Source organism: Rhopalosiphum maidis, chromosome 1, assembly GCF_003676215.2.
Source record: "Rhopalosiphum maidis isolate BTI-1 chromosome 1, ASM367621v3, whole genome shotgun sequence".
NCBI classification, from domain to species: domain Eukaryota; kingdom Metazoa; phylum Arthropoda; class Insecta; order Hemiptera; family Aphididae; genus Rhopalosiphum; species Rhopalosiphum maidis.
Window position 1 is genome coordinate 45,695,984 of NC_040877.1, and position 288,358 is coordinate 45,984,341.

General features: G+C 28.3%; 3 protein-coding genes across 7 annotated transcripts; 1 reads left to right on the plus strand and 2 right to left on the minus strand.

Annotated features, from left to right (window-relative positions):
• The first annotated feature begins 4,788 nt into the window (after positions 1 to 4,788).
• On the plus strand, positions 4,789 to 44,767 carry LOC113548286 (calcium/calmodulin-dependent protein kinase type II subunit alpha-like). Of its 2 annotated transcripts, none has more exons than XM_026949087.1 (7): positions 4,789 to 5,586; positions 36,227 to 36,439; positions 36,537 to 36,675; positions 37,208 to 37,334; positions 37,456 to 37,504; positions 38,972 to 40,063; positions 44,016 to 44,767. In XM_026949087.1, exons 1-7 carry the CDS (start codon positions 5,318 to 5,320, stop codon positions 44,353 to 44,355), a joined length of 2,229 nt encoding a protein of 742 aa, XP_026804888.1. In that variant the 5' UTR covers positions 4,789 to 5,317; the 3' UTR covers positions 44,356 to 44,767. The 2 variants fall into 2 exon arrangements, with proteins under 2 accessions (XP_026804888.1, XP_026804889.1); XM_026949088.1 differs by having other exon boundaries at positions 38,972 to 40,096; positions 44,016 to 44,153.
• Positions 44,768 to 49,183: 4,416 nt separating this feature from the next.
• On the minus strand, positions 49,184 to 53,727 carry LOC113547821 (interferon-inducible double-stranded RNA-dependent protein kinase activator A homolog). The gene is made up of 8 exons (XM_026948339.1): positions 53,223 to 53,727; positions 52,569 to 52,784; positions 52,312 to 52,465; positions 52,099 to 52,240; positions 51,842 to 52,017; positions 49,795 to 50,039; positions 49,621 to 49,729; positions 49,184 to 49,560 (listed from the first exon to the last, which is right to left on the minus strand). The coding sequence occupies exons 2-8, from the start codon at positions 52,779 to 52,781 to the stop codon at positions 49,424 to 49,426; spliced, it is 1,176 nt and encodes a 391-aa protein (XP_026804140.1). The 5' UTR covers positions 52,782 to 52,784; positions 53,223 to 53,727; the 3' UTR covers positions 49,184 to 49,423.
• Positions 53,728 to 72,454: 18,727 nt separating this feature from the next.
• LOC113552018 (putative polypeptide N-acetylgalactosaminyltransferase 9) lies at positions 72,455 to 195,151 on the minus strand. 4 transcript variants are annotated; one of them, XM_026954676.1, is made up of 12 exons: positions 194,870 to 195,151; positions 176,740 to 176,789; positions 142,550 to 143,421; positions 109,242 to 109,411; positions 102,684 to 102,848; positions 101,067 to 101,215; positions 80,921 to 81,103; positions 79,921 to 80,106; positions 78,592 to 78,720; positions 77,425 to 77,535; positions 74,225 to 74,353; positions 72,455 to 73,299 (listed from the first exon to the last, which is right to left on the minus strand). In XM_026954676.1, the coding sequence occupies exons 3-12, from the start codon at positions 143,122 to 143,124 to the stop codon at positions 73,135 to 73,137; spliced, it is 1,962 nt and encodes a 653-aa protein (XP_026810477.1). In that variant the 5' UTR covers positions 143,125 to 143,421; positions 176,740 to 176,789; positions 194,870 to 195,151; the 3' UTR covers positions 72,455 to 73,134. The 4 variants fall into 4 exon arrangements, with proteins under 4 accessions (XP_026810477.1, XP_026810483.1, XP_026810492.1 ...); XM_026954682.1 differs by lacking the exon at positions 101,067 to 101,215 and adding an exon at positions 87,216 to 87,361 and having other exon boundaries at positions 176,736 to 176,789; XM_026954691.1 differs by lacking the exon at positions 77,425 to 77,535 and adding an exon at positions 76,885 to 76,980 and having other exon boundaries at positions 176,736 to 176,789.
• Between the last annotated feature and the right edge of the window lie 93,207 nt (positions 195,152 to 288,358).

Below are 288,358 nucleotides of genomic sequence, written 5' to 3' on the forward strand. Positions count from 1 at the left end.
TGAGACGCGCGTCGTAGGCTGAATATTCGGTCCACCACGCGAATCCCGTCATAGTTTAACCAGTCTGCTGGGCAGAATTAAGACGAAGTCAAAATGTCAAAATAAACTGCAGCAGTATAACAGAGTGCGTTCGATTTCGACTCGCCCACCCGACGCGTGCAATAGGTGGCGCTATCGCGATATTATAATACTTTATGTATTATATTTCCGGAAAAACTTTTCGGGTGGGCGCTTGTTTATAGACGATGTGAGTTATCATTATACATAATATTATATTGTTGTAGTATGCGCGTGCGGCTATAGGCGTATTATAAAATATATAATATAATTACATTAACGGCGACACAGCTATAATAGTGTATACCTGCAGCAATAATATAATAATAACGTCCTACGACGACGACGCAACGACGTTGTTTGACAACCGGCACTGGGAAGATACGACTGTAGCAATGTCAGCATAAAAATTTATTTCGACGACCTTTTTGAATTTTGACGTGAAGCGTACATCTCCGAGATCAGTTAGACTGGTTGTCGTTGTTTTTGTTACTATCGCCGACGGAATAATATCATCACCATTTTTGTATTTATTCGCATACCTATATAAATCGTTTGCGACAAACCCGCATAAAATGAATATAGGTAGTTTATACATTTTTATATAACAATAATAATAATAATAATAATATAGGTAAGTACTACTACTTTAATGATTCGTAGTCCGACCATTTATCGTTTTGGAAATAGCGAACGACGAATTTCTCGGATACGATAATATCAATCGGTACAAATACGCCAATACCTGTCAAGTGTCTCGGGGAGGATACCTCGTGTCACTTAATTATTCGTTAAGAGTCATTACAAGTATTATCCCGTCATCCGTCCACGTCACCGGTACTATACCACGGTAGCTGACAGGCGGTGGTGATACTCTTCACTTAATTATGCAAATTAGCAAGTCGGTCAATTAACCGGTATTTGCAGCGAACATTTTATACGTTATTTACATTTTACGATAATATTTGAATATTTTTTGTTGTAAAAAAACAAATAAATGTTAATAACATATATTAACTTTTTGAATTGTATACTACAGAAATGAATGATAATAAGCATACACGTGTACAATGCGTACGTATAGGGATTAGGGATCATGAACCTTGTATTGTTTTCATCAAAGTTAATCTCTGTAAACATTTTTTTTTTATTTTTTTTTTAAAAGGCAGTGGTCATTGTGTGTGTTTGCCGACATGGAAGCATAAATTATTAATTACATGTTGGACTTGCAAACTATATGCATTATGCTCGTCTGTACGTCCCGTGTACAATACATGAATAACGTGTACGTCTAATTAATTATACATTAATGCTGAAGAGCAAGTACGATACTTTTTTTTTTCTTATTCGTATTGCTTCGATTGTGTTTGGCCAAATTAAAACTCCGATAACAATCGCATAAAAGGACAATTCAATTATTTGGTAGCGCCTCTAAGCCTGCAATGACTTCATTGTGATATTGTTTATTCTACAAACAACGGGGTGCCGCCAACAAGTATTCTGCTATAGACGTATTCTAAATCACGCACAAGATACATGTATTAATCAACCAATGACCCCGACATATTGAAAGTGCGCCAACTGACCATGCCTAAGCATGTGGGTGCACCAGTGGTACAGCGGTGAAATACAACTGGCCGTAACCATATTTTCCATTCATGGTTTCCACGAACACCGTTCTATCGAAATGTAATGCGATTTTGTTGTAAATTCAATAATATTCGAAAATACCTACATATTATAATATTATCATTTATGTCCCATTTGCACCACGGTTGACCGGCTACGAAAGAATTGTTTTATATAATATAATCTTTTATATTATTGGGATTCTGCAGGCTATCCCTCCTACGTAAACTCATCCGTCTGTTACATTTGTATATATTACTATGAAGTGAACTATTTACTTTAATAATATTCAATATTATTGTGTCGATATTATAATATATGAAATAACATGGTAACTATTAAATGGTAAATAAAAAATAAAGATATTGAAAATGAATACAACGATGACATTTTACCAAACATTAAATTATAATACCAGTATTATATAACAATAACCATACTATAGGTATGTAAACATTTAATAAAACTAATCTAAAAGTGTTAGATGCAAAGAACAACTGATTAAATCGTATACTATTTTAATAGTAATATTAGATTTAGAGAGAACATTATTAAAAATGTTTCTATCGATTTATTGTAATAACTAAAAACAGTGGCGTAAACTGGGGGTCGCACGGGGTCGCACTTGCAACCCCTGAAAATATCAAAAGGTCGCAAGAGTATCTTTTTGCGACTCCAAAAAAATCACGATTTCAGTTTTCAAAAAATTGAAATATCAATATAATAATAAATTAACTAATTTATATTTTGAGAACCAATGTTTAACTTTGTTTTGAAGCACTGGAATTATTATTATATTTATATCCTTTCCACAATTATTTATAGTTTTGTTATTAATCATTTTCTATTATTATACCAATATGTATATTTATTGTGATCGGCCGACTCGAGTCTCAATGGTAGCTGATAATAATTACAGAGGCCGCCGATTACTACTGCAGTAAATGATATTATTCCTTCAGTAAAAAACCAAGGCTCGGCAAGTTAATGGTTTTTTTTAACTCAGTTAAGTTGATATGCGTCAATAAGAAAAAGTAAAAGTTAAAAGTTTAATACAATTTTTGGTTAACTCAGTTAAATATTTTTTTTTATTCGTTACCGTACTTTATTTCTTATCAACACACAACTAAATTATAGACTATAATGTTTATATTTCAAACAACATACAGTATTTCTATATAGTATGTGTTTTAATTAATAGTGTTTAATTGTGTTTTATCTAACAATAGTCATCTAAATAATAGTTAAGGTGCCTAAAAGCTGAAAATAATTAATTTACATTATTAAATAAAATCTTTCATACAGATATTATTTGTGTGTTTGTAATAGAGTATTAGTGTATTTTTTAATAAAGAACCACAAAATATTTTATTAAATTGATAACAAGGTATTTAATATACATATTAAAAACAGTTCAGTTGTTTATATCATTATATAAATTCACAATGAAAATATTTTTTGACAAAAAAACGACTGAAATAGTGAATGTAAAAAAAAATAAATTAACTTATTTCTTAAAATGAAAGATAAATTCGTTAACTAAAAAATAAATTTAGTAAGTTAATAGTTAAGTAGTTTAATATTTTAAATCTATACTTATAATATATATATATATATTATATTGTATTAGGTATTGTGTTATACAAAAAATATAAATGGCAGCTGATTTGAAGCCTGCCCAACCTAAAAACTGATTGCAACCCTAACAATTTAGCCCAATTTACGCCACTGCTAAAAATGAATATTATCCGACTAGTTTATAAATTATGTAGCCATAATCGTATTTAAAACGATAAATATAGGTACACCGTGTCATCTAAATAATCCAAAGTTGAACAATAAATCTTTGTAACCACTTAAAACTCATTCAACGTTGAAATAATTGGTTTATACTCTAAAACTAAAAGTAAACATGACTCTTATTTGAGGTTTAATAAATGAACTTAATCAATCATCCATAAATATATATAAATATTTAGCTGACAGCGTTGCATTTCGATGTATAATTTTTTTTTTTAATTTGATATATTTTTTTATAACATAACCTGTTCAAATGAGTAGAATAATAAGTGAATGTGATGAGCGGAAAAAATACGTATTTCTCAGAATAAAGACGCTTCCAGTGAATGAACTTTGACAGGTATTTAATTAAAGTATACTATTGTTTGTTATATTATATTCGTTTGATTTTAGTTACGATAATACATGTTACTTTTTACTTCACGCGTTAGGATACTGTTCTCGTACAATAATATAATATAATACGTCCGATAGATCTTCATTCACGAAGGCACTGTATTGGAAGTGCCCGTCAACATTTTTATTCGTATAAAACGCGATTATATCGAAGAGCCGAAAACGCATATAACTTTCTGTATGAATTCAGTTCGACTTCAACACATTCCATAGTATTATGCATAGCCTTTCCGTTTCAATTTTACGCGATACTATAATTATATAGTATTTACAAATATATAATTATATGTACGGAATACCTTTACGACAAAACACGGTATAGATATCAGCAGCTATTATGTCTATTATGGCTACTTATTAAATGAAACAATATCGTGTAGACACTGATGTCGAGCCAATTGGATATTTCGTGTCATTGGAAATCCAGAAAACCGACCTCCGTCGAAAATGCGCTCTCGTATGCCTTGGTTTGAAACAGTCCCATACATCTATATTTGATGTGTGGTTGTGTGTGTGTGTGTGTGTACGGCCCACGGACACATTCCGAACGCGTCCGACCAAATACACAGAGTGTCGGAGAACACAATAAAATATATATTATATTATTAGAAGCTTCACCGTCGTTGTCGCCGACGTCTTACGTATTACAATATATTTTTATTTTGGTACAGATATTAATGATACCGTTATCGGGCTATACTATTAAAATAATAATGATATTAAAGGCACAAATTAATATTATCGTTATTGCCGCGGTGACGACACGACGTCGACATCAAAGCTCCCGCGCGGACGTCACCACCGCCGCCGCCGCCGTATATTCAGGTCGGTTCTCCCACTACGCGTCGTCCGGCACAGCCTCAGCGCGCGCGCTCCTATAGATCACCTCTATCACCGCCACCGGGACTTAACCGCGGCAGTTTGTTTGCGTACGCGGTCAACTGTAGTCGACGTCTCTCGACGAGGATATGCCGTTTCTGGTGGTCACAAACCATTGCAAGTATTGTTTACATGATTATTTCGGTCGTCATCGTAGGTATTACAGAGTCCGGTGAATCACGTTTTCGCAGTCGTTCCTTATAGTGATTTCATAGGCCGCCCCTACGTCGAATTCGGACGTTTTCGTAGTCGTTCGTCGGAGTACGCGTAATTTTATAAAACATCTCGATTTCGAGTTCGCGCGCGATTTTTTTTTTGTTTTTGTTTTTCCCTGGTTTTTCGGAGAATATTTTCAATCCGCTGCCGAACAAACAAGCAAACGCGTCCGCGGTCTCCAAGACGTTTCTCATTAGCTAGCGGTGTTGTTTTCGAGACCCGTTAATTTTTATTATTTTTATCGTTATCACTGCCGTTTTACGATTTTTTTATTACCTAAATTACATTTCAACAAATTGATCCCGAGTACCGCGTCGGTGTTCACACATATACGCAAACTATGTTGATATACCCGACGGCGGGCAGCGGGGCGATCAGTAGCCGTATGAACGCGTCAGGCCAAAAAGGCGGCCGAGCCGCAGCTAAGGGTGCAGTGCAGCGCAAGGCGGAGGCCAACAAGACCAAGAGCAGTAGTAAACAGACGGTGCTGTGGAAGCACGCGGACGTCGAACAGGGAGTGGTCGTGGTCGACGAAAAACAGCTAATGCGTCTGGTCAAGACAGAACCCATCGAGAACTATTACCGATTGGACAGCGAACCATTCGCCAAGTAAGTTTCTAGAAATAATATCATATTGATTATATAGATATAACTGTAAAAAATTATAATGTAGAAATAAGTAATGTATGATCAAATATATAAATAACTCGTTACTCAATATATAGCAAAAGTATATTTCTAATGACTAGTTCGATTCATAACCGTGTATGAATATTTATTATATAATTTGATTATAATATTTTATTCATTTTTCATATAATAACATTACATTAATAACCGACTGTAAAACATGATGATTTTTCCCGAGAAAATATGAACAAATATAAAGTACGGTAATATATTGGTGTATCTCAGTTATAACGTACTTCATTTCATAGCCAATAAATTTATATGTCAGTATATCTAACTTTGCTAACTTAATCGACCGAGATAGGTGAGTTTCACGTGAATAGAATTAGATATGACATTCGATATATTTTTTAGTGTAGTTTAAGCTATACTCTCTAAATATTTCTGTTATCTTTGAGAACAATTTCTAAAAAGTTTATCAAAGTAATTTTTGATTCTATTAGCTACAAATGTAAGAACAGTAATCAATAACAACCTTATGTATACCTATTTTTAAATAAAAAAAATTTGAATATTGATAACAAAAAGTAAAATTTATACGTGAGTTACCTATATTGGTTAAAAGCGGAACTAAAAACACTCCCCGAGTTTCAAAAGTATATGCATGCAAAACTTGATATCAATTGGTTCAATAATTTCTAAGTCTATAAGCCTCAACAAAATATATATTTATACATACATATATAATGTATTTAATATATATATATATATATATTATACATAGAAAAAGAGAAAGAGAGATAGAAATTATAAATGCGAATAATATTAAAATGTACCACCTGCTGTGATGTGATTGCCTCTGCCTAGCTTCATCATAAATACGCCTCTGTCTATGCTCGCTCAAAAATCGGTTGCAACTTTCCACAATATGATTTTAATCAGTTTATAAATTTTATATTTACTAATTTGTGTAGAAAAAATAAATATCTACACTAATTTGCGTTGTACTATTATGTTTACTTATACTTATCAAAATTAAATATATATTATTATTACATAATATAAACATAATATATACGATCAATTAAATAGTATATCTGCCTGCTTAGTCCATTCTATTTATTTTGTGCGATAACTAAGTAAATAGACATTATTAAATTTATTGATAATTCTCAAAACAATTTTTGCCTACGTTCATCTTCAGGCCTCAGGAGGGGTACATCTGCTTAATCTACACGACCCCTTATAGTTTCATCAATGTTCGCTATTTAATTTTTTATATAAATATCTATTATATTATAATAAGTGTTTGGTTATAAATTCTCCAACAACAAGACTAATATTCGGTATAGTATGATATCATACAGTTTGTAAATTAACTATAGAAAATGACCAAAATATTTTAATAGGTACGAGTATATACATCGATTTTTAAAAGATAATTCTAAATAATTAAATTGATTAAATTATGAATAAATATTAACTTAGGATTACAATTATACTTAATATAATGTATAAGCTTGTATCAATAAATAATTCCAATACTCTTTCAGTGTACATATTAGACTTATGAAATAATTAATTAAAAACCAGTAAACCAATAATTACGAATTTTTATAAAGATTATTACGTAATTTCTATACGATTCTCATTCATAAATACTTAACAGTTAACACTAATGTAAAACGATACTTTTACAGTATAACATAAGCAACTTGAATACAACGTACGTCATTCGAGTAAAATAATCTACTAAGGATAAATTATGTTATGTTTAGCTCTTGAGATAACATACGAAAAATTAATATTATTATTATCCCAATACTTAATTTATTTTTATTACAAACAGATTTCTAAGACTTGATTTAAATATAATATAACAACATGTTGTACCCATGTCTATGACTAAATACTTTCAGTTTTCCTTGGATATTTAACCTATTATACCATGTTGATATTTTAAAATCAGGTTCATAATTGAATAGGATAATTATTATTAATTATACATTAAATTATGATAATTATAGCGTATTAACAAGACGTTAATTGTAGTATTATTAAAGATTTTGAAATTTCGAAGTTGATTTGTATTATCAATAGGTACTATAGTATATAATTTAAAACATGACGTATATATTTACTAGAAACCTTTACCGAGTATTAATGTCTTGTTAAGACACGTTATAATGTTAATTGGACATTATAATTACTTTAAACGTTCGACTTTGGTCTCTAGTTTTATAAAAAAAATTTGCATGAAAGTATGCGTGGATTATAATTACTTTAGTTCTTGAAATGGGACGAGGAAGTCACAATTGTAACAATGGTTATTTCACGTTCCTCACGTTCTATATCGTCACCGGTCACCGTGTAAATTTCAAAATTGCATGTTCGTTATTTGCAGTGCTTATACACGGAGTACGCAAACGCAAAAAAAAAACGCGTGTCTTATACTCTTTGTATTCTACATAATATATATATATATACTATATTTATAGTATATATATTTATATATACTATAAATGAAATACGATGTTTATCATTTTTTTCCTCTTATCGTTTTTATCGACATTTTATTATTATATACTTCGTCGGGCTAATTGATTATTATATGGGATTCGAACAATGTTTTTTTTCTATTTTTTTTTTCTTGCCTTCCGTCCGTGTCGGACACACGACTGACATGCCGAGGACGAAACTGTCAATACATTATTGCGGACACGTATCAGGCCGGCGTATAGTTACGTATGCACGGCTCGATCTCAGCGCGGCAGATCCATCCGACTCTACGACCTCTTTGGTAATTAACGAAAAACAACTATACCGGAATCGTGTACAAGGATATATTATCGTCGTGTGCGTACATCACATACTTGCGCACAAGTACACACACACACTCGTGTATATTTACTGATATTTTACACGCGCGCGCGCGCGTGTGTGTGTGTGTATATATACAGTGGCTGCTGCAACCGTGACAATTATTATACGGATGTCTCGTGCCATGACACCAGGGATTCACCCCGATAATACGACTATACCGACGACCGTTTAATGATCCATTACGTCGCACGTCTTGTTCGTTTATGTAGCATGTGTGTGTACGAGAACCCAAATTTGGTTATAACTTGGTTATAATCCCTTATACGTGCAACAGGGGCCATTTGCGCTTTTTTAGACAAATCGACGTATATACCTACTCTCCGTGATGTCTAGACTACGCCGCCGCGGGTATATCAATCTCGCGAAACACCGGTCTGCGGACTATTATTATAACGACATTAATCGAGCGTACAACTACATAAATATTGTGTTGCGGGGTCGTCATATTAACATCGTATTTTACGAGACAACGCGGCGTCCCATGATTTTTATCAAAAGGAAAAATATTATATTTTTATGAGACGATCGAGCGTGATACGCGTGTTTACCCGAGGGTGCGTTATGGCGAAATAGGAAGTATACGCACAAACAAAACCGTATTAGAAAAAAAAAAAATTACAATAAATGAAAAAAAAAACCCCTTTAGCAATGCCGTCGAGTTCGCTTGTATATAATATATAATAATGATATAATATCATTATCATCGTAATCATAAAAATGATCATGATGTGACGACAATTAGTTCCTGGAAAACACTATTAAGGTTCGTCCTTGCAATGAAAACCCGATTCACCTCGTGGCGTTAGCGAGACGGTTGCAAAAACAAAATGGGTCATCGACTATATTATAACATAATAGTACGCGCGCGCGTGAATATTAACGCGTATATTATACACTATTATAATAATAGTAATAATGTTAGTACACGATATTATATTATTCAGTAAGTTATATCGATTCTCGCAGACTACTGTCACAAATGTATTACGCTCGAGCACGTGTACGGAAGCTTTATGCATTTGCACATATTAACCAGTGTGGCTGAGACGATAAGACATTAAATCGTATGATCCTGAAAGTCCAAAAGTAGGAGTGAAGAGATGGGGGAAGAGGGGCGTGCACTAATAATTGTCATGGCGTTCTCGGCGGCCGTCGCTTGTCCTTATTAGCCTTTAATGGTACATACTTAAACATTATTAAATTTTATTTATCATATTATGTAATATAATATGAATATCGGGGACTAGAGCTTTTTGAGTTTTTTTGATATTCGGTTCGGTAAATATAAATAAAGCAATAAATACAGTTCCGGTTTCAGCGTGGTGCTAGAACATAATCTATTATAATATTTTTCATAAAAAATCCATAAATATTGATACTTATATTCAAAATCAAAAATATCAAGTGTTTTGGTTGATGACTGATTTGAACAGTGCCAATATAATTTAACACGGATACGAAAACAATCACGGTCAGAAACATCGGGAAATTCTTTGAGAACTATCGGTAGCCATCAAAATATAGGCACCGGTTTCTGTTTTTAAAATATTTAAATCAGGGATCCGGTGAAGTTCTGATTTCAGAAATGTTTATATACGGTAAATTTCTACGGTTACAGTTCATAATTCAATTGAATAATATGCTGTACGTTGGAAAATTCTCAAGTCAGAACGAAATAACGCGGTATAATAAATAAATCTTCAAAAATCAGAATAACTTGGTCTTTGGAATCATTAAAACACTCTGGTACGCAGACTATGCACTAATTATTTTTCCACCCTCAAACACAAGTTACGACAAGTTTACTCGAATTTAATAACAGATTAGATATTAAATCTAAATTATATACTTTTGACAATCTAGAACAAAAATGAATCGTTTATAGAGCCCACGAAATGCAGGAGAATTGTATGCCGTGTATAGCGTTATATTAATCCACGTGAACACGAACAACGTGTCGCATTCAATACGTTTTGAGCCGTCTGCCGATATAAATAATATATATTCTGTGTTTAAATAATTAGCGATGTATTCACCTGCATCCAAGCATCCAAGACAAGCAAATCAATTCTGTCAACAGCTGTTATATATTATATTTATATATTATGTGCGCGCGTTTGTACATACTTATGTGCTGGCTAAAGGCGCATATATTACATGTACGCGTATAATGTATATACCTACCATTCAATGCAAGTCGCGTGGAAGTACAATAAAATATACGGCGAGACGTACCTACATAATATAAGATTTGTATTCGTCCTACACGTGGCTATACGACCTAAGTATATTATAAGTGTGGTACCTATTCCGTGTACGCGTAAAAAAAAATTTGCGCGTGTCTCTCCGGCTGCTACATCGGCGAACGGGTTTCGGCCGTGCCTGCTTACACGTCACGCGTATATATTATAAATTATTAAATATAACGTATAGGTTGTTTGTAACGTATAGTGTGTGTGTGTTTTAGTTTCGGGCCCCGATAAACTCTCACCGTGTACAGGTTACCTACGCGATATAAATATTATATTAAACTATATTATACATAAATATTGTACGGTTAATCTTAATCGTCGTATCGGATGACCGGATGATCGCCATGATGGTTCCTTATTGATAATTGAAGTTCTGGCAAAAAATTATAAATACTCACTAAACAATTAATTGCAAACGTATTTCAACAAAATGTTATCAACCCTCCCCCTCCCCCAAACTGAAACTTAATGGAAAACTATAGTCTATGTTATGTACAAAAGTGTCGGTATAATAATATATAATCATTATGTTTCATAACAATATTGTACGCACCCACGCTCTGTATTTATACGTACCTGTACAGTACTACCCAAATAATATAGACATGCAGCGAATCGAGTACGATATTGGAGGTAATTTTATATTTTAAAATTATTATATCAGTATATAATATATATATGAGTATAATTCAATAACAGCGGATCTCACGCGGAATACGCAGTGCAGTCTGCACTGTACGCATGGGGATGATGTTGATTTGGACATCAATTAACGCGCGAGTGCAGGTATTTTTCACACGCGAAACGCCGGTTGTATACAAATTATTTATATTTTTAATAAAATATATCTTTGTACGAGATCGTCAATATGCCATCGAGGAGATGACTAATGACTGCTAGCTCACGACAGACGGCACCATACCGCATACATCAATATATTACGTAAACACAGCCATTAATGTGTGCTCTTTATACATAAATGCGAGGACCTGTGTTCAAATAATTCTATATATATTTTTTTTTTTAGAAATATTTTTTAAAAATATTGACGAGAGCTAATCGGCTATGATTTGAAATTCATATGATTTTATATAATTACTAAATAAAAAAAAAAGATAAATAATGTTGATTTATTTGGTTTAGACTTGAGACAATATGAATATAAAAATAATTAACTATTAATAGTATAATATACAATACATAGCTATTAGCTACAGTATAGGTACTTCTCGTATGGGATACTAAAATTAAATCACGTGTAATCAAATATTAATATATTGCATTATCAATATTTCATTTGAATGTTAAATTATTTTTCTTGATAAAGGAAAAATGTAAACATGTGTGCTAATTTTTAGCTCGAAGGTCTGTTTTTATCCATTTTGATTTAATTTGTTTTTAAGAGTTCAGCGACACCTTTACATAGACATTAGATGATTTACGTTCTTCAACACCAATTTTATTTTGTTATAGATTACCTATTACAAAATCTAGATGTAAGAATATCTGTTACTATGTTATTTTATTTTCGATGTTTTCATTTTGAAACTATAGTGATATGAGTAAATACATTTTAATAGTTTAAACACATGTAACTTACATTTAATCCAGATATAAAATAACAACGATGTATTAACAGAGATAATAGTTAAATTCACTTTAATATCGACACTTATAATAATAACAAAATAATTTCTGCTGAATGTAAATTTTCTAATTGTACGTATTCAAGACGATGACAACTTACGTATAAGTGGATAAGACATTCTCAATAATATAATCAATTCATTTATCGACAAATTCAACCGTATATTTATTTAAAATAAACGAATAAAATATACATTAAAATGTTTATTATAAAGTTAAGTACCTGTAAATCGTGCAATTTATCAACACTGTTATCTAGGTATACATGTACATATATACAATTATGTATGCGTGATGTGTACCGTACACCTCCGCGTAGTACCTATAGGCCGTTCTAACTGGTGTGTCTACACGCGCACGCGTCTTCGTGTAAATTGTGCGCACGTCGCATAACATATCGTTTTTGCATATAATAAGTACGACAGTGTATATATAGATATAAATATATAATTAACTGTCTTTCGTTTTCGATTCTTTTTGGGGCGATTTTATTTTTCCAAAAAGTGGTTTTGATTTCCCACTCCCTCCACGATAATTTGTAAGACCAAATGTGTCTGACGCATGTTACTATTCGTTTTAAGGGATAGATTCAGATTTAGATAGAGCGTGCAAGCCTCCCAACTTGGATGGTACTTCGCGGTGTAGCTCGTTTTCATTCGTTTTAAAAATCATTGGATACTAATACTGCTATATAACGTTGATTATAGTTTATATTATTTTCTTTGAGGATTTTTTTCTTAAATTTACTACTGTTTTTGATTTGTATTTGATACTATTTGATTACAATCTTAAACGACGTACAGAACATCGAAAAACATCAAATCTCGGATGAAGGAAGTTCATATTATCGTTAATCGTTTCGGCATAGCAAGAATTTGGATTATATAGTACACATAAATACTGGGGCGTGACAGGTAATCCGGGGAGAATAAAAAAAATAAAATATTTAAAGATTCGACGAGGTAGTGGGCGATTGTTTAACACCGCGCGATATCTCAACGTCACCAAATATGTACAATTTCAATTAAGATTTTCTATAACATGCGCCGCGCCGTAGTTTTTGCACACGCAGCACGTCGATTCGAAATGCCACCATCGTCCGTACATAATATAATAATGTATAGTAAAATTAATAATATAATTTCGGCTGTTGGCTAACGGACATAACGGGTGCGACGATAATAATTATTACTTTTTGTCAGGAAATTCGCAAACCGCGCATATTACATACAACGCCTACGCGCCAAAACACACATTATACGCGCGTGTTATAAACTATCATTATTATTATTAGCAATATTAATATTCCGGACGCGATGATTTCAACCGAAAAATTCCGAAAAATTCTGAATAATATCGTAAAACAACATAAGTACGCGCGTGTAATATATTATTATATAAATCTTACACTCTGCGGCGGACTTGGCACGGTGAACACATCGATCACGGTACAATATAATATTACATATTATAAATTTCATACACAGCATACATTGTATATTATATTATATAGCTGTGTGCACAGATGATGATGATGATGATGTACAGCGTTTGCAGTTTCTCACGCCCATCTCTTTGTTTCGCGATCACGGTTTTCTTACGAAAAAAAAAAATTCTGCCCGACTGGGACACTCCTGCGTGCGTGCGGCGGCGGCGGGTACATATTATCATAATAAATAATAGTACAATCATACGTATATTGTGTGTATGTCATAATAATATTAAAATTTGTAATTTCCCTCCGCGCGACATCGAATACGCCAATAATAAGGTCTGTATACCGCGATGCTATAATCATTTTATAATGAACTTGATATTTATTAAATAGGTACATAATATTTAATCATATTTTTTTATTATGTATACATGTTTAATTTGTTTTTTTTTCATAGTCTATTTTGCGAAATTTTTTACGTGGTTTAACTACGTATTATAATATATTCTTACGGTTTTTAATAGTTTTGTTTATTCCTATAATACGTCGTTGTTCCCACATCCGAATCGACGTAAATCGACGTAAATTACTATTCTCAGGTGCAATTACTCCGTGTTTATAATGTATATTAATAATATTGTCTACCACACAATTACTATGCGCGATGTGTTTAGTATGATATAGTTACAACGAACGCGCGCGCATATATAGGTAATAATATTATTCATAGCCACATAGGTACAGCATCATTCGACCGCCGACTACCGAAGAGTGTATATTACACTCTTATTATTATTATAACGTCATTACGATATAAACACTCGATAAACCACGCACTGGACTTATCTGCACACTTTATCATAATAATGATAATAATATTGTAGTACGCGAATGCCCACTGATTTAATGCGGTCGGTGTATGCCCACGCGAATTATACAGTATCATATATTCATATATATATATGTTATTATATCAATAATATTATATAGCGATTATTTTCATTTTTCATCCACATTACTGTTATTATTATCATTATTTACTAAGTTGATTTGTCAACAAAAAATAATAAAAAAAATAATAACGCCAATAACTACTACCAATAATTTCTCGTGATGTCTATATGGTTTATTTTACAACTCAATCGAAACAATTATTATAATAATATTGTTGCTACGTCGCAGCTGTCGTATACAAATATTTAATATTATAATAATAATTAGGTCTATCCACTTGCGTTCTATGTTTTTTATACCTATATTAAGTGCTTTATCACTGTTTTACGTCGAAATACGATTACATATTATTGTTTCAATATAATTTCGGCCAATATGAAGTATATTAAATATTTGCCCTTTTGGCTTATGATTATGTCCTTGCAATACTACTATACATAAAAGAAGAAAAAATAATATAAAAATATTTAAATTTAACTATGAATTTATATATTGTTCTTCTATTTTTTATTTAAATATGATAGAAACTATAAAACTACATATTGTATTTTTTTTTTTAAACTTGCCTATATACTCATAAGCAGTTTTATAATTTCTTAAATAATTTCAAATGCCGATTGATTAATTGTAACACTAGCTATAAAATAAATAAATAAATAGTTTTCGATCCGTACACCACTCAAATTATAATTTGTTTTGACAATTATCTTAATATTAGTTGTAATAGTTAAGAATACTTACTAACAATATGGTATTCATTGCCAAATTCGTTTTGTAGCTAACCGTTGAAGTCTTCACATCATTGGACACGTCAACAACTCGAATGTGACAATATTGAGAATAATCATTTATTAGTAATAAATGATAATTCTCAATAAATGTATTAAATATAATATAATAAATTTTAATAAATTATTACAATAAAATTAATTTACGTAAAACATTATAAAATATGTATTCCGTGAGAATAAAATTGAAAAAAAAAGTATACAATGTTTTGTTTTTTAATGGATATGTGTACGGAATAATTGCTAATGCAAACAAGTGTTTAAGGTATAATAATACATGATTTTATATTATAAACGACAATGTCGCATTGTTTTCGGGAAATAAAAAATTATACGGTCTTCCGATTGATGATAAGATATCGTTGCTGACGGTCTTTTATGCCGTTTTGCATAATAATATAATATTAAAATCTTCTCGTTAGCCGATCAAGAGATGATAAAAAAAAACAAGACAAAAAACAGCCCCCGACTCGGTGACTATGGTCCACGGCCAACCAGTCCTATATAGGCACGTAACTAACCTATAGTATAATAATATTAATAGTATATTGATTACGGTGTTGAAGTCATGAGCGAGAAAAGGCGGAGTTTTTCGCTGGAGCTAATAATTATCATACCGCCATCACACGGTCAAATATAATAATATCAACGTGTGCGGCGGTGGCCGCATGTAACACGATATACCCATAAATAGTGCGATGACATTTCTTTCGGAAACTCATCCACTGACGGATCGAAACGACCGTCATTATAAATTAGATACATAATTATATATATATATATATTGCAACAAGTAAGTACTTACACGGTCGCGGGTCATACGGCGGTGACGGAACGTTGAAAAAATAATAACACACCCGTCGCCGTCTGTGTATGATATTGTATACAGGTATAATATGTTGTGAATAGTTATGATAGTCGTGGTAATGGATATGACTCCAAGGAATTCGGTAGCTATAATATGATGTTTTTTTTTTTTATCGTCTGTCGTATTAATAATTATAATTATTGTCAGGCTTCAGCTTTGATATTAAATGCATCGCGCCTTTCGGGAACGTGAGCACGTACCTGTTTAATAAATACACGTTCGTTATTATCACTGACGTGTGCCACAAGTGGTATTTTAAGATTTTTTACTTTTTTCTTCTGTTTCGTCGAAATACCATCATAATAAACGCTAACACACACACACACACACATACATGCACGTGCTCGCGAAAAAACACGCGCGGACATTGCACACGGTGACCTATATATTTGCGTGGGGTCGGTCAATCGCTGACGAGGAGACGCCGAAACGAAAAAAAAACACATATGTTTAACCTCGCTGAGTTCGCCAAGACGAAGACGGTGAGACTAGGTCTTTACGTTGTTGACGACTTCGGGTGTGTCACGGACTAGATGTGGGTGCAAAAGCCCTTCGGTGATATTCGACGGTATATTATCGTGTATATGAGTGTGTGTACGTGTAGTATGACTGCCACAGTTAGGCCTCTCTAATTTTATTTTTTTATAACCTGCGCGTACGAACAGCTTATATTTCGTACATTTCGTCATTAAAATATAGTTAATGTATTATATCGCCGTACATTCTGATATTCGTATGATATAAATTCTGTGAAAGCGCTCAAATATATCTAAAATAAATACAAAAACAAATAATATAACATTATATAGTTTAATCAATTATTCATTGACAATTCGAATAGAAAAAAACGATTTCGTTACACGATTTTACTTGTACGATTTCTAAAGGTGCTGCGATCGAAACATTTTTAGCACTATTTTTTCGCAAAAATGTATTCATCAACAAAAAATAATCCACTCAAGTCTTATAATCTGAAACATATGCAATAGTTTAAAGGAAAGTGTATAAGTAATATAAAATTGTGATTTTTTTGGTAAAGAATAATGATGATATCTTATTGCAATATTAATAAAATAAAAATAAAAATATTATCTTCTGAATATTAAATTACACGAGGCTATAATAATATATTCTCCACTAAAATGGGTTCACAATTGATTAGTACAATCGTGAAATGTATTTCCTAAAACCAACTTTATGTAGACTATTTTTTAAGTATTTTTTCTATATCCATATTTAAGTGAAGCCTCCATTTCTGATACGTTCTATTTTATTATATTATAATTTCTAATATTTTTTTTTCGTGATTTCACAATACTATTTCTGAACTGCACCAACACTCTCAGTATAGACTTCATTATAAAAATATAGTATATACGCACCTGCTGATAATAAATTAGTATCAAATCAATCAATTTTCCATCAAGTTATTCTGGTATACGCCAAAGAATGTTTTGTTTACCGCAACGGATAAAATAACTAGGTACTTAAGATGACTATCTTCAAAATTGAAGAATATAATATTTTATTCCTGTGCATGTATCAGGGACTAGAACCGTACCGAAAAGAACCGGTTTTAGAACCAAAACCCTTTGAATTTTGAGAACCGGAACCTCACCGAAACCCTAATTTAAATTAATTTAAAAACCGGAACCTTACCGGAACCGTTGAAATACCGAATATTGATACAATAAGTGGTAATTAGTAAATTATACGTAACAATTAAAGTATAAACTAAATAAATAAAGTTAAAAAAAAACAAAAAGAATTATGTTTAATCTTTAATTTACTTAACATTAATAGTGTTAACCAATTATTTTACTTATTTAGTCTTTTCCTTTGACCTAAACAATTAGTAGGATATCTGGTTGAAAATTTATATTGACCTGTCATAATTGATGCCAATTGACACTACTAATATTTTATATTTTTTAAAAAATCGACAAAACCAAATTTTTTTTTACAGAAGTATAAAACCAAAACAGAAAACGTATTTTTCATTTTTTAGGAACCGAAAGAAACCGAAACCCAAATTTAAAAACCCAAAAAGAACCGGAATCTAAATTTTTATTTTTTTAGGAACCTAACCGAAACCAGAATCGTAAAAATCATTAAGGTTCCAGTCCCTAGCATATATACAATAGAAATATCACCAGATGTCTTGATCGTGGAATGTAGAGATAATAGTAGAAAAATGAATGTTTACTAAAATATAATCGAAAACACAAGACACGATTATTATGGTAATTTCTTTTCTCGAAAACCACACGTATTGAAACGACAATGTGTTTGCTTATAGTGAGATGTGAATTAAAGTTTTTTTTAGTTTGTTGAAACGTTTGTATAATATACGCATTATATCTATAATGTTTAATCGTGAGATAATTACGGACCATATTTGGGCGTTTGTATGCGTTCTTGTTGCGCAGATGTTGCGTGAATTTTAGTGGAGCAATGAGCAAGTTGATTGACAGACAACCAGCTATGTATTGTATACGTGTATATAATAAATTGGCCTGCGCAGTATTTCGTAGGCAATAAATTATCGCGAGTCGCAATTATAATTATTATTATACGAGTTTTTTTCTTTAATAATATGAAGTGTGAAACGTCTGAGAATCGCGATTTCTTATTTACAATGCGTACGACATTTTCCTGATTATTGTTTCACCGAGAACGTTTTCATTAAATCATATATATAATATATAATATATAAATATATAAGTATACAGCGGTATAGCTATATCATAGATGCCAGGACACTTGTTCACACCCATATACGCTTTTATTATTAGTATATAATTATTATACTATATTATCTTACAATTATATTATAGTCACATAGTCGTGTTTGTGTGTGTGTGTGTGTGTGTGTGTGTATATATATAAATGGTGTAACATCCGTTCTCGCGGATTTTGAAAAAAAATTATATTCTCTCGCGATGCCTTTAAACGTCCATAACATTTGTAGTACGTGTGTAGTATTATTGCCATACGTTATAATAATAATATGTTACATATATATAAGTATAGTCTTGAAAAAACGTTGCCTTTTATGAAGTATAGATGTTAGGTATAACTAACGCGTTTTGCAGATACTGCAGAATATAAAAACTGTAAAAACGTATAGGTACTATGAATATTAAAATAAACGCCAATCGATGTTTGAAGTTTCAAACATTTTAACTCAATTTGATGAAATAACAAATTTTCTGTTATACACGGTACAGACATGCGGCATTATTATCCAGTCTGACAAATGCGCTACTGCAGTAAAAATGCTCATATAGTAATACGGCATTAACGCGTATACTCGTATGATGTCGACTGTATAGAGTAGATACGATTGACAAGACTCCAGGCCATTTCCACCGGTACGAAATACAATATATTATTATATATATATTACGTATAGAACGAAACGCGTGATCCCAAGTGCATATTTATTATTTTGTCACGACCGTCCGCGGAAACCTATATCGGATTTCAGTCTATATACGATCCGAAAAACTTATTTTACGGCGGCTGTGGAAATGGTCGGTGGCGTATAAGATTTCAGTAAAACGTATTTAGTTTGTCATCATCCGGTTGTCGTGCTGTAGCCGTGTCATCTGTACATAAATCGTATAATAATATCATAATATATTACGTATACGGTATACACGCATATTGAAATACATGGCGCCCGTTAAATAATGACATACTACGCACTATTACATACCTACGGCGCGGCGGACTACTCCAAGGCCCAAGGCTCAAACTATATAATATTATTATAATAATTTATAATCATGTATATATAATATGATGTGTACGGATTGACCGGCCACGACGACCGATGACATATATAGTAATAATGATAAATGATAATATATCGTTATATCGTAATTTGTAATGATACTGTTCGCGGTTTACATAGGTACGGGTATAAATGTGCTACACCAGCAGAAAAATGTCCGTGCGCTCACGGAATAAAAATATTTACTATTTATTAATAACTTTTACGATACAATATACGTAGTATCGTACCGTCGCATTAAAATCGTATAAATCTATCGCGACGCACATTGGTATGTGCACACGATTTCTGATTTCTGCAGTACACACGTTTCGTACACCCGGGTAATCGCATTCGTGCTGTATAATAATATAATAATACATATTATATATGTGCTATTCTGATATGATGCGACGCTTTTATGTTAATTATTTTCGCGATGTCGAAACAACTTATTTATCCGCACCCGCGTCGGAAACTGTTCAGAGCGTGTGTCAACAATCCATTTACAGCGGTCGTCGGAATGACGTTCTTCCGCTGAAGAAGATTTCATACAATTCAATGAAATGTATCGTTATTATTATAATATCGTTATGGCGTGTACGGTTATTTATTTATCTATTTTTTATTTGCAACTATTTCGCAACACCATTCGTAAGTCGAATACATGCCTAAGTCTTGTTTTTTATTTGTCACTTTTGTAACGTCGAAAAAAATAACTTCACCGTCATGCGAATGTTTTACATATATTATAGTATAAAAATATGTAGAATTTGTAGAATGTAATTCGAAATTTCGTGTCATTATAAAATTAAAATATACCGTACCTCTTGTCTTTCCACAGTACCACCTACTACCTATCGATGTATAAACCCAAAACCGCAAAAATCTATGTAGTTGAACAAAATAAAAATAAAACCCTAATCGAGATGCAAATTTTACACGCAAATACATTAGAAGTTTTGACAACATTTTAAGGGGAGGGCGAATTTAGTATCATGGTACAGTCAAAATTGTTTTTATAATCTTATTGAAGGCTTTTTAAATTTGCAATTCATTATGAACCGGAGATATTAAAATACGTAAATAATTTTTTGGACTGGAAACAATTTTTTTATCGATTTATTTTACACTGCAGTTGCCATGGTATCCACATAATATCATGCATATAATATAATATGTATAATATCAATATCACATTATTTTGAACAAATAAATATTTAATTGTGTCAATAGTTTTTTTGAAAAAACGAAACATAAATAATAAATAAGTAATTTAGTAACTTGTAACTTTAAATAGGTATAATAAAGTTACTCTAACAGTGTTACTGTAATTTGTAACCAGTTACAAATTGCCAAAGTATCTTGTAACTAGGTACACAATTTTGGTGTTTAACTAGTTACAAATAGTTGAGTACCTTGTCCATCCATGCTTTTACAGTATTGCAGTTACCTAATTGTTATAAGGAAATGACACCACTCATCAATGGTTTCTTTCTTCAAGCTGTTCAACGTACTATTATTGTATTCAGGTCTACATGCTATAATGTGCCCAGAGAAGTATACAAGGACAGAATTTGGGATAAGATCTTTATGGTCAACAATTTTTTTTAATCTAAGAATCATTGAATTATTGGAATAAAATTCTTAATTTTGATAAAAATCTATTGAACCAGGTCATGGGTCCGAAAATATTCCCACCCGCGCAGATCTGTAGATTAATATATAGGTATAGTGTCAGTGTGTAATTATTATCTACAGCAGTAGAACTGTCTTCGTCAGTTGTGATCTAAAATAACAGCGATCAAACGTTTCTCAAAACGAAATAGGTAGTGCAATATATATTGTTACGTACATTATATTTATACATAAGCAACTATCGTGAGTGTATACCGTTAATGGGCCATTACATTGACAGGGTCGAGAGCTGCGATCATATAAATTGTGCGCGAGAATCAGCAGCACTATACGTTATACTACTATATAGTATCAGAATGGTAATAGTCCGCAGTTGTAGGTATAGTGACTTACGACTATGTCGTCTTCAGTATACGTACACGATAATAATATTATGTTAACACGATCGTATTCGACGACGACGACATTGCCAGATGAATAATATACGGTTCGCTCAATTTCCTACATATTTTATAATGTATATATTATTTAAAAAAAAACAATAATAAAACAAAAAGGATAACAATGTGATGGTAATAATTATGACGACTGACGGACACAACGACCATACTATCGAACTGCACGTGTATTATTATATCACTATCACAAGCAGTGAGTAAGTATACGCCATGCACATTTTTGCACTCAACGACCTTACGGTCTCCAGGGACGAAAATATCTATAAATGTCTATAATGCACGTACGTAGACGAACAGCATTGACATAATTGTTGTTTGTCATACGCGTTGACACAATTATAACAAATGCTAAGAAGTACATACAATTATTATATTACGTGTTTACGAACATAATCAATTAGGCCGCCGAAACACGTGTACGAAATTCGCCATTTCGTATAACATTGTAACGATGCCGAGTATCGAATATAGTGAATGTACTGTGTGAATTTTCACCGATAAATAACAAACGTACGTCTGCGGTGCATAGATACATCGTACACTTCATTAACGTGGTGTTTCTATTATTACAATATAATATTAAACCCATTGGTACCTAACCGCCGCCGCCTTCGAGACCGTGACAATGTAAAGGTTGTACACTCAATTATATACATTGTGCTGAAAGTTAAAAAAAATAAAGAAAACATTACCATTTACAAAGATTTATGTTAATGTACATTAGTGCGATTTAATCGATACGACTGCAGTTTGCGGCGTGCCCGTGTGCGTCGCATGCATCACGATTATCCGCGAAAAAATATCGCAAAACAATACCGATGAAAATCCTTTGGAAAACGTCCGGTACCCAGTCGTGTTATTTTATCATAATGTAGTCAAATCCAACCCCGGACAGGTCAGGACGATGTGTAAATACCGGCCTATTATAACACTAGAGATAGCTTATTAGTTATTACATTTACATAAATTGTTACAAATACGGCTAAAATCAGATCGCTTATAGCAGCTATAACAATATAAGTATTATATACACTTTGCATACCTATACCTAACAGGTACTTAATCTTTTTTACTTGTTATACTTATGTCTTTGTAAATGATTTTGTTTTATTTAATTTAGCCATTTTTTCATTTGGTTATTATTATAATTTTGTAAAATTTCAAAATCTTATATGTCTGTATTACTTTAAAAATTATAACTAGTATGGAGTTTTGACTTAGGAAATAATAAAAACAATATATTTTCCACCACATTCTTGCTCGTATCATTCTTAGTATACTATTTTAAATCATACGATAACGTGTTTACTGTTTAGTCTAAATACCATTTTCCATTTGCGCATTACTATTAAGTGAAATATAGGTATTATAAAAAAATAGGTAGTTTAAAAGGGTTTCCAATGACTTCTGGTTCAGATATGCGCAGTCCAATGGGAAACCTAGCTTGATGTCAGCAAGTTCGTTAGTAGTATGCCTTGGATGTGCATACAAACTGGTTTGCAACTGTTCCGCCCCAAAGCCAAATTAAACGTATAATCGAAAAACAAATAAATATTTACTCGTATAAAGCCATAATTAAATTCAAAGAATAAAATACAGTGGAAGATCATTCTGTTTAGATAAACAATAGGTACAAGTATACACTTGTAATTCCCTTGCACATAATACGTTTTACATTTGGTTTTTCATAGAGATACTTTTTCTAAGCATTTCAAAAAATTAAGTTAAAAACATTTTATCAGAATTGTTTATATTGTGTTGAATGGTATTTTCTTTAGTCTTCTTCTAGATTGATTTCTATAATAACACATTAACACTAGATTTGTTTACATAAAAAACATAATATTTCAATATTTTTATTTTAAACACTACATATCAATAAAACTAATATAATTGTACTACATACTTTATATCTACGATTTCCTTCAACATTAAATATTATGAAATAAAAGTACCTATTATTTGGCAAAAATATTTAAAAACTGTTTAATTTTAGTAGTAATACTTAGGTTAGCCAAAGATACCTATAATGTAATTTAATTACTAACAATTATAAATACCACAAAATTAGCCACTTTGGATGCTACATTTTACGAGCATGTATAGATTTACAGTTTCTAATTTAAAAAATAATATTTTTTTAATCTAAACAAAACTGAACAACATTCAATCTTAGTATTTTCCAAAAACTATATATTCCAACAAAACATTATAATGGTATCACTGCATACCATATCCACAAATCTTATTTCAAAAAAATTTAAATTACATATTTTTTTATATAGGCATCGTCAAATTGGTTTTTCTTTAAGATTTTGTCCATGAATATTGTTTTAATTAATAATCTAAACCAAAAATATATATCGTTTTATGCAACACACCTAAGTGTAACGAACGTCTTCGTTTTTATACAATGGCATAGTAACACCTAAAAAAGAGTCTTCCAATCATCAATCCCCGAATATATATGACCAAGATACCTATAGAAATTAAAGCTTATAATTTTAAAATGCTGAGTGTTATATTTCATACTACATCTTTCCAGTGTATAAATAGATATTGCAGTGAAATTTATGTTGCCGATTACTTGACAATAAATACATTATGATGGTCTTGGATAACACATCCGACAATGAATAACTATCATTATTACTAATAATAAAATAACATGATATTATGTAAGTACATATATCGATATATATATATAAATATAGAGAGAGAGAGAAAGAGACATATTTACCTATACCCGGAGTATGCACATTGAATTTATGAATAAAATAAATTACCGTTCCTAAACTATATAAGGGCTATATAACTATCATAATATTAGTTGCAAAATATTATTAACAATAAGAAATACGATGACAACCGCCATAAGAATTCGTCACTTCTGCGGCATTGTATATTACTGTATAAAATAATAATAAAATATCAGAGTGTTTTTGAACACGTGTAAATGTGATTTAATATGAAATCGATATAAATAGAAAAAACACGTGTTGACGGTGTCGCGTTTTCCTCAGCCGATCGAATACCTTTGTATATATTTCCCACAAGACGCGTACGATTATGACCATACGATATTGTGTAAGCGTGTGCAATATTATGCTCGTATGCTGTTTGTTTTATTATTACTGTTATATATGTATATTGTATAAGTAATAAGTATGACGCGAACAATTTTTGTTATGCATTTGTAAAATTTGTATGTTTTTTTTGTCATTTCTCAAGGAAATCCACACGATAAACAATAATAATTTACTAATATTTATAATAATTATTCGTTAATACTTTTCCTCTAAGTTCCCGTGTAGTATCGTAAAGTTTCGAGATATAGCCATGTATGCACGTAGCTTCGTGGATGACAATTTAATATATTCTTTGTCACGTAATAATAATATCTATTTATAACGCCGATGAGTAGATACTGTAACAATCAGACATTGTTTTGTCTCGATCATTTTTACGCATTGGCCGTTTATTTCTCTTGTTGCCACTGCAGCCGCTAATAGTGACTAGATGTTATATATATATATATATAACTCAGTATACATTTTAAACGGAAATCGGATTGTCTCATTAGGTGAATAACTTACTATATTCATTGTTTTCCTCTTGTTGGTTATTATTTTATCCTTTAGAGTAATACACATTTGATAAATTCATTCATGTTTAAATATTGTTTAAATCATAAAAGCACCAAATTCAACAGCTTATTTATATAATGGACCCAAACAAAAATGTGACACTGACACAAATTATGCATTATTTTTTAACAGGCAAACGTAAACGTTATTTTCTTATACAAATTATCATTGATATGTAGGTATCTGAAATAATATTCTTAATTAATATTAACAATATTAGTATTTTATCTATAGTTCTTTACTATTAATTTTTTGTAATCACTTAACTATTTTTCAATAAGCGCAAAGTCGTAAAATCAATTCTGTATATTTTATTTTGCTCTTCCGTTCAACTATATGTCTATATATTATTATTTATTATAATGTATTATCGTGTTTAATCGTCGTAATTTCGTCGTTAATGTAAAACCGACAAGAAAACATTTTCATTCCCTCTTTCGTCATTTTGTCACCCTAGGCGAAAACCTGTCTGTTGTAAGTTATATACGACAGGTATGTAAATCAACGTGTTCTGAGTACTGCGCATTGGAATTGTAAATTGTAAAAATCGCGTTCAGGATATAGACGACTTCGACCGAAGTTCTTTCACTCCGTTCAGTATTCGTGACAGAGCATTCGGAAAATAATAATATTGTTCAGCGTATCTGCATATATTTTATTATAATATAATATAATATAGTCGTAAATATATACTTGGAAAGTTGGAAAACGATATGTTTATTAACGTAATGCTGGTGGTTGATTTAGGACACGATATTCAAAAACAATCGATAATTCATAAACTTTGTACAATTTTCAAAGTGGCGTTTTCACGCAATTTTTATAAATACAATATTATGTATTATGTAAGCATATATGTATTGAAAATCTCCGTAATATGCACATACGACGATATGTATATTGCTGCAGCCTGCCACCGCGTCGGCACAATTATTATAAAACACGAAACCGGTAAGGCATCATAAAGGATTTTGCGACGGACCGGTCTGCAGTCGGAAAAAAATATATTATACGCGAGTAAGTACTTATACTTATCTATATACCTACCTACTCCAACGGTGCAGTGGCGCGGCATCAGCATCAGGTCGAACCATCATCTGTACGCCGGTCTTTATACATATAGACACATATACAATGATGTAGTGTTCTATAGGTACTATTGTTATTGTGTCTCGTACAGCAGCAGAGTCAAATCGTATAGGTAGGTATATGATCAGTTAGGCATATGCGGGAAGATGGTACTGACAAGAGCATGTTTGGGGGGAGGGGGTTATGTTGCGCACGTAAATCGGATTCCGATACAACGGAGTGTATTGCGAGCACGTCCTCCACTCCGTGTGTGTATATTACATACAATATATATGTATAGATACGTACAATAATGGCTATTTCATATATTCAATATTATTTATATATATTGTAAGCGGCGCGTGACCGGACACCCCTCCGTCCGCACTACGCGTGGAGTCGGCTGGCGAGAGATGTTTTGTGCGCGTGCGAATCGCGCCAATCCGCCGGCCGTCCTCCGGACTCGCGCACGGGCCAATCGAACACCGCCAGTCGTGCCGACCAGCCGTAATCTGCCGGTCGCTCGTAATAATAATAATAATATGAAACCCTATTAATAGTTACTATATCTCGTACTTATATACTTAGTTTTAAGTTAAAAAAAAAATAATAAAATAGTTAAAAGTTGATTCAATTTTTGAAATGATCAATTTCATTCGATAGATCAATTTAAATTCTCATTAAGTTTGAGACTTGAATTTAATACTGAAAACAATTTAAGTTTATTGAGTAGACTAGTTTTATCAGTGGTATACAACATATTATCAATGGTGATTGTTTACCTAGAATTTTGTTCAAATTTAATTGAATATTGTACAAAAAATGTTAAATAATAGTACCTATACAGTTAAAATACCTACGAATCAATATTTTATAATATGAACCAAAACTTAAATACTAAAATTAGTTTATCTTTATTTGCAATATACGATCTATACCTAAGCGGTATAAATTTGTATACGAGTATTCTATGTTACGTAAGGGTGGGTTACACATATACATTATGACCTTATGCTAATGAACTGTATAGTCTGTAATTGTAAAAATAAGAAATACGTAATATTTTTGTGATAAGCTTTGATGTGTACTAACACAGCCGTTCATTTATGACATACACTTTAAAGTAAAAATATTCATATTGCATATATAATAATAATTATTTAATTATTATTTTTACTGGTGTATACTAATCGTAAAAAAATTAATACTATAAAATTGTAAACCACAGTAAGCATATTATAAAAATATATAATGATATACAGACTCTATGTCTTTGTATTCTGAAGTATATCCTGACCCCCTAGTATTAGATCTCTGTCCTTTAATATGAGCTTTAATGTACCTTTTCGGCGTTAGAAATACCCATACAAACAGGCAAGTAAAAAAAAAAAATTTGGGGGTTCACCAAACCGCCCCCCCTGTAAACATTCCTGCCTGCATACAAAATATGTTTATAATATACATTAATATATTATGATACAGTACAATATAATATATTAGGGCGACATTATTTTATATTTTATACGTAGAAATCGTTCACTTCGCCTCGCCATATCGGTTTTTAATCGTTGAAATAATTATATAGAAACTCGGCCTTAAGTTGGCGCCCGGTGTTCAAGACCGAAACGATCCGATTACAATATATTATAATATTATCGCGTTACGCATTTTCGCTCGTACAGTCTATAATATAATACCTAATTATACGCATAGCCCGCGCGGCAAAACGTGGAAAAAATAACAAGGACGCTAGGAAAACAAATTGTGCGGATACGTAGTTATTATATACAATTTTATCGTGTGTTGGATCGATTTAACATCCGATAAAACGAAACCATTAGTCGATTACAAATAGCCAACGCGAGTCCATAAATAATGCATCCATACTACACTATAGATTTTACTACTCGATATTCATTACCGCAGTATGAGGAAACTCACTTATATCAAGTGCACGCGTGCATTTTAAGAATGTCACGTGGCATTTTATCGCACCGTTGTTAGTATTGACTTAAAGTTTTATTATCACCTCGATGAATCACATTTATTAAGTCGTCTGCAAAATCTAGATATCGTGATAATAATATTATTGTTATTATTTTTTGATGACGGAACAATATTATTTTTATACAGCGACTGATGAGTGAACAATTTATAATAATGATCAGAAACTAATTTCGCAACTTAACAAATGATTTATATCTTTCCATTTTTTTATATCACGGAAGTACACAGTAACTTTAGAGATACACGTCATTATAATTTTTAAAATTTTTCGATGGTATAAAAAATCAAAATAATGTGGACTCATATTATTTAGAAAAGAATTACCAACATTAAATTAATACGGTTTACATTCTTATAAGTATAAAATGATTTACGCGAATGCTTGCGCGATATAATGATAATAAATAATTGCTGTAGTCGACTTGCTGCTTGATAAAAAAAAAATGGAGTGTGATCATCGTAGCAGTGTAGTTTGTACATAAACGTGACGACCGTGGTGGATCAGATTGCATAATATTATTATAATCGGTATCGGAATCGAAAAAAAATATCACTCCCTTACGATACTATAGCATAATATACGTTATTCGAAGACGTTCAGTATTTGTTCTCCAGCTGCGCCTTGTCCTCGGCAGTCAGGTTTCCGTGTGTATGAAATGAATAATCGACGCTACGCTACTACGGTAGTACGGTAACAGTCATAAATATTATTGTAATACTATAAAATTATGTATACGCGTAAACTCGTGGTATAAATATTAAATATTGATGATTTGTCTGATATTATATTATTAAAGACGTGTATGAGCTGGAGATAGCCAGATCTAGTCTAGAATGTTTAAACTTTAACTTCGTTATGCACTGAGCAGAACTTTTTCATCAAAATATGTCATCAGTAAGTTGATAGTGCCATAAATAAAAGTGATGGCTGATAGATTTATCAATATTTATTAATATGCGTTATTGATGATTATATTTATGTTCAACTATTTTCATTTTACGTTTTGTTAAATTATTCATTCTAACTCAACTATTATATTTATTATTCAAAATACTTTATTTTAACCACCTTTCATATGTAATATTATGTTAGAAATGTGTCTGTATTATTTAATTAAAAAATAATGTTTATAAAACAACTTTTAACTTAATGGAAAATATAAATTTATATCAAACTGAGGAGAGTTTTTCTATATTCTGAAAATAAGTTATCAATTTAATTGATTTTGATGACATTTTTGTATATTTAAAATTATTGAACCATTATTCCCTGTGCAGATATAATACACAATAATAATATAATATTATATAATTATAAAAAACAGTGAAAATCGGTTACAATAAGCAAATTTACATTTTTTATTTATCTCGCAATTTATAGAATAGCTTATTTTTAAATATTTTTTTATTATTTGTATAACATATACGTAAGATATTATATAAATACAATAATAACCTACTCTTTTAAGCTATAGCTTGTGTTGGAGTAAAGAGTTATCATTTAAATAATTTTGATTATGGAGTATGAAAAAAATTATTAACACCAATAAAGGATTTAAAGAAACAGTTAGGCGAAAACAAATTATAGTGAAAATAAGTATTATACAGACAAACATATAAAACATATAGAACTTAATTTCATATAGTCATAGTTATAATTACAAAAGACAACTTAGTACCAACTTATTAAACTAACAACATGCTAAAATTATTTTATCGATAAAAACGTTTAAAATGATTATAATTCTGAAAATAGACTTTCTTTGAAGTAATAGGAAAAAAGTTTTGACTTAAACATTCCATAGAAAATTGGCTAAAAGATTTTTTCGTGTAGATACTTAACGAGCAGATCATTATGCTCTACATTTTTAAATAATAGTAATATATATTTGGTTACTTTTAAATGAGACGAGTTTTTAATTAATATTATTTAAAAATATGTAATACACATGTAAATTTTCGATGGACAATGTAAAAGATGTGTGTATAAAATTATACCTTACGTGCTTGTAATAAACTGATCATATAGAGCGATTTTTTTTTTATTCATTAAGTGTTTCACTTTTTATTTAATTTATTTACTATGATTACCGTTGATAATAAGAGAATATTCACACATTCGCACTATAGTAGCGATGCTGTGTCGCTGTGTAGTGAATAAGCAAACAACGTAAATAGTCTAATGGCCCGCTACTGTCGTTTACGCGTGCGGGCGCGTCGTTATGGTGTCGTGTGATGATTTCAGACAAAAATTCGAATCTATTTTTTCTCTATATTATACCACGGTTGTGGTATAATGCGTATAATATAACGCGGTATGAAACGCGAGAAGGAAAAGCCGGCGGTAGACTTCAAAAGAAGAGAAAAACGGACAGTGAACGAGAGAGTCCTCGTCGGCGCGCTGCATGGTATATAATATACGCCTGGTCATTATAATGGGACGAGACTACGACTTGGCGATTTCTCTCATCGGGCCGTCCTCGCCGCCGCGCCGAACTTAATACCGACAAATATGGGTCGCCGCCACCGACAAACGCATCATTATATATGATGTCCACCGTCACCGATTTATAAATATACAATATTATTATTTTATGTTATAAAAAAGGAGCTGTGAACGGCCGACCGGTTCGTCAGCACACCAAAACTGATTTTATACAATACGTACGCGTATATAATACCACGCACGCTGCTACGGCAATGTTGTATACAATGCAATATTGTGTGTACGGCAGTACTGCAATTGTAGTGGTAATTGTGTGAACCATGCAGGCTATACCGCGATGACGGTATGAAGCTCGCGGTAACCACGGTTATCGTGCGATCGTCTGCGAATAAATACCAAATACCAATAAGCGAAATACGCGCGCCGTGACGGAAATACCGCGAGCACCGAACCCGGTGGGCCGACCGACACGATCGGTATTTATTGAAATCGATGCTTTCGAGTTGGAGAAAAATATGCTTCAGCAAATGGTGCCATATAATCGAGTGTACGACAGTCTCGATTGCGATTTAGATATGTTTTGTAGGAAAAGCAAATGTCCTCCGAACACCCACACTCAACTGATTTTGATGTCGATCGAATCGATAATATTTTAACGTGTTATTAATCAGTTTAATTATTATGTTTGAAACAAATGCATTTGCAACATAATTAAATTAATTTTTTATTTTGTTCTTGTACCTACGATTTATGACCTATTTCACGATATTATTGTGAGCTTGAACTAGTTATAACACTCGTTAATATACAGACGTGCAGCTGTGTCTATTTAATAAAATACCTTAATATAATAATATATGTGGCGATTTACGACCACCACTATCGCTGTGGTGGTCACGTATCGCGAAATTTCGCTTTGAAACCGTTTGAATAAGACAACAATGTTGACTTGCGAAAATTAATCGTATGTTCACGCCCATCGATCGATTAATACAATATTGTGCGTGTCTGTATGTATAAATTATACACAACGTCCGAATTTATAGTATTTTTGACGACACCGTAAATGGATTTACGTCAAATCTAAAATGAAATACGAGCGTTGGATCGCACCAAATGTTGCTAAACGAGTGACCGAGATCCGGTGGAAGTAGTCGCAACCTTATACGTCGCGTTATTCTGCGTATATTTTATAGTATCTCACTGTTTTACGGTTTAATTTTAAGACATTATTATAGTAGAAAAAACACGAATAGAGCGTTATAATATTGTATAATATTTATAAAGTTTATACTGAAAATTTAAATATTATCATTAAACCCAATAACAAATTAAGACATTCGTTACAATTTTTGACATCTCGACATTTTTTTTTTTTTAACGTTATTTGTCTATTAAACTCTAATTCGACAATTGAACACGAAAACCTCTTATTAACCGGTTGCGTATCACATTTTGCGTCATTACATTATACTTGACACCAATTAGGTCCTCCCACTGATTAATATTGCTGTACCACCGGTAAATTATAACATTGAACATATTTTGAACTACGTGACATAAATGTATGTTAATGCTGTAATTTAGATATTATATTATAATAAAACGAATACAATTATAAAAAAAACTAGTATTGCACTTAACTGCAATTACTAATCCGCTCATTTGTATTATTTAGTAATTGATACGTTTGGAATTATTATCAATAGACTTTATTCCGAAAGTGGTTAAATTTAAATTTTAAAATGAATGTGTGTGAGTATGTGACTAAGTTTAGTACTGCATAATATTGTTTCTATGTTACTATAATAAAAATAAAGAAATATGGTAATCAAGAAATGTATACAAAATCAACTAGTGAACTTTCCGGAAATGTTTCTCGAAATTGACGAAATTACCTTTGAGTCACCATTTATATTTTTTTTAATAAGTATATAATAATAATTCTAAGAAAAACATATGCATAAAAAAACGTGAAACTAATGAATATGTGGAGAGTAAAATCAAAACATTGTATTTACACGAATACTGCAATAAGAACACATAATATTGTTTCAAGATCGTTTACATTATAATATTTAGATCAAGATACGTATTATATTAAAAAATTTTGAAGGTCTGAGGTAATTATCAATTAAATTAACTGTTCTTATCCAGAGTCGAGTAATCACAAGGACCCAACGTATAATAGTATACGTATTAATAAGTGTACAATTAATCTTGATTTAATGCGATTGGCGTTTAGTATGAAATTCGTTATAATTTATATTATGTCTATATACTATATTTATTATAGCGATAATAATACTCACGCGGCACACCTATAACATAATCCTACATTGATAACATTATGTAATCTACAGCTCAAAAATCTTTTTAGTATGAACCCGTGTCCATTCATCTTACTAAATACGAGTATACTGTTTCAACATTAATGCGTCATTTGGACTAGGTAATGGAGGAATTTGCAAATTGTTTTCATGATGTGCATTCCCTTTAACGAAATACACAAAATATCCTCTAGTTTATTATGAAAAACCACAGGGTTCAAGATGAGCGTAATGATGAAAAACGTAGTTTTGAAATACAAATATTTAAAAAAATCCGTAAGACTGAAGGCGTTACGGGTTTGTTGTACACTCACTGTGGTTACTTCCAATCGTTCACTCATGTTGGAATTTAAATACAAAATACCTGGTGATTTACTGTTTAAAAAAATTATAAAAGCCGATTCATTATCCTGACACCTCATGATTTTACGCCACAGTGATTCAATTCGGAATGCATACGAGTACATACTTTCATTAAAAACATTCGTATACAATTATACAAACAAATTGTACAGTTTTGATCAATACATATAATATCATACATAAATAATATCTTTATCACGTGAGATGTTCGTATTATTTCTCTAGTTCTTGTTGAGTGAGATACATTATAATAATATATGAATATTTTGTAATTGTGGTATTTTTGACCAATATGCGATTATATTCTTTTCGGTCGCAATGAAAAATCTAGCCATTATTCGTTATACTGTTATGCTAAAGTCACTAAACCCGTACGATAAAATGATAATTCGATGACGATCCCACCCAGTAAAATTTTGGGCGTTCGCGATAAATCACGAGCTTCTACCTCGGAGCATGACACCTACGCAGGTCTTTGGCGCGGCGCCACATCGTAAATCGCAAACGCACGCGATCTTCGTTGTCTGATCTTATCTACATATATAGAGATAATCTGCTGCTAAGCCACCATAAGATACTATGGGCATAAAAAAATTAATAGTTTATCTACGGTAATGCTGGACGATTCTTATCGTAGACGAAATACGATTTCTAAAGCAACAAAAAATATCCAAATGATTTATTTTTGGATTACTTATTCAGTGATCCAAGTTTTTTTTTATGAGAAATCATGCATGTTCGTACTGTAGACCGACGTTTTTGTCCAGTATATTATTATGAGTCATCGAAGAGTAGCTTGAAAAATTTTTGTTAAACACGCGTCATGATGACGAATATGCAAATACTGCTGTTGGTCCGTAAAATGATAAAAATATGATTAATTATGAATTAATAAACGTGTACAATATTTTCACAAACTTATACCGTAGGTATGTACAACAGATATAAAAACATTTAAAATGTACCTATTTTGATTTTTCAGATTTTTGTTTAGTTCCTAGAAAAACGAAAAAATATGTTCTGATTCTCCAAAATGTATTCAAAATGAATACCAATTTTAACTATAAAGAAGTCTCGATAAAGACTAATACTTGCACATGATTAAAAATAAAAATAAAAATAATAAAAACGACTAAAGCAATTAAAATGTTAAAATGCCAAGTGATCTTCTTAGAATATCAATTTCTATGATAGTCCGGTTCCAATATTATCAGAATGTTTTCATTATTTTCAACACGGCTCCAAACCCAAAACGAATCCAATTCGTCACTATCCTAACATATATATATATGTTTACTTTGAATTTCGGGCATTTTCAGCCCTAAAATTAATTATTTCCGACCAACGAATACAATAAAATATGATATCTTACAATTGACATAATATATACGCACACTATAACATTATAATATACTCGTTATAATAATATAAAGTCGTCTCAGACGATGATTAAAAATGTTTGCGACGCGTACTTACTACTTATAATATGAATTGTTTACTATAAAATGCGTGTTGTCATTATATCGTCGTCCTTGGTCTTGGTTGATCGTGGAATTTTCGGTAACTGCGGTAGATACGCGTAGGCCGCCGCAGACATTACCGAGCCATAAAAAAGTTGTCGCGAATCTTCTTCAAATCATTTTTATTATCATTGTAATGCTTTTCAACGCCACGCCGCCGCGACCATAAGAGTGTGCGCGTGAGTATTTGTTTTTTAATATTTGCGTCACGGAGGTTGTTTAATATTATAATAATGCGACTTGGAGTGCAAAAAAACAACTCGCGTGAGTTCAAATCAAACGAATTACTTATTTATAATTACTTATTTTAACAAAAATGATTAGGTAATCGTTTTTACGTTCAAAGTGACGTTTATAATATTAAATAATAATATGTCTATTGCCAAGACAGCATGTAGAGATTCGAAACGAAACGCGTTATCCGTCTTTCATACCCGATATTTATAATAAATGTATTAATTATTATTATTATTAGCTACGTGTATTTATTTTAATTTATTGATTTCAATATCTTTTTTTTTATTATCATTATTGTAGAGGTCAATTCGCTTCAGTCAGACGGTGCACTTCGATCGAGACGGGTGAAGTGTTTGCAGCTAAGTTTTCAAACCGCACGAGATTCGGCGAAGACTGCAGTCCCGACATCCATCACGAAATAGCTTTGCTATCGTTGTGTTCACCGTCGCCGCGGATTACCAAACTGCATGATGTGTTTCAAACGCCCAAACAGTTGATCATCGTCATGGAATAGTGCGGATTATATTATATTATTATAGTTGTTTTATAAACAATAAAACCATTAATTTTATTACTATTATGATATAAATGTATGATATATGTTTTTCAGCGCTCCGGGAGGTGATCTGCAGAAAGTCATCGATGACGATAACGTACCATTTGAGGCTGACGTGGTCAAGTTCATACACCACGTGGTCGAAGGTTTGGCATACATGCACCAGCGGAAAATCGCTCATTTAGACATCAAAGTGAGTGCAGTTGTGAAACTCGCGCGCCAAGGTTTTTTTTTAACATTTTTTTCCAAAAAAAGAATAAAACAATCCTTAAAAACTATGGCATTGGTAACATGTTGGTTTCCTGGAACGATCCAGATCCAAATGAGGTGTGCGTATGTGCGGTACACGTGCTTTAAAATCCATTACGCCACCCACGAACAAACGAACGGGCGCCGTCACGATCTAGATTCTATATAAATTCTATAAAGATCGATATCGCAGTGTATATTTCTAGATCAAGGTCCAGCCCCGACCGGCAGGAAATCCATAATATCGTCCATTATTATTAATATCGAATTAACATTATATTAGTATGCCGTTTCGTGTTCTGTGTTCGCATTGTTAAGGCCGAGTATGCTAATGGACGATAAATTTAATTCGTGACCGACTGTAAAATTATATTTTATACTGACGACGACACACAACAAATTTAATCCCGAATAAAAAAAAATTATGTGGAATCGACGTTACCGTTATTAAAATTTATAAATACTAATGTTTACAGCCTCAAAATTTGGTGTTGATGGGTGCATTTCCCACCTGCGACGTCAAGCTGTGTGATTTCGAAATATCTCGTGTGATTCTAGAGGGTACGGAAATCAGAGAGATTCTTGGCACACCCGACTACGTCGGTGAGTAAACCATTTTAAAAACGATTTATGCATATATTTGGTTATTATAGAATACCTACCTACAGCAATTTATAAAAAATATTATAAATATAAATTTAATCATCAAAATTTACGTTTTTAGCTCCAGAAATACTTCATTATGAACCAATCACGTTGGCCGCAGATATGTGGTGAGTAATTTACTTATACTATATATGAGTTTATTTTGGATACCATCATTAGGTTTAATGACCTTGCACATTCCCAAGTATAACCATTTTAGAGGTCACGTGTTCCCACAAATATTTCATTGACTCACTGAAACGGAAATTCTTGCAGAAGCGTCTAAAAGGGGTGATGTGCGGGTCAGATTATTCACATAATAATATGTAAATTAAATAAATATCATGTATTATAGAATATTAAATTAATATATTTTTGACCATATTATATATATATTGTGAAAGAATCCTATAAGAACGTAAAAAAAATAATCTAAAAACTATAAAACAAATAACAAATATTAGTCAGAAATTCCAAATTCAATTAAAAAGGGGAGGGGTTAGTAAAACACATGTGAAATAATATATTTTAGAAAAAACATAAAAATATAAACCTTTTCATAATGGATACATCATTAATACATAAAATGGCCGTCCGTACGATCTTTTTGCCTAACAACTACACACAATAAGCTGTAGCAGTATGTTATCTGTTAAAAGTTTACTCGCAATATTATTGTTGTATATGTCTATATTATTTGTTTATGTCTCATATTGTTATTATTATTTAATCAGTTCACTGTTACTTAAATTATTATTATAGTTACGTCAACAATCACTAATGTATATGTTGTAAGTAATATTACAATTTTAGTACTATTTGTATAGTAATATTCTATCTCACTAGTTAAATTATTTATCTTAGTTGTTAATCAGGTTCAAATAACCAAAAATGTACAATTGTAAATATCATTAGATACACATAGCAAAGGCTAGGAACATATTATTTTTAATAAATGAAAAATCGTCAGAAAAAAAAATACATAAAATAATAATAATTATTATTATTATTTCTTATATAACAGAGCTACACTATTTTTTATTGTATATAAGTATATTAATCACCAATTTCACTATCACTTAGTATGCTGGTTTCTCGCGATTGAAGAAAAACTTCATAGCTACAATCGACAACAAACTATACAATATTATTTACTGTCACCGTAAGAAGAATATAATATAATTTTCTGTTCAACGTTATTATAGAGCAATAGCACTATCAAATGTGTACGACAGTTGAGTTATAGGGGACTTAAATCTCGTCTATATGTATTTGTCCGTGTAGTAATGACTTGATAATTTTATTATTATTTTATATATATAGTCAGGTATGTAAAACAAAAACTTTAAAAACTTTAAAACTCTAATTTGTGTACAAAAACCTAGATTCGATTTTCCCATTGATCTCCGCCCCCATGCAAAGCTTTCTAAAAAATGTAACACTGTATCCAAAAATTATATTGTATAACTAAAAGAGATCTTAAATAATTCACAAGACTCAGTTAAATAATAGGAAGATCATTTCCAATACGTATTGAACATTAACCAGGATTTTTATCATTTATTTACAAACGATTTTTATTTGTATTTTTTTAGGTCGCTCGGCGTGACTACTTACGCACTATTGACGGGATTCAGTCCGTTCGGTGGAGACACAGATCAGGAGACGTTCTGCAACATATCGAATGCTGACATCGACTTCCCGGATGAGCTTTTCGAGGACGTGTCAGAAGAGGCGGTCGACTTCATACGAAAACTGTTGGTCAAAGATCCTAGGGAAAGGTTGACAGCCAAAGAATGTTTGAAACACCCTTGGCTGGCAAACCTTCGTAAGTCGTCGTCCGGCAGCAGCCATTCGATGCAACACCACCAGCAGCATCAACAAAACTATCACCAACCACAACACCAACAGCTGTTGGTCACGAAACGCGCTGGCTGTAACACGTGCGCGGGCATTACACCGTCAAACGGTGCTAGACGTGGCGGTGGCGGTTTGCAAACTTCGTACCTGTCAAAGTCACGGGAAGCACTTTTTGAGCGGATCGTCACCAAACACATGCGGGAAAATGACATGAAGAGGTCATCCATGTTGCACGAGTCACAGTACGCGTCCAGCAGGATGTGCGAAAGCCACACGTCATTGGTGTCTCGATCACGGCATGGCACTCGGACATTCAGTAAGTCTAAGGAGAAGCTGTATGGGCTCAAGAGTCTGTCCCGGTCCCAGGACGTACTGGACATGTGTAAGAGCATCAAAGACTTGAACGAAGTGGACAAAATTGCCACTGTCGGTAACCTACTGATGAGTCTCACTGGCGTGTCAACGCTGCCAAACTCGTTGTGCTCGTCAACCATTAACATATCCGTATCTCAGAGCCATATACCCGAAGGATTAACATCCGAAGACGATAAGGATTACTGCGCAACGAGAAACGGCGATCGCGATACCGACACGGCTAACACAGCCACAACTGCAATGTACAACTCCACCAACATAAACACCACAACTCCTGTCGATGATATTAACGCCACCGAATCCATTAATTACACCACTACCACGACTGCGACCACCACAACCACGGTAACCTCATTACCAGACCACGCACCACGATCCGAGTCTCCTGCAGGCAGTAGTACTAGTGGCACCAGTAGTGTAGAACACTTTTACCATTCCGACGAAGAGCCCAGGTAAATCCGTTATGCAGACTGCAGACGCCAGCGGTAAATGATAATATGTTAAGATAGTCACATTCGTGGCGCGGGAGGGGGTGTAAAGTTCAAAGCATGGGGGTTAAAGGGATGTCGCCGGTTTCCACCAAAAATGAACTTTCTGTTTTCTACCACTTATAAACTATACAATTGTAAAGTTTGAAAATCCTTAGCTAAAAATTGAATAATATTATATTTTTTAGTATAATGTGATTTTAATTTCAACCAACTAATCGAGCTTTGATATATTGTTATCAACACTACCTATGCAAATATAACACTGTATTCAATAAATAAGTAAATACAATAATAATTTTACACAGTAATACGTATACCTAATATATTTATTATTTTTTTCTATACATATTATGTATATGACTAAATGTTGGTATTTTATTATTTTTGAATAATTATAGATTTAAATTATAGTGATTACTCAATCAAAAACAATTAATTTCATAGAAATAAAATGATTTTTTCGAAAAATTTTTAATAATTTAAATAATATCCTAACATCTATTGTTGTACTTGTACAATAACTTGAAAAAAAATCACGCGTAATGATTAAATTGTTTAGTTACATAGTGCGTGTTTATATAAAAAGTTATTAAAGAAGCATTATTAAATATTTACGTGAAGGTTCCTAAACTTTAAAATTATATAATTTATAACTGACAGAAAAATAAATGTCGTTTTTTTCTAATTTGGTAAAAAATGGAAGGTTCATTTTTGTGTAGAAACCGGCAACGCCCGGTAAAGTTCCTCAAAATTTGTTCGAAAAAATAACGTTCGATATTTTTCAACTAGATTGCGTTTATACATTAGGTTGCATATAAACAACGATAAATATAAAAATTAGGCTCTTCTTTAGACAAAAAAAAATGTCAAAAAATACAATTCAATAGTTGAAAACCTGATGAAAGACCTTTGTTCAGGTTATCACTATAATTTTCATAACGAAATATCACAATTGCAAAGCTTAAATGTATATACATTTACATAATATTATATATTTTTGTTAATAAAGTTGCGTGATTTATATTCCGTGAAAATAAAAACTTTAAAACCGTCTTCACACAATATTTTTGGCTCAGGCGCCTCCTACGTTCTGGACTTGCATAAATTAACACGTGTTTATACGCACTACCATAGGAAATATCCACTCAATTAACGTCCCACGGGTTATCGTCATCCGTGCGGCGTCGGGAGCCGGTTTGATAAACCACGAAATAAATCGAATTTCACGACTAATGTTTTGTGGTCTGCGAGTAGAAATTCATTTGAAATTTAAAATACGATTATTAAAACGATGTCAGTATAAGGCAAACGATAATATAAGTTTGTAAAAATAAAATACGTGTCATATAATATGAGTATATGACTTTATATTATTTTGCCATATACCTAATATCAAATATTTCACTAAAATAATACTTAAATTGTCGATAATCAACAAAATTACCGTGTGGATTTTGATTAAATATAAACGAATACGGAATAATACGAAATGCTTTTCACTTTATCTTTAGCGCATAGTTATTATACTATTTTTTTTCAATATCCGAAAATATAAGTTTTTATCAGATACATAATGTCTTTTTACAGCTGATTTGAATAGAATAAGTTAGCTTTAATGAGAAGGCACGTCAACCTTGGTTGACCATTAAAATTACGCGGTTTTCGTCTTTACCGGTAGTTCTTCTGTAGCCATATTATAATATATTATATTATTATTACATTAATAGGAACAGATAGGTACTATACCCGCACTAATTACTATAATTTGCCTCTCATAAAAATATTCAACTTTACCATGATTAACATTTAACGTGAATAGTTAGAACATTGTAGTTTTACAAATCACAATAAATAATAATGCTCGACTTTCGAAATTGACCCTTTCATCAATCAATAATAATCATGTAGAAAATTGATGGCCACGTAATGCATTGTTATGTAGTTCTATAACATAATAATTATATTAATGCCATTGTAATATATGTGCGTTACAATTTATAATATTATTATAATACATTATGTCATGAAGTTAACAACATCGTTACATATGTTCACGATTATTTTTTCGACGAGTAAAAAATTGTAGTTGTGATTAATTAAATCCCCGTCATAATGTCGCGGTAAAAATGTCGTGAACACTATAATGTCGCAAATACATACAAATATCACGATCTCTAAAATATTATTATTATATATAATATACCTATAAATATATTAAAATTTAATTTAATTAATTTCGTCATGTATGTACAAAATACACTGTCATTTTACTGCTCATACTTATAACAATTGTGATAGACAAAATAATTAATTTTTTAATTTTATGCTGAAAGTTGTACACGAAATTTCATGCAGATAATTGTTTATTAACAAACTTTCATGATCATCGCATATATAGTTTCAAGTCTAATCGACGAATATATGCATTTTCTTTTTGCCGGGGATATGATGCTGGCAATTTATTGTTCAACTTTTAGAATGTTTAAGCTTTCTTCCCTTTTCAACGAATCGATAAAAATCCAGATTGAAGAATGACGAGAACTAAACATTGAATTAAAACAATTATGTCAACCCTCGACCGAATTGTTAGTTCATAGAATATCATACTTTAATAACGAAAAACAACTAATCCTACAAACGACCGAACAAAAACCGACATTTTTGTTTTGCCGAAATTTTAATCGCAACGTTTATGCTGAAATATTTTCACCACGACATTTTTACCGCGACACCAGATAAATTACTGTTTAAACGAGCTCCATTGAATTGGCTCCCAATTTTGGGTAAATATGAATTCGACCCTTGAATTGGTTTCCTAAACTGTAAAATATTATTATTTAACAAGGGGTTCTAATATCGATAAGCTCTTAATCTACTTTTAAAATAACATCAAATTTTATATTATACGTTATTTAAATATACATGAATTTTAGATTGAAAGAAAATACGCTATTACCACCATCTCACGTAAAAAATGTACGTTTTTTGTTTTTTTTTTTTTGAAAATTCGCATTCTAATTTAAAACCAATAAGCTTTTATAAGTATTATTGTGTATAGAACACGTTAAAAACGACAATATTAAAAATGTTATTGTTATGTGAATGTACAAAACTAACATCTTTCATACGCTCAACCGTAATTGAATATGTCAAGGTCTTAGAAAAAAAAGATCGACGTTGGTATGTAAAAATAAGTACATACATATGATGAAACTAAAATTAATTTGTTTTTCGAGCGTTTAACTGATATTCAGGACGAATAATACGAGTATGTGTACCAGCGCACACAACGATAATGTTATATTAGTGGGTGTCATAAAAACAAAAAAACTGTAATAAAATGTCATGATAAACGGTTACAGTTTGATAAAAATACCAACGAAAAAACAACAAGAATATTACCATCATATAATGTGCCTCATAGGTACCGGTAAACGTAAATAATATTATAGTATTACTAGATTGTGGAAATATCGAATACAAAATTGAAAATTCATTAAATTTGTTTTGTCTGTTACGATGTCTTAAAATATTGTAGAAACATATTGGTACACCACATTTTTTGATAGACAAAAACATTATAACAATACTTTATCCAAATATCATAAAAATATTGTAACGTCGTAATAGGGACTCAAAATGTTTATGCAGTTATTTGTTATTATCATACGTTCGTTCATAAATAAACATAAATTTGTTTGTAAATATTTTACGGTCAAATCAAAGAAAATAATAAGCTACAATAATGGAGTTGCAAACAATCAATTTCAAACGTATTACCCTGTGTAGCTTGAGCCATTTTTCAAAGCGTACAATGTCTATCGTCTATACTCGGAGAACACCCATTGCTTTATTTTAATACTCGTACATTATAACCAAACGATTGATTACACGTTTCCTGTCCGCCGTGTAGGTTTTCGGTAGCCCAACTGGTCAAGGCGTTCGACACGCACCAGGAAGTAGTGACCAAACGGTCGCTGGAGGTGACCATGAACCCGGTGGCCAAGCTCAGGATCGCCCCCGCGACGACGGCCGTCGACCAACTCACCGCGGCCGAGTTCCCGACCGGACCGAACGCCCTGCGACTGTTCATACCCAACATCGACATATGCGGCGGCGAATCGGCGGCCGCCAAGAGGACTCGCGCCGCGGGTGGCACGGGCGGAGCAGGCGCGCGAGACGGGTGCGAGAGTGCTCCGAGCCCGAATTCGGACGACCGCCGCAAACGATCGAACGTGAACGACTGCACATGACCGGGCGACGTCAACCACTGCGGTCCTCCCCATATATTTATTATTTCATCATCACGCGTAGGTATTATTAAACGATAATATTCTATATTAATTGCTAGACTATTTTTATCTTTTTTTTTTTAAAATATATATGAATATTTTAACGTGTTATTATTTTATTATACGTATTATTGTGCCGTGTCGCGTCCGTGTGTATATGATTATAATTTATAATATTATACGTTGTGCGCGCGATAGAATATATACTTATCATTATTATTATTATTATTGTATTTTCGTGTGTATGTTATCGCATTTGATTGTATATTGTACAAGTGAACGAGTGATTATCACATGATGTGTATATGTATAAATACAATAGATAAAATAAATGTTACTTCCACGAAAAAATAAATATAATGTTGTGTCAATATTATTACGTTTGTCTTTTTGACTCTTTCCATCACGCACGTCGCTCGGCATTCGTTACTATTACTGGTGTACGCAGGTACGGCGCCAAGAGTGGCAAGCCCCCCCCCCCTTGGCTCTAGACCCCCAGAAAACAGTTCAGCCCTCTCGCCAGCCTCCAACACTACAGTATTGTATATGATCAGGTAATAAAGTTTAAAGTTATAGATGTTATAATACAAAAATGCATACAATACTTCTAGCGTCGGCCTTGTTCTCATCCTACGAACATTCTAAATCCCAAGTCTCTAACCGTATTTTAATAAAACAAAATAAACTAATAAACTGTAACTGCGCATCTTCGTACACGTTTATTTAGTACACTACCTACACTATAAAAATACTTTTATAGTTTTGTGCGATATGATTATATTATAACAATTCACCTATAATACTATCGATCAATAGTACACGACCGCGGTTGCGTATTATAGACAGGTATAATTTCCTGATACGCATTACGGAATACTCGGCCACTAAGTTTTAATTCAATTGAAATTCATATACTAGCTAGTATACTAGAATGGGTGACCGTTTGGGAACACTAAGTGCCGTTGGGCACGATTCCTTTTTGATAAATAATTCGATATTTATTTTCAATTTTAATTTAAAAAATAATAAGATATTTTTATGGTTATACATTTATTTTCATACAATTTTTAAATTACACAATAATTTTGATTACAAACAGAAAAAAAAATACGCAATATAAAAATATTTTTACCTTACCTAACCCGTTAAGCCATAAGAAACATTTTTTAGATTCAAATATATAATATATATATACTTAACTTATAACTGTGTAAAAGTTAAAATTATCACACTATTAAAGCGACGTAGAGACGATCTTTTTTCTGAGGGGGGAAGTATATTTATGATGCAAATTATAATAGTTAAATTAAACGTCATTTTTATTTTGTTTGGAATTGGTATTAGTTATAAGTAATTAGTTTATTATAGTAATTCATTTTCGTGTTGGACGTCAGAAGCCGCAATTGTCGTTTTTGTCGATTTTATAATTGGTTTACTTAAAATAGATGTGTAAACACTCAGATAATTTCTATAACTATATTATTATATATAATAATAATATCATACGTTAGTTTACACTAGTAATATTTACCTATTATCTAAAATTCTAATCAATGTAAAAATATTTTATTTTTTTTTTTTTTTGGTGGGGGGAGGTGAAACTTCTAACCCCTTCCCCCCTCACCACTAACTTACGCCACTGCCTTTTTTTTTTGGTCACTGATGAAAGGGATGATTCGCAGTGTAAGGTCATGTAGAAACTGAGATGTGCTTGTGAAAATGGAGCACAAGAGACGTGTAGTGATTTTTTCATGTACCATTAGAAACAGGAGATGGCTGAATAAGGGTGTCTGCCGCCGTGTACAAAGCTAGTTCCTCGGAATGCACTAGCCTTTATTGAAGTCACCGGTAACTCTGGTCGGCATGACCATATGTAGTCTATTTTCACGAGTGTATGCATACCAGTCATATCAACGACACTAGACCCCACAAGTCACAACTATTAGGCGTCTATAGGCATCCTGTAATCTAACAAAATAATATGTCCAGTGTTGCATTTATTTGGATTCGCGTGTTTAGAGATTTTTTTAATTTGTGTCATCGACCTAATTCAACTACATCATAACATATATGTACAGCTGTGAATCAGGTAACGGTTATTATTATAATAATTATAATATATATCAACTTGATATTATTACAAAATAGATATAAATTGTATATTATAATGGTTAAGGTATTTGATAAAATTCTCGAATACACGACTTCGAGAGCCTTCCGATGATCAGTGGGAAGGTAATAGCGTAAAATAAATATTTTTATCTGATAGGTGATTTTATTCTCCAGCACTTAACACTTAAAAGTGTAGGGCAGAATCCCACAGACCTAGAATTCAAGACTTAGCCCCTGATGTATTAGCATATCTATTTTTAATTTTATATTTCCTTTTTCTTTTCTTTTTACGTTATTACACTTTCAATAGGTAGGTACAGTGGCGTACGCAGGGGGGGTGTCAGGGAAATATGACACCCCTCTTAAAAATAAGTATCTGTTCAAATTATGAAACAAGGACTAAAAAAAAAAAAAAGGTCAATTCGTGCATATAATTATGATATGGCACCCCCTCCCCTTGAAAAATCTTGCGTACGCCACTTGGTAGGTACATAATATAAGATGTAAAAAAAAATTGAAATAAATTTAAAAAAGTTGTTGATATATAGTAACTTTAAATTAAATTTCCAAGTAAAATCCAAATATTTTTACCGATTTATATATTTGTTATCAGCATTTATAAAAAAAAATTGAAAATTGCAATTATACAAAATAGCTTAAAAAGGCTAAAAAGAGACCAAGAATTTTGAAAATTATATTACCTGCCTATCCTGTAGAAAATTATATCCTAAATATTTTGTGAAAATATCGAATACGTCAGGTTAATTGACTTGAATCTGTCTTCAGTTTTTTGTGTCGACATAAAAATTATATTTACAACTAAGAAATAGAAAATCATTGTATCACTTTAATAGTGATAGGAAATGTTATAATATTATATACTTATATACTTATATAAACTCAATATAGGATGTCATACCCTTATGGCTTACACTATATTATGTAATATGTAGCTTAGTAACCCGTGTCTTACTAACACATTATATACCAACATTTATTCATTATTGTCAATTCCAGTTGTGTTGTTATAGCTTAAATATCATAATAAATCGTTAATCGATTTATTATCAAACTTAAAAGTTTTAACAATAGATTAACTATCTGTGTTCTCTTGTTGGCTTTTTAAGATGTTTAAATTTTTAAGCAAGTTATATTATTATAACTATGTAAAATATTGAAATTTAATAATGCAGTGAATAGGCTGCTTCTATCCGCAACGGTCGACGCGAAACTGCAATGAGCCCGTTGATCATTTTCATTTACCAGCAATTATAGATCATGAATATTTAAAAATGACCTAACCTACCATTCATACTAGTAGTATTTATAATCAATATTATTACACTATTCAAGATTAATCAATGAGTATAATTAATACATTCCTCACGAACTACGAGATATTGATTATACCTACCAATTAACGGTATACATATTATAAATATATAGTAATATATTCGTAATTTTTTTCTAGGATATACGCTTAGCAAATAGACGTATATTGGGAGAGATTTCAAAGAAAAATGTCTAACCTTAACTAAAATTAACTTATGGTGTTGATATGGAGGACACCCCCACCCAACTACACGTCTTAGTTGATTTATCTAGCCCCTAGGATCCCAGGTTTTTAACCATATTTACGTCTATGCATATAAGATGGAGTTAAACTAGCTTTTCTTATAAAATATTTTTTATTACGAATATCTGAATATATAATACTATATTACATACATGATACATCATAAACATAAAATAATAAGTAAATAATGACACAACATCCTGACTATAAAATCTGCCATAGACTTTTTGTGAATAAATCGATGCTCATGAGCTTAGAGTATTTAAACCTTGTGTCATCTGTAGACCTATGTTTGGCAAACCAACTTTTTACATAGCTGTCTGGATTCCAAATATTTAAAGTAGGTCCATTAATAGTGATATTATCAAATTTGATATATTATTTATTGTTTATTATTTTTGATTAATTTTGAAGGTATACGTGGGTATACACTCATATACTTAGGTATCTTTAGTAATTGTACAGGGTATAAGCTTAATTAGCAATCCAGTGCTAGGGTATATGCCGTAATTTAACTAATAAAATTATAATAGGTATCATTTTACATTATTTTTAGATAATCGCTTTAATAATTTTATGTAACTGAACCTTTTATAGCATTGTTAGAATTTTTAAAAAATTACAAAATTGCCAGTTATAAGTTGCCTAATTATATTATATTTACATGCTACACGCATAATTTAATAAAAGTGTGATGAAAATAAATTTTAATTTTCACCCAATTTCTATTTAAATATATAGTATTATCAATAATCCAGCATTACTATGGTCTTATAAAGTTATTATGTCAATCTATAAAAAAAGACTCTACTATACTTATAACATCATAATATGAAAGACTATAACTATCTTCTGAAGTATAATAAAACATTTTGCAAAATAAAATACGGCATAATGTTATTAAAAAGTGTAGAGTGAATATTATTTAGTATAATTATGTACACGATCATATTATTGTGGAAAATTGTTAAGGAGACACCATTTTAATTTCACATAAAACATACTATTATATGTGTATGGATATGACATTAAATAAAACATGTTAGAATACAACATTTTAATACAAATATTAAACAAAATAGTTAACATTGATTTACGGTTTTTAAATATTTAAATTAAAATGAGAAAGGAACAATATATGCAAACAAAATATTAGTGTTAAATGATCATTACAAAATTTAATCACACAAAAAAGAAATATTATAGATCCTTCTTAATTTGAGGTGCAGGAATCTAGAGACCATATTATGTAGAAAATTACAAAAACTGTACTTATATCATTAAAGTTTAACAGATTTTTTAGGCAAGCACGAACAATATGCAAGTTAAATTGTTATTGTTCTACTTCTCTAACAAAAGTTTTATGTATGATAGAGCAACATAAGCAGCCATTTCTTTAGCTTCTTGCATGGTTTTGCCTGTACCCACAAACAACAAAAGAGGAGTGACAGCTAATTGCATCAACATTCCAATATCATCTGAAAAAATAAAGAGCAAAAAATAAAAAATTATCACTATTATTTTAACTCATTTCTTACTTAGATCCTTTTTCATCAATATGTATGTGATGTTAAAATTCTCTTCATTTCCAATTTCATATAAAAATTCAATGGCATTATTTTTTAATTCAATTGTGGATTGTGTATTCTGTAAACAATGAAAAAAATATAAATACATGTATTTAGCATGGATAAATAAAATGTTTATATTACCCTTAATCTGCTTAAACATTGCTTTTGAGATGATTTTAAACGGTTAAAGAATAACTCTAAGGACTGTTGAACATTTAAGTAATCTATTTCCTCACTTTTCACAGTGTCTCTCAGCATAGAATGAGTAGGAAATGGATATTCAGAGTTCTTACCCATAGAAATCTTCTGTTGAGAAATATTTTTTATTTGGTCATACATAATTTGAGCGGCTTTTCTTTTAGCTGCTTGCTTGGTTTTTCCTTCGCCTATTTAAAAACATACATTCTTATTCTATTTATTTATTCATTTATTTATAAATGAATAAAAACCCTTTAGAATAATATCACAGTAAGTAATATAATTTCATGACAAATATTATTTTAACAGTAATGACATACATAACAACTAAAATTTTTGAAGTACATTGAGAAAATAATAATAAAAAATAAACAAGATATGACAACTTATAATAATAAATTTACAAGTTATTGACATAAGAACTAAAAGCTACATAAACATTGTGCTTAAAAACATAGAACAATACAAAAATAAAATCAATCTAATTAATAATATTATTAGCTAAAGCAAGAACTTTCAGAAAAAATGATAGAATCTAAACTTAAGAAAAATGTCTAAAGAAGAATGAAGATCATCAATTTTTGGAACTAAGAATTTATAGTGATTTATAAAAAAGATCTCAATGTTATCATTAGTCAAAATACAATCAGAGTCACCATATGTGGGACACATAAATTTGTACACTGAATTTTATTGTAAACAGTAACTCAGACTTAGACCTAATCTAACCTTACTATAACAATATAGTACATAAAAGTAACAATACGATTGATTGCTCAACAATACAATAATATTCTCATACACAATAACTGTGCAGAAAATTGTCAATATATACTAACACTAACTAGTAACTTGAAAGAACAGTTAGCTCACTGTATACATTTAAAACATTAACACATTTCATATAACTGAACTGTACAAGATATCGAAACGTTCACCTACTATTGTAAATATTAATAAATATTTAAATACAAATAACAAAAAAATAATTATATAAATATTTTTTTTCTTCCTTAGTGAGTATATATATTGTTTCTAAGTATTAATAGGAAATAAAACTAAATAATAACTAATAAGTAATGTAAAAAGTATTGATTTACGGTAATTTAAATATATTTAAGATCCTTTTATCTATTTGCTCTTAGCTATAGTAATTATATCTACATGGTCCTATAATTCTATCTGTATCTTATAATTAACTAATCGATGCATGGCCATATTATGTCGTTTAAATAGTCTATGAAAAAAACTATAAGTTTTTTGGGTGCATTGACTTTTGTTACATTTTTCTTGATAAAAGTTATGACTAAAGCCAGGAATTATATATACCTAAAATCTTAAAAGATGTTTTTATGCTTTATAATTTCATCAAAATATCTTTTATGTGCATAAATATTCGTTTTTGGAAAAATATGACTTTTCATAAAAATGCATAAAATACTGAAAAAAAAAATAAAGATTATAGTTTAATATTTATAAAAAATATAAAATAATTAAATAAACATTTATTCAAACGCAGTTATATTTAATTTATACTATAGTTATATACTGGTGTACTAGATTGCAGCACATAGTTTCATACATACAATTCAGAATTATGAATTCAAAAAACAATAATAACATGTTTTAAATAAAAAAATTAAAATTAATTTTTTATGGTTTTAAAATATTTTTTAACTTTGAAATACGTGTTTTTACACAGTAAAAATGTTTATACAGTGTCATCAAAATTACAGATACAAGTGTATAACTGCCTATCAGTTCACAGGAAAATGAATAGTGGAGAAAACTCATCCAATTTGAGCTGCATACTCTCAGTAAATATATGTATAAACATAAAAATCTAGTATTTAGTTATGACAATAGATCATGTAAGCCGTTTTTATAAATTTGATAATTGATATTTCTTATTTTAAATGTTATATGTAACAAAACATACTATATGATTAAAATATATAATTGTTTAATTTTTTAAATATAAGTTACTCACCAATAGATTTTAAATCCCTAAGGGAACATATTACAGAATAACAAGTTCTATGTGTTTCATTGTGTTCTTCACGGAGAAATTCATAAGTAGGTAACTCCCAATGACGAGCCATGCACAATTCCTGCAGCATACCAATAGGGTTTGTTTTTGATAATTCATCTACAATTTTCACATCGCTGAAAGCAAATAAAACATAAATCATATGGTTTATAATCTAATTAGTTAAATATTATTTTAGTAAAAGTGTATATCTATACTTTGATGAGCTATGTTTGTCAGGTGAAATACTTGAAGTGGTAGATGTTATGGTGTTGTTTCCATCATTGTTATCCAATTTATCCAAAAATGCAATCGCTGCATTTCTCTTTGCTTCTTTTTTTGAGGGACCCTCTCCATAAGCTAATAACATTAATTTCCATTAATAATATAGAATATAATATACAACTATTATAAATAAATAAATTATTTACCAGATATTTCATCATTTTTGGCAGCAAATCTAAAAATTGGATCATGTATATGGCCTAGTATAGAAACTAACTTGTATTCTACTGATTGTTTTTTTAACAACATAATTTCATTGAGTTTAGCAATAGGAGATTTTTCTTTGTCCAGTTTTATTTCCTAAAAAAAATTTAATGAATTTAATGAGATATTAGACAATATTTAACTCAATATTGGTAGAATACAGTTGATAGTTAAGACAAGACTTGTAGTAACTACTTACACTCAATCTCTTTGACAAGTCCATTTTTGGCTTGACATTTTTACCACATGGCTCGTACTTATGGTCTAACAACTGTTCTTGAGTCATACAACCTTTGTCAGAGAATTTTACTATACCATCGCCTGATGTGTTGTTGTGGCTGGCTTCACTGTAATCGACCATTTTGTTGGAGAAATTTTTAACCCTGGAATTATGGCGTAAGTAACTGGACATCTCCTGAAAAAATATGTAATGTAAGATAACTGCACTCCACAATGGTGCGCTCAAGTCATATGCAGTCAGAAGCCGGTGGTAGAAGTGAAGCACTTTGGAAACAAAAAGTGATCGACGAAAGGGGGGGGGGAGAGGAGAGGGCACCTAACTTTGCAGGAGACAAAATGTTGTTGTCGAGCGACAAGGTTAGATAATGCAAAGTATCCTAACGTAAAGCACTAGAACAAAATTAGTAGCAATCACAAGACCCATTAATATTGTTTCGCAATAATTATAGCCGAACTGTAAACACTTAATATGGACTGTGGTCTACGGACAGCGTAAATAGATAGTGAATATACGAATATCAATATCGTGGCCAGACGAAAATATCAAGAGAAACAATTTACATCAATAATATTATAAAGCAATTATTGCAGTATACTATTGTCGTGTGTTTACCTGGTTATTAATAAAACAACACGCGCAATGTTTTTATAATTTTCGCTGTCAAATGGCCGACGTGGGCGACGACAGCTCCGAGTGTTTTCACTGTAATCAACCTATTGCGATGTACAACGTTTTCATTAAAAGCTACACGGCTAAGTCTCGAAGACGGTGATCATCGCACAACTACGCGGACCGCGAAAATAAAACGGCGTTTAAATTTAATCACGAGCACCAGTAGTAGCCGGTGCGCAAACGTGCGTTGAGTTGTGATGTAGAGGTCGGCTAGTTGAAAGTTGAAAAATCCGAAACACGAGACTGGCGAAAGGAATAGTAGCGACTACCATATGAGCGCACTTTCAACGCACAGCACACATTTTGTCACTTGTCGGTCGCATCTAATTAAGCACGAACAACGTAACCTTTAGATCGGAAATCCGTCTACCGTCCTGACTGTGCGCCGCGAACTAATAATATAATACGGCTGTGTCTTAGTTTGTGCCGTACACCGAGTATTTTAATAAATTATTATCACGACCTTATCTGTGATTACATAAGATAATGCGAAAGTGCGATACCGGTGGCGGCGGCGGCGGCGGCGCGCCGCTTGGATTCGACGGGCAACAGTTTTTGCTAGTGCCACCCACCAGGTAGCGCTACAATAATATCAATTACTATTATTTTTATTACTACGTGTTTTTCATTTTGTTTCCTCGATGGGCCCTTGCACTCTTTAGGCTATAATAATATTGATTCGTAAGTCGATCACAAATAACAAATGCGATTACAAAGCATGAGTATTGCGTTTAAAATTAGTCAATATCGGATTCGACGTGGGTAAATAGCGTTAATTAGTGTTATTATATTACTATTAATTATTGTGTTATAGGTATGTACATTTGTGTATCAATTGAGAATTATTGAGATAGTTTTGCTAAATTTTTCTTTTCTCTTTTGCATTCACACGTGCCAAATGTATCACGTCATGCGAAATTATTATTATTTTAATATTTTTAGTTTGAAGTGACTATTAGTCATTAGACATGGGGATGAAAACCTGCATTCTGCAACGGCATCAACCTATTATATTATTTTATTTACAGTTTATACTTATTTATATGCATTGAACATTTATAGATTGTGACGGTTGTGTTAATATACGAGTAGGCATTGACATTTATTTTAAATGCTACTATGCTGGTTCCATTTATTATCAATGGAACTACTTATTTCATTTTTGTTCATATTATATACTGTATTAATGTGTGTGATATAATATGTATATGTATGAAAATCGGATAATGTGTCCACTACCCATGCTTTTTGAATAAAGTAAAAATATCATTTGTAAAGCGCTTATTTAGTATATTAATCGAACAGTTTGTACATTATCTACCTTTGAGTGAATAAGGTGTTTTGATAAAATAAAATACAATAAAATATCAATTGTAGATAGCCTGTAGGTAAAACGTCTGTAATAAAATTATAAAATTAACTAAGTCCCACCGGCCCGCGACCACCATGCAATGTCGGTGATACAGTTAGAGACACGTACGTGTTAGAGACTAGAGTAGTAGAGTAAAACTACCAAAAATAGATGGAAATAAAGGTGAATGTCGTTTTTGCGATTACCTATGTCTAATAGCGATAATTTATTATACGAACTCGGAAATAAAAATGACAATGTTCCTCAACTTTTTTTCAAGAAATCAATTGTTTGTACGTTCTAAACCACTATAGATAGAATAGATAGATACTTCAGATTTTATGAGTATCGACTACAACATTTTTTTGCGTGAAATAGCCAATGCATAACTCTTTCCGGTAATCGCGGTTTTAAAAAATACAGGATATAATGTGTACATTATCCAGCTAATATATATAGTATATTATATTGTCCATATGGATAAGGTGTACATTGTACATTACTCGGGTAATGTGGACACTATACCCATCATTTTCGCACTCTACCCATAACATATATATTACAGAAAAACAGAATATTATATAGATAGTCTGATTGATGTAAATAAATAAATAAATACGTATATAATATAATTATTTTATAAATTTAATGAAATTATAATATCCATTTATAAAATATCAGTGGTATAACCATTAAAAAAAAGTAAAAATACATTAAAAATTGTATGAATTTATTTATAGACCAATAATTTTTAAGTTTACCATCTCTAAAGTTTTTGAAAAATGTGTTAAAATAAGACTGGTAGTTTTTAAATAAGAATAATATTTTATTAGTTCATAAATTAACAATTGTGGAGTTAAAAGTATTGAATTAAATTGTTGTAAGTCATACCTTATTAATAGGCCTAAATCAGCAGTAGGTATCAAAGGGTAAAGGTTAACAATTTATTTAATAAAGAGTAAGAGGTAACAAATTGTGTACTTACCTCAAGGAATAGTATTAGGTCCTTTACTTTTTAATATAATTATATTGATGACCTTTTAAAAATAGAAATTACATTATAGGGAATGGGGAAAGCGTAAAATTAAAATTTGATGGCGAAATGTCCAGGTTCGACTTCATAAATCACAACGTTGAACGTTCATAAAATATCGGGCATTGGCTTACGGATAAATATTAGGGTACTCTGATGAGAAATTATGAACTTCCAACTACTCATGAACCTAATCTAATTCAGCGGCGTATTTACGGGGGTGATTGGGTTGATTGGGGATAGATAGATCCAGCTTGGTGTTAATAATTGTTAATAAATGTAGTGTATTTTTGGTGATTTTTCCATTTTTATAAATATGTATAGAAATAAAGTAAGAAAAAAAATTAATAAATTGATAGGTATTAAGTATCTACTTAATAAACAAAAATATGGGAATACCCTGGGTATAATCTATCTGACTGCTATTACGACGCCACTGTCGTCCGAACTCCGTGATGATAAGCAGGTGTACAGTCGTACATTTGTAACATAAATACGAGATATTTATAGACTAAAATACCTAAAAACAATATTTATTATGGAATTGTAGTGTATTAATATAATACAATAATATAATATAATAACCTAATCACTAATCAGGTTATTACTATTTACTATCATTATTTGTTTGGAAAAACTACATTCGTTACTTCGTAGTTCGTAGTTTCGACAAAGACGTCATTCGCAGTAATTTGTAATACATATTTACGTATAAAAGTAAATTTATTTTAAGCTTAAAATCATAGATTAAAAAAATATACTATATACTATTGTATATTTAGTCAAGGTTAAAACTAAATTCAATTAACTTAATTTTAAAACTAAATAAAACGGAAAATGAAAAGAGCGCTTGACCACTTTTTTAAATTACAGGAAAAGAAGTCAAATATTTATGTCAAAGATGTGAGAAAAGAATCAATGATATATTAAAATTCATAAATGAAGAGTGCAGTATATTAGGTAATCTAAGTATATAAGAGTATAATACATTAAGACATTATAGATATACACTTATTAGTTATTAGTTATTACTTACCATTGGTCCTCCGTGGACCGTGATAGGTGCCAGATGATAGTAATAGTAAAGCTCAGTTCACATTTTTCTATTTAAAATTTGGTACTTTGCACGATAAAAATAATAACAACCATAACGTATAATAATATGTGTATAGTTATGTTTATGTACATGTACATTATATTTATGAACAACGCATATTGTATTATTTTATCGGTATTTTTACAGGTGTTCTCATAACTGCGAAAAATATATTGATGTTAATAGTTTAAATTAACATAAAAAACGAATATGTTTACTTAATACTTTTAATTTTTAGTTGGTGAATTATAAAAATAATAATGATAATGATAATAATAGTCGTTTTATAAGTTTAAACTGTTTAAGTAGGTATTTATACTTTATAATATACATATATTACTATTATATGTTTGGTACCTACCTTAAAATATTTTTTTTTTAATACATATACACAACCTTTTGTATTTTTTTAAAGATTTTATTTATATTATGTATCAGGCTGTATAAAATCGACATGAATAGGCCATTTCCACGAAACATTGTACGATACCGTCATAGTATTATAGCCTTAACTCCGCTGGGGGTACGTGCAATAACATTTTAATATTAATGTGCAAGTTGCATAATACCTATTAAACATTACATTATTTTAATTACTGAAACTAAAAATACTAAAGCGTGTAAAATTATTTTTAATAATATATATGTATATATATATGTGCTATATTATTATTATATTATATAGTTAACTAGTTAAGTAATATCAACGTCTTTACATATTAATGTTATACTATAAGAAAAATAAATGTTTTAGGTACCTATACTTTTCAACTTTTAAGTTAAAGTGATTATGTACCCTTAAACCCTAAAGATGGCATTATGTATATACGCGTTATTATTATTGTTATTATTATTACTATACGTGCGTGGTTAAAACATAATAGAATCGTTTAAATTAATTTTTGATCTAACATGACATAGTTATATGCGCATATAGTGCCATATACATATCCATGTAATTTATTTAAACCATAACAAAACGAAAATTGAAGGCTTATATTAATAAAATCACGTTTAAATGTAATGACTCAAAAATACTTAGTTGGAATGCGTGATTTTAAATTCTATAGAAATATTATATTTTTAGCCTTTTTTAGCCTACCGCTAATTAATTATATTTTTGAATTTTTATACTACTATAACACATAACATAGTAATTATATAGAAGGATCTTTTGACTTCTATTTATCATTATATGTAGGTATTAGGTATTATAATTTATAATACATAATTTTATAATTTAAAAATAGAGATTATTATTTATATTATCGATTAAATAATATTAGCTGCACACATATGTGTGTGTATTATAATATAACACATAAATTATAAAATATAAAGGTGATATTATATGATTCAGCACAGTAAAATTTTTTATTTACATAAATTCGAAAACTTTTACTATGTAAAAGATTTTTTTTTAATTTAACTGAATGTAATACGATTAGGTATAAACATCGAAGCGACATTGTCAGTAATGGAAAAACAAATATAAGAATATGTTTTTTTTTCAATTGTATAATATTAAAAATGAAAAAAAACATAGTTAAAATACATTTTTAAAGTTAAATAATTTAAACAAATTATGATAGTCGATTACAATTGTTTTCCCTTGTATCGAACTAAAATTAACAAAAATTTAAATATGATAGTAGAGCTTGATTAAAAAAAAAAAAAACATGTCAAGGCAACATCACTTAATTTCTTACAAAATAATGCAAATTAAAAGATATTTGCAAAATTGAGTAATATGTATTATATATGACTTCGGAGATTTTAGAAACATAGACTATTTTTTTAAGCAGCTGAACTCTAAAGCGTTGTTTCATTATTTAACTTTTTAATAGCAAAATGCACTCCTCGTCAATAAATTAATAGTTTATAGGCGCACCAAGAATCAAAACGTGCTAAAGATGACGGTGGTTTAATCATTTAATACATAACTTTTAGAATCTAATAAATTTATGATCTCATTCGCCAGCAAAGCGAAATAAAAACGTATCTAATTTATATTTATATTAATTCACATAACGGGTTTTTTTCTAGATAATTCATAATAATATTTTATCTTTTGCAGAGTGCAAGATTACAAGATCATACAAAAAAAAAAAAATGTTTATCTGATATCTCATTAAGGGGACAAGTTTACTCAAAGCACATAGATACAATTCCGATTGGCTCCTTTATAAATATATTTTTTTTTAAGTAGGAAACTAAAATTAATAAACATTCATATCATAATATATAGGTTTATATATAAATAGATATCATATGATGTATACTAATATGATAAGAATACAATATTGTAGTTCAAAACTCAAGTGGAAATTATTATGTAGGTCAACAAAATTAAATTTAAAAAAATGGTTTTCCTTCTTTTGTGTTTTTAAAATATGTTTTTTCCAACTAGTTTCAACTGAAATCATTTAACATTTAAATAATACTTAATGTCTAATTAAATTAAATTAATTATAATTAAAATGTTTGTATTATAAATTTATAAATTATAATAAAAAGAGTAATGAAATTAATGCATCATAAAACCTTAAAAATGTGGTTTAAAAAGCAGTGATAAAAAGGAAAAAAGCAGCCAACTCAATGCCATAAAAATTCAATAATAGTAAAAAATGTAAAATGAAAGTTTAAATAATTCAAACGTTCTGTAAAAAAAGCTACATTTTTCAATAAGCTGAAAAAATTCACTACCAAATCTACAGCTCTTTAGACATTATTAATAATAAAAATTCATAAAATGCGTATAAAAAAAATATGCTAAGTGACGGAATTGATAAAATAAAGTAATGTAAATTGCAATAAAACTATAAATAATGGTCTGAAAAGATAAATAATGACTTAAAAATGTATTTTTAATGTAATAATTTAAAATTATTATTTCTAGTTCTAGTTTTCCGATCGGTTTTGTATAATATAGCCAATATAATCATATAATATTTTTATCCATTGTACATTTTTGTTTGCATTTTACAACTTATTACATATTTGTATGGTTTATTTATGTAATTTATCTATAATACACGGTTTATAAGATAAAAACTACGCTTTTCTGCGATTTCCAAATCTATAAACAATTCTATCAAACACTAAATAAGTAAAGAGTTTCAAGTTTATTGCGCAGTATATAGATAAATGCGCGTATTCTATATCGCTTAACTACTCGTCGTTTAAATGATACATATATGTATTATACGAAACACATATGAAAATTAAATTAATCATAACAACGTATGCGCAAATGCAATAATAATAACAATAATTATAATTCATAATAACAATAACAAATAATATATGGGCGTCGGTTATAACAATTAAGCTCCTTCGGTTTTCGTGAGCTCTATGGCATGTGGGTGTAACACGATTGCGCCCGGCTTACCTTTTTCTGCCGCCGCCGCCACCGATGCAGACAGTTAACCGTTAACCAGAACATTGTAGAGCTTTATTTCTTACCAATTTTTGTAATCGGTTGCACTAGCTAGCATTGAAAAAGCGACCGTAAATTCTACAACTGTGTCCGTCGCAAATGCATAATTACTGACGATTAGACAACGAAAAGGAAAATGTCCGTGACACCGGAATCGTGCTGGATATATGGAATTAAGAGGACGCAATCATACGCGCATGTGTTGTATCTGTCTTACCAACGTACATCATAACAAATTTGCGTCCAGCAAAACACATTTTGTGATGTTAGCTTTAATATTAGAGTAAATTTACCTATTATAAAATTTAAATGTAATAATAATATCAATAAAAGCATTAATGTCATTTTCTAGATAATATTCTTACCTTTAAATTTGTTAATAAATAAATTTACTCTAATATTAAAGCTAACATCATAAAATGTGTTTTGCTTAACGCAAATTTGTTATGATCAGGGCTCGGGACTTTATGTGCTTAAAATCTTACAATTATGCGCATACATATGCACCAAAAAATATCAAAATATGCGCTTTATATGCATTTATTTTTAATTAAAAAATAAACTAATTCAAATTTAATTTAAAAAAAAAACAAATCTTGTACATATTAGGTACTAAAATTTTATATTTTATACATAATATATTATTAAAAAAAAAATGTCAAACTGTTGAATAGGAGGTCTTTGAATTTTTCTACGCTCAGCATCTTCTATATCTAGCAATTACAATTTTTATGTATTAAAAAAATCATTTTATAATTCTAATTATGTACTTGTCTGCGTTAGGTTAAGTAAAAATAATATTGTCTTCGGAGCTAAAAATAAAATGGGTTCCCCGTAACGGCCGTAACGCTATTGATTATCGCCTTATCGGTGGTATTATTGCCGAAAAAATCATGTAGATAAAATTGATTAATTTACTAAAAATATGATTAAAGAGTAAATAATCAAAAATTATTTTAAAACATGCAATAAAAATCAATAAATCTTAAAAATATGCATTTGTAGAAAAAAATTCCAAAATATGTTAACATATGCACAATAAAGTTTTAAACTATAACTCCAAACACCACAACACAAATTTGTACTGGATCAGATTTATTCTATTTACTTCCCGAGCAAATATGCAAATGCATAAAGTCCCGAGCCCTGGTTATGATGTATACGTTAATAAGACAGACAACACTTCATGCGGCATGTCATGCGTCACAGTATGATGGCGTCCTTTATATCCTATAATATGCGATTTCGGTGTCCGTTCGTAGGTAATTATGTATTTGCGGCGAACACAATTATAGAATTTACGGTCCACTTTCCCATGAAGTATTATTTTTTAAAAGTGGAGGATATAAATAGGTAATTATTTGAATGTCTTGAATCAGTTAGTGTTAGTCAGAAAATAATTCATAAATACAATTTTACCCGTCGTATTTTTCGTGTGTTGTCTACGCCTTTCATGCATCACGGGAAAGCAGAGAGTCACGTTCGGCCCTCGAGTGGAATGCAAAAATACGTTATCGCATATCATTGATTGATACGTACCCCTTCATACGTATATCCTTCTAAATTATCACCCACCCTGGCCGGTATATTCTTACTTCATGCTATTATTAATATCATTATTATTGATATCCCACGAACGTTGATGTATATTATAATATATAGTGATCATTATTATTGTTGGTATTCTACGCACGATGGTACGTATTATTATTTTATTGTTGTTTATCGTTTCATAGACGTTTATGCAGACACAAAAACGTCTATTAGTTGACGTAGTTTATTTACACACCATATTTATATATATATGGGTGTATTTGTATGCGTTTTGGTGATCGTTGAACCACACCGGGTGGATTTTTATTTTTGTAAAGTTTTTGTGCCATGAGGATTTTATTTACCATAAATAAATAAATAATTTCGTGTTGAATATACTCACTAAATTTGTCCTCGCAAAATGTATCACTATATAGTTGTTTTACACCATATTCAAATTTTAGGGTATAAGAAGAAGAATCCCTCATGGATTGGCGACCCTCCATTATCAATCGTAAAATAACACCACGGTGAATCCGTAAGTATAGAAAACTGTAAGACAAATTTAATTTATTTAAACTTTTATTCGAATAAACAATAATTATGGTAGATAAATAATACTAGTATTTATCATTTGGATATGATTTTAATGAGTTCAGTCTTCATTCTTCAGAGTTCTGTAGATTTCAGCATTTGTATGCATTACAATGATAAATACACGTAGAACAGTATAATCATTTATAGTTATACAATCAATTACGTCCATATTATACTTTAATAACGTCTATAACATTATCACATTGAGATTGTAAAATTGTAAACATTCTTAGAAGTATCATTTGTTAGTTTGGTATGATAAATACATAATAAAAACGTATTAAATACATAAATACATGATTTATCAATAAAACTGTTAAAAAAATAATTTTCAAATTAGGTTTAAGTATTTATCCATGTATTTTAATTATTTAAAATCATAATTAGAATAAATATAATAATAATATACTGTTTACCAACTTTAATTTATTTACAAATATATAAACTTATCGATATTATTGAGACTTGAGGAGCATTGGTGGTAGTATATTATAAAATAGTGTATGGTTATAATGCATACTACGGCGATGTAAATTATGTAGATATACACATTTTGGACAAAAGAATGTAATAAAATTTAATACTTTTCCGTTTTTTTCCGTGCGCGATAGCGTTTTATAAAAAAAAAAACAATAATTCTGTAATCTAGGCACATTAGGTTCGTCGGCCATGCCTATACTAATTATTTATTACACTTAAATCGAATTCACACTATACTACGGTTATGCATAATTAAATATTTGTGAATGACTGCATAGTAACGACACACATCGAAGTCCGCTTATAGTTTTGGCCTAGCCACTTCGCGCCCGCTTCGTAGTCATTTAAACACACGATGCGGTTGATTCTGGTTCCGGTGCAGTCCCGTTTACCATATTGTCCATATTGATATAATGAGGTATGGTTTGGCCCGCTTAGTCGAACGGATTTCCGGTTTTCAATTCTTCGGCGGTGTCTTGCAGCAATAACACTTCGACGCGGCCGCGGAATTAACACAGGTGTTCATATCGATAAAATGCTTACCTGCAGGACGAATACACAAAATACGGTTGACAAATGACGAACGACAAAAAGTTACCATTTGGTAGACAAATTCCAGAATAGAACAATAATAACATTTTTTATTCTAATAAATTATTCGCGTCACCGTGTCTATGCAAACATTTTCAACATTTTAAATTAGATAATATGCATATACGTACGTTTAATAATTTCACTGTTAGTTTTGTGAGTAATCGCTAATTGTTTTTCAATATAATTATAATAATCTTTATAATGTCACTCAAATCTACAATAAATTTATAAAAAGTAAACAACACACTATAGTTATTGATTTTTGAGAGAGCCACATAAATATCTTATACAACACTAGTTATATGTATAATCATTGTATTATAATGTATTTTGAAATGTAATTATTACGTATTATTCTTAATCCAACTCAATACTGTTCACATAAATCAGAGTGGAATATTACCTTGTGTGATTAAAATTGGTCCATCACAGTACCAAAACTACTAGACTATATAAGAGTGAATCAACCCGTTATCAAACTTGATAGTAAGAATTGGTTTTTTACAATATTTTAATTTTTAAACGAGTTCTGAGCATTATTCAATTTTAATATTTTACATAAGTATACCCATAATAACCCATAAAAATTAAATATCTTAAAAAGTCCACAAAAGAACATATAGATAATGTTCTTATAAACAAACAGCACAAAATTTGAACTGCTGAATCTAAATATTGGTTTTTCGTGCGTATAAGTTATAAATAGAGACAATTATGATATGTGACACTGACGTCCTCTTTATTGCATATTTTACTATCATTTCATCATTATTATTTAAGACTATACATAAATATACCTTAATAGCCAATAAGTATTATGATAATAAACAGATAATATAACATATTGATTATTGTATTAGTACATCTACAAAACAGCTAAATTTATAAGTGCAATATGCGTATAATACATTTTTTACGTTTGCATATTTTAATTACATCATAGTAAAAATCATTGGTACCTATTTAAAATTAAATTTTTTAATCAAAAAAAAAAAAACATAATTAAAATTGTAATTTTTAATACTGTTATTTATACCAAGTTGTTTATCATTTATATATTATAATGGATAAGAAATATTCACCCAATATTTAGGAAAAGAATAATCGTCTGCAATCGCCAAGCTATAACTCAATGTCTTTTTACTCCGTCGCAGCGATTTCGTATTGATGTGCAAACATAAAAACCTTTATTTCGATAATTTTACTAGCATTTGTCAATTCACAATGTGAAATAATGAAAAATGTTGTGTCATTTATTTATTTCTCTTGACAAATATATCGGGTTTGAGAAATAAAATTTCATAAATTCGAAAATACTTCGATGAAGCTTCGTAAATTAAATTTTTATCTTGACGATATTGTTTTTAATTCAATTGAAAAAAAATTTTAATAACTCTATAGCGCAATTCCATTTATTAAATTTGAATTTAAAAAAAAGTTGTTATTGTTATAAGAAATATGTAGTTATAACTAAAGATGAATAAATATCACAGTATTCGTTGGCCCCCATTTTGTTATTTAAATAAGCTGTTAAAAATGAGATAAAATAATAAAAGATTTTTAACAATTATGTTTGTTAACATTTTCATTTGTTTTTGTTTTTTTTAATATATATATATAAACTGGTAGCTATGTTTATTTTTTTTTTTTGGCATGCTAACCATTTTTAAAACCTCGATTACAAAATGTTGGCACTTGACCTGCAAAGTTTGTGTCTTTTCTATATAAATTCTATATAATATATTATATAAATTGAGTAAACATAATAGTTCATAATATTTATTAGAATTAATTTTGTTAGATTTTTATTTTATGAGAATAATAGTAACAGATACCTACCTACCAATGGATAAAATATATGGTTTAATTGTTTGCAGAGTATATCATGAAGATTATGTATTATAAATACCGACTAATGAATAGAACTTTTGATTTTATTTGATTGGCTACAATTTACAAAGTGATTAATCATCATAGTATTGTAAACAATCACTATGGAGATAACATTTTAATTTCACATCAAATATATTATAATAAGATATGTATGATTATGCCATTAATTAAAACAAGTTTGAATATACAATTTTAATATAAACACAACACAAAATATTATCATTTTTTATCGATCTTATAAAATAATTACAATATATTTTTGTTAACTGTTTACTTGGTTATTTATAAACAACACCTGAAGTATTTATAATTTACGTTGTTTAATCAGACATCAGTTGATTTTTTCTTTATAACAAATATATAACATATTATGTCTTATAGTCTTGAAGACAATTATCTCACAGCTACACAACCACGAGTTTAAATTCCTATTGACTAGTTGACTAGTAACTACCGAATACGTTTGTAAATAGTTATAAGTTCGGATATGTAAGCATTTTTAGTATTGCACGAATATTGTAATTGGTCGCATCTAATCAAGCACAAACATATTCTAACAATGCTAATCTTTATATTTATATCTATCCATAAAATTTGGGTTATTTTGCGCAAAAAAGATAAATTTATTATTTTATGGTTTATCGGGGTTCTGCTTATCAAACCCATATCAATAAACTGGAAGCCACATTAAATTCATTAGTTAAATATCTATCTTATAAGCCAAAATGTTGCTTTACATTCTAGACATTTGTAGTCTACAATATAATTCTACAAATAATTAATAATATTACTTAGGTACTGTATTTGTATAATAATGTTTAAGTACGATTAAAATGATGAAATCTTGAGAAAATATTGGCTTAAGAGTTAACATGGAAAAAATGAAATATATTTAGATGACAAGAATAAAATAAAATCTATCGAGCTTGATATTGGTGACATTAGAATCATTAGATAGACAAAATAACATGCATGGCGTGAAATAATATCCACTTAATCTCCTAGCACAAGGGGCTGGAGGCTGAACTTCGGCTCGCCCCCCCCTATTTTTATTTATAAAGAATTGATATGTGTAATTTTTGATTCAGAGTATGAACTATTAAAATACTTAAAAAAATTGTATATGATATAATAAAATGAAATTATAATTATTAATGTAATTATATTATTGTTTTATCGTATTATTCATATTGGCATAACATTGTAGAAGAGATAAACTAAAAGAATATAATATGTATAATAGTATTTCTGAATGATTCTCTACACCATGGGTCACCAAATGGCGGCCCGCCAACACATTTTATCCGGTCCGCAGACAAAGAATAAATAACACATATTACGACAAAATTATATGTGTTATGATTGTAAATTATTATTTTTGTTAAATATTATTGATTTTTAAATAATGTAAATGTGTACTTAGGATCTTGATGGCCCTTCAAAAATATTAATTGGTGACCTCTGCTCCACACTATAATAATAAGTGCTTAAGTGCTTAAGAATGTGATGGGATTGTAATATTACGAATTTAACTTCTTTTTGTCTATATGTTCAGGGGGTTCTCGCGGTTTGTAATCGATAATTCAGCAAATACAACGTACAATACAACTTTTGTATAAAATATTTAACAATATTATACCGTAGATGTTTATGGACTAATAAACTGCATTGGGAGTATAAAGCACAAATCAAATAAGAGTTTGCCGATTAATGCCTATACGAAAATAGGTCATCCGCAGGATACGATACTATATTGTTTATAAAATAATTTCAATTTCAATCTATTTTTTTTTCTTCATATTTTTGCATTATTCGTATTTGATTTAATAACTTTCAATATCACTGATAATTTGTTCGGTATGTTTAAACACCACGCTAGGATTAATTGTGTAATTTTTAAAATTTATTTTGTTTATTTATCGTCAGCGCCCGGTTATTGGAGTTCTGGATAAATTGTGAACGGAAAAATTGAAAAACGTATTTTCCTTTTTCGACCGATTTTTGACATTACATACAGTTTGTACGATTTGATAGAAATAGCCAATGCTCAATAGGACTGTTCCCAAGCAGAACTTTTTCAAGACTAATAAATTATTATAGTTGTATCTAATTCAAGGTATACAATTCAAAGGATATCATTATACTCAAGAAACACAATTAGTTATTGAATAAAATTATAATGTAGTTTATTATTATACGTATTGTCGTCATCAACAATTTTAATTACAAGTCATATGTTTATAGTATTATAATTTATAAATCTCTATAATGCAAGTCAGATTTAATATTCTCTGCAGTACTTGAAAACATCATATATACTGTACTATCTAAAAGGAATCGTATCAACAATGGGACCAATGCAGGTAGCGTAGGCACCTGTGTATTATGTTGAAAAATCCAACTAAATTAAAGCGTCTTTCATACAGAGTTATCTACCGGTCTGTACAGTGCATAAATAAAAGCGTCTTGCCCCAGGCTCATCCGCTGTATCGGTGTATTGACAAAAACGGGCTCACTGTTCGTATAACAATAACATAACGTACGACATAATGTCATTATAAAGTGTCAGCGCGCCAGTATTATTATAGCACTCGCGCCACTCCATCATTGTTATTTTGTTAGTTGTTGTACGCGCGATACCGATATCGGCTTGTCAAACGGGGCCGTCGTCGTTGTTTTTTACGCGTTCAAATAAATACAATATTAATTCCGTATCGTCTGTTTCCGGGAAAAAATATATAAACGATAACAGCAGCCGTTTAAAACGTCAAACGCGCACTATACGTTCAATAAATATAATACACGGCGTTAAACACGTGCGTGTATATAATAATATAATACTTTCGAAGTGCAATCCATCTAAATCCACGATACGCCTGAACTAAAACGAAATAATATCGTTCTCGACGCGAACCGTATAATACAAGAGTACTTATAATAACATATACTGTATATTACGTTATATTATTATATATACGCGTATGCCTAGCGCATACACGGCCGCTGATTGATTATCGTACCGACCGCGCGCACGTCGTAGGAGTATTAACAGGTGGTCTATGATGCGAGCACAATAATATAATATGTTGTACGGCTTACACGCCTTTTGGCTCCCATAGTCCCGTATATTATGATGCGGATTAGTCGGAAGCTAGTCTCGCAAGATCCCGTATAATGCCGGTGGTAATGCCGAGACGAGACGTCTACTACTAAAACGGTTAAGACTTTAATCCCCGGGAGCTCGCTATCAGGTATCCGTCGCGACACAACGGTATGATGTTAGGTAGGTACTGGTTTGGTACCTATTGATATACTGACAGTCGTGGTGTGCTTATATACTCACGTGGCATCATATTGCTATTACGTATTATAATATAGTACGCTGATTAATCGAAAAGTCAGTAACCCTTGTGGCCTAGTCCGCAATGCGTAGTAAGAATATTGTTTGGTGCAGTTTTTTTTTTTTTTTAATTTAATGAAATATGGCATAATAATATTTTATAATATCATGGTAAAAACTAAGAGATATTAGTCGTAATAATGTCAGATATTACATTAAAAAAAAAAAAAAAAAACAATTCTAAAATAAATGCACTACGTCTTATACCTACTTATATAGAATTATTGTGCTTCTAATTAATTTAAACACACCGCACACACTACATGATGTACGATCTGTATACTTGTATATAACAGTTCTTACCGAATGGGTAGTTGTAATCGTTTCCACCGGAAAGAACAGCGCACATAATATACACATATTACATATTATTATTAGAGGTCGGATTTATATTTTCTTAAAACTCTTTAAATATGATGTTTCTATGTTATTAAAAAAAGGAAACATATTCTCTTAAAATATCAGATACATGATGTTTTATGTTCTCAAAATTGCAAAATATTCTTTTAATATTCTGTAAAAAAAAAAATATTAAAATTATTCGGCTTACATTTATTTTATTTTATAAAAATAATTGATACATAAATGGAACATAAAAATAATATGGAATATAATTTATTAATACATTTTTTTCCCAAAAAAATATTTACAGAAGTGAAAATATTGATTTTCATTCTCAAATATTCTCTGCATACGCTAGAATCAAATATATAAAACCATCATAATCCAACCTTTAATTATTATTCATGAGTACATGGAAATAAATGTGTATGTATTGATATTATGATCACAACTTGTTTGATTGCACATCTCATTTAAATATTTCTCCCCTTCAATTGCTATATCATAGTTTTCCATTTATTATTGGCATATATTAAAACATATTTAAAAATAGACCAATCAAAAGGGGATACGACATGGGCCAAAAGCGATGCACCGATAACAGTTTTTATATCTATTTTGTCACTTTAATTTATTATAATATGTTATAGGTACAGAAAGTGTTACAGTTCGATCGTCCATGTCAATATATTTTTTCCTAATTGACACTTTAGAAAAATGATTTTGGACAATAATTTGGTAACGTATCGAGATCTACCTCAATTAAAATATTATAACGTAATTATTTTCGAGGAACTATTATTTATTATATTTTAAAGTTCAAAAGTAAAATTATGTAGAAACTGCAGTCGTATATTATTAGTTATTATTTGAATTTGAATGAGCAAACATCAAAGACACAAAAGCGTTTACTAGTGTATGCTATGATTTTATTAACTTTTCTACGTACCTCAACTTAAAATTAATTAATTTTTTTGTCATATATATTTATTAAATTAAATTAATTAGAATTTTCATATTATACAGGAATACATTTTAGGTACCGTTTATAAAATTATAAGATCATAGAATATTGAAAATATTATGAGTAAAAGAAAAAAAGACGATTAAAAGGAATTGTGGTTTTTTTTATTTATTCATTTTTTTACAATATTATTAACCTGCAATAATTTAAAAAAACATTAGGTGGTCGTATATAATAAATACATCAATAATCTGCACGAGCCCGTATTCATTTATAATATTTAAAAAGATTATCACGGACTGTGGTCGTTTCAATTTATAATTACATAAATATTATTATGTAATCGCAATATATTATACACTTACACATAACAATATATATATATATATATATAATATTGGTATTTTAAACTGTTATACTAGTTGTTTTTTTATTTACACTTGTGCTCAATGCCATATGATTTTTACTTATACTTCGGTAGTAGTTTTTGATTTTTTTGTTTTTATAAATTATAAGCAACTTTTTAGGCAAGGACGGTTTGAGAAAAATCTAGAAATCATATAAATTACTTAACTGGTAATTACACCAGGTTGTCACAAACCTGTAACATAGTATTTCTATCCATAAACGTGCAAATGAACTATTAAATAACTTGATAATTTATTTATGGTTCATTGATCATTATAATTATTGATAATTTTACCGGCTGACATTAAACATGATAATAATATAAGAACAATATATGTTCACGTTTATTCAACGTTCAATCAAGAGATTAAGTTCGTGTTGGTTATTTAATAATAAGTTCTCAAACTTTAATAATACTCGTTACTAATAATATGGTTATTATTACTTATAAACATATTAAAATAAGTTGATTGGGAGTTCGAGGGTATCATACTCACTCACGCACTCAAAATAATGCTATACTCGCAACAGAATTTTAAATGCGCAAATGCAGTACCTAAAATAACTCTCGCCCAAATTATCCCACTAGGTAATTTATTCATTTTTTTAGGTCATCAATGTTTTTTTTCTTCACACAATACATATAGAAAATATTATTAGTACAGTAGTATAAATTATAAAAAATAAATCGCATAACATTAGTAATTCATTATGATTATTTAATATTAAATACTTGTCATACGTGTTTTAGTGGTAATAATAATTAATAGAAATTTAATATGTTATGCTATTTTCATTTATTTGATATAATTTCCAATAGCTACTTTGCAGTTGGCTCCTTTTACACTTTTAAAGATTATCATCCGATATCTCTTAATTTTTACGGTTCAAGCAATTAACCATAAACTGTACTGCGCGCAATATATACAGCATTATTTCCAACGCAGTAGAAAACCATATAGGTGATGGTTGAATAATGTATAAATAAACAATTTTATTTATTTACACGCGCATAATATAGTAAATATTATAATTATTAATCATCAATTTCGCACTGTCATGTCGTCCGGTCACCGGCAATCGTGTAGCACGAGTTGTAATAAGTTATTATAATAAATTTATTACTGTTATAATCTAACATTTATTCACATTTATTAATATTCACAGCTATTATATTTCGGTTTTTTACGTCGGGATATTTGCATGTTATTTTATTTACCTGCTGTGAGTTGTTGGAATAGGTATATTCCCCCGATTACCGATTGGCAATATTAATATCGTGTTCGATGCACTCCTTTAGCTGTCCAAAAAAAAAAGTGGAAAACGACGAGAGTTCATGCGGCGCAAAATAATATAGTAGTTGACGGAAACGGGGCTATTTTATTATTTAGGTATATACGGAGTCTCGACGATGAATCGTTGCGATAAATAATTGTGAGCCTGTGGAGTGCTTTGATAACCACGGATAATTGAATAATTCAATTATACTACTGTGTGTGTGTGTGTGTGTGTGTATGTTTGCGCGACACTGTATATTATATTCCGAGCGATGACAATAAAACGCACCCCGATATTGTACGCAGGGTACAGATTAAAAGGGTTCTACACGTGTGGCACCGACGGAAAAAATATTGGATTTGTATCCCGTCCTCCACACTCGTGTTCAGATTTCAAAATTCGGTGGATAAAAAAAAAAAATAAAATAATTCGTCAAAATGTCAATGTCGACCATACGTTTAACTGTTTTTGGTATTTTGCGATTCATTCCAGTGGTACAACAGAAAACGCACATTATTTACGGGTAGTCGGGTGTGCGAAAGTCGACGGTGAAACGTATAGTTACATCAATTCGCAGGAAATAATACCATAAAATGCATAATGGAAATAATAATTAGTAATACACAATAAGTATTACTTTATAAAATGCATCTTCTTTGCGATTCAATTTATGCGGCATATATAAAAAAAAAAAATAATTACTAAAATCGAGTCCCCTTTAAGAAACAATACAATTCAAGGTAAGTATAATATACGCGACGGCGTCGTTTAAATATATTTTATCAATTTTTATTAAATATAAATAACAATTAAAAGGAATAATTATATATATGTTCAAATAGTAATACACAATAGTATAATGATCGTTCGTATAATCTTTGTTCGCATGATTTCTGAAAAGATGTACACACGAATAGTTTATAATATTATATATAAATATAAATATAATTATTTATCATAACATAACATGTACGTTACACAGATATAATATATGTACACTGAAAATAATAATAATAAAAATAATCAACACAAATTGCCTATCAACAAAAAATAATTTGGACGAAATTAAAAAAAAAAAAGGTAGAAATGTCACGAGGGAATGTTTTGTTCGTCGTATAACCGAAATACTGTTTAAGTACAATTGTATAGTTTATAATACATAGAGATAATAATTATTCAAATGACAATATATATATAAATAGTTTACATAAAAAAGAACGCGTATTATTTACAAGTCGCTGGATTTGTTTGAGCGCGACAACGTTTCGTTTTTTTCGAACAAAGGTATACATGTTAATAATAATCGTAAAAACTAAACGACCATCGACGGAGCGTGGAAGTTTTGTAATGGGTAAAATTTTGATCAAAACAAAAAAAAATTAATAAAAAACAAAATAATAATAATATAGGAAGTAATTCTAGTGTAATTTTTCGTTAGAAGTCTTTAATGCCTCATGTGACTGTCCTCGGTAGCCAACGTCGCGTTATAGTTTTCAAACTGCCACATTTGCCTGGGCAACATTAAGTCACATTCTTCCATGAGTAGCTTGTCTTTGGTGCTATTGATGGTCAGACACTTTCTACTGCTACCATGCCGTAGCTGTTTAGTCTAAAGAAATACATTAGTGATTAGTAAACAATTTTAATTGTGAAATTTAAAAATTTAAAATAGAAAATGTAGAGACCGATACAAATTTAATCTATTAAATGTTTATACATTTTAAATTATAGAAAAAAGAAGAATTCGGAATCGAAAAATCAATTTGACATTGTGACTCATCCCTAACTTTAAGACGCTTAGTTAAGTTTAATGTGACCCTTAGCGATCGCTAAGAAATGTATCTACACCATTTCATTGAACAATTTTATTATTTAAAAACGTTTTATTCAATCACTGTCAAATATATACTAGTTTTCTAAAATAACTTTGTGTTTCATTTTTAGTATGTATAAAAAGTCGAACTCTTTATTTTTCAAATACCTTTGTTTTCAACAAAGATAAAAAAAATAATGTTTGTATGAATAAAAACGAATATTGATACGAAAACAACGAAGTATTGTATATTATACACTGCCACAAAAAAAAAAAAAAACAACTGACGGTTATTCATAAGTTTATAACAGAAATGGTAAAAATAATACCATAGCTGTTTGATCAATTGTCAGCTTTTATTATTATTATTATTTATAAAAATGTTTGTATATTCACCTACTTTTAACATACAAACACTTTTTTTTCACACGATTAAATAATTATTAATCTTTCAAGGGATAATACATAAAGACATTTCATAGAATTTTTGTAATCATTAAGAAAATTTGGACCTTTGTTATCGATTAAATTCAATGAATTCCAGTCTATATACTATACAAGCCATAACACAAACATGAAAAATGACATAAGATACAATTTTTTTTTGATATAAATATAAAACATCCAATAATATTCAAAATAATATAATTAAATTCGTAGGTACTGCAATATATTATGATGTACCGCTGTACTTAAAAAAAAATTGTTCAACAATACTCACTTTATGGTTGTAGTTCCAATATTGGTTACCCTTAGATCCGTGGCACGGATACAAGATTACGTCGTTGCCAGCGTAGTCCAAGCACGACTCGTCCCTCCTGATCTCGCCGATCTTACTGAGCATCCAGTACTAAAGGTATTTAGCATATAACACGAAATTAGTATAATTAGTCAAGTTGCGCTTGAGACGGTGAGGACATTATTTAAATGAACAGGTCGGCCGAGTACGGTAAAACCAACATCCAGGGAAAAATGTTTTTCAGACAAATAAAATTACTCATACTTACGTATAACGTATATGTAATATACACATACACACGCTCGTTGATGTTATATAAATATGTATTATTTTCACGTGTGTATGTTAGTATAAAGTTAAATATAAAGTAAACAGGAGGAAGATGATAATAATAATATGAGGAACGTGCATGCATTTGTGTATTAATCAAATATTATAATAGCTTTTAAAATTACTGTATTTTTTGTAGAACATTAATTTTTTAAGAACTACTACGACTTAACCGCGCTATGTCACACGCATACGCGCTCGTGCATGCAGTTTAACAAACGCATTACATAAACAAAAAGCCACCGTTTCTACTATCTAATAAGAATTATATCACTGATTCAAGTAGGTACTCTATATTGTACTCATTATTATCGTTGTGTCATTTTAAATCATGCAGGGGTTGTTAGATCTTGAGAAAAAAAGTTATTATTAGTTTGCGCGTACGCACCCCTCCCCCCAAAAAAACCTATACAGGTACAGAATAATTCATCAAGCATTCTCAATCTGATTTTTTCTTTTAGTAATTAATTATTTTTTTAATTTTTAAAATTTTTAAGTATATTTAATGCCATATTTCTAATTATATGGATTTTTTTTAACATTTAATGAATTTCCAGTAGAAATAAAAACTTTTTATTTTCAAATGAGAACCTTTTTTACTCCAAATCATGTAGAAAATGTTGATGTAATCTACATTTAAATTTTAATTAGTCATTTCTGAGTTATTTAAATTTATATTGACACTAACGATAATATTCCTTAAATATAGTTTTAAAATATTATAAACTAGATTTAATATTGTATCTAGTATTGATTATACTCGGAATATATTTATAAATTATAAAATGTTGATCGATTAATATTAATCACATTGAATTACACAAAGTTAAATAATTCAGAAACTACTTGTTTACATTTTTATTTAAATGTAATATAAAATAATAATAATAAGAAAAATCATTTAGTTAATAATTTACAGTAAAAAGGTTGATTATCATTTGGAAAAAAGTGTTTATACAAGAAGATCGTCAGATTTTGAACGAAAAATGTATTTGGAAGTGACTTTTTTCGTATAGGCATATATATTTTAATAAGATAATATTATACTGTTAAAATGTTATCTATAAGTACGTAATATCATTTTGCACCTGTACTTTCCATAAAAATGGATAATACAAACTACAATGAATATATTGAAATCATTCTACGATCATTGATTGTCGTGCGTGAACATAAAAACATTATTATCTACAAGTATGTTATCATTGCGTCATCGTCAAATGGCCCAATTGCCACCCTCTTTCATTAAAAATCCGACGATTTTCGAAAAGCTCTTACAACTATAGTGCCTGTACGTAATACGATATGAATGTGTTAGGGTTGTGTTTGGGACTCGTGGGATGTACGACCAGATGGAGCAAAAAAGCAAACAATTATACCACCACCAAGGTTAAAAAAAATGTGAACAAAACTTCAGCAAACGCATACAAGATCGTGGATATGTTTAAAACAAGAACTCTTTCTTAGTTGAATTTTTTTTTATAAAGAATATTCATCTACATATCTTAAGCTAATAAAAAAACCACAAGTCACTCATTTTTTTTTTTTATTATAGCCAATATAAATATCTATATTAATGTTTATATATTCTCTATTTATATTTTGATATAGAGCATCATGTACAATATTTTTGTTCAAAGAAATTGTCTATTGAACATTAGTTTCAATTGATTGTTACCAAATATGTAAAGTTGGAAAATATAATTTTGAGAAATTATGTTAAAAATATATATTATATATATATATATATATTCTGTTTCAAAGATAAAATTAAAAAGTTAAAATTCTCATTAAAAAAAAAATACAATCATTCAAAACCATTACACTATTAATTTTGGTTTCAACTAGATTTTAATATTTTTAAAATGAGTGAACAATATATAAAAAAAATATCCTGTATGCATTAGCTTCAATCTTAAAACGTGGAAAGTATCTGACAACGTATAATATATTTATATATTTATACAGGTATATATACAATGTACTAAAAAATGGGTTGATGCGTTTTGATACCGAATTGTAACGAGAGTAGAAATGGCGCGCGAGTTTAATCCGAAAAACTTTTAGAAAATGGTATAGGCATATTATTATAATAAAATGTATTGCATACGCACAGACACTGCATAATGGGATTTTATTTTTTGCTCTCAAACTAGAAGCTTTTTTTTATTTTTCGGATTACCAGCACCAATAGCTGATGTTATGCGAAAATGTTTTAGCCAACGCATATGCAAACTACGCACAACAAATCGTTAATCGATTTATAATCGGTATTTATGTTTTAATATACCGTGAGTGTATGTGAATTTTACCTGATTGCCACCTTGTTGGTGGCACTGCCACAAATTGACGGGCTTGTTGGCATCGCCTTTCGAGTCTACGCACATATTCGACACAATGTTTTTTATCTAAAATTTGGGGTTAAAAAAATAAAACAAAACAAAACAATATGAATACAAGGAATTATAACAGAAATGCATGGAAGAACGCGTAACTATACGTTCGGACCAGGCGAAAATGTCGTGTGTTGTAAGTATACATGGGTTTGGTTATAGTTATAGGTTAAAGTCATTACTCATCATAATATATAAATATGATACAATTTGTGCGTTTATATTATAAGTCTCTACTACGCATGCACAGTGCACAGGATTCACCTAACGTTTATTCTGTTAAAAACAAAAACGGATCATTGTCACTCTAAAACAAAAGTGTAAGCAGGACGCATAAAAGACAGGAAAACTTTATGACAGGACGTGTTGATTCGTATTGTACCGACTCGACCTCGACAATCCTGTATGCAAAATTGCAAAACAGGCCTCTTTGCCGTAAACGAGAGGTAATTTTCCCACCTGATTGCCACCCATTTTGTGACAGGGGTATAGTCCAGCCGGTTTGTTGAGGTCGGTCTTTCTGGCTGGTGAGTCCAGACAAGTTTTGTTGCCGTATCCTAAATTGCGCACCTGATTCCCAATACACAAATTTAAATAAAATACGTTTAAAATATTACACACAATTAATATAGATTATATAAGGTATATTAACCAGACGCGGATCAATTATGTTAAATAACAACGAGCTGTTAAACTATCCAGAAAATTGTTGTCAATATACAATTTCAAAATAATTTTATCGTATTTACGAAACTAACGTTTAAAATAAACATATCGAATTAATAATTGTATTGGAATATTTATTAGTATCGTGTTTTTTACTTTTTAATTTCATATAAAAATAATAATCATATTTAATCGTTACTGTTGATTAAACAAATGTTATTTTACTGATAAATGATTCACAACAATATATCCTATAGGTCAGTAATTATTTAAAGTAGTTGGGGTAATTAATTTATTAATATTTCCAATGTTTATATAAAGAGAGAATATTTCCATGTAAAACAATTTAATTGCATCAATTTGTTTTAAAATATTTATACAACATTCGATAGGGTCTGTAGGGATTGGTGTTGTGTTTTGTTTGTTACATTAAACAAGGTTAGGTATGTGAAGCATAAAAACGTAAAATAAAAATGATAGTAGGATATAAGTAATTCGATGTTTTAAAACTGTGTACTTACCAAAGAAATTGTTATTTTATTTATAATGCCTACTATTTGTATACTAAATACTTATATATTGTGATGGATTTGAATTATTTGTAAATATTATATAATTTCGTTTATGTATGTTCGATATTGTTATGTTAAATAAATACAAAGTTAATGAAAAATAAATGTGGTCGGAACAAAAGTTTGAAAATGTTTTATCTGATGAAGAGAAATCCACTTAAAAAAGAACTGGACAGTAATTGTTTTCTGTGGGTCAATGAAATGAAACACATACGAAGTAGTATTTTCCAATCAAAGAAAATAAGAAAATATTACTGGGGTCTAGGAAGTTTGTAAGATAAACTTATTTCCCTAAAAACTTTTATGTGCACATGAGAGATGATGACTGTGACCTAAGTATATATTCCCATTTTCCTAGTCTCGAACACGATGTATGTTTTTGTTTTACCTCTCCAGACGCTACTGCATCGCCTGGTATGAAAAGTTCTGGGTATATGTTCTCCAAATACCATTTGAACGACTTGCACTTCAACTTCCTTCTCAGATCTTTGCGAGACGTAATGTCACCATAATCACCCTGTGTCAAATAAAATTATGTCTGTTGTATAATTAAAAGCAGTAAAATATATACTCGAAGATAGCAACATTTTAGTAATTATAAATTCATTGAACGTATTTATTTATAATGTAAATTTAAAATTAATACGTGTACATATCAGCTTTATAAAATAAGGTTATATTCAATACTCGAAATCACATTTCGTGTCTGTGGTTGTTTTATTGTTAATATGAAGGAGTTGTACGAGTATTATAATGTTTATGTATTGTCCTTCTCGAATACAATCTCAGCCAATTAATAGATTTATGCTTTAAATAGCATTGAGTTAATAACTGTTGTTGATTTATTCAAAGTTTAATCACGCGGTGAGTGAATATCACTCGGGTAGATTTCTTTGAGCCGACATCAAAAATAATATTATTGTAATTGACATACACTAGTTGACTGTTTATCGACCGGGAAATAATAATATAATATTTTTATTGGGAAAAGTCAATTTATCTTTCAATAATATTTAAGGTCCGACGTTTTTATTTTGATGTTGAGTAACGATTATCATAAAAACCATAACTAAAACAAATTATGCAAACTCTATAAACCCAGATATATTTAGCTATAGATATAACTATTACTTCATACTACGTTTGAGAAGTTCTGTGATTTTTATATTTTATTATATATTATATTAGTGATATAAAAAAAACTTTATTTGGCGATTTGTGTTTTTGTACGTTATTTTGAATACAAGTTGCAATGCACGAAAGTAGAGAATTGTGTTAGTTAAATATCGATTATTTTAAATATTTTTAATTTGAAAATACAAAATGTTCAATAAAATACAGTGCATTCTGAACTTTTTTTATTATCATTCATGAAAATATATAAATTATTACCGGTTTATAACAAAATATTTCTCTAAAATATAAAGTTTTAGATTAATTTTTTGCACGAAAATTTGTAGCTATAAAGTTAAATTATTTTCTCATCATTGATGGCTACTAACTATAAGTAAATATTTGAATATAAAATTGGTAGAGACTTCAAAAAATTTAAATTTTATTTCCACCAGATTTTTTATGTGAAATTATTTAAATAACCTTTATATTAACCAAAAATTGTCGAAAATGAAAAAATACAGTTTCCGGTAGAAGAGGTATAAATAGAGGTATTGATTATGAGTTAAACCAAAAACAATTTTATATTTAATAAACTTCTTACCAGATCGTTGCCGATCCGTTCGTAATAGTACTTAGCGTAATCGTCCATCCACACTTCGGCTAGACGGATGGAGTTCTTCTTCAAAACGTTGACGCCCGTTCGCCATTTGTAAGGTGATCTTTTTCTAAATATATGACCGACGTGTGAACACGGCACTATCTCCAATGTACCACCACACATCCACGTCTGCGTCACACAAAAATAACAAATAATTACAGAATAAAGTGTACCATAATTTATTAATGTTATATTATATTATTGTGTAAATAAATAGTACGACGAATTATAATTAATTACAAATTGTACGAATCGCCCACATGGAAAAATAACGTTTTTAAAACATTAATAATATATAAAAAAGGAACATAATTTTTTTTTTATTTTATTCGTCTATACGTCTTAAAACATTGTGAAAACATATTATATTGAAGCAAAATAGTTTTACATTGTTTATGTGTTTGCGTATTTTGAGCACAGTTATGCAGTCATGTTTATATACTTCAGTTCATAAGAAGAGTTTAGGAAAGGGCACAATTGTCTTCTGGTATGGTCTGAGAGGATGAAGTCATTCACGGAAAAGAGGGTGAGAGGTAGCGAAATACAATTAATAGTTTATGAGTGATCCTATATTGCAATGTAACTTTGGTATATCGATGCCAGTTTATTCAATTTGCTTTCCTATTTCTAAAATATTTAATTTTTGCGCCCCTTTCCACTTAGTACCTATGTACCACCTAATATGTTCTCTCCTCCCACAAAAATTAAATAAAAAGAAAACGGATTGCTATTTAAATATTAAGAGATACTGCTGTAAAAACACTTTGTGTGTTTAGTTGAAATTTAAATACCCGTTTCTAGGAACAGTTTAGAAATAATACATTATGATGTAGGTAATAAATTGCGCTATATTCTAACTAATTCTAATACTCCCAAAGTGATCTACATGGCGAATTTTATACCCAAGTATCTGTCCAAATAAATACAATTTTGTTAAACATACCTTGAATGATAGTTCTAAATTTTCACCTCCCCATATGTCGAAACCACTATCGTAAGTACCGAGTCGTTCGAAGAATTTTTTGTCAATGGCAAACAGACCACCGGCCATCGTCGGTGACCACACCGGTTCTGCGGCGTTCTTGTGACGCTTTTTTTCTTTGTCTGGTACAACATGCCAATTGAACTAGAAACAAATTTAGAAGTTTAAATACATTTTTAAAATATTATGAAAAACATTCTTTTCATTATCGTCAAAATGTACAATTGTTGAGAAAATATATCGTACTGCAATAACATAATATAATATATAATATTATGATGTACACATAACTGCATAAGTAAAATTTAATTATTCATAGTATCTAATATCTATACCTACTAATACTCTTATTTAATAACAAAAGTTAATAAAGTAAAATTATATTTTTAAATTTTTTTTATGATCTAATGAAATTTTGAGCCAATTTACATTACGGTGTCGTATTGCACACAATTAAAAAATAATTATATTCAAATATTCATTGCCGAGTAACTATATATTTTATGAAATATGTAAAACTTATAGTACGTCACGAACAATCAGTGTGTGTGTGTGTGTGTGTGTGTGGGTGTGTAAGAATACACGCGAAGGAAAATGTCCGACAATAGCAGCGTCCTACGTTGTAAAATGTGTACACACAGAGGTTAACAAATAAAATGCTTAAAATATTACGTTATTTTCTTCTTATGGATTATAAGTACACATACAAGTGGCGATGGTACGTTATATTATTATTTGTATGTTTAATAATATGTACCTAAATAGCAACGTTATAATTTGCAAACTTGGTCAACAGATCAATGGATCGTTTATGGGATGTTATTATTAATAAATTCACTACTACAGTACAGCTAGGCTCCAACAAAATACATTTTTATATTACTTTTGGTACACTTAAAAATATATCATTTGATTTCGTGTGGGTTGCTGATGTCTGGTCTTGTTGTGTATTAAGTTCAATATTATATATTATTTATATTTTGGTATACCTGCAGAACGTCTGTATGTCAGAAAAATACATATAAATCTCATGCGTGGAGGTTTGATTGCACATGAAACAAATGCAACTATTATGTATGTACATTAATTATCGTAATGGTGGTTTCGAAGCTAATATTTTTTGTGACAGAAAAGATAACTTATTTCAATGTCAATTCGTGTCTATATTAAGAATGGAAAATATCACTAACTTTGGCTTTTTGAATACACCATTTTATGGTATATGCCTGATATAGGTATATTAGCTATCAACGTCTGATTAACAAGTAAAGATACTAATTTAAATACTTAAATATAAAATAAATATTTGTGTCTAGGTGCTGTAATAACAGTATTGTAAGTAGCTTTACTTAAGGTCCCGGACCAAATTATGTGCGTTACTCACTCATTATCTAGTCAAACATTGAACACAACAAAAAACAAGTAATAACGGATCGAAAAGATTCTTATTGTAAGTCAAATTATCAATAACGTTAATTTCTTAGGGCTTTAAAATGTAATAATATGATGTATAAAGAAAACAAAATTATTCAAGAAAGTCTGCTTATTTTAGAAATATTATTATAATAATATTCTGAATTTAATGTATATGTTCAAGCCACTTTTATACAAATAGCGAACAAGGGACCAACTCAACATTTTTGTACAGAGAAACTACTAAAGTGCGCGCCTGTGAGTACCTGTGTATGTGTATTTTAGCAAGACAAATAGAATCATTAAACGTTGAACTACAGTCATAAACCCTGAAATTTCTGGAGCTGTTGTAATAGTTGATTGTTTTATATACGTTTTTCGAGCAACGCCGTTTTTACACTGTTGTAGTTATAAAATTTGCATATTCTAAACAATGATTAAATTGTTATTCAGTTTTTATCAACGTAAATGTAAAACTATCAAGATTTTGTATTTGCCATTCGATATATCACATGATATACTTTTGGCTATTTGAATTAAATAAGAATAGAGAAAAAAGTATTTCGAAAAACTAACACTGTATCATCTAACTAGATGTTGTTTATTGTAATTATTAGGGTTACGACGAAACGACTTCATAACGACTCGAGATATTAATAATCATAATTTAATATGTGTTAACAATCACTGATCTGTCGAACAAGCGGGATTTAAAACGTATTAATAGTATGATGAAATACCAAACAGAATATTGTTTATGAGTTATCATACCATCGAAGATTATCGACGACGGAAATACTTTCGTGTCGTTATACGCAGACCGGATTCGTTTTCAAGGAAAATAAATTGCGTATTTTATTATAGTAGATATACTATATACGTCGTTTCTCGACTGCTATATATATATATATATATATATATAGTGGTGAGTTTGTGAAACTTATATATCTATACATATTACATAAAGGTGGTACTCGCTTTGGTGTGGACAAATACACCGCCACAAAGGTAAAGTCCACGAGAAGAGACTCTATTATGTACACAATACATGCGCCATTCTACACACACACACACACACACACACACACACACACACACACACACTTATACCATTAAACGAGTTGTTGTAGACGTTCGTTTGTGTTTAATGGGACGAAACACCGGACGATATTGTTGGTGCGCCCACGATCACTTATATATTATATGTGGAGTAAGTAAAATCTATTGCCTACGATCAATTTCCGACTTATCGGGCTGTACACCGTCGCCATCATTAGCTATACAGCAATTTGTCGGCTTTTGCGGAAAAATAAATTACACTAGAGTCATTCATCTCGAGTGTCGCGCAGAAGATGAAGAGGAGGAGTTAAGCTACTTATATCACGCACACGCGCATATATATATAATATACAGTAAATTATATTTTGTATTTAATATATAGATACATGCACGTATAAAATAATGATTACGTTGTCACACGAGTTTTACATAGAAATAATATAATATACGTATACAGAATGATCCAAATAATATTGCGTTACTGAATTGTAAATGGCGATTGAATAAAATTATTATATGATCTCACCAGCCATAAATATGTACCTATAGTTGAGTTTTGAAATAGCGTGACCCTGTATATTATATTCGTGTGTATTAAGTCCTCGGGGAAAGATTTGCGCGAGAAAACAGATCGATGTGTGATTAATCTCTTATATAAACAGACCATGAAAGCTATAGCAGTAATGATTTGCGAAAAAGAACCAATCGCTATTATTATAATAATATAATAATAGGACCTCCACTTATTCAAGTGCAAACGTGAAATAAAATACAACCGTGGTTAGTAAATAATAACGATACCGTTATTACTGTTCAGCGAAATCAAATTATTCCTACGATATATCATGTATTCAAAAAATAATACGTATAATATTAAATTCATGTCCATTCGGGAATATATTTTGCCATTAAAATCAAAATATTTTACTCGATAAACTAAACTTACGTAAAACTGCACCGGCGACCGCGGTTAAGTCCTATTTTCACAAATAATAATATTACTTCACCAAACACGTCTGTGCGCAGAGTTGGGCAAAGAACTCAATTATTAACCGATGATTAAATTATGTAAAGAATACACAATTCTTATAACTATTATAACTAAAACGAATTTAAAAGTTATAAATATCATTAAATACAAATTTATTGAGTTTGTCAATATATCCACATGGGTCGATAAAATATAGAAATAATTTTAAATATATTTTATAGTAATAGTTATAACTAATGAAAATGAATATAAATATTATATTATTTTAATCCATTAGTGTTATTAAATTCAATATTTTTAACATATTTTGTTTATTGAAACCTATCAATTTTAGACTGTTATCAGTTTTTTTTTTATATATCGTTTGTTTATAAAAAAATATCATTTGTAGACCTAACTAAAGTTGTTTAGTTATACTCAATTAGTAAAAACGAGAATGAATCCCGCAAAATATGTGTGGGGTTGTTGGTACGTACTTTGAAAAGTTTTTGGTGAAGTAATTCATATTGCACGACTAGCGTGAGTCTTACACGATCCGTCGAGTACAATGAGTACATGTCATGTATTACACAGAACTTAAGAGCATTCTCTCGTTCGTGCATGGCCCCGCAACTGACGGATAGCAATAAGACAAGTATTTCGTTATAACAAGGTACAATTATAATTATCCGAGATAATAAATGTATATTATATTTTTTTTTTAGACAAACACCATCTAGTGTTTCTAAATACATGTTAAAAATAATGCGTGTGTGTGTATGTGTGCGTTTATGTGTACAACTTAGATAAAAATGTCGCTATATTGCCTAATTAAAACGCCGTATCACCATAATTTTTATATTAAAATGTAAATAAAACATAGTATATGTATTGTAGTAAGTTACAACCGACAAAAGATATAAGGAAAATTAACTTAATATTATGGGGTAATACAAATTTCACATCGAAGTATTGAGTACTCCTAATTAAGTTGCCAAACGTTTTAATTATTTTAATATATTTTATGAATGGATGTATTTTTTTTTTTTTATGTTCGGAACCTATAACTTATTGTATATAACTATATATGTAACAAGTAGAATGATATTATAAATTGTTGACATTTTAAAAAGAAAATAATTTTACACGATTGAAACAATCCTAACAGTTTAAGTTCAAAATTATATTTATCACCCATCATATAATGGCGTATTTTAAACAACGTATCGCCAAATAGTAATCCTATTCATATTTCTTATGAAATATTTTGTGGAGTAAAGTATAGTTGTATTAAAATTATTCTAAAGAACAAAGGTTTTCATACATTTAAAAAAGTTTGAAAAAATGATAATTTTTAACATAGAAATTCATCTATCTCTCTCACATATATGACATAAATTATTATACAAGAGATATAATGTTACACAATATGCTTAACTTTGTATAACTTTGAAAATGTCATACTTTTTATACATGAATTATTTTTAATTATAACTGGTGGTTATAATTAATATTTGTGGGGATTAGTGCTTTTATAATGTAAAATAAAATATTAATCCGTAGGTATTGTATTATGTTTAAACTAAGTAAATATATGATAATTGATAATAATTTGTCATAAAATACACATTTTTAAATTAATTTATACGATTAAAAAATGAAATGTAAATCAATACACACACACACGATAAAAAGGCGATTAATAAGCGTTTTTAATTTTAATTTATGTAATAAATTCTGAACTTAAAAATCAGAATTACATAATTACTAATAATATTAGGGTATTTAGTTTTGGGATTTTGTATTCACCTGATTTAGGTATGAAAAACTGGTAGGTATTAAAAAAATATTTAGATGATTTTAAGAAATTTATACCTATCTAATTTAATGGTAAGTACGACAGAAAATGTGTTTTTTTTTTAAATACATTTAAATTACATATATGCAAATAATAATTTAATTTTAAATATTTTTCATTTCTTATGTGTATTTATTTTTTTATAGTGTATTTAGATGTAGTGTAGTCATTGGTCGAAGTAGAAAAGAGAAAAACAGTAATTTTAGACAGTTTAGCTGTGTCAAAAGAAGAAAAGGGATAATGAACATGTAAAAACATATGTATACACACATATATATATATATATATATATATACTCTGTAATCTGTACATATTATATTATATATACATAAGATATGATTGTAAAGAAAAACCGTAATAGAGATAAACTTGGAAGGAAGCTATAGTGGGTAGTAAAAAGAAGATTGAGATATATGTGTATTATATGTTATGTGGTATACGGAGACCACAGTTAACTGTGTGTGAGTGCATGAATATGACAAGATAAAGAACTTGTGGATTTCGAGTATTAATAGGATAAAAATGATCGTTTTGTATTTTTTCCCTAGATTAATAATTTGTGTATTGATAAAAAGAACAACAAAAGAAACTCTAATTTATGTTTACTTGAACGAAAATATTTTATAATCAGTACTTCTATGGTAAAGTCAGTATAATGTATTTCAATTTAATATTTTATTGATATTTAAAATACATTTTTTTTTTCTAATATAACGAACAATATACTTGTACACATAGTATAGACTAAGACAAGAATAAACTATTCACATTAGTTTATATTTATTTAAATAATGGTAATTTAAATCTACACACTTTAGGGGTTTTGCGAGAATATTGATCTTCCAAAAATCAAGATTTATTAAAGTAGATAACTTATGAATCACAAACATTATAACATACTCAGACGGTACAGTATATGGGTAGAATTCGAATTGGTAAGAAAATAAAATACTAACCACAAGTTTCCAACTAAAACCGCCGACACTTATTGGTCCATTATGGAAATGGTAACGGAACGTTTTGTCGTCGATCGAGTCAATCACGGGACACACTACAGTAGTCGGATTCCTCGTGATTCGGTCCAGCAGCGGTTCTAGCCATCCTAATGATTAACAATATTATATAAAACCCAAAACAATATTCGCTTAAGTCACACACACAGATCGACGTAGTTTTTTGTTCAAAGTTTGATAATGGACAACGTCATATACCACTCGTGTCATTAATTACACACGTGGACGTTAACAATTTTCCACAATTGTTCCCTTTGCCATTCGCCACCTGCGCTGAAGCGTGTAACCAATTCCTGGTATACACTAATGATCATAAAAAATTCAATGCAGATGTGCCGTGTTATAATAAATTCAGTAGCAGACGTAGTGTGTATAAATATAGTAAACATTGGAAAACGCAAAACGAAGGGATGTTAAAAAAAAAAATACGTTTTACGACCAACGCCGTTTGAATAGAATTAGCTTTACCTTTGTTAGAAGAATTAGATGGTTGGTAAAACAATTACGGTTGTAATAACGTAATAAAAAATTAGGCCGGTTAACTGATTTAAGAGAGTAGGTTGAATTAACGTTAGTATATAAAAATTTTAAAAAAACTTCCACACATCCAACAATGGTTAGTAGTTTTATACCTGGTATATTTAAGTGGACTTATACGAACTGTGCAAGAAAAAAAAAACACACACACACACAAGCAAAATCCGGCGTGTAAATTGTTTGCGATTTTAGACCACGTACATGGTACACGGTATAATACCATACACTATATTAGTATATACTGCATCCAATTAAATATTATGTACAATGCAGCGGGGTTTTCGTTTTCGATAAACCGGAGTGTGTACGCGGAATACGTATATCGTATTATTGTAATAGCGTTAATGGCGGAAGTGATTTATGGACACAGTTAAAAACAGACTGTGATTTTCCCGCGGCACGGTGACACGTCGTGCGTATCATGTCATAATATTATATTATAATAATATTATGTAGTGTACCCGGTGAGGTTCTATCAGGGAGACGATTGTGGAGCGTGAATGAATTATTGCGACAGCGGTGGAAGATTCACCTGGAAATGGCCGGTTGTTGCGAAAAAAAATAATAATGTAAGCTTGATGCGTATGATAATAATGTGCTAGCGATCAAAAAGCAAGCAAAAATTATTGCTTAAAACACACATCAAAGAAATGGAAAAATTAAAATACAATCCACGTTGTACAAACGTCATGTTGGTGAGGGGGAGCGACTGACAAACTTATTTTTTTTTTATAGAAATTTAAAGTTCAGTTATTCAACGATGAGTATCTACAGTAATTATGATCGTGTATGTAGTGAACTTATAACTATAATTGTATAAATGTTCAAAAATGTAACTGTGTAAAAAAATTTCATTTTAAAAAAGAAAGTCGTCTTACATTATAATGTACAAACTAAACCCACTAAACATTATCTGATTTAAAAATTCACCCTAATCTTCTCATCATCACACTCAGCAAATACTATGGATGTATAGTCGTTCCTCTGTTGGGGGAAGACGTTATTATTATAATAACCCAATTACAAATTATGATTATAATGTTACGATGACATCTATAATATTATTCTATTGTCACGGCAATCGGATCGCGAAGGCTCCTGTTATGTTATAATATATATATATATATATAATATAGGTATTCGTATAATAATATATCATGCATTCATACATAATACGTAATATGTGCATTGCACTGTATACGTTTGTCGGTAATTTCTCATCCTCAGCCAGTCGATTCACCTACTCACACAACTCATCGTGACGGCCGGGAACGCGCACTATCATATTATAATAACATGTATTATTACTATGATATTATATATGGGAAAACGCGCGTGCCATTCCGTCTCGACAGTTTAAATATTATATTAATATTGGTCACACGAGCGCGCGTCAATAACCGTTTTCTTCGTAACGTCATATACGAGCGAGTAATAACACACCGCGCATACATATTGTGCATACACGGTGATGATAATAATAATAATAATAATAATAATAATAATAATAATAATAATAATACCTAGTATTAATGCATATAATATATATAAACTACACTCAGGCGACGAGAGAGGGGGGCATAGGGACGGGCAAGAACCAATGCCCCAAAGCGCTATAGTATAATATATATTTTCCTATTGGAACACATACGAATCTAAAATCGATATATGTGCGAGAGGGGTTTTATTTAGAACTTCAGAGCTTCAGACAATGCGTTCATTTTGTTGTTTTGTTTGTGTCGCCTGTTAGATCTTTTCTCTCGTCATATTACATTACAGAAGAAATTCGTCCGTACAAATATTCATTTTTAAATAATTGTGTGATATATGATTTTAAATTGAATTGTTGTGCAGATAAATTGTGTATAGATTAAAATGTATATCACTGGAGACTCGGACGACTTTTCGGGGAAAACTCTGGATAAATGCATAATGTATTGCATGTCTGCCGCCGGGCCTAAAACTTATACCGAACGATCTAAGCGATGCTGATGATTTTATTATATGGAAACACCACTATACCGAGTATACCCTGCCGGACGATAAAACGAGTAGGTAGACGTCCCATCATCGTCGTGTCGAAAATCATCTCCTCGGGTACGCTAGTACAATGATACAAAATCCGGCGCCGTGACCTCGCACCGGACGGAGATTAAATATTAACTATTCGTTTCCGTGGGTGGCGTTTGACGCGCGTTCGTCCAAAATATTAAAACATAAGCACACAATACATTATTATTATTATATAGTCGGCTAGGCAAACGCGATAAACACACGCGTCGTCGCTCATCCTTTGTATTATACACATAAAACTTAACGACCGTAAAAACGCGCACGAGCGTCAAACGAAATATTGTTATGCGATTTTCGCGATCGCAACACATACACGCAACGCACACGTATACAATATATTACACACATATTATTATGGTATTATCTGCGTAACACGATTTGATGTAATAAATTGTATAGCTCTGTATAATATGCGTTATCGTTATGCAGGCCGACTGTGTCCGCGGCAGTGTTCCTGGGCGATTTGGCAATATTAAACTGTTGTCGGGCTAAGGTCGTCGGCAGCGAATACCCGAGGTAAATAGCTGCAGACTGCTGTGGCCCGCGTTGTAGTACAGTAATAAACGCACGTGTTATCACGTTGTACTTTTTGTACGGCCCCCGCGAATGTACACACGCACACAAGCGTATTTACAATACGCAATATCGTTATATAAATACGATTGTTTTTCCTCCTCCGTCGACCATTTTATGACTCGCAGTTCAGAGCTGTTCCGAGGGTATAGGTACGCAGTATGCGCACGTACAGTCGTACCTAATATAACTGGAGAGTTTTCAAAAGCGACGATGTTATATTTTATTCAGATACATACAAAGCGCGCGCACGGATATCACAACGAGTTAATAATAGCGAATTGGAATTCGGTGCTCGTGGCTGTGTATACCGCACACATACGTAATATATATAGCTACATCATTATACGCTATACATACATACACGCCCGTGTGATATTCTTTCCGCGAAAATTCGTGAAATTAAAACTTTTATTGCGCGCTCGCTGGAATTGCTGCATAGTTTTACCGAATGTCTGCTACACGAAAACAGTGTATTTTATGATTTATAATATTGCGCGGACGTATAACAGTGCACGTTGGTACGGTCTCACACAGTGCGGGGGCGTACATTATCATTACTACGTACTGTGTATAGTATTATACTGCTATTATACATGTGTATATATATGAAATAGTCATCCAGGTCAGGTGTCACTCAGCCCTCACAATAAAATACACTTCCGGTACACCACCGACGCCGTCGTCATTCATACGTGGCGACGTCAGTATAATATACTATATTATTCTAAGCACGTTTCGAGTAATAGTGATTATGTTTTGCTGCAGTTATTACCTAATCGCTTTTGTATTGCGTTTCTGATGCATCACAATATACGCCGTGTATTCGTATGTATTTACGTTTTATTTAGAATAACGCGATCATTTTACGACGTTCGTTATTCAAATTTTTTTCCGATTTCATTGGATACAATTTGATAAACTGTGACCCCTCTAAGCTGCAGAGGGTGAATAGTTTCCGTCGACGAAGGATGTGGTGCTTGACATTTGTCGAGGTTTTTTCTTCTAGACTGTATAGTTTCACAAATCGTCACAGTAACACCAATAGCTCATACGGTCCACTCAAAACAAAACAAGTTTCCGATTGTCTATTTTGTACGGAAAGGTATTACAAACACCAATCAAATTAGTATAAAAAACCCGTGGGTTGGAATACGAAATGAAAACCAGTAAAACATGATCGATATATGAATGAGATATACATATTATATATACGAGATTTAGAATGGTAACATTAATCACATCATGATGCTGGTAAACCGCGTTGTCGACGATTACATTAAAATATTATATATACAATGATATTATTTAGATGATCGTGAGAAATAACATAATATTGAAATTTCGAAAAGTGTTTGGTCTCGACCACTGAAATCAGACAACGTGAAAATAAAAACTCGTTTTTCTTCCAGTGACCTGTCGTCGGCCTCGTCGACAGCATTATAATGTTTTTATACAATTTTTTATTATTCTGCCGTCGTCAAAACCCGGTGGTTGAACGTTTTACAGAATGTTTCTCATTGAGAAGATTGGAGTCGTAAAAATTTTAAAAGAAAAACAAATATATATATCTTTATAAGTACATAAAAATATCGCCTCAGGGGGGAATTGTGCCGTATATAGCCGCGGAATCACGTACAGGTCGTCAAGCGACGATGCGAAAAATCCCTGCGGTCGGTCCTGCACAGCTCGTCTGCGTTGCCGTCGTCTTGCGGGCCCGATATAAAGTCCATTACGGTCCAGCGGATCTATGCGGCAGGTATAAAATATATATTTACAGTGGACGAGAAGATATCCGTGAGCGTCTGTGTATATGTATAAAATATGGCTCCGGAAGATTTCTGCTGGTCTTGTTGTTATTCTATATATAATATATACGTACGCGATTAGAACCCTGAGCCGAATAACTGGCGGTTGTTTATTGGCGAAACGAGACGATTTCCAATGTCTGTTTTTATAGTACTCCAACCCATGACCTCCACCACGGCTTATATTTTTATCATCTATCCGACTCCAGTCACAGTGCTGCGTGTTTAATGGATCGCGTGATTTTTATACGCATAAAGGTCGTCACGTCAGACTATATTTAATATTATGATATTGTTATTATTACCATCGCCGTAGACCGCAGATGATCGACGAAGAATCGCGCCAGACTCGAGCGTTGGCTCCATAATAAGTCCATGGTGCAAAAAATCTCGACTATAACAAACACGATGAAGTAATTTGTTTTCATATAAAAATGATTTCGATTCATCTTTTGACAGTTCCTCTAATGGATTTTGTTATATAGTTGCACCACCGTTACCGTATATGAATAATACAACGTCAGACGAGTGCACATTTTTTCAGAAGTTTCGAGAATGATTTAAAGAGAGAGAGAGATTCAAAATAATTTTAACATATTAAAATTACATTCCATTATATAATTATGTATACGACTTTCAACTTGAGTGACAATTACTATTAAACTAGTATGCGCACTAATTGCATCTTAAAAAACTCACTTAACTGTGGCTACGACCTACCTATCATATTTTTGATATACAATAGTCATAATGTTATATTTTATAATATATCATACATACCATCAAAATTTAAAAAATTAAAAATAATTATTAGTTAGTAATGGATAACGATTTTGTCAATGAAATATAAAAAAAATATAGTTCAGATTTCATTTCAAGTTCTATAATCGTACACACAATTTGTTTTCAAGCAGACTATTTATATACAGTATTTAATTTTAAATTACATATAAATTCTTAATCATGTGTAGTAGTTATAAGTTCAAAATGAATTTTACGCTACGTTAGTATTTTCAGTGCAATTTTTTCAATAAAGATATTCATTATTACTTAGGAAATCATAATCATTATTTCTCTTTGACAAAAAAATAACTATGTACATAAAATGTATTGGATCTCCGCCTGGTTTATTTATATATTGCATCAGCCATATTGCTGAAAACCCACAATAACATTTGCTCACTGTACCGTGGTTGAAGTTGAAGATATGTTCATAGTACTAACATCAGCTCAAAAATTTCGCAAATATTTAAGTATTAAAGTAAATAAATGAGAAACAATACATTATTATTATTATTTTGCTTCTAGTATAAAATGTTAGTTTGATTGTGTATAGGTAATAGTGCACTTTAAATGTTAATATTATTTTGCTTTATATAGGTATTAATGCAGAATGGAAGTAAGAGTTAAATTTAATTAAGGCTTTAGGTTGCTTTTTTTAAAGTTGATTAAATAACTCAATAACATTAACGAGGAATAAAAAGAAATTAATGTATAAAAATTATTGTGTAGAACAAATAAAATAATTTTGTATCAGATCAAGGTCATTATAAAAAAAAAAAAATTATAGTTACACGTAAATAATATAGTATAAATACACAGGGAATTTAAATAGTACATAATAATATAACGTTACTATTAAAACATAAATTATAATTCAGGTTTTTAAGTTTCTATGCGAAATTGTAAGTAATTTTTCATTTTCAATGAATTGCGCGTAGACATCATAGCCATGAAATAACATTAAGTATTTAATTGATCAATTTATTATTTTTTATATAAATGGAACAAACTAAGTCACAAGCATTTAGATAAAAATTGAAATTGTATAAAATATCAAACGAAAATAAAAACTCTTTCATCGAATAACTATAAAACAACCATTTTAGGAACTTTAACTTGATAGACTAGTATTCCTTTTAAAATGTATAAAAAAAAATCAAAGGCCACAAACTACTATAACCTAAACTATACATTTTTAGATTTTGAACAGAATAATAAATGTATTAATTTTTAATATGTGTCTTATTTTCGTGTATCGTCATATTTTTGAGTAGTAAAAACACTTGGATTTTGAGAATGGTTTAAAGTAAAAAGTTAGATCTTGTCGGTCAGGGAGTTTAAAAGAAAAAAATTCCTCTATTATTTTCCAAAATAACTGTGAAAAATGAAAACAAAATTACAAAAAATCTGTCATACTATTAAACCTGATTATTTAAACTATTACCATTATTTAATAAAAATTATTTTGTTATTTAGGTAATTGTAATCAAATATGAATACTGTAGATACTAAAATGAAAAATATATATTATAGGTGCTTATAATTTTTTAATATTACGTTGTTTATTAGATATTATACTTATAAATAAAGATTTTTTTAAAAATATTTAGACTAATATAGTTTTAATTTCCTATAACATAATAGTATTAAATACCAAATTCAATGTTTTGATAACATCTTAAAATTATTGGTAATCCATTAAATTATAAAAACAACAACAGTTACTTAAATATAAAAATAACTACGTTTTATTATGCACAATTTTTCACAAATAATAAAGAATAAATAATTGTATTTCTTTAAAATATAAATAAGCTATTATTATTTGATATATAGCGATGAAGATATTTAAATTTAAATTTTACTAAATTTACATAACTGTAAACTAGGCACACATAAATTACATACATATAATGAGTGTCATCTTGGCATTAGTTCAAAATAAGATATAAAAAAAAAAAAATTAAATTTCCTTAGTTGTGAGTTTCCAAGGCTTCTTTTGAAATATAATGGTTATTAAAAAATTGATGAGCCATATTTACGTATTTTGGAAATTCGCTATTTACGGAATTTCCCTAATATTAAATTTACAACATTTTAAATAAAAACCAAAAAAAGTGTCATTTTAAATTGTTAAAATAAAGAATCTAAATTACATATTTGTTATTTCCAGTTAATACTTATTAATGTAATTTTTTGGTGTTTATATAGGTATAATTTAAATTCATGTAAATTAGTTTTAAAAAGCGTACCCATAGTATTATTCATGATCTGGTACACATTTAGTAGTTAGAAGATGTGTCCAGAGTCTAATGGACTTAAATTTGTAGGCCAATGTCGTGTATAATTTACACTTTTAAAATATAGAGGATAGAGTGGGGTTAAGTGAAAAATAAAAAGGAAAATTTCGAATAAACGATGGCTTTAATTATACGATATTAACGCGAGCACAAAGAGAACGGTGTATACAAAACAAGTTGAAAATATTGTATATTTCGCTTGTGCGGTAGGTATTATATATATATATATATTGTGGATGCATAATAATAATTAACATTAACGAGACAGCGAATTTTTAATTTCTATATTTACTTTTTTCACTCTGAATTAAGTAAAGAGCACATAAAGCGGTCGTAAATGTTTTTTTTTTAAATTTTATTTTGTTTTTTAGACCGTTAATAAAATCCACGACTAGAGTATATATAGGAATAAAGAAACGAACCATTGCGTACCACGTTGGTATGGAAGCAAAACAATTCGAGTGTAAACTTCTGTGTTGACGTAGCTTTTTCTAACAGTAGTATTCTCACATTTTGATCATGCGCAAGTCTTGAGCGTATACTGAGATATACTGATATCAAGTTTCTTTAATTAATTGCTAAATCTTGTTCCGAAGACTCAAACGGGTAAAATACATTGAAATCGAATTAAATAAAAACAAAAACATTATAACTAAAATCAAATATTATTTTTTCGTTTTTTATTTAAAGAAATAACACTTAATTATTACGAGGTCATTAAGAGTTATCGTCAATATATATTTTTGTTAAAACAGAAACTGGCATTAAACAGTAGTTTACACGCTTTTATCATAGATTTAATGTTTATTTTAAACTAGCAAAAAAAAAAGTTGTGGATTTATACTATATTATAGCCAGGATAGAGTTTTATAAATTTTGTTTTTTGTGTGTACTGTATTTTTTTGTTTTAGTTTCACTAATATTTGTACACAATTTTTTTTACAATAATATACAAACATTCTCGCTTTTTTAATCAAAACGTTTTCTGTAAATTCTTATAAAGGTAATATATAATATATAAACATAATAATTATGACCAATTTAAAAATACATTTTATAGGCCATATAATTATGGTGATGTAGTTGTCACAGGTATGTGGAAAATGAAACAAAACAGGGTTAAAAAAAAAATGAATTTAAATAAATACTATATCCAAATAATATAATGTACATAATATTATATTGTATTTTTTTAATAAACTAAAACAAACTATACCGACTGCAGCTGAATTTAATTGTCATTGGAAATACTTGCTATACATATATACATACTCTACCGGACATATATACACATTATATATTATAAACAATATTATATATATATATATATACTATACAAGCGGGGTTTTAATTTCTACCACTTTCACACCCACAGTACAGTCGTTTCGAGAACTCGGGTCGTTATTATAAAAGCTCTAGGGATTGTTTAGATGGATGAAGAGTCGTATTATTACTATAAATATAATATACATATATAACTACACATACATGAAACGTCGTGTGTATAGAGAGTATATAACACAATATACTTGGGTTTTGAAACACCGAGTTTAATTTTTGCGTTTTTAATTTTCATTATATAGCACTGTACGGTCGTAATAAACCAACGAGGAGGGATAAACACTTATTTTGTTTCAAATGGTTTGCTTGTGAAATAAAGACAAAAACAAAATAACTATTATTACAACAAGCGACTATAAAACTACACGTCGTCTACTACCTGTCCACGTGACGTTTTTTTTGCACGAAACTTTATTTGATAGAATTACTTTGATTTGTTACGACTCGACAAACAATAAAATCATGTTCGCTAATCAAAACAATTATTGGCGTCCCTTATATATATATAATACGTATAATAATATATTTATACAAAACGGAACATCATATACTGACCATGTGAATATCCCACATAAATCCCGTTCTTAAGTAAGATTTATGGTATCAATGAACGAGCAAGGCCGGATTAAAGCTAGACAGAGAGGGCATTTGCAAGTTTTGTAAAATTGTTTAAAATATTACAGCATAATTAATAAGCTTAAGTATATTTATTGAGTACAAATTATCATTTGTATTTTAAACGCTAGAAAAATATCTGAATATTTAGAAAATATCTAATTAGGTGGTCGAATAGTCATTTTCGTAGTATATCTACACGCTACATTTTTATCGGGGTTGCAGTATATAGAGGAACATAATGATACATAAGGAAAATAGAAAAGCAAACGCTATGGAAAAACGCCATTTCATACATGGAAAATGAACGTAAGTTTGATTACGTGAATGCGGGAAAGAAAAATCAAACCAAAACTGACAATCAGAACTCTGTTGTGTAACGTGAGCGACTCTAAAGCCCGTCTAAACGATAATAATCGTGATGTACATACATCACAATCATGACGTCGTAATGCGTTAAAACGATCACCCGTTGTCCTATAATCGGACCTGCACTATTATTTATGACCATCGATGGCGCACATGTGGGGTACAAGGGACCTTATCAATGGCCAATTTTCAAATGATCTAATTTAGTTTATGTGGAACAAAATATAATATTAAACTATAAAAATAACATACAACGAGGCTTATTTGATTTTATAATTATTATTATCGTTTGACTAAGTAATTTTTATGTTTATGCCGTTTATGGTATCGAAATAAATTGTTATTGTAAAGAATAAAGTAATATTTGAATATCACTGCGCCGAAAGAGTTTAATTTAAATTTAAATAAAAGATTTTGACGAGAGTTTAGAATAGAATTAATCGTATTGAAAATGTTATAAAGTAATGCTGAATTCATTATAATTATAATTTTACTAACAATTTAAGGTAGTTTGTACTCTGAAAATGATAAATTTAAGAAATCAGTCATACCTAGGTATCATAATATAGTATCTAAAATTAATAACATAATTGTAGTGTCCATACATTAGACAGTATCTCGAATGGCAGGAAAAAAAAGCAACTATTGTACACATTATATTACATATACGCACAACACACGCCCAGGTATACGGCTTCGGTTGCCAGGACGATGTTTAACATGCACGCGGGGGGCGATTTCGGCGTTTCCCCGAAAAACCCGTGGTAGGTGTATCACCCGAAACGACCAGGATAATAATTATTCGTGGTCCACGTTATCGGGTATCCCGCAGCGCATACTACCTACGGCAAAAACGCTCGTGGCAAATTTGTTTGGCAAACATTATGGTGTCGAGTTTAGGCATATACAGGACGATTCACCAATTATGATCACCCTTTTTTCTTTTCCAACATTTAAATAATTCAAAATATAATTCTTGGAATTTTTAAACAGATATATACACCATATTTTCAAATGTTTAAGATGTTTGTATTACTTAAGAAGTGTCCTGTGTATATCAAAATAGTTATTTTTAAAATTATTTTCAATGAAAAGGATAGATTCTATTTAGAAAACATACATTTTAAACGACACAGGATTCTTTTTAAATAGTACAAAAATCTCAAGAATTTTAAAATATGGTCTTTGTTCAAAACTTAATAAATAAGATTTTTCATTATTAAAGGAAGAAAATGTGGTGAGCATATTCAGTGAATCACTCTGTATATACTCACATGTACCGTGGTATACAATTATACTAATATATGCATGAATGTATACATATCTATAAAGTATTAGTATATATTTTGGATCGGTCCGATCAATGTGACCGGAGCTTCATGGAGCGAAGAGTCGAAGAAATAACCCGATGCAAAGGCTGTACAGATTTGTTTAGCGATAATTAATTGCGAATAAGATCAGCGTTGTTTTAAGATTTGCGATTATATAATGTTGTCAAACAATGTAAACTGAGGGAGTTTCCTGTTTTCCACATGCGAATTATTCGAGATCATTAACCACGGAGACGGTTAGAGTTCGCGTAAATACATGAATTTACACAATAACTACGACTTAAAATAGGTACAGCCTACGACTGTTGTTTTGATAAACAATTTTAAGCAGATGGCTGTGATATCACACGTGTTATTTATTTAACGGTTTTTGCATCGTATATAGAATTACCTGGTATTCTGAAATAACTGGTTTACTCAAATATTATTTGCTAAATTTCCTTCAATTTATGACCACGTATGCAGTGATGTATATAATTTTATTTTAATAAAGTGAAGCGTTTTTGTTTATGACCACACGCGTATAATTATATCTAAAATCATTCCAGCCCGTCAGACCGGTATATTTAGTGACGAAGGCGCCGCGCCGCTGATGACAATAATTTGTCGACCATACATGTTCATGATATCTTAAACGATATATCCAACTCTAGTACACGAATGCTATAATATGTAAAATACTTATTAATAATAATCAGTCAACTACTTTGTTCAAATTTTCTTAGGCGCAATGGCTGGAAACAGGTTAATTTAGATGTGTTTTACCGTACAGATAATCATATCAACTGCGCTGCAAGTTGAAATTATTTATAAAAGTATATTATTTTTTTCTCTTTTAGTAATTCCGCGCCATATAATTTTATTTTATTTTTTAACTCTGTTGCACTGCAACATTCTTTGTGAAAACACTTTTTTTTTATTAACGTCAAAAGATTCGATTTTCCACCTTGTCGGACTTTGTTTTTTTTTCGTTCTGGACCTGTTGTAACGTATAATATTTTTCAACAATATTCTATGTTCATTCGTTTACTCATAATATATTATATGCTACAAACAATTTACTTCTAATTTACAGATTTTTAATTAATTTATTCAAATTTTAATCCCCGATTTCAAAATCATCGCATCTATAATAACGCGCAGTTTGTGGTTTCGTATATTACATGAAAATAATTATTGGAATGGCGAAATTAGCGATATTATGTGCCAAATAATTATATATTCTTTGGCCACGTATATAATAAATATACCGATAACGATAATATTCAAACATTTTGAAACTAACGCCAAACATCAACGTCATCGAACAACAGTGCAATACAGAATTAATATAGGATTTCAGACTTTAATTAAATTAATAGGCGTTTCCCAATTATTGTTTAAAAACTGTCAATGCGCATATTTTTGATACGTTAAGCCTATCGAATGAATCAATAGTACCTATGTATACACTATATATTGTACATTTTCTATATACGTACATAATATTATATTAGATTCATGGATTAGTTTATATTACGCGCACAGTCAGTTTTGAACATGTACACCTATACTTAATATAATGGACTTCACGTTTCAAAAGACTCTAGAGGATTTCCCATAATAAACCCGTACTTGAAATTAGGTACTTAAAAAAGGTCCTATTTGATTTTAATTAACGCACGCCCTAAAAAGAACAAAGACAATTTTTTTTATCAGAAGATGCAATATCCGCAAAGCTAAACGAATATTTATACAGGGTATACCGGGGGGAGAGAGTCACCTACAAAAGCTTTTTTCCGTTTTATGAACATAACATAATATAATAATAATAATAATATTAATAATAATAATAATAATGATGATCATAATATATATATATATATTATACGTATTATAATAATTCGTAAAAAGCATCAACCACGGTCGAGTGGCCGCAGTAATTCATAAAGTCCGTCTCGTCTTCTATAATAATATTATATAGAACACTATTGCATACTGCATTTAAGATATACCTCTATTGTTTTTTGACGTAATAACGTTTGGTTTTTAACATTTAATAAACAATTAGGTTGATTGCCATACCTGCAAGTTCCAATCGAATCCTCCTACGTTCACGCCACCGGCGTCTCTGTAGTGGAACTCCAGCGACGAATCATCGATTACGTCAATCACCGGACATACGACAGTCGACGCTTCGCGGGCAATTCGGTCCAACAATGGCTCTAGCCATCCTGAGAAATAAAAACAACAATAGCCACCAAAGTGTCACAAACAAGCGCACGCTTCATTCGCACGTGAATATTTATAGATATCATAATTTAACCATCTGTTAGTACATATAACAAATAATAATACATTAGTATAACTATTATAATTATATACCACCAGACGAGAGTGTACACAATTGTGATGAACTGCTATGCCTAATCGTTGTACATTATATGAGTCTATGAATTCGGAAATTTTGAAAAAAATGTCGTATTTTAGGAATGTTTATAACCTAATATTTCAAAAACAAAAATATCGAAAATTAAAGAAAAGTGTAACTGTAAACGGCGTTGTAAATCCCATTGTTATATTTTAAGCTCGCTGAACACTATTTAATAAACGATAAAAAATTATACAAATTTAAGTGTTGAAGTTTGTCGATTATTGAAAGAATTTAATCGTTCTCTCGAATTCAAAGTTTTTAGAAAAGATTAATACACACGCTATTACTAATTACAGTTTATAAAATAAACAAGTTTTAACTATGTGAAAATATTAGTACCTATACACTAAAAATGTGTCAATAAATTAAAATCAATAAAATTTTATATGAAATGAGAGTCATGGCATTTTATTTAAATGGGAAAACGCGAAGATAAAAATAAAATTAAGGTAACGAGTAATATATTTTTTTGTATTTAAGAAATTCAAACGGTGACAGCTATCGTTAACAAAATACAATTGACCATTGATATGAGGATTGATGAGACTTTAATTCAAAAAGAAAAAATATCGGAGACGTAATAAAAAAAATAAAAACAATAAACAGCTAAAAGCCACGGTTAAACGAATAAATCGAAGTGACCGTGACGACGTTAGACTGCGCCTGATGGTACATAATATGATAAATATATGGTAACGTTAGCAAAGCTGCTGCCAAATAATATGCCATTCACAATATCATACACGACAATACCTCGACAAGTGTAAAAGCGATTCCGGATAAAAAAAAAATAATATGATAAAAACCCATTTACTTTATATTATATTATGTAGGTATATGTTATGATAAAAAGCTGCAACAACGGACGTGCGCGGGGGCCACATATTCTATAAATACATATATACACAATAAACGACATAACATGCGACGGGCACAAACGGATTTCGAAACAATTCGGACGAATAATGATTATTACGGCTGCCGGCTGCGTGATATTCCTCGGTCAGTACGGGGTAATAATAATATAATGTACATCACGCGACGATATTGAAATTTATTGTTTTGGGCGCAGATATTCGGTCTGAGATTGTCGCCCGTGTTTTGTTATTGACTACTAAATTTTCGCGTAAATTGCGTTTCGAAAATCCGCAAGTACCCATGACGAAATGAAATATGATATAATAATAAAAAATACAACACGTTGTATTATTACAAGTATATAATATAATTTTATACTATTTTATATTGCCGTGGTTGACGAGACTTACCTTCGGTACACTCGCAATGCGAGTCGAGATAAGTGAGAACGGGCGCGGATGCGTACCTCGCACCCATCAGCCTAGCTCGTATAAGTCCTTCTCTTTTTTTGGCGCGGACGATTTTTATTTTCGGATAGTTTTCCGAGTACTCCTCAAGTTGAGTTTTGAGATGAGCTGAGAAAATAATAAAATGTATAAACATATTAATATTGTAATATTGGAATATATATATATATATATTAATTTCAGGGTGGACGCAATAGTCATCATCGATGATGTTATTTTTATATTTAAAATATTTTATTCGTACGTTTTATATATTGTAAGTTTACACAGCCACAACCGCGCCGGGCCGGGATCTTCTTCTGAACAATTTACGTTCGCGGATAATTCATGAGAAATAGTGAGAAATTTTGAGTCAAACATTACGCAAATACGTTTGAAGGATGTTGTAGACACGAAAATCGTATGGAATGACGAATTAATGACTGACGGTCGTGATTTCATCACCGCCGTGTGTATATATAGTTGTATGTCTGTGTACGTCAAACACGTTACGCTATTCAATAACCGGTGGAAATGCTCCAACGCGTAATTGAGTAATTCGTTTCAACATATGTACATTAATTATTTCAAATATGAAATTAATTAAACAAGACGTGCGCGGCAATCACTGTGACACAAAATATCCTATCAGTATTCCAAACACATCCGTATCGATTTTGGAAGACACACGGGTTTAAATATCAATGTACAATATCTAAAATCGAATGTCCAAACGCTATCGGACAGGTATACGTATTTTGTATATTGGTATTATACTAAAATTAATAGATGACTGTATAGCGAAAGCTATAATGTGTACCTGTCATGCCCCATGGTTTCAAATAGGTATTGACAAACGTCTACGGATCTCGGCAATTATTTCGTCCACTCAGCCAAACAATAAAAATCAATGGACTTGACACTATATTTTTATTTCATTAAACTGTTTACTATACGAACGATATAATCGCTCCAGATATTTTACGTAAATAAATCCAAATAGATACCAAAATATAAAAAGATAAAAAGATTAATTAATATTCTATAACTTGGAGAGCATAATAAATAGCTTTTAATTTTTTTTTCCAAATTTCAGACACAAACTTATAGTGTATTATTTAACAATGTTCATGCAATTAATTCTAATAGAGATTGTGCTAGTAATATAATATTAAATATTGTATAACGTAAATATATTTATAAATGTATTATTGCATGACCTTGCACATTGCCACGAGAATAATTTCACCATTAAATTTTTGTGGGTCGCATTGTATTATTATTTTCAGTGAAAGGACTACGAGTATAAAAACTACATACAAATATATAATATATTATGGGACACAGGTAGGCGGAACTAGTACACTGCAAATTATTCCGCAAATGTTAAATGGCCATGTTCGATTGATGAAAAATGCGTCTGGTAACGAAACACTGTGATTGCAGCATTGTTCAGGTACATTGATTGCGATGCTTAGCGATCACGACAATGCTATAAATCAACAGTTATATACAAACGGTTGTGTGAGCAAAAACATCTTTAGCACAAGGGACATGATATATTAAGTGTTAACAATGCAAAGTGATGTTTTACAATTCCCGTAAACAATGGACGTGCACAAGTGTGCACGTAGCAATCAGCCGATTTACATTATTTGCATGGGTATATATGCGTTTGTTCAAATTGAATTCATTTTCTTACCACCTACCTACAGTTTGTTTGATCAACACAAATAATAATTTCTGAGTTCGAATTATGTTTTCGATAAACCTTTAAATCCAGCTTTTTGCACGAAGCATTTTTTCTCGCTTGTTGTTTATTATTTAAAGGTCTTTTATAGGCAGCAATATGTATATATTATGTAAGTATACAAAATTCTATATTTTTAGTTATTTGTTTTTTTTTTTTTAATTTTTTGAACTAACTAAAATAAAAGCAATAAGTCAATAACACGCGATTCGTCAAAACATGTACAAGTAACACAAAATATAATAACATATATTAAATTTATTAGATATATTATTTAGTAAAAAGCATCCGCGGGTGAAATGAAATACGTATATTACATTATATTAGATAAGGCCAGCTATAAATAATATGTATTGCCGACCACCGGAGATTGATATTCTGATCGCACGGCTACATAGTATAATATTATATATTATTATTATAGCGTCGTCGGCACATCGAATCGGTCATGGAGCTTGACAAATTACTAAGTTATGACTATGTCATGATGACTAGAAGTAGAGCGCCATCGGATGACCTCTCACCACTGTTTATTTCCATGCGACAAAATCCGTGTTATAGAATACAATATATTGTTTGATCCTTCACTCCACCACCACCACCCGACCAATGACTTGGTATTGGACGCCGGGTCATAGCTCACTCATACTCCGGAACGCGTTACCGCCCATTAAGTTTGTCCAAAGGTCAGATTTATGTTTGGTATTTCCTCTCTCTTGAAAATTTACCCGTGAATAAGACGTATCCGGCGACGGCGGCAGCAGCCCGGGATTAATTGGGTCGAAAGCCTTTTAATGACCGGAAGCGGACGTGTCCGTCTGAGATCGGCGAGTGAAAATCAAAAGACCAAATTTATAGGAGGTTGGTGCAAACCTCTTTGCCCGCTGCCTGGTTAGGTAACGTTAGGTTATATATGTATACGCGGGCGCGCACATAATTGACAGCGTTCTACCGTTCGTGGTAGCCATGTTGGATCGTTTCAACGTGAGTATTATTATTATTGTACATAAACTATATATGAACCACGCCACCTGGGATGGATTCACGAGGACGTAGTCAAGAAAAACGAATAATCAGAAATCATGTTTGTGTTATTTTTTAGAAATTATATGATAACTACATAGACCAAGGCAAACTTCGGTATGCGAATCTCGGATACATATAATTTTTTACACGTGACTGGTAAAAAAATTAACGTATTATCTTATGTGCAGTGACAATATAATAAAAAAATATATGTTTAATAGAGACATGCTATACGATAGAACTTGGGTTTATTTTGTTCTTCCTCAAACGCGATTAGCTTATTTGTATATATATATATATATGAAGATACCTTATAATATACTTCCCCAACTATATTTGAATACTTAATGGAAATTAATAATTCGACTTATAAAATATTCACATAAATTAACTGTATAAAACAGCTATATCCAAGTTTATGAAACGCGTTTTTATTTTTTATTTTTTAGTAAACCAAAAACTATTATAATTTATAATATGATGGCTTACAAATACAGTATATTTATCTTATAATATCGTATTTCAAACATATTGATCCGAAAAAAGTTATTGACATGGACAAAAAAGGTGAGCACGCCGTATATTATATTGTATAGGTCCTTGCGTTAAAATTGTTAGAAATATAATGATGTAGATTTTTGTATGTATATATTATATATTTATATACTATTCAGGTATATAAGTTTATAGAACATATGGTATATAAATATCGCATATCGACTCTATAGGGAACGAAAGAAAAACATAAAACTCGCAGAGACCTTCGTTCCTCGCCCCACTACCCGGATACTTCGAATATTCAATAACGTTTCCGATATCGATCAGTCTATTTTTTTAATGGTTGGAAAATGTTGAAAAACGTTCACAACCGTTATTTATTTGTCGTATTCATCGTCATCATTATAGGTACCTGTGCTTATTTTCTCCTTTTTTATTTTTTATTTTTACTTCTGATGAAAATCGAATTCCGCTGTGGACCTTCCGCTACGCAGTATATTAACTACGTATATATCTAAAATGTATAAAATATAAACAAAGTGCTTATAGTTTATGTAGGCCTAATATATTAATGTCTGGTTTAAAAAATATTATTATGAATATTATAATAACGTATTTTTTCTTTAATACTACAACTTCGATTGACTAGATATAGTTATCAAGATTTCGGTTGTTTTTAAACTCGAATTTATCTGTAGAATAATATATATAAACAGGTAGTTGTCAATTACCGATTACGCGATGCGATGAGCAAAATGAAACGGGATACTCAGCATCGATAGAATAAATGGGCAATTTCGTATTCGAACGTTAAAATTACAGGACTGTTCTAGAACACCAATAGAAGGCAACGATTGATTGCTAATCAAATGGCGGTTAAAATCGCTGTACCTACGAAGCGAATTGAAAAATAAAATTATAATTTATAAAAGAACCAACAACATACGCCATTTACGGCACGACTGCGGCGTGCAATAATACAAATAATGGATGTACATTTAAATTCGAATTTTGATATCGTCGAGGCCGAATGACGAAATATCGATGAAGTGCAGAATGCAGTTTTATTGCACTGCGCATTACGATCTTAACCTTTTATATTATCATCATCATCACACGAGAAGCACGTCATCGCATTGATCGCCGAGCACACCGATGTTCTTAGATGATAAAAGTGATAGTCGTCTGTATAAATGGATATATTACATAGGTAATATTATAGTATATTATATAAATAATAATTCTGCGGTGAATACGCGAGTGCACCGCAATTGCCTATCCTGGGCGCCGTCTTACGCGCCATCATAATGATAATAATATTATAATGTCATTATTTAACACTCTAAACACGCACAGTCGTCTCCCGCCGCAGGACCAATTTCGGTTTTCGTCGCATCGGCGAAACGCCAAGTCTGTATTAATATATTATTTTGCGAATGCGCAGTTTGTGGAGGTGGAGAGGTTAATGCGTAGCGCGCGACAATAACTCGCCAAACGCATACGTAATTTCAAAGAACTGAAGGAACGGGACTTCAGAATTGGGGTCACGCCTGCTCAAAGACGAGCATAGAAGGATAAAAAAAAAATCGTTAAAACAAAAAAATAATAACGCAAACCCTACGACACATACGCCTTTGTGAAGAACTAATTAAAAATATGTTTTTACGCGTACCTACACGGAACAACTAAAAATAGCGTCACAAAAAAAAAAAAAAATGCAAAGTATAATTTATCAAAAGACCAAATTTAATTGTCTTCTTCATCGTGAAACATAATAATTGGTGTCACAAAATTTACCAAAGCACGGTATTTTTTCCTGAATTTAATCTACAATGTATAATCATAATAAAATAGATATAAATATAATAATTTTTAATTATAATAATATTTGTTCAATTTTATATAAAACTAATTTGAAATTATATGTTTGAAAAAATGAGTAAATAAATAAAATAACTAATATAATTTTGTAAAAGACGTAATTAATCAAAAAATGTAAGCTAATTTTAATTTAACCGAAAAAAAAAAACCCAAGAATATGAGTTATTTAAAACTGATAAAAATATACATATATAAATAATATTCTGACATACGTATAACTTATTTATGTATATAGTATATACTTATACTATATAATACAGGGGTCGCTAACCAGTCGATTTTTCTAGGAATACAGGTCGATCGTTATAAAAATTAATTTTACCATTATCGGTCGATCGCGTAATAAATAATTGGATAATGTGATTTGCTATTCATATCGGTCAAAAATTACAAACAATAATTTGGATTCAAGTATACAAGCAGTTATTTATAACTACATACCAGAATTTTCAAAACTTGTAGAAGAAAACCAATGCCAGTTATCACATTAATAAATTAAATTTTTTTTTACTTTTTCTCGTGTATTATTATTACATAAATATTATTATTTGAAGAAACAACTTTTTTTTTTTTTGCTCATCAAATAAATCTCTTCCTAGGTTGATCACCAGGGTCTTAAAATTGCAAAAGTAGCTTCACTTGTTTGGAAAGGTTGGCGACCCCTGCAGTATAATATATACCACGGGCTTAACGATAATAACAAAGCATGACCCATTTTTGAAAGTATAGATATTTTTATAGGCATAAATATGAAGTGTAATTGAACATGAAAAAAATAAGTAATAAATTGAATGTTAATATTTAATTAAAACTATATCTTTACTTTCATTTTTTAACGATTGCAATAAATTAAAAATACTATACGGAATTAATGTTACTGAACTATGCAAAAACTTTAAAATGTTGTTTTTTAATCTTTATGATTTATACGCGTTATTTTTAAATTAAAATGAATCGCGCGTCGTCGCCGTTGCATATATATAATATTTGTTCTTATACCCTTGAAGCACGGCAGTTCGATACGGAATAATCCAAAAGGAATTTTATATACCTATATACAACATAATATGTTCGTGTTCAGCATATGGTTATAATATAGCATATAGGTTATTGTATTCACGTAAACAGCAAAATTAGTTTTTTTTTTGCTAAATAATTCACCGATAAAAACAATACATAACTACCTAACTCGTTTATAATCTTAAAATAATAATAACTTTGGCAGTTTATGTTCTACGCGCCGTTATTATAATATCGTCTACCACCATCGTCTTAACGCCACAATAGTATATACAAATTACACGTTTGAGGAAATATATGTATAATACCGTGGTCTACTACGATAACATTTTTATATTGTAACTCACGCATATCAGAAAAGTCATCGACTAGAATAATTTCTCGAATGAGGTGTTCTGGCGATCTATCTAGTATGGAATGCACTGTCCGCAGTAAGACGGACCACGCTTCGTTATGGAAACACACGATCACAGATGTCTGGGGTAGGTTGTCCAAATATCGGCCTGGTTTTTTGCACCTAAAATACAGGAATAATGACGTTAGTTTATATTATATAAGTATAGGCATACACTATATATATATATATATATATATTTATGTGACATGTTATTTTTAACGTGAGCGAAGCGAGTTATTATATTATATGGATGTTTATATATAACGTGTATTCCAGTCGGACTACGTCTCTTCCACTCCAACCACGTTACTCCAATAGTGACTAACCCCGCTTTAGCTCCATATAGCTGTTTTCGTCTGGCTAATGGTTCCCAAAGCAATGAATATCAATTACACGTGCACCGCACGGACGTCGCGTCATTAACTGACGCATTAGGCCACGGCTTTTCACCATTATATTATATATTCCTTATACACACACACACACACACATGCCGCACGTCCACATATCATAAAATAACCTGTGACATCAATAGAACCGTGGTTATGGTATAATGTTCACCGTGTAAATTGATCCCTGATGATAATCGCGTGACCTATTTATTATGTGTACTATATACATACACACCTATACGTATGAACGCGCACACGATATCATACCTTTCATTATTAGGTATATGATTATATATATATATGTGTTAGTAATATGAGAAAACATCGATTCCATGATTTTGATTAAATCAGTATCACTAAAAGGCAATGATCAGAGTGCGGGATAAAACGTTGTCGGGTCTTTGGTGAAAAAAGGCATCCATATCGTCCAAATAACTTAAACATTGAAGTTTTGTAAGCATGGGTTACCCCCCCAAAAAAAATCCTTTTATTTATTATATGGCACTATATATGGCAGGTCATATATCACGTGTGGGATTCAGTGGGAGCCGCCTTTTTTCTAGAGGTTGGACAATGAACTACTAATTCACGGAGATCGATATCGAACGAACTATAATACGTAAACTATATTTATGCGTGTCCGTGTGTACACCGTAAACGCGTGGGGTCCAAAGTTAATAAACGGAAATTTGTAAAAGGTCCCAGGGTCTATGTTTAAAAGAGGGACTAGCATAGGGAAAAAACAAAACGCTTTTCAACCGGTGGCTTTTTGATTTATCGCCGGATCCCGTCGAATTAGCCACCACGTTTAAACGCATGGATAAAAACAAAAAAAAAAAAAAAAAAACGAAAAAGCAAAAAAAAAAAAACGAAAACAAAAAAAAACCGAAATAAGCGAGAGGGTGATAGAAGGTAAATGCTGGACCTTTGTATTGTGTGCGAATTTGAACGAGGTAAAAAAGGCTATTATTTTGAATTGCACGACGTCAAAAGCATGCACAACAGGTGGCTTTTTATGCATATGATGTCCGGTGTTTAGGATACTGAAGAAAAGCGTTTAAAAAAATCTGTAGCGTAGTCAAAATATTATTTCAAAATTGAATAAGTTTTTTTTTGTTGTTATTTTGAATATAAAATAAAAATTAAAGAGATTGGATTTAGGCGATTTAGCACATAAGCTACAAGGTTTTTATTTATACGAAATAAAATCAATTAGCAAGTAATAAGAAACATATTATCGCATGCGGTATTAGGAAAAGCCTGATAACGAGATGGATATACGAACATTTCTAAAGTACTGACACATTTATTTACCTATTCTGTATTATTTTATTGACACAATAGTGGTGTTTCAAAAGAATATTTCATAAAATAAATTGTTTATAGAGTCTACGTCGTCCGAAAAGAGAAAACTATACTTCATGCATACGAAACAAATAATACTTCATAATAAAATTGTTTGAAATTTGAAACTTATGATTTTGAATAATTCACGGTTATTGATAGTTTAAACAAAATAAATATATTTACGCGATTAATTATATTCTCTTTGATTAGCGAATACGTATTAACGATGTGGTCATATTCAGCACCTACACACTATTCAGTATTTGTACAACATAATTCGAAAAAAACATTATTTTTACACATAGTTTTCATACATATATAGATATTTCTATAAACCAAAAATGTTAAGGTATACTTGTATATGACTTATCTCTGAAAATTTAATTAACATATACTTTACGTATGCTTTATAAAATCAAAATAAATTTAGCATAAGCATTATATTTAGTTTTATCGTTTGTAAATAATTTTTATTGTCCTGAATATCGATCTCACATATACTTTTATTTATAAATATTAAAAATTGGAAGTTACTTCACCATTAATTTGCTATATATAATAGTTTTGTATTTTTTTAAACATAATTTCCAGTAGCCGATAATATAATTAAATAAGCCCCTATAATAAAAGGCATTTCCAAAATATATAAGATATTTTAATTTTAAACATAACCGTCATTCGTTTGGATACACTTTTCAAGCTACACTGAAAGTGTCGCTCTCTTGATATATAAGTTTGTAGCCACTTCCTTGTATACAAATAACTAATGAATGCTTTCTTAATTTCGTCGTCTGTATCGAAACTTTTTTTTTTCAAAATGTATTTTTAGATTCAATAACAGATGGAAGTTTGACGGTTATAGACCTTTTTTATTAAGTACGAGGAGGGATAAAATATCATAACCAAACTGGTAAAAAAGAGTATATTATAATATGATATAATAAAATATAATTACCAAAAATGTTGTAGCATATTATATTTTAAATTATGTATGACCTATACCAATATATCTATCTGCGAAAGCATATTTATAAGTACCTTTCCAAATTTAAACTAATCTATTTTCTAAGAATTGGAACAAACAGTTATATTTTTTTTGTTAGAAAAATAAGAGTTTAAATTTATCTTACATTATCAGAAAATAATATCCATAGATATAATTAAATAATTTTTTAAATAAAGATATATAGTTATAAGGATTATTTATTATTAAAGGGAAAAATGTTAAATAATTTAAAAAAAATTATGTTGTATGTTATGTAATATTTATAAAAACATATTATTTATAAAGTTTACCTATAAATCATAATACCCATCATATTATATAATATATTTATTTATTCTATTTAATAATAGTAAATTTATACAATTAGTTTGATTTGGGTAAAATGTGCACGTAGTATGCACCTTCTAACAATACAATAATATTATATCATATAGGTCAGGACAGTAGGCTAATAGTATACATATTGAATACATAATAAACCTATTGAGTGTATTTCTAACACACACACACACACACACACATATATATATATATCGTTAAAATGCATAACAAAATAATGATTATCGTTAAGATCACAAATCTTTTTGATTTCAGGGTTAGTAGAAACAATGAACAACTCATGGACTTCATTGCTTCAACCGTTATTACAACACTATCGACCTTATAATATCGCGAGTCGGCCGGATCCGATTGTGCACGCGGCGGCATTCGGCGATCGTGAGCGAGATGATCATTCGTCTTACACATGTGCGTGCACATTATATGTACACCATATTACAATATACAATATGTACCTATACAAATATAACATCATACTGATAGATACAATGCTTAAGTTCGCTGGCCTTATAAACAGAATCAAATTATATTCACAGTGACGAAGGCCGCGGTTGTTCACGGTGTACGAAGACGGGTCGATAAATGCTTTACATTAGCCCGTCCCGCACGCTACCGCCGCCGATACTTTGCTGACGGTTGGAGTGTGGTATGCCAAGGTACCACGTGATAACGAATTGCATTTGTCTGTTCATTATTATCAGCCACGCGTGTATTTATTATACAACTAGACATTATACAATATTATACATGTGTAGTGTTTACGAGTATTATTATGTACGCAGGAATACAGGATCAAGTATATACCACATATTATTATATGTGTATATATTATTATGGGGTGCAATTGTAAAAAGAAACGCATAGTACTATGACAGTATACACCACGTAAGACGATGACCTCGTTTACATTATATAATATATTGTATTATATATGCCTTGTGGCGAAAATACCCAACGGCCGATAGTCTTTCACGCGATTTCGATCGATCGGCGCGCTCCGAGTGTGTATAACGCGACCACATGTGTATTTTAGACGTTTGCATATTAGGTAGAAAACCGTGGAAAATGGGAAGTCGATGGCAATATATTATGATTTTTTTCATGTGATCGCAGTTTTAAAAATAATACCGATTATGATGAGTACCTAATCATTTTATAATATTTTGAGATGTTCGTGTATTATATGGGTAATTTATGACATTGAAGTCTTATGAACAACGATCGACCAAAGTCAATTTCCATGGACAATGTGTCAATGTATTTTAAGTCAGTACTCATCATAGTGGTATAGCTATGGTGGCTGAGAGGGCTGCAGCCCCCCTAAATATTAAGAAAACTTAAAAATTATTTTAATTGTTAATGATTTATGAAAATCGCTACAAAAGTCTTAAATTTCACAAAAATTGATCAGCCCCCCCCTGGAAGAAAAATCTTGGCTACGCCACTAACTCATGACAGTATAAAATTATTCACCGCGAATATAGAAGATGATTTTATATTTATGACTTCGTTGTGACAATAAGTGGCTTGTACATCAACGAATATTATAAATTGATAATCTGTTAATTATATCTATTGCAGACTGCAGTTATACGCAGATATAATACTTATAGAGTGTTATTTGCCGTCGATCAAAATCAAACTATAACTTATAAGTTTGTTTTCGTTCGCAGTTTCACACTGCATATCTGATTTTCTGATATACAGTTGGATGAAATATTCAATGTCGGCAGAAATAATGTACGTCCGGAAACGTCACGCGAGGGAGAATTATTATTAATATGGTATTATATTGTATATATTGTTCATAATGTGATATATACTACGCAAACTATCGAAAACGCAAAGCACGGAAAATACGAAATTTATCTGATCGCAATACTGTATAATATAATATACACTCTGCTATTTACCCCAGTTATTTGTAGAACATCGTACACAAAAACAACAACAGTTTGTGACAGATCAAAGTAGTGTACACACAAATACACACACAATTTTAGACATAATAATTATCGTTAAATATTCCATCAACGAAAATCGATTAGTGGGATTTTCGTGCGTGGGTGGTGGAGCACGTGAGGCGAGGGGCGTTCCTAAACGAGGGCAAGTGTCAAAAAGTGTTTCTAACCATTATTTTTGTGCAATGGGTGTCCGTTGTCAAGGGTCGTTATTATTATAAAATACAATGCGTATTTTTGACAAATTTCACAAAATGAAAAAAAATCTAACTTTTTTCCTATCATTTTATTTTTAAATCGATTGGTCAGAGTTTATAATTTAGAGAATACATACACACATACACCGCTGGTGGTTGGTGGAAGTATAGTTGGTGTTTTTAATTAACTTCATTACATCTATCCCACAGCAGCCGTCCATATCCACTCCCGCCATTTGGTACATATTCAGTTTTAATTAAACCCTCCGGGTCGACCATTATATACACTGTATGCTGTTTGGGACTCCAGCCCCTAACCGGCAAATTACTGGTGCTCACCCGCCAATAGTAATGCACAAGTGGTGATAAATAAAAAGTAAAAAAAAAAACAACGATGACAATAACAACAAGCGAACATTAACTAGACAAACATTTTGCGTGCATATAGGTACGCATTGTGCAGGACTGACTTAGTAGAATTTATTCGGCGGAAGTAGTTTTTACTGCAGCCCGACACAAAATTCTATTTATTTATATTTTGTCTAAAGCCGGTTCACGCCAAACATTTGCGGGGGTGTCGCGGCGGAAGCGTCAAATGGAGGAGGGTTGTGCTGACAAATGGAAAGTTTTACGCCAGCGGGAGGATATAGTTACTGCGGAAGAAAGTTTTCGCGCCCAGGAACGGTGTCAATGAAGGGAGGAGAGGGGTGAGGTAGACGGCGGTGTATTATACAACGCAAATTCTACAAAAGAGCGAATTTCATTTTTCTTCGTAGCTTGTTGGCGTCTATATATATATATTTAATATGTATACATCATGTACGCATTCCTACCACTGAACCTTTTTAGCGCCGAGCTGACCTCGACATGTTTGCTACTATAGCAGTTAGTTATGGCGCCGGCACTTTTTCGATTAATGTAATAATAATGAAATAATAATGCGTATTGTTTCCGTTTATGACCAACGACGTTATATTAACCCTATTTTAACCACACGATAATTACGATAATACGTTCGAGACAACTATACTGAATAATCTGCATAGCACATTCGTTTTTTTCAATAGATTTTCTTAATATTTTAAGGAAAATTCAAATCCGATCTCCAATCTAATGGTAATAACATTAATAACTAACTAATATATTACGGGTACACAATTCACAAGCAATATTTTTAATATTATTAATCTGTTGGTTTAGAATTAAAGTTGAATTTATTTTTAAACTACTACCGAATATAATTTATAATGCACCTATATATTTAACTCGAAAAAAAGTAATGTTATAAAATATAAAACAAAAATAAAAACGTTCGTTTTGTATTGTTTAATAAAAACTGTTTTTATAACTTACAACTTATAAATACGAAACTATAATAGATTAATAATTAAGATTAAAAAAATTCTAAAATTTGGTCGCAGATTATATTATACTCATTACTAGTGTACTTTGAATTATAATATTAACAAAAATGTTTTTCAAAATCTAACAAATTTAATAATAAAACGAGTTTAAAAGAATTACATATTTCAATAATATGTAGGTAGTAGGTACTAATATAGTTAAATAAATATAATATTTTCATAAATCATAAATATATAATAATTCAGGATTTGCAGATAGAGCATAAAATTATAGTTTGTACTACTCCGTTATAAACGTGCCAATTCATGTTGTTTATTTTTCTAAATGTAAACAAATTCCTATGCCGAAATCGTGCACGTCGATTTCCCAATAAGAATTTATTAAAAAAATATTATTACTTTTTCAACTTTTTATTTATAGTCGTAAATCTGTTCGAGTTTTGAAATTAATATGCATGTAAATATTATAATATAGTCAAACAAGTCGAATACAATAATTATTTATAACGTTAAGTAGCTATTTTGGTGGTTTCGTATAACTTAAATTAAAGAAACAATAAAGTCAATACATTTTAAAGGTACTTTTTATAGAAATTAATTACCCATATTCAGGGTCACATTATTGGTTATAATATTATATTGTATAGAAACATTACTCAAACAAGTATGTATTAACAATAATAATACTATAATAATCTCGTATGTAATTATTATTTATAAAAAATGAAAACAATTTACGGAGACCCACGCAGAAGGTTTAAAGCTCATATTTGATGCTATAAGTTAATTAACGATAAAGTTATTAATTTTTTTTTTAAATTAAATATGCAAATAAAGATATAAAAGAAACGAAGAGTATAAATAGTAAATTTAACAAAATTTGAACTACTTATAAGATGGGTAATTTAATGGGTAACTAAGTGTTCAAGGATAACTGCTATGTTGCTTACTACCACGTAAGATCAAAAAATAATGCATGCCCGTGATTAAAAAAATGAATAATATTTTTTACAAAGATATATTAGAAAATCGATGGAAACGTTGAAGAATACTTTAAAAAGGCTACGCGAGCGAAAAATATATTTTAAAAATGCTACTTTTAAATTATCAACAAAAAATTACAAGGCCATGCCGGGCACGATAGCTAGTATAAAGTTTATATATTAAAAATATATCATTAATTATACATCGAATTAGAAAACCAAAAATATAATTTATCCATATCACGCGTTATGGTAAAAATATATATTATAACATTAGGTGACCAAATTTAACACAGATGTATTTTGAACGGACAACGAAGTGTACGGCGACACTATATAATATAATATAAAATTTTATAATATACATATATTGTGACCAGACAGCCATAATAAATTCTCATAGATATATTAATTGTAATAATGTATGATTTTATGGGAGCCATCATGATATCGATTATAGTCGGGTTCAAAAATTAATGTGATTTTGATGATCCCTTTCATAATATATATAATTAAATAAATAAGAAAAGAAATTACTGTTGTTTAATGCATATTTATTAACTGCGAACCGTCAGCGTCACGCGTTAAAGGATTGCGTGCGTATAATAAGCTCATGTAATAACGCGCATTACGCGCCATACGCTGGAATAATGATAATACATCGGACGCGCGTAACGATTTCGAATTATAATACTATAGCGGCGGCGTCGGCTCTTTGGAGTTCCTGCCATTACCATTATTATATTAAATTTGTATTTATATATTGTTTTTTTTGTTTTCTCATCTCGGAATGCGCGAGGTGCGACTGATGACCGTTAAAACCTCGAGTTCTCGGTGGAAACATATAATAATATTGTACCACAAGTAACGTTTGCGGTGTAGCCGCAGTGTAAAGCCACCTTCTCATTACCGTCAGTTTGATAAATACTGCGTGTATCATATTCGTATATAGATATAATATTCGCGAGCGGTCCATGGTGCAGTATTATATTTATGACCCAACGCCAGTGGATGGGTCAATCGTCGAGAGAAATCGAATTCAGCCGATCGTTGATGCGAAAGTATTCGAAAAGGCGGCGCGTGTGTAGGTGCCCATCAATCGGACGACGATTAATGCGATTCCCACCCGATCGTGTCAAAAACGGCCGCAGGAAATTTCAAAATATATCATTATGCGATGACCATGTTCGGTTTGCGTGAGCTATATTCAAAAAAAAAAAAAAAAGATTCAACGGAAAAAAAAAGGTTACCTGCTTTATAACAATGCACGCAGAGACCTATCGCGGAGAGAGGTTTATGAATAACATCATCACGCGCGACGATGACGTTTAATTAAAAACGGACACGAAAATCCCAATCGTTTCGTGCGTTCCGAGAGGATCGTCCAATTCGTAAAAATCCGATTCGTGTTCGACATGTAATATCATCGGCGTTTTTGTCCATAGGTATACGTAAATGTCGACAAAAACACGGTCGTAAGCTATATATGTGTATCAATTAATATATTATAATTCCAAGCACGTTTTATAATTTACGCTCGTATAAATTACGTATATGATATAACGCGAGCACGCGCTTGTGTGTGTGGGCGTTCGTATATATACATACCTGTTATAATTGACAGAACCAGTGTTACGTGCGCCAAAATGCACGTCCACTTAACCGAATGCATTCCTGATATATTGTATGTACGATTTTACTATTTTTTCCCTCTCTAGTTTTCGATAAAATCAAAGACGCCATAAATTCTCCGCGCAATATCGCACGAGCTTTGCACACACCCACCCACCCACACACACATATGAACATAATGTATATTATACATACGGACATCCGTTGGACCGAATTCGCTCTCGCACAATATCCCTGACAATTCCTAAAGCGTATCTCTTAAATTTCGTTCGGATTGTTATTTTATATATATATATTATATATTTTATACCTACGTTAAAGGTATAAGGCGAATTTATACATTCAAGCAAAATACACATTATTACATGACATATTGTATTATTGTCGTATAAATATATTTGCCCTATAAAATAAACACAAAACTCATATATGCGTATTGCGTATATAGGAAGGATATATAATATGTATAGGGACGCCGGGGACCGTACATAATATATATCTATAAAAAATATATTTATGCAAATTTAAAGAATATTTCGAAAACGGTAGTGTAAATCTCACGGTACAATATTATCGTTCGAGGGAAATCGCGAAACTTCGGTTGTGATGATTTGTGCAAGCCATCGGCATGTAACTGGCTTCGATCGTATATTGTACATAGTTGCGGATAATTTCGACGAAAACCGATAAAATCTTTGCGATAATCTTACCACGTATCACTAGTAATATAATATTTTACATCATTAAAATCCCAATAAGGTAATTGAAAACGGGTTAAATGGAATTGTGCGTAATCGTGCGTCCGTATGTAATGTACTATAGGTCGTGACTCGTGACAAGGTCACATGATACATATCTAAATAGTTAAATATTACATAATTTACCTATATGCCTACACGCGTCAGCATGGTGGTATGGGATGTACAAGTAAATATTTACGTTTTTATTTTTACAAGCTGTCGATTTGGGAGATGCGTTTAACTATTATACGGCAAACGTGATGATATATTTGAAATATTAGATAAATTAAATACATTGAAACCCTGCGAGTTTTACATCATTAGTCATAGTCACCTAGCCATAGAATATTATACAATAAACTGCGATATAGCATTTCCCGTGTATGGTAATAAATAAAAACTAATAAGCATAAAATGTGTATGGTAATTTAAATAATAAACGTTATAATATTGCGGACAACCAAAAATAGTGGAGTTTTCAAGGGTTTCGAAAAAATCAATTATTTTTGGAATGTTCTAATGATCCATGCTAAAACCTATAATTTAAACTAATAACAAAAACAGTTTAATTAATGAATTATGCAGACATTTAATGAGTATTTTTTAATTTTTATAATTTCTACATATTTTTTTTTTTTTAGAAATTATTGATAATAATAATTATTAGGTATCTACACAGACCAACCATTGTTTAATTAGGTTAAATACTTGAACAACTTATACTATTTTAGTGGTACCTAATATGTATTCCGCATCATTTGAAGCAATATTTATAACACATTATCACACCAAGTAAATGCATTCAAATTCATTAATGTTATTAATTTTACTTTAGGTTGAGTTTATCAGATAAAATACTATACAATTCAAGTCAACAAATTATATTCAAATATTTTTGGGTTTATTGTTTATCTAAAAATAACGAAGTTGCTATATTATTAGGTACCTATCACAAACTTGTGTTATAAAAAATTTAAATAAAAAAATATTAAATTAAAAAACTTTTTTTAATTTATAGATTTTTAAGATTCCAGCGCGGTACCTATACCTAATTATTGTAATATAAGAAATACTATTTTATAATCAGAATGTTTCGAGTTCAATGTCCTTTTTTTCAACGTATAATTATTATAATTTTTTAATATTATTATAAACTAAAATATATTTTGTTTATGCAACTCATGCTAAAATAAAATAAAATATATATTTTCATATAGATATAATATTGCATATAATACAAATTATAATATTTATTTTATTATTTATGTGCCAATAGCTATAAAAATAAATTAGAACCATTGTACGAATAATTGTGTAAATTTATAAATATTGTACATATTGTAGCATTTTAAATTGAAAAGTTTAAATTTTCTCAAACAAGTATAAGAGCTATCTTTTGGTTTGCAGAGAATATGATTTAAACAAGAATATAATATAATAATAAAATTAAATTTAAATACAACAAAAAATATTATGTATAGCTTAAACCTTAAACGCAGAGAAATATTCAAACGAATACATTTTGATGAGAATATTTTGATACATTTTTTTTTCAAAAAAATTGTTTGTGAATTAAATTAATTATCTTGTATTTAAATTAAAAATAAAACCAGAATAGCAACTTTAAAATTATAAAATGTGATCTTTTAATTTTAATTGTTCAACAAAATATACGAGTAATTAGGATTAAATATATTAGTATAACCAAGTTTTCAATAACTCAATAAACTACATTTTAAATAAAATATTTTACGAACAAATAGAAGTCTTAATATTTTCGGTTACCTTGGTAACTTTAACCTATATATTTGGATTAAAAAAAAATGATATATAATTAAAAAAAAAAAATGCATAGCTATTATTATTTTTATTCGTCTACATTCAATAATGTTTCATGATTTTTATGTAAAACAAAATAAAATAAACGTCAGTGTTGTAGTATACAAATAATATTAGTGTAGTCACGATAAAAGAAAAAGTCACTTGTATAGTAAGTATGTACCAATGTTTGTATTATTTTCCATATTTTATGGAAATCACAGACCAAATGAATTATAACAACATTTTAGCACATAAATAGCAGTTATGGAATTCCAGCAGTCAGTTATTATAACATATTAAGTTCGTATTTAAAATTGAAATGCCGACTGGTCGAGTAAAGCATTTTCTCGGTTGAAACAATATTATGATTTTATAAGTATTCGTGTATTTATTATTGTGCACGGTAAAAGTTATCATTTATAGAAATCTCTGCCCGCAAGCTTGATAAATAATTTAAACAACAACATCCGGTAGTTGGCATATTAACAATGAGATTCCCGTAGTGTATACATAATACGTATTAAGGGCTATTACAAAAGTTAATTTTCATTTTTATGTATTATACTAATCAGGGAAACCATGATTTCTAATCGACATTTTAAAAAAAAACTTGGTCAAACAATGGCTGTGTGAAATGATAATATATACTATCATGTAAAAATCTAGAAAATGTTTATTTCGTTTGCATAAATCGATTACAGCACAAAAAACATACTAAAATTTTAAAGGCATAAAGAAATTTTAAGTCAAAATATACGTGATTAATAAAAAATATTTATACTAAAGAAAAAACTAAATTGTTTAAAATAAAAACCTACTATCAAATTACATTAATTTTTAAGTTATACATTATTTTATATACTATAGTGACGATTTAAATTTTATATAATATAACATTATAACGACATCCGTTATTGTTTTGCTATATATTTTAATTGAAGAAAAAATACATTATTTAAATCTGTTTGAAAATGAAGAAAAATATAATATCAATATCCGGTTTTAATAAGTTGCCACTGTTCCGATTCTGCTACAGAACAGGTTTTACTTATGCAGGCGTTGTTGTCAGAAGTTTTTGCTTTCGCTGTTATAACGGTAAAAAGCAATAACATCAAAAACATTTTATAATATATAGGTATATACAAAATAAAAATATAAAACTTTAGTAAAATATAGGAAATGTCATGACCCATTATTTTGATTATTATAATCGTTATTAGTGATGACAGCGGCAAAGGAGTTATTGAAGAATAATGATAATCAAAAAGGATTTTTTTTTAGGTATATAAAAGGCTATATCTATAATATAATACATGCCTTCACTAATATTTTATAAGTTACTAACATATTTAATCTATTACGTATGTATTCAAATTGGTTTTTCTGTTACTCACTGAAATATACAAATAAACATAAAATACACTAAAATTTAATTATAATTGTATCCTCGAACGATTCTGTTGAAAGAATAATAAAATAAAATAAAAATTAATCAAATTCAAATAAAACATTACAACTAGTATTATCAATTAAATAAAAAAAATATACTTTCAGTTGTAATTTTAAATAGTCAAGTGTATTAATAATTGTACAATCAACAATAAAAAAAAGAATAATAATGATTAAGCATTAATTAGAAACCAAATGAAACGTTGTTTTTAAATTTAGAATTTAAAAAGTTAAATTAATACCCTTGACAGGTTTTTAGACACGAAATTTAAGAGACGTTTTATAATTTAGAAATAATTTTATGATAATTTGTATACAGAATTAAATTCCTATCCACGAATTAATTGTTTATAACCATACATAATAATATTATAATATACGACTTTATCAGGGAGGTATCAAAAAGTTTTTACTTATGCGAATTTGACATGTTGTTTAATATTATTGGTACAAACGTATTAATACCTAATTTATACTAAATTCAGACAAACAAAATACCTACACTATTTAACAAAACCCACTCAACACATTACTTAATAATCATTTAATAATTTCTATAATTTATTATACATGTTTAATTTTCCGGTTTTCGTGAACAATTTTAATAATATTACTAATATAATAATATTTACGTTTAATTGTGTAATGACGTGATGCACAAATTGAACACATTTATGACACAATAATTTATTCACTAAGACTTGACGATAAATAGTAATATATGTTCATATTGTATTATTAATATTATAATTATGATATCAACATCTAACCATTTAGAAATTCAATATAACCACAGTGGATTATAAATTTAGAACGTTGCTATAGTTATAGTATTAAATTCGAGGGAACGTGAGCTATAGAGCTGCAGTTTTCAAATTTGAGAAGGTGTCAGAAATGTGTCATTTGAAGTTCTCCGAGGAGGCAATTTATCTTGTCCTGATGCTCTTTACACTCGGTTCTCATTTATAAGACTAAACCGACAGCGCGTATACCTGCACCGTAGACAATTTATCGTGTTTGAATGTATATTAAATGGAATATAACTCTGTGAAAGTAAATTTCTATATACTATGCATGTACTATAGATAGATATATTTTATAATATTCCCAAAGTGTATATTATAAATTATCGACTGATATTAATTTTTATCTCATCATCTGCGTATTACGTACTAAATAAAGATGATGATGTATAGTATAATTATAATAGTAGGTAACATAAGTGTCGTCGACTATAGCCCACCGATCTTTGTCAACAGAGATTCTTTCTCTTTGGAAATCTGTTTGAAATGTCTACGCAATATATTATTTGAATTTGTGGCCAATAATAATGTAATGACATATTTTCACATCATCCGTTGCACCCATACATAATATTCAGTTAAACGAGTTTTTTTAATGTATTAAATCAGATCTTTTCAAGTTCCAAATTCCACATTTTACTCACTCAACACTTTATAATACTGATTGTAGTGAACAAATGGAAATAGTATTTAATATTTTTTAATAAAAAAAAAAAGAATAGTGTTTTCACTTTACTTAATGATTTGTTCGCAGAAGAAAATTGTCACAGTATATTTTCTCTTATTACACAAATGGATCCACTAGTTATAACAAAATTAACGGCATTTCATATTTATTTTAGGGGAAAATGAGTTGAAATAAGTTAAAGGTCCCAAAAAGTATTCTATATTTAAAAGTTGTTATTATAATTACTTTTTTTAATGTACTGACATACAATATGTCGTTGAAAATTAAATTTATACCTGCCTATAATAATAACATAATATAAAAATATTTATTACAGAATGTGTACGATAAATTCATATCGGCACAATTAAAATGTTATACTATACCAGCTATTATCGGTGTAGTATAACTATATTTTTTATTGCATTTTACGTGTTATAAAATAGTATATCAATAAACTATAAAATGTTTAAACTATTATTGAAATATAATATTATATAGTGGCAGTATAATAATAACGACAACATAAAATATATAGCATAAATATATAATATTCTGTAGATAGGTATGCTAAGAAAAATTGCGATTTCATGCTCAGCGCATAGAAAACAATACATAATACAATATTTTCTTTTAATTAAAAAACCAAAACACTCGAGGGGGGTCACGATATATACGCTTAACGGGGTCTGCCATTAACGTAATGGATTGCACGTTAAGAATTTGGTCGACTCAACCCGTGTCCGAAATTAAAAATTTATAACGGAAAATAAAATGCGATCATAAAATAAAAATAATAAAAGAAAAACCAAATCTAATATATATATATATACCTATATAATATAATTATTTATTATACTACACGTCTATATATTATATAAGGATGGAATCTTAATGAGAGAAACCCATTAACTTTGTTAGTATTGTTTTATTTTAAATAATTTATAATATTGTTTAAAAGTTTGATGAATTTAAGTTTCGATATTTTAAATAAAATATTTTGTTAGAAGCATAACATTGTAATTTTTTTAATTTCTTTAAATTACGAATTTTTTTCGTAAAAATGTGAAAGAAAATTAAGTAAAAATACAAATCGCATTAAAAAAATTCATTATACATATACCTATGAGCTATGACAATATATTATTATGATTAAGGGCACGCATAATAGTATAAAATATGGTATTTTTTTATGAAACTAGATCTGCAGAATACGTTTTACAAAGGTCGTCACGATGTCACCATATAACATCACCGCTGTTTTATATAGCAGTCCGGTGTATGGACACTGCACAGTCAGCTCATTCCGGGGGTGGGAGGACGGAGAATCATGGCGAGGACAATAGTGTGGGTAGGAGATGACCTATAGAGGGGTAAAATTTCGTTTATAAGAAACTCGATTAATATCTCGACGGCGATTGGTGGCGGAAAGGTTGCGACGGTGTGGTGTTATAAAGTGGTGACTCGTAAAACAATACGGCATGTAGACCCAAGTCGTGGGTGAAAACCATCGTACAATAGAGATCGGGAAAAACTGTATGTGTGTGTGTGTGTGTGTGTGTGTGTATATATATATACAAAACCAACCCCTATCCGCCCCGCCTGTGCACATTAACCACACAGCGAGGTCTGACGATATTTTCGTTACGGTTTTTGCAGGATCGCGTCGTCGCGCATTAATATAAAGGACCGCCGTAGACGTCGTCGGAGATTATATTATATAGCGTGGTTCCCGTCCGACTTAATTTTAAGTGGCCTTTGCGCGCCTAACAGAACTTAACCAAGGAATGAGACATGGAGGGGGTGAGACGGGTATAGTGTCGTATTTCGGTCACGGGAAAAACACAAGTATATATAATATTTATATATATACACAATATTATGATATACGCGATACTATATAGTGCAGGTATATGATGTGTATATAGAAGAGGGTCAACGCAGGATGATCATATTATTATTTTATATATTTATGCACTGGGTTATCAAAATGTCACCGGTTATTAATAATCCGGCAGACCTTTGACTTGGTCGACCACTCGTCTGTCTCGTTTCAAAGACCACCACAGTATTTTCTCCGCCCTCCTCGCTCACCTGCTTTTTATTATATTTAGCTGATAATGAGTATGCGTCGTAGTGTGTTGTCCAAACCCGGCGAAGTTTTGACACGCAGTTATACTATACCTAAAATATTCACATAATATACATAATATATAATACATATTTATACTATATGCGATAGCTATATAATATATACAAGTACATTGTATGTTTTATAACATTGTCAAATTATATCAACAGGCCAGAGCTCCGTAAGTTGTAGCATTAAAATAAATAATATAAAAAAAAAAATACAACTCGGACGACGTTATTATATACAACAATAATATATTATTATAATATACACCCTTATAAAAACGTGCTCTGTGTAAGCACGGGCGCCGTTGTACATAATAATATAATACGCGATAGTGGCCGGAAATGCGAAAGTAGATTTGTTATTCTTCACAAATATTTATCAAAATAAATATTAAATAATGGTTGTTAATTTTTCGATAAACATATTTTTGTAAAGCACTATGGTATATAATATGTAAATTAGCACCAGCGCAAAAATTTATTTGAGAAAAATAAGATATTTTTTACAAATATGATTACGATTCCAGAGAATAAATTTCACACTGTAGTTTTTAGACAACTGTAGTTTCAGTGTGTTCGTTCTCGTTTAAATGATAAAATATATCATGCCGCCTACTCGTACGTTAGATGTATCTATAAATATATTAATAAGTAAACTCGTCAAAACATGTAATATTTAATTTCATAAGAATAAATGATATAACAATTGTAATTTAGAAAAATCATATTTGTCTAATATATCATATTATAATAAACTAATAAAAACAAACAAAAATAAGATGTAAAATTGAAGCTTAATAAATGTGCGTGTATCCATAAAACGGAAACATTTAATCTATGTGAGTGATACTGAGTATGTACGCAAGAATATTCAAACATACTTATTTTAAATTAATCAAACTTTATTATTTAATTCAATAATATATATCATATAAATACGCTATTTTAAGTTATACATCGTAAAACTAAAATTTAATAGTCTTGTTTAATAATAATTACTATGCAAATATAATAAAATAACAAAGCAATATATAACACTAGTTAATATATCAATAAAATAAAAAAAACTTAATTGGATTACAGAAGTCTTGAAAAAATAAAAACGGGTGAATAATAAATAATACTTTTTATAGTCTATATTACTATTGTAGATAGACTCTATAAGACTGTAACTATACTATTCAATAAAATAATTGTTAACAATAATTAATACGAGGGGTCAAATTGTTAAAATATTATTATTTTTAATTTGTTTAGCGTTATGGACTATGCTATTAAAATTATAATATATTTTATGAGTTTGTTGAAGTTATGAACTCGGGCGATGAGTGTTTGTTTATTTTCCATTATATCAAAAAATGAGAAATTTAATTATAAATAAGTGGTATTCATCGCACGTGAGTATAGCTGCTGTAGTTTTTGGTGCATTACAAGCAATATGAATGTCAGTTATAAAGTATAATATTAAATATGAAAATCACCGTTAATATACTTAAATACTGGTTTGATTATGAATATTAATAAATGACAACTAGCTAACTGGCGAGATACTTCTACTCAAAGGCACCGATAGCTATATAATTATTATATCTATAACTTCATAGAAATTACGTAGTGATTGAGTAAAAATATTTCAAACTGGGAAAAGGCATTACTGAGATGACATTGATAAATTTAATATTCTTACAAACAGCTCGGGTGTATAGTATCATATACGCATCGTATAATAATTAGTTTGCGTATACATAATTTATCTAACAAAATCAAAAGAAACCATACATCGTCGAGATTTAAGTCATAAAGAAAATTTTAAACGAAAAATGTTTGCTTACGATAAAAATGTGACCGTTGACTTTAGAAGCGATAAATGTAAAGATATTAACATAAACAATTTTAATTTACATACACGAATTTCATAATGTATGTACTATACATCGTTTATATAAAAACTATATACAGCGCAACATTGCATAGCAAACACGAGAGCTCCCGGCAATATTTTTTATATAATATTCTGCATTTAATAGACTATAAGAACTATCTACAATATTATTAAGAATCTTATCTGGATAAGTTTTTCTTTGTATTTTAGCCTACCGTATTATATGTCAGAGGACGCAATTTTAATACAGCATAACATAAAAGTAAGACAGTAAATACAATAATTTAATACTTTATATAATATATATTATACTTCCGGAACTTGATACCAGAACCATCGTCCTGCATTGCCGTGTTCTTGATTTTTGTGTTTTTATTATTAGCTCGTTTTTATTGCCATATATATTTATATACATTTTAGAGACATTCGAGTGGGTGCATGGGGTTTAAAAAATACCGAAAAGAATTTTAACGATGCGAAAAATAAAATATTTCAAACAATTCCAAAATGAAAAAAAAAACTTTTTACAGTCCAGGAATAATTTGGGGTGGAAAAACTCTTTTTTTTTTATCCTAGACCTACATAAACTCTCGATTATTCGAATCAACGAATAATATATATAAATTGTCACGAAATCCTTCTAGAAAATTATTCACCGACAACTTTTGTCGGAATATTAATAAAAAAATATAATAGTAATAATAATCTCCTGCTGTGTACTCGTTGTGTGTAAAAAAATAAAATGAAATACTATTATTATATAAGTACTTACTTAAATAAATCGCACGGGTTATACAGATTTTATTTTCGACAAACCGTTAATTTCACCTTGAGGCTATAATAGCGCATCTACCTTGAATATGCCTAAACCGTTCGTATATAAAAATAACACGTACATGATATATAAACTATTATATATCATATATTATAGGTATATATAGTGGATTTGATTTGCCTTCTACATATATATTTATATAAGTTTCGCACGAACTGCGATTTGTTCCGAGAGCTCTTTCACCGCGGGTGACATCAATATATAGGAATATATAGAAGATAAAGGAAGCCGTACACGATGATGACACTACGACGAATAGAGATAACAGGTCCGTACATGCATATAACATTATTCTATGTACACTGCAAGTAAGACCCATTGATGCAAGTACCTATGTACTGAGTGTATGTGTGTGTGTGTGTGTATGTAGGAATGCTGAATGACCCGTTGTTTGAAGGAAGTTCGAAAGATCCACGCGTGACGCTTTATAGAGGAGAAAGTGCATCGTGCATGTCATCATTCTGCTGGAAACTAAATATATATATAATATTGGCTGCAGCTTTGTATAAACTTTTGAGGTCATTCTTAGTTTCTATGTGCTTTCAGTGTAGTTCTAACAGGTGATTTATATGCTTATAAATATATAAATGCGTGTGTGTGTTATATCGGAATCATTGATAACTTATCTTTCCTAACCTATATAAATACATAATCTAGAAATATTCCAAAAGCCCGAGATCCGATACATATTGCCATGGGGCGTCGTTGACGTCAACGAGATAAAAAAAACTATAATATTATAATATTGTACGATTGGAAAAAAAAAATGACTAAAAATGTAAAAACACGCGCGGAAAGTAATTTTTTGGTCACATTTATCATAGCCACGATAGTAACCGGATGTAAATGAATATTATAATGATTACATGTATAAACAAATTAATATACATATGAAGTATATTGTTGACATAATTTTTTGTTTCGTTGATAATTCTTATCATCGAATACTCAAATTAAATAATGTTTACACGCAACGTGAAATTATACGAAGGTCAAAATAATCATGAGTTGTTTTAGACGTTTTTACTATAATAGTAGACTATATACGTTAAGAAAATTATTAAAAAAAAAATATACAACTCGACTGCGTTATAAACTTGCAGTAATAAGTGTATGTTAATATTAACACAGTAATTGGCATTATTATATTCAAACTACTTATTGAGATTAGATAGGTATAAGTTTTTGTCGAAGGTCATAAACTCTTAAAATTTCAACTCAGTAATAATTTGAAATTTAAACATTTATAAATATTTGTACGGATTTATATATAAATTAAATTATACAATACTATACACCTAATATGTAACATTATTTTACCATCTAAATAAAGGAGTAAATTTAAATAAGTTATTATAATATATTATAGCCGTATTATAGTTAATATAAACTACAGACATACGTCTGTATGTGTTTCCTAAAGACTATGATCTTGGTCATCATCGCAAAATATAATTTTCTTTTTTTATTGCTAAATTGTAAAACTGAACACTGTCACTATGTCTCATTGTAAATTTTATATAATAAACATAAAACAATATTTAAAACAAAATTATGATTTTATAGAAATATAATAGGAATCTCGTATGCTATATACACATAAATATATAAGTAAATAAACATTACTATCATACAGTCGAGATCATTACGAGATAATTATCATAATTTACACATTTAGTCAATTTATGAACATTTTTTTTTATTTAAACGGAATTATAATGTTTATGAATAATTTTTTTTTTTTTTTGCAGTTGAGACGTATGCCCATGTTCTATAGGTAGGGCTGGCACCTATATCTGGTATATGGATATACTGGTAAGAATTAAAAAAATAAAATACCATCCATCATTTGAAAATATTTAATCACAAAACAATAATAATAATACTACTAATAATGTATTTCTTTCGTATCTACACAGTATATTATGATATACCTGCGATAGAAGGTAACTATCTATTTATAGGTATATAAAATAACATGACTCACTGATTCATTATTGCCTAACCGGAACTGCTGAAGTTATGAGTATGAAATTTGATCAGTAGTTTTGTTTTAGGATGTAGTGACCCACTAAGAAAGGATTTCCAAAAATGCATCCCCTAAGGGAGCCAAAAGGTGTAAAAAGGGGTAAAAATGGAAAACGTTATTTCTTGGTCTGAATTGTTTTAATCATTAGCACACATACCTACCTTGTAATAATCGTTATATAACTGTATATAATTGTCATACAGAGGGGATATACTCACATAATTAAATTTATCCCGGGCAATGCCATGATCAGCTAATATAGTTTATATACAGGGTGATTCTTTTATCAAACAACACTCATTATTTCAAAAAGTATTGATTTTTTTCAAATTTTTTTTTTCAAAATATTTAGTTTCATACTTTTCTAAAACTATATAGTATTTTAATTTGTTTCACCTATATATTTAATAGTGAAATCGCTATAAATTTTTGATTTTCAAGTGGCAACCTTTACTTAAAATGTTATAAAATAGTAGGGATATTTTTTTTATGAATTCTAACTTTAAATTATTAATTTTCATTTAACCGTTTGCGAGTTATAGCTGCTCAAATTTGGGTGGTTTGAGGTTTTTAGGTGTAGTCCCAAAGGTCATTACGGCTGTGAGACATTGATTAGAACAGAATTATTATTTGCAAAGACCAGTAGTTCAAATTATAAATTGTTATCGTTCGACCAAAGGTACTGATATCTTTGTAGTTTAATTTGTACCTCCTACTACCTATACAAATACGGAATACGAACTATGGACTATTGTGGACTATACCACTATATTATTCGTAATATCACAAATTATGATTAATAATAAATCAGATGAAACAGATCTTATCATTTTACATTTTTATTATCGTGGTTTCATTATGATAACAATATCATAATATGAAAATACCTCCTAAACCACTACACGTGACAAATGACAATACTTTAATCACAAATGAACTCTCATCGAACCAAACCGTTGGGTATTCCTATTAAATTTCTTTCAAGAAATGTTTTACATCGTTTTGAAGACAATTAATATCTTTCATTACTTTAATACTTATAACTTATAATGTTAACTGTTAATAGTATTTTATTGTTTTTACTTTATCACACAGAATTATACTTTAACAAATTATACAAATTAATATCGCTAAAGAAATACAGAACGAATAGAACGATAATATTTAAAACTAGGTTAACCTAGACCATAGTTGTAGACATGGGTGAAACTAGGATTTAATAGTTACAGTGGCTAGAGTCCTAGAATACCAAATTTAAAATAACTTGAAGGATTATTTAGGCTAAAAAGTAAAACCTTATAAGGGGGCTAAATACAAATACGGGGGGGGGGTTAAGCCCCCATAGTTACGGCGATGGTTGTAGATTGAACTATTTAAATATTTTATTCTATAAATAGAATGCTGCTGTGTAATTGATCGAATTATGATATAATATGTAAGGATTATATTGTTCAAAAAACTGCACAGTGCACAATCTCTATTCTCTACCGTCTTTGATATTCGTTATCTCTCTCTACGCCATATTATTCTTTGCTCTTACTACGGACCATATAAAGGTATAAGGTATAATCACAGTATAATGTATATCTTAGTCCACGTTTTTTACTTATACCGCAGTCTTTACAAACGAAATGTACCCATTTATTTAGAGTGATAAGCACTTGTCCCAAAAATGATAAGAGTGGTAGACCTTTGGATGACTGCCCCTAACTCAACCTACAGGTACAAAGTTCATTATCATTACTGTGTTGAACGATAGTCAATAACGAGTTTATTACATGTGAAAATATGTACCTATGATTATTATTTATTACCCATGTGACTACTGGTCTTCAGAAATAAAAAGTATTATAAAAACCAAAAACCGCTCAACTTTCAAAAGCTATATCTCGCTAACGAATTAACGAAAAATAATAATTTGAACGTTAGAATTCATAAAAAAATTATCCCTACTATTTTATGTCATTTTAAATATAGGTTGGCATTTGAAAATCAAAAGTCGATAGTGTTTTTACTATTAAATATAAGAGTGAAAAAAATTAAAAAATATAAAAAATCAATGCTTTTTGAAATAACGAGTTTTGTTTGATAAAAGAATCACCCTGTATATATAAGCGTGGACAATATTTTAACTTCAAATAATATAATGGGTTAATTACTAAAGGGTTTATCTGCGCTCAAAAGCATTACATATTAATTTTATTTTGATAACATTACATTAATGATTCATTCAAAAAAGACGTGTGTTACGCAACCCGACTGCCGTCAACAGCGAATAAGTAATGCCTATGCTTCATTCCGTTAATATTTATATGAGTGTGTATATATGAAGTAAAAAACGTACTGCTCGAATAAAAACGTAGACAATTGTGCCCGTGTTAGTTCAGCGCAATCCTATAAACTAGATTCATTACACGCCATAATATATTATTATACCTAACGTCGCATCGCTTATAAACTTGTCCAGTAAACCATGCGTACTGCACGCCCACGTATTTGGTTCGTGGGTGGAGGGAAGCACGATAATGGAGAAAATTTTAATGCTCCCGCCTCACGGATGTTACCACATGGAACATAATAATAATGAAACACATTTTAATAATAATAGTTATATTTTAAAATGTTTATATCGTTCTTTTTTTCTTTCAATGATTGTTTCGTTCCTAACAATAATTATGGGTATATTATATGTCATGCATTTTTTAACTATAAAGCAGAAACTAAATTATCGTATTATTTATCTAATATAATACTTGAAGTAGATTCAAGTTATAAATAAAATTAACAACTTTGACAAACCCACAAACGGAGTTGTCGATTTGGCGTATCGCCCTGGAAACTATTGATTTGTCATACATGGAAAATATTATACATTACTACTAGAAACGATCTAAGAGACGAAATAAGTTATTATTTCTAACATTTATACTTAATATGCATAATATACAATACATTAAATACACAGTATAAGTCAGTAATAGAAAATTGTTGTGACAGATCAATAAATAATAATTGCTTTAATCATAATGCATATTTTATTCATATTAAAAGTTATTTTTATGTGTCGCCAATTTAAAAATGAGAACTAATAACACATACAATTATTGAGTGGTGTACAGTCTAGCGATGATAAGTTTGAACAATTAGTAATAAACAGTGGAAGTATTATTAAACAATATATAATGTACTCTAAGCATCTAGTTATTATATACTTTAAAGAATAGCATAATATTATAAAAATATACTATTGCTCGATAAATACTAAAAACTATTTAACCTAATACCTAAATAGCTATAGCTTGTTATTTACAAATTAAAATATATACCTACAAGGTTTTTCAAATATATAAATTAGAGGAATTTTGAATCAAATTAATTTTTTATTTGTATAATTATCGGTTTTTATAACACAGACAATAATTATAAGACATCAATTCGTTGAAAAATTGATAGGAAATATAAATATATATGTATGTATACTGTATAGGAATGATAATTTTACCTTTAAGTTTGAAATAGATTAATTTAATATAATATTGAAGACTACAATCAGACTGTATGAACGCAAATTGACCAAGGATTATGTTTTACGTATAATACTATAATATTATGTAACACGAAGATCAAATAATATATGTACATCATGTATCGAGTCCTGTATAGGTATTAACAACTTTGCGAAAACTTAAGCATAAAATAAAAAATAGTGTCAATGGTCGATCTAAGAGATAATTACTAACTGAAAAAAAAAACGAGAAAACAATTATTAACCATCGTGATGATATCGTGACCATCGTATTCGCAAAATAAGTTCAAAAGAAATTCTTCAAAGAGAAAAGGTAAAAGAGTTAAGAGAAAAATTGTCGAGTGGTGGTGGGGGTGGGCGACGGATAGCCGGCGGGACATCCTGTAGAGTGTGCATCACTGCAACAATACTTCGTATTGTGATGGAATTTGATTAAAACTAAATATGGGACACTTAGAACTTCATATACCTACGGGTGTAATCCGACATGGCACATCCAACTACGCGAACACGCGTTAGTTTAATTTGTTTATATGCACGCACGCACATACACCAGCCGCAAACGCACACTCTGCATTTATCTATAATAATGCCATAACTGTTAGCGGGTACGTTCAACTAGGTAACTCAGAGCATGCACACTATCACTATTGCCATATTACATATACATATTATCGCGTGTATAGGAGTAGATATATACTTCCACAGCACATGACAATGGAACTGTATTATTATATTGTTGCCCAGAGTATAATCCTCTACTGTACTATAACGCCACACCTCAATTCTAGTAAAATCCTTCGTAGCTTCTTAAATATAATATATTCAGAAAACGCGTGGAGTCGACTGCCGGCAATACAATATACGAAATCGTCTTTATACGATATTATAGCACTACATACATACAGCACCGTAATAGCGATTTGTATGTATTTCCAATATATATATATACACCATGCGTGCGTAGACCTAAATTTCGGGGGGTGCCTACAATTTTTTCGGGCCCTTTTCTTAACAAGACATATACAGATATACATATTTTAATAAATTATAATGCACGAATTACATTATATCACATATCAATCAGTGGTATTACTAGTACCAACTACCAAGCAATATAATATTTCATTAGATATAAGAGGTGTGTTCAAAAAGTACCCGGAATTTTTTATTTTAATGGGTTTGGAGAGTCCGATTGTCAACATTTTTTTTTATTGTGTTGATATACATGCCCCTAAAGTATAACATTTTCAGCTATATTCACTGTTTACTTTGTCTGTGGTAGTTGCTAAGGTTCGAAGTGTTTTTATGAGCTCGGCGATTTTTGCTTGTTTAAACAATGGAAGAATTGAAGAGTCAACGAATTTGTATTAAATTTTGCGTAAAAAATGAAATAAAGTGTAACAAAATGTGTGAACTGTTACAAAAAGCCATTTAAAATCTATTTTTTAGATAATTGCGATATTTATTTATTATTTTTACTTTTGTAGTCAATAACATTTAGCTGTTATAATCATAATAAGTTTTAAGTTTTATCACGCAAATTTAAAATACTTTATATTGTACTATTTTTTTTATCCCTAAACATAATTTTTTTTTACGACAAATTTTTGAAAAAATTACCATTTTTATTCTAGTAACATTAGTTAAAATACGGACCAATACAATATATGCTATAGGACTTAAATTTTAGGGCCCCAATTACATATCGGGGGGTGCACAGGTACACCCGGAACCCCCCGTGAGTACGCCTATGAGGTACACAATACCATTATATTATATATGGTTAGCGTGTACGATATGAGCTTGACTGAAACTTTGATTATATCATGGTAAAACAACTTAAATCGGTAATAATCAAATTGTATTTAAAATTAAAACTATTGTGGTATATTATTAAACCAAACTGGCTAGTATAACTTAAATTAAAAAAAAAAATTCGCCTCTGTGTTATTGTAGTACGTTAAATTTTAGCATCAATATGCAATAGCCAATAATATTATACAGAAATATAATACCATAACATAACTTCACACGATCCACTAATAAACATTGCTATTTTAAAATTCTGTGCATCAAATATGTTTGTAACACAGTGTTATAGACAACTTTGTTAAATTAAGCGTAACAAAAAAAAAAAAATGTATTATTTATAAATAAAATCTACCAGCTGATTTTTAAATGCATTATTAACTTATTGTCATTTGTATCGTAAATGTATTTATATTTATTAAGACTTTTTGTTAGTTTTTATTTTATTTGTTGTATTTATTTATATAATTATAAACTATATAATATGAATGAATATAACTTGTAATATCCTTTCTTTAAAATAATAATAAGTAAAAGTATTTCATAATTTACTCGTCTGTGTATATTTTACATTATTATTATAAATAATTTTACGAATTTCAATAAACTTTGAATTATGAATACCCAGAATACCTATATAATAATACATTGTTATATTGATAGTTAAGAGGCGCCTCAAATTTGAATTGCACATACAGGCTCAATTGGTTTAATTAATAATAACTGCGTACAACATAAGTTTTATTGAAAATAGTTTAAGAATATTTAGAAGAGTAGAACTTTCGAGCAAATATAATAACAATTATTATGATATCTGCAGCATTGTTAATATGCATAATTACCTGTCTACAACAGATTTAGTTTCTATTATTTTATCATAAAAAATATTAAAATATTTTCCTAAAACAATAATTTTGTGTTTGTTATTGTTCTGACACTCTTCATCAGTCTCCATATTTTCATATATTATACACACCGATGGACTTCATCGGAGGAATTTTATTTTTATTATTATTTTACCGCATTCATAAAACAAAGGAACCTAACATATAAGACAATATTATAAGTTATAACTGACTCGCAACATATAATACAGTACAACACAAGTATCTGTATATATTATACTCTATCATAATAGTTTTAAATCTATCATTACTTAACATTTAACGATAATGGCTAGTAAATAAATTTTTGTTAAGTTTGCTTAAAATACGATATCGTTAAAATTTATCGTTGTAGACTTTCGTAGCAAGACAAATAGGAGATCACTTACAAACACCTAATACAATAGGTATTATATTACATAATATACAGCGTAAACAAAAAACAGCACATATTATGTATCACATAGTCCTGACATTCGACAGTAACTATATTTTTTTTCTATTAACCCGCGTCGTTACAACACGCATAGGTGATAGATATACCTATGTACTGAAAATATAATGAATTAATAAATAATTAGCAAAAAATACCAAAACGCTCCATAAACAAATACACAAACGTAGTTTTAAAGGTAGTTGATTATATTACGATATGCGTAATTCATTTTTGAGCGATTCATTTGCAGGAAAATAATTGTGTAAATATTATAATAAGCAAACATTTTATGAGCTGATTTATGGCCATTTTCAATGAGTTTGACTTCTTAGAAAATGTAAAAAAAATAATTACTCTTCATTTGATTACATTTCAAATACAAATAGAAATATCATCGTTCCAAGCTTTATACAACGAATGAAAAATATATTTTTAATATAATAAAATCCAAAAGGATTTCTTTGACAATCCAAAAGAAAAAATAAATTAAAGTCTGTATGATAAATTACTCGAGAAAACTATTTTTTAAATCAACGTATATATACTTTATGGATTATTATTAACTTATTTAGACTAATCCTTTTTTCTAAGAAAAGGGACTTACTTCATCATCCATCGGACATAAATTAAATATAATATATACAATGGTAAAAGCAGAAGTTACTTAATCATATAATGGAAGACAAACTTAATAAATAAAAAATATATATTTCTTTTTATAATATAGATAAATGTTTTCAATTTTATTTGAGTAAAGTTTGTTTTAAATTAAAGAATATTCTTATATATATAAGGTTGAAGAAAATCAAAAAAAGTATAGAGATGAAAATAATATAAATATATCAAAAGATAAATGTCACAAGATTGAAAACGAAAATATTTTTTGACCGATCAAGAAAACCTATAAATATAGGTAAAATAATATATTTTATTTTGTATTAATAAAATGACGAATACCTGTTTGTAATATTACATTATTATGTATAATCCGTCAAAATTAAATAATTTTGTATAATATAAAATATTACAATTTAAAATATATGTAATCTATGGTACAATTATAAGAAAAATATATTATATATATATATATATATTCTATTCGTAGTAAATTGTAACCGAATGAATTTAAATGACAGATCCGCGTACCTAGTAAAACTGATTTGAAATCAAAGTTTTTGACAATTCCCGAGGCGAAAACCGAAGGAGATAAAATGTTGTACACCGAATGTATAAAATACATTATATTTCTAAAATAAGAAATCAATACTATTCTCAACTAGTTTTGAAAAGTCCAGTAGAAACTGTATATACACCATATTATAGTTCCCATCCGTATAATAGTCATCGTAAAAACTGATATTCATAAGTGATAACGTTCGGTTTATTACTTGCATTAGTAAAGATGCCCAATTTCAATCAAAAGTTTCGAAATAATATAATTACTATACACGACGATAAACAGTAATCATTAATAATTATAGAAGAAACTTATTAAAAATAAATATTATGAGTATATTATAGTTGCAGGTGCGGTTGGTTAAGTCAGTAATAAAGATAATATTTCATTTCGTATAGTTTGATGATGACTCAACTGTAGCGCTACGAAACGTATAGCTCATAATAATATTATGTAGCAATAAGTACGATGTAGGTATGTATATGTATTAATATCTTTCTTGCTCTTAGTATATACCTATTTTAGATATCTTGCCGCGCAGTCATAATAATTTCTTCTCCATTAGTCATTTCAAGTACACCTACTTGTTTCGTAGAACTTTTAGTAAAACGCATGATCTCAAATAAGAAATTTGTCACAGTACATAATATATTTACTGCACATAGCGCGACAAGAAGCCGTACCCACAATATTCATTTCATTGATGATAATATTAAATCAAAATAAACTAAATAGTATACAATGCAATGAAGAAATTTTATATTATATAAACTATTCTAATTAGCTGTCACCGAGATAAAACGTTTTTAAAGTAGTTTTAATTATTACAAATTTAAGATATCATGAACTTATTAAATATTATAATATTATGTTTCTGAATTATTTGTTTGCTCACATAATTTAATAGCATTATTAATACATCTCAGCCAGAATCTATTGTATGTTACTCGAATGCGTTTTTAATTAAAAATAAATACAACTAGAATGTAATTTAATTAAATGTTTTGATCACACAAGTATAAACTAATTACTTAAATCGCCGATATTTCAAATTCAGTAAGAAAAACTATAGCGATAATACAATACACATATTTACGTGTATTTTCCGTGTAATATTTCGTATTGGTACAAAACGGTTTAAAAGATTCACGTAACTACTATAATAATGTTATTATATCATTCGGAAACTGAACACACGTGGTACTTCAGAACTATATTATCAATATTCCCAGTAGTTCTCGAGAAAATTGCAATAAACCAATAACAGCTATAAGGTAGCCTCTATAACATCGTTATTCTAAAAATATAATACCTTTAATATATAGTATGGTGACGTATAAATCGATTAGAAATTATATAAAATTTACTGCATTGAAAAACAAGTCTAAAAGTCAGAAATTGACAAAATTATGTAAGTTGAGTTATCAAATTTTCGTTATTTACAGAATGTGTCAAGGCTTAATAATAAAAATAATATAATATTTTTAATTGTATAATATAATTATAATATCACATACATTTTCCATTTAATAATACGTAAGTGATTCGTCAAGCATATGCTGCAATAAAAAATAATAATAACCCCAATTTTCCATTTATAATTTTGCAAGAATTGCCAGAGTATAATTAGTAGGTTGATAATAAATACAATTTTAAATCTATTTTATATTCTTGAAAAACCATTTTAGCGATTGTTATCTTTTTTATGTATATTTTACTTACTTGAAAACGAATAGTTCGAACTTTGATTTAGATAAGAATATAAGATTTACATCAGCGTTTTTAAAAAACTAATTTAATAAAAAAAAAAAATAATATCACTCCAGGAGACTTTAAATAGTATAAAAAAATCTAAATATTTGAAAATAAGGTAAGTGAATATAATTGAGAATTCCAAAAAATAGAATTTGAATAAATTCATTATTAAATAATAAATTAAGGATGAGCCTACTTGGAGAATAATCCTGTGTATTGTTTATGTTTACCTTGTTAACTTTATATGATAGAGACAACTGCAATCATACTCGTTTTTAGATATATAGACAATGATAAATTATAATTATATAAACCTATATATTAACCAGCATTTACTACGTTATGTATAATACGATTAATAGGTAGGTTTATTCCTCTAAAATCCAAAAATATTTATTTGATTATAGTTTTTAGAAATTATTAAATATTTATTCAATAAATAATGCTTAGCAATTTTTGTTGTAAGCCAATAAACATTTAAAATAAATTAAACGACTGATGGTTGTAACTGCTGCTATTATAAGTCGTTCTAACGTCTGCAAATATAGATTATGGTAATTGTCTAAATATTTTTATTTGTGTTTATAATAACCAAGAGAAAAATAAAATGTTAAATATATTATCTAGTTAAAAAATAAAATACATTAACTATCAAACAATTTTAATTTCAATAAGCCTCGAGCTCTATCGATAATTTTTGAATAAATGCAATTAAAGTATCATAAAAGTTTTGTCGAATGTGGTATAGAGAAATATATATATATATTATTGTTGTGCGCTGGTATACCTATATATATCTACTTAAAACTCTAATCCTCAGAATTAAACGCACATAATCCAAAGTGAATAAATATGTTTATTTTTAAATCCATAGGGCTCTGCTAAAAGGATTGGTTGCGATAGTGGAAATAAAATAAAGTCTCCAAGTTCACGTTCGGACGTTATATATGTATAATCATATTACATAGTTTGTGATAGGTGTCTGCAAAAACGTAAAAAAATGTGGTTTTAAGGATCTGGCGGCTCCATACCAATCTACTCAACATATTATACTCGACGTAAACTTAACTTTAGTCTATTTGACTCAAATAATAACAAAAATAATAATATAATGCGGTTGGCTGGTATCCGAAATAATTTTGAAAAGTTTACGCGGCGTTTTGATAATAAATAGAGGCATAATATTATATACATAACATAGTTTGAGGCTTTTATTCAATTTATTTCATATTGGTTTTCTGTGACTGACAATGATTATTCTTATTTTAGTGTCTGGTATCAAATTCAAGGGATATAAGTCGTAATTTTTTGTTGTCATTTGAATGACAAATGATGCAACAAAAGAGAATCTTCTTTAGATAAATAATTCAACTTAATAATTACTATGAAATTCTAATTTGAAATATAAACTGACAAATATCAGTTATTTTCCAGTTACTAATCACAAAATACACGATTTTCAGAAAACATAAAAAATCAAAAAATTAACTATTATCCGTACCTACATCTATTACATGTATTCATAAAATAATGGCAATATACGCGACACTATAAGCACAATAAAATTTAATATTTTGAGTTTATAAGCAATTATAACGTGATCTAAATATTATGAACTAGATTTCAAGTAATAACCAGCAATACGAATAAATATAAGAAACTAAATCTACAAACGGCATAACGAATTTTGACAACAAAATAAAATAGAATGTCAACTTTGAAGAAAATTGCCACTCAAATGTTCAGATTTTTACGTCATTTTAAAACCAGTTTACTACTCACATAAAAATAGGATTATTCGAAATATACTTTTTCGAATTTAAATTTCTCGCATTCCTATAAAATAAATATACTCGATCGAAACGAAACATTAAGCGTCACACACACGCAGTCCCTAACCCGTCATCGTTGGAACCCAAATATTCGAAAACGGGTTTTTTAAGCGTATATATAATGACATACAAAAATCATAATCTAGGTTGCAGGACGAATGCACTATAATAATACTTAATAAATCGCAGTGATGTCCACTACATATAGTGTATAATGTATATAGTTTATAAGCACGACAAGGCCACTCACCATTCGTCTCTGGGATCCGGCAACGTTCTGTGCAGCGATATGAGATCACTGGCGTACTGGTTGAACGCGTTGTTCTTCCAGCCCTCGTCGACGAGCTTCTTGACGTCGGCCGTCAGGTTGGCGGGCAACACGACCGGTTTGCCCATTTCGCCGTACGATCTGCGGCCCTCGTCGTCCGCGCCACCACTGTGCGGCTGCGGCAGCACCCCCTCGCCGTTCTGAAGGCCCGCGGCCGCGGCACCGCCCTGGGACCGTCTCGACGACGTCCGGCCGCTGGCCTGCTGCTGGACGACCACCGGGGCGGCCGGTTGCTGTTCGACGCCGCCCTCCAGCGGGAACTCGTCGTCCAACAACCGGTTGTCGGCGTCCGCGTCGTCGGGCACACGCCGTTGCGCTGCGGCCACCGGTTGCTGTTGCTGATAGCCGCCGGCCGCGGACGGGTCGTTGGACGCGGGCGTGATACGCCTGTCTTCCATGAAGAGCAGCACGGTGACCGTCAGCCAGACGGTGCATCCGAGCACCAGGCCTTTGAGCAGTGCCGACTTGCGGCGGTAAAGGTACGACGCGATTTTCATTGTCGGGCGACGGTTGTGGTGATTTTTGCAGCGGTGTCGATGCGGCTGCTGTTGCGGTGCCTTAGCACTGTTGTTGTTTCTGTGGTGGTGGTGGTGGTGGTGTCAGCGGTCACGGGTCGGACGTCGGCGGTGGTGCGGGCGTCGGGCGCGTTAATGTTGCGATAACGGGCGTTGCACGATACCAGCTATCAGTGGCGGCAGTGGCGGTCGGACGACGACGGAAGTGGCAGCTGTGGCCGAGAAATACGCGGAAAGTTCGTAAGCGACTCCAACCGTAGTTGTTCCCTCATGACTGGCCTGCGAAAAACAAAGAACTGTCGTGAATACATAAGCACATATTGTCTGCAATATCGTTACATCAATTATTTAACCACATAACGTTATACCATAAATAATAAACAATAATCTTAAATAAAAGTATATTGACAAATGTTCGGTAAAAATCTATTAAAAATAGTATTATTTGTTGGTATTTTGTTATTTCAATATAATTAACTTAATGAATTTTAGTATTTTTTTTAAAACAATTTTTAAAAGCACAATATATAATATATCATATTTTTTTATTTTATCGCGCATTAAATAATGTAGGTTAATAGTAAATGGCAAATGGTTATAATTGGTTGACTACGAAAACGTTTTAATTGATCTGAGCTTTTAAATGGAAAATTATATTGTATAAAATGTTCAAAACGCAATTGGCATTGAGATAAAATGCACATCAGACACATGTTGTACATTATTACCATTCGAAATATTAGTTGCTACTACCATAAATAATTTTTCGAATGCATCCATACTGTAATTATTATAGAAACGACAATGCACTATATAATTATATTGTAAGATTTTAAATTTTAGCACTTCGATGTGACCTATTTAATAAGTATAAAATAATAATTGTATAACAAACAGAATGTAGATTTTTTCTTTAGTATTTTTATTATCGAACCAATGAGAGTGAATTCAGTTTTCGTTTACTAGCGAATTTTTGAGAAAGAAAATTCTTGTGCACCATAGGGCACGGGACCGAGTTTTAAACTTTTTTTTTCTATAATCAAAACTAATTTCGAACCATTCGTATGTGCTCAGACGTACTGCGCGGGTTCAAAGACTGGTAGACGTATATTTGCAGGGCGGAAGGATCGCTGAGATTTCATTAGGAGTTAATTCAACGGCGTACACATTTTTGGCCGAGGGACTCGCTACTAATGAGGTTCGAGACGTGATGGAACTTCGTCCCTAAAGGTTTTTTCCTTTTCCCAAGCAGTGTTTCGTAACGTTTTCCGGGATTTCGATGACGTGGAGATATTTCGGTAGGACTACGCGATGTCCTATTGCTTTCATCGTAACGGTTATATATATTCTCGCCAAATGTAACACGATTTTTCCACCCGTCTGATGTAAGGCGTTTTTCTCCGTTCATCAATTCGTAATGATTTCGCGATCGTTTACGTATTCAACCGGCGACCTATGTGTGTTACACACGCATTATACAGAGTGCGAATGCTTATTTGAAATCGAATTTCAATATAATATACACGTTATACCGAACCGTTGCTCTGTACTCGTCTAGTATCGACACATATAATAATATTATAGCAATAATAGCTAGTATAGTACTGTGTACGGTCGGGACGAAACATTTTTACAATATTATTATGTGTGATTTACTGAATGTACGCATTGACTGAGCAAATATCGTTGTAATAATGATAATATATAAAAACACGCTCGTGTCACTGTCCGTAAGTGATTTATATGAAACCACAATATAGAGTATTGCGCGTGTGAACGTCATTAGCGAAAATTGTGTCAGACCGGGTGTTATTTTGTCGTTATTGTTACTATTATTATTATTGTGTTTATTTTTTTTTACAGAAAATGTGCACTTCAGACGTTGGGGTAAGACTAAATAATATAATACCAAAATCGGATTTGTTCGCTGCAAATTTTCAGTCCCGAGACTAAAAACGTAACATGCGGTAACCGTTATTTCTGAATCGATAAACGAAACTATTAGCAGGTTTACTTGCTGCGGGATAACCCGCTATAATTTTGGCGCAAAATAATGCGCACCGCTAAGCCGCGTAATCCCTATGTTACCTATACCGAATAGCTATATTTTGGATTACAATACTATTTCATTTCGAAAGGTCCGAAAAAAAAACATATAAAACGAAAGTCACACGACTTAAAAGCTTTAAACACTTATTCGATTTCCGACAAACTTTTATCGAATTAAACAAAAGCCAAACAACAAAAAAAAAACAACAATATGTTGGACAAAGTTTGAACCACAGCGTTTGTTACAATATTATTAGCCGTCATGTAGGTAATAAATAATGAGATTAAAAACTAAAAATATTAATTCAAAAAGTAATGGATTTAAATGGTACATAATGTATAATAAATTAAAATACTCTACAAGTTCATTTTAACGTCGTGCGTGTAATACTATAATTTTTATTTAAAATAAAATAATTAAATCTTATTAAGACCAAACAAACTTTACCCTTTTATCGAAACATAATGACCTTACTTTTATGTTTTGTTTTTTTTTTTATAATAACTCGTGTTCCATAATATCGTTTTGATGTATTAAATCTATATTATATTATGTCTAATGAAAAATATTTTCTCAGAATAACAGCCATAGAAAATAGGAATGGAAAACATAAGAATAATAGAATTTTTATTAGCATACGCAGAATAACATTTTAAATAATATGTGTAATTTTTCAATTTTTATCCCTCATAATTTACGTATACCTAATATATGTATAAACGCACATGCATTAATACTTATTTATAACACGTCATAATATATTATGCATGGAAGGCGATTCGTACATAAAACACTTGACGTTAAGTTTGTGTCATTTTTCAATATACATATATTAAAGACGAAATGGAAGAACCATTCGAAAAATATACAAAATTATACCACTTCAAAATTATATGTTGCATAACTGATATAAGTATTTCAATTTAATGAGCGTATCGTGGATTCGTATTATAATAGTGTAACCTATCTAACCATAATATGCTATTATATTACATATTGTTATAAAACATGATTGATATTTTAGATATTTTATTGTTTTTAAACGGTTGGTCAGCAATTATATATCATTAAGAGCGATTCTTTTAACATATGTAACAGATTCATTATTTTGATACACAACTATTAAAGTTTAAAAATAATATTTTATTTAATTTTAAATCATGATAAATAACATTTTAAAATAAACATTATTTTTACTATTTATTATCATAATTATTATATAAGTTCTTCGCTTATTGGAATAATATTTTTTTCGTAATATAATTTTGAAATCGAATGAGTAGTTATAATTATTTAAAGTTTAAATGAGTCGGGTGGATCGGTATAGTCTTCATATTTTTTTAATGAAATTCAAATTATGTAAGCAATAATTTTCAAAAATGTTAAATAATATTAAAAATATTGAGTTTTTCAGTTGAAAGAGATTTAAGTCTCGCATGGATATCTCAATTTTGTTTATCATACGTTACAATGTCACCGTGACAATGCACATATTGCAAACATTCACTTGTCGACTGTCGTACACGTCTAAATCGTCAGCGGTAATTGCAGGTCGGCTGCTACTCTCTACTTTATTACAGACTTCAGTACTTTTTATCATGTTTTAAACGTTCTGCAAATTGTAGCCCTATGAAAAGGTTACGTGCAGTGCAGTGAGTAAAATTACTAGAAATTACTACATTTACTACATAACAAATATATTACAGATTATTAATCTGAGATTGCCATAACGATTTTAACCAATAATAACGGTGGTTCGTTAAAAACATGATCGGTTTTGGCACAAACGTGGTAAGTATATATACACGTTTAAAAAAAAAATAAAAAAAGTAATTAATTTTATCAAAATTACACGGGCTTGTAATTTATAATAGTAGGTACCAACACTTTGAATTTAAATCATATTTTTAGGATTAAAAGTGATCATTCAATATATATATATAAATACACAATATACCTATTATAATAGCTTCATCGTATTAAGATACGATGAAATTGTTTCGAGACCGTCCTTTCGTGCGAGTAATATTATATTTTATAATATGTTTATGTACATTCATCTTAATTTATTTTCATCTCACTGAACGCGAAGATTTAACTTCCAAAATCGGTCCACTAAACACGATTTCGGCGTAGCAGAATTATTATTGTTATATAAAATACGCCTGTATGCACACACTTGACGATCGGTATACGTCTTCAAAAGTCAAATATCTGGTCGTCACAATTATACACTGCAGGATAATGCTACCATTTTCCTTTTTCCTGATGAACACACTGCACGAAGTGTACCACATAAATATACATATATGAATATAATACACGTATTAAACACATAAAACAGTATATAGTTTTTGATCATTGTTCTGTACGCATCGCGTCCGTGTGTATTATTATATTATACGCGCGACCGTGAAACGGAAAGACGGTGTTTCGAGATTTGCGTAGGTAGCCGGAGCATGTTTGTTACGGTGATATTATTGTATATTATATAAGAATTATTACTATCGTTCATGTACCTACATATAATATGTAGTATATATGTATTATATATATGCGCACACACACCGAAAACGTAGGCGCTTTTGTTCTAGCCCGCGAAGCGTTCCCTGTGATATATCCAATTCGAATGGCAATTCAGCAACGGCGGGTGTGGGTCGGCGTAACGGAAACGATAGTGTGTATATATACTATATGTACACGTCGAGCCGGAAGTCAGACATTTTATTCCGGTGGTGCTGCAGGTGCCGGTGCTCCGATCACCCAGCAGTGCACAAAAGTCAGTGCCTAACGGCTGATAGTTCACTAGCGGCTTCGTTACGAGGATATAAAGTTTGCCGACCATGACAGCCCCTCGCGAACAACTCTACCCACGCAAAACATACACACCTCATCCAGTCGTTGGTCTTTGTTTCTCGCTGGTTTCTACTGATGGCGATTGTAGAAAGGCTGTCATATTTTAATCAGTCGTCGTCGAGTCAGGGTCTGGTCTTATATAAATATAATATCATAATAATGTATAGGAACATTCAAAAGTCATTGTGACAAAAACATTTTAAATCACTTCTTTGACTAGAAGTTTTTGTTTGGGAAATCATTTGTACGAAAAACTAATGGCCAATTCCGAAGACCATTAAAATTATTATCAGCCGAATATTATGCATGAACAAAGTAAAGATTAAACTATTAAATGTGGCTATACTATTTATTTACAACATAAATATTAATATAATATTGTATAATACACTTATTAGTTATTAAAAAGTCTAATAACTTCAACAGACAAGTACAGGTCAGCGACTTGTGCAAAAATGGATTAATTTAGTATTATACACGAGTATATAACAAGTATACGTGCAGCTGCGGTCGGTGAACGTATTATACGACTATAAGTATCCCGAGGCGATACGTCGGCGGTGTAATACGGACTGTCACTACAAAATAATAATAATATTATTGCCGTAGTCGGATAACCATAAATCTATTATTCGTGTATAGGTATACCGTGTGTATCATATATTATAATAACAACGTATCTACTTGCAATAATATTTGTGACGGTTTGATTCGTCGGTTATACCTGTCTTATGTTAACTTCGCTATCTCTGTATATTATAATTTATAATAAGCTAAAAAGCCGAAATGCAAACATGTTATGCCCACCTATAATGTTACAATAATTATAATAACAATAATAATAATGTAAGGTGTATATTATACTGAATTACGACTCGTCAAAATATCATGCACAATTTATTTTTATGATATTATAACATATCAGATCACACAAACTTTAAAATTTATATTTTCGTTAAAAAAGTTTATTAATTTATTATTATTATTATTAGTATATTTTTTTTGTTTTTTTTTTTTTTTTTTAACAATTTAATAAGTATTAATCAAGTTTTTGTGTTATATTTTTCAATTTAAGAACTCTTACGGTTGATATCTTTCAAAACAATACCAAATAATATTATGATAATATTCGTCTTGAATTTATATAAGTTAATCACATCACTGTATAATGTTATTGGTATCATACAGAATGTTCGATACTGGGAAACTATATATTTAACAATCAAAATAGAAGGATTAAATAATGTCCATATATATTTTCTTCGAAATATAAAACGTTATCAACTGAAATGAAGGTAGGTAACAAAGAATATTATAATGGAAAAAATGTGTTATTAATTTGTTTTACTATTACAGTATTACAAATCCTGTATATCCGTCGTTATCTTTTTAAATGGTATAATTCAAGTTGAAGACCTATAGCTATTAAAGTTGCCGCACATATTAATTGTATTATTTTTAAATGAGACACCTTGACGCTGACGCAGTATTATCGGGACTACGAATATTGTAAAAAATATATTATCCTTTGCAGATTTCAACGCGTTCGTTCGAATCATATGTTTTGTCTGCAACTTAACCAGTGTAATAATGTATTATATTTTAAATTATATATATTACAATTATTCAGACATATACACATCGACGATCAGTCGATGACAATTATTCAACACACACTCACCCGGTCCCGGTGCACTGGCTTACTGTGACAGGGAAATGTTTATCCGGAACTGGGATTGCACACTACTGCGGTCTACAGTGTTAATTAGACCGGGAGAAAACGCTAAACCGATACTTGGCACGCTGATTCACCGTGTATGCGGCGAGACGGAAGTTCGTTTTGTATCTTATATATACACAAACGCAAAAGCTTAACCGGAATTCGTGCACCGCTGCAACACGGTCCGATTGTTACTAGACAATTAATATTGTCGTCATCCGCAAGGTCCAATAATATTGCATTATACGTTATGTGTGACCTAACGATCGAGTGAAAGATGATTATCATTAAAAGCAAACAATTACGATTTTGTGTACCTCACAGTTATTGTGGTCAACGACATCAACGTGTTAATATATTATGTACAATCAGCTACTGTAAACATTGCTCGTTAAAACAATACAGAAACGAGTCGATCTATAAACTACTAGTGTTTGAAATTTAAATTAAAAACTACACATTTATTACACGTAGGTATATGGTAAAATTCATCGGTTTTACGGTTTTATTTTCGAACTCAATTTTACGACACCATTTATAATATGATATTATCGTTGCTCGTATCAAGCTAGGCAGGTACATTAAGTTTTTACAACGAAGATTGGATATCTCATCTCTAGCTGGGAAACCTTTGTAGTATATTATCATATGGCGTGTGTGTAAACATATTTGTATATCATATGCTTATTGTTTAGTATAATTCTTATATTAATTGAATATGAAATTCAGAAATTACCGGTGATAATTTACTGCGCAAATAACTATAGTATTTCAATAATCGTATGTACCTGTAACCTACCACATTTTACAACCACACAATTTATTTTACCTAATAATGGCATACAGTTCCACTGATCAGACATATGACATATGGCCGGTGCATTAAAATCATAAAATAATTAGAAAATGTACTTAAGATAGTGAATAATATTATTGGAACTTCATAGAAAATGTACATTGTTAGCAGTGTAGTTACGTTAAAAACGAATTAACTGACGCGCATATAATATAATACCCACAGACGTATATTTTAGCAAAATCCAGTAGTTATATTCTGCAATTACAGTATACACGAGAAATAATATTAAGACCACAGCAACCGAGACTCGGCTTAAGACGTTACTAACATCGGTAGCAAAATATGTCGAGACACACACTATACAATACATATTATTATATATTATAGAAATGAAATTACAACGTCATTGTTTATACACGCGAAAGATGGCGCAGTGCGTTTCTAATTAACTGTACCGCACAAACACGCGGTTGGCCGGAAATCGAGAAACCGTCGGAAATGAGAATTTCTGTGAGGTCTGCAGCGAAAAAAAAACATAATGAATCACTCACCCTTGAACTTGACTACCGGGAAGTTGAATAAAATTGAAACCCACCGAAACATAAATCATATTTTCACGTTAGTATTTACCGACGTCCGCACCAACCAACTTGATGTCCCGGAGTGCAAGTGTACAGCGGTCCTGGTAAATTCGCGAAGACATAATTCATTGTCCGTTATTGTCTGTTGTTTATTTTCTTAATCTATTATTTTTCGGTCGTCACTCGTGAGGATTACACACCAAAGATAAATCATACATTTTTATTCGAGATAATATTATATACAATAATACAGTCAACAGAGAACTCAACACATCAACACATCTATTCCGGTTATAATGTAGCACACATGTGAATTCGTATAGTATACATACATTTTTGGCATGTTACAATATAATCGATTAAAATAAACTGTCGTTCAAATGTAAAACAATGTTCATATTATTTGAATTTGTTACACGTTTGTTGAAAATAAATATTTGTAGGTAACTGTACAGTGTACACTGCACATCGTATATTAACGTAAAATACTGCAGACACCGTGATTCAGAATGTATCTTAGTTATTTTATTATATATTTTATACGTAATATTATTTTTAACTGTAAGCCATTACATTTACATAATATATACTTGCAATACTATAAATGTATAATGTATATATTTAAAAAGGTATATTTTTATTTCCATCAAGTTATCTTAAAAACAATCAAGAATATTTTGCATGGTAATGCAATGAATGTTCATATATTTTAAATAGGTATATGAATAAAAAGGGTTTTATAATTTTAAAATAAAATGAATTATAAATACTATAGGAAAAAAAATTATGTTTAAATTAGATATAAAAATCAGAATACAAAAAAAAAAACGTAGGAAAATGTATCTAAAATACCAATATTATATATGTATATATATATTTATTATATTATTTACTTTATATATATAACATTGTGATGATTCATTTTTACAACCACATGAAGTAAAATGTATTTGTTATAGTATAGAAGTGCTCGATAACAATATTATATTTATTAATACCAAAAAACTATTTAAAATTTAGAACGTGCTGTATTTTAATCAGAGAAAATTGGATTTAGTAATTTTATTTAGTTATTGTCAGTTTTGTAAGGCGTATTGACGAAAAATATACATATAATACATGCAACATGCATAAAAAAGACTTTCATTGGATAAATTATTTCGAAGTTTGCACTAAATCTCCATTATGTCAACAAAATGCGGTATTTTGTGTAATATGTTGTTAGTAAACAAGGAACACTGCCACACAAGGGTTGGAAAGAAGAAAAAAGTTAAAATCTGCGGTAGATATATTAAATAATAATAATAATGTGTATGCGGGGAAAAAGGTAAATGAATATCTTTCTTTAGAAAAAAAAATTAATCGCACGAGGCACGTAAGTGAATTATATATATATATATATATATATAGGAGCGGCGCACGTCTTGACGTAGAATACACCACGCTGGCAGTAGTATTTATAACGTAATAATATACTATATTAGACCTAAGATTTTATACCGTCAATTGATGCTTGCCGCCGTCTATTGCTTATTATAAATTATTATACGTAAATTATATTAATATTCTATTAAAATAACCATACGCTACACGTCGAGTCACGTCAAAAAACTAGACGCGCCTTTCCTCTCTACCAGCCGATTGTCATTATGGGCCGAATATGTTAACACGAATTCCCAGTGCTGACCGTGAGGGTGTGGTACATATACAAGTCGCGCTCAACCCCTCACTCATCAATCATTCGCCTCGGTACAGGTTATGCGTGTGCCTACCTCGAACAACGCACCCCACGACCCTATCGCATCGTCACTGAAACGCACAAACACATACATATAAATATATATATATATATATATATATACACTATATATGATATACACTTGCCGTGCATACAGACATACCGGTGGTACAGGTACAGGCCAAAAATAAATCATCGTTACGCGCACACAAATCCATAAACGGTCATAAATCATTTTCTATAAGTGTTTCTCAGCTAGAACAAATAGCGGTTACCGATATATTATATACAGTGTGTACATTATATACATACCTGTACGTATAATATAATATGGTGCACGTTACTGCACTGGTTACTACATAGTATTATCGGGTACAATAATACTACACACTACACCCAACTAGGATGATTGTTTAGGCGTAAAACAATGATTGTCGACAGTGAAAATGCGTAGAGAATCCCGCGGCCGACAATCATAATCCGATTTTCGGTACGCAGACGCCGGACAGGCTGTAATTGAAGTGACGAAGTACTGATCGGTCGACCGTCGACGCCGAGGGTGTACAGAATAAAAATAAAAACAATTCTCGGAGACCACAAGACGGATGGCTGCGTGGTTTTCTATGTGATAATGTGATCGCCAATAAAATATCGCGACTTTAATAATAATTTTCAGCAGATACACTACTGCGGCTGTAAGTAAAATTCGACCAAAATAGAATGATAATGTAAATATTTAATATCAAACGTTAAATCGAGATAAGAAGTAGTAAAAACATTTAAAATTTCCCAATTGCATAACGTTAATTAAAAAAAGTTTTTTTGAACGATAATACAGTTTATATTTTTAAGACCACAAACTACACTTGCATTAAATACCTGGTATATATTGTATGCGGCTTACAATATTAATACAAAATATTATAGTATATATACATTTTTAAATTGTATGGTTAAATCACATACTAGACATAAATTATAAATAATATATATATATAAAACGATAAATTCCGATATGAATACACATTATAATTCGATCTACTGTAAGTTAACCAAATGTTATTAATATACGTAAAGATTTGCTTAATTAAAAGTCCCTCAGAACATATTCTACATTACTACATTACATACTGTAAATCAACTTATTTAAGAAGATGCACCAACATTTTCATATACAAAAAGAAGAATAAAAATTTATCGATATCGGATTTTGTCGAAACAAAACTGTACTAGCAATTTCTGTGTAGTATATAATTAATAATTATCTATATAGGTAACATATTTATAAGAATAATTATTGTTTTATCCGGATTCGTTTATAGGTACCAAAAACTTTTTGTGTGGTTTAATTTTTAAGCTTTAAAGAAAAATTGTTTATTGAATATACGGATTTCTGCTAAACTTTTAAGATTATTATTCGATAAACTCTGAACAGTTAAGCAGCTGATGTTTTGTGTTCTAATATAATTAGTAAAGTTTTTCTTTATAAATACCATACGGTTGAGTGTTGAACATTCCTAGAGTCAAACATTCTGAAAGAAAATCCAGATTCGTCTATAATGTAAGACAAATGGTAGAAAAAAATAAGGTGAATAGAAAATAAAATAATAGTAAGTCAGATAAAAATAGAGGAAGGCGTATTCAAGTTTTTTCAGCATTGTGATTTCCCATATATTATAATGGTATTTTTAAACTACTTAGTATATAGATAATGGATACAGAATAATAAAAAATATTATTATTTTATTAAATATAACGCATACATTAAACAAGGTTATGCAGTTTCGGAAAACTACTACATTTTAAAGACCATTAGTATAGCAAAAGAGTAATAATTATAATAAAAAATATTTCAAATTGCTGACTAAAAAAATATTGTATGAAATATTTACAAATACTTACGCAGAGAATCATTAACGATAAATTTCAAAAATTTAATACAGTGGAAGGATTTCGTATTTCCGTAAATAGAAAAAATGTCGAATATATAAAATTTACAAATGAACACATTTTTTTTTGTTTATAACTAATTTAAAATATTATTTAGCTACACGAACGGTCATAATGTTAATCCAATTACCCACTACAATTTTACAGACACAACATTTTTTTACTTGAATTTAGTATTTACGTACGCAAATAACAAATAATAATAAGATTAATATGACTCGATTGCAATGACATTTGATTTAAGACGCTGTATAATATAACCGACGAAACGTTATTTATGATTTTAAAATTGTATCATGTATTATGTACGACAACGATATGCATTACACTTTAGGTTTAATTAAAATAGATAGTATTAGGTACACAGTAATAGCGGCACGTGTTTTGGTTATTCCTTTTATTTTCGACACCTTTTGCACATCGTCATTTGGTAGTCACCAAAAAGAATATTATTCTACTTCCGGTGTTTGTGTACGATGATAATAATACCAAAATATATATATACATACATAAAGAAATAATGTATAGGAAAAGCGCATTCTCTCTTGTGCAATGATTCGTGTATAGTTAAGTTTATAATAAATATATTATATTATATATATATCTATATTCTATATATAATATAGCAAAAGCGTATACCTATACACCACTGTCATGAAAAACTAGGGTCTCTCCGCTTTATATACATTATACGGTTGCGATAGGCCCATACCATAAAAAATAAAAAAACAAAACGAGAAAAAAAACCATCCGACCTTTAACCGTATATACAATATACATAATATATATATATATGTATGTATATGCATATGCGACGTATTAAACGCGTTCGTATATATATTATATTATATATCTCGAGGAAAGGCGAGAAAACGAGCATTAAATTTTCTCTCGCCCGACCGGTAGACAATTATTATTAATGCAAAAACCTTTATTTCTCTCCGCGACGGTACTATTATTAAAAAATATAAACATAAACACACGCACATACGCGCACACATGAGTGAGTACATACAAAGAATACAGTAATTATACGACGAAGGGTGACATTATTTTACGAAGATATTCTCATATTAAATACCAACGTGTAATAGAACAAGAGAACATAAAGATTTTTTTTTATAAAGATTCCTTTTTTAATAAGGCTCTGTAAAGGTATGTACATAAAAGGGACCTGTAATAGTGAACGAAAGCCAATTAAACGTAAAACCCAGAGTAAAAACCGTCAACGTTGTTTAAAGTACACCAATGACAAAATTTGTCTCGGCACAGCCACTCAGTTGCTTTTTTCTTTTGCCGACTTCTTTAAAATAATGAAATTCAATAAAGGTTACAGATGACAATTATTACAAAATGTCAACGACATCTTCAAACTCTAATGCGTTTTCTAAATTCTTTAAACACTTTCCTGTAGATACACAAATTTATTCGTTATATGTATAGTACTTTTTTGTACTGATTTAATTTTTCAAGACATATAGTTAAAGCATTCAAAGAATTTTCAGTGATATTTTATAAGGATATATTATTTTCTCGAAGATAAAATTATAGATTTCAAACCGTATCAATAACAAAATATAAAATTTACTGTTTGAATGAAAAATATTATGTTAAGTATAACCAAAGATGGTTATTTTGTTTTCGAGATTACCTAGTTATTGATACACCTATGTATAATATTTTGTATTATTTTCAGGATTATCAATGAATAAATATTCAATATCTTAATACTCAAAGTTAATATCCAAAATAGTTACTATAGTAACTTAAAATTCATTAATTAGTCCATGTTTGTTGTAAATCCAATTATTATACCATAATATAGAAACCTCTATTATGGCATTTAGTTATTATTAATTTTTCTTCAGGTATAGGGTATAGTACATTGTATGACTTGACGCAGTACAAATCGGAATATAATATAATAATAAAGTATTTTAGCGTCATCATTTTGACATATACATGTACCATGTACGATTTTAATTAGGTACCCAACTATTATAAATACAAAACGCAATTATACATGTAGTATGTTATTATTGTTTGTCATCTAGTTTTGATAATTGTACAAAATGCAATGATATCACACAGATACGCATGTCATTTAATTTGTTATCATTCGAAATTGCAGCGTTGCCGACACGTCAATACGTCATTGTTGTTTTTTAGCGACGACCGCGTGGACGAAAATAACGCGCAAAAAACTATCAAAATTATGCTGAACGTCTTGACAGTACTCAGCGACGCATGGAAAACAACATACAACGTTTTTCAATCCACATGTGTTAATAATATTCCTTGGTACCTAACTATATTATCAGTGCATATGCGATGAATACATTCGTGATATATCAGATAAAGGCCGGGGGACGATAACGCGTTTACTCGGGTAAACATAACATTCATTGTCCATCTTCGAAATAATATACGTAATAATCATTATAAAGGTTTTCGCTTAACGGCATCTTACTGAACAAAAGAACATTATTTAAATGTTTTAATTGAAATTGAAATTACTTTTATCCAAACATTAGCGGAATAATTTGAATTGGATTAATTTAAAATGACATAACCAAAATCCGAATTTTGGTACAACATATTTAAGGTTATCACATACTTTTAGTCCGGAACAGAATCGAACTGATCAAACGACATAAAATGTTCAACTTAATACTTAGTACTCGTAAACTACTTTAAAGAAGTTTATGCGTATACTTCACTAAGAAACGGACTTGAATCAAATATAATTAATACCGAAAAATATGTTTATTGATTCCAAAGCGTTATACGTACATTTTCAAACCATCTGGTATTAAACTTTATGTTGATTATACTTTGTAATACCATATATCACTCATTACGAGAAAATCATTTTTATTGTATTAAATTATTATGAAAATATTAATTATTTGTATTTTATTTTAAAGTTAATAATGTTAAGCATTACAGCACAAACTGTTATATTACTTTGAAGTATATTTCGTATAATATAACCAACTAATAATTAAGCACTTTCGGTGATACACAGCTCGTGTATGTAGGTGTTATTTGTAAACACGCAGTTACATGAATATTGGAATGTCTAAAATTCAAAAACGTTCTACGAAAGTCTCGGAGAGAATGAGCTGACGTATCGCGAACATTTTTCCACACGCGGTTTTGAGGTTGTCGATAATACCAATCACCACTGCCGCCACCACCACCATCAACACTTTTGTCTCTTACCACGGAGCCTTAAAGACTTGTACGTGAAAAATCCTCACTTTTCACGTCCGGCATCGTCTTTTTGTTATATGTATTAGGAGGATTTTTGATTTCCTTATCGGTTTATTACATTTGGTGTAAGTTCTATGACCTCGATTAAATATTGTCTATACTACCTAACCTACCTACTAAATTTTATAATATTCATGTTCACAACAATAAAATATGAATTGATCAATCTCTTAACGGAAACGAAAACAAGCATTCTCGTTTCTGCATTGAAATAAGTATCTGTATTGATTGGGTTATAGATTTTAAAATTACGTGCCGATCGATTAGTCACGTACATTTTGTCCTTGAATGTATATAATATAGTAATACTCACTCGTATCGGATAGTAAGTTATAATAGAGCCTACACTATACAATATCATATATGTGTATGTTATAGTGTGCATAATACATGGTAGCTAATAGCTATACAGTATAGTAAATTATGATATAGTAGCATTTTATTACAAATTTGTAACTCATCAGCTTATTTTGACTATGTAAAAATAAGTAATAATAATAACCTATTAGTAAACGTAATTCAATATTATGTTATTCATCGGCCTTACTAATATATCATTCACAAACATGTGAATATATTGTTATTAATTTACTCGTATGATATATTGTGGAGATACTACTAAACGCATAAATATATATCATGTATGAAAAATCATATTTGTTTTTAACTTTGTAAGTAAGTAGACAACTAAAATACTAAATATATGCATTTATTAACGATTATTATTATGAAGACAATTCAGTTTTTATTAGTTCTCGTAGTAATAATATTCTACTGTCATATTGAATACGGCGTTTATATAAATAATTAATATTATAGTAAAATGGTTAAATAATTATTATGGCTGGTTACATTTCATGAATATACTTTATCCTGTTTAAACGCAATATATAAAATATAAACTCGAATGAATAAACATTATTAATAAAATACTGAAAGAAAAATAACAGTTTTAGTAAGCACTTAAGTATTTGAAGTGTGGCCTGTAGAACAAGAAAAAAAAAAGCCGACGAGAGACAAAATTACAATTTAATTTGTAGGACGAAGTAGACGCCAATCGGTTACAAATTAAATTACTATTTACTACAGTGCGCCACTATACGGTTGCTTCGATCCATTTGTTTAGCTCAAGCCCGTTACCGACATTACTATTTATATTTACATGTATTGTATTAAGACCCCAAGGAGACAATCAAAATCATTATCACCATAATTTGAACACCGCATATAATGTTTATCATAAATCTCGTATGAACATGTGTAGACACGAGTAGGTACAATTATTTAGGATATGAGTATATGACACATATATTATATTATATATATCGAATATAATTAAATATGTGAGTTTGCTTTGTTAAATTGCGTATAATATCAGTATTGTAGTGATACCTACGTGTTGTATATAAAAAAAATAAAAACTTGTTTACAATATGCTATAGTACTAACTATTGATTAAAAACCATTGTATATTAACACGTAACACTCAACGATAACCTATAAATAGAAATATACTTTTTATATTGTATTTATGTAATGTGAATATAATATTACTATACTTTACATAAAACTATATACCTAAATATTATATTAAGTACATTAAATATTAAATTTATTTTTAAATCATTAAATTCATAAATAAAAAATATATATATATATATAAAAAAATAATAAATATGTTATTGAATATATTTAAATTGTAAATTGTACGAGTATTATAATATTATGAATCGTTTTTTTTTTTTTTAGAATCTATTGAGTTGCCATATTAAGAGTCTGTTTATGTTCACATTCTAATACGATATTGTTTATATTTACTTAATTTAATTATGTTTACTTAATTTAAACGCATTTCTGTACCAACTATTAACTGTCGTTTGTCAATATATTATAATCGGTATTTACCTATGGAATATGTTTTCAAATATTTAATTTAAATAGAACGAAACCTATTATAATACAATACATATTTAGTTCTAGTTTCTTTAAAGTAATATACATGTGACAATTAAAGTTGACTTAATTTGATGATATATGTAAATACGAGAATTGAAAATGATTAACTTACAAAAACAAATTTCTAGTATAACCAAAACTAATGAACAATGAGAGATACGATTTTGTTAGTTAGGTATTTATGCTAAAATCTGTGGCTATATAATAACAATATGTTATGTATAGTATATGCTACGATTGTCCTACAGTTCATAAAATAAAGGACATTTTCTTAACACGTGTGCTCTTTGTGTCTACTTGACAACGCGTAGCCGGTCATCACAAAATGCCACCTGATGTATTTATTTTCCAAGTTTTTCTTTAGGAAAATAACAATTTCAACTCAAAAGTCACTATACGGCCTTTTTGGTTCAATCGCATCTGGTTTTTTCTCTCTTTCTTATTTATTGTTTTACTCGAACCTCAAATACTGTCTTAATAGCCTCCTTCTTTCAATTAAAAATACAATTTGATCGGAACCAATTACCTAATCTTCTTCATTACTTTTTAAATTGCGTAGAAACTATATAATATGCATTGTATAGGGAACACGTTTACTTAATACGTTTCTGTTCAAATAATGTAAATTAAACTGGGAAATTAGTTGATATTTACTAGGAATATAAGAGATGTATAGATATACGAGAGGACTGTATAAAATAACAAAACAATATCTAGCTGGGTAATCTTCAAAACAATTACAATATTATACGTTTTGGAATGTAATAGTTTAGTTTCTGTTTTTTTTTTTTAACTAAATTTATAAATTAAAATAACTTCACGACCTAAGTATTAGTAGTATTACTTACAAATATTTCTACAACACAGGTATAATGCACTTAATATCATTAATGTTTGCTTTTACATAAAACAAATATCTTTATTAGAAGTACCTAAGTAGGTAGGTATTAGGTACCTACTTACAATATTTTTAATTTAAAAACAATAAGAATTTGTAATAGCTAAATATAATACATCAAACCGTTGTCTTATACATTTATGTATGCATAATAAAATTTTTAACAGTTTTTTTCATTTAATAGCATAATTAATGATGATTTTATCTATGTATTTTATATTTATATTGAATAAATTATTTTATATCATCACATTATTTATTACGGTAGTAGGTATTTCAAATTGTAACAATAAACGTACAACTAATTAATTGCCCAAGATACTAGGAAAAATTAATCAGTACCTAACCTATATTTTTTCAAAAAGGAAACCCTTTACTTCTAGGATAAGTGTTTACTTATAAATGGAAGTAATTTTTCTTAATGTTTTTGAAACTCATTTAAAAAAAATATATATATTTATACATATAATATAATTATTCAATATTCCAATTACGTGTCTTTATATAGTTTCCAATTCCTTTATTCGTCACATACGGACATAATTTAACCACCGGGCGAAATCGATAGTTATTCGTTGTATTATGTACGTAGACAAAATTGAACAAACATACAAAATTGTAGAAGTAAAACGTTTTAAATTTTTATACACGCACTGAAAGAGTATTATCCCCTGGGATATTCAGTAAATGAACCGAGTTTTTTCAGTAATATTTCTACACTGCATAATTAATAAATATTTATCGGCTCTCTTGAATTTTCCTGGGTCATTTTGATTGACAGTAACGAAAATAATTCAATAATTTTTTTTATGCTTTACCTTCTTAGATAATACCAACAAATTTAACGTTTCAAAATATTATTCTTTGTAACACCAATAATGTATTAATGCCTACAATCTCTAATCTAACATCGCACACCTATATCTTTAACATTATCGGTAAAATATTTAAAAAAAAAAAAAAATAATAATAATCTCTGTACAAACATGCAAGTGAATTTACAACAAACAAACTCTTTATTGAGTTATACAAATTTATTTTTAATATATAATATGATTTTCAATTCATATATTATTGTTTATTTTGTAATATTTATAAGTTTATATTATTTGGAAATTCTGAATTATTGAAAATGAAAAATAATTAAAATACGAAGATACAAGAACCTTAACTGAAAAATCAAACACAATTATCAAACCATAATAATAAAATATGCTAAAATCTATGCATAAGAATTATTTATGAAATGTTTATGCACTAGCGGTAGAAAAAAAACATGTAAAAAAGGGTATCAATGAATAAAAAACTGCCATGCTAAAGTAAGCTGTCAAAACTTTTTGTGGCAGTATAAACTTTGTGTATAACTTTGTCTATATAACGTAAACTTACAACTATTTTCATAGTACGTACAATGCTTAAATATGTATGTCATATTCACATTACAATAAAAAAATATGCAACAATAGTTTCAGAGAGGTCAGGCAAATATAATATTGGAAAAATTGTTAATCATAATTTTATGACAAATGTCAGACATTCATATTTAATTTAAATCAGGTTATGATAATATTATACCTGTACAGATATTTTCAATTACTCATTGTATGTGCATATGTCCAAGAAATAGTATGAATGTTTAGAGAATATATGTTAAAAGTTAAAGTAAATCAAAGCACAATAAGGTGAATAACATTTATTTTTCAATAACAAAAGACTGTTAATTTATTTATGTTAAATGTAGGTATATTAGTTTTTAAAGCCTAAAACAAAGCTTGCAGAGCACGCTATTCCTGAAACGATAAGAAATTATAGTATAAGTATGAAATTGATTAACATATAAAATATGCCTACAGAATAAATGTTAGGTTAAAAAGTTAAAAGGTTAAAAGTTTTTAAAAATATTTGGAAAATATAGCCTCATGGGTTTTTATTGTGTAGTATATTTAAATCCAAATAATAAAATGCCATCGACTTAATAATTAATATTCACATATGCAAATGACAGCATAATATTAATGTAATAATTATTTATTATATTGATTTTTTGGTAGATAATGTAACGAATCTAACCTAACTTATAAAAAGTGCCATACACCACGATAGTGTAATCATATTTTCATAACAATTATTGATATAAATCAAATATAATTTAAATGTAATTTAACGTATGTATTTTCAGCTATCTAAAATATAAAAATAAAGACATCATTATAATAAAAGGAGGAAAAAAAATTTCTCGTTTAAATTTTTTGTTTAAATATTGTTTTTATACAAGCGGCCATACTTAATAAATGTCACGACGGTTAAATTTAATTTTCTTTACCTAGATTACATTAGGTACAAAGTACATTATAATCATATAGAGTTTCAAAAATTTGGATTATATCGTACAATGCATAGTTTCACGTCATATTGAATCAATATTTCATAACTCTATTATATACATTAATACAATAAAATTTTTAGTTAAGTCAATCTAAAAAAACATATGTTTGTAGGTTATAGCTGATTTTAATGTACAACTATTAGGTAAATAATTTATAATATTTATACAATTGATAAATAATACATTCACTTATATTTATCACAATAAAAAAAGTGAAAAAATATTTCAAAAATGCCTATAATAAAAATTTTGATTTAAAAAAAAAATAAAAATACAATAATTTTAATATATGTTTTGCAAAGCATCTTATTACCCAAAAAAATATCATACATATTTAAAAAAATTAATTTTAAATTTTAATACTGTAGTAATCAATTCTATCATCTCAGAAATAGATACAGGATTAACGTTCCCTACTGTGTCTATAGTATTTGAAGTAATGACTTATTTGTTTTGAACAATCAGCTGCAGTACTATAAAACAACATACCATAAGACGCACTTCATATAATATGGAAAACATTTAAGGAAATTGATGATATTGAAATTAAATTCGGTATACTTTATTATGTAGGCATCTACCTATTATTTATTCAAATAATTTACTGTTTAATATCCGTAAAAATAAAAATATAAATGAAAAAAAAATCATTAGTGCCTACTTAAATACAAATAAAAAAAATGTGTTCTTGTGTCAGGTATAAGGATGAAAGTAATTTTCCTATATTTTCGAAGTATAAATCAATCACCGTTTAGTATATTAACCACACTGCAGTAATAAACCACACTGACATTTATAGATTCATCTGAAAATTAAGGTGTATAAGTCATACTGTCAAAGAATATGTAAAAAAATATTCTCACAGCAATCGGATGTGTGGTCCAATAATGTAAAAATCTACCCGGCACGTGGGAGGTCCGTGATCGTTCTCCCAACATCCCCATCACCGTGAAATTTGAATGAACGGTTAATATTAGGTTCTTTCAACACCATGGACAAAAGTACTTTGGATCATTATTATTGTTAGTTATTACTTGCGCCAGTATATCGACCCTTACATAATATATATATATCCCTTTCTGGTTGTAATAACAATCATAATAGCATGGTTCCTTCTACACCATGTACGTGTGTACACACACTCGTGCTACGACACAATTGGCCTTGGTTCAAGTCTCGACAACAATAGCGTCTATATGGTGTATATAATATAATAATGCTTCCAAATAAATTAAATAACACCCGAGACCAGTTTATTGAACTGAAGTGATAACGCGAGGGCGACGAAGAAAATATATTAAACAAACAAACAGGAAGAACATGAAAATATAAAGTATTATAATTGTATACCAATATAAATTACAAAAATGTGATTAAACCTAACCTAACAAGACGGGCACTTGTCTTTTGACTCTTTACAAGACAAACGAATATTTATTATTATTTTTTTGTATTTTCCATTATTTGGAACATATATAATGTTCATACAATGTGAAATATATATATATATATATATATATATATATATTAATAGACAAATCGAAAGCACATGTTTTAGTTTCTTTTGAATATTTTCTAATTTATATTTACTGCTCATTAGACAGTAGTATAGTGATTACTGATTTAATAATTTCTGATTTTTCAAATAAAAGTGTAATTGATACGAGAAGAGATACTGAAAATTGTGAAATTCATATTATACGTCACATCCAGTTATTTCATGCAAAAAATGTTCGATATCATATCGCGCTAATACAGAAATAATATAAAATACAATTATAATAATGAAGTGTTAATATTCTAGTTACCTGTATACGAGTATAGTTTATATAATATGTATAGGTACCATAAAATATTTCTATACACTTACGAATAGCGGTGATGCTGACCAAAGTGGTCGAACGAAATGGAAGTAGGTGTCATGGCTGAGCTAAACGACGGCAAGCAGGTATACTTCAGCGGACGTGGGTCGTTTGTATAATAATATGATCGACACGAGTGATTTTGTAACCGTAAATGTATTGATGAATAGTAAAATAGGTACTCGTATTATAGGTGTCGCATATATAACACGAATACGTTACCACAAAATTCTTCGATAAGTCACTTTATTTTTTATCGCATTAAACAAGCTTCAACATGCTTACACGGAGTAATTAATACAACTTACATTGTTTCAATCATTATTATTATTATTATGCTTTTGCGGGTCAAAAGTTCTTAAACTCGATTCGTCTGGGAATTTTTATACCCGCAATGCGGTGTATGCCTAAATGCATCTTGAAGTCATGTCATATTATTGTTATACCGTGATTATAACGTTCGGTATTGGCACATAAACATACATTTATTCTACAGAACTCCGGTCAATGTCGATTAATTCTCTAAACCACCGCTTTCGCTCACCTTAAATTTTCGTTTCTCCATATCCATCTCTATACCGACACAAAATCAACTTTTGATCGGACCTACTATATTACTGTAGACATAAGTGTAAATACAGTGTGTATGCGTATACGTATGCCTATTACACAATTGGAATCCGGAAGTTTGATTACATATACACTGTACCGTTGTGATGGTCCCGTGTAGTATATGTATTAGTCTGCAGATCATAGAATACGAAACAACAAAAGTGTATACAGTTATGTACACACGATGCACGCGGCCGGGGCTCCCGCCCGGAAAGTTTTAATCCCGTTAGTCTTTTGTGAAAAGTTACACCGAGGTTAATTTTTGGATTAACCATCGCATGGTAATAGTTAAGAAAATACGCAGCTCCTGTACCGTGTATATGAATATAGATGTAGTACAAGTCACGGGATCGGTGAAATTTATGTTAGCCATGTATTTTGGGTACTATACCTATAGAGGTATAATATAGTGTATAATGCATATTATACAAATATATACAGGACGATTATTTTATTGAACAACATTATCATCATTTCAAAATCTGTAATTTTTTTTAAAAATGTATTGTTTCTTAAGTTTTTACTTTTTTAAATGATACCATATATTTTGAATATCATATTCTAAATCAGAATATTTTTTCGGAGAATTTTTATGCATAAAAATCAAAATTTAGACGAGCAATTTATGAGTTACGACTTAAGTATATAAAGTTTATGTGAAAGAACTGGTGAGATACAAGAATACCTCGAAAAATGTTGGTATTAAACATATAACCAAACTTATAACTCATAAACTACTAGTTCACATTTCGATTTGTATGTACTCTAAAAAATATTCTGCTTCAGAATATGAAATTAAAAATGTATTTTGTTATTCAAAAATGTAAAAACTTAAAAATTAAAATAATAAGAATAAATAATATTTAAAATTGTTTGTTTTATTTTGACTGAAAATGATGTAAAAAATTTAATTAAAAAATATTAATAGATTTTGAAATAATGAATGTTGTTTGATATAAGTATCGCTCAGTTTATTATATTCCTCAACTAATTAATCGGTTACAATGTTATAGAACAAAAACCATCTAAGCAAAATAAAAATAGATCTAAATTGATGACCTAGATCCGCCACCACTGCATGTCATCCTATATAAAGTAAAATACAATTTGCTTATAGTGTAGCAGGTACAAACTATTTGTTGACTAAAACTGCAAGTCAAACGATGATAATTAAAAAATAATCAAAATGAAACTTAGTACACGCGTTTTATAAATGAAATTAAAAGTAGGCATATGAGGCATTTTTATGGAAAGGTATATCAATAAAATATTTAAAATAAATAGCTATCAATTGTATTATTCCATATAAACAAAATATAAAAAGTACTGCAGATCACCTTATATCAAATAAGAAATAACGTATATTAAAATCTTTATTATGTTTTAACTTTGTTAAATGGTAATTATTAGCATAATATTGTACTTATATATGGTAATATAACGAATGGCACTATGACAGTATTGTTATTCTACTCGTGGTAAAAAATAATGAGTTATATGAATGATTTTATGATATATAAGTATATGTATGGTTTGGAACGCCTATTATACCATGTAGAGTGTAAACAAGAACAAATGATTTAAAACACATGGCGTGGACACGGTAATTAATTTTACTCATCATTGACCATAAGCAAATGTAATGGACATTTCTAAATGTATAAATAAATAAACAATGTATTTTCAGTAAACTAATGTGCATTTTCAATACAATTTTGACAAATCAATAGGTTAAGCAATAAAAGTTTGGCCATATAAAACAAAACACTTAATAGTTCTGTGGGATTAATGTAAAATTAATCATGATTTGCTTTTAAAAATATTGCGTTATGGTAAATCATCCAACAGGTGTTCTAGACAAGTATGAGTACAGAAGGTATCATAAAAGTTACGATTTCACAATTTATTGTCTAGTACATTGAAATAGTTCCGAGAAGAAAAATATTTATATTGCTTCGTCATTCTTTCTGAAAATAAAACTCTTGTGGACATAACTGACACGTAGGTATCTGCTGGATATTGTCGCATCGCAGTCACAAACGTCAAATATTTATTTTACCTAATATTTTTTGTTATATAACTTTTCTCTGAAGCTTTTTAAACTTAGAAAATTATTAATGCACTATAGTCTCTCCATCTCGTAGTCCCATTTACGAGTCTTTCGCACTCTCATTTTTTGGGTCTCTCACTCCCTCTCTCTCTCTCTCTCATTCAAACACTACTGTACATTTCTTTTTATTCACGTTTCACAGTATAGTTGTCTCTAAACCGTGAAATTGATGGTGCGGGTGTCCTACTATTGATAAAATTCCCAAAGGTTTACAAGCTGAATAACTTTATATACAAGTTCTGAGAAAGACAAACGAAAAACAACAAATTACTAAAACAGATAATATAATTTCAACTGAACAACAAAAAGATACCCCAACAATACCATCCTTTTATCAAATATTGTGGATCACTGGCATGTACGTAGCTTAGTAAAACAGTCAAAGCTAATTTTTTGAATTGAAATATAGAAATATAATAGATAGACTTTTTCAAAAGCAACATAATTTATGTATATAATACATTTTAGTCGTATTTAACTTTAACATTTTCAGAAAATAATTAAGAATATAATTGTGTCATATATAAAAGCAAACAATTAAAAAAAAAAAACTAAAACATTTTTATTTTAATAATCAAATAAGATTTTTAGGACTTTTGTGACGATATGAATATTATATTTTATTATACTTTATTACATACTCAATTTTATATTTTTAGGTTAAATACAAACATTTTGAAAATTTGTAAGTATTTATTTTTAATGCATTTCTCATTCGTAATTAATTTTGATTTCATACGTCAAGTACCAATTGAGTACGTTTTACTTCAATAATAATGAAGTAATACACAATTCTGTCTTTTTCCCGAGTGAACAATCCAGTCGCGTGCCCAACTACCATTCACTACCAATTTTTATTTTTTTTCTGTTTGAAAATTTAAAATGGCCAAAATATCGTTTTGTCCATTACATTTAAACTTATATATTATATAACTATAGCCAAGTACTTATCATGGAACTTTGTGTAATATAATTATTGTTAAATTTTTGTAAACAATTATTAGTACTATAAATAACAATACGCAATACACCAACAGCAGATACGATAGAGATATTTGGAATAAACCGGGAAATAAATAACTTTAAAAATGTATATATATATGATCCAATAATTAATTATATTGTTTCCATTTAACCATACCATGAACTTCTTAGACTTGAGTGTTATACCTATATACTTTAAGTAGACAGAATATAAATATATTTTAATTTTTCTGCCTTAGGTTAGGTTAGGTTAGGTTAGTGTAGTTTTGTTTTCTAATAATTATTAGAATTAATCGTACATAATTTAATTATAATAAAAGAGGAGAAGTACTATTAATGATACGATATAAATATATATATAAACTATAAATAGATAATAATATAAAATTAATCCACATCAGAGGTTCCCAAACCGTGAGTCACGTTATTTATATATTTTTTAATTATCTATTACTTTTCTCGTTGAATTTCAAGTTTAGTTTTATCGTCAATGGTTATCTGTGAGCAAAAAAAAAAAAAGGTGATTTATTGATTTTATGGGTTGCGAAATTTTAAAAAATTCCCAAAATGGGTCGTTCAATAAAAAGTCTGGAAACTTTTATCTAGATTCTACACGTTTTGAAAATTTTATTGTATACATTAAATATAATAATACGAGTAGGTACATAGTAAAAGTTTCAAATCCCTAAAGATAAAAAAATGCTGAAGTAACTACAAAAAAAAAAAAAACTAAAATTTACTAAAAAAGTTTAAAAACATTAGTTTTTGTGTTTTTGAAATTTTGGTATACATTTATTTTGAAAAATATTGGGAATTTGCAATATTGCTTTTTAAAAGGAACCAACATTTTTTATAGTTTTATTTAAGCTAGAACCAATTTTCTATCAGTAATTATCCACAACATTTAAGATTGAAACATTTTTTTCTACTATACATTATATATTTATGTACACAAAAAAACACACATTAATATAAAATCAATAAAAATGTTCATTCAAAAATATCTAAAATAGAGCTTAATATAAAAGTTAACTTATGACAACATTCAATAATAAGTTTGAGAATAATATTTCACTTAAAAACATAAAGTATAGACTTTAATAAATTCACGTTTTTAATAATCTAAAATTGCAGATATTATAGAAAACTAAAAATTGAATTAGAATAATATTTTACATATAATACTTTTGTCAATATTATAACATTGTTATTCATAATAATAATAATACTTCTTAAAGATGATAATATAATAAATTATAACAAATATACCTATCATTGACGGACATATTATTTACTACAATAATCTAAAAAGAAATTATCTTAAAAAATAGGATAATTATTAGGTAGAAGATATTGAGTATGACGCCTACAAAAAAAAAAAATTTATATATATAAAAAGAAAATATGCTTTAATAATGATTAAAGAAAATCGAAATCTTATCGACTATAAGTCGTCACTCATCCATTAAATTGTTGTTAACGATGATTGATAAAAATAAATTATACTACGTTTCATTAAAAAAAAAATTGTATTTTAAAACACATCATAAATAAAAGTTATATACAATTTCTGACTTTGAAACAATTCTCAGGAAGGGGGTTGAACCCCTAAACCCCTCAAGCTATACATGACTGATTATTATAACAAGTAAATACCGAAGGAATCATATATAGGAGGTGTAAACTTTAAAGTTGTGCCGTATGCTTTATAGACATTTTTGTTGTCCATTTCTAACCATACAATATTATATTTGCCTATACACAAATGTATAATAATACATTATATTATAATTTATTAAAAGTTCAAAATGAGAAAGGTATAATCAATTATTAATTATATGTTTTCTCATCCAAGGTTAAAATCTCATTGAAGATATATTTTTTAATAAAAAATCTTAATAATATTTTATACCTAGTAAGAGTAAACACTTAATAATTGGTAAAAATATATTATTATTTTCTAATTTAGCTCAATCTATTCATGGTATTGTAACAATAGTTTAATAATTACAATCAGAGTTAAGATGATACACTGGATGATATTATAAAAAGATAGGGAGTATTTTCTATTTGGATTATAAATGGGATATATCCTATTTTGATTTTGGACAAGTGGCTTAATTTAAAATGTGTGTGAATATAAAGCCACCAATTCCATTGAAGTATTATTATTTATTTGATAATCTAATGGTGACTAAACGTCCAGTTACAGTTATGGTAATCAACTTTAATTGGAAAAGGAGGGTGAGGGGCTGAAATTGGTTTATTTTAAATTGACACTAAGAACAATTATTATCTTTGATAATATAATATATAGTACATATATATTTTTTTAAATAAAATAACCACACAAATATTTTATCAGAATAGGTATTACCTTTTGTGAAATAGGTACCTAATGTTTATTATAATAATATATTAATAGAATAATCCACAGTAAATAATATGACTACAGAATCATAAGTATTTTACGGAGTATTTTATATACTCATATTTTCAAATATGTATGAACAACTTTGAATAATAACACGGATTTAATATTATAAAATAATGTATTAATTAAAATAATAATTACAGTTATAATTTAATAAATATTTTAAAATCTGTTCATTGTTAAGTAATCGTTGAAGTATAAACAATGAGTATACTTATTATAATTATAACTGCATTAGTTATTATAAAACATATTATGAACTAAATTTTAAATCCTTGCTTCAATAATAACATATTAAATTAAACTAAATATTAAAATTAATGTATTCATTATATATTTTATAAGACATATATTGTTTTAAAACTGAATGTCTCATTTTTAATATTCTAAACTGGATTTTAATATTTATATCACTAATAAATAATATAATAATTCAGAATTAAAATATAGATTATGATAAATATCCAGGTATATATTTATTGTTTATATTTAATCATCATTCTAACTTCTTGGAAGAATTCTTAAAATAATTATTTAATTTGTACAATAACTTTTAAAACGCATATTATACACGATAATAAGTAATAGCATTGAGTATTAACCTAATAATTTTTATTTTGACTATATTTCTCATCATGAAAAATATGCGTTCTATTTGTTTTACGTTTCTATAAACAGATGATCTCTTTTATTTCACTGTCAAAGAAGGAAAATGAAAGTTACACATGCAAAAATGAATCAGGTGTCCCAGACTATAGACAATGCAATAACCTTGAGCCACATGGTCACACGTCGCAGTTGTGATCGTCTTCGATAAAAAAAAAAAAAAATAAAACAACATATTATTTTCAATGTGGTCGTAGTCTTGCAGGGTGGGGAAAGTCTTCAAGAATGTTCTACTTGGAACCGATAAAATATAATGTGTATACATTTAAAACCAGACTCTCTCAATCCTCAGCTGGCGTACCAAGTATCTTACTTGTTTTTAAATACTCCCCGAAAAAAAAAACCAGTCTGCCTCCGAACCGGTTTACCACGTGCGTTGTTTGAATTGCCGTCACACCGCACCATGTCGGCTTTATAATAGTATTATTGTTGATTTTGAACAAAACTTTCAAAACGGGCATAAGCAAATTTAGTGACTAAGTGACAAAGCCTTAAGAGGACGTAAGACCCACATGTGTTGTCTCCGTCTTACACACGAGTAGCAAATTTTTGTTGTAATACCGGGATACACGACTGACAAACAAGTTGTGGTGGTATAATATACAATCGGACGACCACAACGCATCATTTTGGGTGCTCCTAAAGCACGAGCGTATTGCGGGTAACCGTGGGAACAACACGACGGACCGTGATTATACACGGGTGGTAGATAAGTCACGATCATTGATTGCCATCAAAAAATAATATAGAAGGTACCGATATTACACACATGCATACATATATATATATATATTATATATCGTACAGGTAGTAGTTATAAATAGTAAGTAGTCACCAAGACCATCTCAAACCCTGCTCTGGTGTTTGATAAATGGTTGTCGGGGCAGAAAAGTATATCGTCGATCTATATTTGTATCGTAATGGCTTAGACAATTGCCGGGTCTTTGCGTAAAACGCGTCGTTATATGCGATGATATTATAATATGTTATGCATGTGATATATTTTTCTCTCCGCATAACAAACGTACGCCGTTATTCACTTACGCCGTAAAAAGTGAGTGTGGACTACGGGATGCTGTTTTTGAAAAATTTAAAATCTCACGGGCGACATAAAATATATGACGGTGGAGCTTACAGATAGAACCGGAGAACTGCAGCATGCATGGCCCCTATACGACGACGAATATAAAACCTGGACAACAGTAGTTTGCCTGCTTTCACCGACATATCCAAAAAATTCCTTCAACTCACTATTCTCTACGCAAAGATCGACCCGTAGGAACGCTTGACCTCCAAACTCTCGCCAACTAATCATTATTTACAAGTATTTGAACACAAATAATACCGATCATGCGTTCATATTAAAGCTATGGTACAATACGGTGTCCCGATAAAGTAATTTACAAAACGTTTTTCATATAGTGTACATGAAAAATTTCAAGCAATAATATAATATAGAGATCTATTGGGCACCTGGATGTCGAGTTTAAGCTGTCGACTAGCATATTTATTTTTAAAATCTTATTGTGATATTGCGGAAAAAACACTACCGCCTATCTACCTATCCACGGTTGCAACTTGCAATTTCGCACACATAAATTTTAAATTTACATTTTATATAGTCTTTCTTTTAGATAATTTTCATAAAAATACTATTTATAAATCATTAAAAAAACAAAAAAAGTATTATGCCACTTATTTTGTGGCAATATTTAAATTAAGCTACTTATGTGATTATTGTACGTAAAGATCACAGTTATCTACAATAATATAACAATAGTTTAAGGTACTTATAACACTACTATAATAATAGTATCTTTTTAGTGTAAACAAATAAAATACAGATAATAGATACACAGTGTGTAACTTTTATCATAATTCATCGTGCTATACAAAGGGTTTGAGAAAAACTAACTAAAAATAAATAAAAATGTATAAAAAAAAACATAATCATTATGAAACCAATACATACTTAACTCTATAACAATAAAAAAACTCGTCTCGTAGAACAGTGATATATAATTAATTGTTGATTCTATAATTAAAGGTTTAATTTGATTTTAATTGTAACATAAATGAGCCATAAGTGAAGTGTTTACAGTTGTATGAAATTATTTAGATAAGTAGATAAAATTTGTTATAATATGTAAATTAGGAATAAAAACAGTTTTAATTTATAACATATATAAGCATTCATTATTCATAATAATATATTATAACCGAGGTAGTAGAATTTCCAATTGTATTATTAGTTAAATATAAAGTAACATTTGGAGTATGTACCGCCTTCGTTCAATAATTTCATGTTATTATTTATTGCTGACTTATTTTATCAATTAAGCTTATTGTTGAGCTTTGCACCAGATAACCTAATAAAGATTTATATGGAAAAATATTTATTGCATTTAAAATATAATAATAAAAATAATATTATATATAGGTATTCTGTATATTCATTATTAAATTAAAGTTTGAACGCTTAAGGAAAATTTGATCAATTTTAATTAACATTCTCTAATCATATGTATGTTTTAGGATTCAGTCTAATTAAAATTAATAAATATTTAAATCTTCCTGATTATATATATAACAATATAGACCATCGCGTTTGAAAATAATTTCCGTGGAATGGCGCACAGCGTCCAATCGAAAATTAAAATGTTCAGTGCAACATATTGCCATTTATAGTAGTTAATGCAATATTATTGGAAGTGTTTAAAGTAACAGTGAATTCGTTAGATTTCAATAGTATTCATTTGAGTTCTGTATAAAGGACATTTTGTGTTATTATTGATTTAGGTACTAGTCATTTTTGGTAAATGAAATAATAATAAAAAAAAAAAATAAGGAAATCAAACTACTACGGTTCGTTCAACATAATATCGTTGTGATTTCAACTAAATACCTCCACTCGTGCAGTTGTAGTCATGTTTAATCGCGTCCGGTACTGTATTTTTTAACTGCAATGACACACCGCGTTGACAATCGTGTGCTCGTGAACAACGAACGGGTCATAAACGATTTTTTATTTTATCAATAGTCTCCCGGGAGCAGTAAGTGCCCACGCTAAAAAATGGTTTAATATAAAAAAAAAATAAAACCAACCTCTGTAATGCTTTGAAATCTGAGCTATAAAATACTTCTAAACAAAATAATCGGGAGATATTCGTTAAATGTAATATTGCACAGAATCGTTTCCATTTTTCTGAAGATTTAATAATATAGTAAAAACATAAAATTCCTTATCACAATATTACCTAATAAAATTTTTGAAAATCTAGTCTGAAGTAAAACGGTTTTATTCCAAAACCCTAAAACTTCTATGCCAACTGATAGGTTCACACGTCTACGTTACAAATGTTTTTTCATATAGAGAAGCACAGTAGTGATATAAACGTAGTACGACTTGGCCTTTTTTTAATTTGCATAATGTAAAAAAATCGCATCGACACACGGGTGGTTACATGCATATACAAAAACAAATCACCAACAACTTTATATGATTATATATGCTCTACTATTTATTCATTTCCCTATTTCCGGTATTATATGTAAAACAGCTTCAAACAATAGTAAATCAGTATGTTATTATTACGATCTTGCGAGATTGCAGTTTACATACATTATAGAATGTTTATGTATAGAGTCTAGGAGCTAGGATTAAAACAATGCATAAAGATTCTAGTATTTTTTTTTCTTGTTTTTTTTTTTTTTTGTATAGTGATAATTATATTTAGATGACCTGCAGAGTTATTCAAAGATTGAATAGATGTTTGTTTCAAAATATATGGTCTGCAAAATGTAACAGGTATGTACCTATTTTCAAATATATGAAACCCAATATATTCAAACAATATGCAATTTGAATACAACTCTAATTATTATATGTTTACTGTTCTTAAATAACTTATACATTTAACCAAGAACTAATTTAAGAAGACTATACGTTATACCCAATAGTATTAATTTCGTCTAACTCATATTATAACAAATATATTACGCTTAGAATAATCTATTCCATTATGTTATATTTAATCTTGAAGTAAATTGATCTATTAGAAAATTTAAGGTAAGACTATCTAGGTCAATATTTAGGTTTTCTCATATATTTTAATTTTGAAGCAAATCATGAGCATTTCATAACCATATATTTTTATGAAATTTAAAAAACTCATAACTTACTTAAAAACTAAAGTATCAAAAAAATATACCGATACCACTACCATTGCCGTTAAGACTTAAGTTTTATAATAAATCAGTGTACTGTACTATGAGGAACCACAAAATAAAATGGATTATTTTAAACTTAAAATTTGTTTAACTGTGCGTTTGTAACGGAATTATAGAAATAGCACGTACTATAGGTATTAAACCCTATAAAAAAATATAAATAATATTTGGCATGCAGAGGCAAATATTTTCAAATAAATATTATTTTTCTATAAAACAGTAGTCACATTATACGTTTCTGGGTAATTCCCTAGTAAATAAAAAAGGATATTTTAAAATTAAATGAATAAAAAAAAAATAATTAGAATAAATAATACATCGACGGGATAAAAATTACAAATAAATATATAATAAGATATATATCGTTATTACATTACTTAAAGAAAGTAAATTATTTTAATAATACCTACCTCACTATGACACTATTATTAAAAATCCAAAAGTAAACGGATATTTATAACAGCATAAAATACATTTCGACTTACCTACGTTCTATGATAATTAAAATTGTATTTTCTTGTTTCAAACAAAATGTAATTCTGAAAAAAAAAACAATTATTTTATTATGTCATAGTATAAATAATATTAGTAGTTATTCTTATTTTAAGACCACGTTTATTCTACAAAATATAAGTATTATATACATTTTATTGCACATTGCCTTACTTAATAGATATTTTATTAATGTACACTGTATAATTAGTATATGGTTGTTTATTATTTTTTTTTAACAGATTGAACAATATTAAAGTAAACGAATTATAGAATAAATTTAAATTTTGGTTCGTGACTTGAAGACCTAAGGTTTATAAAAACCTAAATAAATATAATAGAAATAATGTTCTTAACAATTATTCCTAAACTTTAAGTTAAAATGTTTACGAGGTATGTTTAAACAATAGTTTTAACTAACTATACATAATACATATATAAATTAAATAACTCTTGATAATATTATAAATTTGTTTTTTCGTACAGTGTATTAAGGTAATAAATTATTTATATTTTTATAACTAAAGAACTATACAAAATGTTGAGAAATATATTTAGAACAAACTAATGTAATAATATAATAATGGATACAATAACAGATATAACTCTAGATATAACAAAATCGCATCTTACTCAGCGGTATCCAACTATTATTAAAGAGTACCTACATAACTGAACTGTTTCACTACATCACATCTCGTAATTCATTTTTCTTTTCTATCTCTGCCGTTATAATATCTATTTTTCTGAAATCTATTATTAATCGCACATGTTATATCTTTGATAGAATTTACGCGAAAATTTTTGTCACTAAACATTAGTTAGTTCCACATATTATTTTTTCGATTTTTATACTTAACAAAACAACTTAAAACTTGTCTTCCTAAATGGAATTAAATAATATAACAAAACGTTAAATGATAAAATAATCCTAACTATTTGTATTATCTGATATTTATTTCACTCACATACCAAAATCAGTCATATTACTCACACTACTTGCACTAACCACTGACCCCGTCGAATTGGTTAAAATTACCTGTAGTTTAACAGTGTATAGTCAAATTGGATACGATGACATATTATGTATTATTATGTTAAGTATATTATAAATAAAATCAAATATTAATGATTTATCATATTTTAATACAAAGATATTAGTATTTATGGTCTTTTAAAAAATTAAGAACCAATTAAACTTTATTGTAAACAAATTCAAAGAATAACTTATTAATATTGCATAAAACAAAATTATTGGTTAACATTAAAATACAAACAAATGTAATATAATATAATAATGTGTATTATATAGTCGACAAGATGCTAAACAATAAATATTACATTATTAACAATTATTGATATAATAATCATAAAAATAGATTTATATTTTAGTGACATACTAATATATTATAATATAATTGTTTTAATTATATTAAATATCTAAAGTTAAAAATAAATTAATCAAATCAAAATGTGCGTAGTTTATTTTCTTTTTTAGAAACAGACAAAAATATAAATAATTAAATTTGTTGAAAATCTCCAAAAAGACAGTCATATTTAGGAGATTAGGTATTCCTTCGACATCAAACATAGATCAAAAAAAGCTTAACAGTAGCCAGTAGCCAATAGATACTAAACGTCTACCCGAGTATTGAATACCTATATAACTTATTACTTATTATCATATTAAATATAATAATATATTAATCAACAGATTTAAAAAAAAAACATATAATAATATGAATAATATATTATTTAATAAATTAAATTATACATAATTTAAAATATTATTGAGTAAGACTTTTTCATAACTATATATTTTTTTTCAAACCAAGGATGCACAGTGACAATCGTGACGGTTAGATGAGAACCAGCCACCCGTTTATACTATATATAAGAAATTGAAAGTCAATAGTGCGCGCGTGGACCTAGGCCGCGAATGGTCAGACGTGACGAATTGTTTATTCTATTATCGAGTTGAAATGCGAAAAAAACCCTTTGCACGCCACAAACGTAATACTTATACAGGTATAATATAAAGTACCTATAAATGGACTACGGCGTTTTTTAGGGGGGGTTGAGGGGGGGAAGTAACCTCGCTTGTATAAAGCGAGTTGTATCCATTTCACGCATAGAAACTCGATTCATATATATGTATGTAGATGAGGGTCTTTCTCCTGATGGTCACTGTCGTCGTATCCGGTCACGACCTTGAAACGAACATTACATCTATATATCTTACCAACCGTGTCCAGCTAATCGTATATATAGTATTATTAAACGGACGTGCACACGTTGATATGATAGTATACAATAATCGACAAGGGAGAGATTGATGACCGCTGCAATATTAATCGCGTACTAAACAGAAGCGGTGATAACAATTACCACAACGGTCAATAATGGCAATAATGAAGATTATGATTACACGATAACGATAATTATAACAATAATAATAATAGTAATAATAACAATATACTATAACTTAATATACTATTCCAAAATGATTGTGTGGTTCGAAGAAGGAAGTACCTACTGCGGGAGGGGACCACAAAACCACCGGTCGACATTGTCATCGTATTACTGTATATGAACTCACGCTCAAGGTCGTAATAATAAAATATAACAGCAGACAAAATATTCGTACTTGCAGATACTTAGTTTTACAGCACAAGGGAAACTCGACGCCTAAAAATCATCTATTAAAAAAACAAAATCATATCACCCTCGATAATGCCATAATTTGTTTTAAAACTATACAATAAATATTATATAAATACTCGAATTATTTTCAATGAATGTAAACTTAATTATAGCAAGCTGTAAATAAAAATATACGCTATCGTGTAAAAACACAATTATTAGTGAAAGATCATGATAGCTTTGAATAATAATTATTAAATGTTACTAAATGTTTAGTTATCTACGTGGTGTAGGTAGATACTAAATACCCATTGATAATTATACAATTCTAATATAGTAATAAATATTATATATATATATATACTATTTATTATATAAACTTGATTGTGTTTAACATTTGCTCGATCAAAAGTATACATTTAAAAGATAAAAATACAAAATACTCTCAATAGTGTTGTTTAGCAATATAAGATAACCATAATTCAATCAAATATGTGTTAAAAGCACTTAATATTATTTAAACTTTAAACGGATATTAAAATTGTTTCAAAGTGTAGAAAGAGTATTATTATAGGAAATATAATTTCTTTGTTTATATAATGATACTATACTCAAATAAAATTCCAAATAAATCAGTATTAATGGACCTAAATCGTATTTTAGAGAAACAGACCTTTGCAAGTTAAATAATGGCACAATCGGTTCCACCATGTATAACTGTTTATACATTCGAGAATATAATCAATATAACTCAAGTTAAATTTAATTAATTTTATATCATTATAAAATAAATAATAAATAATTTTAACTGAAAAAAAAATTATAGTATTTAATAATTAAATTAACATTACATTTAATTTTATCAAATTTTTCTATTTAATTTACTATTATCAATATTAAACCTCCATAAAGATAACAGATTATATAAAGTTTGAGTTTAGGTACATCCACAAGTAAACACTCATAAATACAAGTATAGCATCAAACACTTAATAAATACAAAGAGGGATACCCATTTAATGTATTATGATCATTATTTCACAAGAAAAAAGTGTTTTTGTAAATATTGTTTTTACATAGAAAAATAAGTTATTTAAGGTTTTCATTCTTTTGAATGACAACATACATTTTTAATTTCATATTCCAGAAAAAATATTATATATATATAATAATTATTATTACAAAAATCAAATTTTAAACAAGTACTTTAATAGTTTTTGAAATAACAAGTGTCTTGCATTAAATTGAACACTCAGTATACATAATATACGTATATATTACGTTTTTAAAACTAATGAATTAACTGCGCGCTAAAATTTATTTAGTATAAGTTAATTTAATAATATTCCTCTTACTATAAATATAAAAAAACTTCAAAATCACCTATATGATTTATAGTTCAAAAACTGTATTAAATAGATTTAATTTCTGTTTTAAACATGTAACAATGTAGATTAATTTTCAATATTATTAACCTTTGAAAAAAAACGATTATTAAAAAATTGTTTGTCAATTATACAACTGGTGATCCTATGAATTACTAAACTTGTATTTTAAATGTAAATTGGAGCTTGGACATACACATCATTCTATTAGAAACTAATAAACTCGATGTTGTAATTTATTTTGAGCATATATTATAGGTATATATTTACAAAATATAATAAATACCTACGAAAAAATTAGGAATCTCGAAGAAGATACGGTTGGTCGTTTCTCTTCATTTATATTTTCTTCGCAATATTTTACACATACACAATTTAATAAGGAGTTACTCTGCTTGTATGTACGTATGTTTACGTGATGATGTGTGTATATGTATGACCCCAATTTTAGATAATATATAAGATACAACGATGCTCGATTAGATCCGAACAACAACGAAAACGACGATGATGACGAATTACGTGGGAAAAAAACATCAGATTGATGTTCGTGGGAGAAAAAAATTATGCAATTTCAATGAAATATGGGAGCAAGGTTACATTAGGTCATTTGCTATGTAATGTCATGTTAAACAAATTATGTTATAAAATAATGTTTACATATAAATTAAAATTCATCTCTAATATGTAACTATATATTATAAACAAGTGATATATTAATGGTAAAAGAAATAAAATGTATCTATCTATTGTAGGTAATCCGCATTAGTGAGAGCAAGCTTATTTTATTGTGTAAAAGATATTTATAATTCATATATGTACCTCGTGGTTTATAAAATGTAACAAATAATTTGAAGAAGATTATAGATAATGACAAAAAAATGGTTATGAATAAAGTATGATATAAATAATACAGAACTATTGAGTTAAAAATAAAAAATGAAACTTTAATATCAATTTTATTAGTGAAAATGCAAAGCTATATCCGCAATCAGCATATTATTCATGGTTTATTTTTAAATTATAAAGAATTAACCAATACTAAATAAAATTGCTTAGTTATGTCTTATATACATCGTTAATATATTGATTATGATTAAAATGTTACTTGAAATAGCTATATGCACAGTAGTAAAAAATACTTAAGAAAAATAATTTACTATAGTTCACGACAAGTATTCAATACCATGTGACGTCTAAAGTCTAATTGACATATCATATACATGCATATATACAGCTATTTTATTATAATAAACATCATTGTACAATATCAATTAAATTACAATTCTATAATAATAAATAAATTTAATACATCGTTACCCGCCGGGAGACAAATAACTGTTAATGACACACCAAAGGTCAGTGTAATTACTATAATTATTATAAAACACTCTTACAGATATTAATATTATTTAAGACATTAGACATCTTTTATTTTCGTGGTTATGTTTTTATATATATTATTCATCAAGCAGATTATAAATTATAATATTACACATACACGAGGTTTTTTTAGAACAGCGTGTGGTTAACCATATTGCATAAACATAATATCTAAAATATATTACCCATAGTCCATATGGTATTTATGATAAAACATTAAATAATTCATCACAAAACAATGGATATTGTATCGATAACTTCTAACTTTTTCATTTAAAATTATGATTAAATGTCGATTTTCTATGTATTTTCATGATGTTTAATGAAGTGTATTTCTAATTATTTATAAATTAAAAAATTATTTTAGTATATACTACTGTACTAAATGTACAAAAAAAACTTATTAAAATGTAATCGATAGAAATAACAAGCAAAAAAATGAAGATCGAGAACTCGATTTGCCAACATTTTAAAGTTAAACGCTGTATAACAAAAAAAGTAAGTACGTACCTTTTATATAATAAGTAGTATTTTAGTCACAATCTATAGTATAATCTAGATAATATAAGTTATAAATTATAAACAACAATTTCATACATCAGATAGATTGATCTTCTGATAATCTTTCGTATAACCAACGGCTATACGACCGTGACCAGTCTACCTCTGTCCACTATACGACAACTATGATCGTGATCTCGGTGCAATACGAGAGCGTTTATTAAAGAAACCAAGTAGGAGTAGCTGAGCGAAAAAGAGAAAGAGACATAGATGGATAGTGAAAGACAAACACTTATAATATACCTTTACATAATGTATACTGGATGATTCATTTGTTAAACAACACTCATTATTTCAAAATCTATTGTTTTTGAAAAAATATATTCTTTTTTTTTTACTTGATTCGCAGTCGAAATTTTTTTAAGTTTTTTACTTTTTTTGAATGACAATGACATACATTATTAATTTCATATTTTGAAAAATAATATTTTTCGGAATATTTTGATAAATAAAAATATAAATTTGGATGAGTATAGCTTATGAGGTAAGAATTTAAAGTATAAGTGAGCGAAGTGGTAAAATACGGAGATACCCCTCAAAATGTTGGTCTACTACTCTTTTGCTTATCTAAACTTTAAATACTAACTCATAAATTGCTTATAAACTTTGATTTTTATATATTAAAATATTCTAAAAGATATTCTACTTCAGAATATGAAATGAAAAATATATATTTTCATTAAAAAAGTAAAAAAAATTAAAAATTATAACAATAAAAAATTTAATTTATTTAAAATAAAAATGTTCTTTTATTTATTTCAATTAGAAATCATATAAAAAATATTTTCAAAAACATTAATAGATTTTGAAATAAAGAGTACCTATCGTTCGGTTAAAGGTTCGCCTGTTTATAATTATAAAACACTCATTAGCACAACATACTCATTTTAATCCGTATACGAAGACATGCAAAGGTATACGGTTGAAACTATTATATCATTAATATTATTATTTTTTTTTTTTAAGTATTATTTGATCTCGATTTACAGACGATGAGCAATAACAAAACCGGTACGACATGACGGATCCGTCGGTTTATTTGTCATTATTATTATTTCTTTTTTCGTCCACTATACATCTGCACGCACCTCCACCCGCCTAACCCGTTACAGTAATCACAAAACATTTAAAACCGTCTCGACGGACAGTGACTATATACCTACGTATGTACGTATACCATGGTACGTTTACTGAGTGCACGCGCGGAGGACGTTGACTCAATGTGTGTGCATCCTACACGGTTCGCCGACGCATGTGGCCGGTTGATCGCGAGTAGGTATATAGGATAATGATGGTTATGGTTAGATTGTAGGTATATGTCTAAGTTAGTATAGTGCATGTGAGTACGTCTACTACCTGATGTGATTTTCGCGGGTTCGTATACCAACTGAACGAATTTGTTCACGTTCGAGAACGCACAGTAGATGCAAAATATGACGACTATTCGGTTTTTTTATACATACAATTGCAATACATATAATATATAACTATTATATTATATTATATTATATATTATATATATGCATATACATAATTTATATTATATTTAAACTATAGTATATATTATGTTACATAGCTATTACCTACAAATTGTCGTTCATTTCACTAAAATATGACTATTTATTTGAAGAATTTGTTTTGATAGAAATCTCGAAATAATACGAAATTAAAAGACATACTTATATACATACCTAGGTACTATAATATGTATATTATAATTTATAACTATTCAATAAAGCTGAAAAATTATCATATTTTTTCTAAATTACGAATAAATACAAATATAGGTATCGACTTTTAATAATGTTATTATCCATAATACTTCGAAATTATACGATATTTTTAAGCTGATAAATTATTGGATTCTAAATTTCTAACACAATATTTACTTTAAATAATTACAATATGACCAGACCTTAGATTTAAAATAGTTTCTCGAACATTTTGAGTATGTATCCACCTATAGAGAATCGTCAATTTTTATATGTATTGATACACGTATTTGACTATGACGTATAATGTATAATAAATAATATAAGATAAGATATTTAAAGCGTATACTTAATATTTTGTCAACAGAATTTTAAATATTTAATGCGTTGGAGAATAATAATTTAACATATTAGTTTCATAGTATGCCAATTATAACCTGAAATGTATATTAACTATTGAATTTGAGTATATCTGTAAATTTAGATAATAGTAAAAATGTGAAAAACGAAAAAGTGCTTTTGACCTCATTCGCTTCAATATAACAGAACTATAGTATCGCATGCTAATATTATGTAAATGAAGGGCTTTTGTAAAAAAATTAAGCATTGATTATAAAGTAATTTAAAGCCCAATTATAAGTATTTAATGTTACAAGTTTCACTAAAATATTCCTTGAAATTTGGACAAAAAATAAAATAATTATTGATAAAAAAAAAAAAAAATGATAGTAAAAAATTGTATTGTTAACAGAATTATTTTAAGTCCTCTATGCAAAAAAAAAATCTTAAAAGCTATTCATTATAATTAATTTATTGGTTATAAATTTTAACATGATATATGTCTATACAGCCGTCTAGATAATAATTGTTTTTCCCAGGTTTAAACGGACTATTAAGGCGAGAGATCTACTTTCGTAGTGCTTCCCTGAAATTTCAATCGTTTATTGAGAAACAACAATACATACTAGTTTTACATAACATTGCTGGCAATGGCTTTAATGGCTTGCGCCCTATGCTTCAATATAAATATTTTATGAAAGTTATAAAAGGTAAATGTTCAAATGTTATTTAAATATATAATTAGAATATAGTTACAAACTTAAGGTAGCTAAAGCCAGAATACTAATATTAATATAATAAAATACATAATAAATCGACTAGATAATTAATTTACACTAGGTACCACAGATACGTGTATTAAGGATAAAAATCAATTACTCAACTCAAAATCCCATTGGTTAGAATATCAGTATTAAATAAATATACTTTCCGGTTACTATAGAACTGTTTGTACCAGTGTCATTTATATTATTACTAAGATATCGTCTTCCTAGGAGCAATACTTTTGCTAAAATATATTCTCGCACCGCTTTGGCTGCATATAAAGAATAATTTCATCCTTCGTTGACCTCAATGTCATCCCGCTGGCTTCAATGCACATCAAAAATAATCATAAAACTAAAGAAAAGACCACAAAAAAAAAATGTAAGTATATAAAAGCTATAAATAAAAAGAATCTTTAACATTATCTCTTTGCTTTTATTTATAGCCGTATTGTTTTATTTCTCATTATCGAAATGTATGTTCAGACTATAATTATTATTATCATCACTCAAAATCGAATTAAATCATATAAATATGTGTCTATATACGATACTCCTATTGGCATTAAGTAATAAATGATCCGCTTTGATCTACATATGTATATAGATAAAATATAATTAAATACCTGTAGCATTATTAAATTCTAATATTATTTAATCCGAAGAGATTTTTAATCAAAATATATATTATCCACTAATGTATAAAATCTCTAAAAAAAAATCAGAAGAATATGAATTAATTCTATGGTATATCAACAAGACATAATATATTATGTACTATAATATGGTAAAAAGTTTACCATAGGTACAAAAAAAGTTATAATGGGGTAACACAGCCTAAAAAATATAAAAATATGTTAACATATAAGCATAAAATAACAAAGAAAATTGTGAGACAAAAACTTTTTTTCTTACATAAAGTACATCTGGAACTTTGTTTATATTTTAGAAGCGTTAACAAATACCTATTCACTTAAAAAAATAATAAAGGTATATATATATAAATAGTTATATATACCTAGCTGTATTATACAATTATATTTATTAATAAACTTATATTAACTTAAAAGTCTTTGCTTAAAGTATTCATAATTCATAACACTCTTCCATTCACCCTCTGCACAGCCAATTATTCTAAAAACAAACCTATAAATTAGGCTATAATCCCTACAACGAAGATTGCCAATAACGATCCACCATTTCTATTGTTTAATATAGACTTCAATTTTTATTACTATTTTGGGATATAAGATTATTTTATTATTTTTGTAACTATATAGCATATTATATATCCTGAACACAAGCCCGTGTTCACTTTTCTTTAATAAATAATAATCTTGTATAGTTTAATAAAACTTCCTGTTTTAAACAGGTGTATAGGATCTAAAATATATATTGTATAAATACTCATTTAAATTATTGACGCCGATCACCTATTTTAATACGAAAATTACGTACCTACATAATTTGATGACGAATAATAAAACTAATGCGATTAAATCATCAAAATATAATTCAATATAATATTATCGTGTATTAAAAAAATTAATAAACAGTTTTTATCAAATATGTTGTGTAATATGACGTACTATCACATCTAATTGAATAGTAATTTAAACATAAGGGTAATAAGGGTTCAAAATATGTAAAACAACACAAAACCACAAAACTTATTATACACACACACCTCATGTACTTATGATTGGTTTGAGCGTGTTAACCGTTGTATTTCTATTAGACCCAAGGAACAATTGGGCAATCAATAAATCGAAGTTATTTGACCTGAAAACTCGTTCACTTAGTTACTAATATATAATCGTATATCTGTATATACAATATAGATACATATTATTTATTTTATCATTAGCCAATAATCTACTTGATTAAAAGTGTCTATATACTTGACACGACAATTTACGTACCTACTTGACACTTATTTGTGATATTATAGTGACATTTAGTATTTTAACTAAACGCAGTTACTTGATATATAACACTAATGACTATAGTTCATTCAATAACGTATTAGATTTATTATTGATTTTTTAATAACCATAGATAACATGTTTTAAAATGCATATTTATTAAACTTCTTTTGCCATTCTTATAGTTATTATTAATATTATTAATCTTATGCACACGTATAAAAATAACAATACCGGCAAAGGATTTATTTGCTTCAATGTCTGTATTCGTTGACCATTTCCTACTTCATAAATGATACCTCTTTTTATTCTAATACTACTCCCGCGTGGCCCAATTATGATGTAAATAATAATCTTAATAAAAAAAGTGTAAAGTTATCTTTATTGTGACAGCTCGAAGTTGTTTGGTAGTTTATAATACACATATCTCAAGTGTATACATATTAATATATTTTAGGGTCGAGTCAAACAATTGTTCATCGTTTAAAAGTATAAATTAACGAATATTTTATGAAAAAAAAAATGTATACATTTTATAACTACAAAGAATATAAATACAAGACATGATGAGAAATTGACCGTGACAATAATAAACATGCGAAAAAATATTAAATAACGATAGAGCAAGAGATATTAATTATATTAAACGCGTTTTACCATTAATTATGGGCATGGCGAGAAATGCCTCTAACAGCATTTGTGTTAGGGTCTAAAAAAAAGGACTTGATACAGCTAAGGATATTCACGTGTTGAGAAAAAGTTCTTTTAATCGATTACGCGTAACCATAATAAGAGGACGTCTGGAAAGATCGTTTTAAAGAAGAACTACTTGACACAATGTTATCAATCAGTAGCCGGTCGCCGTCGAACCGAATTGATTATATAAAACTTGTAACTCGTCTACGATGCGAGCTTTTCGAAGCGCAAACAACTTTGACGGACACTCTAATCGTTTTTCTGTTTCAACCTCTACTCAACTCATCGACATCTGTCGATAACTCACGTTCCGGAAATTTCCATCTTAGTAAAACAATGCGTATGCGAGTCAACAAATCTAACTTGTTTCTTTTTATTTTATTTATTATTATTGACAAACACATATATACCAATAAAAATAAAACATAAATTATTTTTGCATACCTCCTTTAAGCAGTACTTGTCGAAAGTGTATAGACGTATAGTTGTTAATATTAGATTTGAATTAATACATCATTAAAATATACAAACATGTATCAATTTAAAACAAGAAAATTTAAACACTAAAAAGTAGTACATAATAATTATAACAAGAAGCAATAAAATTAGATTAAATAATAATTACATAATATAAAAACAATATGAGAACTTAGATTAATTTTGGTAGGTGCGCTGTAATGTTTATAATGATTATAATCTCTAAACAGATTAATATTTGTTTTTAAATCTATATACACACTATAATAGTTGTATTAAACGAACTTCTAACACTGAGCGATTTATGGCATTTAGATGAGTTTAACATTTTACACATATCTAGTATTTAAATTTATATTAAAATGTATATTTTTAAAATTTCGGAAAATAAAAAGAATTTACTAAATAGTTAAAATAAATAATCTTCATCATAATTCTATTTTAATTTGAAAACAAAATACAACCCCAAATGCCTTAAATAATTTACTTTTTAGGAATATATACATGAGCAATTTAAATTAATAGTAAACATAATAAGGAATGATACATTTTTATATTGTTATCGATGTTCATATTTTGTAAACTAAAAATTATATATTTGGTTTTATTTAAGTTTAACACAAGAAAATTATAATGAATTATTTTGAATCTTAAATATTACCAAACATTTGTATTGCAGTATAAAAATCTATAAAAAAAATAACTTATGCAGTTTCATTTATTACATTTTCAAGCTTTTTTACCTAACAATAATATTTCATGGACATTATAATAATAAAAAAAATGGAAAAATTCAATATATCTATAAATAGTTATCAGAATATTTATAAAATTATATTATACATATTATATTATAAATATTTAGTTGAATATTTTAAATATCGACGGTTTTTCGTTTTTGAGTAACATTTTGAGTTACACCAAAATAAACAAAAACAATTTTGTCAAAAATTTCCGTTTTACTTTTTTTTTTACCGATTATTTTGAAAATTATTATGAATTTCCAACTAACTAGATACAATGTTCTATTAGAAACTACTCTTAAAGTTGAAGATTAAAGCATTATATTATCATATGTGCAGATACAAAAGAAGCAAACATCATTGTAATATGAAAACATTGATAGCTCAGCTCAGAATCTAAAAATAAAATCCAACCACCAATAAAAATGATTTTGTTCCAGATATATAATAATATTCATTCAAAAGTATAATAAGCACATAACTAGACCTTTATACGAAATGCACATATATAATTTAAAAACATAATGCATACATCATATTATATCCAATAATTTAAAGTTTAAACAGAAATATAAATACAAAATAGTAAACAATAATTTTGATAGTGTAACTTAGATAACAGAAATATCATTACAAATTTCGTTGAAATATAAAAGCACTTTTGATGGCCATCTTTGTTTGCGATCGTTTGGAATATTGCGTCCATTAAAAACAGTGGGCGCTTTTTATGGGGTGCGAAAGACCTCTGTAGTTTAATTTAATCAGCTCAGCCACGAACAAACGAACTACAATATGTATTTTACAAGAAGCAGGTGGGCCAAAGTTACCATTAGAGAACTAATCTTTATATATACCCGCTTTTTATACATATATATTATACATGTGTGAATATAATAATATCGCAACGCTGGAAGTGTAATAAAAATCATAAATGGGTTGTTGTTGATGTAATTGAGTTTCTCGACACTCGCTAAAAGAAGAATAAAGACCTAGATTAAACGAATTTTGTACTTGGGATTAAGTTTTTACGAAAAAAAAGAATATATGACATTAATAATTATATATAATAAATATAAAAAAAAAAAAAAATATTCAATGAAACCAACAATACGAGTACATAATAATTCATAAGCAATGTATATGACCGGTACATCGATATCAAGCATCTGCCTACAATAATATTTACGACAAACTTAATTATATGATTGAAATATATACTGTACACTATAAGCACTGCAGTTTGAAGCAGAAAGACGTTTAAATTGATCACATAGATCACATAGGTGATAATTAATAATTATCAAACGGTCCACCGAAAATATTAACAAACGATTATCAATTTTTTCATATATTTTCACTACCTAATGCTAAACGTTAGAGTAAAAGATTTAAATAGTTTTAGGTATATGATAAAATAAACTGTTAATTTGTGTATAAAAATTATTAGAGTCTGCCCACTCTGCCAAATTAATTATCAAAACATACAAATTACAATTTTAATATATAAATATATACATATATAATTATATTCACTATATTTTGTTCAACACTCAGTTATAGCATGCTGTATATAGTTTAACACAACTTTTAATGAATTCTTCTACCTTCTTCATATCTTTCACTGTGTATATGTATATATATATATATATATATATATGTTTGCCTATAATATTTAATTAATATTAAATGTTTATTTATAACCTTCGTTTATGATTTGAGCGACAAAAATCATGTCATTAAACCTAACTGCAAATAGAAAATATATATGAATATATAGGTAATACATAAGTCATGTTTATTGTATATGTAATACATATACAAAATATATACTTTAATAATAAACTATATACCTATTATAGTAATATATGAAATATAATTCCAGTACAAGAGTGAAGACACGTGGTTTCAGTTTCAATTGTTGCCTAGAAAACTAAATTATAAGAAAAAAAAAATGTATAGTTAGATATCTACCTAATACAATTTATCAGATATATATTATTTACGACATGTAAATTTACTTGATGTATGGTTCATTCGGCCATATAACCAGGTGGGGTTTTGGGTGTTGAACCCCCCCCCCTTCGGCCGTATTTTTATCAAAAATATGTTTATAATATAGGAATTCAATCATTTATTCGTGGTGAAATGTATTCTGTTATGCCGTATTCACATTATCGACTGCACTACCACACTAGTGATAATAATCATTATCATTCAATTATTTTATTATTTTAACACGGTTGTAGATTTATTTTATTTTATTACTAAAAAAACCCTCCCTAAAAAAAATCCTGGCTACGCCACTGGGTTCATTACATTCAATTTATAGGGATTATTAATACCAAATAAAATAAACAGCTATAAAAAAACATTATGACATATGACAAACTATATATACATAGTTCATATCATACCTATACTATAATTATACTTACTAATATATCATAATATATTATAATATTTGAATACACCATACAATGAACAATAAGTATCAAATTTATCCAAATTTATCTCAAATAAATATTGAAATATTGGATATCTATCTAAATAATTTTTAAAATTAGTCACGTTTTATTGAATAAAAAAGTTAACTTAAGTTTTTATCCAAAGTTTACCCACGATATGGTGATCATGGTGAATTTATCATTAGTAAATAATTTAACCTCAATTTTTTCAAATAAATAAATTATATAAATATCGTTTATATGATAAGATACCTACTTTTATTTTTACTTAGTTTTAAACTGTAACCCTTTTAATTTTTTTTTAAGTTAAATAGGTATTAGGTAATATTATACACTATACATTTATACAACATAGAACTTTAAGCACTATAGTTACTTAAATTACTGTCTGTTAAAATACCTACACGATACCTACCAAAATGGATTTATTGTTCATTTAACGTAAATACCTTCTAAACAATTTTATAAAATTAATACAACCTATATGTTATTGAGAAACGACTATAACAAATTATTTATCTTTAATTTATTTTAAACCTTTTTAAACATTGATAGAAATTATCTATATATTTTTATCATAACCATTTATAACCCAAATTTGTTTTTTCTATTTTTAACAACGTTTTTTAAAATTAACATTCACAAGAAAATGTAATCAGTAGTCAAAAAATGTTTGATAACTATAATATACTTATAATCATTTATAGTAAACTGTAAGTACACCATTATAGTAAGAAACTAGTAACTACATTTGGCACTTAATACTTAATACTTATAAATGTATGATAAATTATTGATTTTTGTGCATTAAATTATGTATGCTTTTTTAATTAGAATATTTACTTACCTACTTGTTATATAATTTAAAAAATGTTTATAATTATTTTTTTTATTGATATTTTATTTTATTTAAATTATTTACAAAAATTTAAATGTAACAATAATAATTCTGGCAAAAATAATCGATTGTTATGACCTTACACCGATAATACATAGGATAATTCAATTTATGTACTTTTCATGAGACTAATATTACTTTATATTTCATGAAATTTTTTTTGTTTCGTGTATATGATAGTACCAATTCAGTCATTGTAATGATTACTTTATTGATAATTAATATCTATTATATATTATATTTATATTTATATTTACCAACTTTTTTTATAAGAAAAAAATAAAATTTAGAAAATGTTTAAATAAGTAAACATCATCTAGGTTATTTAAAACTTTCATCTACACTTACCTTCATAACATTTTTATTGTACATAGATATCAACCTAAGTATTTCTAAGTACCTTATTACGTGATAAAATAATATATTCAGAATCATAGATAATAATTAATAATTAATAATTATGTTATCAAATAATTTAATTTATCATTTAAAATTACAGCTCTTGCATCAAATAATAAGTGTTTTTTAATAATTTAGTTTATTTTATTACCTATGTACATATAAGTAATTACTGACTACTTTTTCTAACACGTTTTTAAAACGAAGTTTATTATTATAATACGTATTGTAAAGTTGTTATTATTACAAACAAAATGTACCATTTGATATTAATATATTTTTAATACTTATATTTTTTTCGTTCCCTCTGTAGGTATATATTATCTAGAACAATTAAAACCCAACCAAACATAATAATTGATAAACTCTATTAAAAATCAACTTGTCATTTTATGTCAACATATTGTTTTATTTAATATACAATTATGATAATTTTATATTTTCCTATTAACGCGACTCTAGAAATCGATGATACAATATGGTTTATTTCCACGAAATGTTGTTGAACCTTATCGTATATAGCTTCTAAAGATGAATTGTAATTCCTTTTTTTTTTTTGAAAAATAACAGATACACCGACTTTTTTAATTCATAATATAATATACAGACACATTACAATTGTATTTAAACACTAATTTTAATAACTATCGTGGTAATAAATAATAAACATATTCAAAATTATTAAGTTCATGATCGTATTGAAAAATAAAATTTACATTAATTTAAACTTTATAGATATGTAAAATTTAATACATTCTCTGAATAAAATATAAACAGATAGGTACTTGTCAAAAAAAAAAAACGAATTTCAAGAACTTCAATTTGAAAATATAATTAACTGTAAGTTATAGAATTATAATGATTTTTATGTAGTACATAAAATATTTAGTTCAGATTTAAAACTTTCTACCTTTTGTCAATTTATATCGGTAAAAGTTTTCCAATTCTTTAGAATATCTTCTACATGTCAAAAATAAATTAGTTGCCCATCTAATTTATAGTAAGTAAATAATGCAAGTAAATAGTCAAAAGCACACATTTATCTACATACTATGTTATAATGATATCTTATACCTTTTAGTACACAACTTTTATAATATTGTCAAATAATCGCGATAATATCAAAGTAAGTACCTAGTACCTATTTACGAAAAATAATATATTTTTTTAAAATTTTATTTAACTATAAGGTACCTATAATTATAATCTGAATGATTTATGATTCATAACGTTTTATTTAAATTGTCAAGGAACATTCGTTGTTGAAAAATTAATCGACTTACATATAAAGCACAGAAATGTTGCGTGCCTCAGATAATTATTAAATCGAGATAACGGTAAAATCAGTTGTCGTATACGAACAAACTGCCATTTCAGTAATTTCACCAATTTATTCAAATGTATGCAATTATTATAGGTACAGGACTACAGTGAATATCTACGTCACAAAATAATAAAGTAAATTGTACCATAACAGACAAAAACCGTTGATTTTTAAAAGGTTCATCTACATTGAAAATGCTTCAAGATCAGACAAAAATAATTAAAGTACAAAATCAAATCAATCGATAGAAAACGTTTTGTCGTTCCGATTTTGTCATTGAACGTAATAATAATAAAAACATGGCGATTGCCGATTAATAAACGGTCGCGGGGGAAAGGGGTGAATAGAAAGGTCAACGTTGAGATGACAATAATCACCTCTATGTGAATATATATATTTCGTGTCGTACTCACCGCCAAAAGTTCGCCAGGCGTTTTTGTTCCGTCGTTCGGCGACACCGGACACCACTTATTTCAAACGGTAAATGGTCGATGGACACGGCAAAGTCAAAAATAACGAAAAAGCCGGTAATAGAAATAAAAAAATAAAATAAAACGATAACTTCCCGATCGAGAAACGCGGAACGATTTCGTACGCGACCGGCAAACGAAGACGGCAACGACGATGACACGATCGGCGGACGAGACCGGACGGTCGACGGACGTGAACTGGTCGCGCGACGCGGGCGAATAAAATCGGACGGGGATAGAAACAAGGAAAAAATATAATAATGGAAATCGCGCGCGCTCCTCAGCGGCGGTGGCACACCGACCAAAGACTGTCGGACGGGACGGCGGCGGCGTGGCGACGGCAATGCCACCTACCGCCGACACCCGGTAACTGTCCGGTACGACCGCGTCTTCTTGGGACCGTGGTATATGAAATACTATATACTAATATCATGTTATTATTATTTAATATTTATTAATAATTATTATACCGTTCGTCATTATTATTATTATTATTATTATTAACCCCAAGCCAAAACGCTTCTTCTGCAATAGGTTGCGATTTTTTACCGCGGCCTCCTCCACGCCAGTACAACGCCCAATACTATTCCGCTCATCCTTTATCGTCGATACTCCATAACAATATTATTATTTTATTACGTTATGTATCATAATCACAAAATTATTTATAATATTATCTCCCCCGCCAACGGATTGCCTTTGCCGTTATCGTAATTTTAAATAATAGTACTAGATATGTCAGTGTTTATCACCATAAATACAATATGAAACAATTCTGTGGTAGTTATAATAATTTAGTATGGATACCTACGAGTGCGCGAATGTTGCCGTTGTTTTAAACAATACATCTCATAATACTATTATTTATTACTCTGTGCATCGTGCAGATCTTAGGTCACGCGCAACAAGTAATCGCGAGACGATAATAATATTATTTTCATATTCGATCCTGCCAGAAGAATGACTGGACTTACTTAGCTACACCCCTCACACATTGTTTATGATGCACTTCTAGTGTTCTAGTATTATATTATGGTTGTATTAAAAATAAAATAGCTCTCAATCCACATTGCGTTATTGTTTCATTTGTCACTGGTTACAATAATTTATATTTTTATTTCTGTTGCAGTGTTCCGTATTTGAATCAATTTTTGTCACTAACTATTAAGCACTCACCAATGAAATTCGTTTTGGAATTTTATCGATTTGGATGTTTTTTCTTATTGAAAGCTATAAATTATGCTGTGATTTTTTTTTTTTATACATTTTTATTTATTTAATGAATATGACTGCGGGGAGTAGAAATTTAATAAAATATATTTTATAACGAATTGAAAACACAACTGGTACATTTACTCAACGCAAATAAAACGTAATAAAACTGACTCACTTAGAATATTATTATAATATAAACTTAAAATAATTTATACGATATATTATCATGAATAACTTATATTAAGTTCCGAATTCGCTAACCTAACTGTATGGATCTACAGTCTACAAAATTATTATGAACATTTATTTAGTTAAAATTAATAAAATCCACGAGCATCTAGTAAAATTTGTGACTGGGTTTAGTGTTTTATTATTACCCAACTATTAAAATAACATAGGGTTCATTAATAAATCATAAGAATATAAAGAAATTGTAAAAAAAGAATAATAATACGATTTATTAATTTAATTAGTTTATCTACTTTATTATTTTTTATTAAGGGACGTCGTGATTTGTGATTTTTGTTGTCTCCGTGTTATTAACGTACAACATGTAAAATTATCTATAAAAGAATATTATCTAGAGACCTAGAGTATCTCTTAGGATTTTATTGATATTTTCATTTAAAAGTGAGTCATAGCAATGTAAGATATTACAACTTTAAAATGCTAATGTCAATAAAATCCCCCGAGATGTCCCTGATAATATTATAATTCTTAGCTATTGTTTAATAGTTAAATCGAATAATATTGAAACTAACAGCATAAAATAGATTCTACTAGATAAAAATGTTCTATGTTGTACGTTAATAACACGGAAACAACATACGCAAAATGCGGATACGTCAAGTGCGACACCCTCTATCTAATACAATAACTAAATGCTTAAATACTTGCACTAACCTGGGTTTTTTTTTATATTTTTTACAAAAAAAGACGTTTGAATTTCTTATCTTCAAAATACCTCACTATCTTTTCGGACAACATGGGGTATATCCAATATACCGTATATTATATACGTAATACTGTTTTAAAAACCACGCTATAAATTCCATGTAGTCCAATTGAAAATATAATAACCAACTCATTATTATGATGAAATAATGATAATAATTCGCAAGAAGAAGTCAAAACAAAAATAATCTTTGATATTTGATAATTTTTTAAATATATTCAGTTTTCCATTTTCTAATAGTTTTTCAATTTTTATAATATTTTTATATAATTGAGACATTAAGTTATTATGATATGATTTTTTTCTTATTCTAAATATAATTCACGAAACACGAACTAACTAATACGTCTCGAAATAAAATTAATTGATCTGTTTATTATATTTTATCTGGAATAAAAAATAAACGTGTGATTTATATTTTATTTTCAAATAAATACGTCACATGATTTTTTTTATGTATGTATCCCAGTGTTGAAATAAAGAATATAAAACTCGTTTTTTTTGAGAAATAATTCCCATTAAAAAGGCAAATTATTTTGAAGCAGTGGTGGTTTATACAGGTACCCCGTCTAGACACCCAAAAAAGAACTAGTGCAAGAACTTTTTCTCACTTGAATACTCATTACCTATTGATCCTTAGGGGACACTGTGATGGTCCTTCTGTCTTACTTCGTTTAATTGTATTTTGAATGCAATCGTATTTGATTTTACTATAATAAAAGTAATAATGTTATAAAAAATTGTAATTAATTACTTTTTAAATGTATACAATTTAAAAAAAATCATTCATAACGAATTCTCAAATAAGATTTGATAAACTGCCGATTGGTTATATTTTTCAGCAACCTATAGCATATGTAAGAGTAGATGCAATAATTATTGATTTTATATTCCCATGATTTATTATCTCAAACTTTTGAGCAATGTCCAAGAAATCTCTTTCTGACTGTTCAAATATTTACTGCACATCATTCGGAATTCTTTGGATACAACCATTTTCTCTATATTTTATTTATCATTGTTTACGTACAAGAAGGAATAGGTACCTAGAAATAAACATATTTAAAAATTAAACACTTTTCTTGTATTCCGGTCTTTGGAGACAAATGAAATACTACTTCGTATAGTGTTATTTACTCTGTCGACAATAGGAGTAGCGACCTACCACATTACCTGTTAACTTAAATAAATTGATCCATACATTTAAAAATTGTATTTAACATATTATTGTCTTGCAAATTACAACAAAGTAACAGTAAATATTCAAGTATAATATATTATAATAATCTTATAATTTATTAATTGTTATTAAAATCATATGAATTGACTTTTCATTAATATAAATTAAATCGAACTTATTTAAAATGAAGATTAGACTATTATTATAATAATTATACTCGTACCTACCATAATTGGTAAAAATAATTAATGTGATACCTATATCTAATTTAGTTTTAAATTTAGTCTATATATAATGAAACATTCAAGTAAACGTTATAAAATAGTTGGATGTATATTATCATAATTCATAGAGCATTTTTCTCTGTGACATAGCTTTAGTAGCTTAAGATGATCAGTATGAATAAACCTATACAAGTGTACGTACATTGTAATACAATATAAGGTATTTATTAATTTATTTACTTATAACAAATTACATTTATATACCTACATAGTATAAATATTATTTGGAAATGTAGAAACATTATATAAGTATTAAGTATATTGTACTAATTTATTATTGAATACATATTTGATATTAATTACATAATATGTAATATAGATGTAAATATGTATATAAAAATAAATTTAATTGTTTTTTTTTTAAATATTTTTAGACGTGCGTGTATGGAATTCTATTTTTCATTAAGTTTAAAGCTTATATATATATATATTTGAGAGCTTGAGTATAAAAGTATATTTTTAATTTATAATAGTTTATATTATATCAGCAAGATTATATAGATAGATAGTAGATACACGCAAATACCTATACTGTATGTTTGTACCTATAATATATTTTCATCAATCGATCAATCAACTACTGTATACATATACCTACAATATACAAATATCAAATTACAGCAAAGGTAAAATTAGCTAATATAAAATTATTATTTTAATCTAGAATATTATAATAAACTTAAATTAATTATTTTTTAAGAAACTGCCAACGAGTAACGCCTAAAGTAACATATTTCTATATTTCTATGTATTCATATTTACAACAGTACGAAACATTATCTACAAATATCGAATCATGTATGTATTTTTTGCCGTACCGAAGTATATAGGTTCTGTTTGATCGACCGGAAAAATCAATCAACGACGATAGTTACTAGTTTATCACCTTACAATTGAAATGTCATAAAAACTAAATGATTCAAATAATAATCATGAAATGTCTGAGACAAGTGTACAGCTAGTGTACACGAAGTTGATACAAAAATAAACAATATAAGTGACTTCGAAAGTGTGCATTAAGTATTTTATTACATTATGCTACACATAATAGTCGATCGACTTCAATACACATATTTTATGATTATGTGTGCTGGTGAACCTTAGCGTGTTATATAATATATACTGCAGTATACCTCGTATTGTGTGAAAATTATACTTATATAGATTAAAAATCAGACTGCGCCATAGCTTATAAATGCAGCACTAGATTATATTTTGGAGTTTTTGTGTACATGTAAACAAATCTAAAACCAAAAGATTATTCATGATAAATGGCTCAACTATTATAAAACACTCACCTAAAAATTTGATATAAATACAAAAAAGTTCTAAAATAAACTCATTCTATTCTATGAAACAAATAGTACTTTGGATCATATTTTATTATAAAACAACATGTCTATAGTGTCAATGGTAACTTATTATGTATTTCAATTGTATGTATTGTATTTGTAAAGTTTAATTTCTAAAAATAGTATGAAACTAATAACTTGATCAGAAAAAACTTCTAGAATATAATTGAAAACTGAAAACTAATTTTAAATAGTTGTTTTTGTACTACTTTCAGTTACTTACCATATTTTTATAATTTTTAGTGTTTTTACTAAATAATGGCATTTATTATTTTTAAATTATTTAATTTATTTATTTTCTATCTTAGTAATACCTACGTGTAAAAATATTTTTGCAATTCAATTGCGTATAATACCGTTTTTAAAAATAATCCATCCTTTAGAGATATGGTGGTTACATCTCTACACCGTTGATCGCACTAAAGTGAAGTATTCAAGTATGTAATATAATTTTTTTTCTATAAAATTATACTAATTTTGGGTTTACCCCAAACAAAATGTCTTAAGTATTATGTAAGGATAGTTGATTAATAGTTTATAATAATAGACTTAAAAATATTAGTGTTATGATCATTTAAAATGTATAGTAAATAATTAGAAATAATTTACTAAGATTTTACAATTTGTACATATTTTCAAAGAATTAAGTACTGCATACTTACTTACATTACATTTTAAATTTTATATTATGTATTATATTCAAAAATATTAGTTATACTATCCTTAAATCTTAGGTACATTAACGAAACCACTTTATAAATACTATTTAGATGAGTACAATTTTCAAAAAAATCATCTGTTTAATAATTTATTGTAAACGATTATAATTCCAAATTAAAAAGATTAAGTTTATACCATCACATATCACCCCATAAATTGTAAATAAAATTAAAGTATAAAAAATATTATAGTATTTTTAAGAATTATAAAAATCAGAATTTAAAAAAATGTATCATTTAAGGAAATTGGGGGTATTTGCAGTTTGGTGAATCGCCCGAATATAATTTTTTTAATCCGTTCCATGTTAATGCAACCAACTTATAATCAACATCCAACATACAGCACTTACACTTTTTTAAATAAGTATAATATTATAGATCGTATTTTTAGTATTTCATTTTTGAAAATTGTTTTAACCATGATTTGGTTTTGGTATCAATTTTACTGAAAAACCGATATAGATTATTATTAAGTAATTAATTTGTATAGCCCCGCCCGATTGCAATTCCCACCTTATTTCTAACCTTAAATTACGTTGATAATAGTGATTTCCATTGCGCTAAGTGCAGGTAACATTTTTTCTCAGCCCTGCAGTGTTCCGAAATAGATAATATAGGTGTAATAAATTACTATAAATTACAGTATCTAGTTATAATAGTAAATTTTCAATGTCTTAATTAATTATTATTTAATAACAGATTTTATACCTAAATACAAGTTACTATATTTCTTTTCATCCATAATAATTACGAAATTGGCACAATAATTTACTATTTTTGTATTAATTTACATGGTTAGCTAACACATATAAATACAATATTATACTCTACAATCAAACGATAAATTGTAGTTTTATTTGTATTTTCTTGCCATTATTTTATCTGTATTGTATCCTCGGTACAACAGATAATGATAGTATCGCAATTACGAAAAGGGCGTGAAGTAGGATAAATCCTCGAAATCCTTTTATTCTTATATATCATACACGTATTACGTGAATACGTAAGCTCGATATAATTGTATTTATTATAATGCTGTATAAACCTTATTGTATATAGGTACATATGTCCTATGAAATAATGAAATATCAATCATGATTACACTTACACTAAAAATATTTGAGCGAAGACACCTACATATTTCCTATATATTACCCATTATTATATAACATTATAATAGATACTTACATGAAGAATGACTTAAATGTTTTTAATGTATAATAATTTTATATTTTCATTTTATGTCAATATGTATACACGCACAAAATACTTGAGTGTAAAGTTTTTTATATTTGTAATAATATTATAATAACAAATAAGACTAACTTTTTCATTTGAAAAACTAAATTAATATGTATTTAAATAAATTTATAATTTAATAATATAACAATTATATAAACTTAAGCTTGATAAAGCTCAAAAGAGTTTACATATTTTATTCATGAAATATTTCTAGTTATTTTAAGTTAACTTTACTAAGAACTATGTGTATTTAATTTAATACCAACTTACGTTGTTTTATTATTAACTATTATAAGTTAAGCATTAAAGTTAAAATTAAGACTAAATAGTTGTACCTATCTTTTAAGTACTCAAGTAGTCTTTTTAATAGCCTCTTTAATTTTACGTTATATATTATGCAAATTATAATTTTAATTGAAAACTGTTTAAAAAAAATAATTAACTGTGAATCATTTATTATTTATATATAAATTTAAACACTCTTCACTTAAAAAATATTCAATTAATTTATACTTAATTATATAGCATAACACAAACAATATTGTATTGTACAATAATATTTTATATGATAAAACTTTTTTTCATTGTATTAATTATTAATAATTCATAAATACAATAATAACTAATAAGTATATTTACAGTATATTATAAAATTAAAAAAAATATTTAATCATACATTAATAATTAATATATTTTAATGTATTTATTTTATTTTTCTTATGTATGTGTTATCATTTTAATACATAAAACTATACTTAAGATATTTTAAAACTGAGGTACACATCCACAATCATAGAGTACGTATATATATATATATAATGGTAAAAACAGAGTAGATAATAACGGTTCATATAATATTTATATTATTTTGCAGGACAACAGCTTAAATAAAAAAAAACATCGCGTGTTTCATACAAGTTTATATTTTCTTTTCCCTACCAATAGCAGTAATTTTATAATATCTATACTGAAATGAGGCCAAAACAGAGGCCATCACGTGACATAACATTAAGCTGTATATTTTTCGTATTAGATTTTATGAACTATATTTTTAATTATTAAGTTTCTTTGCAATTTGTTAAACCCAATGCAATTGGTACTTTTAGAAGTTATAACAATATAATATATATTAAACTGATATATTAGTTATATAACTTATAGGATTATTAATTATGACTTATTACTTATAATAGTTAGGTACACTACAATTTAATAGATATAAAACAACGTTAGTAGGTATACATATTTTATTCTACATCCATTTTAATTTTTAATGATATTTATGGTATTATACATATTAATATTATAAGAATAAGTTATAATTTACAAGTATTAATTTAGTGCAATATGTGATGATAAGTCCTTAGTTTTTTTATTGTTTAAAAATTAAGGCTTCAACAGCAAAGGTTATTGGCTTGTCATTAGATTTTACATATTACCTACATGGGTTAAGTTAGGTTTGAAATTACAATGATGCATATTACATAGGTTTAAAAATTACAATTTTCTAATAATATTTGTAATACATAAAAATGCAATAATTTTCAAAGTTTGGCTTCTATTATGTTGGGTATTATTGTTACAAAGTTAATAATATATTATTTTGTCACACATAGCTTGTTTTTAATAAAATGTACATATTTAATAGGTTCCTAAAAATATGTTAATCTATTTCTAAAGTATTGCTGATATTAGAACTAGAATGTATACAATTTATACATGTTTGGTAAACAACATCTACGATGCTACAATGTTTTACACCATTTGGTAATGATCTCCGAACATTTTATTTAGTATAAGTTACTTTTTTGTATTCTGATTTCTATTTATCAATATCTTCAATATTCTGTAAGCTATAATCCTATAACTTCCATATAATTTTTATTCTCAGAAACAATTTTATTATAATAATAATAATAATAATAATAATATTTTATTATAATCATATTATTATTCATAACACAACCAGTGTCAAAAATTATTATCATAATCATTATGAACTATTAGGTGGCAAAATTAAATTGACCAATCAGAAGCATCAAATTGATATCGGGTCCATAACTGAGTGCAATATGTTAAAATGACTCCGAGTCTACGGCTTGGTTGATCTTCTTCTGGCTGGTGGCCGATTCAGGCTCATTGGGCATTTCGTGCTTTGTCGCCGGTAGGTCCACCTCATCCGTCGCTACCACTGGTGTTGACTAGGACAGTGTCGGCTGACAGCCTTGGGGTCCGAGGTTAGTGAAGGTTGCTTGGCTAGCTGTTTATAACGTTGCACTCAAGTCATATGTAGTGAAAAACAGGTGGCTGCATGTGGTAAAGTACTTGGAGATAGATATAGTAATTGACTTGTGGTAGGGAGAGGACACACTAACAAGAGACAAATGTTTTTGAATGATATTGGGCGCGACGAAAATATCAAGATAATAAATTTACATTATACTTTTGTCAACTGTTACCTGGTTATTTGCTTGCGCCTTTACGACATAAAATATATAACGATATAATATTACGATAAGTGATGATAATAATTATGAAAATTAATTTGCATAATAATTATTAAATATAAGATACATATGTTAAAGTTAAAAATAGGATTTCAAATTATAAAAAATAATACACTTATCTACAAGTAAGTGTAATACTGCTCGATACCGGTTTTAATGTACTATTTCAGATTTCAGATATTTTACAGTATGTAGACATGTATTGTCCCAAATCCGTAGTTGTGTAGGTTGCAGTCTATACTGCATACGCTTTAATTCGGGTCTGATTGGGTGGCATATTCAGATCGGCGCGTATTGAATTATATTCACTTCTTCATAATGTGTTTGGTAGTTAGTGTTTTGTGACATGCGTGTCACATATTGGTTGAAGTCGGAAGAGGTTTACGGCAGTACGCCATTTTTGGATTTTTTTTTTTATATTTTTGTGTTTTCAGAAGGTTGATAACACAGTAAATATGTAAAGATTAATCATTAACTTTATTAAAATGAAATAAGTTTTATAATTTAATACAGGAGTTAACATGTTTTCCAGGTCAAAATAAAAGTGTATCGGTGAAATTTAAATGTTTTAAATCTAACCCAAAAATTGACTACCCGTTAATCAGTGAAATTTACAATCACCCAATTACTAATATTTAAATTAATTCCAAGCTATTTACACCACAGACTTATTCAGTATTCACATAGTTTTATGGTATTGAGTTGTAACTTTTAAGTTAATAATATCTTAGTAATATATGATACAATAAATGCGATTTTTATTGACAAAAACTCAACCTACTCTTTTACTAAGAGAAAATAAATTACTAATATATACGAGTAGCAATTTACATTTTTAGAATAAAATATCCTTATAAATACGTGCTGGCAGACCAACTTTTGTTCAGAATCATTTTTTGTAAGGAATGATTTATCATTGAATTAAAATCTAATAGATTAATTTTAGTTAGTCAATTCAATTATAAGTTATGCTCAACACCTATTATACACAGAATGAGCTCTCCGATTAACAATTTTTGTAAATTATCCCCAGGTTGAGCTTCAGTTGGTCCACTAGCATAACGGTATATAGCAGATACACATATGTAAACATTGATGCATCTAAATAGATGCAACAAGATAAGCGTAACGATTTACAACAAACAATTAATTGTGCAATGTCCTATTATATTTTATAGTGAACTCAAAACAAATTTAATAAAATTATAGACAATAAGCCATATAAAAAGTGCATTACGTATTAATAACATATTGAGTATTTTAAAATTTTATAAAATCATAATAATATTATGTTCAAAATTTTGTTATATAACAATAATGAAGTTAATAAATAATAATTCGAAAATAAATGCTTGATAGTTGAAGTTACTAAAAAAGAAAAATATTTCAAAAAGAAAAATGTTTCACTTATCATTACTATATTTACTTAGGTACACAATCTTAATGAGTCATCATATAAATTACAAATGTTCATGATTCCAATTTTTAAATTTCAATTACGTCATCAATTTATTTCAAAATATATAGCGGATATATTTTTATTAATCCTGTTAGTAGTTCTATTGTAATTTGTACTCATTTAAATTTAAATTACCTTCTTCTCGGTAAACGTCAACTACGATCTATAATATTTAATTTTCTATGCAAGTATGCATAAATGGTTAAAAACCTAATTAAAAATGTTGTTTAGCTAGAAAAAACTTTCAATAAAATATCATGACAATAAATGCAAAACAGTAATGAATTAATTAATGAATCTTAATTTAAAAATGTATTTAACGGATTTAAATATTTAACAGTATTATAGATAATTATTAAATATTAAGTAATCAGTAGTATTAAAATAATAACTTCTACAAATTTTGAAATTTTTGAAATTTATTCAATGAATACCTACTAGTAGAGGTCTATAGGAACTAATCATAATATTATACCTAACTAAATATTTAATACTTTAATGTTGATATTTTCAGACAAAAATTTCTTGTATCATATAGAATTTACCATTTTTAAATATCGTTTATTTTAATATTGTTAATATGTTTATTTTATATAAATTATCAATTAATATAGACATTAGACAACTTTCTATTAATTATAAAACTTACGTTCATAAATTAAAACATGACTTTAAAACATTTGATTACTTAGAAGTCTTGTTATTGTTTGTGTTGAAATATTTATTCACATCGCCCAATGCGAGAATATTGTGGTAACGCCCACGATGTGTAGCATTTAAATGATTGATAGGTCATCTCTATACTCTATTTAAAATGAGATCAGTATCGGGCAGGCCCGGCAGCCAATTTGTACGTAGAGGCGTGGCTTCGTTTCAAAGCTTTGGCCAAAACGGTTGACGTCATCTGACCATCGCAGACGAAAACCCATCGTTGTTCGGAACTGATAATATCATAAATACAGTATATATAAAATTGTATGAACCAACTAATAATAAATTTAAAAAAAAAACATTAACTTTAGTTGTCCAATGAATACGTTTTATTATAAATGGTTATAATTTTATCATAAATAATTTAATTTATTTAAAACAATAATGTACTTTGCAACTCACTATTATATTATGTTTATCTTTGATTATTTTAGATTCTTGGTTGTAGGATTAGTATAATCATTAGATAAACGCAATTTTATACAATGTGATCTGCGTACATACGAGGTCTGCGCAATTGTTATAGTTTATTATTGACATTACAATCATTAAAAATTGATATAATAATACGATATGAGACTAATATTATAATGTAAAATCTTTTTCTTTGTGTGGTGTCGAAATCGTAAACAAATAAGATTTCTTACAATATACACTTTATAAATGAAACATCATCACTAAATCCAAATATTTTCATTCGTTATACAATAATATTACACGCAGAAAGCTGAAAATTCTAAAATAAATTTTGACTTTTAAATTGAATTTATAACTAAATCATAACATTTGATACTAAGATTTTATTTAAATAAAAGGTTAAATGTAAAAAAAAGTATTAAAATTAAAGTTATGATTAAAAAATATACTCTAACTTACATTTTGCAATCTAGAAGCTGTCGTAAAAACATTGTTGTTTTTAACTATTTTCTAACTCAACAGTTCTTTTTAACTTTTAATAAAAGATAAATCAATCATGTCTTATTGATTTGTTGTTGAATAAATTGCAGTTCTGCAATGCCTACTTTTTAGTATCTGACCTGACATTTCTTCGTAAACATTTTCGTTCAGTATATTACAATTCATTCATTATATACAACGAAGAACAACAACCATGGCCAATGTGTTCATTGTAAAAATAGTACGAATAACAATATTGAATGTATATATACATATATTTAAATATAATATCATATTAATTATATTTTGACTGAAATAATAATAATAATAATGTTTTTTTTTAAATTTAACCAACCTATTTGTACATAAATACATACGTAGTACTATGTATATTATATTATTAATTATTATTTACCTATACGTTAACATCAAGAAAGTAAGATTTAAATTATAATTAAACCTCAATGTTGAGCCATTGATAAGAAAGGGATCTGTTTCGTCGATTTACAATTCCACATAATAATATACATTTTCATTCACACTACTCCACACAAAATTAATTTGGAACGTTGCCAGGAAATTTTATTTTAAATATATATATATATATATTTAATATTATTATAAAAGACTTCTACAATCTAAATACACAACTAATTTAATAACTAAATTAGTTAACATTTGTATAAGATTTGAAAAAAAACACGAGGAGGGAAGAGATCATCCATCGAAATTGCATCCAAAAATAATTTTAAATATCGAAATAATTGATAATAACTATTAGAAAATGTTGAACGTAAAAGAAAAATAACGTATGGATTCCCCATAAATGTTCACAATAAGTAAAAGTTTAATCGAATTAATCTATAAGTTAAATTTTTGTCATAATAAAATTAACTAATTTAAATTGTTTATCTTAACTAAGGTTTGCAGTTTATTTTTTATTTTTAACACAATAGAATTTGAAAACAAATAATCATAATTATACATGTATTTTTTAACCATACCTGGAAACATTGCAATATTTTTATGTGGTATTGTGTTACATTTGAGTAAAATAAAAAAATCTTTTGTGTAACGAAAATATGCGGAATCGGGTAGATAAAAAGGTATATTGTGTGGAATCTTGTGTCAAAATTAAAATTAAACTTAACCTAAACTAATCCTTTTTTAACTGCAGCTTTAAGAAATAATATAATTTAAATTATTTATTAAATATTTTTTTTTAACGAAATAAACACAGTGTACATAATATATTTTATAAAATATGTATTCATTGATTTTAACATCTAATATCCTAATAGGTTTATTTATTAATTTTTATCATAAAAAATAATCCAACTTAATAACAGTTAACCAATTACAATTTTTTTACTTTCAGCTACATTTTAAAGATTATTCAAAATTAAATTATTTACCTACTTGTTATACTATTGCCAAATTAAATTATTATTGTTTAGGTTAAGGTTAAACGTTCCGGCTGGATAATCGAGTTAATATTATTGTTCCGTTAACAGTTTTAAATAATATGGCCATCATATTTGAAAATATTAGCCAACTCTTAGCAAATAGGTTCCTATAAACAATAATTGGTTTATAAAAAATAAATATATATTAAATACATAAAATTCATCAATACATCGTGTAGTTATATATAATTTGAATTAATACTATACAGTATAGTATACACACACAGGAATAACATATTTTGAATATACTCTAATGTTTTAACGATATTTTGTTTGAGATATTACATTTTATGATAAAAATATATATAATTGAGTATTCTATTTTAATACACAAATTAATGTAAGTATATTTGTTATGACAGTATTAGTAAACAAAATCAATAGTATAATGAGTAATGACTCATAAGTATTAGTATTTAATGTAACATAATGCTACATAAACTAATAATCAGGTATAATAAACCAATACTTATTGGTTTATGGTAAATTTTACTACAAATCCCACCTGGCCACCTGTTTTGTGTTTATGATTATTTTAAAATTAGTGTCCATTTCAAAGTGTTTGAATACTATTTTATAATTTATTTATTTGACAGCGTATACTAAAAATGTTCTCAGATTCATTAAAACAAATAATTAATTTAAACAATGTTCAAATAGATACAGTATGACGTAACGTATATTTTTCCATATTATATTATTTTATTATAAGGCGTAAACTTATTTTTCTATCATTAAAAATTTGATTTTATTAGGACCTTGGACAGTTTTTTTTTTAACTCAAAGAAATACTACTTTTACAGAGATTACAGATTTTCATGTCTAATGTAGTCCTGTTGCATTCATTTTGACAACCCTGCATTCGTTCCGAGGATTTCGTCACATTTCAACAAACTTAAGTCTCAAACTAACCGAAAATTTTCTTAAATTTGTTGTGAAATGCCTTTTAGATAAAACGCGACTTTTAAAGTAATTTGTGAGTAGTATATGAAAACTTTTGTCAGTTTTCAAGTGTATTATAGACTATATAACGTGTGCATTATATTATGGAAACATTTTATACATAAAGCAAAACATAGATATTAATAGCGTAGGTATATGATTAAGTTGCGATTGATAAACGCTTATCGTTTATTATACAATAAGTTTTTTCTTTGTTACGTGTTATTTTACACTGAATATTCTTATATATTTTGTATTTACAAATATATTATATATTATAATATATAATAACTATGTACAAAAAATATAACAATATTTTTAATTTAATTATTTTCTTTCCATTTCTTGAATATTTATTAAATATATTTTTTTCAGATTACTCATAAATATGTTATTAGTAAATTAATAACTGCAACAAAATCTAAAAATAAAGTAATGATTCGAAATACGAATATGAACACGCTTATAATAGAGACGAGTAAATAAACTAACATTTATTTTAACCATTTATTAAAAGTACTACCGTTACCAGGTATTTTGTGTTTTATTTTATAATGATGATTATATGTACTTGCTTGTTTTGCATCGACGAACTATACGTATTCTATGTAAATAGGTATTACGTTGCAACGGATGAGCTCAAACAATACCCGAGCAAATAACGCGTGAAGTACAATTATTGGCGTAAACGTACAATTGTTTGTCTACTATATATTGACATATATTGTGATGCAGAAATCAAACATAAATGACTTTATCGTAAATACAACTTCGAATCTCCACAGACGACAAAGTTCCACGATGACTGTAATGATAATATATTGAATAGATATTATTAAATTATTAATGTTCAAACCAAGTAAAAAATAGGTATACGTACTACGTTATAAACCATCAATTTAATTATATTACAGCAAATTCAAATATGATTTTTTACGAATCACTTTATTTTATATATTATTTATCTTTTACGGCTGTTGCAATAATTGGTAATTAATTTAATTTCGAACCATGGACTAATAGTTTCTTTTGTGGACATTTTCAACATCTAAATAATTAGTTTACTATAACAATGTAAAGTATTTTAATAGTATTATATATATTTTATATTATCATGAAATTAGCATTTATTTTTAAACGTAACGTACACGTGACTCGTGACTGCACTGAAATTGTTGGTGGGTGGATACTCGATCGGCTGTTAAAAATTATTCAATTTTATTTATCTGAAAACTTTGGTTTAAATTGCGTTCACTCTAAATCAATTTGGACAATACGACATACGAGTAAATTATATTTGGACTTAAATAGTGGATAAAGGGTGTCACAAAATAAACTATCGAGCTATAAAATGTATGGTATACAGATCGTGGATAAATTAGATAAAAATAATTAATAGTCTGTAAAAAATTGTGGTATTGTAACGGAAACATAAGAAAAATCAAATAAAATGAAAGTGCGGTCGACGAACATTGAGATAAATGAAGAACTGCGTTACAACGAGATAAACTAAAGAATGAGATACGTAATAGATTTATAGATAAAGAAAATGCAAATATGTTTGTGTAACGTGTACTACTAAGTAAAATTATTTCTTACATGTTGTTAATATTTTTTTTAATACTGATACGCGTAATATTGTCGATGTTAGCTACATAGACTCTAGACATTTGTTTTGCGTGATCGAAGACAATAAGTCGTCGCCGTCGTGGCAATTACTGTAGATCTTCTACTTGAGCAGCTTCGCATTTCTGTCATAAAACCGTAGTGGTTCTCACAATGGTCACAGGTAATTATTGATACGTTAGGTCGTAATAGCATTGTAGCTATTAGTTGTAGACTTGTAGTAACCGGTATATTTCTCGCAATCGTTTTACCGTTAATCGGCCATATAAATCAGAACAGATAGTTTTGATGTTATGTATTTGGATCTAGAGTTTGACTTTTAAAATAATAATAGTAATATATAATAAAAATAAACTGAATAATAACAATAATAATAATAATAATAAGTACCTATATTTGTTATTGTTACGATTATCAAACTTTTAATACACGTGGTAGTAATGCAGTACACGCATGCGTGTATGTTGCGTGTGGCACTTGTATATATTATTATTATTATTATATTGTTCTGCTGCCCACTCGGTGTGCTATTCAATAGGGTTTGTAATAAATGAGATTCAATTCATCATAACACGTTTGTCAGAATTCACACAAATTGAATTTAAAACATTTATTTTTTTTACTTATAACATACAGGTATAAGCGTACAACGTTGCGTGTTTCGTAGGTAATACGAATCGACAACCTCATCACGTAAAATATGTACACGTTTAAAAATAAAATAATAATTATTCTATACGTAAAATTTTTGATGGTAAATTCATCTTGGACTTAAGAATATTTTTTTTTCATAATGGTGTAAGAAAAAAAATATTTGTTTAATTAAAAATTGAATATAGATAAATGTGAAAAATAATTTACTATACTAGTTTCACAAAAAAAAAATTAAAAATCGTAAAAGATTTACGTAAAATTTTATATTATTATTTCCTATTATCGTATTATATACCTAGATATCAAAGTCTATTTTTTACTAACAGGTATATACTAATCTATTTTAGAGCAAATTTTTAGCAAATATTATAGAATAATAAATAAATTATTTAACGTAATTTAAGCTTTTGAATATCGTTTGTATTTATAGAAATAATGCCTAACTTACGTATCAATTTATTTCCAATCGTAATAAAAACTTACAATGGTTGTTTCGTAACAGAATTAATAGCTTAAAATATTATTATGCACCTTTTGCTGATATATCAACCTTGAGTTGCGTCTGCTTGGCAGACTTGCAGATAGTAAGTCCAATTTTTTTAGGTATTAAATCACCACTTCCATGATTGGGTAGTGTTCTACCGTTTAAAATAAATTATATAGATAAATCACTGTTTCTTTTATTAAGTTTTCTCACCCTCCCCAGATCTTTTTGTCGCGACCAGCGGGTTACTAAATATTAATTTATTTCCATTGGCGTACATTTTTTCTTATCGTTTATAACAGGACATTTTAAACTTACGTTTCACCGATTTGTTTATCCGAGAATAATAAAATTCCGTTCCGCAGAGATCTGCGTCAGGACGACCGATGTTTGTGTGAAAATAGCAAGTGATAAATGGTTATATTTAAAACTTATAATAAATTGTACACGTAAAATCTCTTTGACTACTCATTTTTATTTATAGATGATATAAGCTTATCTTTATAGGTTAGGTTAGGTAATCACTAATTATAGTCTGGCTCATTAGTTATTATTATAATTGTTTGTACATCAATTTGATGTGACCTCTATTACGGTTCACATAAGTCGTAACTTAGTGTAATATAATATTTGTTATTTGACATCACTTTCTAATAATATAGGTATATGAAATAAGTGCTCAAACTACGGTCTACCATTTGACAACAATATTAATGATAGTAAAAAATAAAAAATAAAATAATTAGGTACTAATTAATCAATCGACTTACTCAACTTTGTATAAACATAAAGTATTAGTTGCATCTTCTTATTACAAAATATATATATATATATATATATATACAACTATGAACATTATATACCCAATTATAAAAAGTATACGCTCTTCATATTATTTTATATTTAATTTAACAACATAAACGGTTTCCTTGCTATCACAATTTACTGTACATTATAGACCCTATTATTCTTCCTGGAGTAGATATATTTTTATTAAAATACGAGTAATTTATGTATTTATTACACTTGCAAGATATGAAATATTTTTTAAAAACATAAAATTAATAATTATAATTACTTTTACGAAAAAAATGTCTTTAAAAAGAGTAGGTCACGTAATGTTAACGACGAAAAATAATTACGTACTACAAAGATAAAATAAACTCACTGAATTTTGTAAATAACCCAATCAAACGAAAAACTTAAATTCCAAGAAGTAATGTTTTTGTGTTTGTTTTATAAATAAAATTAAGTCGTTATTGAAGAAAAGTCATTACTTATAAATATTCCTACCACGTTGTCGATATAATACACCGATATCGATGAACATCTTACGTTCCTTTTAATTTTTCGATTTTCGGGAGTTCCGAGTATTTAGTATGATCTAGTACATTGGTGTAGCCAGGGGGGTATTGAAACCCCACCCTTCGGCCGTATTTTTATCAAAAATATAATGTTTACAATATAGGAATACAATCATTTATTCGTAGTGAAATGTATTCTGTTATTCCGTATTTACATTATCGACTGCACTGCCACACTAGTGATAATAATCATTATCATTCAATTATTTTACTATTTTAACACGATTGTAGATTTATTTTATTTTATTACTAATCCCCCCCACCCTGGCTACGCCACTGATCAAATGTCAAGTTGTTGTAAACACAAGTCTACCATTAAAACGACGCGCCGGAGTATAAAACAATATAACATTCATGTCAGATACGTATATTGGTTAGCATGTTTCCCCTGATTTTTTAATTTATGAACCTATCAAAGAACTATACAATATTAATTTCACATATTTATATTGAAAATATAAAAATGATAGGTGAACAATTTTTTAAATGTATACAAACACTGTATTTGTGTTATAATTTGTAAATCATTTCAGTCATGTCCTGATTCTTTAGTATACTTCCTCAAAGTCATATAAGATCAATTTATTTATTATCGATCATTTGATCATTTCAAACAATAATTTACATATAATAGGAAAATTTTCAAATACCTAAAACCTAATTATTAATATGTAATAATAACATTATATATAGTATTGATTTTATATAAATGAATAACACATTACAAGAAATTGATATATTAATCATATCTATTTTGAGTTAAGTGTAGAGGAATATGCATTTGCATACAAATCTTGTCCCTAATTAGTACGAAAAGAAATTAAGGTCGTTTACCCAATTGTATAAATTAAACTTTAAATTTTAACTCATGTAGAAGCTAGGAAATATGGGAAGCAGGGTATTTAATAAGCTGAACATGTTTTTTAAGTTAACGTTCATAGTTTTATGTAATTTGCTAGATTTTTTTTAAAAATTAGAATTAATCCATCACAAATTAAAATTATTAAATACCTATACAAATTTAAGTTTTAACATTAATCAATGATCAATGTTCAATGATGCACGTAAATAATAATAATAATATGGTAAAGTATTAAGTAAATTAATTTAATGATAGATTTATTAATTTGTAATTTGTGTCATGTGTGTGATATGGGAAGCAAATCAAAAATCAAATGGTTACCCACTTAGATTTAAGAGGTGATTTGTAGAAGATATCTCGAATGTTTCCTTTTTTAATTTTGGTGTTTACCATTACGACAATAAGATAAATTAATGGAAACAATAACTTGCGAATATCCTACAATTTTTTAGTCTTTTTAAAAAAATTGTTAAAACTAAATCATAATAGAGTTATTTAGGGTAACCGTATTGATTTCAAAGATCCTATGTGATGCCTTATTTCTATGAAGTTTTATTTAATTATTTATAGGTATTATTTATAGCGTTCTATAAAACTAAACATTAATTAAACAATAAAATAATATATATCTGTCTGATATAATTAATTGTTTTTATTTTTCAGACATTTGTTTTAAACTTCGTTACAGTCATTGATAAAAATTGATAACTAAATTTTTACTATTATTTTCTTAGACCTATTTTCATATTTTTATTATAATATACCTAACATAAAATCAATAAACGTGACATGGAGCTGTTTTGGACATTTACTGTGTGTCTTAGACATTCAAATTACCGAGCACGACGGCGACCTTGTTTTTTTTATATAAATATATATAACTTACCTATATACAAACTTTCAACGCACGTTGTAAACACTTATACCGCGTAAATGTATATTGTTATAAAACAAAGGTAATACCTAAATTGATAACTTAATATAACTTACGTACTAATTAACGGTACATTGAGATTTAGGCAAGAGTAATTTAATAACAGAATAATATTATATTTACTTGGATTTAATTTTTTGAGAAATTCATTTGATTAATTTGTGTGGACAATTCCTATTATAAAGTTTAGGTAAAAGAGAAATGCTGTATGTGGTATGTTAAAGAAAGATTATGAACATGGTTATGTGGTGTAGTTTCTTAAGTTGTGTGTAGTACTTACGACACACTTTATGTAGTTAGAAATGCTAATCGTGTAATACGAAATTAAAAATATGTAATTGCACGATTTGTTTATATATTATGTATATGATTTAAATAAACTTTAAGGGATGTACGGACTCGCCCCCTTACGGTAACTCAAAGTTTAATATATATTTTACAATACGGGAAAGAAAAATATGTATTTTAGTCTCTAATGTGGCTCGTCCTATTACAACTATAGACAGATAATTTAAGATTGAGTTAACACTTTAAAATTATAGAACAGTTATTTTTTACATAATTCTTAAAACTGGCTTACCATAATAATATAATTAGCTTATATTGTATAACGTAAGTTACTCTTCATCACAATTAACATTTATATTGTAACAACACATTGTGACAAAACTATTACTCGGAAAGCTAATAGTTACTTATATTATGGACGTTTATAAATGTTGATTTAATTAATAAAAAGTTATTATTGAAATTAAAAAAAAAAAACGGATAGACCTAACTATAATAAATACATATTTACATTTACAATTATATTAACATTTATTTTATTAACTTCTCATATTAGTGCACTTTACAATACTCACACGTTTTATTGCTGAATATTTGTAGAGAAAATCGTTGAAAATACATAATATACTATTAAAGATAGGCGAACTACTGAGTATTCGTTAATATAACACAAACTTAAACATTTGTGTAATAAATCGCCCAGCCTTACTGACTGATAACGATCTCGGGTAACATATATATATATATATATATAAATTGAACAAAATTATAAATATAACTGTAATTAATAATAATAATTATATAAACGATGGTTATAATCATGAATGTACACAGACGGTTAATCGTTTGTTTTGATTCGCCCCGTCACCACGCGGGATGATTAACGACTATAAACCAAATTATGTAGAGGGATGATTGGGCCCCGAGGTGGTCAAAGATCAACGCTGCTGGCGTGCGCGTAACAGGGTGGGTCGGTGTAGACATGTCATTTTTTTTTTTTATTATCATTCTAATCAGTCCGCGCGGTTATAATATACGCGTGTCAGGCCACGGAGACGGATAGTTATTACTGCGGCGATGGATGACGCCCACTACGTGGGGAGGGGGTGATATTAATAATGATTCGGTAATTTTGTCATCGCTAATTAAAATCGTCCAAACTCGGTCGGCCAACGACACAGGCCACTGGTCGGACGATTTTACCACATTAAAAAAACCCTACGATGTTGACCTTTGAGCAGTCGACTGAAAAAAAAAAAAAACGACCTCGAGAATATCGTCGGACGCGCATGTCTTACGATATACTCATATAGTTTAAGAAATAATTTACAAAGCGTTATCTACATTTACATGTCACCCTAACCCTCGTTGTCACCAATGCGGATGTTGTGGTTGTATAACAGTAGTACTACGACTTTACTAAAGCGCCCCGTTTGCATGATGACAATAATAATATCAAATATAAATTATTATGAACTGATAATAATATTATTTAATTTTCGTCACCTCCACGGCGATATCACATAATAATATATTACAGGTTACTATAGACGAATAAGACGGTTAATTCAATTTAAATGTTATTGTTTAAATATTATTAATATACACTGTAATATAGATTGTTATGGTCGTTATAGGCGGCATGACTCTGACTGCAGTGTATATGCACCGCGAACGAATAATAATAATAATAGTAATAGTAAAATATAACTGTAATATTATTATTACGCGTTGCTGTTAAAAACTTAACTGCTCGGCAGATGAAGACGACGACGACGACGGCGACGATGACGGCGATTATTATACGCACTATATAGAAGCGGCAGCAGAGAGCACTTATTCGCGCAGCTAATAAACATTTATTGCTATTAACGTAGCCTGCAGTCGCCTCCGCAGCGTAATATTACAGCAACACTGTATATATATATACCTAATACCGTTTCGTCGGAAATACATATCAAACTTCACATAGTCTAGTCAAGTGTGCGCCAAAGGTCTCGCGTGGAAAATTCGTGCCTGGCCCACGAGTAAATTATTATGCGTTCCCAACGGTGTGCTGATAAAAAAATGTGCTTCTCTTTAATCCACGTAACTGACTTTTCCACGCGGAAAACGAGTTCCTGGGGAACGTTTACCTGTTCGCGTAAAATAGCTTTTCTCTTAAAAGTTGAGTGCATTATGGCTTTTTTAAATGCAACTGTTCACATTAATCTCCCGGCGTTGTTAACACGTTTCCGTACTGGCTGCCATATACATCATAGATATAATATTACATCGTTGTGTCGATTTTCCAACGAGTATATACATATTAATAACCCCGTCATGTGAATAATTTACATTTCAGCACAATATTAGCACACTATAGCTGGTACAGTGGTACATATTACCTATTATACTGCTGTATGTATACTATATGTTATAATATGTCTACGTTGTAGTAATATGTATATTACTTCCTACTTCCGTTTTTAAGTATTAAAACAATAATAATATGAGACTCGCGTCGCGCAATTTTGATAAAAAATGAGTAAACGACCATATCGATTAAACTATCGTTATTTTACCGGTCGTAGTTAGCGATTATATTTTAAATGATTTTCTTATATTGATTTCGATATGTGTACATTATATAGGTATTGCACATTGTATAAGACGTGTGTGCACTATATATTTTTTCACTACAGCAACTATAATTGAACGGAATATCATCTCATTAAATCATATCGATTGGAAAATGCTTCCACACCATAATATTATGCGTTATAGTTAAAAGAATTAGGTTTATATTTTAAATTAAAATGGGGCGTATATATATATATATATATATATATATACATACATCACTGCAGTGCACAGTGTTATTATTCATGTTGATACGAACGGTGAATTTCGAACGATTATTGTTCGATGAAGAAGTCGAGACTATGCGACCGCTACAACACTGGCGACATGTTTCTTATTATTGAAAACCCTATACATACGCACAAAACATATAGTACGTTCAAATGTCAACTATCTTATAGCAGAATATTGAGGTATAAACATGCTTTATTAATGATGACGACGAACAGCTTGCAGTACCTTTATAGGTTGTAAAGCCATTCCAATAGTTTCCATTATGTTTCCGTTTGGAGTTCGATATAATTCAAACGACTGCATCCGTTATTATTATTATTATTATTATTATTATTATGCACAGTTCTTGGTAAGACATTATTGCGAGATGAAATATCTATAATTCTTTGATATTATGTCATCAATAATATTTATCCAATCGTTACATTTCGCTTACTCGATAATTATAATATACATAATGGAATAGTTTAAAATTGCACGAATATAAACAATATTTTAGAATCAGGTTAATACTTACTTACTTAATAATACTCCAGAGACCCGAAGGGCGGAAGAATATAATATAAATTCATGGAAACGTACCTATTTCCTTGAATCCGTACGTATATATATATATATATATATATATATATATATATTATATTTCTGTTATTTTATCAAACGATGGAATTATAAAACTATTGCGGACTGCGGTAGTATTCTGAAAAATAAAATCACGTTCGAATTATTTTCAACACAAGTTTTTATGTGTTTTTTTTTTTACCACGTGCAATTACAATTCATTCGATTTAATAATGAATTTGTCATAATATATACATACGACTTTAATTTGCGTATGCAAATAAACAATGTAGATTTTATTACAAAAAATAAATGTGAATCAACAAAAACAAAACAAAGTATACATTATATGACGTATACCGCACTGCTTATACCCGTATCGGCGTATCCAATCAAAAAGGAACCAAGTTACGTTTTTTTTTTTATTGTGGAATTCAGTTTTACATTATTTAAAGCGTATAATACGCTTTTATTGTCTTTAAACATTTTTATAACATATCTTGTCCAATAATCAAATAAATAAAGCAAGTCTTAGTTACGTATGTTAAAAATTATAAATTATTTTTACAGTATGCACGTAAAACGCATGAAAAATTAAATTTTTAAGACACCCTGTAAAATTTACAAATATTAGTTGAATATACCGGAAATTAAAAAACCTACTATAACTGTAAACTCACACATTTCCACCAATAAAAAATGAACAATATATACAATGCAATTATTTATCATTGCTTTCTTTACAGAAATTAAAATTAAATTATTACTTTTAAATTTAAAGAACCCGGCACAACCTCTGTGGTAATATATTTTTAAATTGGTAGTTATATTGTGTATATTAATCATAACAATAATGGTATAGTTATAGGTGTTATAGCTAGATCATAGTAAGTTATTTGATACGTATTGTAATACTATACTTTTTTTATGATATAGGTACATTTAATATATTAGTTTTTAATACTGATATATAACATATCATATCGTTTTGGAACTTTATTTCAACTTAGTGTACTTAGTAAAATATATTATTTTCAATAATAAATAAATTGTTTAATTAGGTCGATAGTTATTATAGTATAGTACATAAGTTAGCAAACAAATGAGGCACAATAGTATTTTCATTTATCTGCTATTAAATAACTTTTATGTTAAAAGGTTTTTAAAGTGATTGCACTTCAATTTGTATACATTGATATTTTATGTAATTAAAAAAGTTTTTGAATGGAAATTAATTATAATTTAAGCCATAAGTTTTAAATGTTATTATTTTTATTTTAATATTTAGCATAAGGATACAATTTTGAATAAAGAAAACTTTTAATTAGAAAAATCCCTAAAACAAAGTTCTTACTCTTTATAGATAATTTGAAATATTAAATACCTTATTTAATGACATAATCTTGAGTTTTCAATATAATTAAAATGCTTAATAAACCACATTTACTGTGTAATAGTAATAGACTACTTATAAAAAATGAAGAGAATAACTATAGGCCAGTTATGAATTTAATAATAAGTATATTATACATATACGAAATGTAAATATTATTATTAACCTTATTTTCTTTTTATTAAATGTAAAATTTATTAAAATTATTTATATTTAACATATGTTTGTTTAATTTGGTAGTTGACTATTCTATTATGTCAAATTTCTAGGAAAATGAGTTTATCGTAAACATTTTTAAGTAATGTAAGCTTGCGAGACGTTTATGCTAGAAAATCTAAATATGTTTATAAATTTAAAAACACACCCATTTTTAATATATTATGTTTTGTACTTATAAGCTGTAATGGATACAATAATATATTATATTGGCTCTGATGTTCTGAGGCTGACATAATACACGAATGATTGGTTTATTGTTATTCCCGGTGGTATTTCTGGAAGAAGATTAGTCAAACAGCATGTTTCAATCAAATTAATAGCATTTATGTTACAATGCTATATTATTATGGTAATACTCAAAAGTGTTTATATTTGCACGACGTATGTATAGTTTAGTAAATTACATTGAGTGCAATTTCCAAAAAATTTTCATTACGATTTGAAAGCTTGTTGATTTACACGATAGTTCTTTTCTTTGGGTAATTTTTTTTAAACCATTACTATTATATTATATGAACAACACATACACATGGTACAAAATCATAACAAAATTCAATTATATTTTTCAGAAGCCTCATTATCACGCATTATGCACTAGGTTAATAAGAAATAATAATTTGAGTGTGTTATAGTCTTTAGTTATTACGTTCAAATTTATATATATAAATAACTGCATGATACATTTGACGCACTCGTGTAAATATGGCTTTTCTACAGATTTAATAAGTACAACCAGTATAATATAGTAATCATAATAGATACTGTTTAAAATTATCTTTATTTTGTAATTCCTTAGTTAAAATTTCAAAATACATTAATCTATTGTATTGTCATAACTTCGTCGAATTCCACAAGATATACAATAAGTAATACTAAAGATTTCATTAATGGCTGATGTTACATTTGATAGATATTAATAAATATAAATAGTATAAATAAAACATAATAATATGGAACTTAATTGTTTATTTAAATGGCATTAATCATATAACAAAATAAAACGAAAACAACCAAAAATTAGTACAGACCTGCAAACCAATTTGGACAATTTTTCCACCGAATAAATAGTGTTAAGATTTTTTTATCGAAATGATTTTACTTTTTTGTGTACCAGATTTTGTCTGCATTTACCTGCTATATATTCATTCAATCTATTCCTCGGTAATTATTGTGATGGTCTAGATTAAAGGAATAGATAATGACGCATAGGTACTGTGCACTATGTATCGACTATATTACATGATTCACTTTAAGCTATTCTGCGGTCGTCAGGCGTATGGTAAACGAATATGAAATCGGTACGCAGACGCTGACGTACAGTCCTCTGAGTTATCCATTGCTCGTTATCGTGGTCGTTTCTGGTCGGATATTGCAGGCGTGCAGCTTTAGTAAAGTTGTTTGTATTAACCATTGGTTAGATTGAAATTCTGGTTACATATTATTTAACAAGTACCACGTGGGTATACATACAGGAATGAATTTAATGTACGCATACGACAAATGGAAATCGGAATATACAACGAAATCGCTGCATATTGCGTGACCGCCTAGGTGACCGATCAGTAAATTGATAATGACGAGTCCGCCGACAACAAAGTATATAAATATTTAATGAACATCAATTGATCAATAAACGAATAATATGATTAATAATATTTAGTATTTTATCTTAAAGCCTAAATATGACATACGATGGTTTTACCGGTCCGTGGAGTGCATTAGCTATAATAAGTCAATTTTAAACAAAAAATATTCATACGCAGTCGCTAAATACTTGTACTGGTGTGTGTATATATATAAACTATAAAGTATAAATACAAAAATCTGCTAAAATAATTAGTTCAGCGATCCAAGTGATTTAGCCATTTAAATAAAGCATCATCATACATATTTATATATAAATATAATTTAAACATATTCGTGCGTATATTTAGGTACCTAGAGCTTGTAAAAAAAATATTAAAATACACGTCATAATCATTATTTTTTAAATTAAGTTAGATACAGTTAAGGAATAACGTAATATAAACTAAGTAATGAAATAAATAATGAAAAACACTGAAGCTCTAGGTCGAGGACGATCTTTGTAAACACTTATTCGTGATTTATTTTTTCCATTATTGATGATCATTAAACATTCACTCATAACTCATAATGGTTTAAAAAAATTTTGATACTATGTACACTGTACAGCCGAATATATACTAAAATATTAATGTATCGATGTGTATTTATTATAGATAGTAAAATATTTGCATACAAAAAATTCAGACCGTTTGGAGTAAGTAGATATAAAATGGATATTGAATGTAAATTATGTATTGATGTATTAATGTAAATAATGATTTAAATTTTTATATCAATAACTATTGTGAAGAAGTATGGTCGTATGGAGACTATGTGACCCGCGTTTTTGTAAAATCAATATTATAGCGAATAGCGATAAGTTGGTTTTCGCAAATACATAATATTATAATTAAAATTTACTAATATTTAGCCAATGAGTTGATGTTACATTCATTAGAAAATATTCATAAATATACATTTGAACACACAATTGATATGGTTTGATATCTTTCTTTTTTAATAAGTAATTTATAAAAAATATGTTATGTTTTGTGGTTTCCAATAGTGTCTGCCTACAATTATTGTATTTTATGCGTATATGGCTCATTAATATACTAAACCTTCATGTGATTTATGAATAATTTTAGGTGCGTATTTTATTTTTAGCCTCTTCTTTTTTTTCTTCTTAGATGACTTTATCCATGTATAAAGTATGGTTATCTTGTCCACCTATTCCTAACAATTTCAACTGACAATATAGGCCTATATGGCTATCGCTATATCCATATATATATATATATATATCCGGTACTTTCCGAGTGGTAGCGTATATAAGCGGAAGTGTTTTAACCACTCATATACCTACACGTAATAATAAGGTGCGTTATACTGGTACCACAAAGTGACAAGTAACATTATATGTAGTAATATTATTATTAAACGTGACTATGCCGCGCGTAAAACGACTATCAGTCTTGCACGCCAAATTTCGGGAAGGGAGGCTGTCGTGATTTTCCAGGAATTTGGGACCGACGACAGATTAACGAATAACAATAATCTGGACAGTATATATATACACTGCAGTGAGGGAGAGAAAGGAATAGAGTTTGATCGAGAGAGAGAGAGAGAGAGAGAGCAAAAGCGGCTGCTGTTGCTGTTGTGCTGGTGGTGATTAATAGCTTGCGACCGTTTAACAATGAGCTCCTCTGTTTAACAGTGTCGACGTCGCCGTCGCCTTTGTCAAAATCGCTCTCCCGGCTGAAACGCCACCAGACCCGACACCAGGCTTGCGGCAGTGTCCTGTTATATCATTACACGTATATATTTTAATATAGTATTAGTCTCGTTTAATAGCTGGTATTATAATCTGTGTATATGTATATATATTTTATACATAAAGTAGCCTCAGTGGTTTTGAGCTAGTGTGTGTGTGTGTGTGTATATAATAGCGTGATAAATATATAATCGGTCGTGTAGTGGTAATAATCAAATATATACAAATGGCAATGATCAAAAACGGATGAATGTATATATATATATATATATGTATATAATATTATGTGTTTAAGTTCGTACACAAGAAGCTGTTGATCCAGAAAAAGATTATCATGCGCTAACGCGTGTAAGCGTATAAGAAGCAGAGGGCTACTTTTATTTTTATTGCCTAATGCGAATTTTTTAATGAATTGTACATGAAAAGTATCTTCAACACACCACTTTACATTCACAGTAATCTGGTCTATGCATTATATTTTAAATTCTGAGCAGAGTGATGAGTTTATTGGTCTTACAATGTGTATTTATTTATTATTTCTGAAGTCATGTCTTATAGTAAAAAAAAAAATGTATTGATCTTCAACAATGAAGATTTCTGTCGTTTCAGATTTAATTTTTGATCTACTTGGAAGTTTAAGCCTTAGGAGAAGGGATCTTGAAAAATAAAAAATTTGGTATTTATTATGTCATTCAGGTGGTAAAAAACTGATTTTCATTTGAATAATGGTAAAATATCTGTATATTCTTATATTTCAAAGCTTCCTGGAAGTTAGTTGTTGTTATGTATTACACTATAGAATACAATTTTAAGTATGACGATAAAAACCAATTAATATGTATATTCTGTTAAAGTTAAGAAACACAACAGTTGGACTATTAATGCGTAGGGATGTGGCTAAACTACACAAGCATGTAAATGATAGACTCTGAAAAGGACAAGCAAAAAATGTTGCCTGACCCTCACCTGACGAAAACTGGTTGCCGCCGACTATCTTTTTTATTTTGAATAGAGTATATAATACCGTAATATTTTATGAGATTCAATATACCTACCCAGAATATAAGTGACAATTTAATAAATAGAAAATATACAAAAAAAAAATTAATAAATTATAATATTTTTCAATGTATACTACGAAGTAATAATACTGTTTAATAAAACAAACATTTTAAAACAATAAAAAGTAATTGTGTGGAATAAACAACTTTTTAAGTTTTAGTTTTCAACGATTTTCACTAGTAAGACTATAAAGATAAGAAATAGGAAGAAATTAGGAAACTGATCTGCTTTATAGAAGGTGTTGAGTCATCAAGTAAGCCATTGTAATACATAAGTGAAATATGAATTCAATGATAATTGATAAATCATTGCTGCTGATGAAAAGCGATTTTGAGCTAAGACGATCTGTCTGTCTATATTATTACATAATAATATATAATTTATTTATATTATAATGTAATTTATTTTACTAATATAGTTATACGGCAAATTGAATTATTTTTTGCAAAAAACATTTATTATATTTTATTATAAGTACTGAATTATTATAATTGTATATTATAATCTTGAATTTATTTATTTTAGAGTTTTTATCAATAAGTTTTATTGATAACTTTGAATCCTCTAAGTTGGGCCCAGTACTTATATAGTTAAATTATGTATATAAAATTAAATTAAATCAAATAAATATATATATATTTAAATAATATATAAGTTACTATTGTTATTAACTCTTAAATCAATATCGAAATTACTGTAGATGAAAGGTGTGAATAAATTGATGGTATATTTATAAACAATAACACCTCTCTGTGCTCTGTGCCCGCCTTAATGCTTTATTAGGATTTAGAATTTCAGGTAATAAATTTTGGATGTATTTAAAGTTCACTTTGAACACCGGAATAAACAATTTAAACAAATTATACCTGAGTGTTAATAACAGCTATTATTCGGGTTAATATTGGTTAATATGGGTGTTTAGTAGTCCGAACAAAAATATATTTTTCATAAGAGACAAAGCTCCACAAGTCATAAGGTAAAACAAAACCCCAACATATTTAAAATCTAAGAATTTTTGAGAAAACGTATTTTCATGCAAAAATAAATACATGCCACACATCATTGTAAATCAATACATCCATCGCTCCGCTCAGCATCTAATATTTAAACATAATATTTACCTTTAAATGTTTATATCACGAAGACTATAATATTTAATCCAATACAATGATTTCAAATGAAAATTCAAATTTAATAAATTTGGTTAATAATAGTTTTATAATTTCCAATAAGTTCTTTGTTTTCTAGTTAATAAACGTATTTTCTAAGATTTCTATCTGCAGTAAACTGATTTCTGTAATGTTTGTTTTATTGTTATGATAGTTAATTTGAAATAGATTCCCCGCAAATTCATTCGAATTCAAATTTAATTTGTTTATATACAACTTTAAACACAACTTTGGCACTAAAAACCATAAGTTTTATACATTTTTTTTATGAATGTTTATATTGTTTTTATTTTTTTTTTTTATGCACACTCGATATAACTTGTACTGAATTTCGCGTGACTTGAAACCCATGTGGATGACCTGCAGGCAATGAAAAGTAATAGGCAAGTAATGCCTTCATTGTCCATTTTGCAGTATAATCGATGTCGGCCATCTCGCCCTAAAGTTCATTTTTTATTTTTATTATAATAATATATATCCGATAACACGAATACATTACTTGGAATTCTATACACATAAAAAAGTTCCACGCACAAAAGCTCGTCACGAACGGAGGATTTTATACGGGTGACTGTGCACTTTGATAAAAATATAATATAGACCTTTTCTGATTGAATTATACTCGGAACTGCTAAACCAATTCAATTTTTAAAATTTAACATCCAGATTTAATTTTATACTCTGATGCAAAAATGAAGTGTCAATTATATTATGTCTACTGCGGTTACTTAATTATCAAATACATAGTATAACATTTTGTTCCCCATCGATTATTGTTTTTAGAATTGAAAAAAAATTAATAAACTAAAAGTTTAATTTCAAATTGGTGCATTGTACCATTTTCACTTATCTATTAAACAAGACGTAATAATCTAACGTTATTTATTCAAACAAAAATTTGATTAGTTCACAATCCATGGAAAAAACATACACTAAAAAATAAAATAATCAAACAACTATTGCTATTCATATGTAATGTGTGAAGTGAAAATGTTCAACATACTATGGGTAATACTCATAAAATATAAATAAAAGATTCGAAATTTTAATTTTTAATATCAACTTGAATATGCTTATATTTTTTTCTAATAGGCACTTTAAAAATAATTAAAATCATTCAAACAAAAATGTATCTTATTATTTTATTTTTTACAATTAATGTTTATGATATTTTAAAAATATTTAAATAATTCTATCTTTGGCTTTTGATTTTTATCAAAAAATATATTTTAAATTTTCAGCACATTTTACTTATTAAAATCTCAAATTATACTGGATTGTATTAAATCTATTTCCTACCTATCTATTAATATAGTATATTTGTAAATTAGAAATTAGAACACAAATAATTATCGTTCAAATATAATAACAAATTCTATTGTGAGTACCTACTTAACATGATTTGATTATTCGTATGTACAGATCCCGAAAAAAAATATTTTTATACTTGATAATATACTTAAAACCTATACCCAACAGCAATGATAGAAATTCTATGATAAATAATACTAACAGTGTGGGCTGAACTGGGTACTACTCAGTTTATGTATTAATGGCACTTGTTTCGCTCACTAAAAAATGGTGTAAAAATATTATAAATTTAAAAATAACAATAAACTATTCAAAATAACATTTATATACTAAATGCACATTATATACGCCGAGGTCAGCTAATTTTGTATGGTTGATATATTATGTTATTTTTGAAACTTGTGCTAATTATTTATAGTTTATACAAACGTGCTGCATGTATTTACTTAAGTTGGAATGATAAATACCGAACTATACAATGATAACTGATTAGGTGCAAAGTAATGTATCAGATACATGTTGTGTCTTGATACTATTGGAATACTTTATAAGAATAAAATCAACGATTCCAGGTCTATTGTAGGTTAATAATTTTTACCCTATCCATAAGTGCAACTAGTTCTATATTTTTTTTGGGGGGGGGAGGGGGGGTTAATAAAAATTAAGCGTATTTAGCGTGGAAATATACAAAGCAACAAGTTTTAATATATTATGCGCATGATTTAATTATTTTAAATCCGTAAAGAACTTACAAAAAAAAAAAACATCGATGAGTCCAATAAAACTGAGATCTGCATCAATAAATGAAAATCCGCGTTAACTGCGGAAAACAAAAGTGAGTCGCATATGGTTCTAGGGATTCGATATTGACCGAAACTCGAAAGACAAACTTTTGCCGCGTTGAAAAGATTTCTTCACAAACACCATAAAACCGTATTTTTGTGCATAATTTATGTAAGTACGAGTACATAGCGACCCACACTATACTCTGATCCTGTTGCGGTTACGGATTTACGGTTTCTGCATCGAAAGAAAAAAATGAAAAATCGATAAGACCACACTGTTACATCTGGTCTTTTCCCGTTGAAATAAATTGAAAAATATACATTTGAAGCACGCTATTCTCCACCGGAGAGGCAGCGGGCGCGGTTCAGATTACTACGTGATGCGGTGACGCTGCAACCGAGTTTATCACTACAGTCAGTAGTCACTATACCACCTACATAATGGTATGCAACATGAACAACTTGGAGGTATTAAATCCCCGACACCGCCACCATTAAGTTCTAATGATAAATTATGCCCATTGCGTATACAATAATAATATGCACAATGCACATAATATACACGTACACCGTCACGGTAAACAACGTCGTTTTTCTTTTCACGCGATCTTAATTCCTTTGCCAGCGCCGAATACATCGCATTTGCCATCCCTGCAGTTTAGACGAACTTATTATTTATTATTTTTTTTTAATATTCGTGACTACTTTGTCATAGATGATTATTACTTATTAGTCTAATTTTGCTTGAAGATAAAATAAAATCTTATGAAAATTGTTACAGTTTTATGGACATTATTATATCGTAATATGATTATTAGTATAAATATATACACCGCTCTTTAATAACCTTACGTGGCACGACTTTTACTCGCAATCAGATAATTCACCACTAAAAAATTGCGTAAACTCTTCGATCACGAGTACCTATACTTAGATATTCAGTTCCATAAACCCGCACCAATATTGAATATCCCTCTAAAAATGTCATGAACGTGAACAATGGACTACAATTTTTTAACATATTATAAACATATCACACTTTTATCACCGATAATATAAAAAATAAAATATAAGGTAATAAATATCCAGCTTTATTTTAATTTTTAGCTTGGAATATTTTCACTGCAGTTTGAGTACTCATGGTTGAGACCTAATATAATATAATAATATAATGATATAACACAATAGGAGACATTTTTACAAAATTAGATAACGCATTATAGCTGTATTTATAATATAAACGTTATATTATATATAGTTATTTTGTTTTTTAGTTATTAAAGAAACATTTTATTATTTAATAAAATTAAATAATCAGGTAAAATAAACTTTTCTTTTTAGAGATACAAATATTGGAGCAGTTTAAAAGTAAATATAATGAATAAATTAATATATTTTTTTTTTTTTTAAAGTTTGATGTTATTTAATTCAAAAATTTTATACCAGTTTAATGTAAAGATAAAAAAAATGTTTGATCTATAAGTAAGAACATTTATTTTGTAAAAAACATAAAATATTTCGTGTTGGGTAATAAGACATTTTTATTTTTTTAATAATAAATTTCAATATTGTCCAACGAATCCGAGAAGGATTGTTGGTTTACTTTTAAAAGTGCTTTATCTTTGGTAGTGACGACTTACGTGCTACTTACCTTAGTTTCACTTCTTACGTAATAACCAATTACTATACAATGTGTTGATATATGTATATATATATATATATGAGGTTTCATAATTATTATTATTGTTGATATCTAAAATCAATAATTATTCATTATCTATCAGATTCAGTATTGATGTATTTCTGCATTATTAAAATACTCAATACACTTCTTTGTTCATATTATCTTGTAGTTAAATATATTATAAACTGCGTACTTAAAAATAATTTCGATTAGTGATAATGATGGTACATTTATTAGTATATTTATAAGTATCCACTTATGTGAATTGTAATGAGTAACCAATAAGTACTCACCACCACAACTCACGTATACAGGTACTAAATATTAATAAATGACAATTATTTTTCAGTGTTACGTAATAATCCATACATTATTCAATGTCGAGAGCTTTTGCAGGATCTAACTATTATATATTATATTTTGAAATGTTTTATAAAAAAATATTAATGTCATAAATTGTAAATAATCTTTTCCGAGAAGCGGTTAAATTTAAAAATTAATGAAATTGCGATTATAAATATTTATAGGGTATGCCGTACTACATATTTGTAATGTGGGGTTATGTTATATTGACATTTTATCGATATTTTATAGCAATATTTGCAAAACGTATATGAATAATGTAAATATTGTAACTAAAAATGATGGGTCATTAATTTTAGTAGTTAGAGTATATGATATACTTAATGTAAGAAAGTTTTTAAGTTTTAAGTACAGTAATATTTGAAATTTTTCCGATGTTTTCATACTTAGAATGAATAAGAACTAATAAGATCTATATTTATGTATGTACAATTTTTAGATTTCAGGCGGATCAATAGGTTTTACAATGATGCGTGTGTTTGTTTGTGTGTGCTCCATATTGCTTTTTTTTAAGTGGTAATGTTTTAATTTTCAACTTTTATATCTTTTTTAATAAAAAAGTGTATCTAGGAAAGTCAATTCCAGTTTGAAATACAAATACTTGTTTGGAAATTGACAATATTAGCATAAATTCATAGAATAATTTTCAAAATATTCTAACTCATCAAGCAATTATTAAGCATGTTCATTTTTGTTAATAACAGCCGATAAAAAACTGTTCGTTTTGTCACAAAACTAGAAAATGTAATACAAGGTAGATTGTTAGTATAGCTATTAAAAATTATAAGCTATATTTCAAAAATATTTTTCGTGGGGATTTGATACTTTAACGTACATTATTATATTTTAAACCTGGGCCTTGCATCCGAATTAACCAAAACCCGTAACACCCCTAAAAATCCTTAAAATATTAAACACTTGAAACCAACATAACCCAAATAATTTTTTTCCAAACTACTCGAACCAACCAAAATCCGAATAAATTTGAACCAGAATTGTTTTTTATTTTGTAATCTTCATGTATAATGTATCAAAAGTATGTATTTTGTATGCGATTTGTTCGATTTTGTAACTATAGTTGTCTAATAATATACCACCAACATATTCACACGATTATACATTTATTGGATATTGGCTTAAAAGTTAATAACAATAATATAATATATAATATGTCATATTGTTATAAATATATACAATTTTAATAATTAACTAACTTAAATCTGTCTTCGCTCAGAATCGTTCTTTGTGCACAATGATCTATCGTTGAATTCAAATTTAAAACAAAAATTACTAAGACTTATTTAATGACAAGGTACACTCGACACCTTTTGTACAACAGTAGTTTCCTACTTACCTTTTTTCTATTAATTTTAAACACATAAAAAAACATAAAAAAATGTTTTTAATGTTATCTCTCCAATTACAATACATAACTGTGGGTACCGTAAATCAAATATACAATCAATAAACTTAATTTTCTACTATAGATAGAGCTATAAAAATTAATTGAGATAGTATATCAAAAGAAAATAATATAAATATTTAAATAATGGTACTTGAAAATTAGCCTATAACCACTGTGGTTGAAGCTTTGATCAAGTTGAATGCATTATTAACTTAAAAATGAAATAAAAATATTTCATACTGTTATAAGCTATTGTAATTTACGGAGTCTTGGGTAATGTGCGCTTATTGTTTTTGTTACGATAATAATATAATATTATATACATAGTACCTACCTAACGTACACATACACGCATGTTTGTGTGTCGCGCGCGCGCGCGTGTTTTTGTATACATACACTTTGTTTTCATTTTGAATGAAATTAATGAGTAAAATTAAACCTTAAGTAGGTGATTACATATAAAGAGGGATTATTATATACATTATATACGGTTGTAGTTCGTATATAAATAAAGTAAATAAAAACGCTTATAGAGCGTTTTCATTTGACGTCGTGAGACGTAAACTTTTTGAAATGGGAACAAACAACATACTACTCGCACTATACAGATATTTATGTAAATCAGTATATATTATACAATTAGTATATCTGTATAAATAGATAATATAATATATATATATATATTTATTATAATCATATAGTGCACATCGTAATCATATAGGCGAATCACTATCGGCTTATCCAGCATTGTTGTATCATGCCTATACATATTACACTTATACACAATTATAATTACAACGATTATACGGGGTATTTAATTTTCGACGTTTTTACATATTTTATATTCCTGTCTGGATGATATTATTATAATGATACGTCATTATAGTCGTTTTAGGCAGGTACTCGCGTGAACCTTTTGAACTTGGAAAATCACGAATATTATAATATTCGTAATAGTTATTCGCATATGGCACAAACACAATTATAATTATTATTTATATAGGTATTCGTTGGCACAAAAGACATCGCTCGAGAAAGGTTTTTTCTTTGACGATGTTGATTGACCGTTGACGGATAACTGTACCGCATAACAGGTGGGCGAGGTAGTTTTTATTTTTGTATCTATGGCCGTATATATATATATATATAAAAAAAATAATAATAATAAAAATAAAAAACAAAAAACAGGTGAACGAACTGTAATAGGTAGATAACTTGTTTACAAAACGAATTTAATATAATATATATACATACAATATTAAAGCAGCATTCATTATTTTTTAATTATTATTCCACTTGTCATATTATTATTATATTATAATAATATACAATATATGTATATACGTATCGCACTATGCGCCGACTATATAAATAGATACAATAATATTTGTAACGGCCACGTCTGTCCGCACTCGCACCATCGCGTAGGTAGTAGGTAGGTACATAAAATAATACACACCACGTGTGATTCGAAAACCAAAACAAAAAAACCAATGGGTTATTAGTCTGCGATTCTCGTGCCGAATCGTCTTTGCGTGGAACTTTTTTTTATTCTTTTGATTTCGTCTGCCAACGCGATTTTTTTATGACGGGACGTTGATTGAAATTAACATATATTATTATTATTAATTTTAATTATATTGTACGCACGTATCGAATTTTTGTGTATAATAAGTATAATTTTAATAGGATACATAATTTGTTATTATGCTGTGACAGTAAACAGTATTCAGTAATATCCATTAATCTATTATTGGTGGGTACTCATTACTCATTATGTAACGACTAACGTTTGAATATTGTTTTAAGTATTTAATTTTGTAACATATCCGTTTTAATCGATACACATAAACAATTTTATAAACATTTTTCACATTTATTTTCATTTTTTCTACTTATTTAATTACAAACGTTCATATTTTTGTCCCTATACTATTACCGTGTTATTTTCGATTAAATTTGTATTTGTTGATCAATGTAGAAATCATTCATTTAAAGACTTATAAAAATAATAGCTCATCAGCCCTATAAATTATTACTTATGTTTATCCCCAAACTATATGCTTAATACATTGATCGATTAATTAAAATAATTTAATATTAGATGTGAGCTCAAAGTTTGAACTTGTTAGAAGTTCAAACAATATTAATTTGGTAAAAAAGTTGTTTACAAATAATATGATATAAATTATTTAAATTATTACCTTTATTCATAAACTAGTGCATAATACTGTGTAAATAATTAGAACATTTTAAATTTACTTTTCAGTATGAAATTATCATGGCCAGAGTTCAAAAATATTCTGAGCTTTCGTATTTTCAAAAATAACGCATGTTCATATATTCTTATTTTCTACAGTAACACTTATATTATACTCGAAAGAAACATTATTTTTTTGCCATTTATTTGATAACATATTGACGTTGCCATGACATCGTTAAAAAAAAACTTGATGTATATTTACCATTGCATGAAAAATCATTGAATAATAATATTCTATATGTTTTTGGTGATTTCTGTTGAATAAATAAATAATAATAATTTGTCTAATATGTCAAAAAACGGTTTTTCGGGCAACATAAATGATATTTATGTATGTGTTAATGTTTTGGTTGCTATTGCAACTGTAACGTGAAATCGTTAAAAAAATAGTCGATATAATTGAATAACAATATTAATTGTACCAATAGTATTTTCGATATTATTATTCTTTGAGTTTATGTCTGATTGTTTACGTTTTAGTTTTTTTTTTTTATAGTATTTGACTGTTTTATGTATCAAGATGATAGGAAGACAAGAAGTAGGCGTAAACGTTTCAAATTTCATTTTTAATTCAGTCGTTTTTACTTTTTCTTCCGAATGATGTCATGTTGACATGATGAAAAACTTGAACCATTATTTCAGTAAAAAGTATAACACTATACCTAGAGATTAGAATTCTTAATATTATGTATAGTCGTATAGATACACAGATAACTCGAATAAAGACAAAAATGTTTTGATCGTGACCAAAAACATGAGTAGTAAACATTAATGTTATTATTATTGATATCCGGTCCTTGTTTTGTCCACCTACAATGATTCACATTCTTATACGATCCTAAAGCATTTCGGACATTTCGGTATGTTATTAATTACTTATTGTTGAATTACTTTGAATTAATATTGAACGAATGTATTATTGTACTATGAATCGTATAATACTCTATTGAAATCGGAAACGAGGTATAATAATATGCGTTACAAAACGGGATTGCGATCGACACATTTCATTACAGTAGAATGACACAAAAATCACAGTTTATTATACACCAGAAAAAATCATCGACAATTTTTGTTGATTTATCGAATACAACGGCTGATTGACTAAAAAAATATGCATGCAGACTATTATATTGAAATTTCGATAAAATAAATATATTATTGAACCTATTTTTATTTTAAACGTTATTATTGTACCAAAACTAAAAATTGCAATTTGTACATAAGGATACTTTACGCGATATAAAAACAGATGGTTGCATCGTCACATATTGAATAATGTGTCGATTATAGCGAATCTAAGATGTTTCCCCTCAAATGGGACAATTTCCTCCCTGGGCAGAAAATTAAACGTAAAATTATTAATATGTCATAGTAACATTATTTTAAGTTATTCCCACAAGTTTTTGTTTAACATATACTAAATTATAAAAGACGATTTTCATACTATCTCTTTTAGTTTTTAATGTATTTTGTTACAAAATACACAAGAACGAATAGTTATACGCGCCCGGCGGCCGCGGTACAATATCGCTAACTTTACTAATAGACCTGAAAGCAACATGTTGCTAATAGCTTAGATAGTTTGAGTTTGGTTTATCAATCTTTACCTAATAAATCGGGTAATAAATCCATAACGTGAATGATGATAGTCGATAGATGCCGATATGATGATCGTATATTTCGGGTACATCCAAAAAACCTATTTTTCAACATATATTATTATGAGTAAAAAAAAAAAATATATTTATTCAGGAGCGAAACGTCCATTACCATTAAAAAATTCGGGGAATGTCCAAATACCGATTGTAGCCGTATAGGTATTAGCCATTAGGTACATATTATAATATTATACTATTGTCAACCTCGCCTCGCACAAATTTCGATTTTTTAATGACGCGTCAATTTACACAACGTCACTAAATACAAACACAAACAACAGATGCGCGGTGGCTAAAATAATATTTAAATTTAATTAAAAAATAAAACAAAACGACGAGAACACTGCATTAACGGTAGCGAGTTGCAGTAATACCAAGGTATTCTTTTGGTTATTTTATTGGTCTCAAGACGATAAAATTAATAAACACAAACGGTTAACACAATGTCGTCAAAATAACTTGAACGTGTTAAAAAATTAAATCACCTTATTGTCACGATGCGCGCGACTGCTATACAAATAAAAATATATAATATAATAACGTCCATTGTTATGGTATTATGGGTACCAACGTTCAACTATACGGGCCCATACAGACATTATGTAATGCATTATAACGTGTACGTTTTCAAATTTTAAAAACAAGTACTTTTTATAATTCAATTTCGTACCGTACAACAATGAAACAATATAATGTTGAACTAAAAACGATGGATGACAATAATATTATACGTACGTATAGGTAACAATAAAACATTTGTACGAATGCCACGAAAACGTTCGAATAACGCACCACCAAACGTCATTAATCTCTTTTCGACACGCCGTACAATCGCCTCCCGCTGTACGCGTATACATATTATATGTAAGATCAATAACCGATTCTTGATGTGGGTATGTCGTATGTGTATACACGTTTATTGTATTATTGTCTCCGGTGTAGGTCCTGTTTGACCGGACGGACCTTTTCCGGTTGTCGACAAGATTGAGGTGCGGTATATGGTATACCTAGCCGGCTGCCAAACGTTCGCCGCCCGTCGAACTTGTATATTGTATCGCTTTACGGCATCGCCATAGTATTATAATATATTGTAAAGCTGTACAAGTTCAAAACCAAATATATCGAACTGCGAGTTCGCGAATGTCTTCTAAACTATGTCTGCGGCGCGATACGAACCTAAACGGTCATCAGTATCTGATCTGAAAGCTATAAGATATGGGAAAATAATGTTGTGCCCACACCACGGTCTATCGAAATGTCGGTGGTGGTACGTTTTCAAATGTCGCTCGAAACTATTTTTTTACAAAAATGAATGTACACAGCATATTAGTATGATGTAAATAATATATACAAGACACTATACCTAACGAAACGAAAATATTGTTGGTCTATCAATACACATATATATATATATATTTATATATACATAATATATATAAATATATATTGTGGGTATTATTATTAGAGAAAAAAAACAGTCAAAACTTTGAAAAATGTCACTAAAATAAAACAAAATTGGAATCGAAATTCCTATAAATAACCATTATTTGATGTATTTAGTTAGTTTTATTAATTTTATTTAATACAGTATTACCTATATGTGTGTTACAACTTATTCAATAACCAATAGAGGTTGGCAGTTTAAAATGTTGTGCATTTCATTATACGCAATATGAATTACATGTATGTTTTACAGTGCTTACAGTTGAGATACATTAAAAAAAAACATCAATCAAATGTCTATAAAATTCTAACTCAATACAATAACTATTATTATACGTATATATACGTCAGGTAGTTAGGAGTTTTGAAGCGAATTATATTATTATTTTGTTTTTCATTTTAACCATTTTATCGTCGCGTATAGAATAATTTACTCAAAAACATATTTATCCGTCCTTCACCTTATACAAATACGTTTCCCGACCAATAATCGCTAACTACAAAATAATAAAATAACTCGATGATGATCAATTTATTACGCTTTTAAATGTTTATAACAGGTAATATTGCCTCACGTGATATATGCGACGTACCACGTATGAAAATGAATAGATCAGTGAAAATCGTGATCAAAAAATCAAACAGTTTGTGACGAGCTACCTCTGCAGTGCCTATCACTGAACAGAATGCAATTGACTCGGCGTAAAAACCGTGTCCCAATTTGTCTGTTAACAGCGACCACTCTAAATACCTGTCCATTAGACGCACCCATTGACTCGATAATGGGCTGTCTATGGCCTGCAGCGCCGATGAGTCATAACATTCATAACTAATGCAGAATAACTGATAAATTACAGTACGAGACGTTTTAAGTAGATATGCGTGTACGACACGTTGTTGATATCGCTGGTATCGATTTTAGATACATTTACGAGGAGTTTTAGGCGTTTATTTTCAATAAATTCATCGTCAATTCATCACATCTAAATATAAGCCACAATATTGTAATCGCTGGAAAAAATTGATATCTATACAACACGATATAATATCATAATACTATATGTATTTATGTAAATTGTTATAACATCACATATTATTATGTCATATAGGCGTATCGCCTATACGATTAAATTATATTCCTTGCAGCATGATAATTTGGTACTGATTTTATGACAAAATCTCTTCAAATTTCATCTAAATGATGTATTTACCTATGATTGCCGTACATTGTCGAGATGGCGATGTATACGGTTATAAATTCATACATTTTGAAAACAAATAACACTTATGTTACCTACCTGCACTTGTAAAATTAATTATTAAATTATATAAAAATGCAAGTGATCGATTACTTACATGTTTAAATATTATATTATAATATGATAACAATATTTCAGATTAAGATCAATATTTCGTATTTATTACTATATATTTTTTTTTGTATTATGTATTTATGTTACACGAGTCGAGCAACTATTAGAGCTGCCGAGTATACGGAGAAAAAAAACCTAAAAAGTTAGCTTTTGGAGGTTTTATGATGTATAAGAAACATAAAAAGTATTCCTTTTAAGTGCCTATGGGCTATGGATATACTAAAAACAACTTTAAAGAAAGATAAATTAAAATGTACAACGATATTATAACCATACTGTAGATAAAAATAATATAAAAGCCATAAAAACCAACAAATTATTACAAAGCAAATTTCAAAATCACCTGACTTTTGCGTCCAGTAATATATTTTTAAGTAAGATAAGGTTCTATATAGCAGATATTGCTAAAAAAAGTTAAATAAACATTTTTATTTGAAATATTAATTACCTATAAATAATTTTGAAGTTAAATAACTGATATTGACAATTGCCCTCGAGTACCTACTTAAACAATAAATATAAAAACTTATTTTAGGTTCCGATAATGATTTGACTTTCTACCAATTTAGTTAACTAAATAATTTTTAACTGGCGAGTTTTGGTTTTATGTAATACGTAACGTGATTGAAAATTAATACTATTTATAAATTGTCATTTATTATAAATCAACATAAAACAGAATAAAATACGTCTTTTAAATTTTTAACACAACGAAGTAGAGAAAAAACTTTAAACAATACTGAAAATGTGTAAGAGTTACAGAAAATCTGTTTTGAATAGGAAATAATTTTAGTTATTTTGTTATAATTCATAATAATGGGTATTTTAGATTTTAATGAAAGTAATGTTATTTTAGTCAGCTATAAATAATACGTCGAAATCGTCATATCATTGTTTGCTTATAAATATTGGTTATACTAATTAAGCATAAATTTAATATTATAAATAAAAAACAATTGAAAGGAAAATAAATTATGAATTAGAAAAAAATAAACATAATATTTATATAGCAAATTAAAATCAATTATAATTTGAACTTTTGTTTTATTTGTCCAACTGTTATGTATTTATTTCATGTATTATTAGATATTTATATTTTTAAACTTGTTTTACGAGTTTAGTTGTATATAGGCATCCAATTACACCATATGTTAAAGCACTTGAATTAATTATTAATTGAAAGTTATTATTTTGAAATTAATATTTTAATTTAAATGTATTTGAATAATGCGAGATATAAATACACAATATATTATGATTCGATAATAACAAATAAAGAGAACACATTTTATTCTACCTACGTGACGCATTTTTCTGTATTGGAGCAAGTTAAACTCCATACTGATTGAACTCATTTATTCGACTTGTAATACTACAACTTCCTTAAATCAACAACTATAAGTGAGGAGAAACACGAATTGTATCTTTAGTACTCTTGATATATTGGCTAAAAGTTTGAAAAGTGAAAATTAGAGTGATTAGGCTGAACACGGTTATTGTACGGTTTAATTTCAATGGCTCTTTGGTGGAAACGTTTCATATCAACTCGTCCTTCTTAAACGCTCAATGCGGACATCGTTTTCTGCAACATAAAGCATTATTCTATTTGTATTATATGATTTATGAGATTAGTTATACCATTTTATCGCTATTACTCATGTGCTGCTTTTAAATAACTATTTAAAAAAATATCTTAAGTGTTTACTGATTACACACGTGGGTTTTCGAACAATATTTTTGACGTGTTGGCAACAATTTAACGATAATATAGAACTGTTAAGTATTTTTGTTTTAAGCGTAGAATGTTGGATTAAAACTGAATGTTACTGAACGTTATAATAACAATATGCCACGAATAAAATAGTTAAATAGCTTACAAGCTAACAGTACTGAAAACTGAATTGCGAAGGCAACAATACGTTTAAAATTTTATCCATACAAATTAATATATTAATAGTATTAATACTACTCGATAGAACTAAAATTTGGTTGGAAATTAATTTAAATTAAAAACGGATTCTACTTGTTTACGTGTATGTAGGTTATAACTTATAAGCCTTTGTGAATTTTAAGCTACAGAATACAGTCATAATTCGATACTATAATATACCATGAAAACTTTTTACAAACATTTCGGCGGGATCTCTGGGAATTTTCTGTAGGTACAGAACGTCGATAAAACTTAGCCTGGTGATCGTATTTTTTTTTTTTTTTAATACAAGAAGTGAGAATGATTTTTTAATTATAATTACGTTTTACTTACAATATAGATAGACGAGAAAAAATAACAAGAGTGATAATACGTTTGGGAACCTGCTGCCAGATATTATTTGGCCGCAAAATTGGTAAGCATGTATAGTAAGGGATCCCGGTATCGAGTTTAATCGCCTGGATTTATGGGGATTTGGCCTCGTTGAAATTACGCGTCCGATTATTATATAATATACTATAGTATGGGTGTATTTTATTTAAACTCGAAATTGACGTGTCATTCTGCTCTGAAATCCGCTATTAACCAAGCTCAATGCTTTAGAATATGGGTCTGGGCTGCACTAAAGTATATATTTTCACGAAGCTCTCGAAAAATAATCGAAGTTTTGCAATTCTGATAACACACTCTAAGTACCATTATGGGCCTCCGATCGATAGCGTACATGATGTCATCACGTAGTCTATATATTATTAAATAGAATGAAAAAAATAACGAACGTTTTAATAGAGCCTTCCTTTTTTGCCTCGCACCAAGAATCTGTAAGCTCTGTAGCCCTTCGCCGAAGCTTTCTATACGGCCAGTGTCACGACGGAGTACGAGAGTCTGTGCAAGTGAAATATACGACTTAAAAAATAAACGCTTCACCGTCACGAGAACGGCGACGGTGCAACGAATATTCTTTAACGACACACTTTCATTCGGCCGTCATTGTTGTGTATACATAGGATCTAGTAGGGGCCGAGGTGAGAGAGCGTCTAATTGAAAACTGAAAACCTACCGACGATGATGGCCGCTGGCGGTAAAATACTGTGATAAACGATGTTTTCGAGCGAGCGGGGTGGGTCATCGCACTTACTATGTACTATATACAGGGCGATTCTCTAATGGACGTCGAGTGGTCAGCGATAAAAGAGTAACGCTGCACTGTCTGCACTACATTTTTACCAATACGTATATAATAGGTGTACATATGTCATGTGAGACGTATATCGTTCTTAAAAAAACGTAAACGTAACCTAACCTAACGATAGTGATGGCGGCGGACACGCTGGCCCGGCGCGTTCTTTTTTTTGTTCGCAGGACATACCGTATGCCCCCGCATAACAATATTATATTATTCATTACATATACATAAAACCGTGTTTGGAGGGTTAATATTAGTTCGGGCGGGACCGGATGAGAACGGCGTAATCGGTGACTGCATAAACCCAGTACGCGATTTTTCACTGAAAGTTATTATTATTATTATTATTATTATTATTGATATTTATTATCATTATTACCGCCGTAATTTTTGCACGTGGCGCAATTTTGGTTGGTGTATAGTCATAACGACGACCTGCAATAATAATGTTATAACGGGGTTTGATAGGATATAATATTATTGTCGCCCGAACATATAATAACAGCATAATAATATTATCATAATATCGTTGTATCCTCCCCCCCCCCGAGTACCCATATCACTATTATATTATAATGATATAGTTAGCATACACGACGGCAAATACTTTACGATATGATTGTCACTGATCGATAAACGAGCGAAAAAATAAATCTCGACTCGCACGCCGGAGATGTGTTTCGAAACTATATTATTATTATTGTCGTTTACGTAAATTAAGTGTTTATATTGTGATGTTTACGTTTTGATCTAGAGATGGATATACCAACTACTACAGCCGTCTCAATAACAAAACAAAAGAGAATATTAAAATTTATCGCACATGATAAATAAATCTGATTACGATACTTTGTAACTGCTTTACCTGTAGGTACCTACGTTGTCTACCTACCCCAAAACGTAAGTAGCTATAAGCTCAACTGCACGTATTTAACAATGAAACGTGATCATACGTTATAATATATTACTTATAGGCTATTATAGTAGATATTAAATAGGTAGTTAGGTATTATTTATTATTATTATAAATACGGTTTTAAAATTCGTATAAAAATGATAAATTTCGTTGTAATAAGTATTTATAAAACACATTTTATTAAACATAAATGGTTATTACTATAATATAATACTGTAGTTTACTATTATAATAATTTTAAAGTTATACTCATATTGATTAATAACATAACAAAAATCATAAATAACAAATGCAAAACATGCATAAGCTAGCTGCACTTTACTTGATTAATGTATTATAATGTATTTTTATTTGATTTTCGTTTATGAATATATGAATTTATAAAAAATATTCAAATTTTTTTTTAAATAATTTTTTTTTTTACTAAATTTCAAGGACATAATATTCGTAGCTTAAATTAAAATATTTTTAATGAAACCGCCATGCGATATGGATTTAATTATTTTCTAAAGTTTTTCTTATCGATAGATTTTAGTGATCTCTTTATGACATTTACTTATCGAAAATAAAGGACAGTCAAGAATATAGTTAACTAAGATTGGCAGAATGTGATACATCAAAGATAATGATGATACTATTTATTCTGTTATGAAAATATGAACTTTAGTTTGTTGATAGGTAATATATGTTTACAATAAAAAACTGCGTTGAATTAGTTGTTCCGTTACGTATATTTTGTGAAGGCTACAAATACACCGAAATGTAAGTAGATATGTTTCAGTTGCTCTTATAAAATCTGAATATTTCATGGTTGATGGTTAAGATGTGTCCCATCATACCTAAATTATAGCAAAGATACTGCATGCACCATGCATAAGCACGTCACGTAGGTTGTGTTGGTGTACTTGCTTTGTAGATTTTGCATTTCAGCATTTTGTCAATTGTTATTAAGCATACATTTTGAGAAGCACATAAGTGAGCGAATGAAAAGCAAGTCCACAGTGGATAGCAGTTGTTATATTGTTATTTAGATGTATTATATATTATAATATTTATGTTGAACATCTGTCCAAAGAAAACCTATATATTTTATACGGAAACTAGTTTTTTTTTTTTATAAATAAGCACATATTTATTCTCTCAACCATCAACACAATATGAATAATACCATGCATTAATTACTATTATTATTTTACATGTTAGTAATTATATTAATTCGATAGTATTACTATTTTATAGAGATTATAATTATTTTGGTAACGATAACTCATAACTTTTATGACATTTTTTATTATTACCCGATATAAAGAGTATTAGTTTTACAATATTATATAGGATAATCCACTGTATTTATTTATTTTTAACGCATAAGAATAGTTTAGTTTCGAGTCATTAAACATAATTATTGTTTTAACGCTGTTAATAATGGCTACATTTATAAACAGAATCCAAAGTGTACTAAACTTCCTGCTAGGAAATTGTTTTTATAATGTATAATGTCTTTCTTCGAACACGCCCACCAAAATGACCTATACAAAGCTAATTTCTATCAAACTGAATTCAGATTCGATGTCAGGAAAAGCTTAGTGAGTGTCCCTAACACCGTAATCACTTCGTTGTTTGAAAAACAGGGCGTAGACTTTTTTTTACCAAAGTTCGAGTGACTTAAAAGCTGGTCGACCCCATCACAAATTCGAACCCTATTAATTTGTAATTAAATAACAATCACATTATACGTATGTGTAGAACAAGTATCTACTAAAATACGCTTTTTACAGCTCGGTACAATACTATTCATTTTTTATTTTGTTGTTATTATTTTCTAAAAATGTATTATAGTGTGACAAACTGTAAATCTTGGAAATATTCTAAAAACCTTCGATTATTTTTTCTTAAAACTCAAGTAATAACGTGAAAAAGACAATGGTTAAGACATTTTTTTTAAATTTAAATATTATCCAAATTTAATAAAATTAAATATGTTTTCAGGAGTGATTTGTTTGTCAAATCCTCTTGAAATTTCTAATTTTTTTGATTTACCATCTGTACTTTGTGGTTTACCCAAAGTAACACCTGATAAAACGCCCAAAATGAATTAGTTGTGCTTGAAACATTTATAGATACGTATTTTAAATACAAATTAACTAAATTTGTTATTATAAAGTCGATTGAAAAGTATTTTATGTTTTTAATGTAGAATAGTTAGAAAAAAATCTACTGGTTTTACAATTTTAAACAACATATTTTTTGAAGAACCATAAAATTCTGATATGACAAAATAATGAGTACCTATATTTTGTTTGATTAACATAGTTGATAATTTATTTTTCTATTATAGTGGTATGGTATGGTAGAATTATCTTTGTAAATAACCCCCCCCATGTATTATAAATAATTATAATATCATACATTATTGTTAAAAGTAAATAACATGTATCTATTATATCCTTAATAGTCAATAGAACAATAGCTTTGATATTTAATTGAACGGCTTTAAAGTTTAAATTAGTCAAAATAATATATTAAACAATTAATTTTGTATAGAAAATATAGAAAATAATGATATACGCAATGCCAAAAAGTTTAAAATCCTTATTACTATTATTCATTTTTGAATTATAACAAAAAAAAACTGAATCGATTTTCCTTCAAAGACGAGTTTTGTGTAAGTTTTCTTATTTTTTTTTAATAATACTGAGAATTTTTTTCAAAGTATTAACTAGAGACAATTTTATTCCAAGAACCACCCTAAATGTTTAAAATTAAAACAGTTTTATTATTCTAGGACTATAAACCATAAGGTCAATGACAGATAGTTGACATTTTTTCTAATAAAAACAATTCATTCACCATCTACTCAAAATCTTAAATGGAAGATAATTAATATTCAAAAAATCTCAATTGTTTATCAGATAGCTGATAATATTATTTTGTTATCAATTTTAATTTTGATCCCAATCAGTGTCAATGACGACAATTAAAATTACATTTTCTGATGTTGATTTTGCTGGATAATTTAATGAAATCATAGATACTATTTCTTTTTATAATTGACTATATTATCACACAAAATATAATATGACATTTTTAGGTACCCATAATAATTTTAATTTGTAGCCTAACAGTGACAACAGACAAAAATGCTTTTATTTATTTAATTGTACCTTTTACAATTAGAATAACAAATTATTATACATTAAGGAATTATACAATACAACAGGTTTAGTTAATTAATTTTAGTATAAAATATTTTAACATGGAAAATTAATTAATCAATTAGTCTTAAGAATTATCTACTCTGTTTACTCATTGTTTATGCACCTCAGTGCAGTTTTCTTTTTTATCAAATAGTTTTCCAAATCAAAATATTGTTGTTCATACGACATTTTAACATTACAACATATCACACAAATAATAATGGGTTCTATGATAATTATATTGATCAGTATCTAATATTTATAAATTTAAACCATTGAGACCAAAATTATAATGATGTTTATACTTTATGACAATGATTAGAATACCATTATTCTTACATTAATGCTGTTTTTTAATCAAAAGACAAACCGATTGAAACCGTATAGGTAATTTAAAAACAACTTAAAATAATAAATAAATCCATACTCAGAATACGATATAGACTATGGGTCACCAAATGGCGGCCCGCGAACATATTTTATCCGGCCCGCAGGCAAAGAATAAATAACACATATTACGACACCATTATAATATGTGTTAATGTGTTATTATTGTAAATTATTGTTTTTGTTAAATATTATTGGTTTTTAAATAACGTAAATATTGTAACGTAACGTATGCAAGTGGTATATGTATACCGACACGCCGCACCAATGTCGCGACCGACCTACCGAGTCTATCTATTCTCGCTAGATATGGGTGAACACGAACGCGGAGACAACTTTCGGATCCCCACCACGACATCTCTATATGGCTTTCCGGCGACGATGCGCCGTCGCTTTAATTTAAATATATTTTAATTAGTATTATACTGGTCGCTGGCTATGGTTGCGGAATAATTTTGGATCCAGAAAACGCGACACACTTTTGTTTTTACTATATAATTTCGTATTTGTAGTTATCGAATACGAAATGGAGTAGTCCACCGAAAGGATCCCTCCCGCCGTGAGCTTCACCGTTGGGTGTGATGGAACAATACGTCGGGTATTGTAGAGGTATGTCCGGTGTTTATGTGTGCGCCCTGGCCGGCCTTTTTTTTATATGTTATTATGATTATGATTTATACTATTATGTTATTAAAAAAAAAAAAAAAAGAAACGAAAAATGTTATATATATATATATTTATTTTATTGTTTGGTGGTAATTGTCCGGTCGTGTCTACAGTGCCGACGGCCCCTTATGTGGTTCTCGTAAAGACACAAAAGTCTCATATATTTATTTTATTATTTTGGTGGTAATTGTCCGATCGTGTACATATTACCGACGGCCCCTTATGTGGTTCCCTTATATATATATATATATATTATGTATAGGCTATTATTTATATGTTCATTGCGAGGCGATGTAAGCCCACATGCCTTACCTATAATATATTTTAATTTTTTTTACTGTTGGAGTTTCACGCCCGTCGAGCTTTCTCCACAAATAATTATTAACTTCAATAAACGTTCCCCATTCTCTATCGTAAATATTGGTGTTATTTTATTTAATACTAATTCCCGTATATATATTTTTTTTTTCATTATACTAAAACCTACGATTTCCTTTGCCATTATGGCGTTTTACGGGTCGTAGGTTGGCGACCTATATGAAAATTGCAGAGCGTCAGTAACAATAATGTTACAATATCTACTTAAAATTTTGATAGCCCGCGAAAAATTTTCAGATTTTTAATGTGGCCCTTCAAAAATATTAATTGGTGACCTCTGATATAGACCATAAAAATTATTTCAATTTAAATAAATCTAAAAAAGCTTATAATAATTTATTATATAAGTAAATCTAATAAAAGCTATAAAAATGCGACGAGCAATAAAATGCAGCTATGTATGATGTGGACCGGTTTCATCGGCCAAATATTTTGTTAAGTAAGCAAGTTAAAACATAAAAATATTGAAGAAGATAGTAATTTAAAAAATTAAAAACACTTATAAGATAGGAATAAATAGTACTGAACTCAGTTACGTTTTAACATAAAAGCTGTCCTACGTTATGTCATTAAAATCTGTAAATCAGAATTTAATGTAACGAGTATTTTCAATTCCGACTAAAGTCTTATAGAAGACTGTTTAAAGACAAACAACGACAATAAAATATACAAAATGGTTATAAAATATTGTTCAGTATTTCATTGACTGTCAAACGGGATGTTTTAAAATGATGTTAGTAGAAACCTTCAATATATGAATATCAAGACAAACGGCAACGATGAAGAAGCTGAAATTGCAAATAACCGTGAGACATTCGTGGAAGACATATAAGTACGTTATATTATACTAACGATGCCCATCGACTAGCATTTACCTACGCATGTTTAATAATCTGTATAATATCAAATTTGTTTGTTCCACGCTCGAATATTCAATAGCAAAGATTCCCATTTTCTATGTATAATGCTAAATGCAGCATACATATTACATACACATTATACATCTATATGTTACAATAAGAAATAAGAACAGAAAGAAAAAAAATAAGAACACTGTAACCACAGCGATCCCAAAATAAAGTTGAATAAATGTAATATGTCATACATTTACGAAAAATATGTTAAAAAGACACAAAATACTCACATAAGCTGATAAATATATGGACTGCGGAACAACGCTGCAAGTAATTTTCTTTATAAAACTATAATTGGGTGGATTGTCTTAAATAAAATATAAACATTCGTAATTCAAATAAAATTGAATTTGACTATTTTTTGTTTTGTTTGTGTGTTTTAAATTTCTGAGTGGAACTCAATGTACCATGTATTGGTTTTTCAATAATGTATGCATGTGTGTTTTGGGTCTGTCATTACCGTTTTGATCAGTAAAAATTGTTTTTGGTAGCAAATTGAATCTAGTTGGTACTTTGAAAGGTCAAAAGCAAAAATATCTGGCACTTTTCAAAATAATCGGGAACATTTAAAGAAATAAGATACGAAAATAAAATATTTGCGCATAACCAGATTTTCACAAAATGATTTTTTTTTTTTGTTATAACTTAAAAATGAATAAATGTAGAAAAATATATTTTTTGTCATTTATATGATAATTTCTTAGAAATAATTTAATTTCAAAATATTTTGTCTTTTTCTATGCTATAAAATATAAATACACATGTGAAATTTTTAATTTTTAAAGTTTTTTTTTTTCGATTTGTTTATAAGTAGTATGATATTTTTAACGTAGATCCACCGGTTAAATTTCGATAGGCGTATTTTAAAAAACCTAGCCTTTGCAGATGCGTTATTTTCTAATAAAAAATATAATATGGTCATTGAAAGAAAGTTTGTGGTCAAAGTTTACCCCGAAATCGTATATTGTTGATATTCTTATAATAAATGTATATTAAGTATCATAATACTGTATAGAATTATATAAAATACTTATTAAATATTGTATAACTTGGAAATTCTCAAATACATTTCCATAATTTAATATGAATTAAAGTATATTTTATTTAATATTCCATTGTATTATTTTAGGACGTCACATTTTTCCGCACTTCAATGCTATCTGGTAACCTGGTAGAACCTTTTCAGTTGTCTTTCATGATAGGTAGCAATATAAAGGACATGTTTAGAAACTCATCGATGGGACGGTTAATAGATATAGTACGTACCATTACTTGAAATTATTACTCAAAAGTTATTATTGCTAAAGGTATAAATTAAATATTAAAGTTATAATGCGTAAATACTAATTATATACGTATTTCGTGTGGGTACGATGTAAAACATTTCGTTCACAGCAATGTCGTTCCTATTTGAAGTAAAAATTTGTCATTTTATTATAACAAAACATTTCATAGATAATAATAAAAATGATAGAAAATGAAAGTTTGAAAATAAAACATGGAATATTTAGGACTAATATACCGTCAAAAATCACATTATTTGACATAATGTTTGATAAACGGAAGTATAATATATTTATATGTCTTATTAATAAATGTTTTCAAGCGTCATAATTTAATCAAATATAATGTGTTCACTGTGTTATACCGTTATTATAATAGCTTTAATCTATTGTAAATTAAAAAAAAAAAAATAAAAACATTTTTACCATAGATACCACAGAATGCAAGTACAACCGTCCTGTGTTTATGATTTTATTTTAAACATTTAATCGATACACATCATACGAGTATACTATTGTAAATATTATAACTTATAACTTATAAATGATGTTCTTACTTTGTTAATCCGTGTCATTATAGTAACATATTCATATTGATGTTTTTATGCAATATACTATTAGGTACTGCTATAATAGTTTGTTCGTTATCGTTATATTCGATCAATATAACCAAATAGGTTAATCTGTGTTGTACTCGTAGCATGTAATACATAATGTATGCTGTGCAGAATACGAAATATATCATATAATATAACATGATTAGAAAATATTGTAATCAGTCCAATAATATAATTTTTAGATATATTTTTCAAGTATAATTTATTTTTGTTGCGTACATGACTTGATCGTTATGTTATTTTTGAATATATACATTTATAAATGTTATTTCCAAGAATAGTTTTTTTGTATAGATAAGGTTTATACAAATAAAAAATGTACGTATTATGTTAATGAGTTAATTGATATAATTTTTTTTACTACAATAATATTAAATTTTGTTGTAATTAAAATTTAATAATTCATTTTTGTGCGATTTGTATTTATTATAATTTATAGAAAATATCAAATAACACACTGCACACTATTTAACTATACTGTACAAGTTATTTAAAAAAAAGTCGATTAATAAAAGTAAACACATATAAATAAGAGCACAAGGCTCTTTTAATTTCGTAGTCCAAGTCACATGTCGAGTGTCACTTTTTTGTTCACTTAGTTCGAACATAACAATAGTTATCATTAATGTTTTAACTAATTATAAAATATAAATATCCTCATAAAGTTTATTGAGTATATTACCGTAGCAGGAAAACGATACAAAATAAAGAAACGTTCTCCTGGATTACGTTAACTAATTTTTGCGTTTTGAGTTCCAATAGATGGTTATATGTTTGTAATACGTCTATAAATAGGTAATGCTTTAATATGTTCACATTAAATTATTTTTTACGCTGATCCATTTTTTTCATAATATCAATCCACCATTTACGCGTGTTAGTAGCTGAGTTGTTTATTTATTATTGTGATATTGTGATAAATTTCAGCATATTATTTCATAACAAAATTATATTACAACAATAAAATCTAAAAAAATTAGAACCAAACCTATTTACAAATATTATGTATATCAATAAAATATAGTATAAAAATAAACGGTGTATTTCTATTAAAATTAACCATTGTATTCATATACAACAAACATTTTTAAAGCTATAGTTATAATAGTATAAATGCCTATTATGTAGGTACGCATTTCTAGTTATAATATTAAAATAACATAGAACCACTAACTGCGTTTAAATTTATTATGTATTGAATATTATGTAAATAGTTAATTTAAAATTTAATTTTAATTATGATAATAGCTGATATTAATCGATAATTATATTACAACATATTAAAATGTTAAATTATAGTAAAAAAAAAAAAATTGAATACTAAACGGTTTAATTGAATTATACGCAGTAACTATTTTTTTTTTGGTATGGATAACTATGATATTTATTTTAAACATTTTCATAAAAAAATTATAGTTTGCAAATATTATACATACATTTTTAAAAATGTTGGAGTAACGTAAAATATTAATATAGGCAGTATAAAATATAAATAATTAAAAAATCCATTGATGTCTAATACCAACATCATTGCTATAGAGTATACATATATACTTTATACACTATTTATATTTTATATGCAGTCTATAATAATTATTAAAAATCTCATATTTTAAATTTAAATTATTCTCCAAGTATTATATTTTTCAAAATCAAATCTATTATAAGATATATCGCATTCCTTCCATAATAATTTAAACGAAAAAATACTGTTAGGTACTTACTTAAACTATGATGAGTGATGTGGAAGAATAAAAATGTATGTGCTACATTCTACTAATTTAAATGTTTATTATAAAGTATAGTAAAAATTAATTTGATTTTTAATATTCGTACTTACATATAAAAAATAAAAAAAAATTTTATAAAAAAAAAATATATATTTATATTTATATAAACGTTAAGAACCTAAGAAATAATTAAAAAAAAATCATAAATATTTTACATTTAAATAATATTATATTCAATATTCATTATCCACTTATAATTATTGTTTATGTTAAACGAGAAACATGAATTTGACAAGGTCTCTTTATAAATTTGTATTGAATTTTATGATTGTTTTCGATTATTTTAAACTTAAGTTATTCAATTTTTAAATGTAAACTTGTTAACTTATATTACAATTTCGAATATATTTTTATCGAATTTAATACACCAAGGAAATAATAAATTATAATAATATTTAGTAAATGAAATTAATTAAAAATCATTGACAATAATTGATTGACGTCGATTCTCACATTGGAGTTAGATTAAAATGAAAATAAGTAGAATGAATTATTAAATTAATGATTTCATATTGATGTTTTCATCTCATTTTAATATTGTGTCACTTTTATTTGGAAATTAAAGAATTGCATTGGTCTTTTCTAATAATACTTAATTATTTTATACTACCTAAAAGCAATTTATTTTATACTACTTACCTAAAGGCGATAAAGTTCCGTTTATTATCATTTTTATGGGTATGGATGACAGTTAAAAAATCTTTTTTTATATTCAAAATATAACATGAATGTCATTCATCAAAAGGTTAGCATCGAGTTTATAGGCATCGTCAAAATACACAATGCTTTAAGTAAACACTAGGTTATCTATTTACTTTATACGTCCATTTATGGCTAGAGGATTCGTCTAATAATTGTAAATTAAGAGCTATAAAAGGTCTCTCTTTGACCATTTTGCACTTTAAACGTACATATTGTTAAATGATCGTAATGGAATCCAAGCTTTTTGTTTACTTTAACTGATTTAAAGGCATCTATAGATATATTTTTTTTATCAGTTTGCAGTAAATAAATGCATGAATGTTCACAGTGAAGTTGTGGTGGAAAGCTTTTATTGATGATCTACAATTATACAGAAAAATATGTAGTAGCATACATATTATTAAAGAAATTGTATTATAATAGTATTTAAAAAAAAAAAAAATACAATATAGATGCCAATATTAACCGAAACCTAGACAATTTAATATAACAAAAAACGATTTAAATGATAATTCGTTCTTAAGAGAGAAATACATTTCGGCTTTGTTGTGATTACAATTTATTTACTTAAATATTAGTTGAGTTTCATAAAAGTAAAATAATAAATAATTACAAATATAAAAATTAGGTATTTAACGATTTTATTATTAACGTTTAATTTTTTTTTTTTCGGAGAAAGCTATAATAAAATTGCAAAGTATGTTTTAAATCAATAAAACTTATTACACGTCGTAAATATTAATATTTTTAATGAACAAAACATAAATTATTAATCGAAAATATAGTAGATGCTATTATTTGAGATAAAAATAATACAATGATATTCAAAGAAAAGTAAATCAAATTATTCTTATGAAATGGTTGAAAAACTCTTAACACCGATCAAAATATTAAAAATGTAATATGGCTGAGAGCAACTATTCAGGAAATAAGATCGTTTTCAAGACGTTTTAATATCCAGTCAGATGAACGTCTAAGTCGTCTCCATTTGATAAATTTCTTTGGGTTTATATAAAGTATATAAAGTTGCCATAACTTCAATAAAAAAAAAAAAAAGGAAAATAAAAGAAGTTGCCAACTAGCGTTAAAGTTGTATTAAGTAACTAAGGCTTATGACCGGAGCCTATATTTACTTGTATTAAATATTAATAGATAATATAAATATTTGAAGTATGAATGGAAAATGTAAAAGTCATGACTCGTTTTAAATAATTTGTCTTTCGAGTATTAAAACGGTCCAATGATAAGTCACGGAATGGTGGTGAAAAATTACTGAAACGTAAACAATTTCTTTAAGCGCTTCGAGATAAATATATTTATGGAAGTAACCATTTACAATTCATAAACGTTTTATACTTTATTTTTGGCCCAAATACACCTACAACAACCGTGGTATTTAATGTACTTAATGAAAACATTAATCACAAACATTTGTTGGCCGCATAACTATGCGACTGAATTTCATAATATACTATTATTAAAGTAAATCAAATACAAAATATCGATGGAGAATGACAGGTGTAACATAACGACATAACCACTCATCGGTTATATCGAACGGCGCAAGCTCTCGTATGACCTGAATTTGTATCGTATAACGGACGTACGGAACCGCACATATGTTACCGTACCTATCTCTGTGATAGATAGTATACTTGAATATCCTACTTGCTGACAGCAACAGTGTCAACGCGGTCAGAATGCATGGCGCCAATGGGATGCATAATTATACGGGATCGTGTCAAAAAGATTCCGAACTGTGGTCAATACCAATGCATTGGCAGCAACAATATTTTAATAACGGAAAATATCGAGAATAATATCATTGTTATAACTCTTACAATACAACTGTGTTGTAGCTATTGCATTTAGGTTTTTGTGTTGAGGAAGTTGCTATGTCGTATACACATTCGAATTTGGTTTCTATACACATACTCGCTTATTTGTCAGATTTTGATATTACAGTTGAATTACATTTTTTTTTTTTTTTTGTATAATTTTAGTATTTTTATCTAATACATTTTTAATAAATCAATATAATTTTTTGTTTCTTTTAAATAAAAAACTAACGAATGGAAAATTTCATCAAATTTATGAAACATAGAGATTGTGAACGCATAGGTCGTGTTGTAAAATTGGTCTTATTTAAAATTTAAAATTCAATTTATTAATGACTTACAGACTTGTGTATCGGAAAACTAACTAAATATGTCTTACGACCTTACGATGTCTAATTAAGCCAGAAAATTATTTTTATACTTATACAGTTTTTTGTACTTGTGTTACATTTATACTGTCTCGTTATTGGATAACGATACGAGAATTATAAGGTGAAAAAATGTATAAATAATATAGAAATTTCATGTGTTTCGCGTCAGTTTTCACATACGTTATTCATTATATAATTGCATAATTATATAAACTTAGGGTACATGAAATCAACACTCATCCGAGGGTATCACAATAATCGAGGAACAATATTATTTTATTGTTGGATTTTTTCGGTATAATGATATTGTTATACAATGTGATTAGGTTAAAATCAATATTAAGAACTTAAATTTTAAATGATTATTATTACGCTGTCTATGAAAAGTCCGAATAATGAACGTGAACTCGATAATCGTCGTCTTTCAGTGTTCAAAAACGCAGTGTAGCGCACGCACATTACGTAAATAATATGTATACATATATTTTATGATACGTATGATATAATATATTATCATGTAAAATGTAACTGAAAGAAAAAACTAACGATGACCGTAGACGAATTGTATAGAAATTATTGTGAGCGCTAACTGTGCGCCCATCATCATCATCACGAATGTGTTCATCCTCTTATTATAACACAACCTTTTTCATATTTATTTTAAATAAGTGTGTTATGAATACATTTTTCAATGACCATTTTTTCATATCTCATGCGATTTTGTTTTGGGTACATTATCACCAGCCGGAATCACATTCGTACATTGCTCTATTTTTTTATTGTTATAATATATTATTATCAAGTACCTATGCATTTGTGCCAATAAAATTAATACCAATTGATCGGAAGGTATAAAATTATATTTATGTGTCGAGTTGTTTATCACACTAGTGTTGGTTAGGTCTAGTGTACTGTATCCAGTATAAACTTACTGAATCACAGAAAATAGAAAGTATTCCCTATGGCTCACGTCCCCATACTTAAAATAAATATGTTCTATAAGTCCTAAGAGACATCGATTATCGAGTGGACTACAAGAAGTCTAATTTTCTGATCACTTTTTCCAATGCTATCTTAGCGTTGTGTATGATTTAGTATATTATATCATCACTGATTTATGACGTTTACAAACGACTAGGCTATTAAATCTGTTGTTAAAAGCAGAGCTTTATACTTGTATCACATTAATAAGTACTAATTAAAACTGCAGTTTGGTATATTAAATCTAATATTTATTGGACGTTTGTGATTTCTTGTGACTTTGGTTTGTTCTGAAATCCGCTACTAATGCAGTTACCAATACTTTCATCAGTATCTGTTAAAATAATCTTAAAAAATATTTTTACAGAAAAAACAAACGAGTGTAAAGACAATAATCTTAAATCTCTTATAATAATATAAATAGTTAAATATTTTGATAATATAAATATTATTAATTGTTGTTTTTACTAAATAATTATAAAAGAAATCAAAAAAATTATTCCTACCATTGTATTAGTCACATCGTATTTGAATATTATTTCTATAAAGTGCTTATGTTTAATGTAACCAAAGATGTCATGAGTTAATAGTTTGTCTGTGCAGTGGTTTAGATGTGATGTATAATATAAACAATTTTGTTTACTCTCTATTATTCCTCTTTCATTATTATAATTGCAATACATAATTACAGTTTGTATTAATTTTATTCTATATGTATATGTATGTTTTTCAATGTAAATAGTATTACATTTAACTGTAAAGATATTTTAGATGCTTAATAATACTAATAGTAGTAATAGAAGTATTATACCATTGACGTAATTAGAGTATTTGTTTTTCTTTTTGGAAGGCAAGGAATATAATAGATATTTGTATTGCAAATATGACGAGGAGGAGTTAACTTTCTACTACTTAAATAATTTACCAATAATAAATCTATATAATATTTAAACCTTATGCAGCAATTCTTGAAGTTTTGTAAAGTTATGAAATTAGTAAAATGTATATTATTAAGTTAGTAATTTCTGTATTAAAATATGTACAATTTTAAGTGTACCCATTGAACTTTACAATAAAAATATTTTGATGACAATTTAATAATTAAATATAGCGGACACAAAAACAATATTCAAGTTCAAACGAAAATAAAATTGTTTTCAAATATTACCAGTGAGTTTGAGATTAAAACAATGGGTGAAAAACGATATATTATTTGTACAGCCTACTATAAAATGTTATGAGAGAAACTCCTCCCCCACAAAGAATACGTCTATGGCTTATGCGTTATGGGTTTATTAAGATATTCTAATATCTAAGATTTGCAAGTAGATGTACACATAACAAATAATATTAAAAGTTATAATATCATATTTACAACCAAAATTATAATATATTCATTGAATAATGTAAAAATTACGTTTTGGTTAAAAAAAATATTTAATAACCTTTAAGATTCGCTTATTATGGTAACTATACTAATCTATTTATATTATCCCTTAAAATGACTATTGAATTGTTTAAAAAAAAGTAGCAATTGATTGTAATGTTAACAAAGTGCAACTAATCACATAAAATACAAAATAATTACTAATGGAATAAAATTGAATCATTATAAAGGTATTATATCTAATAAATAAATTGCAGTATACTTAATATGTATTTAAAACATAAGTATTATCATTACATGATATTCTAATATTCTAGTTTATTTCTAAAGGAGTACTGCGCAATAAACTTGAACATTTCTAATTATAGGGGGAATCATTTTGAAAATTGCATGTACATAAAATGTTTAATTTAGAAATAGTCAATATAAAGAAAATTAAATAGTGCCAACAAATACAATTATTGTGAAATTTTAAAGGAAATCTATGGCTTTTATGTTGTTTCTTTTGTATTCGCACCTGAGCTCTGAGTAACAATAACAAATTTAATAACGCTGTCTACTATTAAAAATCACAAATAATGCTACTATAATTTATATGCACTTAAAAATATTATTATTTTACTTTTTTTTCATGTTTATTTTTATAATGGGAGGAGGAGGAGTATGGCCTGAGTTTTTGATAGAAATCATGATGAGTTTGTTTAAATAAAAAAAAATAAAATAAAAACGTTTCTCTAGTTTTTCTCTTTTTGTAAAAATATTATTTTTGATGAAATTAGGTTATTTTAAAATTCCGCCAAATTATCGTATTAAATAAAAAATACAACTAATCGAAACTATAAAATTTTCTCATAAGCCAAGTTCTCAAGTATTGAAGTATGAATATTACAAACCTTAGGTTGTGTAAACCTCTAATAATACACTGGTGCCGTATAATTTTGATTTATTTAGTATACAAAATCGTTTAAATATTGAATATGCTGTACAAGTCCCTATGTTTGTTTTCGTGATAATATTTTGTTAAAACATGCATGTATCAATAACAAAATAAAGGTTTAATGTTTACCTAAAATAGTTTTACCGTTTTGTACCTGTTTTAGATAATATTTATGGAAAATATCTTGATAGTTTCATAATAATATTATAATTGGTTTTCAAAAATATGTCAAAGTCGTAGTGTACACTTTTATTGTATTTTACATTGAATGAAATCTTTTGTAGGAATAAGGGTTTAATATTTTTTAATGTACATCTATATGTTATAGGATTACAGCGCATATAAAAATGAGATCAACGAATAATAATAATGTGTGATATAGGGTGGGTGGTATTTGGACAGAAAAGGTTGGTCGGGATTTCATAAATGGGAATTTTGTTTACGAATGTTCTACACCGAACAAGGTATAGGTACTTATAATAATATATCATAATATATATATATATATATATTGTGATACATAAATATTATAATAATACACATGTTTGTACTGTCAGATACTCAATTTGAAGCGATTTAGTTGACACGTTCATATTTAATTTTCGGTTTTTATTCGTTAGGGTTTACACGTATGTGTACCTCCTACTACAAGTCAAACCATTGGAATACGTGTTTGATATTCATAGTGTCTCTGCGATATAAAGTTGAATAAATATTATATATAAATATACATCGTATACGGGCGACTAATTTAAACGCCAAACGCTTTATTTATTTGTTTGTTTTTCGCGTATAATATTATTATACTTTATAATTTATTACTTTTTAATCGACGACGATGACTATCTGAACAGAACGTGTGCTTTGCGTGTAAATTAAATCTAACTGTGGGTACCAAATGGCGGGCTTACATTTTAAAATAATTATTTCGGACAACGGAAGAGTGTGCGAGTGAGAGGGACGAGAGAGAGGGAGCGATTGAGAGACGACAAGACTCCGCGGACGACAGCAACTGCAAAAGATGTTCGACATAATATATCACTGCACGACGAACGCGCATTGGCGAATTCCTGCGGGACACGAATACGAATCGTAAAACATAGCGTTCGTTGATTGCTGCAATATCCATGCGCATATTCGAAATTCAATACGGCATCGGCCCGCAGCCGTGCACGCTCGTAGTCCGAGTTTTCACACATATTAATCGAAATTATCGATGATTCGTGACGACACACCATCACTCGGACTGCGAACAATAAAACACTGCGAACAGCAAAGACCTGCAGCGAAAATACAACTGCACAGTGGTAGTTTAACGCAGTAGTCGCCTATCGAAATAATTGACGTTCAATTTATAGATCGGTTATATACGTGCGGATATTTGCCTAACATAATATCGTATAATACAATCGCATAGAATTTATATTATGTTTGGTAATGTTTATCATTGTCTATTATACTCAGGTTTGTGCGTATCGTTATATTTATTTATATGTATATATACATATATACAACAGAAATTTAAAACTACTTCAAAGGTGCGGTTGACACGATTATCCGGAGGTAGATTAGTTCCGGTAATATTATAAGACAGAAAACAATATTATTCAAATCTCGGTACATTCTACTTCAAACTTTATATTGTTATAATATAATAGCCCCATTGGCATGCTGTAGGTTGTAGCATAATTGTTTTTACGAAAATAATAAAAATATGATAACTTTGTAATATATGTATACCTACATATTTATTTTTTCATAAAAACTACGACGCTTAAATGCTTTAAAATATCATCAACAACAATGAACAAGATATAAACTTTTCTAGATATATTTTTTAAAGAGGCTAAAACTTTTCCGTATTTCATTATAATAATATTATTATATACCGTATACATTTTTTGTTCATTTAATTATTATTATTACAATACATTAACAGTTTTTTTTTTATCGTTTGTAATATAATTAAAGTGAATTATAATTCAGATTTTACGTCAATATTCTATTGTTACTATACTAATATATATATTATATATTTTAAACTTTAATTTGTTTGATCTCGTGTAAGCCTAAGTTGCAAACATTAGTATTAGTATACACAATTTGTTCGAACCGAAAAAAAAATTGTTAATGACGATGCATTTGATTTAAAACTGCTTTTCATTTATTTCGAGACAATTAAAAATCGAAATCGAACGGTGCGCGGTGTGTACGTCGAAGACGAGAGAATATATAATTTATTGTTATAATATTCAATTATTCACGTTTTCCGCGATCGAATAGTCGTTAAGTGATCAACCTTAACGATACAGAGCAGAGCGGGTCACTGAACCTGACGCACATTTTACAGGGACGACTTTTGGTGCGTGGTTTTGTGCATACGCCTGTTTGGCGGTCTTTGCCGGATTTCACGCACCACGGGGCATGGGCACAATAATTCCTAGTGTGGAAATGAGCCTGAAAATAGTTGTACATTTCGGGAGGGGCCACCATGTGGAAGTTTGGATTTTTAATTTCTTATTGATGAATACACGATTTTGTTTTTTTAAAAAATCACCACGTGTAAGAAGTCGACGTTGAGTTAGAACTGTTAGAAGGAATATGGACTTTTGTTCGATCCGAAAATGAATATAGTGTATTGTTGGCTATTGAAATCAATTCAGAGGATTTTCCTTTTACCATATAAAGTAAATTATATTTAAAAATATATCATTGGTCAGTAGTCTAGACTAAACCATCAGTATTTTGGTTTATATATTGGAGAAATATTATCATATCTTGCAAAATAAAACACTTATACAGTATCCACAACTTTCAGAACGTTTCTGAAATTGTACTTGAATCGGATACAATATTGTGCATGAATAATAATAAAACTTTTTTTTACACATTTTTCATTCTAAAATGTTGTTAAATGTACAATATGAGTATAAACAAAATAATGTTTCAAAAATATCAGAATTATATCCGATTTAATTGGATGTAGAATGTACATTTTAAAACTTTATACAGATATATATTTATTGTACTGATTTTAAATTATATTTTATATTGAATTCAATTAATTCAACATATCACGAGATTGAAATAAAATGTTAGAATTCCTACACTGGAGAACCTTCCTTATCGTGTCATTCATATTGCTTATTGAAATTGTCATATTTACTTATTAAACAAAAATTAGATTACACATTGTAAATACTTATTTATTTATTAAAAAAAAATTAATAAACTGAGATAGATAGTGCTTAACATATACAATATTTTGAGAGTTGCTTTGTATAACAGCCTATATAAGCACCTAAAATCATCAAAATAAGCATTCAAAAATAGTTACTCGCTTTACTTTAATTTCAAAAAACAACAAATGTGTTCTCAAAAATGTAAATGTTTTTTTTAATTATATTATGAAATATTAAGTGTTTGTGACTGTACTGATAATCATTTTTAAGACTAGAAACACCAATTTATAACAAATAAATAAAAAAATTATAATCAAAAATTATAATTGTTAAGTTTTCTAATGATTTATGTAATTGGATTTATATATACATATATTATTATTATTATTATTATTATTATTATTATTACTATCAAGATAATTATGACATTTATTTGAATGGTCAAAAATATTTCGTGTAAATATTTTACAACCATTGATGTGTCTTACGAACTTATGGTAAATTTTTTATAATATACAAACAATTGATTTTAAATTGTAAATGCATTAAATTAAAATTGTAAAGATAAATTAAAAATAAATATTTAGTATTAAATTAGTTCAGAGGTATTATATTTATTATAATGTCATATTCTAGTGTTAAAAACATTATGTAAATGTGTAACAAGTTGATATAGAATATCCAGAATAATAGTAAATTTAGTGATGGACAAAAGTAATTTACATATAAATATGAACTAACTGTAAATAATTATAGTATTTGTATTTTATTTAACATTTTATATAACAAGATTATAAAAGTTGTGATATTTGATCACCGAGGTTATGAATGTCATTCAATTTTATAATGTTTGTTATTTTGCTATATATTCAATTAAATATATAACAAAAATATTGCAAGTACTATATTATGTAAACAGTCAATATTACTTCAATTAAAATAACTACATATTTCTTAATTTTTATGAGAAAATAAATAGATATGACAGAATCAATACGAGTTTTGGTCTAGTTAACGCATGTTACCTTGATCAGCCATAGCCGTAGTTCATTTTATTTCATTGGCTGTTAAATTATCCACAAAAATACATTGGAAATTAATGAGTTAAGATAAGAAATTATAAATTATTTGACTTTAATATTAATTAATAAGATTTAGGTTTTAATTTATTGTCTATATCTCATATGATATTTTTAACAAGTTATGATCATAAAATATTATCAACACTATAAGTACTTGTCTTAAGAGGACGCTATTACACCCATATGTGTTGTCTTCCTCTTACAAATTTACAATTTATATAACTCTTATTCATTTATGAGATGTTTAACTTAAATTGCTATTTAAAAATCATAAGTCTATAGTGGTTTATCCTATGAATATAAAGGTAACAAATATAATAGGTTCATAAAATTATTTTAGAAGGGAATTTATCTAAACTAATTTTAAAAAAGTCAATACTTTTAGAAATAATGAGTATTCAGCAATAAAATAATAGCCCTGTGCCTGTATTATGTAAAACATACAGTAAAACAAATTAAATGTCTCCCACCATACTCATATTTCTATATTCAAGTATCAAAACATTCATATTTTAAAAATCAAATTTAATTTCATATGCTTCTTATAAAAGCCATTACATGTATGTATAGATTAGGCGGTATTATCGAATTAACTCAGGTCGATTTAACTATATACAACCAAAATCAATAAATTTTCAATCAAACAGAATTTAAATTATTTTTATTAAAAATTATTATTCCAATTTGTTTATTTTAAATATATAAAAGTAATGGTTAGGGCCTGGAATTTTTAAAAGTTAAAATCAATAAAATATGCAAAAAATAACTATTCGACATTTAAAATAATATATAACTTATTGTTAATTACTTCTAGTTATACAATAGTGTGTTAGGTATGTATTAAATATTAATTGGTATAAGGTGACAATGGTATTATGAAATGTGGTAAAAAATTGGTTGAACAAAAAAAAAAAAAAATAAAACGTTGTTGTTAATAAAAATAAATACATTGCATTATCAAAAAATTACTTTGCACAAATCGCTAAAAAAAGAAAATACCTACATTAAATAATAAATGGAATATGAAACAAAAACTATTTTTATTTTTTTTTATTTAAAAATATATATACAAATTAAGAAATATGCTAAGGTATGTACTTTAAACATCATTGTATTGAATAGATTTCTAGCTTAGTTGCTATAAATGTAGAACATAATATTATATATATATACAGAAGAATATCTCACTGCTTACTACTGAAACTTATAACTTATGAGTTTGAATATTATGTAATAATAAACACAATTTTTTGATTTAACAATTTAATTTTTAAAATATTTTATATAGAATTGTTGTTACATAATATTACAAAATAAAAAATATTATAAGCAAATTGCATTGTACGTAACATTATATATATTATACTATTGTTAAAAAATCTATTTATTCTTATGTTTATTTCAGTTTTTGCAATAGTGCCGTTAGAATAAATGAATAAACTTCACTAACGATCGCGTTGCTGCAATAGCTGATTTTTTTATCACGAATTCACGACACACACGTTAAAATATAAAATCCAATTATATACTTAATATAATATATTGTACTAAAATTGAGTGTATAAATAGTGTATGACAAAAATAAAAACATATAATGAGTTATTGAATATGTATTTCTTTTTAGAACGTAAATGGGTATTTTTCCGTACATACATTATTTCTAGGATTATTACTAATTTTTAATGTAGTAACTTCTCAAGAATATTTATTCATCTAGGTATTCAATCGTTCTGATTACAACATATTTGTCTTATATTATTTTATTGGTTAACATGATTATGTTTGTATTTTTCTTCTGCACTTGATTTTTGGGGTAATTGTTTATAGTCTTTCACTGTAGTCGGTAGTTAAATTAATAAATCTGTAATTTGAAATCGTTTTTAATTAGTTTTTGTTTGCATGTTGGCTATATTATAAGCAAATGCTTTGAAAATTTTCCATAATTTTTATTGTGATTGATAAGTACCAATTTCAGATATAGTTCCATTACCAATGTAAAATTAAGCAAAATATGTTCAATACTAATATTTTGTACATTTACTATAATTAACACGCATACAATATGTATTTTATAAATTGTTTATATTTTGATATTTGTTTAATTGTATTTACGTTCATCATATACAAATAAAGTGCTACTTTAAATATATCAATACATAATATAGTATCATATAATAATTCAATAAATCACTAAAATTAATGTGATATATTTTAATTAAATTTTAATTAAATATTTTATTAGATATTTTTTTAACTATTAGAAGAAAAACGTATTAGAAACATTTATTATATTTTTAAGTCAATGATATAAAAATTAATTTCAGAAATTTTTTCTTTGAATATTTAAAAATTTATATATAACACACATTCCCTCAAAAAATAAAATTTAAATGGAATGGTATAGAATATAATATGTATTTCCATTTCTTTCCCGGTAAAAATTAAAATTAACGATTTTTTTTTATTTGTGAATATTTTATACTATTTTCTTTAGTTTTATAGTCTTATTTTTAAATTTATTTAACCTCTTTATCTCGAAAAATTAAATTTAGCTAGGTACCTGTAGAGAAACATAAACACGTATTTTCATATTTTTCTTGGTAAAAATAAACTTTTTCACATTTTTTGGCATTTTAGGTAAAAAATTAAACTTTATAAGTTTTTATAATGCTGAAGCTCTTTGTCAAATTATTACTTTCAACGTTTATGAAAAAAGTATTTTTGATATTTAAAAATTTTTCTATACCAACTTATATTGAATCTTGTATAGCTCGGTACTCGTATACAATCGCACTTACATTAATATTTATCATTTCCAACCAACACATAGCTCGGGCGATGACAACACATTTAAATATTACCTAAATATTTCCAAATATTAAATAAACGAGAGCAAGGCCCATAAATAAATATATATATATCGTAATTCGTATACGTAAAATATATGTATAATATATATATATATAGTAAAACCCCTGAATAGCGGATACTTTCGGTCACCAACATTTTTCCCGCTATTCGGAGTTGTCCGCTATTCAGAGGGAGTAAATCTGTTAAAATGTATACAATGTAAATGTTTTAAAAGAAACAATATACACCATGTTAATTATAGTGTTCTAACAATTGACAAATTAGTCAAATAAAATATTAACGAATATTACTGTTAATATTTAAAATATAACATTAATATCAATACAATACCCTGTTTCCTTTTAAAGAAACCAAAGACAAAAATGTTGGTAAATAAACATATTTTAAGGAATCACATTCAATTTTTAAGCATTTTGAATCAGACATTTAAAAAAAAAGATTGAAAATCCCAATTGTCTATAGATAATTCAAAAAGTAAATACTTAGAAAATAATTTCTTGTTGGAAATACTAACTTAAATATTTTAATTATTTACGGTTATTTGTTTTTGAATAATACTAAAAATAGGAAAATCGATTTTATTAAATATTGGATTTTCGTAAAAATTTCTATTATTTCTAATTTTTTTTTCAAATACAAAGGCGCCCACTATTCGGACGTTTTTACATTGAAAACTAATGAAAATGTTCCCGTTCCCAAGAAATCATCCACTATTGGGTGATATCCATTATGGGAAGTTTTATTGTATGTCTGTATGACTGTATATATAAGTATTTATCAAAACATGGATATATAAGTTCACCCAATCAATAATCAACGTATGATAAATAAACCCAATTTGATCATGAACAATATCTGAGTATACATAACACACTATACGTATCGTAAACGTCCAATAAACCCTTTTCAACGTAAATTATACGGTTATGGTGTTATAATATGAATATTAATAGTATTTTAAAGTTACACTCTGGTACCGCAAAACAAAAAAAAATAAAAATATTTATAAAACGATTTCTTTGATAGGAAACACATATGACATTAAAACATTTGGCGAGTGTTTATAGTGTCTACGGTTATTCTTATCTAATTTAGAGCAAACAAAAAATAAAATCGATTTGGTCAAAAACTGGTGTTTTGTAAATATTCCCATTTTTTAGCTTTTTTTTTTTTTTTGTTAGTTTTTCTATAAATAGTTAATACCATGAATTGTTTTGATTAATAAAAACACCGACTAGATCAAATATTTACTGCCACAAGCAATCTTCAATAGCCATACGCCACAGATTCTGTATTGAATATGACTCGATATTGCGATCATCTTCGACCTTGGGTTTTTAAAAATTTCGTTTCGCATAGTGTTACATAATATCATACTAGATAAAACAGGGTGTGCGTGCGTCTTGCCTGTCGTGAATCTCGATAAATGTGTTTCCCGTCCGATTGGAACGATATAAACGATTTAATATTACAAGGTTTTTTTTGTTTTTTTTTGTTTTGGAAAAACTGCACGATAAACGAAAACAAGTTTTGGACGGTTGGGGAATGGATAAGTTATGCACGAGAACACAACGTTATACAGTCGACAGTAACACTCCATTACTACGAGTTATATAATACATATAGTGGACGGTGACGGCTATCACTACGGCTTACGGTGCAGAATAACAATTCATAATCCACATGTTTCACATACCTATACGGTTATACAGGGCGAAACACTGTTTTAGTACCGAAAAATTCCATGGCATGTTCAATTTGATAAAAGCTTAGCCGTATTATAAACATATCCATTGCAATGCTATTGATAAGATTCAAATAATATGTTGTCGCTTATCTTAGCTCAAAATAAAAAAAAAAAACCAGTCGTGCTCTTCGCTTTTTTAAATATTAGATACATTTACATTTTTTGATAGTTAACTTATAAAAATATATATATATGAATAAGTTAAATAATATTGCCAATTTCCATTAAGTATTATAGTAGTGTTTTCTACTAATAACCTAGTAGGTGAATGGGTCTTTATGAAATCAAAGACGATGATACCGTGGGTATATGCAATATGCATATATTGTACACACTTAGATACGTGACAATTGTTATTAACGAGGACAAACGATACAGTTTTATATAATATGTCGTTTTGAATTAGTTATCTACGAATAATAATTTTGAAATATACCTAATTTTTTATGTTTAATACATAAATTGCTATGATAACAACTTATGAGTAATCTTGTGTTATTTTTAAAATTTAAATGTCTATAAATATTTCAAAAAAATAAAAATATTTTTAAATGCTTATAGAAATATATGGTGAAGATTTCAAATATATACAGCTGAATTAAAACCAAATAAGAAAATCATATTGTCAAAAACTTGTTTTTCGTACAATTTCCCGATTTTCTGTACATTTTTTTTCTCAATTTAGATAAGTACTGGGAATTTATATTTTTAACTCCTCCCTCCGCTCTACGAACTAGATTCATTTTCCTAGAAGAAAAGATATTTAAGTTAAAATCTAAGAATTTTTACCACTTAACAATATTGTGACGACTGATAAACAAAAAAAAGCCGTTTTGCTCAGAATGTAAGATGTAAAAACTAAATTCTTTTATTCACAGTACAGATATAATATACAACTATACCCGCAAAAACGTGGGTTTTCATAAAAGCTGTAAAAAATTGTTTGTTTTATTTAAACCCTATTTAATAAAAATGTTCAAAAAAAAAATTATATTTTAAAATTTTAAATGTTTATTTATTGAATATGTTCTACTGGAAAAGATTATAGCACTATAGCTGAAAACGTATTTCTGCACTCTCGGCTATAATATTCGTGAAAGAAACCTTGTATATTTATGTCATGTGTTACAGTTTATTGTTTTTACATTTTGACTAGAGCGAAATATGTCTGGCGTATACTTTTCATATTAAAAAGTAGTTGCCAATCATGTTTGATGTGTATTATTATACTACTGAAGTTTAAACTTTAATTTATATCCACATTGTTATAGTTCGGGTTGATGTATAATTTAAAATTCGACTTTGATATTTTATAAGTATCGTCGTATTGGCAAGTGACGAAAAGATTAGGTACTCAAAAAAATAAAAAAATTATCTGTATATAAATATTTATTACATTATATTATCATTTATTATCGTTACGTTATTATAATGCAATACAATTTATAGTACTACTGATGAAAATTACAAAAGCCACGTGCACCCTGTGTAGCTCTTACTCGCATAACAACTACCAGATAATTGGCTTGTCCTTAATAATAATAACAATGTTATTATGGCGTATATAACAATATACTACGTATACATGGATATATGTGAAGTGAAGTGTGCATACATTAATGCATGGGTCATTGCTCATTGGAAGAGATGATAATATATTTACGTTGGTGCATGTGTGGGGCAATATTATCAATCGCCCCCTCAGGATTGTATTTTTTGTATTAATACTGGGTAATTGCTGATACATCTGGTAATCGAACTCGGAAATTAATAAAAGTGTTATTGGTTCCTGTGCAGACCGATTTTATTTTTGTTATTGTAGGGTTTAATGACATATTATAATATTTATGGATAACTTATTTATTTCCAACAAAGTAGTTTATGTTGAAAATTAAAACGTCACCTCTCAGTATAAAAATATGTTGAAATGTATGTTATATACGACATTGTACTTTTACATTATTATATCCCGATTTGAATATTGAAAGCTAATTTCATTAGTAATAATATTATAATGTACCCATATTTTATAATATTGACTAATATAGTAAATAATACAAAAATGAATTAAAATCTAAGATAGAAATAATAATTGTATGGTTCATATTTATTATTCATAATAAATTACAATATAACGTTAAATATCGAAAAGCATACTACCTAATAACTACTTTTATTTTTATCCTGAGATGGTAGAAATAAATAATAATTAAAATATCATACAGATTAATATGTGCAGACCAGAATTATTATTACAGTAAAACATTTAAATAGATGATAATTTCGACCACCAAAATTGCATCCACCATTTGGATATGTCCATTATTCAAAAAAGAAACATTTTTGAAATTCATAAAGTGTAATTATGTAAAAGGAAAAAATATGTGCTAAGTCAAATTAAGTTATAATATTATTATTTTATATTTTAATGGTATAATTATTTTAATTTTTTAGCAATACATATTTGAATAAATATAAAATACTATAAAAAAAAAAGAAATGCATACGTATATAAATATAATTCAATTCAGCTTCTAGTTTTTTAATGAGTTATTTTACGTTTTTCTGTCCTTGTTTTGTTATTATTCATATTGAGAAATATGTGTCCGTTATTTAGAGGGTTTCCTATTGAAAATTAATGATAATATCCTCGTTCTCAAAAAAAAAATGTCCTCTCTTGGGGGGTGTCCGTTATACGGGGATACTCGTTTGGGCCTAGTACACAAGTTTTTACCTGTAAATTGATAATTCGCTTGCATACAACGTTAAAACTTAATAGAAACTTTGATTTTAAAAATAACAACTCGTACTTGCAATACCTAATGTAAAACAATAATACGCTTTATCTTAAACTTTTCGAGTAGCTACAATTATTAATTGAATTGAGTATAATCTAATTACAATTTTTGTCGGTATAATTCGGCTATGTTTTAAGTTATTATATAATATTATTATATTTTCTATATGCTTATTTTAGACTATGATAATCAGACACGAGTTTTGCAAACAAGTCACAAAAAAAGGTATATGTAAGTAAACGGATATAGCCTCGATTTATGAGGAGATTACTATTAGGGTAAGTTTCACACATTTTAAAAATATTTAATGGTAACCATATAATAATTTTTGAGATTGTAAGCCATTAATAATTGTAACCAACCATTAGATAATATGTATTAAATATTAAATTGTGTATATCAACTAGAATATTTTATTTTATTTTATCAAAACTTGTTTATTTACAGAATAGATACAAACAATGTATGTGAAACTAGAATATTTATTAACTTTGTATTAACTTTTATTTTTGCTATAAAATTTAGATGTAAACTATTTAGGACGGCGTTATTGTTGTTGATTCTCATATTTGCGTTGACAGTATAAACCTATGGAAGTATTATAGCTGCCTAAGTAGGTATATGGTCAATATTCAAACCCCTAATGTTATGGTTAAATGTTATAGGGTAAATGGTTTTTAATAAAAGTATATTTAAAATATTTATAGATGACAAGCTATTAGTCAGTCAAACATTAACACGAGTTAGTATGTATGTACTCAAACTTTTCTTAATTTTTTTACATACAACTTACTATATTTTATACATTTTCGAAACAGTGGCGTAGCCAGGATTTTAAAATGGGGATGGGCAAATCTAAAATACTAAAAAAACATAATCAACAATTAACAATAAAAGTTCATTTTTATATTAAGTTGATACAGCCGACGGGAGTCATGGCCCACTGACCCCTTCCACATAGCTACGCCACTGATTGGTAATGAATCGAATGACTTTTTAAGATCGATGTTCCGAATACTTGATTTTATTCTAAGTTTTGAGTCAGAGTATTCTCAATATTCTTCAAATATTGGATCACTATTAACTTCTTTCATTTCAAATTCACAAATACCATAAAATTTTTCATTTCCTTTCTTATTTCATTATTAAATAAAACCCAATTATGAATATTTCTACTCACTTAAATTACGCTATCTCATATTGTTAACTATGATATCTTATGCATTATCTAATTATTTTTATTCTGTACATTTATTTCCTACATTTCTTATATATATATATGGATCTTATATTATATATTATATAAGTAAACTATTCATATTATGTAATCAATATTGATTTCTTATTTTTATTTTGCTACGACTAATAATTTGTTTTATAGTTTAAATTAAATTCGGAATTAAAATGGTGTATACTATTTATAATTGTCGAGCTGTAATATTAATATTAAAAGCTAAATAATAATAATTCTTGTATTAATTAAATATAATTTAATATACTATAAGATAAAACAAAGTTTCTATAGTAGATAATTTTTCTTAAACTGTGTAATAGAATTTATTTAAAATAAAATACAATGGTGATTGTTGTACTACTCGTCTACTCAATTTTAACTTAATAAACAGTAAATAGTTTATTATTGATTTGTTAAAAATATTTTTTTTTCATTCAAACAAATAGAAAAATAATTATTAACAAAAATATTATATATCTCAAACACAGATAATGAACAAAATATTAGTATGTTTTTAATTATGTACGTGTTTGCACAAACGGGCACAGTATTTGATTAAAAATAAAAACAATTCGAATTGTCGATTACTCGTGGATTTATAATTCAAATAAATTGTGTCGTATTTTTAAATTAAAATTTTTACCTAAAGAATTTCCTTATTGACACTTTTTTTTAAATAAATAATAATTTTATCTTAAACAAATTATTATTTTATTTAACATCATATTTTAGGAACAAAGTGAATTTATTTTATTTTAAAAACTTAAATAGTTATCTGATTTATTTCATAAAAAGACAAGATAAGACAAGTTAATAAAAAAATATTTTAGAATTATAAAATTTGATTAAGTCTTATAAGTGACATATCAAATACATATTTTGCTGTGAATATTTTTGATACTTTAAAATTTTATTTATAAATTATAATTTATAATTTAGTTATGATTATTATAACCATTTGAAAAGTGCATAAAATACTAACATTCTTTGAATAAATATAATTTATTTAAACAATAAGTTTAATTGTCATTTTACTAAAAATTAAAATTTGAGGTTTAGCTAAATTAGTTATACAAACTCTAAGAACTAAAATATGCTTAAACTATTACAATCTATGAATTTAAAACAATCCTGGAAAGACATATAATGGGTGTATTTATTTTCATTAACTTTGAATTAAATACTTTAAGTAGTTAAATTTGTAAATAAACGATCACAATTCCGAGTTATTTTAAGATTAAGGCTTAAGACATTATGCCTGTTTGTGTATGCCTTTCAAAAAATAAAATATTTCTGGTGCATTAAAAAAAATTATTAATTCATAAAAATGTGCGAATTTTATTATTATTAAAAAAAAAAAAATACTGACATTATTCGAAATTAATAATTTAAATTGCTGTTCAATGCTTTTATGACCATTAGTGTCTTCAAAATAAATTACCCATTACCCATAATTATGAACAACTAACATAATTGCGTTATAAATTAAATACGTTTTCTTTACTTTACTCAAAATGAATTGCTATTTTACAACCTTGAATAATTTAGATTTATAGATTATTATAATTGATTAGAATATTATTTTATTGAACATATTATTCATTATAAGATAACTAATTTTCATTACCAACAATATTTAATAAATAAATAAAATGTATTCTTTAAAAATAATTTTTAAGATACGATAGTCACTTATATAGTTTTTTGTCAAAACAATTTTTTTCATGTACATTATTATTACAGTTGCCGTTTTTAATTTATTGCTTAAGATTTCGATTAGATGTATGTATTATCATAACGTTATAGTGTTAGGCTAAATACGTAAAAATGACTAAATTAATTTTTCTTATAAACTACTAAATTAGCATTTGTACCAGTAAGAGTGGTATATTTAATTAGATAATGAAATTACGTTTTAGATTTTTCCTATATAATATTGATTATATTGATATTGATTGATAGATCTCAAAAGTTTAAAGAACAAATATGAAATCAAATATAAATTAAATTTGTTCATAGGTACTTATAGCGCATAGTCTATACTTAAAATTATTTATTTTAATTTAATTCACATTATCTATCTACTGATGATTGATAGATTTAAAAAATTAAAATCAAAACTATCTTAATTTAACATTTAACTTGGCTAATATCTAACTATAGTATTTATAAATTATTTGTATTTAAACGTTTTTTGTTCTATGGTCTACAGATTATAAAGATATTTGTTCATACCCAAAAATTATGTAATAATGTAAATACATTTACATTAACATTGGAATTATGTAGAAAATTTGCAGGTCCGTTAAAAACGTAGAAAACATACTAAACATAAAACTATGTGGTGACTGATTAATTCAAAAATAAATCATATACAATTTTTTCTTCTACTTATTAATGTGTCGCTATCATCGAAAATAAACTTTATCAAATCCGATCTTAGAAACTTACTAACAAGTAGCGGATGAATGAAGTACCGCGTTTGTGAAAAATGATAAATTGTAAATTTACATCAAGTGTACAACAAAAACAAAATCACATTAAGTAAATTAACAAATACTTAAGTGATGTTACCTTTTTTTTTTTTATTATTGAATTTCTTATTTGTTTCTTAAAAAAATAAAATAAATACAAAAATACATTTAAATTAATAATTTTTTTCTTATTTGAATGTTATATATTATATTATAATATACTATTTTAGTAACACGCAAGAAAAAAAAATTAGATAATTTTTGTCATGTAACGTTAGAAAAACTCGCCACCTCTATTTATAATATATATATATACTTATATTAGAAAAAATGAACTGTATTGTTCTTTTCGGTTTTATATTTTTGTTCTTGCTAGGTATAACACGCATATATTTTTTTATCGATCTCAAAAAGAAAGCCAGTGATTACTCGTGGGTCTAGGCGAGTGTTTTCTTCACCATTAACATCGCACATACGTACCGATGAAAGGTTGATAGTACGAGTGTACTTGTGTAAACTACCAATTCCAAAGTACTGAGGCGTGTGGAAATGACAAACTGACATGTTTTAACAATTTATAAACTCTAGTTTCTACAAAGTATGATTTTAAAAATCATATAAGATAATATGTAAGTGGTATTTTTACTTAATAAATATAACTATAGGAATTCTAATAAGCAGTGTTCGGTTAAGTTAACCGTTCGATTTTTCCGTAATTGACAAATGTGTTCCGTACGGCGTAAAAAATAATTGACTGCAGTAAAATATATAGAATCCACTTACCGTACTAAAGCATATCGCAACAAAATTATTAGCTCACATGGTTAGAAAAAAAAAATAATAAACAAATATTAAAAATCGATTTGAAAAATGATTTAATGTCTTTGTTTTTGGTTTCGCGACGTACAGTTTCAAATAATATATAATTATATAAACGCCTTTCGTATAGCGTAGTTCCGTTACATAAGTAGTCCATGATAATAATAATTACAATAATAAGTACTTATAATAACACACACACACACACACATTAATAAAGTTGAAAATTCGGACTGAGACTTTGTATCGGTCGCTCCGTTCGTTATTTTAACACTCGTACAGCGCGCGACGAGACCGCATAAAAGAAAATATATCGTTTAATCGCGGAAAGGCGGAATAACCTACACGCGGCGTGTCGCACTACCACACCACACTTTCCACCCCGAACATCGGCCCAACGACGTTTAGCCAATTCCACCCAAACGTATATGCCCGCAATAAGTAATAGTAATACGCTTTGGAAATGGTCCTATTTTCTCATGTCCTCTAACCATAAAACATGGAAGGTCCCTTTAGACCAGCACGTCGTGCGTGGGAAATTATTTAATATGTTCTGTGTTTTTGCTGCAAAAGTCCGAGCCAAGAGTCCTAGTCGGTTTGAGGGGGGGGGCACGTGGCCGCTATAGCTTCTCCGAAGCCCGTTCGGCCGTCAGCCTAAAGTTTCGTCCGTGTGTGAATAAATATAATATATACATGCGCGCCAAATATTGCTACGTGTTACATATCAAAAACGTACCTATGAAGTTTTAGTATATTTTTATACAAAAATCAATGACTGCGAAAACACAATACTGTTTTTTACTGTTTATAATTTACACAGTTATGTGTAAATACGCAAAAATTATAGTGTTTAGATATTTGAATGGGACGTGACTATAATAACATATTATATTATAATCATCGCCGGAGGCCGGCGACCAAGTAGGCTTTAGAGTGATGCTTCACGATTGCAAGTATAACTTTTTATTCACACGATTCCGCACAAAATGACTCGGCGACATTACTGGTAAATTTTAATTTAAAAATAGTTTTGGAATGAAAAATTAAATACAACTTCTAGTATTCATTTTTTATCGTAAGTCGGTGCTCGAATCAAGGAAAAAAATTGTGATAAATAATTAATAATTATCATAATATTCGTTTAGGTATTTTATTATATTTATATTATGGTATTTATTTATTTATTTTAACTGATTTGTTTTTATTTTTAATATAATCAAATTATAAAACAAATAATAATAATATTTATTTTTTCTGAGGTACCTATGTATATAACTAAAAATCAAACTACCATTATTTACTTTTATCTCAAATTATTCGTGAATATTAAAGGAAAAAATTGTAATCAACTATCATAATTATGTTTATATACTTTATAGTTGATTATTCATATTTGTTTGAATTAATTTGTTTTCATTTATAATGTAACAAAATCTGAAAAAAAAATTAATCTAATTATTTTATTTTTATTTTATCATAGCTGGTCACGAAGCGTGCAAAATGAATGCGGAATCGTGTTAAGTTCGAGAAAAATCAAAAAAATCTTTTGAATGATCAACATTTTTTAAATCCCGTAGATAAAAAACTGTACTGGGCGGAATCGTGTGTCACTTCTTTATAGTATACTTTCAACGATATAAAGTGAGATAACCGGGATGCTAAAAAAAAAAAAAATTTACGACTCTCAACATGAATAATTTTATTATTGCTTTCGACGGTCTTACCATGCGAATTATACCGATTTATAGAATCAAAATTCGTAGAACTACGATAGGGTGAAGTATTATCTTTATATTAGTATTTTTAAACCGAATATTCTCGATCGTCAAGAACAAATATTATAGAATTTTAGCGTGTTTGTCTCAAAAATAAACGATTCCTTTGATGATTTGATGTCCTTAGATTTAGTAACTAATACAATTAACAGAAAATGGTGATATTTGACAAGTTCACTTCATACGTTTGTAATTTTCGTGTTATATTGTATACTATTATAAGACGATGAATGGATTACGCTCCTCGAATTACCTTATAGTATAATATTATACCTACTAAACGCGAAACCATTACATAATTAAACAGTAACGTAAATCCGTCGAAATATCATAATATCTTCTGAAACTTCGTCAATGCCTCGCTGTTTCTGTGGTAAAATTATACTTATATTTTACTATATTTTATGCAACGCCATGCGCTTTAGTTAAGAACGAATAATTAATGATTTAATTTTTAAAACTATTGATTTCAAAGTCTACAATGCAGGACGATTCATCTTACTTAACCCAAGTGCATTTAGACCGTGTTCCACATGCGCTATAATTTAAAACGAATATTGAAGTTTTTTATTTTTTATTTTTACGGCCGTACGTTTCAAATTTTGAGAGAGGAAATTATGAGACCAAATATATGTCAAAATACAGACTTGTGACTCACAGAAGTAAGGAAAAGTACACGAAAATATTTTTTCTTCTGGTTAAAAAAAATTTGTTTACTTTGTCTAATACTTTTAAGGTATTTGTATATTTTTTTTAAATTTATTTCTAACATTTTAATTGGATTGTTAATGTATAGAGGGGATTAAGGCCCAAAGTACCACTTTTCCCCATTTCTGGCTTTTGATTTTCAGTAATATTCTGCCCACGACTCACGTCAACAATATACAAAATTGGGTCATAATGTGACATAAAAAAAAAAAATATAGTTTCGGTACGTTATATTAACAATATACTGCTGTAGGACTGGACGTTAACTGCTCTATTTCGAAACTATATTTGCTTTTCGCCATTTTGTCTATATAATATGCAATCAAACGTTTTGTTCTCGTGTGTGTACTTAAACGCAAACACACGTGAGTGGAATTCGTGAATATATTATTTTGTTACCAAGGGTGTGCGATCGTAATTGCATTCAGCGTTTTTCGAACAGACCACAATGGTGATATTCGATGAGTGATGGTAAGACTATACCTGGTGATTATTTTACCGAAAAAACATTTATTGTCTCAAAATCTATTAACGTTTTTGAAAAAAAAGTTTGAACATAATTTCTAGTCTAAGTACAACATGAATTTTTTTTAAATTTTTATCGTTAAAACCTAGAAAAAAATAATCAACCAGTGTAAGTAGATACCTATATTCTTTTAGTTTGATATACAATACTGGAGTATTAATAATAGGTACTGGTATAGTATTATGTACATCGTGGGTAGGTAGGTTTACATTACAATAAGAATTCGATCGGTGGGTAAAATTTTAAACGGCACCATAATGTCCACCTGATATTTTGCCCCGAATATTATAATACGAAACCCCCATATCTGTATTTATATATTATATAGACTGATCACTGACGGTCGATGGATTTCCATCGGACGCTACGCGATTTACGGTCAGCTTATTATATACGGGATCGCTTAATAAAGTCTAAGGAAGCGATATTGTGCGTGTTCTCTATTTACTATACATAATAATATAGCATATACCCGTGCGAAAAAATAAGATAATATTTTATTTTATGATGGTATATGTGTGTCTTCTATAATGTGAAAAAGGTTTTTTGACGTCGCGTTTTAAAGTAGATTTTTGATTTAATATATTATACATAATATATTTAAATGTATATATATATATAATATATCATTATCTTATGTGGACTTGAGTGTGCAATATCATTATGATGTATCACTTTGGTGTTTTCTTTGTTTGCAATGGAACGATGAGAGAAATAACTATTGCATAACATTTAATACACGTTTGATGATAAATAGTTTTTACGCGTTTAATGTAAATACATGAACAGATTTTTTTTTATGATTTACAGCTTATTTATTCTGATTGAATTAAATTGTTATTATACCACGAAAACAAAATATATTAGATACGTAATAATACGTATAGTAAACGAATTTAAACTGATGTTTTATCATATTTTCGTTTTTATCATCAATCATTTTTTACTTAGCTGTTATAATCTAAAACAAATTGATCTTTCAGATGCATGATGAAAAGTTGAAATGTATTTAACCTATGTTTTGGTATATACTATTAGTGTACTTATTTGAATATTTTAATTTATTTCGTTAAAAAAAATGTAATGATGATACAATAATGGACCTTTTTTCAAAAACATGAAACGTCCTATGTAATGCATTGAAAGTATGAAAACAACGTTTTACTCAAATACGATAAATTGTGTACATAATGTTAAAGAATGAACACTAAGCCGTTATTATGACGAGTGATTAAAAATAAAAATCTTGTTGCTATTTTTTTTTTTTTATGTATTATACGAAATTATTTTCTTTTTCAATTTCGCCGATTTAGTAAAAAAAGTTTATTCTGTGTGTTGTATTTTTTCAGCACATTGAACAATTTATAATTTGGCTATATTTTTTTTTTTTTTTTTGAGGGGGTTTCTTTAAAAATATCAAAGAAAAAATATATATTGCCAAACGATTTTATAAAAACACTCCAGCGTTCCTATTTATCATTTTTTTTTCACTTTACTTGCTCAACTATATGAGAAATTTAATATGTTTAATAAATAAATATTTTCACCCTGTTTTTTTCACCTAAAAATACTTGATGCAGATGAGATGGACTTGTAACTGTAAAATTGCACAGAATGCACAAGTGATCAGCAAGAACTTTAAGAAGAAAACAAAAATGAATATTTTTAAACTTTTTTTGTGTAAACACAAATAATCTTAGATTGCATTAATAATTAATTATTTGTAAATATAACTAATAATACGTCACTATTAATTTATGCTTTTTTAAATATTCAACGTAATTTCCATAGTGATTATGGTATTTAACTGTGGTGAGACTGTGATTATTATTAATAATTTGTTATTTAATTGGTATACCAACAAACGTAAAACAAAATAATGTGGATTCTTTTAACCCACCAACATTTTGTTTGTTTTATAATGATCTAATAAATAATAATGTACCTATATTATTCACGTTTTAATATTCCGATAGTCACTGCAATGATGCAATTTAGGTATATTTATTATTAAACCACAATTTAACTCTACAGATGAAATAAGACTACTCATAATCTACACATGCCTAGTCTGCGCTCCCTTTTCCTTAAAAAATTAGCTAAATTAAGCTGCGGAGGTGAATCTGCTTTAAAGTAAGTGTCGAGTATGTATTACGAAATTGAGTAGATCATTGTAATGGATGTTAAATTTGAATCACATGATAAATCATTGCATACAAAAACATTTCTGAACAGAGGCGGCCAGTTAGCTTGTATTTTTAAGGATATTTTTTTATATATTTATATTGCTATTATTACTTATTTGTTTATAAACAATACGGTAGGTTGAACTATTATTCGTCAACAATAAATCGTGTACATTATAATATTACTATATACATATCGTATATATCGTTCAATATAATTCAATACAGACTGCGTAGAATGGTCTGGACAGAATAATTGTATGAACAATAAACAATTAATTTAAATATTTTAAAAATATCATTGAGTATTTTAAATAATAAATAAACATAGTAGTTAACATTTATAAGTTATATTTCAATAATATATTTTGACTTAAAAAAACATTATTTTTCATTTCAGTGTACAAATTATCATTAAGTAGAATCGTATTTAATTTTGCGACTTTCTTTGTTGCTTAGTTGTTGTAATTAATTTATACTTAATAGTGAATTAGTATACAAGTGTTTAATGGATAAAATAATTGACAATATTGTTCACTATTATACGTTACTTCATATACTGGCTGCATTTTTAAGTATTAAGGGTTTATTGATTTTCCAATTATAACATAGCAATATAATTTAAAATCTTTCATATAAGTATATAAACTTAAAATTCACTATCATTGTCTTAATAAAATCCATATAATTCTATTTTACTACTCTCTTTGAACAACGCTTTAATGTGATGTGAATCTGCCATCATCAGATGCATAATATCCACAAAACGAATGCTCCACATAAGCCATAATTTAATTGTAAATAAAAAGATAGCGAAAAAGATAAATCGCATTCAAGTATCGTTTTTGTATATTTGACAAAAGTAAAAAAAAAAAAAACAATACCTTTATTTATTTAAAATGTATGTTTTGGTACAAAAAAGGTATTGGTTGTTATGTATTTATGTAAATAGTATTGGATTTATAAAGAAAGATATACCAAGAAATTATTTATATTAAAATGAAATACTGGCATACAATGTTTTTTATTTTTTATCCTAAATCATCGTGTTAGCATATAATTTATACACTTTTAAATAGTCCAACACAGGCGGTCGCTATATAGGTATACGTTTTTTATTGGTATTAACAAAATAAGTTCTTCGTAATATTTATCAATTTACGTTTATTATAATATATTGTATACGAAATATATAACACGTGCGATGTTAAGTTTATCACGAAGTTTTTTGTGTTGCACTTAAAACATTGTTTTATTGTACATACATATGACAAATATATTTCGTAAGTATTCGAATGTATTTTCTCGCAATAATGTTGTACATAAAATATCAAAAAGTTTTCGTCATGATAAATGACGATCATAAAACTCGACGCTTTAAAACTTATGATTTTATGTTGGACTCGACACAATTTATAAAATGTATTACCATATATATATATATGGATAGATATTAGTTATATACCAATTGAAAATGTTTTTTAAACGTTTTTTTTACCTCCTTCATTTAGATTACGTATATTTTTATTTATGTTTTAATTACTTATGAAGATTAATATACGAGAAAAGTCGTTAAAAAAATAATCAAAATGATTGTGCCGCTATGCGAAACAAATTCGTGAAAGGATTTAGAGACGTTGTCACCTTTGAACTCTTATGATTATAGTATACTAAATGTGTGCCGACACAATGCTTTGTGGATACGCGCAAACCGATACTGTCGAGGTGGAATTCAACCATCATCATCGTAGTTACTCGTTTATGTCATGTGCACACGCATAAACGATTCATCGGGAAAATTATTAGACGATAGGGTGGTTAAATCCTAGCCATTTCAACGGTTACCGTGAGATCTCAAGACGCGTTGTTTATGTACTAAATTTATAGTTGAGAAAATAATTTATGCAAACGATGTGCTTATTTACTGGTTCCATGCTGTCACGTATGGAGACCTGTTGAAATGGGATGAGCTGCAGTTGAACTCGTTTGATTGTAAAACGCTGCTTTGAATATTTTTATTCAATAAATACAATCTGCATACATAATACAGAATAAAGATTACAATATTGTAATATTATTTAATATAGTATCATGCTTGAACTCTTGAAATTGTTTAGATAGTTTTTACAAATGCCATAACATCTATTTGGAAAACACGGTACATATTAAATAAACGTATTTCACAATAATTTATCAAAATATAAGTCACGTGTAACTGTGTAAATGTAATACTTAAATAGTTTCAGCAACGATAAAATGTTACACATGGCTTGTAATTAACATCAAACGTTTCGCTTATTATTAATACAGACAATTCGGTTTGTGAATTTAATTTGAAGATTGTTCTGTTTTTACTCGCGTATATTAATATGTCGAACTTGAATTAACAAAATTGTATTTTTTTTCTCAGATAATGTGATATAGGTATGTACTTTGGTGTAGAGAAATTTGATTAATGTCACAATTTCAAATATACGTTTTTAGAAACAAATTGTCATTGGTAGTCTGGATCATTTAAAGTTTCAATATTTTGGATGGATTAAAATGTGATTAAAGGGTCGAGAAGGCCAAATAGCTGTAATTACCACATGTTATATCGCGTGCTTTTGAAATTCTGTGTTTTATATTAGGGGTTTGCGTGAATACGAGCTTAGTCATTTGGAATTATACGAATTGATCTTCGAATAAGATATAAATGGAAGTGACATTTCTAATAAAATAAATTTGACAAAAATATAGAATATTTATAAACTTAAAATTTAAAATTTACAAATAACATAATATCTGAGTTGTACTCTTGTGGTAGATTCAGAGGTTAAAGTGGATACAAAATATATTATTCATGTATTTTTCACGATTTCAGTCAAAGCCGGTAATATAACGATATACTTAACTACGCAGTACACAGGTTACATTTATAAATAAATAATCAGTAAGAAGTAATCTAAAATATACATAATATATTATACACACAATATATATTATACTTAGAAATTTGATAATATTTGACCTAACATGTAATTATAAATTTGTATCGATTAGGTTTACAAATAAATAAAATATTTTCTTATTTAAATATACGTTTTACTTTCAATGGTCTTGTCAGAGTCAACACTAGTAATTTCTTAGGCATTGGCAAAATAAAATTATTTTTAACTATTCACTATAAATTGATAAAAAAAAAAATTAAAATTAAAATTTTTAATCAAAGGTCTCTCATGTAAAAAAAAATAGAGATATTAATAATTAATGCCGACGTATATTCTCTAAACCAACATTGTACCACTGTAATTCGTAAAATGTACATTAATTTAATGCTAATGTATCTAATTAGTAATTAGCTACCTAACTATTTCACAATAATATTATACTATAATAATATAACTAGTAAAGAGTTTTATATGAATGAAAATCTTCAAAATATTCTTCTAAAATTACTCTAATATGCTACAAAAAATACAGTTAAAATTTAATTGAAAACGTTTTATTTATAATCATGTGAAAATTAAATATTAAAAAAATAACATTTTGTATTTTTCACAACGTTTTTCACCAATAACATTTTAATCTTCTACCTATAAAATATTATTAGCCCACATTAATAAAGATAAAAAAAAAATGGAATTTATATGACGTTATCTTATAGCGCGAGATGATCAAAAGTTGTTTAGTGTGTTTGAACGTCAACTTCCATTGATTATCTATTTTTACATGTATATTTTTATGTATTGAAAAATTCGATCAACGTTAGCAGTATTTATCTGTACTTCATGTATGCAATATCATTTGCATTCAGATCTTTAGATGGTTCATTGTTTATGTTTATTTATCTTTTTAAAATCTTTGAAATTTTCTGCAATATTTTAAAACTATATTTTTTTTTAGTATCGTTGTAAGTTTAGGTTTTAAAATACCTAATTTGTTTAATTATATTTTTTTTAATGCGGTTTTTACGTTTTTAATTTTGATCATTGCTTTTGATAACAAATAACCTTTTAATTTTAACATTTCTATCGTGTTTAGAATTATTTTAAAATTGTATTTGATATAAATTAAATTAGCTCTCAAATTTGATAAAAAATCAAATCTTGGAATTTTTCAATTAAAATAAAGTCTTCATTATTCAATTGAATCTATTTTATAATCTCTAAGTTTGTATTTTTTAACAAAAATATGTACTATGAATAAAATTATGCCTAACCTAACCAATAATAATTAATGATAGGGAGTATTGTAATAAATTTAAGATAATTAAAATCATAAAAATAAAACTTTATTGGAATATATGATTAAAATAAAAAAAATGTCTGATTTTAAAGGTTTAACATAAAAAAAATACAACAAACTGTTTTATATTTTTCAATATTAACTACAATTAAAGAATTTTATAAATAAAATATCATAATATTTGTCACAAATAGGTAAATTAGCGTAAGTAGTTGCATTTTAGTTACATGTGAGATTATCTATGAGATTTACACAGTGATTAAATAAGAAAAGAAAAAAATAATATTTAAACTTAACATAAAATAGTTGAGAAATGTTTTATGTTAACAAATTCATCATTATAATATATTTTGGCCTGTTAAATAGTGTTGTAATGTATATATCTGATGCAAAATATTGTAAATATTAACAGAAGTATTTAAGATACTTTTTTAGACATAATTATTACTATATTGCAAAATGTTAAGTACTCAATGAAAACTTAACTAAATTAGGCAATGTATCAAAGAGATTCGAAGTTGATTTTTTTGAAAATATGTTTAGGTTTAGATGGTAATGATAATTGATGATAATATAGTAAACAATGACTAAAGTCTTATATATAGACATAGTATTTAAGATAATTTCAAGAAAAATTTAGTTACAATATCTTAAGGATAATGTCAATATCGTTTTAATCCTATAAATATGAAGTTTATCTTTGTAATCCAAGCCTTAATATTAATAATAATATTCATAAAAAAAATATTCGTTAAATATAATTTGATTCTCCTTTCTAGAGCTACTAACTGTTAAACTACTATTTATTTTAGACTTTAAGTATTAATGGATCATTATTATTAATCCCAAAAATAAATTTAATTTGTAACAAATATTTTGGTGTTACTTATTAATTCTAAAAATAAATAGTAAAATTAAAATGTATGTTCTTTTTTATTATTATTATATATCGATTTATTAACTATTGACTGGTAGTAAGGTGGATGATACATTAGCATATTAATTAACCCATTGGTTATTATGGTTATTAGTTATATTTACCTATTAAACATAATACATTTTTCTTTATTTTTTTAAACTATAAAGTATATTATAAAATATATAACTATTATAATTAATTTGTTATTTTTATTGACAATAATTGTGTTGTATATGTATACAATTATAATCTAAGTCTGACATAAAAATAATTGTACTTATTTTAAATAGTACATTGTTTATTTTACTTTAATATATTAAATCTTTACAAAGAAAATAGTTTGTATTTAATACTAATACTAATTGAAAGTATCTAATAACAACACTTATGCTAAAAAAATAACAACGAAGATCACGCAAATATCCATTTACTTTTTCTATGAATTATGAATAAAATACTATATTGGATAATTACTTTTTACCAGTTAGCACTAAATTATGTTTTAAATAATTTATCTCGTGTAAATATAAATAATTGATAGTTAATTTTAAATTGTATAATTTAATCGATATAATTATGTACCAATCATTTTTTAAATAGTTTTAAAACATTCAAGACCCAAAAAAGATTTATTTATATATTTTTTAATTTGTTTACATAATATATTTAATAATATAATTATTTAGATGCATAAAATAAGAATATATAAGAATTATAGTATAATTTATTTAAATACATTTATATGTTATATCATATAGTTAATTTACCGTAAACCATACAGTAAATTATTTCTAATAATCTTAAAATAAACAATAATTAACCTACCCAAATAGTCCATAGTAAATTAATCAAAATAAGTTATTTTATTAGAATATTATTATTCTTTAATAAATAATATATTAATAATATTATTATCTTTGTATAGTAATAAACATAAAGTTTTTAACAATTGAATATATTTTTTTTAATAAAAGTATTTTTTTTTGCGAAAAAACCAAATTGTTTAAAATATATATTAAGAATGTAATACTCAATGTCGTAAAATAATAAACTTTAATAAGAGCTGAAGTTTTTGGAGTCTTATAAACTTTAAATTGCTAATTGGGTCTGTATAAAGTGTATAATATATATCAACTTAAATACTCAATAATGTTGTTTTAAAACTCAGGGTAGTAGTAACAGCTTTTTGCACTTAATGATTCTTAGTCAAACGTTTCTCAGTTTAAAATAATGTATAATAATCATTCTAAAATGTAAAAATAATTTCGTAAAATTAAAAAATAAGTCATCAACTGAGCTATTGTGTAATTTTAAAATAACCGCATGGCTGTATAGTAGAGTCATTAGTTTTTATCAAGATATAAGCTTGAAATACTCTAATATGGTACTAAAAATATGATTACTAAAATATATTTCATAAACAAAAATATGGTCAAGAGGGAACTGATCTGCTATGCGCAGTTGGCACCCCGTGGATTACTGTGATAGATCTGTTAAATTTTTGTTCAATAATATATTATTGTATACGAAGAACGTTCCTAAGTGGACACCGTTTATCAGCCTTTATTAACTATATTTAATGTTGTATTTTCAAACATTGCTACAAAAGTAATTTATTTTACTATTAGCAGTAAAGCAGGAATACATTTTTTTTTAAATAAAGCATTTTAAAATGTCATTGTGTATATAAAATATACATAAACATTTTATGTCCCCACTAATAATGTTTTTGAACTACAACAAAATAATGAATATCATTATTCACAGTTGAAAAAAGTAATTTTGTTAAAATTTAACTTACAATGTCTATGAAAAAAAAATACTCATATATGTTTTAGATTAAGTATAAAATACTTGTCAAGAATTTTGGACTAGATTTTCAAGCTTTTGTCATAATAATTGAACGTTTTATACATTTTCAATTGAGAAACGAATTTTGTTAAAATTTTAAATTGAAATGCTTATAAAAATAAATTGTAGGCACCTATGTATTTTAAATATTTTTGTACAGTTATAAAAACAACTTCTTATGTGGGTACCATTTTGATAGGGAAAACAATTTTTATCAAAATTTAGAGAAATTAAACTAAAAAAAAATTAAACTATTAGTGATATCTATAGTTCTTAATATATAGTGGAATTTTTGGCAAGTGAGTAGAAAATAAAAATAAAAAATCGAATTGCATCCTTAATTCCTTAACAAAATCTGTATATAAAATCCATCATTACTTATTTAGCTAAAATCTTTAAAAAATACAAATCTAAAGGACTGGTTACAGGTGTTTGTTAATCTATATTTCAACCAAAACGATAGCCATATTGTTCGTTCGTCAGTCGTCATCGGCAATGTGGTTGTGGTTTGAATGAATGGAGTACGAGTGTTTCAAATAGTTTGTGTACAAATGGGGTAGAATGACCATTGGGGCTATAGTTAGAAACATATAAGAAGGGTCACCAGACTAGATAAGATAGATGTAGTTAAACCATAAAGTTTAAGAAATGATGCACAAATTCCTGAAATGATAGCTTTGGAGAATACAGCCATAGTGCCCCGATAACAACTTATTTTATTCTCAAAATAAAATAACCCGTAAAACGCCATCTGGGCCAATTGTGTGAACGTATCACGAAAGACATCATCATAGTCCCGGGAGATATCTTCAATAATTGAAATAAGACGTTTATTATTATAGGAAGTATATGGAAAGTCTATACTATAAGTATTGAACGTTGTGCTTAATAATATATAGTATGAGCATATAATATTATATATTATATTGGTACTTATAAATATTAAATATAGGTATACAGTAAAATAAAAAGTAAATAATATAATATATATAATACTTCATTTTAAAAGAAATTGTATTTTTTTATTTTAATAATAGTCAAGGAAATAAAACCCACGATTTCTAATACACACAATTTCCATATAAATGGAGCTGTTTTCCGATGAATTAATAACTATATTCAGAGCTTCTTCAAAGAGTTAAGAGTTTTTGAGTTTTTCCTTTAGTTAATTCGTTAATTGATGAAAAAAAAAATTTGTATGTTGATGTTTCTATAATATTTCATATAACTGAAACAAAAATGGCGTATAATACAAATTTATTTACGCATAATGATTTACTAATTTGCGTCTTTGAAAATTATTAGTTATAATCGTTTATTTCAACAATGTTGAATTATGGTATACAAAACTGAAAGTCAAAATATATAATATAAGAGTTATTGTTTATAAATATAAAGTTCCTACATTAATACTAATACAATAATACATACAATCGCGGTAAAATATTGAATGTAATATTATAATGGTTCAAAGTTTTTAACAAGAAAAAAATAATTTTATGTTTAAACTTTCACAAATATAAC

Excerpts from the sequence above, each read along its gene's own strand:
- LOC113552018 (XM_026954676.1), bottom strand. The coding sequence starts at position 143,124 with ATGAAAATCGCGTCGTACCTTTACCGCCGCAAGTCGGCACTGCTCAAA. Across the intron at positions 80,107-80,920 it reads ATTTAGAACTATCATTCAAG|ACGTGGATGTGTGGTGGTAC; the intron begins GTATGTTTAACA and ends TGTGTGACGCAG. Across the intron at positions 78,721-79,920 it reads AACGGATCGGCAACGATCTG|GGTGATTATGGTGACATTAC; the intron begins GTAAGAAGTTTA and ends TATTTGACACAG.
- LOC113548286 (XM_026949087.1), top strand. The coding sequence starts at position 5,318 with ATGTTGATATACCCGACGGCGGGCAGCGGGGCGATCAGTAGCCGTATG. Across the intron at positions 36,440-36,536 it reads TTGATCATCGTCATGGAATA|CGCTCCGGGAGGTGATCTGC; the intron begins GTGCGGATTATA and ends TATGTTTTTCAG. Across the intron at positions 37,505-38,971 it reads ACGTTGGCCGCAGATATGTG|GTCGCTCGGCGTGACTACTT; the intron begins GTGAGTAATTTA and ends GTATTTTTTTAG.
- LOC113547821 (XM_026948339.1), bottom strand. The coding sequence starts at position 52,781 with ATGTCCAGTTACTTACGCCATAATTCCAGGGTTAAAAATTTCTCCAAC. Across the intron at positions 52,241-52,311 it reads CAAAAATGATGAAATATCTG|CTTATGGAGAGGGTCCCTCA; the intron begins GTAAATAATTTA and ends TAATGTTATTAG. Across the intron at positions 49,561-49,620 it reads ATTGATGAAAAAGGATCTAA|ATGATATTGGAATGTTGATG; the intron begins GTAAGAAATGAG and ends TTATTTTTTCAG.